The 228,787-nt window shown below is 34.3% G+C and overlaps 12 protein-coding genes and 2 long non-coding RNA genes across 29 annotated transcripts; 8 read left to right on the top strand and 6 right to left on the bottom strand.

Moving 5' to 3' along the window:
• Positions 1-8,168: 8,168 nt before the first annotated feature.
• LOC135123752 (protein lin-37 homolog) lies at positions 8,169-10,984 on the top strand. Its single transcript, XM_064048631.1, has 6 exons — positions 8,169-8,405; positions 8,506-8,734; positions 8,792-8,965; positions 9,026-9,188; positions 9,242-9,390; positions 9,438-10,984. The coding sequence occupies exons 2-6, from the start codon at positions 8,556-8,558 to the stop codon at positions 9,457-9,459; spliced, it is 687 nt and encodes a 228-aa protein (XP_063904701.1). The 5' UTR covers positions 8,169-8,405; positions 8,506-8,555; the 3' UTR covers positions 9,460-10,984.
• Positions 10,985-21,211: 10,227 nt separating this feature from the next.
• On the top strand, positions 21,212-28,354 carry LOC135123757 (integrator complex subunit 9). Of its 3 annotated transcripts, none has more exons than XM_064048637.1 (9): positions 21,212-21,519; positions 21,578-21,722; positions 21,772-21,963; positions 22,014-22,418; positions 22,473-23,033; positions 23,088-23,190; positions 27,334-27,731; positions 28,015-28,164; positions 28,217-28,354. In XM_064048637.1, the coding sequence occupies exons 2-9, from the start codon at positions 21,714-21,716 to the stop codon at positions 28,334-28,336; spliced, it is 1,938 nt and encodes a 645-aa protein (XP_063904707.1). In that variant the 5' UTR covers positions 21,212-21,519; positions 21,578-21,713; the 3' UTR covers positions 28,337-28,354. The 3 variants fall into 3 exon arrangements, with proteins under 3 accessions (XP_063904707.1, XP_063904706.1, XP_063904705.1); XM_064048636.1 differs by having other exon boundaries at positions 21,212-21,523; XM_064048635.1 differs by having other exon boundaries at positions 21,212-21,722.
• An 11,118-nt stretch (positions 28,355-39,472) lies between these two features.
• LOC135123751 (uncharacterized) lies at positions 39,473-44,715 on the bottom strand. 2 transcript variants are annotated; one of them, XM_064048630.1, is made up of 6 exons: positions 44,394-44,715; positions 44,107-44,133; positions 43,864-44,054; positions 43,625-43,799; positions 43,375-43,564; positions 39,473-43,324 (listed from the first exon to the last, which is right to left on the bottom strand). In XM_064048630.1, the coding sequence occupies exons 3-6, from the start codon at positions 43,937-43,939 to the stop codon at positions 42,998-43,000; spliced, it is 768 nt and encodes a 255-aa protein (XP_063904700.1). In that variant the 5' UTR covers positions 43,940-44,054; positions 44,107-44,133; positions 44,394-44,715; the 3' UTR covers positions 39,473-42,997. The 2 variants fall into 2 exon arrangements, with proteins under 2 accessions (XP_063904700.1, XP_063904699.1); XM_064048629.1 differs by having other exon boundaries at positions 44,107-44,715.
• A 5,078-nt stretch (positions 44,716-49,793) lies between these two features.
• LOC135123764 (uncharacterized) lies at positions 49,794-50,903 on the bottom strand. The gene is made up of 2 exons (XR_010279715.1): positions 50,683-50,903; positions 49,794-50,334 (listed from the first exon to the last, which is right to left on the bottom strand). It is a non-coding gene; the product is annotated as an uncharacterized LOC135123764 (long non-coding RNA).
• LOC135123760 (replication factor C subunit 5) lies at positions 49,960-60,791 on the top strand. The gene is made up of 9 exons (XM_064048639.1): positions 49,960-50,157; positions 53,720-53,773; positions 53,831-53,895; positions 53,947-54,077; positions 54,135-54,297; positions 56,552-56,711; positions 56,767-56,978; positions 60,502-60,579; positions 60,632-60,791. Exons 2-9 carry the CDS (start codon positions 53,742-53,744, stop codon positions 60,784-60,786), a joined length of 996 nt encoding a protein of 331 aa, XP_063904709.1. The 5' UTR covers positions 49,960-50,157; positions 53,720-53,741; the 3' UTR covers positions 60,787-60,791.
• Positions 54,554-55,462, bottom strand: LOC135123761 (oxytocin-neurophysin 1-like). The gene is made up of 3 exons (XM_064048640.1): positions 55,158-55,462; positions 54,742-54,949; positions 54,554-54,672 (listed from the first exon to the last, which is right to left on the bottom strand). The coding sequence occupies exons 1-3, from the start codon at positions 55,377-55,379 to the stop codon at positions 54,554-54,556; spliced, it is 549 nt and encodes a 182-aa protein (XP_063904710.1). The 5' UTR covers positions 55,380-55,462.
• LOC135123196 (ras-related protein Rab-28-like) lies at positions 55,439-56,470 on the top strand (the record flags this gene model as incomplete). The annotated part of the gene is made up of 6 exons (XM_064047689.1): positions 55,439-55,448; positions 55,539-55,600; positions 55,672-55,857; positions 55,919-56,039; positions 56,099-56,202; positions 56,251-56,470. Coding segments are annotated over 6 exons (657 nt in total), but the record flags the coding sequence as incomplete, so codon positions are not given.
• Positions 60,792-75,129: 14,338 nt separating the features above from the next.
• Positions 75,130-87,279, top strand: LOC135123756 (SWI/SNF-related matrix-associated actin-dependent regulator of chromatin subfamily A containing DEAD/H box 1 homolog). Its single transcript, XM_064048634.1, has 12 exons — positions 75,130-75,691; positions 75,768-75,979; positions 76,030-76,234; positions 76,285-76,723; positions 82,839-83,032; positions 83,082-83,220; positions 85,445-85,580; positions 85,631-85,768; positions 85,817-86,029; positions 86,082-86,309; positions 86,516-87,014; positions 87,063-87,279. Exons 1-12 carry the CDS (start codon positions 75,586-75,588, stop codon positions 87,170-87,172), a joined length of 2,619 nt encoding a protein of 872 aa, XP_063904704.1. The 5' UTR covers positions 75,130-75,585; the 3' UTR covers positions 87,173-87,279.
• Positions 87,280-88,268: 989 nt separating this feature from the next.
• LOC135123749 (ankyrin repeat domain-containing protein 13D) lies at positions 88,269-102,095 on the bottom strand. Of its 5 annotated transcripts, none has more exons than XM_064048624.1 (10): positions 101,846-102,095; positions 101,662-101,797; positions 101,444-101,614; positions 99,982-100,125; positions 90,258-90,435; positions 89,681-90,183; positions 89,455-89,622; positions 89,241-89,344; positions 89,103-89,191; positions 88,269-88,995 (listed from the first exon to the last, which is right to left on the bottom strand). In XM_064048624.1, exons 1-10 carry the CDS (start codon positions 101,942-101,944, stop codon positions 88,800-88,802), a joined length of 1,788 nt encoding a protein of 595 aa, XP_063904694.1. In that variant the 5' UTR covers positions 101,945-102,095; the 3' UTR covers positions 88,269-88,799. The 5 variants fall into 5 exon arrangements, with proteins under 5 accessions (XP_063904694.1, XP_063904695.1, XP_063904696.1 ...); XM_064048625.1 differs by having other exon boundaries at positions 89,241-89,341; XM_064048626.1 differs by having other exon boundaries at positions 89,461-89,622.
• Positions 102,096-113,326: 11,231 nt separating this feature from the next.
• On the top strand, positions 113,327-127,814 carry Septin4 (Septin 4). The gene is made up of 5 exons (XM_064048638.1): positions 113,327-113,610; positions 123,983-124,578; positions 124,632-124,797; positions 124,855-125,087; positions 127,601-127,814. The coding sequence occupies exons 1-5, from the start codon at positions 113,604-113,606 to the stop codon at positions 127,658-127,660; spliced, it is 1,062 nt and encodes a 353-aa protein (XP_063904708.1). The 5' UTR covers positions 113,327-113,603; the 3' UTR covers positions 127,661-127,814.
• An 8,430-nt stretch (positions 127,815-136,244) lies between these two features.
• LOC135123748 (uncharacterized) lies at positions 136,245-137,857 on the bottom strand. Its single transcript, XR_010279709.1, has 3 exons — positions 137,734-137,857; positions 136,521-137,635; positions 136,245-136,490 (listed from the first exon to the last, which is right to left on the bottom strand). It is a non-coding gene; the product is annotated as an uncharacterized LOC135123748 (long non-coding RNA).
• A 14,898-nt stretch (positions 137,858-152,755) lies between these two features.
• Positions 152,756-183,623, top strand: LOC135123747 (carboxypeptidase M). Of its 4 annotated transcripts, none has more exons than XM_064048623.1 (9): positions 152,756-152,871; positions 173,733-174,042; positions 178,258-178,391; positions 178,590-178,914; positions 178,985-179,014; positions 179,075-179,214; positions 179,264-179,419; positions 182,704-182,973; positions 183,047-183,170. In XM_064048623.1, exons 2-9 carry the CDS (start codon positions 173,742-173,744, stop codon positions 183,146-183,148), a joined length of 1,458 nt encoding a protein of 485 aa, XP_063904693.1. In that variant the 5' UTR covers positions 152,756-152,871; positions 173,733-173,741; the 3' UTR covers positions 183,149-183,170. The 4 variants fall into 4 exon arrangements, with proteins under 4 accessions (XP_063904693.1, XP_063904690.1, XP_063904692.1 ...); XM_064048620.1 differs by lacking the exon at positions 183,047-183,170 and adding an exon at positions 183,229-183,623 and having other exon boundaries at positions 152,757-152,871; XM_064048621.1 differs by lacking the exons at positions 152,756-152,871; positions 183,047-183,170 and adding exons at positions 171,160-171,262; positions 183,229-183,623.
• A 17,324-nt stretch (positions 183,624-200,947) lies between these two features.
• On the bottom strand, positions 200,948-206,083 carry LOC135123869 (uncharacterized). Its single transcript, XM_064048745.1, has one exon. It carries the CDS (start codon positions 206,081-206,083, stop codon positions 200,948-200,950), a length of 5,136 nt encoding a protein of 1,711 aa, XP_063904815.1.
• Positions 206,084-208,736: 2,653 nt separating this feature from the next.
• Positions 208,737-224,641, top strand: LOC135123745 (disks large homolog 5). 6 transcript variants are annotated; one of them, XM_064048615.1, is made up of 14 exons: positions 208,737-209,038; positions 209,090-209,141; positions 209,333-209,374; positions 209,439-209,560; positions 209,618-209,941; positions 210,985-211,047; positions 213,744-213,934; positions 213,986-215,165; positions 216,099-216,664; positions 217,755-218,767; positions 219,375-219,573; positions 219,635-219,900; positions 220,328-220,857; positions 223,928-224,641. In XM_064048615.1, exons 3-14 carry the CDS (start codon positions 209,341-209,343, stop codon positions 224,417-224,419), a joined length of 4,980 nt encoding a protein of 1,659 aa, XP_063904685.1. In that variant the 5' UTR covers positions 208,737-209,038; positions 209,090-209,141; positions 209,333-209,340; the 3' UTR covers positions 224,420-224,641. The 6 variants fall into 6 exon arrangements, with proteins under 6 accessions (XP_063904685.1, XP_063904683.1, XP_063904684.1 ...); XM_064048613.1 differs by having other exon boundaries at positions 209,090-209,374; XM_064048614.1 differs by having other exon boundaries at positions 208,737-209,141.
• Positions 224,642-228,787: the final 4,146 nt, after the last annotated feature.

Here is a 228,787-nt window from a genome sequence, read left to right as displayed (position 1 = left end):
GAGCCCGTTCCCGGGAAACACGAAGATTCAAATATTTCGTAGCATTCGTATGTGATTCACATAATACTAGTAATTGTACACAAAAATAGAAATGGGTGGCATGTACTAGTGACATTGGCCATTTTTTTCTTTCTTATAAATTATTAATATATTCAAGCAAAACATTTCTATTCAATTTTGACGTTTTAAACTGCGTTTATTAAATCCTTAACAAGTCTGACAAATAAGTTGTTATCCACAAGTGAATTGCAAAATTTTTATTTCACTCTATATTTTTAAATCACTCACAAAAAAATAAAAAACAACTTCAGGAACATAAACATTTTGCTTATTATTTTTAATAGTTTTCACAGAATACAATTTGTTTACAATTTTCACTAAAAGGTTGCTGCAACTAAATCAGTATTGTTTGACATATTTGTTTGGCTCTGTGAGACGTCAATTTGGGAATTGTATAAATCCCACACCAATACAATTCCAAAGTGTGTTTCGGAAACTATTTACTACAGATTATTTCGATACGAGTGCAAGAACCAACTGTGAAACACTATTTTATTTGAAATGAAAAATTTGCCAAGGTGTTCTTTTAAACAAACTTCCACAACACATCTTCCCTGTATTCCAGCCTCTTCAACAATCATTACCTAAGTGATGTGAGTTACCGGAAACCAGGCACGTAACCAAGGGGGGGCCTGGGGAGGCACAGGCCACCCCAACAAAACCCTGTGCCACCCCTGGTGCCCCCTTAAATTAATTTTAAATTTTAATAGTAAAGCAAATTCGAAATTTCAGATCAACAGTAAATTTTAGCTATGAGTAATTTTATGTTCCTATCTTGTAATATAATTCTCTGAGTAAAGCGATACTGCTGTGAACAGTTTTGTCGATAACTTTTTTAAGCAATTAGCCGATACAATTGATATGCCTTTTACACACTATGCAGACTGGCACACAGAGTTTAAATGAATTCTAATGGTGTTAGTCAATTTCAACTATTTGCACCCCATTAAGTTTATATACTGGTTGTGATCCAAGTAAAATGTTGATTTATACTAATGAAGACTTTTTTTAAAGGCCCTCTTAATTAAAATTAGTGCCCGGGCTGGGCCCCTCCAAAATAAAAGGCTGGTTACGTGCCTGCCGGAAACTCACCTTTAAAGAACACAACTGTTGATAGTATGTTTGTGGATACTCATTAATACGAAAATTCTTACACCACCACTTCTGCAAAGTTTGTTGTGAACTTTGCACATTCTTACGAAGTGGTACATCCTGTTTTAATTGTGTGACATTTTAAAGTCTTCAATGAAGATGTGATTTTTGGCGATTTAATGATACCACCTAAATATTTTGCAGTTTATACTCTGATGGGTAATACATTTTGTGAGTTTTTCCCAATTTATGCACCATAGTCGTTAAGTGGTTTGCGGCTAAAAAACGAACCATACAAAAATACCATTCCACCACCTCTGCAAAGACTTTCCTCTTGATTACCTCGTTTCAGTTTTTATTAGAGTTAGAGTTTTTTACACACTAAAATTTAAAAATAAATCTTGGATCGCTCAAATACGCACACATCGAAAATTAAACCATTTCGTTTAACCTGCAGTTTGTTGACCTCTTTAGCCTGGAATTTTCTAGTATTTTTTACATATATCGTAAGTATCTATTACTTTGTTAAAATAAATTTTACGTTTGTTTTTAACCCCATAACCCAACCATGGCCGACTAGTATAAAGATTATGGCCTGGCCAAAGCAATGCCAAAGGTACATAGATAACATAATACAAATATAGAACGCAAACTACCTATCTTTTTTTTTTCCTCAAACGCTAGCACCATCTGTTGATTTGTGGAGGGTGTAAAATAGCATAGCCTGCTAGGTCTTACTGCGCATCTGTATTTAATTCTTTTTAGTAATTCTGATTTTTAAGATTTTGAAATAAATAGATATTACAATATGAGAAAAGTTTTATTTTATATTTTTCATATGCAATTTATTTTTGTACATTTCCACGGCAGCCTTATAAATTTTGTTTTTATGTAATGAACACCTAGTGTCTTTACCACTTAAAATTAGATTAGCTCCTTTAACAAACATAAATATCGTTAAGTTGACTATTTTATTTACAATTTCCTCTTCAATTTTGTGTCTGTGTTCACAAGTAAATGAAAATTTAACGCGATTGGAAACTACTACTAAAATTTTGTTTTTAATATTATTGGGACAAGTTATATTACCTAATACTATTCTCGCTATGTTATAAACCTTGTTAATACTTTTTATAAAGTCGGGATTACAGTACTGCAATTTTCTCCGTTCAGAATTATATTCTCTCTCATTTACTAACTTATGACACTTTTCATTCTCATTATATGGGCAAATAATTTTTTTCTGCTACCGATAGCGTAAATGAACCTTATTGCTCCAGTGACACTGATGTAAGCGTAAGTGAAGTAAATAGGGCAACCTCGTTGCTAGCTCCGTAAGTAGGTTACTAAGGGCGTACTTACGCTGCCAGGACAAAAAAGTAATGGAAGTAGTAGAATGTCAGAGAAATGTCAATAATTTCATTTTACAGCAATAGTTTGTTTTATAATTATTTATTAATATTAACTGTAACACTACACTCAGTAATATTTATTAAAGGAATATTCTTTGAAGTTATTTCAAAAGTAGTAACTGTCACATTTTCATCAACTGCATGAGCTTCCAACATTTTCTTATATAATTGAGGTAACAACAGAAGAACTGACACGATGTTAATTTCAGCATTGAATATTCACACCATAAACTGTTAGGAGACTTGCGGGCTTCGGATCTTTCCTTAAAATAACCAAGCATTACGGTTTCATTAACATCTTGAATGTTTCGTGATGTATACCTACCAAATTGAAAATGCGTTGTAAGTTTCAGTATAACGGAATTTCGATTTTTCAGGTAACAGACATGCGCAAGCAATATTGGCAGCTTCTTCTATTGCCTGTAAATGACTTGAATCACTCATTTTTCACTTTGAACAACTACATTTTAGAAAACTTCACTTGTAAACAATTTTTTTTATCTTGTTGCTACGGAAATGAATACGTTCAATGAGTTCCTGATAATTTCTTAAATATTTTTTAGTTACTAGAATTATTACTTTTTAGTGTTACTGGTGTCGGTAGCAGAAAAAACGTAATACAATACACGCTGCGTAACTCCTTTCTTAAGTCTCGGAGGTTTGCCGGGCCTCGGCGTTGCCTCGGCCCGTCAAATCCACCTCGACAAAAAAGTTTACTTACGCAGCTTGTAATGTAAATAACTATTGATCTGCAGTGTTCACAGTTTAAGTTTTTTAAGGTTTTGACGATCCAGCCAGAGACGTAACCTATTATGCTTTTGTGAATTTCTTTTTCTAACTGAAAATCAAGAAGTCCTGAAATATATTTATCCACATTAAATACTTCGGTTGAAATTTCATGACTTTTGCAACTGTGATTTTTTATGTTGTCTACTAAGTTTCTAATATTGAATAAATCTGGAACATTAGTTTCCTCGCAGTTTGTCCCTATTGCTTTTGATCCAAAAAATTCTCGTATCATGAGTGATTTAAAACTATCTCTAAACTGTAATGCTGTGGGATTAATAGCCTGATTTCGTTGATTTCTAATTTTGCCAAAATAATTTTCTATAATGTCTTGATTTAGAGATCTAGTTAAAAAAATTTTTGATTTTCCTTCATAAATCAGTATTTCATACAATTCTAAAAATCCTTCCAAAGTGTATATCCAATTTTTCAAACTTGGCGGCACAATTTTCTTTCCATTTTTGTCAATAAAATACATATTTTTCAAATTTTGAATCGCTTCTTTCCAAAATGTTGTATGCCCAGAATTTTTGAACACACCTCCGCGAAGAGGCTTGCCAGCATGTGAACGAAGTGTGCCACCATTCACACTATCGAAAAGTTTATCAAAAAAATTGACGATTTTCGCCGTTCCTAGAGCTTGTTCTTGAAGCTGACCTAATACACAACATATTTAGTCGGATTAAAATTAAATATAGTCAAAAACATACCGGTTTTAACTAATAAAGAAATAGTTGAGGCCATAGAATGGCTAAGAACCTGAGTAGCGTAGCAGACTTTCATTTTTGGTATTTTATTGGTAATAACATGTAAGTCAGTAATCTTTTGCAGAGCTCGTAATTCACCACAAGGCTGATCATTGAAATAAGCGTCTAAAATATGTTTCCATTCCGCTTTCAAAATTTCATTATTCGTTTCCCATACCAAATCTTTAGTTAATAAATTATTTCTAACACCCTTGATAAGATGTGGTGGATCATACAGAGGAATAATTTCGTCATTACCAATTATAATTCTTCTTTTTATTGTTTCGTTACGGCTTTTATAAATTTGTTGCAATTGTTTTAATAAGAAATTTATAGCAGCTTGATTTGGTTTTCCTTGATCACAGATTATTGCTTTGACTTTTAACCCACAATTTTGAACTTCAGTGACTATCAGTTTTATTACATCGACTAAGACATTGGATTTTGTGGCTGATGACGAGAATCTAAATAACATGGGCTGTTGCCATTTTTTAAAAATCCCACGAAGATAAAACACTAGAACGTGATCTGCAATTTTCAGGTCTGACGTATTTTCATCCAAGTCTTGAAAACCATAAAACTGATCATTGCTTTTATCATAATCTAGATGCGGCATTATCGACATTTCATCGAAAACGACAGAACACATTTTGTCTCGGTTTCTCAATTTTGAAACTGCTTGTTTTAAATTATCAAATATTAGTTTATTGTAGCCTGCATTTAAGGGTACTTTGTTCAACATTGACATAATTGTATATTGTAATAGCTGTCTTAATTTCGTGTAAGCTCTCCCAGGCTGTTTATATAACGCTAGTGCTAACACTTTTTCATCAGTGGTATACCTGCGGCCTTTAGTTTTAATATTTCGTTTTCTTAATTGAGATAAACAGAAATTGACTGCGGTGTCATCCAGAACCTTGCTGTTTAGTTTCATATCAAATTGTAAAGCTAATTTCAAACGTTGACGATATTCTGCTGCCCGAGATTTACTTTTTCGTGCTGCCTTCTTGTATTTTAAACAAGAGTGATGAATCATTTCAGCTACAGGAGATAGATTCCTTTTCCTTGTCGATTTAGTATCTTTTAAAGTCTCACATGTTGTTTTTCTATTCATAGTACTGCTTGAAGTGGTGGTTATAGGAGCATCAGGAACATTATTTACGGCAGGCAAAGGCAACGCCTGTATGGGTAGTTGAATCACGAAATCATTTTGAATTTCAACAGATCGCGTTAAAACTGTCGAAGCTGCAGAACTTATTGTCGAATTCCCATTTTCTAAAAGAACTAATTATTGCACTATATTTGAAATTTTTTACTTTACCTGAAGGAATGTGCAACACAGGTACCGCGGTACTTTGAAGTTTATTATTACTGAAGAAATCATTGGCATTAAAGTGTAAATTACAAACCGTGTGCTGGTTATACACCTTTAAGGGGTCAATTTGTACCAAACGGGAATTACCGCATCGTTGTATCCACATATCAAAACGTGCCCGATCTTTTTTGGGATTGGGAAACCTGTGGCGCGTGCCTGTCGTGTTGTAACAAGTATGCACGCTGCAAATTCTCATTTTTTCTTGTCTAGAATGTTACTAATAGTGTAATATTGATTAAACTGACGTTAACAAACTATAACATTCAATTTTAATGACATTATTTGAATTCTTTGAATTTTTTTTTTCATGGCCAAATAGATTGCTACAATTTTGCAACTATTGCGCCCTCTGATGGGCTGTGGTTGGTTCGTAAGAGTAACTGACGACATGATTAAGTTTTCATTCTATATACGATAGTATACCTATTATTATGTTATCTATGCAAAGGCATGGTACAAGGAGACATGGTATAGGCACAGCATAGATAACAATCAGTAGGGACAGCTCGTGTCGGCGCTTTTGTTCTTTCTGACCCGAATTTTAAGCCGTCATGGATGGTCGTTGCCTAAACTATTCCTAGATGTCGCCACCCAATTTAAAAAGTATCACTTCATTTAAAATTTCAAAAAAATATTACAAAAAAAAATACATATTTGTCGACTCGCATAAAGTGCAGGTAATTGGTATGGGTCGACGCAGGTAAGAATAATTAAGGAATTCATGAAACCGGAAGTCCATAGGGATTAAGCGAAAAAAGATATTTGACAAAATGTACGGCTTGGGTCATTTTTACCCACGCGCGACTGCTTATGGGTTAAGCAACGTCTCAAAATAAAACTCAAGATTGTGTAGGTCAAAAAAAAAAATATATATACATGATGAATAAAAAAATTGTTTATTGAGTGAAGGTCTGCTTATATAATTTTTTGTTACGTGTAGTTTGTTTCTTATTACTTTTATATTAAATTTTACCACAACAACGGAATCATATATAATAAATTTTTTATATTTATTTCATAACCACCGTTGTTGTTCGTTTGCGACGACTTTTTAAACAAAAAGTGTGTTATGTTTACTATCTTTTCGAAGAATTCCAAACACGAGGGAGAGAATAAGGCAGGCGCACAACAAGGATCCTGTATGAAAATTCATCGGACGAAGATTTTACCTTTTATTGTGAAAATTACATTTTTATACTATTTGTACAATTCTACTGGAAAAGCAGTCTTAAACAAGCAAAACCGGCAAAAATATTGTAACAAAACTGCCAAATTTCAAATATTTTAGACGTCAGTTGGGCGCCCTCATTCGGTCATAAAGCGAACGACCACCAACGAAAACGGGTCACGAAAAACGGCGAGCCGTCCCTACTGATTGTTATCTATGCTGTGGTATAGGCATCCGATGTACCAATTTAAAAATGGTCTGCGCATCCATTTGTGACGTTAGGTGGCATCAACGACCTTGTGATTCTTGTGAGCTTCGCTAGGGAAGTCTAGGGAATTTCAGCTTGAGTTGTCATTGCTCTGTCCAATACGTCAATTAGTTGTCGGATAACGAATTGTATTTTAAATTTCGCGCTAATTTCACCCCACTTGACGTCACACCCGATGCGTATGCCTATACCATGTCTCCTTCTACCATGTGCAAAGGTACCATACGTGCTGCCATCTATTAATAATTCAAAAACGACAAAAGAATTATTAACACTTTTTGAAAGGCACAAAGGCATTCATACCGAAACAAACCACCATTACACGTTTTGAAGTCCCATAATGTCAAGTCAAATTAAAATTTTGCTAAATTATTAAGTGTAATTATTAATAGATGGCAACACGTATCGTACCTCTTTAATGTGACTCGATCTTGAAATGTGTGGCAATTAGTAACTTTTATGAAATAGAAATATATCTGTGTCCTTGTTATGCTCCGTCTTTTCGACAGCAGGTATTTTTTGCTTCCAGTATGGCGATCCTGTTACTGTCATTTGGCCATCAATTGCCTTGGTGGTAACACGTCTTCCACGACTGTTTGCTGGTTACCGGTGACATTTTCTCGTTGAATAGGGCTGGAGTTACTTTGGGACTGGAATAGTGTTCTTTCCGGTCCTTTAATTCGATAATTCTAGTACAGTCTGTCGTAACCTCAAATCGTAAACACATCAAACGTTCGTTGACAGTTCCTACATTTGATAGCGAAAATTACTAGCCTCGCACTATCTTTGTTTAACACATAGGTTAGGTTCCTCTCTGTCGAATTCCGACCACAGGCAGTTTGCCGTACTTTCTAAAAGTAATAGTAGATCTAGTGACTTTATACCTCTTGGACCGGCCATAATCTTTATACTAGTCGGCCATGACCCAACATCCCGTATGATTCCGTAATTAACATGACATTTCTTGTTGACAAAACCAGACAAAACGTTCACCGAAAACCTTAAAATGAAAAAGAAACTATGTTCTTCAAGGTCGGAGCACCTTCAGTGACGCTAGTGACCTCTTTATGTCGTTCCGTAAGCTCCCCATGTATTTCTTATGGAATCAGCTGACAGTTTCATAGCCCTGCAGTTATACTGAAGCAAGGTTTTTATTGGCATCGACAATTTAAATTTGGCGCTTGCCTTTGGCGGTTGAGGACTCCAATGTCAATAAGGGTGGTTTTGCAAAATCAGCCTCTATGTCGCTTCTCTATGTTCTCTGGTAACAGTTCCGAAATACCTGTTCCGTCAAATACTCCCCACCCCTATTTAATTGGTTCAATATATGGTTCAATATGTTCTCTGGTTCAATGCAGTGGTTTTGCTCCTGGTTTTGCTTTGCTGACTGACAACAAAGTAGGAGCGACGTGACAACCTGACCGAGTCGTGGAGCGAAAATTTATTTAGCGTTTGTGTTTAATTCAGATCAGTTCAACAGATCAGGATTTTTTGAAAGGTATACAGGATATGCAGAACTTTTTATTCACATTCAAACTAGTTGATGTTAAATAAATGTGGTTAGCTGCCGACATTATTAGAAAAATTAATTATTTTAGACCAGTGGATTTGTCCGTCCAGTTCAACAGAATTTTTGCAGACGATAAAAATGACAAAGAAACGTAAGTTTTCAGCCAACATAAGCCCAATTAAAGTAGAAGTAAAAGAAGAGAATGTTCTCGGAAACGATTATTTGATGGCAAAGGGACGCCTTAAAGGTGTTCTTAAACAACTTACTGAAAAGAGTGAATCAGACAGCGATTCTTCAGACGAGAGACAATCTAAATAGTATGACATTTTTTAGTTCATTATCTTTTATTACTTTTGTAAATAAAATAATTTCAGTGATAATCGAAAACGCAAGGGAGAAACAATTCCAACCCCTTATCGGCATACGTATGTAATGAAACTCTTTGATCGTAGTGTAGATTTGGCTAGATTTGAAGAAGACACACCTTTGTATCCCATTTGTAGAGCTTGGATGCAAAATCAACCCAGAAACCCACAGTTAATTGTGAAGTAAGTTGGTGACTATATTTAGCTTAAAATAAAGTACAATTTTATTAATTTTCAATATAGGCGCCGATTTTCCTCTCCAGAGGCAAATGATATGCCTTGGAATGCAAATATGATAACAGACATACATCGATTACCCCCTCCTGTTGGTCCTGTGCAAAACCGAATTCCATCACCTCTTCCAGAACAGCTTGAGCAAAATAAAGATAACATCAACTTAAATTATGTAGGTAGCTATTGAATTAAATATGTGTTGACTTACATAAATTAAAACTACAGGAGGAGTGTCCACCTATTCCTAAAGATACTTTAATACGTAATCACCTACAAAGGTGGGTAAAAGTGAAGAAAAAATGGATTGATACAGCAATCAGAAATGAAGATAGATATCACACAAGTATGCAAATACTTCAAACTATTTACAACAAGTAAGAAGTGTATGATTAATAATTGTTTTCTATAGTTCACATTTTAGGGCACAAGAAGCAATGGAATGAAGTTTATATTATTTACATTTTCAGGTTAAATTTAGTTTCTCATAAAATTAAATATACTCCCCACAAAAATTATAGCACCACTTTCAAAATTTTGTATATTTCCAATTTGAACATACACAGAAGAATATTGGTTGAAATCACATTAAATATTGTCATTATTTGGCATTGTCTTGCATACATTTATTCATGATATGTATATCTTAGTGGGTTTATCCAGCTGTACTGTCTATGATGCATTTATGGTTTCACGCTGCTACAGATGCAATGGTTTCCATCACGGTAAAAATAGTTGCAAAAATGACATTAGCTGTCCCCTGTGTAGCGACAAACACTCGGTAAAAGAGTGCAAAGCTGACGAAAGTAATCGTAAATGTCGTAATTGTGTAGGACTTGTTAAAAATCAAAAATGGGATGTTAAATATGATCATGCCGCTTGGGATATTCATAAGTGCTTTGCTTATAAATATGCTGTGGCTAAAGTTACAACTGATCTCTTTGGAATTCCAATCAGTTTAACTCCTGATAGAATTATTAATGCTGAAGATCAGCATAATTCAAATTTGATGTGACTAGATGAATCAAAACTCTGTGCTACTAAACAGAAGTGTCTAAAAATGTCATCTAAATGGTCAATCAAGATTTCATTATTTCGTTGATTATTTCTCTGAAAATTCTTTTGATATAATCACACTTTCGGAAACCTGGTTAGGCTCATCTTCCCCTACTGAGTTATTTCATATCGATGACTATAATTTTATCCATCTTGATCGACATGGGCGTGGTGGTGGCGTAGCTATGTATATTAAGCGTGATATAAAATACAATGTCCTCCCAAACATTATCCTTCATTCAGTCAGGTATGCAATTGGTTCATTATATCGGCGTCCCGATGACACTATCTCTTTCCTTAAAGATCTTGAACTTATTTTGTCTCATATGTACTCAGAAGCGGATCACGTAATGTTTTTGGAAGATTTAAATGTAAATTTATTAAATGGTGATGATAAGATACTACTTCCTCTGCTAGAAAGCTTAGGATTTTCTCAGATCATTAATGAACCCACCAGGATAACGCTCTTTCTCGTCATTGGTAGATGTAATTTGTGTTTCTAAAGATATTAAAGTCTTTGAATTCGGTGTTCAAGATATGGACAACATTTCGGACCATAGATTAATCCACTGTAAAGTGGATCTTAAAATGTATAAACAACCCTCGGTCCCATATTTCATAAGAGATTATAGTTTGTTTAATCTTGATGAATTTAACTTTGACGCAAATAGTGTTAATTAGACTTATGTAGAACAACTACAGGACCTGGACCAGAAGCTTGAATTTTTAAATAAAGCTATTAAAACTATTTTTGACATTCATGCTCCGGTTAAGCTTGTTGTTAATAAAAATCGTGTACGTAGACCCTACCATGGTAGAAGGAGACTCTCCTTCTACCATGGGGACTGCATAAATATTTAGTTTATTGATTACATGTAATACTGTACTCGTACTGGTATTATACCTTTTAGTTAATGTTATGTTTTTCTTATAAACAATGTAAGTCTTACCATTTGTAATTGGCCAGTGTGAAAAGAATCGCACTTTTTTTTTTCAAAACGCACTGGAATACAGTGGCGGCTCGTGACTATTTTGGTTGGGTCGGCCAGCAGTGAGTAACCCAAAGTTTTAAGACATAGAATACAAGAACCAGGGACCTCAAGTCAGTCATTATCTATAATTTGCTTCCTGTATGGTGTTAATTCATATAGTCCTAACAACTTGGTAAAACAAAATAAAAAATATTCTTCAAATAGGTATAAAGTAAAGCATATACTTATACAATATAAGCCATCTATAATAATAAAATAACGACAATAAACTCAAATAAAAATGAAAATAACATTCAAGTTATAAAGTAACACATTCTAACAAAAAATATAACATGAAACGTCAACAACTATTTATTAGTAAAAAACAAAATTAAAAAAGTAAATTAGAAATTTTTATAAACCAATTCAATGCGTCTTTGTTTTGTATTGGCAAAGTGGTCAATTACTTGATTATAGAACTTTTGATCTTCCGTTAAGTTTGTAAGCACTTCTTTTTCTATTGCTAAAACGAATAATTTGGATAATCGATTTTGATTAATGGAGTTTCTAGTAAAATTTGTAATTCGCTTTAAAGCTGAAAAACTGCGTTCAACATATGCTGATGTGGATGGTAGGTATATGATTAAAATTAAAGACAGAAATAATTTCGGAGGCTTCTACATTTTCGTAAGTAGCATCATCAGGAGCAGGGTTGAGAAATTAGGAAGATGGCAAAAGAGCACGGTAACTCAATATGTCAATCGTACCAGACGACCAGAGGCAAAACTCTTTTTCTGAAGTTTTTTTGAATTTATTGTCAACATCATATTCAAAAATTAAACAATATCAACAAAATAGTTTGTTTTTTGACTTGCTCCCCGTCAGCCATTCATAATTTTCATACCATGCTGTATTAATTATTAATTATTAATATGCTATTGCACCGGAGCTGACGTTATTATTGCTCCGTGCTTCGATTAAATGTTGCATGGGCGGCTCCGAACGGGTCATTTCTTTTATATCCCAGGAATTAATCATCGTATGTTAAAAGTCGAAAGTCATTATTTAATAGATGTGTAACAGCATCAAAATTTAAATCAGTTACTAATTCTCTTACTAACTGTTGTCATTGTTACTGAAATTAGAAACAAACCTAAACCAATTTCATCCACGTGAAGACTGCAGAAATTCACAATATACAGACAGCGGCCGGCCGGTGCTGGTAGTGGGGAACCGCATGGAAAAGTGCACGGCAGAAGTGGAGTGATGAAACGTAATATTGTACGGTTTCATCGCTATTGCCTTCTAACTTATACAAACAGAAGGTGATAGCGCTATAACAACTTGATGTACTGCCAAAAGGCCGGCCGATTTTAGCAGACATTTGACCAATCACTGCTGCAGGCGCGTTAATCAGAGGGTATCAGACACGTATCAGTCTTTATAGCTATTTCTCTTTAATTCCGCTAAACAGAGAGCGATAGCAGATATGACATTATTCGACGTTTATTCTTGTAGTCGGCCGGCCTCAGCTGCTGCTCCTCGCAGTAAAAATATTTAAACTTCCCGGCACGATTTGTGCTTCCGAACGAAAGTGAATAAATTAGATAACGCTTTTTGTAATTAAAAAAATAATAACAACAGTAAAATCAGGTGATTTCAAAATAGCTTTAAATTATATTCTTGCGTTTAAAATAAAAATGAATATCGCAAATTGACAAGTTCGGTGACAGACTCGGCCTGGCCTAACTGGCCCCCCCTGACGAGCCGCCACTGCTGGAATATCAAAAACATACAAGTCAAAACAAAAAACTCTTTATTTTTATTTTTTACTTTTAGTTTTAAATGAACAAGTACACAGTGAAAAAGTTGAAATGGGGATTATTTTTGTGACCATAACCACTAAATCGAATCTGGCAACAAAAATAAAAGGAAAATCTGTTGTTGAGTGTACTGTGTGAATGAGCCTGAAATTTACGCACATTTGTGGTAATTTTAGTGGGTCAGTACTTTATACAGGTATATAAAAAAATGACTCAAACAAGATCGAACCGTTCAGGAGAAGCAGACACTATTTCTTGCAAAGAACTCCAAAAAAATTGTCCATAACATCGTTGCTGGTTCCACTCAAGTATTACTTCTAGACACGATACAGTATAACCATTGTTTAAGTATATTAATATACTTAAACAATGGTATAACTAAAGCTCTTGAGCGGAGTCTGCCTCAGGCGTCTATTGACTGCCACAAATTTTTACGACAGCTTAACCACCCCCACCGTTGTCTAAATACTTACCCCGATCTCTGTCTTGAGTAATACAGGACCGTATTTGAATTTAACAGAAGTGTTAACGTGCAGTGCAATCATTATCCTAACATAAAAAACACACACTTACAATTAGATATTACCTATATTATATTAATAAAGTTACCAAATTTTTATTATTTTCGCACAACTAACGAAACAATATTTCAGTATTAGATAAACACTCGTATCGTTAAACATTAAATGTCACTATCATCACTATTATATTGTGCTATTATAGTCATCCAAATTAATAATATAATTAATTCCGGTACTAGTAGATCTCTATAAATTTTTACTTCTTTAATCACATGACGCACACAATTAGACCAACTAGCCGATGTTATTTTGGAAACCTCTTCCTTGATAATATTTATTGTGTTTGGAGAGAATTTCGGTGCAGTATTGTTTCACCCTATGTGAGGTTTTAGTTTCAACCAAATTAGCTCAATCGGGTAAAAAACAATGATATGGGGGTAGTCGTAATATCCTGTGCCCTTCTTCTTCAGCTATGCAGTCAATTTTAAATGTTTTATTATGATCCTTGGTTCTTAATACTTCAAGTAGTTGTTTTTTTGGGTAACAAATCATTTTCCATTAGAAAGTTTTTTATTTCTTCTTTAGAGTCTTTAATTAAGGCCTCATAAAAATTAGTGGAAGTCAATAGACGCCTGAGGTAGACTCCGCACAAGAGTCTTGGTTCACCTATACCAGCAGGTAGGTATAGCAACTAGGTGCTCCAACTCAACGCAGCGGTAGAGTGGGATTGTTGACTCGTTCGTGCGAGAGTCCGGCTGGAAATAAATGCAAATGGAACAATTTCTTGGTGGAGTGTTGTCTCGACAGAACTTCCCTTGCACCTGAAGTACAATGAAACAGATCCAGCATTTTCAAAAAACTATAAAATTTGATTTTGTAGATATTATGTTTTTATGAGAACCCCTGTAAGTTGAAATAAACATTTGTATGTAATGTGAAAGTAAATGTAGAGAAGCGTGCAACGCGTATGTTTCAAATGGGTTTTTACTTGACAAAATTTTGTGATGACCTCATTAATATTTTTTGCAAGGATATGTTGGATAGATAGATTTATATCAACATGGATAAATGCAGTGTAATACTAATAACAGTACCGTATTCACAAATTTTCGGAAAAATGGAGTGATCCGTATACTGTGATCATACCACAGCATTCATATAATACTAATTGTACAAAAAAATAAAAATTGGTGGAAGTTTATTTCGGCAAAACTTCCTTCGCGCCTGAAGTATATACGTCCCATGGTTAGAAATGAATTAGAAACAAACACTGTTGCCAACATAAATCGAGGAGTCCTCAACCACAGTATCCCATGTGGTATACTGTGCCTCAACTTAGTCCTCAACCGGCATTTAATTTAAACTATAACGCTTCTTTATTTGATTTGGTTTGATTTGATTTATTGACGGAAAAACTCGTATTAACAAAAAATAAGTTTATAATAATAAAAACTAACTAATTAAAATTAATTCCTTAAGTAATTACATATGAATATAAATAACTATAAATTACAATTTAAATTAATAAATGATATATACTATATAATAATCAAATTCTTCCATAATAACTTGCAACCTAGTCTGGAAAAGTGATACCGTGCTTTGGCTGGAATATTCATTTGCTGCGACCATCATTCGCTTCAGTGGATGATTTTTAGCCAAATTCATTGTTGAAGCAGAAATTCTGAAAATGTTTGTACTACGAGTACTGCAGCTATCAATAGTGGGTACTAAGAATGATAATCTGGCTAATAAAAATGAGTTGTCTATACTATTGTTAATGACGCTATGTAAAACACAAGCATCTGAGATGCACCTATGAATGTTAAGTGTTTGTATATTAAAAGCATTCATAATCCAACTATAATTACCCCTCACATGACTACGACTTAATTTAAATTCTAAAGTTCGAAGAAATTTCTTTTGAACATTCTCCAACAATTGGCAGTCAGTACCTACTATAAATTGGCGACCAGACAGATGAACAACAATCGAAGTGCGAACGCACCAAAGAACAATAAAGGATTTTCAAGGCTTGCGGTGAAAGATCTTTTCCATTGCACCATACAAAATCCCACATTCTCAAGGCGTTTTTAGAAATGTGATAGTAGTGTCTCTTAAACGACAGAGTACTATCGAAAATAACCCCTAAATCTTTAATTTCATGAACCCTGGAAATAGTTTGATTTATCTACCCGATAATCAAAGATGGTACTCGATTTTAATTTCAAAAAAGATATAATATGGCATTTTTTAATGTTTAATGGTAACCAGTTATCGCCACACCATTCGAACAATTTATCCAGATCTAACTGAAGATGTTCAGCATCCTGAGGACAATCAATAACTTTATACAACTTTAAATCGTCTGCATATAACAAACAATTAGAATAACGAAAACAGGACGCTAAGTTGTTGATGAACAACAAAAATAGTATGGGACCACAATGTTTTCCCTGCGGCAGATCCGAAGAAACCTCAAAAGGCGTTGAAATGTAATTTCCAATGCGCATAATCTGCACCCTCTCCGAAAGAAACGATAATAACCATTGAACAGTCAAGTCTTGAAATCCTAGCTTACTTACACCAAGTTTCCCAATTAGTATTCTGTGATTTACACGATCAAATGCTTTCGCGAAATCAGTGTAAACAGAGTCTATTTGAGAGCGGTTGGAAAATGCCTCATTAAGAAATTATATTAAAAGATTAGACAATGTGGATCTATTCTTGATAAAACCATGTTGTCTGTCTGATATAATTGAAGATGAGAATCATTGCAGTTGACTTGTAAATATTGCATCAAATAATTTAGGTATAGCCGATTGGTTACAGACACCTCTATAATTATCTATTTTATTGGATTCTCCAGATTTGAAAATAGGAACAATGTAACTGCTCTTCCATAATTTTGGGAATGTACCAGACAATAAGGACTTCTTAAATAACTGGAACAAAGGTAGACAAAGCGAGAATTTGCATTTACGTAAAATAATATTAGGAACACCGTCCGGTCCTGGATTGCACGATTGTTTTAAACCTGAAATACCATCAAATACATCTGAAATTTTAATATCCAGACTGACATCATGAACGCACAAGGTTGTTTCAAAGTCACAATCCACAGGATTACCGTTGTCCTTAGTATAGACGGAAGAACAATATTCAGCAAAAAGATTAACAATTTCTTTGCCACCTTTAGCTGATATCTGATCTAAAAACATTTCGATAGGAATACCAGAATCACTATTCTTCCTGTCTTGTATAAATTTCCAAAAAAAAATAGGATCGTTAGAAATGCAATTGTTGACACTGGCAATGTAAGAAGCATAAAGTTGTTCGCTAAGCTCCTTACAACGGGCACGCAGAGATTTGAAATAAAGATAGTCTTCCAAAGTACCAGATTTTTTTGTATTTAAAATGAGCAGATTTCTTTAAGACTTTTAAGTTCATTATTAAACCATCTGGGATAAGTACTTGCATTTCGTTTTATAATTTTACGTGGAATATATTTTTCGAAACCTCTAAAAAGAACTTCATAAAAAATTGCTACCAATTCATCTACGGAATCACCAACTAAACAATTAATCCAATCAATAGAAGAAAAAAATTATTTAAACACTCATAATGACCATTTGCAAAGTCAAAAACACAAATTTCTGTATGTAAGGCAGCAGTAGACGAAACGAACCACGAATACGGTATATGATGAATACTTTGAGGTAATATACATTCCACCGCCTTATCAACTACAAGATTCGGAATATTGCAAAAGACTAAATCAAAAAAGATATTTCTACTATTTGGGATTTTGTTAATTTGCCTTAAATTCATAAATGCACACGTAGTCTTGATAATCTCATAAAATTCATAAGATTTAATGTGAGAAGAAATCTTAATATCATCATCATCCCAAAGGAGGTGAGGTAGATTAAAATCACCGACTATAACGTACGACGAATCGGGAAACCTATCAAAAACTGACTCCAAATCGAAACAGTAACTTTCAAAAACACTTAAGGCGAATTTTTTTAAGGTAACAACTGTTACAGGTAATATCCGAAATCCGTTATTATGCATAATAACTAGACATTTTAGGAATTATGCGTAATAACTAAACTTATCAGTTATTATGCATAATAACCGGAAACATTAGGAATTATGCGTAATAACTGAAATTATCGGATATTAGCTGTAACATATCCACTGGTATGACGTGCCACATCTGCTAAAAAACACCAGAAATGCATTGTTAAAATGCAAAATAGAATTTGCTCCTCACAAATGCGCCAAATTTGAACACATCAAGAATGCCTTCAATTTTCACCAAAGGAAAACTTTCAAATCATTGCCGAAATTAAGGGAGGAACACTTCAACTTTGCAGATTCTTATGTGAAAATGAAGGTCAAGGTTGCTGCTGCACAGCTTAGTAGTTCAATGGCAAGTGCAATTGAAACGTACATTGCATTGAAAGTTTTGGAACCTGAGGCCATTTTCACTGCGGAATTTGTACATAAGATTGACAGTTTGTTGGATTCACTAAATAGCTCGAGTGGATATTTATTTTATTAGGAGTTTAAGTGATACTTTATGTGACGGAGTATGGACGATTAAACGCCGAGCAATAGCGAGGCGAATTAAGTCCATACGAGTCACATAAAGTCACTTAAACTCCGAATGAAATACAATATTTTATTTTCAAACGATTAATCTTCTTTTGAAATGATTATTATTTCCCATCTTCTTGCTTCATTAAGGAATTGCCTTGATTTCACTTACCATGGTTACTATGGTTGACAACCACTATGATTTTCACATATTTATACTCCGGCGGAGTATAAATGTTTTATTTATACGCCGGCGGAGTATAAGTAATACCATGGCCGACTAGTATAAAGATTATGGCCTGTTCAAGAGGTACGATACGTGCTGCCATCTATTAATAATTACACTTAATAATTTAGCCAAATTTTAATTTGACTTGACATTATGGGACTTCAAAACGTGTAATGGTGGTTTGTTTCGGTATGAATGCCTTTGTGCCTTTCAAAAAGTGTTAATAATTCTTTTGTCGCTTTTGAATTATTAATAGATGGCAGCACGTATGGTACCTTTGGCATTCCTTTGGACAGGCCATAATCTTTATACTAGTCGGCCATGGTAATACTTATGCGCCGCTCAAACACGGTGTCATAGAAATGACACTTAAACTCCGATAAGACCGTCATATAAGTGTCATTTATATGACGTTTGAAAATAAATATCTATTATTTTCAAACGATTAATCTTCTTTTGAAATGATGATTTCCTATCTTCTTGTTTCATTAAGGAATTGCCTTGATTTCACTTACCATGGTTACAATGGTTGACAACCACTATAATTTTCACATAAATATTTATACTTCGGCGGAGTATAAGTTCTATTTATACGCCGCTCAGAAACGCTGTCATAGAAATGACACTTAAACCCCGGTAAGAACGTCATATAAGTGTCAGTTATATGACGTTTGAAAATAAAGTACTTTTATTTTTATGTTATTTTAGAAAATGTATTATTTTTGTATATAAGTATTATGTTTATGTGTTTTGTATTTATGTTTACGTTGTATCATATATTGATTATGTTGTAATAGGGCCACCTCTTTATATTGTAATTGTAATTTATTTTGACCATCAAAATTTACATGTTACTTAAAGAAACATTCATATATTACACATAATATATTATTATTGTTATTATGATATTATTTTCGAATTTTGTTTAGTTTCTTATATTTTCAATAAAAATGACTTCTTTTACAGCATAAATGTGTTTTATTTTATTTTGGCGTGTGAGTTTGGAAAATCGATCAGAATTTATTGGTCACTTAAAACGATCGATAAATTTAGATAAATTTTTCCAAAATAAAATGATTAATAAAAACATTTTAAAAGGATATTGATTCTTAAACATTTAAAAATCCCGCGCATAGTGGAAAATTTTTGTCAATTCTCTTTTTAAAAAACCCGCGTAAGTTTTAGTTTGCCGACCCGTCGCAAATGGCGCTGATTTGTTTTTAGCATAGAAATAATATTATATGGAAGTAACTTAGAGAGAGACGCGCGTTGTCAACACAGTGGGACAGAGATAGGACTCTCTGGTTGGCAAGACATCGGCGCGAAACTGCACAGCATTGTGTTTCTGGATGTTTTTTCCGTGCTGTCGCATGGTGTTTGAAGGTGTGTTTTTGCAGATTTAAGTTTAGTATGCTCAAGTTGCACGTATTCAAATTAGTACAATCTTCTTAGGTTGTATTTTATCGGACTATTTGTTAAACATGGCGAAATCGTACTGTGCGTATAATTGCATAGAACGTGCAAAGAAAGTAATAGGTAATAATCACATGATGTATACAGACAATTGATTTCGCATAATTTACAAATTATTTGTTAGATTCCCTAAACATTCCGAGTTACGAAAAAAAAAATGGATTATTGCTACAAAGAGGGAATTTTACATTTATTGGTTATTGTTTTAGTTAATTGTACGTGGATTGAGACAATAGATTTTACTAGAAAATTCACACAGTTTGATATGTTTCATTAAATTAGGCACCGTGGCAGTTTTTTCCAAAGTTTAATTACTTTTATCCTAAAAAAAATCAGATTTATCAATGAACATGCACTATAACCAAGGTTAGTTAATAGAGAACAGGTTACCACATAAACGAGTATGTGGGCAAAATCGCTTACGGGGGAGGAGAGGTGTCAGCCCCATGTGACGTCAAAATGAGGTTGGTATTACTTGGGAATTTTTAGTAACTTGTAATTTTGAGTTGGTGTGACCGATCAGCTGATGCCTTTAATCTGTACGATCTGTACCGCTAAATCTGACGTTTGGTGTTAGTACTGCTACTCGTGTAACCCTATTTTGCCTCAAGGTTAGTTAATAGAGAATTTATTAAATGACTTTGCACTATAACTAAAGTCGCGATCTTTTCTATAGAACCACTCCCTAGTGTAAATTTTCAAAATTTGTTTGGTGTAAGTGACCTTGACGGGTTTCTGGGGGAAACATATGTGTCAAAAATTTGACAGGTTAGATGGCCCCATTGTCAATGTAGATATTTTATTTTAATAAATAGATGAACAGAATATACAGTCTGTACCGGATACAGTGCGGCATAGCTAAGGGCAACCGAAACATTCGTGTTGTTCTAATTTCGATTGCCATATCAACTGCCGCTACCAACTGCGTTCGGCGTAAAGTACTAGATGACAGGGCTACCAACTTGACTTTTTATCGAGTGGTTCCGTAGAAATGACCGCTACTGTATAACATTGGTTAACTTGTAGAAGATTATTGTATTAACTGAATTCGTAATGTGTTGTACATTCTGTTACGTTCATTTTAATTAAAAGATTATCTCCACCATTCCACCACTTAACATGATTTTTGTTATTTCACATTACATATAATTTTAATATAAACTATAAAAAGATAGTTTTTATTGACAAACGTTTGCTATAATTATTTGTTTGAACAAATTCGTAAGAAAACGTACTAATTCCCGTTCAAATGAAGCGTTTCTTGCCACCCAGCACGTGACACGTAGTCGGCCGTCCTTACCCCACTGATGCATAACCGCTCTACCTATTTCTCTCTTGTGTTGATTACACTCGCGCGCGTATGGAAACGTATACAAGGCTCCATCCACTCCTTTATTAGATCAATGGTTTTTAGTCGTTACAAGGGAATTTGCATTTCTTGTATTGAATGTTCTATGGGTAGGTCTATGTACAGTGTTGCCAGACGTAGCGGAATTTTGACCAAAGAGTGGCGTAGCGGCGATAGCGCAAAAAAACTGAAAATATAACGGAATTTTTCTAAGACCTGAAAGTTGAAAAATTCGAGGGTTTTTTGTGCATTTTGGCACTTTATATTGTATTTATACAAAATGTTATTTTGAATGGCGAGTGTAAACTTCGAAAATTTTAACTATTCAACTTATCAACACCCCATCCCCCTGTGACGACGTGATTTTTGCCTGTAGCGGCCTGTAGCGGAATCACAGTATATGCGGAATTTTCGACGACATGTAGCGTAATTTTATCATTTAACTCTGGCAACACTGCCTGTGTTGGTTCGGGTGGTTCAGTAGGTTAGGTAGGTTATTTTTGGGAGTTATTTTTCTACACAGTTTTTCTGAGGTTAGGTGACAACTCGACGAATTGATTATTGTATTCTCTGTTATTACCACTATTACTAACGATTCAGCTGTATTGTATATATTAACGGAGATTAACAAAATACAAAACTCCCGTCTTGTCGTGAGGTGCTAATGGTCAGAAATGAAATTGGTATTATTTTTGTTAAAATATCATCTTATTTATTAATAGAAAATTTCAGTATTGTTTAAGCAACGATCCAAACAAACCATGTCACGTTTTAACATTCAAGGAAATTACACTGATGTTGGACTGTGGTCTTTCTATGCAATCGGTCCTCAGTTTTGTTCCTTTGTCCTTTGTTCCATCAAGCAGGTTGCTCAATTTACCAAACTGGACGCCCAATGATGCCGCTGACTCTGATTTGGAAGGGGTATATTCACAAAGCCATATTTTTTTTTTAATATTGACTACAAATTTTAGGAATTGAAAGAGAACGGGGATCGAGTATTTGTTGATTCTCCACCAGAGTTTTGTCCTCCCCTGCACAAACTTATTGATTTTGCACAAGTGGATGTTATTTTAATATCCAATTATTTGTGTATGATGGCATTGCCCTTCATTACAGAACAAACAGGTTTTCAGGGCAGAGTTTATGCAACAGAACCAACGCTTCACATAGGGAGGCTATTATTAGAGGAACTTGTTAATTACATTGAGCAATGTCCTAAAGCTAATTTGGCAGTTCAGTGGAAAAATTTTATTCACAAGTTACCATACCCTTTGAGTGATTCATTTAAACCTAAATCTTGGAAACAATTATATGATATGAACAGTGTAAATGTGAGTCTTTCGAGGATACAAATGGTAGGATATAATGAAAAAATTGTAAGTGCATAATTGTGGTTTATATTTTTTGAATATAGTACCTATTTTTTTAAGGACATATATGGAGCATTAAATGTAATGCCATCTAGTTCAGGTTTTTGCCTTGGGTCTTCTAACTGGATCATTACGTCAGATCATGAAAAAATAGTTTACTTAAGTGGTTCAAGTACTTTGACAACGCACCCACGACCCATGGATCATCATTCCTTAAAAAACGCTGATGTTTTAATAATGACAGATCTCACACAAACACCCATTAGCAATCCAGACTCAATGTTGGGCGTTCTGTGTGTTGTTGTTGGATTAACTCTTCGTGGAGGTGGCAATGTGTTAATTCCATGTTATCCAACAGGAGTTGTTTATGATTTATTTGAGTGTCTGTCAGTTAAAATGCAAGATTTAGGAGTTTCAAATTGTCCCATGTTTTTTATTTCTCCTGTAGCTGACACGAGTTTAGCTTATTCAAATATTCTAGCAGAATGGTTATCTTCAGTGAAGCAAAATAAAGTTTATGTAACAGAAGAACCATTCCCCCATGGACTATTAGTAAAAAATAATAAACTGAAGCATTTTAAACATATTTATTCAGATGGATTTAGTACAGATTTCCAAGAGGTTTGTTTTTTTTTGCCAATATAAATGATTGTTATTTACAAAAATTATTTCTAGCCTTGTGTGGTTTTTTGTGGCCATCCATCACTGAGATTTGGCGATGTGGTACAATTCATTGAATTGTGGGGAAATAATCCAAGAAACTGCATTGTTTTCACAGGTAATTTCTTACTATTAAAAAAAATATTTTTAGAAGATTAGAAATATTTTGTATCTCCTTATTAGTGAGCAACTTTTGTTTGATCTTTAATTTTACAAAATTAAAAAGTACATCGCAGAATCTAAACCGTTTCAGTAGGGTATTTTGCGTTATGGATAATTTAACAAATATTTAGATCATTATGCTGCTCGGCAAAAGTGATGTTTGTTTCAAAACGTGTAGTCATATAGAAACAATTTCAGTCATTTCCAAAACATATCCATGTCAGGAGTAGTAAAGATCTGCTTAATATCTTCTTATTAGTGAGCCGTTTCTGAGGTAGTCGTTAAAATAAATTGGTTCTATAGAGCCTGACTCAAAAATAGTGCACTAACTCGATAACACATTGTTAAGGACTGTAGGATACATGAAATCGATCGGATTTCCATTATTCAAAATCATTTTTCATGACTTTATTCATAGTTTTTTCATTCTGTAATATTATAAAAACAGTTGATCCAAGGTTACTTTGACAGAACCTCCCTCGCTATCGAAGTACAGTCCAACAAATTCCGCTTCTTTGAAAAATTATAAAAAAAATAGTTTTCTGATAACCTGTATATTCATATATCAAAAACCAGGGGCGCCAATTTCAAGGAGATGCCGTCCGAAGACATACGGATAATATGAAATATGTTCAAAGCAAATAACAAACGGAAAAGAGTGTATTATTATCAGTGTACATGTAACTACTATTCTTCTCTATACGTCGAAAGAATGTCACGTTGAAATTCGTTTAATTTGAATGACTTGTCTCCTCAAAACAGGACTAAAATTGTTAATTAAATCACAATCGAATAATATGTTCTGAATATTATAATTCTTGTTTTATCATTAATATATAAAGATGTGCGTATTCTGACATTATTGAGAAAATGGGGTGACTCGTTCTTAATTTGGTCAAATTAAAATTTGTAATGACGTCATCAACATAGGTAGGACACAACCCTGGACTTCCGGTCCGAACTCCGCACTCCTATCAAGTAGACCACGACCGGGATATCTTATGCAAATGATCAACTGGTATTATACCGTGCATTATGTTTTTGCGCAAATTTGGACGGTTAATATTTTGTTTTTATAAGTGAACGTCAAATTGACGTAAGAAATTATTTAATGACTTTTCTCAATTGTGAACGTAGTAATGTCTCGTTGAGTTGGTATGGCGTTTTTTAATCACTATATATTAACGTCTTTCTATAAAACCTGATCCACTTATTGGAACATACTATACTAATCCAGTGGTTTGTATTATTACCTCTTGAGTAAAATTATGCCACACAAGTTGATTTACCGCCATAATTGCGAATTTTGTCATATACATTTTGAAATAAGTATGCATAAATACAGCTGGTTTCACAAAAAACGGGGAAAATGACAGTGACATGGACGTCATATTCTCATTGCTTTTCATTAATCCATGAAAACCTGATTTGCTCATCTTATCCCGTTTTTTGTGAAACCAGCTGTATAATATATTGTGCGCATCGAATATTTGTATCTATAGTACTGTATTTTTCTAACAAACCTGATCTAAAATATCAGAACGTTCGGCATCTTTTCAATGAACATCCTGTAAATCAATGTATTCCTAATAGAATCCTGATTTTATGTAGCACTTCCAAACATACATAAATATATTAGTTTTTAGATGTTTTAAATTTTCAAACAGACAATTATATTAAAATTAGAAGCGTAAATAATGCTGTTAAAATATATGATACCAAAGCATTACGATTGTTCCGTGCATTATTTTGAATTAAAATATTAAAATTGTATAATGTTTCTCCTACTTTGCTTTACAAAAAATTAGTACTTATGGTAATGTTAGCGCTAAGCTCTTATTCTCTTTATGGCATCCTGGTGGTATTGGGGGATGGGTAACTCGGTCCTGACCTTTTTGGTGTTTGGGTACCTACTTGGGTAACAACTGGACCCTTTCAAAAAAACTGATGAATGACGCAGTCTATTTTATTGGCCAAATCGAGAGCGGTTCACCCACATACAATAGTATTGTTATTAGTATTTCACTGCGACTATTTGATAACATGTGTCCTTGACAATGTCGTCCCAAATTTTTCGGAATAAATTCTATTTAAAATCTGCAAAATATGGTTCTACATTTGTGCTTTATCAATGTACGCATAGTTTTTAGAGTTACCTATACAGGATGACTAAAAAAAAATAATGATCGAGGCAATTTATTGTATTGATTAAGTTAAGAAGCACTCACTCCATTTTCCCGAACATGTGGCAATACTGTACTGCTGTTATTAGTATTACACTTGATCTATCCAAACTGATATACGGTCTTTGCAAAAATGTTGATGACATAATCATAAAATTTTGTCGTGGAAATACTCACCTACGGATACGAGTAGCATCTGTCTTTACCTGTATTGTAACAGTCTACACATATTTTTATTTTAACTTATAGGGATTATCAAAAAAAAAAAATTGAATTCGCAAAATTAAATTTTATAATTTTTCGAACGTTCTATTTATTCGTCTGTACTTCCGGAGCGAGGGAAGTTGTGGCTGCATAACTTTAGACCAATTTTTTTAAGAAGTTAGGAGCGTATCTTTCGACATGTCAGCTCACCAAGAGTAGGATTATCTATTATTAGGACCATTTGAAAGGAAAATTAGGGGAAAACCTATTCTGTTTAACCAATGGGCAGTTATGCCTCGATGTATCTCGATCACACATCACCCGAGAACTATCTTCAATATTATAGGAGATAAAACTTTCAATTAATTTACAATTTGCAACAAACTTGCGAACATAAGGTAACATTACATTTTTACTTCCCAAGTGTAGGGTAGGGAAGCATTGTAATAGGTTCCATCCATCGAAAACTAATTTCATATTTTCTCGATGTTTCATAACCTCTAAAGTATGAAAAAGTACGTCGCCCGTTTCCGTCTGTCTGTCATCTGTTGAAATTTACAGTAGACAGAAAATTTCAGAAACTATGGGGGTGATCATTACGAAATTTAATACTCCCTCTGTCCGAAAATATGGTATACGTTTTACAAAATTATTATAATTAACGAGTGATGACCAGCAAATTAATTAATTTTGTTTGCAACTTTTTTTTTAATAATGGAACATCATATAAATAGTGGACTGAGATTTACGTTCGTTTCTGTTAAAAAAGTGACCAAGAAAATTACTACAAAGAAGAATAATTAAATTAAATTAATTATTTATTATAATAAATAATAATAATATATTATAATAATCTAATTTATATAGCTATATAACTATATCTTATTTTACTTTACCTATATATTGTCCTATAAATGGATAAAGTCTGTTGGGCAATAAATTTATTTATTATTTAATTTTAAGTATAAAATTCCTCATCTTAGTAAATCCAAACTTTGTCGTGAGGGAAGGTTACCAACGAGATAAAAGGGAACAACAGACCATATTTTAAGAAATCTGAGTTAATTTTTAAAATTATAAATTATCTTCTTGACCAATTTCTATACGGCATTAAAACATCTATAAAGCATATTATTTGTTGTAACTTAATTGCTAGTGAGGATATAAAAGTTTTTTTTGAAAAAAATTCACGAAACTTGTGAACGAAAACAAAGAATAAACATGTATCTTTACGTCGAAAACGCAACTTTTTTTTAAATGGGATGATTACAGAAATAAATGAAGTTGCCCATGTCGAAGATTAAGTGAGCACATAAAACTGAAATCAAACAATGTGATAAAATCAAATTGTGAATTGGGAATGTGGTAGTATATTTGCTGGCGAAAAACGTCAGGAGTTAATGTACGCAGTTCCTTACATACTTCGATAATAATATCTATTTCTACTACCGTTCTTTTCAGTAATACATACCAAGGATGAATTAAAGTCATTTTTACATCAAACTTTTAATAGGTAATATCTATTTTTCATGCCACATTCTTTCATTAATGAACGATCGAAGGAAAAAGTCGATTCATCTTAAATATTTTAAGTTTAGAGAATTAATTTCCTGTTACTTTGAAAATCTCGATATGAAATGTAATTTTTGTCGATATGTTGAATGAAAATAATATTTACAATTTTAACACCAGTTTATTTTGCAATATTTCAGAACCAGATTTTGACTACATTGAAGCCTTAGCTCCGTATCAGCCGTTACAAATGAAGGTTGCCCATTGTGCTATAGACACTTCACTAAATTTCACACAAGCGAATAAGCTTATCAGAGATTTAAAACCGAACACTCTCGTTATCCCTGAGTGTTACACACAACCGCCCGTTTCTGCACCGAATTTGACAGATTATGTGATTGAAACGAGTTCAGATCGTACATTAATTCCCTACAAATGGGGAGAAGTGATTAACTTACCCTTAAAACGAAAACATGCTCAAGTTTTTATTGAGACAGGGGTGGCGCAAAAAATTGTACCGTTAGAAGTAAAACCAGGTATTTGTCTGTCAACTATAACAGGAACTTTGAACATTAAGGATAATATCCATAATATAAAGGTATACGTTGTTTCCGAAAATGTTGCATCTCAGTTAATCTGTCAAAATTAATTTCATCAATGTTCAGAACTCGAATTGTATATTGAATATTGTTGTATGAACAAAATAATTATTTACTTCGTGCTCATTCTGTTTTTTTGTAACAACTTTAAAAACTATTTTTGTAAATGCTGTTTTGTACTTTTATTGCTGACGCGGGTAGTAGTTTGGAGTACACAGATTATATGAGATAAAACATCCTATATATATTAACATTAAAACCATTTAATTTTATGTTTTGAAGGATTTGCCTTCTGCCATTGATAAGACTGAAAAATATGTTAAGTATGAATGGGGTAATTTAATTCTAAACGATTTTTTACAAAAACTAATGCAAGAAGGAATTAACGAACCAAAAGTTGAATCACATGGTTCAGTAATTGTTATACATTTGGTAAGATGTAATACAATTTTAAGCAAGTATCAACATTAAAATTTTGTTATAGCAAGACGAAGATGCACTGATCCAGTTGGAAGATAACAGCACACATGTAGTATGTAATGGGGATGATAACTTAAGAACTAAATTAAGGAACATTGTGCTACAATGTTTAAGGAAGTTTTAAATAAAAGTTTTTAACAAATGCAAATTGTTTTTTACACTCCGCTGCCACTTGTATCTCACTAACATGTGTTTTAACAATGTTTAACCTGATTTAGAAAATTCTTGGCGTTCCTGTTTTTTTCTTGCACCGTATAAGACATTCGTTTGATCAGTTGACGTTCGTAAGTTTTAAATTCATAATGATTTAAGATTTAGTGGATGTGAACTAGTATTGTGTGAACTCTTGGCATAGTGTAAAATCTGAGGAAGATAGTATACTAGTGGCAAGTAATGTTTATTACCCTTCTATTTATGAATAAACACCTGCACAGGAGCGAGATGAAGCCGAATCAAGCGAAGCGGTATTGAAAGTAGGACCAGGACCAGGTAGAGAAGCGTGCTCTGTGTTTGCGAGAATTATTTTATTAATGTTTTGTGTGCAAGTATCAATTTTTTCAGTCTTTTTACTGAAAAAATTGATACATTACAAAGGAAGTATTGTAATCGAATCCGTCGGCCGACTCTCTACTTTTACATTTTCTCGACCTTGTATGACCCCTAGAAGATGAAGAAATAGGTCTCCCGTTTCCGTCTGTCTGCCGTCCCGGATTTTTATTAGACAGATAATCTCCGAAAGTATTGGACCGATTGTTGCGAAATTTTATATTTATATTAGGAATATCATGTAGGTGGTAAAACACTAACCAAAATTTGCCTAATCATCCTCACCAATAATGTGATGACGTCACTTCAAAATTGTACATAGTAAATGGGTTTTAAATTGTATAAAATAACATACTCCTAAATGTGTAGTTTAGTTTATAAATTACACCTCTGCGACTATACATGGCGGACGTGATTAAACTACACATGTGAAACGTCCAGATTTTTTGAAAAAAAAAAAAAATTATGAAACATTTTGCAATTTAATTTGGAATCTGCAAAACCGAATGCTTTGAAATCTTGGAGATGTTTTACAGTTATCATACATAAGCATGGTAAATTTTTATTCAAAATGTATTTGCTCATCCCCCAAAATTTTGCTGAATATGTCCTATCTAAAATGTACAAAATATGATGAGTCTGTACTTGTGATTTATTATTGCATTCATATTTTTTAGAGTTTGATCGCTCAAAAAAAAATGAATGAGTCAATTTATTATATTGATTAAATCAGGAATAGTTCACTCCATTTTCCCGAAAATTTGGAGATACAACACTGTTATTTTTACAATGTACCATTGTAATGTCAAATCACAACTACAGACTAATCAAATTTTGCACATTTAAGATAGGATTTATTCAGCAAAATTAATTTTGAGGTGACGGCAGCATTTTAGTGAAAACGATTTTGGACGAAATTTGCAACACGAACTTTTGAATTATCTCCCTAAAAAAGGTTAAAAAAAACTAAAGTATGGAACTGTGCCTTCGTTATGTCTTCCTAAAAGCAAAACAATCAAACTTAATAACAACATGGGGTATAAAATTTAACATGGAGATCCCTATGGCCACTTTTAAAAATGATCCACACACACGGTTCAATAGTAGGTACATTGTATTTATTTTTAGTAGTTATTAAAAATTCTTATTTTTAAGTTCAGATTATGTGGTAAAATGTTTTTGTCAATTGTGTCGAAACCATTTTTTGTTCTATTAATAATAGATTGTTTTACAAGTAGTAAAAAGAGGTCGTTTTAATGGAAGGTTTAACTATCGAAGGGAGCGAAAAAGAAAAAACACATTTTTCTTATGTGTTGAACATGTTATTTTTTCGTGTACTCAGTTTTTCAAAGTTTAAAACAGAATTTCTAAAGTAGATTTCAATTTACGATAATTATGTTTGCGTTAAATGTGCTGCACAATTACCATAACAACAAGTATGTTCATGATAATCAAATAAAAACGTAAAAAAGCAAAAAATTGATAATTCTGAAGATCTTGGCATTTTCAGATAATCTGCAGAAGCCATTGCGGATGTAGTGCCCGTGAAATAGTAGGAAAAGTATGAAAGGGGTTACAAATACTTTGATGAATGATTGACAAGAACAAAAAATTCGAATAAAGCGGGCGAGACATCAGTTATGCTGAATGGTTGGAAAAGTGTTACTAACGAGGAAAATAGTACTTTTTATAATTATCTCCAAATTAAAGGCGCATCCGTTTTCCTAAGAACACGAGGTTAGTAAAAACAAATTAGTTTGTTTAAACGTTGTTAAATTAACCCCGAAAATGTACAATTTCTGATCTAAAATATGAAAAATAATTTTTGCAATCTCATCGTGACGTACGATGATGTCACTGTCACGTGAGCTACCAGATAAAAGGTCACATTTTCGATCCTTTCTGTTCAGTTTTGATTCCGGTCTGGTAGCAGCAACATTGGAGCTTCGTTTTGGGTTAAAAGTAGCACGTGTTCGCGAATTTCTAATTTATTATTAATAAATATTAGCGAAAATGTTTTGTGTTAAGTGCTGTGAACACGAAGGAAAGTGGATAGTTTTCCAAAAATGCCCGATTTTTTTTTAAATATGTTGTTAATAACATGCATTCAGGACTGATAAAGTACGCCTTTAGAATATACAAAGTACTGCGTTCATAATTCACAAAATACCGTATTCATCATTTTTAAAGTACGGCATCCAAATTTACAAAATACGGTGTCCTTCACCCATGCTATCAAACCTTAGTCCTCTCTTTTAATGGCAAGACGCACTCCAGACCTCCTCGTATTGTTTGGTTCTTGCTGGGCAACAGCAACGAGCGAGCAAAGTCATCGCTCTTTGGTGGCAAACGTGGAGAAATTTGTATATTGTAACTTTTATAATTGAAGCATTTTGTACTGTATATTGTATGTGTTACTAACTTAACTTGGGTCTTGCCAATTTAGCTCCAGTGGTGCAAATGCTTTGTTTTCATGGTGCATTTGCTTGAGTTTTAATTTTGCAACAGTGCATTCTTTGGTTCCGGGACTGAATTCTCCATGTCGTCAGACGCTCTGGCCTGGGGGGGTTCTGTTGGCCGTTAGACGCTGGGTCATCATCCTAAACGGATGAGGTTCATCATCCTAAAAGGATGAGGTCAGTCGGCCCTGTATCTATGCGGCTCCGTTCTCCCTTGGGCGTGTGAGCGCTGCGACCTATAGATTTCGTTTCGAGTTCCATCGGTGTGCTTGCTTGGGTATTAATTTTGCAACAGTGCATTCTTTGGTTCCGGGTTTGAATTCTCCATGTCGTCAGACGCTTTGGCCTGGGGGGGTTCTTTTGGCCCTTAGACGCTGGGTTGCATCGTTCTTTGAGAATGAGGTAAGACGACCTTGGATTTATGCGGCTGCGTTCTCCCTTGGGCGTGTGAGCGCTGCGACCAATAGATTTCGTCCCGAGTTCCATCGGTGTGCTTGCTTGGGTTTTCATTTTGCAACATTCTCAATTTTTGGTGCAATTTCTTCCGGTGGTGTATTGGGTACTAACTTTGCATTTGTATTGTATCTGAATTGTATCTGTATCTGTAGTGTATTCTGTATTGTAGCTAGATTGTAGGTACCTGTATTGTATTTCCGTTGTATTGTACTGTATAACGTTCTATCCCTCATTAACAATTCCTAGCCCTCTCCTTTCCTAGCGAGATCTGCTCCAGACCTTCCCGTGGTTCTTGCTGAGCATCAACTATCGAGGACAGAAAATTCAAATTCAAAACCAGCAAAGTTTCACAAAAATCATGAAAATCGCTCGTTGGTGGCCAACGTGGAGCAAAAGAGACTTTTGTAACTCAACTAACTTTGTTAACTTTGTATTCTTAAGGAAACAAAAATATATTACATTTAATTTATTATTTATAAGGACAAATAGTCATTTGCCACACCGATGCTCATTTTTAGATTAAATGCTCACAAAACGCGTAGATGTTCAATTTGTGTCCGGGGAGATACAATGTTTGCGAGTAGGTACTGCATACTTCGAATATGAGTATCTACTCAGTTTTATTCATACCACCCAATGTCTCGTTTCAATGTTTGACTATTATGTTGATTATGAGCACAACGCTGATCAACTTCCGTATCCGAATTACCCATGAAATAAATCATTGCGATTTGCACCTGAGGTAGTTCGTCGCACATTTCGATTGACTTCGTGGACGTATGTCAGCTTGTCGTCTTCTCGGCATAAAACGACACAGAATTATTTTCACCGTCAATCAAATCTGTAAATTTTGTCTTGAGAATTTTAAAATATTGAAAATTTCAAATTAAATCCTCGAATAACGGTAAAGTTTGAGGTTTTGTCGAAACCAACAAAGTGAATATACGTAAATAGAATGGCAGATCAAAATTAATAAGAAACTTTCGCAATGCGTAACTAAATTCACTTTAACGAACACTTTTCTTAAAATAAACGACGTTTCTTGTTACGAAAAAACAAACGACTTGAAATGCAATACTTTTCACAATCGCACGGAAGAAATAGTTTTGTATGACACGTCAGTTAGGCGACAGGTCCGTCAGAAACGCCAACTATTCAAATTCATTCGAAGTGGCGATTCCCATGCAAAATTTTTATTTTTTTTTTAATCTTTTAGCCGTCTTATTTTTTATAAATTTTCTTACATATAAACCTTGTCCTGACAATAAGGAACACGTAAAAAAAAGAATCGTCCAATTCGGTGCAGCCGTTCTGAAGTTATGAGTGTACATACATTTCGGCGATTCATTTTTATTAATATAGATAGATAGATAGAGGTTGTACATACAACACACTTTTTTAAATACATAAACAATTATAACTGTAAAAAATTGGTCTAAAGAGTTTAGACAGTACTTCCCTCGCTGTCGGAAACTTGACGACTGCATGGCTATTGTGTTTTTTTCTCATTACATTTTTGTAGTGGGAATTAAAAAAAAATTGCGATGACGTCATCAACATTTTTGCAAGGACACGTATATCAGTTGGGATAGATGTAGTGTAATACTAAGAATAAAATTATTGTATTCCCAAATTTTCGGGAAAATGAATTGGGTCGCTTTGAATATTGATTTTTTATAATCAATAAAATAACGAAACAATTTACTCACCTATACGGCAACTGAAAATCGTTTATGTATAAACATTCTTAATTTAAGATGACAAGCGTAACAGCATACGTGAGAGTCAAACAGAGAAACTGTAAACAAAACGACCATCGGTTTTATTGCTTCGACTTCCGCTTATTATATAAAACATTGGGTTTTATTTTAATTCTTGACGGTGAAATTCACAATTGGTTGATTATAAACATGTCTATTTCACATTCGCGGAACCAAGTGAGCGCATAAAACAAATGCAGGTCTGTAATGTTAAAGTCGATGTAAATAAGTGTGCTACCCTTATGTTTCAACCGAGTTTTTCCTTTAACAAATTTTGTGTCTACCAAATTGGGTTGGTTGGGGTGTAATACTAATAATAAGTGTTGCCTTTAATTTAATCAATAAAATAAATTGACTTCATTAATTTTTTTGAACCACCTCTTAAGAAAATCTAAAAAATATGAATGGAATGATAAATCACAAGTACAAACTCATCATATTTTTTGCATTTTTGATAGGATTTATTCAGCAAAATTTAAGGGTGACGTCATCAATTTTTTTAGGAGGGATGAACAAATACATTTTGAACAAAAGTTTACCATGCTTATAATAACTTTAAAATATTCCCAAGATTTCAAAGCATTCGGTTTTGTAATTCCTGATTAAATCGATAAAATAAATTCACGCCTTCATTAATTTTTTTGAGTCACCCTGCATATGCAAATCCAAAAATATGAATGGAATGATAAATCACAAGTACAGACTCATCATATTTTGTACATTTTAGATACGATTTATTCGGCAAACTTTTGAGCTGACGTCATCAGTTTTTTGTAGAAGATAACCAAATATATTATGACTAAAAATTTATTATGCTCTTTATAACCTTAAAACATCTGCAAGATTTCAAAGCATTCGGTTTTGTAGTTCCTGATTAAATCAATAAAATAAATTTACGCATTCATTAATTTTTTTGAGTCACCCTGTATATGCAAATCGAAAAAATTTGAATGGAATGATAAATCACAAGAAGAGACTCACCATATTTTGTACATTTTAGATAGGATTTATTCAGCAAAATTTTGTGGTGACGTCATAAATTTTTTACGGGGGACGACCAAATACATTTTGATCAAAAATTTACCATGCTTATGATAATTTTAAAATATCTTCAAGATTTCGAAGCATTCGGTTTTGTAGTTCCTGAGTAAATCAGTAAAATAAATTTACGCTTTCATTTATTTTCTTGAATCACCCTGTATATGCAAATCCAAAAAATATGAATGGAGTGATAGATCACAAGTACAGACTGATCATATTTTGTACATTTTAGATATGATTTATTCGGCAAATTTTCGAGCTGACGTCATCAAGTTTTTGGAGGGGATAAGCAAATATATTTTGACTAAACATTTATTATGCTCTTTATAACCTTAAAACATCTGCAAGATGTCAGAGCATTCCGTTTTGTAGTTCCTGATTAAATCAATAAAATATATTTACGCATTCATTAATTTTTTTGAGTCACTCTGTATATGCAAATCCAAAAAATATGAATGGAGTGATAAATGACAAGTACAGACTCATCATATTTTGTACATTTTAGATATGATTTATTCCACAAACTTTTGAGCTGACGTCATCAAGTTTTTGGAGGGGATAAGCAAATATCTTTTGACTAAAGATTTATGATGCTCTTTATAGCCTTAAAACATCTGCAACATTTCAAAGCATTCTGGTTAGCAGATAAAAAATTAAATTTCAAAATGTTGTTTTATAATTTTGATTTTTTTTCCAAAAATCTGGACGTTTCGGGTGAAAAGTCGATTCAGAGTTGTAAACTACATGTGTAGGACTATGTTATTTTATACAATTGAAAACCCATTTACTATGTACAATTTTGAAGTGACGTCATCGCATTAGTGGTGGGGATGATTAGACAAATTTTGGTTAGCGTTTTACCATCTACATGATATTCTTAATATAAGTACAAAATTTCACAACAATCGGTCGAGTACTTTCGGAGATTATCTGTCTAATAAAAATCCGGGACAACAGACGGACAGACGGACAGACGGACGGACAGACGGACAGACGGACAGACAGACGGAAATGGGAGACCTATTTCTTCGTCTTCTAGGGGTCATGAAAGATCGAGAAAACGTAAAAGTAGAGAGTCGGCCGACGGACTCGATTACAATACTTCCTTTGCTTACGCTCGGGAAGTAAAATTAAAAATATTAGTGATTATTCGTGCTTTTGTGTTGAAATTCCAATAGTTCTACTCTCTGAGTGACGTCATGCGCGAACTGGTCTCATTTTGAGCCGCACGAGTATCATACCTTGAGAATTATTGTATCATGGATCCAACGGGTAGTAGGCTAGTGCGGATAAATAAATTCGACCGACCAGCTTTAGATATAATAAAACTCTTGTCCTGGACCTCGTGAACGACATATAGTGATAATCTCTGAAAGTACTGGACCGATTGTTGTGAAATTTTGTACTTATATTAGGAATATCATGTAGATGGTAAAACGCTAACCAAAATTTGTCTAATCATCCCCACCACTAATGCGATGACGTCACTTCAAAATTGTACATAGTAAATGGGTTTTAAATTGTATAAAATAACATAGTCCTACACATGTAGTTTACGACTCCGAATTGAGTTTTTACCCGAAACGTCCAGATTTTTGGAAAAAAAAATCAAAATTATAAAACAATATTTTGCAATTTAATTTTAAATCTGCTAATCCGAATGTTTTGAAATGTTGTAGATGTTTTATAAAGAGCATCATAAATCTTTAGTCAAAATATATTTAGTTATCCCCTCCAAAAAATTGATGACGTCAGCTCAAAAGTTTGCCGAATAATCTTATCTAAAATGTACAAAATATGATGAGTCTCTTCTTGTAATTTATCATTCCATTCATATTTTTTGAATTTGCATATACAGTTTTATGCTTAATAAGTTGGCCTTATGTATAAAAAACTTAACCACTTTGATATAACAAAGTTTTAATTGTTAATTTTCTTTTTAAATATAATAGCAATTTGAACGTGCGCTGCTAATTTGAAAAACGGGTTGAATTGTCAAAGAAAACATTCATTAAACTCAATTTTTTTTATTTGGAAGTCTGTCAAACTTAGTGGTCCACTTTTCTATGGCCGCGGCTGTATTTACCGTTAATCTGATCGTTTTAAAGCAAACCGCCCCCTCCTAGTTTTTTTGCAGTTTTTATTTATATTTTTACTTCCCGAGCGTAAGCAAAGGAAGTATTGTAATCGAGTCCGTCGGCCGACTCTCTACTTTTACGTTTTCTCGATCTTTCATGACCCCTAGAAGACGAAGAAATAGGTCTCCCATTTCCGTCTGTCTGTCCGTCCGTCTGTCCGTCCGTCCGTCTGTCCGTCTGTTGTCCCGGATTTTTATTAGACAGATAATCTCCGAAAGTACTCGACCGATTGTTGTGAAATTTTGTACTTATATTAAGAATATCATGTAGATGGTAAAACGCTAACCAAAATTTGTCTAATCATCCCCACCACTAATGCGATGACGTCACTTCAAAATTGTACATAGTAAATGGGTTTTCAATTGTATAAAATAACATAGTCCTACACATGTAGTTTACAACTCTGAATCGACTTTTCACCCGAAACGTCCAGATTTTTGGAAAAAAAATCAAAATTATAAAACAACATTTTGAAATTTAATTTTTAATCTGCTAACCAGAATGCTTTGAAATGTTGCAGATGTTTTAAGGCTATAAAGAGCATCATAAATCTTTAGTCAAAAAATATTTGCTTACCCCCTCCAAAAACTTGATGACGTCAGCTCAAAAGTTTGTGGAATAAATCATATCTAAAATGTACAAAATATGATGAGTCTGTACTTGTGATCTATCACTCCATTCATATTTTTTGGATTTGCATATACAGAGTGACTCAAAAAAATTAATGAATGCGTAAATATATTTTATTGATTTAATCAGGAACTACAAAACCGAATGCTCTGAAATCTTGCAGATGTTTTAAGGTCATAAAGAGCATAATAAATGTTTAGTCAAAATATATTTGCTTATCCCCTCCAAAAACTTGATGACGTCAGCTCGAAAGTTTGCCGAATAAATCATATCTAAAATGTACAAAATATGATGAGCCTGCACTTGTCATTTATCACTCCATTCATATTTTTTGGATTTGCATATACAGAGTGACTCAAAAAAATTAATGAATGCGTAAATATATTTTATTGATTTAATCAGGAACTACAAAACGGAATGCTCTGACATCTTGCAGATGTTTGAAGGTTATAAAGAGCATAATAAATGTTTAGTCAAAATATATTTGCTTATCCCCTCCAAAAACTTGATGACGTCAGCTCGAAAATTTGCCGAATAAATCATATCTAAAATGTACAAAATATGATCAGTCTGTACTTGTGATCTATCACTCCATTCATATTTTTTGGATTTGCATATACAGGGTGATTCAAGAAAATAAATTAAAGCGTAAATTTATTTTACTGATTTACTCAGGAACTACAAAACCGAATGCTTCGAAATCTTGAAGATATTTTAAAATTATCATAAGCATGGTAAATTTTTGATCAAAATGTATTTGGTCGTCCCCCCTAAAAAATTTATGACGTCACCACAAAATTTTGCTGAATAAATCCTATCTAAAATGTACAAAATATGGTGAGTCTCTTCTTGTGATTTATCATTCCATTCAAATTTTTTCGATTTGCATATACAGGGTGACTCAAAAAAATTAATGAATGCGTAAATTAATTTTATTGATTTAATCAGGAACTACAAAACCGAATGCTTTGAAATCTTGCAGATGTTTTAAGGTTATAAAGAGCATAATAAATTTTTAGTCAAAATATATTTGGTTATCTTCTACAAAAAACTGATGACGTCAGCTCAAAAGTTTGCCGAATAAATCGTATCTAAAATGTACAAAATATGATGAGTTTGTACTTGTGATTTATCATTCCATTCATATTTTTGGATTTGCATATGCAGGGTGACTCAAAAAAATTAATGAAGGCGTGAATTTATTTTATCGATTTAATCAGGAATTACAAAACCGAATGCTTTGAAATCTTGGGAATATTTTAATGTTATTAAAAAAATTGATGACGTCACCCTTAAATTTTGCTGAATAAATCCTATCTAAAATGCAAAAAATATGATGAGTTTGTACTTGTGATTTATCATTCCATTCATATTTTTTAGATTTTCTTAAGAGGTGGTTCAAAAAAATTAATGAAGTCAATTTATTTTATTGATTAAATTAAAGGCAACACTTATTATTAGTATTACACCCCAACCAACCCAATTTGGTAGACACAAAATTTGTTAAAGGAAAAACTCGGTTGAAACATAAGGGTAGCATCGCTTATTTACATCGACTTTAACATTACAGACCTGCATTTGTTTTATGCGATCACTTGGTTCCGCGAATGTGAAATAGACATGTTTATAATCAACCAATTGTGAATTTCACCGTCAAGAATTAAAATAAAACCCAATGTTTTATATAATAAGCGGAAGTCGAAGCAATAAAACCGATGGTCGTTTTGTTTACAGTTTCTCTGTTTGACTTTCACGTATGCTGTTACGCTTGTCATCTTAAATTAAGAATGTTTATACATAAACGATTTTCAGTTGCCGTATACGCGAGTAAATTGTTTCGTTATTTTATTGATTATAAAAAATCAATATTCAAAACGACCCAATTCATTTTCCCGAAAATTTGGGAATACAATAATTTTATTCTTAGAATTACACTACATCTATCCCAACTGATATACGTGTCCTTGCAAAAATGTTGATGCCGTCATCGCAATTTTTTTTAAATTCCCACTACAAAAATGTAATGAGAAAAGAACACAATAGCCATGCAGTCGTCAAGTTTCCGACAGCGAGGGAAGTACTGTCTAAACTCTTTAGACCAATTTTTTAACTTATTTTTTATGGATTATTTTTTTATAAATTATCATTTCTTTGCTGAAACATTACATAAATTAGTAGAGATGAAATATCAACCCTGTGTTACGCTACAAATGTAATAAAAAAAATATAATAACACTGTATTTTGTATTTCACATGTAGTAGAAGAATACAAAGATGTAAATGCTGTTTAATACTGCGAATACACTTTTAAACCACAAATCACATTATATACTATAGGTATATTCCAAGATCAAATGTGATAACTTACAGTCTGGGTGGGGACTCTGACTGGTCAAAATTGTCAGATTCAAAAATTTCTGCATTCCTACACTTTGTACTGTTAACTTTTTAGAGCAATCATCAAATACATTTTTTGATAAGTCTATACCACTCTTTTGATAAAAAGGTTGTTTCTGGAAAAAAAACTTTACTTGTCTCCTAGAACTTCTACTAGTAGTAATTTCATTCACTTATTTTAACCAGTCAAAATCTATGCGAAATCTCAGCCCCTTTTACAATACAATGTACACTGTTATCCAGAAAAATTTTAATACTGGCCTTTGATAATAATTTACGCACAAATATTTTTGAAGAAGAGAAAGGTAACAATATACTTTTTGCATAGCTCTATCCCAAATCATTACTGGAAACAGTTAGTGCTTAATATTTTTCTGAACAACACCAATATGTAAGGAACAAGAGACCTGCAGCGCATACGTACGTGTACATAACGACTGCAAATGGAAACGACAGAATTATGAAAAATTGAATTCACTATTTACAGTTTAAAGATTATGCTACATAATTATTTGTATCGTTACGTTACATTCCATAGTTTGACCAAGATTTAATAATATATTAAATCATTGTTACACTCACATACACAATGAAATAGAACTATGAATATCACATGCAGGTACCGTTTTGCAATAACCTTTGTCTCTCTTTTGTAAAACTAATAACGGCGCCAGAGGAGTCACAGGTCAGTGAAAGATCTCTCTAAATTGTACTTTGTCTGTAGGTACTACATCTCTTAAGCATAATTTACAAGAAACGCATAAAATTTTTTTTTTTTGATTTCATGTTATGTATTATAGCTTTCCTCACTCCTGAAGTGCGATCAAATAAATTTAGTGTTTTTTTTTAAGTGGTCCATGACGAAAGCCACGACTTTTGCTTATTACCAAGCGCCTAATGATTTGAGCGGTCGACCGCTTGTTGTACGTTCCTTTTATATTAGTATACACAATTTTGATTTGTTTGCGAAAATCTGGATGCCTAGGGTAAAAGCTCAAGACGCATTCATAAAACAAGTACAGGGGTATATTATTTTACAAAATTTAAATAGCATTTACCACGCAAAATTTTGAGGCGATGTGATCAAATTGTTATTGAGGATGATCCGACAAATTTTGGTTTACTACAGGGATCATCAAAATGTCGAGAAAACTGAAGCAGCCACTGGTCATTCGCCGGATGGACTCTGTTACAATGCTTCCTTAGCTTATGTTCAGAGAAGTAAAAATATCAACTTTTCAATTAAAGGGAATGCTGCAAGTTATGATAAAATGTGCTAATTTAGGTGCAAGTCATCTTAAAAATAAACTGAGCTATCAATTCAATTAATTTATATATGTCGCAATTTTATTTTTTGTTTATGAATTATATTTATTTACTCAAATTAATTACTATATATTCATTAAAAAAAATCCGTTTAGATTTCAACTCTTTACTCTTAAACAAAATTATTTATTTGGATATGGGAACAATGTTTTAACTTGTAAAAATTATGAAAGATTTTTAGATAACAGGCAACTGCAACTAGTTGTGATAACTTGTACTTTTAACGAAAAATAATTACCAACAGAGATGCTAGTTTTAAATTTTAATGGAAATTTCAGGATCCACTGTGCCTGTCTAAAATTCACTCTAGCGCCATTACAAGGTATAAACATATTTAATGACAAAATACAAATGTTTGTACCTAATCATTCCTGCAAAATATGAATGTAATAAGTTACCAGGACTGAATGTAGCAGTAAGTATACCTCAAAACATGGACCGCATTTTCCAATATACAGCCAAGGCACATAAATATGTAGAACACCAATATGTTAACATAAGCAAACATAGCGATAATGAAAAATGTTTTCCTGTAACTGTTTCAAACACTGTCCATGGCGTGTTCATATGCCTAAAGTTAGCTTCATATCTAAATTTAGATTTGTGTTTTGTTTAGGTACACAAACTGCGGTGAATTCAAGAGGTTAAGTGTGAAGCGCACCACACTTGCAATAAATATACAATAATTGAAGAAAAACTTCCAAGTCATAAATAGATATTGAAAAATAGTCTGAAAAAGCAAATTAAACTCTAAAGCTAATCTCAGCGTTTATTTGTAGGAAATTTTCAATTTGAGAAATGAAATTTTAACAATGCGTATGTCTATGTGTAAAACATATTTTTGAGACGCTAACCAGATTAATTTTAAAAGTGGTGTTGAGTAATGTTACAACAGACATTCATCTGTTATGGTTTCGTCAATTACAAATAATTTAATTAAAACAGTGCTAAAATGCTATAGAATGGTAAATGCGGTAATCACCAGCATAGTGATATAGTTGATCTAAGTCGTCCGGATATAATAATTTACAATAATTTGAAAACTGTCAAATTAATGGAATATAGTAAATACACGTGGAAGAGTTAAAATTTACATTTTCCATTGTTAATGATTGTCCTTAGAAAATCATAGGTACAGAGACGGAAATTTAAAGTCAGGAATCAAGTTACCATTCCCATGACTGTTTCACCAATTTTGGTAAACCAGGCTTTTATTAATACTTTACTATTTCCACAGTGATTTGAAATTTTCTTTATGTTTCACGCAATCATAACAACGTCATTTATGACACTTGCAACTGTCCATAATCCACTACATTATTGAACTGTTAAGAAATTTGGACTGCAGCACAATTATTCATTTGACCGTGGCAACGGTCTACTAAATATTATTATGAATTTTAAAATGGATGTGAAAGTTGCAACAAAAAAATTCTATTGAGTCAAACATAAAGCTATGTAAAGTAAATAATGCGTTTTAATTGTATTTGCGTCCAATAAAGCTAAGCATTATTTACTTGTACCATAAATAGCCTTATGAAACAATACAGTAATACCCACAGTCAACAAAAAGTGCTGCCCGACTTTAACTCTACGTCACTATACATTTTCAACGTTAAAATTTTGAAATGTTTGCAAAGCTACTGATTTAAAATAATTCAGGCACGTTTTTTCTTTTTTACTTTATGGTATGGTATTAAACTAACTTGATTCTAAAGGAATGTAAAAGCATGTATTTAAATTTAAATGTTTTTGGAAACAATGCCAAAAGTACGAGAAATGGTCAAATCACAATTTGTGAATTATATCTTTTAACATTTAATGATAGATAACACTTTTTACAAAAAATTCACCCTGCCTCTGTACAGCTTATAAATTGATTTCGTTACGAAAAATTTCAAAAAATATTGGCATTGGGCCATGATAAATTATATTTATCAGTTCCCCATAAAATCTTCACACTAATAAAATTTATAAAAAGAGCCGATATATATGTATATATGAAAGAATAATAATTTGAGTCTCCTGTGAATTAAGTGACTGCTTTTTCATACGAAGGCGGAGGGGAGTCCTGTATAACTTGCACAGTTTCAGTACCATTTTGTGAAGGCAACATGATGGCAATGTGGTATGGAGGAGGTGGCAATTCTGCAGAATCGGGCGGTATGAGAGAGCTTGGCACTTGATTGTTGTGAGTTTCTTCCATTTGTTGATCAATACTGGGAGCAGCTGTCACATTCTCTCTTGGTGGAGTATTTGCTGTTGCAGTAATGGCTTCATACAATGAAACCAATCCTCCTATTATTAGAATTATAACAAGAAGGGAACAAAATGCAAACGCCTCCATGCCTATGTTAACCTGTTGAACCAACAATAGAAATGTAATTTATTCAATAAGGTCCAACATACCCCATGAAAGTAATATTTGGCACCAGCTAAAAAGAAAGTTACTATGGCAAAAAAGACCCAAACACCACATTTTAATTTTGCCGTTGGAGTACCATTTCGACGAGGTGTGGGCGAATGAACCTGACCTGTACTGATCATTTCCACTGTACGGCCCATCTGCGAATTATTTCGAATACTACTATTTGCACCACTAAAAGAACAATTTATGAAACTATATTATTGCTTTATTTTGCCAAGGACACAAGTTTACTTGTAATACACAGATGGCTGACACTGAACAGGGTTCCGAGCGTGGAAACCAGAGGATCTTGCATATCTCAAACCACCATTAGCTACACTCTCAATAGACTGAAATCGATGTACTGGAGTTACCATCGGTTTAGGATGAAAACCGCCACACAAAAATCTCTGACTACGACCGTATCCTAACAGAAATGTTTTTATAAAAAAAAGCATGCACAAAATATATGAAGATAATAAACGTATTACCAGAGAGTGACGGAGGCACCAGATGTCTTCCGCTAAACCCACATCCTTGACTGCGTTTATCAATCCAAAAATGCATGTGGGATACACTGTCTAAATGATGTTTTGCTTTCCAACTGCTCTCATATTTAACAACATAGATATTTCACTAAATCATGGCATGTTGACGGAAACAACATCCATACCCATACAACCTTAAAATAATACAAATTCCAGCGTTGCCTTAACTTTTACACAATTACTCACTGAAGTGCTCTGCATCATTGACACTGTCTGTAGGAAAAACATGTTAACTGTCAAATATGCGGCATACGATAATGTTTGGTATGTGTAAATCATATTTAAAAAAAAACGTTTTGTTTTTTTCAAGTACTCTGTACTAGTACATCTATTCACGTAAAGCGGAAAGTCTTAATCAGTAACTTCTTTGTAATATCAGCGATTCACTGCTTATATACATATAATACTACCAATACCAACGAGAGTTACTAATTAACACAGAACAGAACACCGGGAGAGAGTTAGCCAACTACCTGCACTACACACGATGTATGTTTACGAATAGTCACTGAAATGACAGAATACTGGAACCACCATGAGCCCAAAACAAAACAGCGGAAACATATCAAACACCCAAAAGTACGCCTTGTGGCCTCTGTCACTTGTCACCACAGACAGAGAACATACCACAGACGTGATTCCACCCAACGATATTGAATAAGTATAGATAGAAAATGCCGTCGCCAGTCATATTTGGTAATGTTAGGAGAAAACATTGTGTAATGGAAAATCATGTGAATAATGTAGTTTGATTAAACACTAAAGCGAAACCGCCAAAACTAGCGGAAACACTCCACTCGGGAACACAGCCTGTTACATCACTGTGACCCATTGATCTAATAAAGGAGTGGATGGAGCCTTGTATACGTTTCCATACGCTAGCGAGTGTAATCAACTTAAGAAAGAAATAGCTAGAGCGGTTGTGCATCAGTGGACAAAGGACGGCTGACCATGTATCACGTGCTGAGTGGCAAGAAACGCTTCATTTGAACGGGAATTAATACGTTTTCTTACGAATTTGTTCAAACAATCAATTATAACAAACGTCTGTTAATGAAAACTATATTTTTACAGTTTACATTAAAATTATGTGTAATGTGAAACCACAAAAATCTTGTTAAGTGGTGGAGATAGTCTTTTAATAAAATGAAATGTATACAGAATCCACAATATATTACGAATTCAGTTAGTACAATAATCTTCTACAAGTTAAATAATCTTGTAGTGTATGTTCATTGGTAATTCTGAAATTTTTAGGATAAAAGTAATTAAACTTTCGATAAAAGTGACAGGGTGCCTAATTAAATTAAACATTAAATTGTGTGGAATTTTCTAGTAAAATCTATTTTCTAAATCCACGTACAAATAGTTAAAACAATAATCCATTGATATAAAATTCCCTCTTTTTGTAACAATAATCCGTTTTTTTCGTAACTCGGAAAGTTTAGGGAGTCTAACAAAATGTTTAAATTATTTACGAAATCCTTCGTCTGTATATGTGATTATTATCTATGAAATGAAACGGGATTGCTTTCTTTGCACGTTCTATGCAATTATACCCACAACACGATTTCACGATGTTTAACAAATAGTCCGATAAAATACAACTTAAGAAGGCCCTAGCCATTTAAATAAGGTAACTTGAGCCTATAAAACGTAAATTTGCAAAAATACACCTTCAAACACCACGCGACAGCACGAAAGAAACCTCCAGAAACACAGTACTCTGCAGTTTCGCGTCAATGTTTTGCCACCCAGAGAGCCCTATCTCTGTCCCACTGTGTTGACAACGCGCGTCTCTCTCTAAGTTACTTCCATATAATATAATTACTATGCTGTGACCACAGACGTGCCACAGGCCACAGCACAGGCACAGACTCTATATCAGTGGCACAGACTCTATTGAGTGTTCTGTGTGTGACACAGCAGACAAAAAATTAAAATAAAAAAAGTCGAAACAGTTATGCTGATACAACAGTAATAATCTTCTTAAAAATAACTAGTTTTTTTCTTTTCTATGCTAGTTTTCTGATATAATATATAATATACTGTAAGGATCCAATTCGAATTTTTAAATTTCAAACGAATTCCGCGCGCACAAGAAACGGTTAGTGAGAAGAAGGAGAGGTTGGCAACCAACCACCCCAAAGAAACAGACGTGCGCAAAGCGAGGGTGGTATTGTCTTGAAAAATGAGTCACTTCGCTTTGACCGCTTGGAACAAACGGTCGACTTCCTTCGAGCGCTTCGAGCAACAGGTTGTATTTTTATCTGTGAGTTATTCTGTGCCTTTTGCTGTTGTTTTTGCGTTTCCAGTGTTGATCCGTTCCATTGGAAAACCTAGCAGCCCCCGTTGAGCCATTGGGTGTTCCTGATTTCTCATCGTTCTTACGACGAGGTTTTTGTGTTCCTTTTGGCGGTAAGCCGTGTCGAAATCTTCGCATCTTTGGAGAGGTATGTTTTGAACACGTGTTTTGGACTGGGTCCTGTTTCGCGGCGAGTTTTCAAGTCCCGACGATACTTCTGACCTCGTGACACAGCGACGCGTGCGCTTTTTTCCACTAATCTCGTTTTTTTTATCTTTCATTTAAAATCCGTCGCAGTAGGGCTTTACAGGAAGTGATTTCTAGTTCGGGCCATGCTTTATTTAGCTATATTTGTGAAATCTGTATTTTGGATGGCGGCAAACGAGTTGTTATTCTCACCGTTCTTTGTTCAGGCAGCGGCCATTTTGAAGCGTCCATTTGTTTCTTTTAATCGAGCACATGGTTTAACTGAATCTATTGAACAAAGTAACAACATTGTGGGTCATGGGGGGACGTGCCTTTATTCTTTGGATTTAGCACATCGTTTATACAACGCCACAGGATTCATCGTATTTTTGCATCGCATATTTTCGACGCCTATTATTTGGAATGACGAATTCGTCCAACGCCATTTTGCAACTGCAGATTGTCTGCCATGTTTGTTTATGTGTTTTGTGTGGGGAAATGTATGTGTAATAATGGCCCACAATGCAGCTAAATAATTTCACGTTTGAATTTTAACCAATAACTTGACTGGACACGAATTAATATTAATCACATGTAAATCCGTTAACTTTACAATCTTTCACCTCATGCAATTTGTCTTTGTCTCACAATTTTAGCTTCAGTAATTTTCTTTGCTGTATAATTTGAATTGAACGTAAATTTCCATGCTCTGCAGTTTTGACCTAACATGATATTTAATTTGTACAAGCTTATTTCACACCAGATCTTGTTTTTATAAATCTTTGCTAAGTTTTGATCTTGTAAATGTTGTGTTGATAAATGTTTCTATCATGTAAATTATCTGATGTCCAAATTTAATCTCAATTAAGAATTATTTGTTGTTGAATTTTCGTAAGAGTGTGTGGCGAATTTAAGTGTTGTGTATTGCTCTTTGTTGAAACTTTAACACTTGTTCGGTTGTCATTTAATATTAGAGTCATAGAGTTTGAACATTTAAATGGAATTGAAGGTAAATAACACATAACTCGTAGTGTACGTGGGGCGCGCGACTCCTTCTCAAACTGACGGGATCAATCGCGTCACCTGCACAAGTCCGCGGGTTTTTGTATAGCTTCAGGGGGCGATCGCGGGTTTTTAACGCTGCCGGTTTCGTGATAGCCGGGACCCCACTACGGATCTGCGATCGTAACCGCCTCGTTTCGCAGGGCACGTTCGTAATGGAGATGTGCGTGTGAGCAGGCTTTGGTGTAGATAGAATCACCGTCGTGGGGGAGAACAGTGACGATCAGGAGTCCCAACCTCTACTTGCGCTACAACGCCCCCTCTGGGTATTTTGCTGTGCTCGTAAATGAAATTGATATATTTTGTTCTATATTTTGTTCGATCGCCACACTCTCATAATGATTCGGGTTCTGCCATCCAATTTACATATGTGTAGGTCTTGTGTTTGTTCGGTTTTCATATGTGTATGTCTGTCAATTCGCGAGTGTTTTCGTTCACATATCTTAGGGTGTTTGACATGTAATACGTCGGTGAATAAAACCCCAGGGGGTTTTGGGGAATGAAGACCGATGACACCTTGGCCCTGCGGACTCGCCAGAAGGGCAAATCGAGCCTCTGTTGTCGTTCTTCGTTTCTTTTTCCCCCTTAGGAAGGCTTTTGACCAACCTAATCTTGTCTATTATTTCTGGCGCTCTCGACCGTGTATGCACTTGTATGAAAGAACGTCTTCCCGCCATTTTTCAAAACCACAAAAAAAAAAAAACACACAACGTAGGTTCTCATTTGTTAGACGATCACAGCCAAGGCCAAACTTTGAATTTTTGAATTTTTCGCGGGCCTTTCAAACTGTTTCAAGGTCAAATTTTAAGGCGGGAAGCTTGGGTTATCACAATACTCGTCGTTTTATTACCCAAATTTAGTGGTAGAACCAGTGATGAACGTAGAACTACTCGGTGGCAAAAAAACTCACCTAAATTTATCTGGTTTCTGGCTGTTCTGTGGTTTCTGGTGTTCTGGTCTGTGCTGTGCTATGGTCCTGTGTTGTGTGTTGTGGCAGGGCTATGAAAGTCTCAGCTGATTCCATAAGAAATACATGGGGAGCTTACGGAACGACATAAAGAGGTCACTAGCGTTCTAAAGGTGCTCCGACCTTGAAGAACATAGTTTCTTTTTCATTTTAAGGTTTTCGGTGAACGTTTTGTCTGGTTTTGTCAACAAGAAATGTCATATTAATTACGGAATCATACGGAATGTTGGGTTATGGGGTTAAAAACAAACGTAAAATTTATTTTAACAAAGTAATAAATACTTACGATACATGTAAAAAATACTAGAAAATTACAGGCTAAAGAGGTCAACAAACTGCAGGTTAAACGAAATAGTTTAATTTTCGATGTGTGCGTGTTTGAGCGGTCCAAGATTTATTTTTAAATTTTAGTGTGTAAAAAATTCTAAGTCTAATAAAAACTGAAACGAGGTAATCAAGAGGAAAGTCTTTGCAGGGGTGGTGGAATGGTATTTTTGTATGGTTTGTTTTTTAGCCGCAAACCAGTTAACGACTACGGTGCATAAAGTGGGAAAAACTCACAAAATGTATTACCCATTACCGGAGTATAAACTGCAAAATGTTTAGGTGGCATCACTAAATCGCCAAAAATCACATCTTCATTGAAGACTTTAAAATGTCACACAATTAAAACAGGATGTACCACTTCGTAAGAATGTGCAAAGTTCACACAAACTTCGCAGAAGTGGTGGTGTAAGAATTTTCGTATTAATGAGTATCCACAAACATACCATAAACAGTTGTGTTCTTTCAAGGTGAGTTTCTGGTAACTCACATCACTTAATGATTGTTGAAGAGGCCGGAATACAGGGAAGATGTGTTGTGGAAGTTTGTTTAAAAGAACACCTTAGCAAATTTTTCATTTCAAATAAAATAGTGTTTCACAGTTGGTTCTTGCACTTGTATCGAAATAATCTGTAGTAAATAGTTTCCGAAACGTTCTTTGGAATTCTATTGGTGTGGGATTTATACAATTCCCAAATTGACGCCTCACAGAGCCAAACAAATATGTCAAACAATACTAATTTAGTTGCAGCAACCTTTTAGTGAAAATTGTAAACAAATTGTATTCTGTGAAAACTATTAAAAATAATAAGCAAAATGTTTATGTTCCTGAAGTTGTTTTTTATTTTTTTGTCAGTGATTAAAAAATATTAAGAGTGAATTAAAAATTTTGCAATTCACTTGTGGATAACAACTTATTTCTCAGACTTGTTAAAGATTTAATAAACGCAGTTTAAAACGTCAAAATTGAATAAAAATGTTTTGCTTGAATATATTAATAATTTATAAGAAAGAAAAAGATGGCCAATGTCACTAGTACATGCCAACCATTTTTATTTTTGTGTACAATTATTAGTATTATATGAATCACATACGAATGCTACGAAATATTTGAATCTTCGTGTTTCCCGGGAACGGGCTCCCAAGGTCACACCCGTTCCGCAAATATTGCTGAAGTTTCGTTACTGATCTACTGTGTTGTGGTTCTCTGGTTATGTTCTATGGTTGTGTTCTTGGTTTGTTCCGTCGCCTGCTTGTTCTATGGTTGTGTTGTTCGTGACATGCTGTTGCCGTTAGAGTTTAAACAGCTTAGCACTTGCAGAGATACGTATTTCTGTTTAATAGTTTAGTCCCTGAATTTGGTTTTCTGAAAGTGTTGAGAAGGAATATAGAGGTACGTTTTCTTTTCATAATTTCAACTACCCCCTCTTTTTGAGGTTAAGTTTATTTGTTGTGGTTTGTGTGCATTCGGCACGAAGATATTATATCCTGCAGTTTATGTGAAGTGCAGTGGTTTTGCTTAACATTTTTTCACAAATTTACACTGTACGTTTGCTTCTCAATTGCAGCACTGGAACAAGTGTAATAGTTACAGAATTTTTCCCGCTTATTTTTTTTTAATATCTGCAACAAGTATGGTTATTATTTACTTTTAGTCACAGTGGCTTTCTACGAAAATTGCTTTCAGAAACATTAAATTTCAAAGTCGTAACTCGGATCTGTTTTTAATGTCTTGCCTGGCATATTACACAGTTAAATATTCGTTAACAATTTAATAATTAGTTGCAATTGTACTCAAAGAAAGCGCTTGTGTTTTAATTCTGGTTGTTGAAGTTTTTAAAACACACTAACTAATCATCATAAAATGATTGTACTAATTCAAAAACCTTGGCTGGCATGTGCCATGTGAACAACTCACCAAAATTTCAGGGCAGTCGGATGAATGGCTTACGAACGCTTACGGGACAAACAAACATTCATTTTTAACCACAGAGTTGCAATCCAAAAATTGTTTTTTTTTTACAATCGCTACCAACTTATCTAAGGTGGACATTTTGATTGTCATTTTAATTTCGAAATGGCACGTTTTTAGAGACAAGCGCGTAATAGTATATTAAGTATTAAGAACGGTAAGGGGTGTTTACTGGTCGAAGGCAAAAGTTTGGAGACGGAGCGAAGCGACGTGTCCAATTTGTCTGAGGGCCGGTTTATCAATGCGCAGTTAAGTTAAAGCATGGCCGACTAGTATAAAGATTATGGCCTGTCCAAGAGGTACGATACGTGTTGCCATCTATTAATAATTACACTTAATAATTTAGCAAAATTTTAATTTGACTTGACATTATGGGACTTCAAAACGTGTAATGGTGGTTTGTTTCGGTATGAATGCCTTTGTGCCTTTCAAAAAGTGTTAATAATTCTTTTGTCGTTTTTGAATTATTAATAGATGGCAGCACGTATGGTACCTTTGGCATTCCTTTGGACAGGCCATAATCTTTATACTAGTCGGCCATGGTTAAAGTAACTGGCAGTTAAAGCTTGTCTGTTAGTTAACCTGTTTATCATTGCCCGCTAGCTCAGAACTGGTGGTCAGAGTGCCTGATAAATTAACTGACAGTTCAAACTGTCAGTTAAAGCGGTATCCATGTTAGTGGCAACATAACCTAACAAATCCAAATAAATATGTTATTAATTTAACAATATTTTGATGAGGACTATGTTGTGGAACAAATTGACAGAGAAGATGAGAAAAAAACTTATTATTAGCCGATTATTTTCCAGGTCTAATGTAGGTACCAAAAATGAAAAACCTATCTAATAATACCGCGAGATCGAAAAAGAAATTAATCGAAGTTGGCCATGCTCCATGCACGACAAGCCGTTTGTCGTAATTTAAATTTTTTTATTAAATGTCAAATTGACAGTTTAAAATTAGAATTATGACACCTACTTTTAAAATACATAAAAATGAATCAAAATCACCGTTTTCCAATTTTGTCCAAAATTTATCCCATTTCTGAAGTAAGATTCTAATACCAAAAAAGCTTTAATTTCGTTTGATAACAGTGCAAATTACTTTTGTGAACGTGACGTTTAATAAAAAATTATTTTAAACTAAGACAAACGGCTTTTCGTGCATGGCCAACTTTGACTAATTTCTTTTTCGATCTCTCTGTATTTCTTTATTTATGTACCTACTTGTTTCATTTTTAATTTTCAATACTGTTTTTCTAAAGCTAAATTTTGCTTTTTCATGATTTATCACGTGAAACGCGATATACAGTCGTTGAATACCGAATGCGGATCAAATCTGATGGAACTCTAAAGTTGGGGGTAGTTTTGAACTGACCAATCACAACTCATTTCCAGTGGGGTGAGCGTTACCAACTTAAGAGAGTAACAGCTAAACCTCGACCTACAAAACTGGAAGAAACATCATGCATTGATAAACAATTTACCTCCGTTAACTGCTAGTTATACTTATCTGACAGTTACTTAACAGATATTTACTTTTAACTGAGCATTGATAAACCGACCCTGAGACCAGTAAACCCCCTTAACGTTCGTGATGCTTATACCATTTTTTGTACGACCATCAAAAGATTTGCGTCTTTTTATCAAATTCATAAATTGAAAAAATGTATATCAAACATCAACAAGGTCGTTTTTTAATTTAAAATTTGTTACTATGGTTTCGATTAATATAAACAACAATTTTAAAAATCAGTTTCCATTTTGACCGCTGTCGATTTAGATTTGATCTGGCTTGATTTCGAGTTAATTTTCTTTCCGCGACTATTAGTGAGTGATTTATTTGCTTAAAATATCAATCATGAGTGATTCTGAAAGCGAAAATGTCCAAGTCGAACACGCATGGAATTTAAAATTAAAAAAATCTTGAATGCATGATTACTTACCGTTCAGCTGAACAGTAAGTAATTTACTTACCGTTCGCCTCTTTAGTTGTTAGTCGTAGCAACCCGTAAACTGAACTTACTGCTATGGAAACCTGTACGGTAAATGATCGAAAAAGCAATGGTCGTACAAAAAATTAATAAAAGTGCATGTCTGTTATGATGATGAATTAACTGTGTAGCCGATGGCGTTGGCTTTTTGTTTTGTCGCCATAACATTACTTGTATGTGTTGTTGATACATAAATGCAAATTAAAATTAACTCCAAAAGTATCGAGTGCAAAATTTTATTATGAGTGATTCGGAAGAGGAAAATATGTATATTTAAAAATTTTGAATGACGGAGGGTAGGCGTAGGAAAAGTATAGTGTCCAACACGTGCAGAATAGTAATTTACACAACTAGTTCGGGATAGCCTGCTTCCCGCATGAACGCTTGTTTGCGGCACGACCGAAGGGAGTGACGCATTTGCGTGAATGCGGGAAGCAGGCTCACGAACGTGTTGTGTACAATATTTTTTGCGACGAATAAACCTTTAAACTGAAGAGATTAACTGTGAGTTATTTATAAACAACGCCATTGACAGCGCCGTCAACACGTCACAATGTTGACACTACCCGAGTATTTTAAGGTTACCATGGCAAAGGGAAGTTAAATGCACGTGTGCGGGAAGTTCGAACTCCCGCACCCTGGTGAATGCGCGAAAGCTATCAAAAAAGGTCATGAGTGCAAAAAGGATATTTCAAATGAGTGTGCCAGTTGAACTATCCTATTTTCGGCACTTGTTATATAATATACTATAGGTAGTTCTTACTTTTACGCACGTAAGTAAACAATAATTTACAAAAACGTTTTATTTAGCATATACATTTACAGTACAATTATTTAAATTAATAGTATTTGTTGATGAAGAGTTTTACGTCTGTAACCCTTACCTTTTCTTTTCAAGAATGCGATAACGTTTACAAATTTATTGATAACGTGATATCATTAATATTTTTTGTTTCAATGTTTTATGTATACACTTATAATTTATTTCAGTGGAAAAACAATCTTTCTAACAATGAAGAGTGGCACCAAAATAAATTTGCCATGGTGAGTAGCGTTTTAGTAAATACAGTATGCCTATAATATTCTACGTTTCATTCATAGGGTAGAAAAATACCGCCCTACTCATTTAGACGATCTTGTATCACATGAAGAAATTATAAAAACAAGTAATGTGTTGTAAATAACTTATATATCTTTGAATAATGAAATTATTGTAGTAAACAAATTTATTAAAGATGATCAAGTTCCTCATTTACTTTTTTATGGGCCACCGGGAACAGGAAAAACGAGTACCATTCTAGCTTGCGCAAGACAACTTTATGGTACACCAACACAATTTTCCTCTATGGTAAACAACAAAATTTGTGTTATTAATATTATCGGTATATTTTAATTATTACCGTAGGTATTAGAACTGAATGCATCTGATGACCGGGGCATAGGAGTCGTAAGAGGGCAAATACTAACATTTGCAAGCACCAGAACAATTTTTAAGTCTGGCTTTAAGCTTATTATTCTAGATGAAGCAGATGCCATGACTATGGATGCTCAAAACGCATTAAGAAGAAGTGAGTAGGGTTATATGAGTGTTTGTATTGAAGTTGCCATAGGCAGCCTTCAGTCATTTTATTATTGGGAATGTGTTGGAGGTGCAATTTTTTTAAAAGACAGTCGTATATTGTGGGATTTGGTAATTATGAAATAGCACTCCATTTAAATCTTGTTTTATTGACAATTTCTTACATCTATACTAATATTTACTTAACTACAATGCACCGCCCAAGTTTAGAATGATGCATAACAGCGTGTAAAGCTTGTATTGATTTATTTATCATTAACAAGTTCAGCTTGATAGTTGATTAGGTTGTACAAGTCTAGAGGAACCTCGGAAAAAGATCTTGATTTTTCTTCGCTAGCACATGCTTTATCACTGTGGCAGGAATCTATTTTGTTTTTTAATAAATAGGAAAAAATCATTTCGTGTCGGTTTTATACGTAATTCAAGCATTTACCTTGACTGCAACAAATCCCGTCAAAAGCACAACGTCCTGTATTTTTTCTGCACGGAGAAGTGCCTGCTATACACGGTTCACGCTCATGGAAAAATCCATCTCTTTGACAACGAAGAGTTTCTGGCGTTCCCAAGAGACATCCAAAAGGTCCACAGCAAATGTTGGGACCGAAACATTGTCCAGTTTGTCCAGGGCCACAATTTAGGCACTGCCACAAAAAAAAAATTAAAATTGTGTTAATCGAAGTAGTCCCAATCCGGATTCTGTAAGCTGTTAATGTTATTGTGTAAAAATCGGCGTACATATGTTGTTAAAATAATCGTACATGTTACTCATCAACAGTGGTGAAACCGAGTCATGAGTTACTTCTTTTAAAACATTTATCATTTTTATTGAAAAAAGAAAATTTTACTTACTGATTTAATGGTATTTTCACTCAAAGCAAGTTTACTTCTTTTGCCCCCTCTGGGACAGTTTGTAATTAGGCAACCGGAAACGATGGACTCACTTAAAGCCAATAAAATTATTAAAGTTGCAAGTTTAGACATTGTGGTGGTTTTGGTTGAACTGATTTTAGTGAGAAGAGTCTGTGCTTTTATACTTTTGAGTTGCATTTGAATATTGCTCTTCACGTACATATGTGTAGCTTTTGTTAGAAATACCGCACGAATTTTAAGGAGCACTCAAAAGATTGTGGTTTTATTATGGTAATTATTCGTCTTTTCAGAGGTGACGTGATTTAATAAAATTTATTTTTTTATGAAATGAATATTTGAAATGTAAAATGTCGGATTCAGAAGATGAAAATGTTGGGAAACAATTGAAAATTGTTTTCCTGGGCGAATCTAGTGTTGGAAAGGTATGTATAATTATCATGTGTTTGAAATTCTGTGTGGTCCATTCATTAAATAATATTTATTCACATTGCAGACAAGTATTATAAGAAGATTTTGTTATGATGAATTTACAAGACAATATAATCAGACCATCGGCGCTGATTTTTATATTAGACGACTTGTTTTACCCGGACGCCATGAGGTCACTGTAAGAATAACTGATGTTGGTGGATTTGAATTTCATGGACATATGCTAGCGAATTATTTGTTCAACTCAAACGTATGGATTTTTTATGTTGTAGTACTTATTACAATTACTATCAATAATACAAAATTTTTAGTTGATTATTTTGGTATACGATATAACCAACTCAGTAAGTTTTGATTGCTTACCTCTATGGATAGACGCTATCAAACGTATTATTGACAATCCCCCTATTTGTGCAATCATTGGAAATAAATGTAATGCGAGGCAGTTGGCCCAACCAACACAGGAGGTTTATTATGATTATATTTTTCAGGTGATCTTGAACATCAAAGAGCTGTTCGATTAGATAAAACAAAACACTTTCTTCAAGATTATAGGCTATATAACTTTCTGTTATCGGCAAAAACAGGAGAGGCTGTGAGTATTTTTCTCAATTAAAAAAATATTATAACTTTATAATTTTAGGTTAATTCCAGTCTAATGGATTTGATCGCAAAACATTTTAAAATTCCCTTGACACGAATTGAAAAAGAACATCAAGAATCCATTGTAAAAGTCGAATTAATTCCAGCATCAGCTGGACAGAATCGGCCATCAGGAGTTGCTGCATCAACTTCTTCAGTGTGTTGTGTGCAATAAATCTTCCACTTTATACATACAAACTTTAAATAAAACATCCAAAGCACTATTGTATCGTTATTGTTTTCATCATTTTAATAGTTGTAATGTATTATGTTAACTCATATGTTTTCATTTTATGTTTTAGTTATTGAAAAATACACGGAAAATGTGAGGTTCTGCATAATTTGTAACTATCTTAGCAAAATCATACCTGCACTACAGTCACGCTGTACAAGATTTAGATTCGGACCTTTAACACCTGAGCAGATTCTACCTCGTCTAAATTACGTTATAGACGAAGAAAAGTAAATTAGATTCCATACTTGGTTATTTTAATTTTTTTGTATATTTATTTTAAAGTGTCAAAGTGACTGATGATGGTAAGCAAGCACTTCTTACCTTAGGAAATGGCGATATGAGGAAGGTCCTTAATGTATTGCAAAGCACATGGTTAGCTTACAATGAAGTAACAGAAGAAAATGTGTACACATGTGTAGGACATCCTTTAAAAAACGATATTGAAAGCATCGTAAAGTGGTTGCTTAGCGAAGATTTTCGCACATGTTATAAAAGTAAGTAGTTCAGGTTGATAATTAAGAAAATTTATGTATAGGCTTTTTCGTTTTTAACTGTAGACAATAATAAGTTATGGGTATAGTATAAGTCACAATGACACTGGTATCTTGAGTTGTTTGACTTTGAATTTTTATGCAATTGCAGTAGTGGTGTTTATAAGGGCGACTTATCGGTTAAATATTTCAAAACGTAAACTACTTCTCGTTAATTTGAAATTTTAAAAGTATAGTTAATTATACAATTATTATGTGTACAGTTACTCTCATATAAATCCCGTACAACCTCACTTTTACGTTGTGTCAAAGTCAGTACAAAATCAATAGTATGGATACAAATTCAGATTGTCATCTGCTGTACTAGATTTATGTGAGCATGACTATACCTAAGTACGTAATGGTTATAAGTTATCGTAGAGATGGTAGAATGCTTATCAAAATTTGAGAATGGGGAGTGTGATATGGATTCTATCTTTAGTTTAACAATTCATCTCTCGTTACTTCTCGAGCGTAACCGAAGGAAGTATTGTAATCGAGTCCATCGGACGAATGGTCACGTTTATGTTTTCTCAACATTTCATGACCCCTACAGTACGAAAAAAGCACTCTCCCGTTTCCGTCTGTCTGTCTGGTGTTTGTATCCATTTTTATTAAACACGTAATCTCCGAAACTGCTGGACCGATTGTTGTTACATTTTGTATGTAAATTAGAAATATCATGTAGATTGTTAAATGCTAACCAAAATTTGGCTATTTATCCCCACCTACAAATTGGTCCCGTCATTTCAATGAACCATATCTTAAAACGATTTGAATGTTACACAAAAATATACTCCTATACTTGTAGTGTACTAATCCGCTTTCAGTTTTTTCGCGAAACGTTCAAATTTTCGGAAAAACATTTGCAAGGTATAAAATGGGTCTATCGGAGAAAACGACGACCTGCGGTACTGCACTTGGCCCTGGACCGATTGTTTTCACATTTCGTATGTATATTAAGAATATCATGTAGATGGTTAAACACCGATTAAAATTTGGATAATCATCCCCACCATCAATGGGATGACGACATCTCCAAAATTTATAATAAAAAGTTTTTTTTAATTCTACAAAATAAGATACTCCTGCAATTGTGGTGTGTGAATCCGTGTCGAATTTTCACCCTAGACATCCAGAATTTTTGGAAAAAATTCAAAACTGAATAACAATATTTTGCAATATAAATTTGAAACTGCAAAACCAATTACTCTGAAATCTTGTAAATATTTTAAGGTTATCCTAATCATGGTAAATCGTTAAGCAAAATTTATTCGTTTATCTCCTCCCAAAAAATTGATGACGTCTCTCAAAATTTTGCCGAATAAATCCTATCCAAAATGTGCAAAATATAATGAGTCTATACTTGTGATTTATGATTAATTGATTACATTAAATAAGTTTTTAAATTTTTTATACAGAGTGAGTCTTTCAAAATGAGTCAATTTATTTTATTGATTAAATCAGGAACGGCTCACTCTGTTTTCCCGAAAATTTGGGAATACAATATTGCTATCATTAGTATTACACTGCACCTATCCAAAGTGATATATGTACATTTCTTTGCAAAAATGTTGATAACGTGATCACAAACTTTTGTTAAGGGAAAACTCATTTGGAACTTGATATTTTAAATATTACAATCATTCTATTGGCAACTATCTATGAGAGGATAGTTATGAACCGCAGTAAAATGCACCCCACGCTTTTTACTCTGAATTGAATTATTCTGTTAATAACTTAAATTTTATTATAATTTTAATTTGAGGTGATTTATTATGATTGATTGTTTGATCTTCTACTACTGTAATATTAAACTCTGTTATTAAAAATTATTTTCTAGTTTTTAGTTCGATTAGCAATAAAAGCGTGTTTTTTTAGTTTTTTAAACTATTATTTATTTAGTGAAATAAAATACTTGAAAGTACACAACTTTTTTTTTCAAATAATTACATATATACGAAAATAAAAAGGTCTTCAACAGGAAAATAAAATAAATAATTCTAAACATCTAAATAACATCACTACATTGGACTAGATAGACATGATTTTGTACTCTTACGTACAATCTACAATATACAGAGTGATGTATGAGTGCCGCCCTCTGTTGTACCTGGATTGAACTCGAGGCAAACTAACACTGTGCTTGACGCTTACAGCGAGAAAGCGGGAGCCCTGAAAAAAGAATATTAACAAAAATGAACTATTTTTTTTTTTAAGTAATTTTTCATTAAATAGGGATGAATTTTTCTTTAAAATTAATCGGTGCGCTGAATCTCGATGTATGGTTTCTGATATAAAATAAAAATACGAAATAATAATAATAATAATTGGCCAGGGTTTAAAATTCCGGACATTTCGCAAAAATCCGGACCCTAAATATTATGTATATGGTAAAACGTTAACCAAAATGTGATGAGTGATGACGTTACCTCACTGTTACATAGTAAAAGTTACTTAAATTTTGTAAAATCACATGCTCCGACACCTGTGGTTTATGAATCCATAATGATTTTTACTTCCTGGGCGTAAGTTAAGGACGTTCGTTGTCACATATCGCGTTGATCAGAAGTGACTGCGTCTGTTGGCAATCCTGGATTTTTGGTTGAAATTAGTATCATGATATTTTGTATAACTTCTGGTTGTCAGCTGTCACGATTGACATTTCTGTCACACAATTACTTCCATTATGCCAACTTCAACGCAAGAAAAGTTCAGATTTTTGTTTAAAAAGTACTGCCAATGCACTCAGTCATTTCTAATCACGCGGTATTTTTCATACACATTTTAGTCTTGTAACATTTGTTGGCTTTGGAGGTTAGGTTGGTAAATATACACATGGTAATTTAATCATTAGAAAATGGAGCCACCGATAAAAAGAAAAGCAGGTTACTCCTGTACTGTGAAACCTTGTTTAACGCGAAAAGTTGGGAACATATTTTTTTTATTTCCTAAAAACCTTGAGTGGAATAGGAACCAAACTATATAAACATAAAAGAAATATACCTATATATTTATGAAATGTTCATGTGTGTGCTTTGCTGACAGACAAATTATTTGTCAGTACATCAACATTCATCCTTTCATAACACCCAGCTTTCAAAATTCTCGCATCAAAAAGCACCTCAACAAAATTGACAAACAAAACATCAAAGGCACCGACACAAGTGTCGGTTCTTTTTCATTCGTCTTTATATCCTTTGGTATCGGTATGGATAAAATCGGTCTATTGTAGGAAACGTCTCCATAATGCGATGAAGGCGTAAAAGGAAGTTTCTCTGGGACTACTGTACTGTACTTAGCGGTGAGGGAAGTTCTGTCTACATACCCTTATAACTTTTTTACATGCAAAGACAAAAATAAACTTACCAACTTGTAAATATATAATTTGAAATTGCAAAGAACCTTGTGTAGCATGCGATTTTACAATTTTGCATTTGTTTCTTCTTTTGTGTGGCCGTGTGTCATTTATAAATTTTGTTTCTAGATGTGAGGGAATTGAAAATGATTAAAGGCTTGGCTTTGAATGACATAATTACTGAAATACACAGATATGTTCATAGAAGTAAGTAGGTATATTCCTTTTTATCTGTCATATTTCAAAATCTCTGTTTTAGTTGAGTTTCCTTTTGACATAATGGTGTCATTATTACATCATATGGCCGAAATTGAGTATCGCTTAGTTAATGGATCGTATGAAAATACACAACTAACTGGTCTTATTGCTGCGTTCCATAAAGCTAAGGAAGCATCTCTTCCAGAATCTTCTTAACTCTGGTAATTTTGTTTAATAAATTTATTTTATAATAAATCGTGTTTTACTTCCATAGACTTATTACTACTTTGAAATCTGAATATATGAAGAGAGTCAGGTGTCTATATATGATTTGTATTGATAATTTTGAAGGTAAAGTTTTATTAGATTATGAGTCTAGCGCCAAAAACTGTTTTATCAAATAAAAAATAGAATAATTTAATGATCATCAACACAATAAATACAGTCAGGTATAGGATAATTTCGCTCGAGTGCCAAGAATAATGAACAGTGGCAATTCAAAACGTATTAATTTCAGTAATTCGCTAGAAAATTCTCTTCACTGTCGTAGTACAATAAAGTTTACAATTTACCAAATACGAAGCTACATACATACGTACATCTTGTACGAGGTCCGTCGCAAGTTTGTTAGTCTAGGTACGAAAAATAGTAAATTGCAAATAAAGTAACAAAAATTGGGAAGACCGTTTAAGGGTCCCCAGTAGCAGACCGAAAAATGAGCTAAATAGATTTTTATTTTACGGCCGTAATTTCAACATTGAAAAAAAGATCGACATTTCAATTGATAGATTATGTCTAAATCTCTGGGGAACACACAATATTTTTTAAAATAAGTGATTGTTTAGTGTTTAATTAATCGTTCATTCTTCGAAGGAATTTGCATTTTTAGACGAGGAGAAAGCATTTTTCGCTTCAGCTTTTATATCAGTGCAAAGACAACATTGAGCTCTATGGGGAAGACCCGGTCATTTTTGTTTAAAATTGATATTTATCAAAATATTTGCGTTTTAAAAAAATACTGACTAATGAAATCAAATTGAAACTAGGCAACTCTATTTACAAAGGATTCGTTTCCATAAATGGTTGAGTTTGACACAGCAGGGAGCTTTGCCGACCGACCCTTTCAGGTAATCCGTCCAGGTACTTTCATAAACCGTCATAAACAACGGGCGGAATTGTGTTTCATACGCTAGATCCAGTGCTGTCGCGGCGATACTTTGATTACAAATATATTTTTATTTTGGACTATATCAACATAATATAACATTTCAAGATCACAAATCTGTGGTCGCTACTCGCCGTAAAACACACCTTGCTTCAACTGGGGAATTGCATCCGTAAGATAAATTTCCGCTTACTGGTCATAAAACTTATAAATACTTTTAGCTTACGAACATTGTTGAAACTCTTTTACAAGTCGACTTCTTTCATTGCTAACATAATTTGAATTAAAAGTATGCAAATTTTTATAATTTTATACATTCTACTAAAACATTTTCTTACAAAAAATTATTCCAGTAGTTTTTACTAATCTGTCATTCTATATATAAATCAATACACAAAACTGGCAAGATTTAGATTCTCATCACTTCACTAACCACTTATTTACCTGAACAATCATATTTATTTAAATTTAATTTTTTGATACTCTTTTCCGCACCACCTATGAGGTAGAGTATTATAGGCACGTTTTTTACGTGATATCTCCAGTAAACCTATTCCAATATTACTATTTATTCCTGTGCGTGTTTATAGTAGAAAGGGAAAATATTTATATGAACTACACATGACGCGAATGCAAATAAAAAATTTTAATTGTACAATCTTCTTTACAATTTGTCTAATGGGTTGATTTGTTTAATAACGAGAATCTACTCTCTCCAGAAGTAAGGCATAAAATAAAATTTTTCTCTCTATCTATTTCGCTCTATCATATTATTTTCCCAAAATTTATCATCCCGTTGAATTAAGCATTATTTAAATTGGACATTTTATATATTTCTAAGATAGCGTTTTTGTTTATGAAGCCGTCTGGCGATGCCGCTAAAAATGTACAAACCGCATTGTCTTACTGTCAGTTTGGTGTTACTGCAAAATGCTTCAGTTGCTCTTGCTTCATTTTCTATGCAAAGATTTTGGGAGAGTACATGCTGAACTAGATTTGCAGGGATGTAAAATGTTTTTCACAGTACAGTAGGATTAGCCGTGTTACTTGTTCTCTCATTTTGCAAATTTTACCAAAATAACGTTCGATTAGTCTAAAGGATTTTTCTGCGCACCATTCTGAATTATTGCGCTCGCAAATTGTGTTTTGTTCGATTAAAAAGACATCAAGGTTTGAAAGTTTTTTGAGAAATACTTTTTGCGCTGTGACATATCAGGTATTTCAACTGCCTCGTTATTAGATACATCGTCGCCCGAGAACTTGTATGATCCAGAGACCGGAGCGCGCTCAGGCCAATGTCGACTCTATAAGCCTCCAGAAATTCTGCGGGAAATAGTTATTATTTAGATGCTTTTGTTTGCACACGTCTCACATGTTTCACTCGACTTTGACACTCAACTATTTTTTTTGTTTAACTAAGAATTAATACTTTCACTGCGTTTGATACTAACGTCCTAAATTAGCAATACTAGTGGAACAGTAATCAAGCAATGGATTTTTTTGGGAAAGTACAGTTAATTTTTATGTTTTAGCAGCAATGTGTTCTATTTTCTATTAATTTTTAGTCACAATTTTGGTAGTTATTTTTTACTTTTATTTTTAGCAATAACAAATAGTCCAAACATGAAAAAATAAAAAAAAATTAAAATCGGAAAATCTAAAATTTAGAAATCGAGAAATTGAACAATCGTATAATTGAAAACTCGAAACATCGAAAAACTGGAAAATCGAAAAATTAAAAAAAAATGGAAAATCAGAAATATAATGAATTCCGAAAATTGAAAAACTGAAATATGCATAGAAGAACTAAAAACTGGAGAAATCGAAAAATCTAGAATTTTAAAAATTGAAAAATTAAAATATCGAAAAGTTGAAAAATTGCGAAATCGTATCAGTGAAACATCGGACAATTGAGAAATCGAAAAATAAGAAAATGGAGAAATCGAAAATTTGAAGAATGGAAAAATTGAAAATGTCAAAAATTAAAATACTGAAAAATTGAAACATCAAAAGTTGAAAAATCGAAAAACCGAAAAGTCGAAAAATCTCAATAATTATCTGAGGATTATGCTACTAAAAAATTGATAACATCATCTCAAAATTTTGCTGAATAAATTCTACTAAAAATGTGCAAAATTTATGATGAGTTTGTAATTGTAATTTATCATTGCATTCATATTTTTTTAGATTTGCTTATATACCTAGATGGCTCAAAAAATTAATGAATGAGTCAATTTATTCTATTGATTAAATCAGTCTCGACTCACTCCATTTTCCCATAAATTTTTGGAATACTGTTATTTTTAGTCTAATCCACATTGATTTACGTGTCGTTGCAAAATGTTGATGATTTCATCACAAAATTGTGTACCTAAAGTAAAAATTTAACTCGAAAATGCTGGATATGTTTCATTGTATTTTAGGGGCGAGGGAAGTTCTGTCGAAACAACTTTCCACCAATTTTTCTTGCTGTTATATTTGAACATAAACAGTTTATTTTATATCTTTTTAAAACATTATAAAGAAAATAAAAAGTTGTGTTAGACTGAACCTTGTGGGTTTCTCAATCTATTTTCCGCATTTTAAACTTTCAACTCAATTTCTCTCAAAATAGATAGAAATGGATTTCGATGGTTATTTCCCTGTACCCTTCATTCCAAAATAAATAAGCTTATCTGGTGTTGTTTACCGATTTCCATTTTATGACGGACTCCCTACAGTGACCATAATCTCTCCTCTCTTGGGTCGCTACCTGCCGTGCATCCGTACTTTGGGTTGCATAGTTACAAAAAATAATTCTTCTCACTGAAACCGATTTTGCGGCCGACGACTGGGGACCCTTAAGAAGTCAGTATTTTTATCTCTGTCGAGTTTTTAACATTTTCGCTTAACATAAATATTATTAAGAAATAAACGCATACGCCGCCCTAGTACGACGCGTATGGGTTTTCCAGTATGTACGGTGATGACCGGTGATTCATCATCGTTCGAATAAAAAAAAAACCTGGAAGCAGTTCGCCGAAAGCCTCGATGAAGGACTCCAGAACAACCTCGAAAGCGACGCATGGCTTTTAAGTAGGAACCACCGTCGGGAACAGTCTGATTAATCTAATCTAGCCGAGCCGGTGAATAAGTACAACTCACGTTGACTTGGAAATATTCGCTGTTATACATTTTCGCACTGTAGTTGGTCGTGTAAATTTGGATTGCTGGGAAATAATTTGTTGAGTTTTACCTACGTCAATGTAATTTCCATAAATCGTAACAATATTATTAATACTTAAAAAAGAATTAAAATTAATAAAACAGAAATCTTAAACTCAATCCTAATCTCTCTTAATGGAAGTGACGGTACGTAATCTATTGTCTATCTCCTGCCATAGTCTCTTGCTCATGTTCAACAGAAAGTCATTTTTGAGCTTCTGCTGACTTGATAAATCAGAATGCATAGATAAAATAAAACCATAATATAGAACGCAAAGTCCCTATAAGAAATTTTGGGTGCAGAGCCATCTATCGGCGTGGTGACGGTGCAAAACCACTGCCTCCGAGGACTTTACATTTATTTTAATTTTTTTTATTTTTTCACACTTTTACAGAAAAGAAAATGCTACGAATACTTTCGATTTTTTATTTTTAACCTTTTGTTATACAATTCCGAGGCTTTTTTATAAACATTATTAGTAAATATTTTTGTTCGCGTATCTTTACCGCTTATTAAAATTAAATTCAACCCTTTAACATAAGTAAATATTGTTAAAGAAACCATTTTGTCTATAATTTCTTCTTCAATTTTGTTTTTATGCTCACAGGTGAATGAAAAATTAATGTGATATCGAAGGACAGTTAAAATTTTGATTTTAATATTATATATTTTGTTGGGGTTTTTTATAAACTCTAAATTGTAATATGTTAATTTTTGACGTGTTGGGTTATAATTCTCTTGTACTGATCAATTCATAGCAGCAGGGCTCATTTTCGGAATATTGACCAACTATGTGAGATTTACATACTGAACACTCTAAATTTTTTAAAGTTTTACAGATCCAACCGGACACATATCCAATAACGCTTTGGTGTAAATTTTTTTCTAATTTCAATGCCGAAATATTTGATATGTACCTGTTGACATTAAAGGTTTCATAAAAAATTTCATTGTTTTGATAATTATTATTACTCTGATTAATTTTATCTATTATTCCACGTACATTAAATAAATCGGGAATGTTTGTACTTTCACAATTTGTACCTATTGATTTTGATCCACAAAAATTTCGAATTAAAAGTGATTTAAAATTGTCTGTCTCTAAATTGTAAAGCTGTTGGATTTGTGGCTCGGCTTCTTTGACTTCGAATTTTTCCAAAATAATTTTCAATGACATCCTGATTTAGAGCACGAGGTAAAAAAAACTGACACTTGCCACCTTCTATCAAAATCTTATATAAATTTAAAAATCCTTCCAACGTTTTGATCCAATTCTTTAGAGAAGGGGGTACTGTTTTCTGTCCATTACTATCTGTAAAATACATATTGCCTCCTTGTTGAATAGCTTCTTCCCAAAATTTTGTATGTCCCGAATTTCTGTAAACCCCACCAGAAAGAGGCTTTCCACAGCGTGGACGAAGTGTTCCTCCATTTATGCTATCGAATAGTTGATCAAAAAATTTTATAATTCTTACAGTTCCTAGAGCTTCTCGACTTAATTTGGTATTACCTATTAAATATATGTACATATTATATGTACATCAGGTTATTATAGTAGCCTGCATAGATATTGTAGCCGTCCATAGAGTCGAAATTTGCGAATAAAAATAAAATAAAACCGGTTCAAACGGAGCCGACGGTGGCTTGCAAATTCTGACATCACTCTGGCACACGTTGCACAGAGACGTATTTAATATTAAATGTCATCTTTTCCGTTATGATATAATCTGTTTCATTTCTTAGCTCAATCTCGTCAATAAAAACGAAGCTCTGTTCACTGTAAACAAGTTGTGGTATGGTATATTCATCGTTGCGGAGGTAGGTGGAGCGAAAAACCTGGTCATCTTAGCAGCAAACGCGGGTATAAACTAGTCCACGTGGACTGTTTGTTTCCTGTCATATTTTAGTTTGCTTGAACCAATTGCGTTCCACCAAACGGTTATTACACTTGTTGAAATACATTTTCACACTTCCATCTTTCTCTAGATCGTGGGTTTCGTAGCTGTGTGACAAATCGTTTGTCGTAGATAGAAAATAGTAAGATTACAGTGACCCTAAGATTTTGTGCAATCGGTCTTAAATACGCCCCTGTGTGATACGACGCGTGCCGTAGTGACAGAACTTGCAAGCCGTCGTCGGCTCCGTTTGAGCCGGTTTTATTTTATTTTTATTCGCAAATTTCGACTCTATGGACGGCTACAATATCTATGCAGGCTACTATACCTACAGTGATTTTACCAATTACCACTCTCAACTAAGGGCCGGTTTATCAATGCTCAGTTAAAAGTGTCTGTTAAGTAACTGTCAGATAAGGGTAACTATCAGTTAACGGAGGTAAAGTGTTTATCAATGCACGATCTTTCTTCCAGTTTCGTAGCTCGAAGTTTAGCTGTTACTCTCTTAAGTTGGTAACGCTCACCCCACTGGAAATGAGTTGTGATTGGTCAGTTCAAAACTACCCCGACCTTGAAAGTTCCATCAGATTCGATCCGCATTCGGTATTCAACCTTAGATTTCAACGATTGTATATCGCGTTTCACGTGATCAATCATGAAAAAGCAAAATTTAACATTAGAAAAAAAGTATTGGAAATTAAAAATGAAACAAGTAGGTACACCTATAAATAAATACAGAGAGATCGAAAAAGAAATTAGTCAAAGTTGGCCATGCACGAAAAGGCTTTTGTCTTAGTTTAAAATAATTTTTGATTAACCGTCATGTTGACAAAAGTAATTTGCACTGTTATCAAACGAAATTAAAGCTTTTTTGTTATTAGAATCTTCAGAAATGGGATAAATTTTAGACAAAATTGGAAAACGGTGATTTTAATTCATTCTTATGTGTTTTAAAAGTAGGCGTCATAATTCTAATTTTAAACTGTCAATTTGGCATTTAATAAAAAAAATTAAATTACCCTACCACCGTGATTACGACAAACGGTTTGTCGTGCATGGCCTACTTCGATTAATTTCTTTTTCGATCTCGCGGTATTATTAGATAGGTTTTTAGTTTTTGGTACCCACATTAGACCTGGAAAATAATCAGCTAATAATAAGTGTTTTTCTCATCTTTTCTCTGTCAATTTGTTGCACAACATAAGTCCTCATCAAAATATTGTTAAATTCATAACAGATTTATTTGGATTTGTTAGGTTATGTTGCCACTAACTGGTGGATAACGTTTTAACTGACAGTTTGAACTGTCAGTTAATTTATCAGGCACTTTGACCACCAGTTTTGAGCTAGCGGGTAATGATAAACAGGTTAACTCACAGACAAGCTTTAACTGCCAGTTACTTTAACTTAACTGCGCATTGATAAACCGGCCCTAATAGTTTTATAGTTGACGCCATCGAATGACTGAACACTTGAGTTGCATATGACACTTTCATTTTTGGAATTTTGTCTGGTATTACATGTAGGTCCGTAATTTTATATAGTGCTCTTAATTCCCCACACGCTGAATCATTGAGATAAGCTTCCAGAATATCATCCCATTTTGCTACTAAAATTTCGCCGTTTACTTCCCAAACCAAATTCTTTGTTAACATATTGTTTCTTATCCCCTTTATCAAATGAGGCCCGTCATACAATGGTATAATTTCTTGTTCTTGTACTATAATTTTTCTTTCTAATTGCCGACTAGATTCTTCATTAATTTTGGATGTTTCCTTTATCAACATATTTACACCTGCTTGGTTTGTTGGTCCCTGGTCACAAACTGTAGCGATAACGGTTAACCCACAATTTTGAACTTTTTGAATCAAAAATTTCAATAAACTGGCTATACGCGTAGATTTGGTTGTAGATGAAGAAAATCCGCAATAAATAGGTTGCTGCCATTTGTTAAAAAGCCCAGCGAGAAAAAATACAAGAGCGTGATCCGCAATTTCTAAACTTTGTTCCTCACCAAAATCTTGAAATCCATAAAATTTATCACTACTTTTTTCGTAATCAATATGAGGCATTATGGCCATTTCATCAAAAATCATGCTACAAATTTTATCTCTTTCTTTCAATTTTAACACAGCTTCCCTCAAGTTATCAAACACTAATTTATTAAATCTAGGATTAATTGGGACCTTATTCAACATCGACATAACTGTTTGTCTAGTTGGAAGAGCAAAAAACTGTCTTAATTTTGAATAACCCCGTCCTGTGTATTTGTGCAAGCAGAGTGCAAAAATTTTCTCTTCAGTGTTGTGCCTGCGTCCTCTTGATTTTAAATTTCTTTTTCTCAATTGACTCAAACAAAAATTTATAGCGTCCTGTCCTAATACTTTGCTGTTGAGTTTAATTTCAAATTTCGAAAATATTTTCAAACGTTGACGGTAAGATGCTGCTCTAATTTTATCTCTGCGATTTGGACGTTTAAAGTGGGACGCACATACTGATGAAGTGGCAGGAATATTTCTTAGTTCAGGAGAAGTCCTGTTTTCCAAATCTAAATTCGGTATTATATTGTCTTCCGATATATTGACCTGTTCACCCGAATGCGTGGGCAAATCGCTTAATGTATTATTAGCAATTTCTAAAAAAATAATTGTTTTGTATTTAACTACTTGGTTAAATACTTAAAGTTACCATTTGGAATCAGTATACTAGGCAAAGCAATGTTCCGTAGTTGTTTACCGTTTAGAAAATTAGACGCGGTAAAATGCAGACTACAAACCCGGTGTGATTTATAAACCTGCGTTGGATCTAATGTTTGGAGCGCAGGATTTTGGATCCGTTTCAGCCATTCTCTAAACCGTGTTTGGTCTTTTAAGGGATTAGGAAACCTGTGCCCCTTAGCACCAACACTGTAGCACTTGTGGACGCTACACAGCCTCATTTTAAACAGCTAGTTACTCAAATAATAAATAGAAAGAAGCACTGACAACGACAATATTCAAAAATTTTTCTGAATAAAAGTCAAATTCCCGGTTGCGCCGGTGTGGTGACGGTGCGCAAAAAAATTTCTTAGGGACTTTGCGTTGTAAGATGAGTGCCGCCCTCTGTTGTACTTGCATTGAACTCGAGGCAAACTTAACACTATTCTTGACGCCTTACAGCGAGAAGGCGGGGGTCCTGATGAAAGAATATTGACAAAAATGAATCAGTCAATTTTATCAATCTTCTTTCCCTTGACTGATTGACCACTCAAGTAAGGTTAGAATCGACCACTGCGCGCCAATTCATAATTCAAAAATTCTGCTATGGGTTTCTTATGGGAGCTTGATTTTACAGACAAAATACGCCGCATAGCCGCATAGGTAGAAATCTTAACTATGTACATACCTCTTGCTGCAAGCGATAAAGGCTGTATAATTATCTTCATGTTACTATTAAGTTTAACTCTGTAACAAGTTTAATGGGTAAAGAATGATGAGTCTATACTTGTGATTTATCACTGCATTAATGTTTTTTAGATTTGTTTATACGGGGTGTCTGAAAAAAAATAATGACTGAGTCAATTAATTTTATTGATTAAATCAAGAATTGCAAAACTGAATACTTTGAAATCTTGTGGACGTTTTAAAGACATTGTAAGCATGATAGACTGTTAATCCAAATAAATCTGTTTATTTCCCCCCAAAAATTGATGACGTTATCTGAAAATTTTGCGGAATAAATTCTACCCAAAATGTGCAAAATATGAGTTTTTACTTGTGATTCATCATAGCGTTCATATTTTGTATTGATCAGTTTAAGAACGCTTCATCCCATTTTCCCGAAAATGTGAAAAATACAAACGTCTTTATTTAATAAGAATTATAATATGCAGAACATTTTGTTGATTGTAGCTTACTAGTTAATTGTTTTGTTACTCTGTTTTGAGGGGTCGAACATATTCAAATCAAACTAATTTCTACGTGACATTGTTCCGATGTATAAACATAAACACTTTCAAGTTGTTTTTCTTATCGAGGATAACCTAAGGACGTACAGTAATGGAGTCCATTAGTCAATTTGGTACTCGTAGGCCGTAGCTAGGGGAGGCTAGGGGATGCTCCCCTAGATATAGACAAGTTATAATTAACCAAATGTGAATTACAGCATCCAAAAACCAAATAAAATGTAGTGCTTTATTCAATAAACGGAAGTCAGAGCAATAAAAAAGTCACATTGTCATCCGGTTATTGCAGTTCGTAGAAACCATGTTTTAGTTTAGTTTGTGTTTCACCATCACGTCTACAGGTTGATATCAGTGTTTGGCTATTTGTCTTAAATTACAAGTTGTAATAACCCAAACCTCCCGCCTTTTATTTGACATTGAACAAAATTTGAAAAAGCCCGCTAAAATTTGAAATTTGGCCTTGGCTGTGATCGTCTACAAAAGTGGGACCCTACATTGTGTTTTGAAAACTGGCGGGAGGCGTTCGTTCATACAAATTGGCGCACTGCGGAGCGGGAAGAGTGACGGATTTAAAAAACTTATATTTGGAAAAAAAAAACTATGAAAAATAAATCCAATAAGAGCTCAAGAGACCTTGGCCAAGGGTCCCAGAAGAGCCTAAAGAATTTATTCCTCAAAGAAAAAAAAAACCTTTATTTTCACTCGAACCTGAGAACATAGAATAAATATTAGCAACCTTACAAGTACAACAAAAAAAAAGCAAAATAAAAAGTCGCGGAATTTTCAGAAAGATAAATGGATGGCAACGTCCCAGATATTACGGTAGTGTGGCCTCTACAAACAAGACGGGGGCGCACAGCGGGGGCAGGGCGACGGCCACACTCCCCGTGAAGGTCCACATAGTCCTACCTCACCACTTCACGCGCGTGGTCTTACGCACCCACCTGACATAGGTTGACCTTTCTGTTTCCCGCAAACAAGGTAGCTCGGTAAAACTCCGAGTCCGCTAGGGCCGGAAGTCTAGCAAGACCCGCAGACACTCGCACGGAGACGCCGACGCCACCGCGTCCACGCTACACGACCCCCGAGTTAGCTAGCGTTATCAAAATGAGTATTTGGATTTCAGACAAGCAATAAGCAAAATTTAATTGGCCACACTCCATCAATACTTGTTTTAAATAACAAAGAAATTTAAATGAGATTAAATTATGCGCGTGTGATCAACAATCTTATACAACAAGGAAAATGAAATGAGAAATTATTCATGTTTTTATCAATAACTTTAAAGAACAAGAATTTTGAAAGAGATTAAATTATTCACATTTTGGCAATGATTTTTAAATTAAGCTACATTTACGTCGCTGATTCTTACCAAAGAAAATAAAGAAGCTATGGATTTTATTGAAATGTTTATCTGACCTTAAACAAAGAAGTTACGACTGCATTAAAATGGTCTGGGCAAAGTTACGTTGTTGACCGAATTAAACAAACACCCCCCCCCCCCCCCAACACATCCCCAAACAAAATACACATAAATAAAAGCACAAAAAAAAAAACAAACAACACATAAAAATACGACACATAAAATATGCAAAATAAATAAAATATAGGTAATCGAGAGTGCACATTTGCTTTGAATTGTGCCTTTCTTCCAATAACATTCATTTTCAAATCCATCAACAGTTTTCGGTCAACAACAAATCCCCAATGACTAATACAAAAATTCACAAAGGTTGCCCTTGAAATTCCCCGGTCAACACCCCGTACTTGCACCCTACCACTTTCTCTTTCTATTTTGAACGGCTGAATATTTGGAAACTACATGAAATTTCCCAGCATTAGGGTTTACAACAAACGAATAATAAATCGAGGAAAAACCATTCAAATATCTTAGATCTTATAATGTCAGCCAAATTGATGTGCCTAATTTAATTGATGTTACTAACACAAAGAAAATCCCCCGTCCCCCAGACTATGATATTATTAATTTTCTGATGCCGTTCTCAGCGTTATTTTGTTAAAGATTCACTTGTTCAGATTGCGTTTGAATTTACTTTACTCACACGTGCTCAAATTATGCAACGCAAAATAATAACTCGAAAATTGCCATCCAACTTTCCGCATAACATTCGCTAAATAAAACTGCCCTAGCTAACGTAATTCCCTGAAAAGCCCTACTAAAACGGACTGAAATTATGTTGAAAAGGTTAGTACGAAAATTAACGGCCATGGCGTCATCCGGAAGTGCCGCCATTTTTGTCGCGTCACATTATGTGTGTGGTTCCCGCGTCTCACATACTCCGTAACCATCGAGAAGCAACGCCGCTTCTTCCACCAGCACACACGGAATCACGTGGAAAACATACCTCTCGGATCTTCAAACCAAATACGTGCTCACCACCGAAATAACCTCTCTGTGTTCGAACGTAGCAGAGAATTCCTACGTTCGCTGATTCGTCAGGGGGGTGGAACTCCGTTAGAAGAAATCAGCACTAGAACAGGAAACAAACAGCGCACAGACATTTGAAAAAAACACAGAGAGCACCAACCTGACGTCTTACTCGAAAGAAAGACCAAGTCGAACTGGCCGCGACTCACCCTGCTCAAACACACCCTTCTGCGCATCTCCCTCTTAGGGGTTTTCGTTTCTTTCCATTCCTACACCTTTTCTTACCAAAAGTTCGGCGCGCGGAAATTTGGTTCAAAACGGCTTACTACAAAGTACTAAACAGGCTGTTCATTTTATCTGTTCACACCTGACAATTTTTGCATAGGCAACATATTATACACCCCAGAAACGACTTCGTACAATTTAATTTTTTTTAATGCGCAATCACAGCAATCACAGAAAAAAAATGACAAAGAAGTCAATGCCAAATAATGACAAAATTGAAAAAAATAATTCAATTTATTTTAAAATTCCCCCAAAAATATGTAATGCGAAAAAAAAACATAATAGGCATGCAGTCGTCACGTTTCCCACAGCGAGGGAAGTGCTGTCTAAACTCTTTAGACCAATTTTTTTTGTTGACGACTGCAGAAGCATTGTGAATGGAGAAAATGCTTTGCAATGAAATAATGTATTGAACATCAATTGGGATGCTGAATTAAAGGTGCTTCGAAGGGTTCACTCGAGCCAAAATGCTAAATAGCCAGTAATAGGTCATGGTAAGTTAATGTAAATTGATAAATTCTGTATGAAGTACGATTATGACATAAGGTGTTTTATTTTTATGGATAGATATTCTATTATTCGCATTTCTCAGTAGAAAAGGCAACATGTTAATGCTCAAGGGGTGCATTTGAATGTTACCATATGCTGCACGTACCCTACACGGATATTATAATGTATTTTGGACCAATAATCCACGTTCTTGGGACGTACGTCTGAAGAAAAGTGATTCAGCTGAGGTTAGAGCTGTTGTCCCTGAAAATGCTTTTAATCCCCAAGTGAGCATAAAAATGGTTAATGTTGAAGAACAACTTCATAAAACTTTGCGACAAATTGATGGGAGTAAAGAACTACTTTGGCTGTTGGGCCCTGAACCAGAAAGGTCCGAAGAAAATCTACTTGACAGTGTCGAAGAACTGTTCATGTCCGAGGACTATTCAAATGGCAAGTCAAAGAAACAGTTCTGGGTCAGTTTTTCATCAAAAATAAATCGGATTTTGCATTAAGAAGTGCAATTTTTATTGTATATAATAATATATATATTTTTTTTGTTTTGACATAAATTATGTTTCTTATATTGTGATTTTTTTTAAATGGATCTTTCAGATCCATTTCGTACTAAAATGAAAGTGATATTTATTTGTACCCAAAAGGTTTAATCAGGAATGCTAAGTTTTTCCTTTTCTAGCACAAATGTGTGAAAAGAAAAAAGTTTGGGATGATAATTTTTAATTTGGCAATTGATTAGAAACATTTGCAAATATGAGATCTCCTTTATGTATGATTTTAAATTTATTGGCACCGTCTGAAAATCAAAACCGTGTACGTCGAGGGGGAAGTCAATGGTAGTATGACATACGTTCGGAGCAAATGCAGTGGCAAAAGTTGAATTTAAATATTTATTAAATACCAGCGGTTCCGTTCATGTTTGGTAAGTATCCAGATCAACAGTAAAAACATCAATCTTAATGGTGCGACTGGTGGGATATATAAGAAAATTATTTTAATAGTAGAATCATTGTTTAAGTATATTATACTTAAACAATTATAGAATTTAAACGTAAGAGTTCAAATTTCCCGCGCCGTTCACTTAACTGGTTAATTAATTTGACAGAATTAGCACGAGAAAAGGTAAATAGCACCAATACGTAAATAGTACAGAAATCTATGATACGTACAGAAGACGTCGTTTGAGGTGGATTACGTACTAGAAAACGGAAGATTTTTTTCAACGGAAAATCAAAAATTGAACGGGGTGTATACACGTTAGTACTTACAAATATATTAAAGAAGTCGGCCATGATAGATAATAATTGTGGTGCATTGTGGTGCCACCTGTCCGTACGTTATATAATAACCAACTTATACCGCGACCTTCTTGTACAGATTCATTTTCTTTTGTGTGATAGCCTAGCGGTCGGTACACTCTGCGCTTTCTACAGATTTTCGCATGTTTGTCCCCTGTGTTTGTCAGGTCTGAGAAAAGATGGGAGAGAGGTAAGAGTGTTCCGTGGGTTAGGTATGTGGTCGTTTGCTTGTGTTTTATAATAACGTGAGTGTCGTATAAAAATAAGTAAATACTTTTTTATAATTAAATTTAGTGAACATTTAAACATTTTAAATTATATCGGCGAAATGTCAGGAGGAAACAGCCCAACACTATTAAATTTACGTGACTACCGTATTAATAAAAAGAAGACGATGTTAGACCATGGTAATAACAGCGACTCTGTGAAATCTCGTAAGTAATAATTTTATGAACATATGACATTGTTACGAATGCAACAGTATTAATAATATATATATTTTTATTACAGCGGCAAATGGATCTGTGAGACGACGGATCATTGCGTTGTCAGATTCTGATTCAGACTGTGATACTTCAAGTACCAATTCTCAAAGTGGTGAGAACCGAAAGAATCATACCGTCATAATTTCACGCTGCAAAGGCATGAAAAACCCAATAGTTTTGGAAAAAGAAAGCCAAATGAAATATTTAATGTCATCATTCCCAACTGTTGATGCAATGGTAAAGCAGCATAAAATAGAAATTATATTGTTTTTATATATCTGTTTCAGATAATTCATGATGTGTTGTCGAGACATGATTTTGAAGTAGATGAAGCTGCATCTGAATTGTCAAGATGTCATGCTATAGAACTAAAATCTGAAAATTATGCCAAGTGGAAAGAACAGAATGGGTTAAGTGTCGAAGATAAACCTAATTATTTAAAAAGGAAAACACCACCATCAGACGACGCTTCTTATAATAAAAAGAAAAAATGTAATTAATGTTATCACTGAGTTTTCCAATATTGTAACTATTAATTTCAGTTAAGAGACGGAAATCTGGAGATGATACTGATGATAGCACAGGAAGTAACCATGATTTTAAAGACAGACGTGTTTTTGATAGTGATGAAGATTCTGATGTTGAGATAAGTGATGAGCTGACAGGTGACAAGAAGAAGGTGTTTGAATTCATGCAAACGGCCACAGAAGCAGAGTTACAGTTAATGAGTTTTTGTTCAAAAAAGAAAGCTGAAGCAATAATTGAAGCAAGACCCTTTGCTGGTTGGGTGGATTTAGTTGAAAAACTCAGTAACAATAAAAACCTAAACACTGATTTGTTGAATGCAGCACAACAAGTACTTATGACACGAAATAATATTAGACATTTGATGAAGAAGTGTACAAATTTGGCCCAACAAATGGAAAAAGCAGTGGCAGCTGGAGCTGGTGTTAAAACTCAACCAAGGATTTTATCTATGTCGTAAGTATTTTTTGTCCTACTCTTCTTTTTCCTCCACTTTCTTGCATGTATCATAGAATTAAGTGTTAAACTTTTACATGTATTTTGTGAAAAGGATAAGATTATCATGAAAACTTTAAAATTAAATATATAATATGTTATATAATTAATTTTGTGCCTCAGCAGAAACGTTATTTGAGAATATTTGCAAGAGTTAGATTAAATTTTTTTATTTTCAAACGTCATATAACTGACACTTATATGACGGTCTTACCGGGGTTTAAGTGTCATTTCTATGACACCGTGTTTGAGCGGCGCATAAGTACTACTTATACTCCGCCGGCGTATAAATAAAACATTTATACTCCGCCGGAGTATAAATATGTGAAAATCATAGTGGTTGTCAACCATAGTAACCATGGTAAGTGAAATCAAGGCAATTCCTTAATGAACCAAGAAGATAGGAAATAATCATTTCAAAAGAAGATTAATCGTTTGAAAATAAAATATTGTATTTCATTCGGAGTTTAAGTGACTTTATGTGATTCGTATGGACTTAATTCGCCTCGCTATCACTCGGCGTTTAATCGTCCATACTCGACACATAAAGTATCACTTAAACTCCTAATAAAATAAATATCTATTATCCACAGTCACATTATAATTGGAGTATTATCCACACTTATGAAGCATATAAAGTACCATTTTATCCACTAGTGGAATAATCAAAAATACAATCAAAATAGCTATTTATTATTAATATTAACATTAATATTTATATTAGTAGACATTTCCTTTTTTGTTTCATAGGGAATCCTTCTTCTATAATTATTGTGAATTTTCGTGAAATGCCGGTCTTGGTATCTGGTATCTTCTACATCACTGATTTTCAAATTTGTCAATTCATAGCAACGACAGGCATCAGACACCCCCATTATTAGTGCAACCTAAAATATTTCAAGGTTTATTGTCTACAGTGTCTAAAAGGTTAAGAGATATTACCTTAATCATCAAATTTTCTTTATCGCAAGCCCTTGTCAAAAATTCTTCCACGTGTGCTCTTTCCAATGCCGCAGCTTTCTTCGCCTTGTACCCTCTCGACTCACTCTTCAGATAGGCAGTGACCATACTCTATTTTTCAATGTCTATGTTTTTATGGACCTTTATAGCTGCTTTCAGCATCAAGTACTTTGACCACATTGATGAAATTGTACATTTCTTCTTCAAATTTAAGAAATACAATATAGCAGAACTTCCTCATTTATTGTCATTACCCCTCGTTTTTCTTTCCATTCATATAATTCGGAAAATACTTTTTCATAATGTTCTCTGGACTTCGGAGGCAATAATTGAAGAGTTGCTTCTTCAGCTTCCTGAAGGATTATCTCGGGAACAAAATTGCTCTCTTGCATTTTTCACCAACTTCACAAATTTTCACAAATGGAGTCAATAAACAATAGAATCTACGTAGCAACCATTCAACACCTCCCAATTTTTACTTCCCAAGCGTAAGCAAAGGAAGTATTGTAATCGAGTCCATCGGACGAATTGCCACTTTTGCATTTTCTCAACGTATCATGACCCCTAGAGGACGAAGAAATAGGTCTCCCGTTTCCGTCTGTCTGTCTGCCGTCCTGGATTTTTATTAGACAGATTCTCCGAAAGTACTGGGCCGATTGTTGTCAAATTTTGTATTTACATTAGGTATATCATGTAGATGGTAAAACGCTAACCAAAATTCACCACTTCAAAATTGTACATAGTAATTTGGTTTTAAATTGTATCGAATAACATAGTCTTACACATGTAGTTTATGACTCCGAATTGAGATTTTACCCGAAACGTTTAGATTTTTGGAAAAAAAATCAAAATTAGGAAACAACATTTTGACATTTAATGTGGAATCTACAAAACCGAATGCTCTGAAATCTTGCAGATGGTTTACAGTTATGATAAGCATAATAAAATTTTAATCACAATATATTTACTTATCCCCTCCAAAAAATTGATGACGTCGGCTCAAAAGTTTGCCGCATAAATCCTATCTAAAATGTATGATGAGTCTGTACTTGTGATTTATCTTTCCATTCATATGTTTTGGATTTGCATCTACAGGGTGACTCAAAAAAATTAATGAATGCTTGAATTTGTTTTATTGATTTAATCAGGAACTACAATATCGAATGCTTTGAAATATTGGAGATGTTTTAAAGCTATCATAGACATGGTAAATTTTTAGTCAAAATGTATTTGTTCATCCCCCCCCCCCTAAAAAATTAATGACGTCACCTCAAAATTTCGCTGAATAAATCCTGTCTTAAATGTGCAATATACAAGGTGATTGCAAAATACATGCAAAAAAAATGAGGAATAGCTCACAATACAATTATGTCACTGCGTAAAATCCACGGTCCTAAGTGGTAGCAGTGTCTAGAAAAAAATATTTGAAATTAAATGTAAATTGTTATACGAGCCACTGGTAATGTTTCGTGACCTACATGATTACTACAATGAATGGGGCAGAGCGACTCGGATTAAGAACCAAAAAAGTGACTTTATCAGGCACTTTTTTAATCGCAACGTGAAAAACACGAAAAGGGCCAGTCAGCATCGAGCAGTCGGTGAAATCGGTCTATGGTGCAGTTTTCCAATACAGAATGTGTCGATATGGTAATTTGTGTGCGCGAACATTTGCATCAGTGGTACAGCGTCTCCGAGATCATGGTACCTTCAACTTCAAACTCACGATCGTGGCCGTGATAGGACAGAAAGAAGAAGTTGGAGTTTCACAGGACAAAGTGCAAGGTTTGGAGGCGGCTGATTGTCCACGTTGTGTAATTTACTGCAAATGGTTGTTACCGCAGTGTCGTGAACGCCCTAACTTTTTAAAGTGCATTCTGTTTACGGATGCAGCAGGATTCAAACGCAATGTTGTCTTCAACAGCGACAACACTCACTTTTTGTCCGATGAAACTCCACATGCTCGTCAACAAGTACGATTTTAAGAGACGGTTTTCGATAAATGTGTATGTGAGAGCTTCAACAACAAGTGAAAGTGGCAGCCGCTGCTCTGGTGTTTTTTTATCTATCAACGAACATCTTGCAACGCTCTGACGCCTGTATTGCTAGTCAAGGACAACATTTTCAACATTTCTTGTAAAAAGTAGTAGCATTCTAAGTTGCCCTTATTTTTGTTCCAATAAACAATGTAAAATCGTTGTGGCAAGGACCAAACATCCGTCAGAATCAAAAGTCGATCATCATGAAGCATTACCAAAAAATTTTCGCACTGACCTTTAACGATGAATGAATAAATTAATGAACGCATGATAAGCAGCAAAAAGTCGTTTTTATTCGAACGTTTTTCCAACTCTGTTTACAAGGTGGCTCAGTGCCTTCGTATCGAGGGTGGTTCGTAGGGGTTTTGACCCATTCGATTTTTGATTTGTTTTTTCTATATTTCGACACTACTAGGGTGGGGGATGCCGTTGTTAAAATTATTGCATATATTTCGCAGTCACCCTATATATTTTTCAAATGACGTAATCAGTTTTAAGTATAGTAGTTTTTTTTTGTTTCTCATTGTTGGAACTCATAGTTATTAGAACTTAAACATTCATTTTTTACGTCTCCATCGTAAGCTGGAAATGTACTGTGTCTTGTAATGGGGTCCATCTGGCGAACTGTTACTTTCAGATTTCTTCAAGGTTTCATGACCCCTAGAATATGGAAAATTGATCTGCTGTTTGTGGTCTGTTGGCGATTTTATTTGATGGATTATCTCCGAAACTACTCGACTGATTTTTGTGAAATTTTATATGTATTTTATGAATATTACGTAGAGCGTACAACTCTAACCAAAATTTGTTTGTCATCCCCACCATTGTGCTGACGTCATCTCAAAATATTGCGTAGTAGATGTTATTCAAGTTTAATACAATAACACACTTCTATACTTGTAGCTTATGAATCTGCCTTTATTATTACTTCCCGAGTATAAGCTAAGTAAATATTGTAATCGAGTCCATCGGGCGACTGGCTACTTTTATCGATGTGTCATGACCCGTAGAGTACTAAAACATAGATGTCCCGTTTCCGTCCGTCTGCTCGTCCGTCCGTCCGTGCGTCCATATGTGTCAATCTTTGTTACACAGATAATCTCTAAAACTACCGGACCGATTATTATAAAATTTTATATTAATTATATATTACATTAGGTTTTCGTAGACGATTCGTTGTGTTGAAGGGCATTATTACCAAATTTCAAGTAAAAAATGTGTTGAAGAGCATTAATATTAAGTTTTAAGTAAACATTACCATAAAAATATTGTTTCCATACAAACTAGCCACACTCCTTTTACTCCCTTGGGAGTTGATTCTCGGAAAATACTGAAATACGTGGTTCATTACTTGTGTTGAACATGAATACCAAGTTTCAGGTAAAAATTTAAATTTACAATAAACATATTTTTCCCATACAAACTTAGCCACTACATTTCACCCCCCTAGGGGTTGAATATTGGAAAATGCTTAAATACGGGTTTCATTATTTGTATTGAACAGCATTAATACCAAGTTTCACGTAAAAATTTAAATTTACAGTAGAAATATTTTTCCCATGCAAAATTTACCAGCCATTTTCACTCCTTTGGGGGATGAATTTTGAGAAATCCTTTCTTAAACGATGCCTTCAGTATAAAATGAACATCCTCTCCAAATTTTAAATTTCTATCGTTAGCGGTTTGGGTTGGGCGTCAATCGGAACATTGCCTTTTATGTATACATATGGGTCATTATCATTTCGTGGAAAAAAATTGTGATTTGCCCTTTCCTACTTAATTTTTTAATGAAATGATTACATTACATGTTTGAATTTATAAATAACATGTATTTATTCTTCAAAATCCATACTTAATTTCGTGTCAAAATTTAATAATCACTGAGATTGACGTTTTCTACTTCAAATTGCACAGATTTTTTTCTGATTTGAGGTTTACCATATTCTGTGTTATATAAAACAAGGGTTGACACACAAAAGTCGTTTTGTTAAGCTTCATTATTACAATTTTAAGTAGTGTGAATTTTTTGACATATTTTGACCAAGAATTGCAATGATAATGTAATTTCATTACATTGCTGTTATGTGAAATTTTGCAAATGAACATTTGAGACTCTGTGCTACTATTGTAAAAGATGTGAAATTTGTTGTAATACAGTGGGTATGTCCCATAACTTCAAATTGAAGATTTCTGTAAAAAAACAAATTTGGTGTATACTCGTACACGTCGACCCGCATAGGGTGTCAGGACCATGGCCACCATAACAAGCGTAAAAATGACTATTTTTCGATGGAATGGTTTTAGGTATTAGATGATGTACATTTAAAGCAGTGTGTTATATGTATATATTATAGTCACACAATTTAAAAAATAAACGTCTTTTTAACGGGCACGTCTCAAAAATGTCAGGACCATGGAGGGTGTCAGAACCGTAGCATTTTCGAAGCCACTATGTAACTTTGTTTATGATTTGAATGTAATAATAATTCCCCGCACTGTTCGTACCCATAAATTGAAGTTGACAAATTCTAATAGCATTTTTCTTCGAGAAGTGAAAAGTTTGCAATGTTCTTTAATATCATGCGAGCACTACACAGAAAAATCGCTTGAATTCATGACATCGGAGGACAGCCCTCTAAAACGCAAAAAGAGTAAAATGTTTATTTTATTCTAGTTATTAAGATTACTTTTGCTAACATGTTTAAAAATACGTTATGATGATCACAACCATGAACATTCTTTCACGACCGTGGATGAATTTTTTGGTAGTAATCTTTTTGGCTCTTTCTGTGACATTTAAGCTCAACCATTAATACAAATTGTGTTTTAGACTCATCTTCTCTGCTTATAAGCACTAAAAAAAAACATCCAATTTAAAATCAATTTTTCTGGATCTCCAAAATGCAAATGACCCATATAGATTTCCTTTATTTAGTGTCAATGACGTTATATTAATACAACGTCCTTGTATATTTTGCAAATCGCCTCAATTTCTAATTTAAATTGAAACTAAATATTAGATACAATGTATTGTTTTATGGTAATAATAGAAACTTAAACTGATATATTATTTTCAGATTGCGACTGACGAGTTATCAAATGGTTGGCTTAAATTGGCTGGCAGTTCTCCATGCTCAACGTGTAAATGGTATTTTGGCCGACGAAATGGGTCTTGGGAAGACTGTACAAGTTATAGCTTTTTTGGCATATTTGAAAGAAACATTCCAAGCCCAAAATACTCATCTTGTGGTTGTACCGTCTTCAACGCTAGGTTAATTTATAGTGAAATTGTGTAAAAAAAACCTTAATAATTTGTTTAGAGAATTGGAGATCTGAATTTGCCAGATGGTGTCCAGAACTCCGTGTTTTTATGTATTATGGTAGTACTGAAGAAAGAAAGATGTTCCGAGTGGATTTTTCAAAGGGAATATTAGCAGATTTTGATGTAATATTGACAACGTAAGTGGTATGTTAAATTAAATATTCCGGAGTGGAGATTTTTGTATGTTTGAAAAGTATTAGGTATTAATCTGAATGTTTCCGACCTGATTTTGACGAGTGTTGACAAGATGTAGAAAACTTTAAAATTGCATCGTGAGGGAATTTTTTATATCTTTTTTTGGGAGATATTCCCCTGTTCTTTATATACCAGTGTATTGTCTCCATCCGCTAATTTTTTTGTTTATGAAGATAAACTATTAAAAGTTCGTGATCTGACCGTTTGAGATAAAATCAAAGAATAATATTACCAAAACAGCTGCAGGACAGTTAAAAAAAAATAAGACGTAATATCAAGTTTTGACCTCGGTTTTAGGAAATGTAAAGTGGTAGGCCATGGTACAGGTCTGGGGGTCGATTCTCGAACTCGTTCGCAAAGATGCGAGTACGAATAGATGCGCATGCCAAGATGCTATTCGAAACGAAAATCCGTCTTCTTGAACGAGATTCAATGCGAATAGCAACTCGATGCGCATACGAAGGCCTCTGTTCGAGTGAGGATATGGCAACAGCGGTAAAATACAGAGGATATTTAAATGCGATGGTTGGCAGAACTCACGCGGGGTGAGTTTGAATCCAAGAAGGACTATTTTAATCTGTTACCTCCAAATTTATTAAGCAGCAAAACACGTAGTAGCAGGATTGGCTCGATTTAAATTATTGCTTTGAAGTATTATTGTTTTTTTTTTTTAAGTTTTATTTACAGTTTGGAATATGTAATGCATATTACGGCCCTTTTAATGCAAATTTATATCAAAATAGTTGAACTTTAACTAAAATACAATATTTCCAACAAAATGGAACGATAATTCTTTTAAATTGTATTTTAAAGATTATAGGAGTGAATATTATATTAATAACACTATCAATTCCTTTTTTGCAATGTAAATTACAATAAATTCTCTTTATTGTTCAAAACTAAGAAGTACGACTCAAGGATGACGTTAAGTCGGATACTTACTATTTTAATTAGGATTTTAATTCCAAATAATTGACAGACTAAAAAAACATAAAAAAATCGTGATTAAACAAAATTGTTGATTTTACGATTTTATGCAACCCTACGTATTTAATACAAATTCTTGTGATTTTTTTACAATGATGCAGATACAAACTTAATGTTTATTTTTGAGTGAGACCTCCACAGCCAGCAGCTATTTGCATATTAATACCTTTATTACTGCGTGTACTCTCCTAGTTTATAGAAAATTCTTAGGGTTTGGTTACCCGATGTTTATTCAGGTATACTTATGCATACCATTACAACCGTTTTGTACAGTAAATGAAAACTGAAATTTGAAACAACTGCACGTATACGTATTTGAAATGTTCGCAGTGGCTAGCCAGAGTCACCTAAAAATTATTATTACAACCATAATAAGAACGTGTTAATGTATTATTCGAAATTACCCAAAATATCGCAATAGTGCGTTGTTTCTTCATACATATGTAGCTATTATGTGTACTACACAGAAATCGGCTGTTTCTATTTAAAATTTTTAAATTTGCATCACAAATGTCAAAATTGTAAATGAAATTATAAAATTCTCACAATCAAATTGATACATTACAATTTGTGTATTTTTGGAATGGTAACCCTTTCTATTAATGTATACTAACAGATACAGCATATGAAAGATTTTATATTGACGTTACAACAGAACGACCAAAATCAAACCGAGTTTTAGGTTAGCTTTCACCACTCGCAAACCAAAATGCGATCGCATCTACCCACTCGTAACTTGACGTTCGTATACGCTCGAACATTTGCGTATACCAACGTGTGCGCGCGGTTCGAGAATACCGAATCTTCAAAACCGCTCGAAAATTGGTCACTTGCGTATGCGGAACTTATTCGAACGAGTTCGAGAATCGACCCCCTGGCCTGGGCGAAAACACGAGTTGTAAGCAACGCAACCCGAAGTCTAGATGTGAATGAGGTTCGGATCGTCCGTTTTTGTTTTTTTCATTGTGCGGCGACTTTAACAAAGTTTTAGTTGTTATTACTTTTTTATTTTTTTTTAATATAATAGTAATTTGAATGTACGCTCCTGATTTGCCTTTGTCAACATTTTTTGATTTGTCAAACAAAACATGAATTAAACCGCAAAATTTGGAGGTGGTCCAATTTTCAATATGCGACTGTACATTCTTAATTATTTTCTTTAATCAAATTTATCTTTAGGTATAATCTAGTGGCAAATAGTCCAGAAGAAAGAAAAATGTTCCGTGTAACTCCAGTGCATTACGTAATTTTCGATGAAGCACATATGTTGAAGAATATGAATACGCAACGATATGAGAATTTAATCCGGATAAATGTATTTTTGTCTAATTATACTATAAGTTGAGTTGTATATTTATTTTTTAGGCTAAACATAGAATCTTGTTGACAGGAACACCACTACAAAACAACTTGCTTGAGTTGATGTCTTTATTGATTTTTGTTATGCCAAAGATGTTTGCAGAAAAAACCGATGATCTTAAGAGCCTTTTCCAGAAGACATCTGTTAGTAAACCACTTTTAGTGAAATAATCATCTAATTAAAATTTGTAGAAATCCAAGCAAATGGATGACTCTTTGCCCGCGTTTGAAAGAGAACAAATTGAACAAGCCAAACGTATTATGAAACCCTTTGTTCTACGACGTTTAAAATCCGACGTCTTACAAGATCTGCCCAAGAAAATTGACCATGTTATGAAAGTACCACTGGCACCCACCCAGAAAGAACAGTATGAAGCTTTAGTTGCGTCTTATCAAAATGTCACGGTAATTAAAAAGCCTTTGTTTTTAATTTTTCTATAGAAATCTATTATTATAGGTTAATGAACAAGGTACATACAATGGTATGAGTATTATGACAGATTTGAGAAAATTGAGCAATCATCCACTGCTGTTGCGGTATCATTATGATGAATATCAAGTAAAAGAAATTGCTAAACTTCTAGCTAAAGAACCAAATTACAAGGATACCGTTGCGGAGTACATCGTTGAAGATTTATTGTTTATGTCAGACTTTGAAATCAACAAACTAGCAAAACTTTATAGGGTACGTAGTAATAATTTCGTTTGTGTTTATTTATATGTAGCTATTACATATTTATTTATAAGAAACACATCCATTATTCCCAGAAAAGAAAGTTGTGCTTTCTTTATATTCCGGATTTATATAAAATTTTCAATGATAATGCACTAGAAATATAAATAAAATAAACTTAGTAATTAATTTAAAATATTTACATGTTATTTTTTCAGAGTTTGGAACGCTATATACTTCCAGATAATTTGATTTTAACATCGGGAAAATTTTTATATTTAGATAAAGTTCTAGCAGAATTAAAACAACATGGACACAGGGTTCTTATTTTTAGTCAATATGTAATTATGCTAAACGTAATGGAAGACTATCTTAAAATACGAAACCATAATTATCTGAGAATGGATGGCAGCACTCCCGTCACTGAAAGACAAGAACTTGTGGACGAGTATATGGAAGACAGTAGTATATTCATTTTTTTGTTATCAACAAGAGCAGGAGGATTAGGAATTAATTTAACTTCGGCAGATACTGTGATTATACATGACATCGACTTTAATCCGTATAATGACAAACAAGCCGAAGATAGATGTCACAGAATGGGGCAAACTCGACCAGTAACAGTATATAGACTTATTTCTCAGGGTACTATAGAAGAAGGGATGTTGGAAATGAACAAAGAAAAACTAAAACTGGAGAAACAAATAACAGCGGAAGGTACAGATTTCGAATTTACAAACTTGATTATTATTCAATTTATTTCAGAATCAGATAATCCAGACGTTAAAAGTGTTGTAAGATTACTTTCATCAGCCTTAGGAATCGATGGTTCAAAAGCAAACACACTTGTATCTCCATCAAAGAAGAAAACGTGAAACTATTTAATTTATTAGCAAGTTCGTCATCACCCAGAATTGCATTTTATGTAGTTAGTTACTGTATTATGGATCACTCATATTAATATATATTTTCTGTAAACAAATATGTCGCATTTGTACCCGATTATTAACAAAAATACCCTTCTTTATGGTTTATAAGTTTTTTTTACCACGATAGAGAGAACCGATATATTGCTCTACGATTTCGGCATCTTTTGAGGCCTTAGAAGTTTACCTCCATGATAATATACATATAGTATTAGAAATAAATATACTCATATTTTAAATAAATACCTGTATGAATTATTGTTATACAAAATCTTAAAAAAAAGGTGTCTTAAAATTTATAAAGAACATTCTTGTAAATTGGACAATTTAACATTGATTTCGTGATTACAGCAATATTAAAATTTATTCATCCCCTTCAGAAAGTTATGACGCCATTACACAAATGTATTAAATGTTTGTTTAAAAATGTGTTCAGAGATGCGACGTTCTTTGTACTTTAGTAATATATGTTGTATTAGATTATTTGTACAGGATGTTTAAAAAATTAATAATTAACTGTGTAAAAGATACAATGGTGCATGAAAGTGAAGTTTTTTAACGAAGCGCGATTGAATTAAAAAATTGTTGGGGACGCCAGAAAAGACAAGTTGCACATTTTTTGTACGCGTGCATTTTAACAATAAAATAATTGTATAATTAATTTGGTATTAATTCATTATAAACAACGGTTTTTCTTCGTCGTTATTTCTAACAAATTGCTTCCGAAAATACTTACGCTATGAGCAATGTTAAATTAAAAAAAAAAAGTTGTGACAAAATGAATGTTTTACGCATTAGCTGTATGAACATGACATGAAAACACATGCGAAAAAATCGTTCATTCTAATTCCGTTTGGTTTCGGCAATTGTAAGAAAAAAAGAACAAACTTTTGAAAATCATAGCACTGCAGTAAGTACATTTACAGTTTCGTAGGTACATTGTTTGATAACTATATGGTTTCAGCTGTTGAAAAACTTTTTTTTTTCAATTAATTTTTTGTAAAATTTTTAAATTATCACCGGGGAAGGCGATTTAAAAATCAGCTACTGGAAGAAACATTTTATTAAAGGTTAATTAAGGATTATGTACATTTTTATCAACAAACTTTGCTGTTGCCTAACCCTTCAATAAAAGCACCTTATTGTTAAACGACTTAAAAAAAAATCAACATGGATAGTAATAAATAAATCAATAGGAACTATCAAATAAATAATAACTGCAGTATTTATAATGTCAAGATAACACATTTACTGTAAAATCAGTCCTATAATTCTACATATTAAATGTCACAGTAACATAAACAGAAAATATTTTATTTTAAAAGAAAAACGTTATTGTAAAATATAAAACTATTTAGGACGTTTTGTTTACATATCTTTAAGTTACTTTAAGGGCAGTGATTCCACTAACCAAAAGTTTAATTTTGATTCTGGCAATTCTACTCTATTGCCATTACTATGACGACACTTTACTATAAATTAAATGTGTAATATTCAAAACCATTTTTAAAATTTTATCACCATTATACTTAAGGTTTATGGACCAAAAAATCATTTATAGTTCTTAACATCAATCCTATTTTTCTGTAAGAGATAATTGCAATACTTCTTCGAGTAACTTTTCTTCTTGTAGCCTTTGTTGTTCTTGTTTCTGACATTCTCGTTCAGATAGCATCAGTGCCATGTGTAAATCAGAATCTATATCAGGGCCAGAATTAGTATCATTTACGTCTGGGCTTTGCTGGTAAAGCTCTAGACTGGCTTGAATAGCTCTATAAATAACAAAGTTGATTAAAAATGGCAGACTAAAAAACAAGAATAGTAAAAAACATTAGCAGTAATGAAAAGAACAAGTTACGTTAAATAACGGTAAAATTACCTTTGTAATTGTCTTTCTTCTTCACCAACCATGTTTGGTGTTGCTGGCCGAGATGGTTTTTGAGCCTTTAATGCTTCCCAAATGTCTACCTATAATATCATTAAGTAAACATATGGCTACAAATTTTAAGGTACATACTTCCTCTTTTTCTGTGCCGACGTCAATCAAACTTTGTTGAATGGCAAATTGAAGAAGGTCATCTTCTTCTTCCATGCTGAACTGCCGGCGTCCATCAGCCGCTGCTGTAACGTATTTATATTGAAAAAAAAACAAACTAAAATGAATGTTAACAAAACGAAAATAATAAAATAATCTCCCATAAATCAAAGAAAAAAAACATATTATCCATTACCATTACCAATCTGAGAATATCCTGAAGGGCACTGAAAGATACACTCATCTAGTATACAGGTGAGCCTGTCATCCTCTTGTATCCTATTGACGTGAGGAACCGGAATATCTAGCGCGAAAATGTTACCAAATGTTATCCTTGCATTTAGAACATGAAATAGCGGAATTTCTGTGAACAATAGAAAATGCTTTTGAAGCAATGATTTAAATTGATCATACTTTATTACCAATCTTAACTGGAAAGCCTGAAGGTAACTGCATTTGTATAAAATCTTTTAATTTGGCAAAATGTGAACTTGAGATTGCCATTAAATCGACAATAGGAAGAATCTGTTCAGGTAGAGACAGAGGATATTGTTCACACAGCCATAAGTTTGCTTTAAATTTCTGTATCTTAATACTCGTTTCTTTTGGTCGACCTATGTCACGACCTTCCAAGTTGACAGTTGAATCAAAATATTCTTCTGGAGTAATATTGGAAGGGTTACTTAAATTTATATATTCTTTTTGATGAGCCGTTGACGCTTGGTTTTCTTCAACTTCCGCTATTCCCAGAAAATTTTGTAACGGCGTTTTACTGTTTTTACTCCTAGCTTTGTCTGTTTCTGTCAGGTGTTCGGTCCTCGTCTTAGTTACTAATTCTACGTTAGAAGCACTGAAGACTTTACAGTTATGACCATTTATAATTTCACTTTTATCAGACCGCCAACCCCAAACTCCGGCTTTATTTCTATAAAAAAATTTAGTTTAACAAGGATAAAAGACTTTAAATATTGTGTGCAATATAAATATATAATAATATACCTCTCAAAGCTTATTTTGTCTGTATCAACATATGTAGTTACAATAGGCGTTGTTAAACGTTGACAAACAGATTCCTCATTTGGTATTAGAATTCCAAGTGCTTCATCGGGAGTTTTCATTTCTTCACAGTAAACCTGTTTGATGTCATGATTAATTTCCATCATAGTAGCACCATCACCTATAGTTTAATTTTAGTAAGAGTACACTTAATGACTTCTCAGCTAATTGCTTAAGGAAGCATTATAACAGATTTTACTGACGAATATTTAGTTTTGTTTTTTTTTTGGCATTTCATAGCTTGTAGAATTCAAAAATATAGGTTTTTCATTTCTGTCTGTCTGTCTAAATTTAAAATGCGCTTTAGCTTCAGCGCCGTTGGTAAAACGCTAATCATAATAATTTTCTCTATTTATCCAGCCTTTAAAAACACCATCTCAAAGTACCGTTATGATTATGTTACACTTTAAATGTGTAAGATACGATGTTTCACCTGCTGTATAACAATCCACGCTTATTTTTGATTTTATGTGCAAAGATTATCCTGAAAGGAATCGCACATAAGACATATTGAATCCACATTTTGGTGAAATTGTAACACAGATTTAGGGAACACAGAATATAAACTAAAATCAGATTATTAATTTATTTCGAAAGTAGATTAATGACGTCACTCACATTTTTATTGAACAATATGAGACTGAATAAGTGAAGATAAAATCACTATATTTTGAAAGTCAGTGTAGAAACAAAATAAAAATGTCATGAGAGTAAAATTGAAACACTTGTGATTTTTTCCACATAATTTTGTTGTTTTTGGTACTCATTTCAAATAATGCTATATAAAATAATACATTTATTTTATTTTTTGAAAAGGCATGTGAAAGTGCTTAAATTTGTTATAACTGTTATTTAAAAAAATGTTATCTTTAATTGTGGTTGTATGTTCGATAAAAAACATTTTCACTTGGTTGTCTGACACGCATGCGGGATCATTTGCTGCAGTAACGGTAAAAACTCTGAAAATATTTTACTCTACTCTACATACATTAATTACAACGCGTGTTATTTTGTTTCCTGAAGATGCTATGAAAGTGGGCGAAATATAAAAACCATTTTCAATATTGACAAAGTCTAAACCCTATAAATGTCTTTCCGTTAATTGTTAACAGTTATAAAAAGTTATTTACCTAAACCTTCCCTCACTTGTTTGCGACAGATTAATATAATATTTTTTTGAGATGATGTTATCAACTATTTTTCATCATTAAAAACTATTCAACCAGAATTCCAAGGCAATTCGACGAGTTTCCAGTTATTTATAAATAAACATGCAATGACAGCAACTTTTTGGAAAGCACGGAGAAATAGAGTTTACTGAATATTCTGCAATTCTTAAACCACTGTTATCAAATTATTAGTGTTTTAGTGCCTTAACCAAAAGTTAAATCAGCTGAAGTAAAATTTCATGTTCAAATCTTTTTTTTTGATAACGCGTGTATTTAACACTAAAAAGGTCAGCGTACATTTAATAAAACGACATCCAATTTTTATAAACGAGTGGAGAAATCTGATTTAGCGCAATCTCAAGATATGTTTAAACCTTAATAGCAGCCTGTTAAATGATTTCTGAAATTTCTTAATAAAACTGACAACAAGCAATAACAATTGCAATTTGTTGAAAACCTGATTTTTGTATTCTGTAAGTTGTGAAAAGCTAAGAAAGCATGAAATTAAATATTTGTGAATTATTATCCTATTATAAAATACTTCCCTTAGCATTTGCTCGGGAAGTAAAAAGTCAAATCTTTTGAAAATATTTTAAAATAAAAATTTCTAGCCGGGATAGCAGAATTATTGAAAGAGCAATATGTGATCTTTTAAAATTAAAAATAAATTACGAATGGTTTTTAGTTTTCTCAGTTATAAATTCGATGGTACTTTGTGACTTGAATGCCGCAGTTGTAATTGTTAGCAAGTTATATACATATATCAATATATGAATATTACCGACGACACACCAACCACTTCACGTTTAAAAGTTTGAAGAATATTTAGTTGAATTAATGTGATATGAGATGCAGTAGTACCTTGATGGGTTACATTTTTTTTGCAAATATAATGCACTTATTAAATAAACCAAACCAGCGAGTGGAAGAAATTACTCCCCAACACAAATTTCCAAAAAAAGTAACCCATTGAGTAATTACCAACATCTGATATTTCACTATTATTAGTCTGTTCCTCTTCAGCATATAACATATATCAAGTTATACATACAATTTCTTCTTCTTAATCCTGTGCCTTTTTACCGTTAAGTGTAAGGCGGGTGAAGTTGAGTTGTTTCTGCATCTTTCCTTTCACTGTTTTCTATCTTCGGTCTTGTTTTTAATTCCTGTCCATACGATACCCTTTCTTGCTGCAGCTTCCTTAACACATCTTTCCATTTTCGTGTTGGTCTTCCTTTCTTATTCTTCCCTGTACAGGCGATTGATACACTTTTTAGTTTCTTTTGGCATACGACACACATGCTCGAACCACTTTAGTTCTTCTATTTTATCATTTACCGGTCTAATTTATAATATCTCTCAGTATCTATCATTTCTTATTATCCTCCCTGGTTTTGTTTTTATTTTTTTTTAAGGTTATAAATGTCGATTAGGTATATTAACACGGCTTTTCATTTTTTCTGTCGTTGATCATGTTTCACTATAGAAAGAACACTATTAGAGTACCTAGTACAATTTTACTGGTATTTCAAAGTTAACCATGAAGGTTGAATCCACAAAAACATAAATCACAAATTCAATGCAACCTTGGATGTTTCTAGCCAACTGGTGGCACGCTCCTTTTATTGGCGTCATTATTCCCCTGCATTGTCCGACAGTTCCTCAAAGTAGCAGTTGTAAAATTTTACTAGGTACCGTTGTAGTGTTTTTTCTTTACATGAAAGCTTGTCTTCCCATTTTTTCTATTTCTTTTTTGCTAGGAATGTTATTCCTATCTCGCTAAACATTTTCCTGTTTTCTTCACTCTTTCATTTACTCCTTGATTTATTTTTCCGTTGCGTATTGTTGTTCTATTACTTTTCCTTGAAGTTTTATGTTATGCACTTTCTTTTCGCCTAAGGTTATCTTTTCGAGATTTGTCTTCATAATTTATTTTTGTTATCTCCTTGTTTAATATTTCTAAATTACTTTGTACATCTTTGCTGTTTTTGCAATTATATCATCTGCAAACTCAGGTAAACTGGTTGCACCTGCGTGAAACTCATTTTTAGTTTTTTTCATTATTTTCTGGGCTTTCCTTGTTGCTTTGTCTCATACTCGTTGAGTATACTAGTAGATCGCACACACCCCTGTTTTATTCCCGGCTGTGTTAAACTCTTGATTTTTTATTGTTGCTTCTGACAATAATTTTCCATGTGTTCCCTTCATATACGGTTAAACCTTTTTTCCAAGTCTATAAAACTTTTTTTTTTCTTGTTTACAAATATTTCGCTGGCTTGTCTGATTACTAGAGATGTACCGACTGCAGTCGGCCGACTAGTCGGCTTTGTCAAAACCGGTTAAAATTAGTTTAATCGACCGAAAATTGGTGTCAAAGTGTAGATAATCTTCCGCTAGTTACGATTCTGAAATCGCCGTCACGATATATGGGCCAATAAACACGCAAAGCGAATTCAAAATTTCCAAAAATTTTCCAAAAAAGTGGTTAAAATTGGTTAAGTATTGTATAAACTGCCCTAAATTGTGTTATTCTTTATTTTTGTACTGAGTTACTACAAAAAATTAAATGTTAAAATTATCCAAAAAAATTTAACACATTTTTTGGAAAAAAAAGAAACTTCAGTTATTCCTTTTATTAAAATAAAACAAGTTTTTAAGGTAGTCAGAGAAATAGAAAAAAAAAACACTGTCTGTTGCATTTATAAACAGTCGGCCGACTGTAGTCGGTACATCTCTACGTGATTACAAATACTATATCTTGTGCGCTTCTTCCCCTTTTGAACTCACACTGAATGCATTGGTTTTAATCTTTTTTCTTTCCATTTTTTTGCCAAGATTTTTCCGGATAGTATATAATTATGGCAGTGCTTTGGTATCTTTACTTCCTGTATTTACTGATTCAGGCCCTTGTTGTATTGTTTCTATTTTCTGTGATTTATTTTGCTCATGTTTTTCCTCTTCATTTAGATCATCCTTTGTCAATTCTTGGAAATATTGCTATCTGCCCATTATTTGTTTTCACCTGTGATTATGTTTCCATTATTGTCTTTTGTTACTTATATTATATTCCTTTGTTTTAACTGCTTATGTGTTCCGAAAAGTAGTTTTTGGTTTTCTCTTTAGTTTTGGGTCATCTTTTCTCTAAATTTTATCCATGATTCTTGTTTTGCTATCTTTATCGTTTGCTTCGCTTTTTTGCGTTTTTCTTTCGAAGTCTCTTATCTTCTGATCTCTTTGTACCTATTTATAGCTGTATTTTTTCCAGCCACCTTTTTTCTCTTTATTTGCTTTATTCCTGCGATCCACCATTCTATTATTTTTCATGCTACAACCATCACGGTATTTTTTAATTCAATCCATTTTTCTTCTATTCCAAGTGTGTCTGTTTTTTTTTTTAATTTTGCAGTTAGTATATTTTGATGTTTTTATCGGTATTTTGTTATTTCCAGTTTATATATTTATTTATTTATCTTCTGTTTCATTTTACGCCATCTATTGCTTTTTGCAGTTAGCCTTAGAATTGAACTTTAGTTTCTGTTGTTGCATCTTCGTTTTCTCCATAGGCTATTATCATTGTCCACTATCCTTCGTCAAATATACTCCCCACAAAAATAATCGCACCACCTAGAAAATTTTGTATATTTCTAATTTGAGTATGCCTATGTAGAAGAAATATATCGGTCGAAATCACATTAAATATTGTCATTATTTGGCATTGTCTTGCATCCCTGATATGTATATGGTAGCTACATATAGTCCGGTTCACTAGGACTGGAGGTGGTGCGATAATTTTTGTGGGGAGTGTATTTTCATTTCTATATATCTTTAATACTCTTTCATAAATATGGTCTTCTTTAATTACGTACTTTAACTTATATCGTGTTACCATTAATCCCACACCTTCTTTCGCTCTTTTTTTTATCTACTCTTGACCAGAACAGCCAGGATCTTTTATGTATTCTTGTGATACGTCTTCCCTTCTTTTTTGTTTGCGTAATTCCGAGTATCTCCACTTTATGTTTTTATCATTTCCTCTACTAATTTCTCTTATTTTCCTTTTATACTTCGTATATTTCAAGTTCCAATTTTAATGTACACATTTCGTCTGTTGGCCCTTTGTGTTTGTATTACATTACTATTCTTTTTCTTATTACGTGTTTTATTCATATCTATTTTGTTCGCCTCGAAAATCATCCCCACCAACAATCTGACGACGTCATCTCAAAAATGTCTGAATTAAAATAAATGTTAAACAATAATAAACTCTTACACTTATGGTGTCTGAATCCGCTTTGAGTTTTTCCCATAGGAATCTAAATTTTCCTAAGAAAAAAATACAGAGTATTATAATAAATCTTTTACGGTCAACACCGGCCCACAAGCTCCATAGCGAAAACAGTCGAATAGTCGAATTTGCAAGACGAAAACCATCGCGCGTTCAATCCCCAACATGGCTATTTTCTTTTTGCTCTTACACTGTAACTAGTATTATACGAGTATACATATATATTGTTTTTACTGCAGAGAGGTTACCACAAAAAAATAAATAAAAAATCGTACAAACAAATTTTATAATTTTTCAATGAAGCGGGAATTGTTGTACTGTACAATATACAGTATCGCTAAAAAGTATGTTAATTCTAGATCTGCTCTAATTCTCAGAAAAACATCTTCAAATGCGTTTGTCAGTTCTTCCACACTATTGATAGGAGTTTGGTAGACTTAACAGTTTCATGTGACCCCACGGAAAAAAATCACAAGGGTTGAGATCGGGGAACGAGGTGGTCATAATACTGGTTCACTTCTTCCTACCCACTTATCTATAAAATTTAAGTTCAACCATCTCCGCACTACTAAAGCATTATAAGCAGAGCTCCATCGTGTAAATACCACGTCTCTTTGCGTAGCTACGAGTACATCTTTTAGAAGATGGCCCAGATTGATATTCAGAAACTTTAAATAGGCGTCGGCTGTCAAACGAGAAGGCAGGGTGTATGGGCCTATCAAATTATTATCAAACATTTCCGCCCCAACATTAAAGGAAAATCTGTTTTGAAAATAGCTTCCCTGTATCGCATGAGGATTTTCATTGGACCATGCGATAATAATGTCTTTAAACAATTAGCAAAATTACGTTCGGTACAACGTATTTATATCCGTTAACGTACACAATCGCCTATAGGGACAGTTCATTTTCTATGTTTCCCTAGATATAACAGTTTGTTCTACGTTTTGCGTGGTGTACGTTCTACGGAACGTGGTTTTGCTAATTGTCTATTATTGTATTGTACTATTCCGGACAAAATATTTCAAACCACTTCACATTACACTGACATTAAATTGTAAATGTGGGTTTATGAACACCTAACCTTACCTTAGCCAGTCGCTGTCCACTTGCGAACAATTGAGTATAATAGTAGCCTTTCCAATACCCAACTAAGCCGAAATTTGTCCATTAGTCCAGTCAAATTAGCGATCAACCTCGGAATGAGAGATAATAAGCTGAATTTTCGTATATACCTTCATTTTAGCGTTCTAAAAGTTGTCTCAAAAGTCTCATAAAATCTCGTGTCTGCGTCGTAAGTTATTCAAGGTCGAAGGTGAAGAAAAACAGTTTTTTGCGATTATCTCGGTTTCTATTGCTCCAATGATGTTAACATTTATTATCATAATTGTAGAGTACAAAATTTGGGACCAATTTTATTTGAAACATTTTTTCATGCGCTCAATCGTTCTTGAGATAGAGGGCAGTGAGCGCGCAGCGCTCATCCATACGTACTGTAATGCAATCAACCGTGAATATCTGTGAATACTACCTTTAATTTTGAATAATTTGTATTATTTATCAGTTAATACATTGCATTTAATAACATTTTACATATTTTCAATACATTAATTGAATGATAATGATACTTACCTACTTTGTGGAATTAAAATCTATTTAAATGAAATACTTATTGTAGGTATATCTTAATTTATTGAAAGTAGATTTTAAGTAAAAAAATAATTATGTAGTTTATCTTTCAAATGTGTAAGTTTTTATATATTAGATAATATATTATACTTGTTATATTATTATATATCTAAAAGTTATATTAATTTTTTCAAAGTAAATTTTAAGGAAGTAAAACGAGTTAATGCATTTTAATTTTATCTTTGTTCAGTACCTGTACATTTCTTACGATTGAAATTGAATTTCAGTGAAAATCTAGAAATCTTTAATAATTTAAAGAACAAAAGTATTAATTTTCTTCTTCTTCACCGTCATTTTCTGGACGTTCGGGAATTTCTGTTTCATCGTCATCATCTTCGGTGCCCTGAATCGTTGTTTCCAGACCTTCCAATTATAATCATGATCGAAAAATAAGTTTTTAAAACCTTACACATTTTAAAGATATAAATAAATTGAGATATACATAAATATTTCATTAAATGCGTTTTTAATTACACAAAGTAGGTAAGTATTATTCAATGAATATGTTGAAAATATGTAAAATGTTTAAATACAATGTACTAATTGATAAATAATACAAATTTTTCAAAATTCAAGGTAGTATTCAAAGATATTCACGGTTGATTGCATTACAGTACGTATGGATGAGCGCTGCGCGCTCACTGCCCTCTATCTCAAAAACGATTGAGCGCATGAAAAAATGTTTCAAATAAAATTTGTCCCAAATTTTGTGCTCTACAATTATGATAATAAATGTTAACATCACTGGAGCAATAGAAACCGAGATAATCGCAAAAAACTGTTTTTCTTCATCTTTGACCTTGAATAACTTACGACGCAGACACGAGATTTTATGAGACTTTTGACACAACTTTTAAAACGTCAAAATTAAGATATATACAAAAATTCAGCTTATTATCTCTCATTCCGAGATTGATCCCTTTTTTATCCTAAAATGACTGGACTACATATGACATACCAATTTCGCGAAGACATAATTCTCGCTTTATCAATACGAAATGATGCTGGCATTTTGACAAATAATTTCAAACTGCCAAAATTTGAAATTTATTTACAAACGCAAAATTTCAAGAATATCAAAATTCTTTATGCTTGCACTGCATTTCCCTGGGCTTCTCCATACACTAGCACCATGTTCGTGTATTCACTGTTCGAATAGCGGGGCATAACTTCACACAACGAAAAGTGAAAACACCTCAAAGGAAAGTCGAAAAGGAACTAACTGTTTGGAAGCTGTAAAACGTTATCGCTAGCCAACTCGCCAAAAAATTGGGTAAAAACAAACACTTTCCACCTGATGCATCGAAAGTGAAATTCACGGTCAACAATTGAAGAAATGCATGTCCGGCTCGTTAAATAATGGGGGAGGGGGTAAAACTGTGACAATTTTTTTTTAAATGCCAAATAGAAAAGTGTTTTCTGTTGACGAGTTCTGTTCGTGGTTAAATTTAATTTACCTTTTTCTGTAACACGTTGCATAGTGCTTTATAGCGGTGTATGACGTCACAAACCGTATGTCCTCATTTAAAAATGAAATAAAGTAATTTAAACACGTTTTAACCAACTATTCTTAGCAATGTATTCGAAATTTTCTACAGACATCGATTAATGACATCGTCGTCCATGTGTTATGCCCTGAAATTCACATTAAGATTCATGCAAGTAGCCTATTTCTTTCCTTTTTTTTTTTTTTTTACAAATTCTTGACATTTTTACTAGCTATGAAAATTATTTGAAAAAAAAAAACAACTACTAATTTTGAAAGGTCAGGCAGTGATAGTTCCTTCTACACTTCTGCAGCACACGTAATAAAAACTGAAGTGGTATTTAGAATAATTTTCAAATAAAAATATGCACTTTCTTTCTCGAACATTCCTTACATGGCATTTCTTGGTATTGTGACTAACGCGCTAGGTGTTAATTTTAAAAATAAGAAATAAAGAGTACAATTTTTTTACAAACTACGGCTTTGACGAGCCTGGAAAAATATAAGTTTGTAACAGACCTTAAAATATATGCAGTAATGGATAATGCTTGATAGATATATACACTACGTTGTTTTTACGAAAAAAAGTTGAGTTAACACATTGTGAACATGTATATGTATAACTTCATCACTCGTATGCCTTGCGCTGTACGTAGTATTTTGATTATGATTGTGGAATACAAAAAATAATACTGACCATGCCAGATATTTAAAGCATTAATAAGACCCGGTTTACAGAAGCTCAGTTAAATATTTGATTGCGATTAAATTTTTAATACGGCATTAAAGTACCACATGACCGACTCTACACCAATCAGACGTCGTTAAATGCGTGATTAGCTTAATCTCAGTTAAAATATTCTATAATCTGGCCCTAAGTCACAAAAATATAGTTAGTTCTGCAGTAAGGATTTAAAAGAAGGTATATTACACGTTCAATAATTTTCCATTTAGTTAATATTACATTTACTGCACTGAAAGTAAGAAAAGTCCTGTAATATATACTCCTATCTAGTACATAGATACATATATACTTACTATGACCATGAAATATGTAACTTCGGTTTCCTCGTTGCCAAGAAGTATGGTCAAAACCCAACAGAGTTGTGTCTATTCGTACGTTAGAACCTTGCTTGAACACTTTGTAAGTATCACTTGGGCACATTCTTGACACTAGAGGCACTGAAAATACAAAAGAGTGTTGATTAACACATTAGAAGTTGTCAGATTTTTAAATGTTTAATAAGTAAATTAACAAGAAGCAGGTAATATTGGTAACTTCTGTTCAGAGTATTGCCTTTTTTGTTCCGTGCTTGTTTAAAATAATAAACAAATTAACATTAGACAAAGGAGGTATGTATGTTCGAAATCCATCATTATAATTTATTATATTATTATTATATATTTATTGTAATTAACGCCACATTACATACTATATTATGCGTTAATACTACATTTACAGCATCATAAGAAAAAATTGGTCGAACGTTATCCAACTTTTTTAAACAGTTATAAGAATTAATCTTACGATTTTTTTTTTTTTTGATAAATCCACTATATTTATGATAATATTTTGCATATTTTAGATAGGATTGGAGGGGATAAACGGACAAATTTTGATTAACGCTTTACCATGCTTATGATAACCTTAACAAGTTTGCAAAATTTCTAAGTATTCAGTTTTGCACTTCTAAAGTTAAATTGCAAAATGTAGTTACACAATTTTTATTATTATTATTTTTTTTAATCTGGATGTCTAGAGTAAAAACTCAACATGGATTCATAAACCACAAGTGCTGGAGTGTGTTATTTTATAAAATTTAAATAACATTTACTACTGTAAATTGTGGAGATGGCGTTACCCCATTGGTGGTGGGGATGTTCAGAAAATTTTTGATTAGTGTTTTAGCATGTGCACGATATTTCTTACGTACAGTCGCGGCCATAAAAAACTGGACCACTAGGTTTGACACACACTTCCAAACGGACGGAAACGCAAGACTCACTTTTTCGTACTCTTAAAGGATCATGAAAAGTCAAGAAAACATACATAATAGCGTTCATTCGTTGAATTGGACCCTATTGCAATACTTCTTTATCTTATGCTCGGAAAGTAAGAAGGGTGTTTTTTGTTTTTATTTTTGTTTCAAATAATTTCTTGATAAGTTAATCTTTAATTTTCACAAGAGTTACCCTTCATTTTGATTTAATGAAAAGAAACTAAATTCAAATTTTTCTGTTACCAAATACCCTGCCAGACAAAAAAACCTGGACACTTGAATTTTTTGCGGTTACTTGCAACTGGTCGAACTTTTGTAACAAATATTCCAAAAATCATGCAAAAACATGAATGTATTCATTAACAGAAAACATAACTTTATTTGAAAACAGAAAAAAAAGTTATAAAACTAAACATTAGCGTAAAGTTACAAATATTCAAGTGTCCAGGCTTTTTGTCAGGTAGTGTATTACAGAAAAAAAAATATATATATATATTCACCCCAACTAGTAAATTCCCACTTCATTTCAACATAAAAATCTGGTGCTTCTTTCAATCTCTGCAGTAATTCAGGGATGCCAGCCATTCGATTGGAATATCTTTGGAAATCACGTCTTTCCAAAACCATTTGTAAAAGTTCTGGGTCGCCTGTGGCTACTGCCTCTTGAACAACTAAATACGCAAATTTATCACCAACAGTTCCATTTTCATTTCCTTACCCGTCCATCCTTCAACATTTTCGCAATTTACATTAGCTTCGTTATTTAACAAAGTTCGGGCAGATTCCAAATGTCCTAACGTGACAGCCAACATTAAGGGGGTTCGTCCTCTGTTATCTATTTTCTCTTTATCATACTAAAATATAATGTGTCTGCTACTAATGTATTATGAAGAAGCACTTACCTCTTTGTTTTTTAACCTGGTGTCTAATTGTTTATAATCATTTTGCCATACTAACCAATGTAATGGATATTCTTCTTTAATAAACTCAATTTCCACCATTTTTGTTGTTACCCACGATAAAAAATACTAATTCTATTACATTGAAAAATATATATTTAAGGTATCATTTTTTGGTAAACTGAAATTCACTATTAAATTTTAGAATGACAGATGTGTTATCTTCTACACGCCATACTTGACCGATGAGTCAATGCGAAATGTCAAACGTCAAATCTAGCGTAATGACGTCAAAAAACCCTAACATGCACAGGTTCCAGATTACGAATTCACGATTACCACTGAAGTGATATCAGGCGCGGATCCAGGGGGGGGGGGGGCAATGGGTGCAATGGGTGCAATTGCCCCCCCCTGACACGCGACCGAGGTACTTTATTTTGACCAATTTCAAAATTTTGAAATCGCATTTCATTTTGTAAATACAGTACAACCTCTATAATCCGAATTCACGATTATCCGAATATCCAGTAACCCGAACAGAGGTTCTTTGAAGTCGATGCTTCTTTAATCCGAACAAAAACTCTACAATCCCAACTGAACTTGGAAACACGCACCTACTTGCAAAAATGACGCAAGATCTTTCTGCATATGTCGTATGGAATATTTTGAAATTTTTAAAAATTGCGATATTTCAATGCACTGAATTAATTAACTACTAATTCTGGAAAAAAGGTTGAAATTATCGAAGAAATGAGGCCCGAAATCTACAAGAAAAAGTATTTAGTTAAGGTAAATTTCGAAAATCGTCAATAACACTAGTTTACAAATTTAAACTTTTTTTCGTATCCAAAAATAAAAAAAATATTTTTTATTTCTAAATTACTTACTGATAACAAATCCAAAAACGGATAATCCTTATCACGTCAGGTTTTTTCATAAATCCAAAATAATGAACTTTGCTTTACCTTCACGTTTGTGTTAAACTGATTCATGTTAATGCACAATTGTCGCATAAAAAATGTCTTCGAGATCGTGGAAAGTAAGTGCAAATCAGTTTTGTTACATTTGTAGTAAAATTATAGTACCTAAAGCGGGAAGACCTGTTCAAATATGCTTAAAATGAAGGTATAAAGTTTTTGGGACGAAAATGTGTTACTGTTGGTCTATTATAAGGGAAACTGACAGTACTGCCAATAAAAGAACGTCAGTGTTAACCATTTTTAATTTTCAGTCATAATGTTTATAATATATACTGGGTGTTGCTTTTATTTGATACAACCCCTGTAACTTCTTTATTCTTATAGATAAACCTGTATTTCTTTGAGCTAATTTGTATCATTTTAAAAGAGCTTTGTGAGGTCAACCTCACATTTTTATTATCACTTCCCGTAGATAAGTCAAAAGCAACCAATTATTCTAAAATCAATACTTGAAAAATTTTAAATAACACATTGATGACAATCTAGTAGCTTGAAAAATTGACACTCATGTTATTTATTTACCTAAATGGTCTTTTAAAATGATACAAATTTGCTTAAAGAACTATATGTTCATATATATTTAAAAATAAAAAAGTTATAAGAGTTGTATAAAAGAAAAAAAATCCGGGGTATGTTTATATAATTATCTCAAAAACCTGACGTGATGGATTTTTTCTGCTTTCAGATTTGAATTTCCCGAACCCAAATCCTTTAGATTCAACTATTTTTGTCTTTGGATATAAAAACTAGTGTAATTAATGAGTCGAAATTTCCATGAGGAAAATTTCATGTTTGAAAAAGTTTCCTAAAAATTCTGAAAAAATTCAGGGATATGTGTATACGAGCCCTAACAACTAAATGTTCGGACACGTATTCTTTTATACAAAAAAATGTAATTTAATGAAAAAAAATGTATTTTACAAAAACAAAACTAGAGTAATATATAAGTAGGTATCTTTAATGCAATATTCTCAACAAAAATTGTAATATTATTAACTTAACAAAATTATAACACAACAAGAAGCTGGTATGAACGAATAAACTTGGCAACTAAATATTCGGACATGAGTATTTTTTTTTACTTAGTATGGTGTAACATCTCCTTTTGCTTTGATTACTGCGCGTATCCTTGCAGGCATAGTACTTACAAGACTTCTGCAGTATTCAGGAGTAAAACTTGCCCAAACTTCGTCGATTTTTGCTTTTAAACCTAAGAGTGTTCGTTGGGGGTTGTTGCGCAAAACGGATTTTATGTCGTGCCAAAGTGTCTTAATGACATTTAAGTCAGGGCTGTTCTCAGGCCATGAAAGGACTCTTATATCATGATCCCCAAACCATTTCTTAGTACGTTTTGCGGTATGACATCATGCACCGTCCTGTTGAAAAATATAATCGTTGTCCGGATACAGTTTTTCAACAGAGGGCAACAAACTGTTTTCTAAAATTTGTTGGTATTTCATGACGTTAATAGTCGTTTCCACCAATTCATAATTCCCCAACCCTTTAGCTGACATGCATCCCCACACCATTATTCCTCTAGGAAACTTTACAGTTCGTTTTAAACAGTCTTTATTGAACGCTTCACTTTTTGATCTTATCACTCTTCTCCGCAAATCTCCCACGCACACATCAAATTTTGACTCGTCACTAAAAATGACCTTTGACCAATCTTCCATGGTCCATACCAGCTTAGACTTTGCCCAGTTGTACCTATTTTTCTTTTGATTTGCCGTTATTAAAGGTTTTTCTTTGGCCTGTAACGGCACGGTGGAACAAATGTAAACCAAAAACTTAAAAATTAACTTATAAAAACTTAATCCTGACTTGTGAATCCATTTCCTACAACATTCTCGTGACAGCTTATGCCGTATTTCATCCGTCCATTGTGCTGTTATGTCCCGCAATGTGTTTCTTCGATTTTTTTTACAAAATTTTACAAGGAGCCTTTGACTTCTTTCTGAAACTAATTTCGGTCTTCCTGAACTTTTTCGTTTAACGTCTAGTCCACCAGTTTCGCGATAATGTGAGATTATGTCCGCTACAGTGGACTTTGCTAAATTCAGTTCTTCACTAATTTCCCGATTTTTTTTACCTTAGCAATACTTCTTTACAATAAGTGCACGTAATGATTTTTCAAGTGGACGTCCACGAACCATTTTGTTAAAGAATATATATATTTTTCTATGGATCTTACAACACAGTTAGGTAAAGCAGGAAGAGGAGAATGATATTTATTAACAATCAAACAATTCACACCGCCTACTTAGTGAAAATTAATTTTTTTATTTATTTGTCCGAATAATTAGTTGCCAAAGTGTATTCACTTTTTCTGAAAAATCCACAGTCATAGTTGAATTAAAATTCTATGTAAAGTAAAACATTCAACTTTTTTATTAAAAACTATTCTTTGAAATCTTAGCTTCCTATTTTTATGTGATTTGATAATAAAAATTAAAAATTAATTCATAAAGAGTGGTTTTTGAACGCTCCGGTTAGTTTGTCCGAACATTTAGTTGTTAGGGCTCGTATTCCGACGTGTTGATTCCAAAAATATAGCATGTTAACCGAACAATATTTTCGGAAAATTCGGTGTGAAATTCGAATTTTCAACTGGACGAATATGGAAAAATGGTTTAAGTTATCGAAGAAATGAAGCCAGAAGTGACTTCTGAGGCCAAAAATTTACAAGAAAATTAGAAGAAGATAGCGTGTTTATGGTCATGGAGTAATATTTTTTTAGAATGTATCTATTATCCATTGTTGCTTAAGAATTCTTTCATTTTGTTTAATAAAATTAAGGTTTATTTCTTGAAGTTTGTTTTCAACTGTGTATGAAGTTGTTATTCAATTCCCTTTCATATTTTTGGGAAAATCGCTGATCCGAACAAATCGTTAATCCGAACACCTTTTTCCCAATTAATTCGGATTATCGAGGTTCTACTATACACGATACGTGTAACGACAACAACCAAATGTCACCCATGTTATGTGAAAAAGAGTATACTAGTTAAAATTTTATAATTTTTTTTGTTTAGAACGAATTTCTGGGAGATGGGTAAAATCGCACAAAAATTGCCCCCCCCCCCCCTAAACGAAATCCTGTATCCGCGCCTGAGCGATATAGACTACTCGATATGATTTCAGTGACGATCACATACTTGTAAGCTGTTCTGTGCTTGTAAGTCCCTGCTTGTAAACACCGATGAGAGACTTATGTGATCTGTGGTATCATCAGTGTATTATGTCTTGAAGATTTTGTTGCTTGTAGAAATGTTCGCATGTAATAAAAACAATTGTATTTTTGTAATGCAAATTGAAATGTCACAAAAAATATACTCTTTTCGCAAAGTAAGTCAATTCTGAAAATTCATCATGACGATCAGAATCGTCCAAACAAGTCGAAAAATTCTTCGAAACTCATACTTACTCATAGGGCAAAGCCTGTGAAATTGTACCAAATTCTAAAGTGTACCAGCAGGGCCCTTATCTGAAAACTTTGCACTTTACATTATTCACTTTTCATAAATTGACAAGTGCAATGTTTTTGTGTTCCAAGAACATTTTAAAATCACTTTGGACAAAGTCAGAAAGTTTCATATTATTTGTAAAGTTGCGACGCCGGTGTTACAAAGTTTATTGACAATCAAATTAAGAGTCATTGTCAAAATTATTTGGGTGCAGTTTTTCTATTCATATTTGGACGTCTGTGTAATGTAAAAAACATAATTTTTTGGAGTTTTAGCAGCAATAAAATTTCCGCCCCGGACAAGCTAAAGCTTGGAGGAAAATGCTAGAGAAAGCCAAATTGCTAGGTTTGTTAGGGCACGAACGAATATGGACTTGTACCATGGACCTATATGCCAGTATTCATTGTTCGGTGTTTGGAACCATCAATCATTGGTACATATAACTATACATATATATTGGTGTTCATTTTATCTGTTCACGCCTGACAATTTTTACATAGACAACATATTATACACCCCAGAGACGACTTCGTCCAATTTATTTTTTTTTTTTAATAAGCAATCATAGCAATCACAGAAAAAAAATGACAAAGAAAAAAATCTAATGGCGTTAGATCAGGGCTTCATGCAGGCCAAGCGTACTCTTCTTCTTTAGCAATAAGTCTTGGTCCAAACGCTCTGTGTAAATAGTTCTTAACGTCTCTCTGATAATGACGCCATTATTTTGAAACCAAATTATTCTTCGTATGTCTAGCTCTACGTTTTTCAACAGTTCAGATAAAATATTCTTTAAAAAATTTAGATACATACATGGGTCCGTTTAAATTTCCTTCAAAAAAATGTGGACCGATGACGTGGTTACCAAGTATTAACTTTGAAAACTTGAAGTACTTTTCCTGATACCAATGGGGATTTTGCTGGGCATAGTAATGTGAGTTGTGTCTGTTTACACACCCGTTATTGGTAAATGTGGCTTCATCCATAAACAAAACGTTAAGTAAAAAATCTTGATTGTCTTGTAATTGAGCCCTCACGAATTCGCAAAACACTAACCGTCGGATAAAATCGCGTTCTGTTAAATGTTGGATAATTGTCACATGGTATGGATGAAATCGGTTTGCCTTTAAGATGTTGAAAACCGAACCCAAACTAATCTCCATTTGTCTTGCAACTTGTCTTCGACTAACGTGGGGATTTTCTGCTACAATTTCAATTAGAGCAGCTTCATTATCCGGCGTTGTTATAGTTCGATTTCTAACTTTATTTTTTTTTTTGAATTGCCCAAATTCTCGTAAATTTTTTTCAAGTTTTCTAAACGCTTGATTTGGGGGAGTTCTCCTATTGGGATATTGCCTGGCGTAGAGACGAACAGCAGCATCAAAATTTTTGTCACACTTTCCCAATATTAATAGCATGTCTGTTTTTTCAGAATTCGAAAACATTTTAAAGCAAACGAAAATTGAAAATATTTGGCTGACAGAAATAGTTTGTCATAATTTTGGTTCTGATCATTGCTATCTATGGGTTCATTATTATTTAAAAATAAAAATTAATCAAAGCTGTTTAAGAAATGTAAAATGGGTTGCCTATGCAGAAATCTTCAGGCGTGAACAGATTGAATGAACAGTCTGTATATATTAATATACCTGTATAGTGTTATAATAACGGGACCACAGATTCGGGACTGACCAAATTTTAATGCAACACAAAATACATGTCACATATGCAACTTTTTTTATATTTTCTTTTTCTAAAATGTACACACATAGTTACCTAGTAGTTAATTTTGACTTTCGCAATAATTTTATTTGTCCATTTTGAGCTCCGATAAGTTTTAGTCTTCGCGATAAGATGAGGGTTAAATACACGAACGATGAAAAGGTTGATATGATCTTGATTTTTGGAGAATGCGGAAAAAATGTCGTTGAAGTAGCAAATCTCTACGAAAGAAGATATTCCGCTACTGGTGTCGAAAATGAAATTCGTGTAATTGAAGCCGTACACAATGAGCTAAAGATTTATAGCACGGCAGGTAGGAATATCTCATCTTCCATTTCAAAAATTTTGAGAGAGAATAAGTTCCACCCTTACCATGTGACATTAGTACAAGATCTAAAAGAAGAAGAATTTCTCAGAAGAATAAAATTTTACAATTTTATGCAACATCAACTAGAGTAGGACAACAATTTTTTATTCAAAGTGTAACGGGCGATAAATTTACTTATTTTTGGAGATGTTGGTATGAATCAGAACAATCGTCATTGTCGTAAAAATCAAGGTTGTCCTTGTGAAACTTGGATTTTATGATTTCACACCATTCTAATCAAGGTTTATAATTTCACAGTTAAATATTGGCGCCGTTTGGCTGGACACGATGTCTTTGTCCAGTTTTATAATTTCATGGTTTAAATTTGTTAGTTTTAACAAAAAGCACATTTAGCCACTAAAAATCTTCATATTACAGTTAATTAAGCCTAATTTGGTGGAAACACAAATACTTTTACGACACCCCAAATAAACTGGTAACTTGTAAACAATTTTGCGAAAACAACTCCTTTGGAGGGGTCTTTACTTATAAAAGATCGAAAGATCCAAAAAAGACCAGAGTCCTCTAGCCAGTTGCCTGTTTAGTGTGTGTTTGTGTTGTGACACAAAGGGGTAAGTGTTAAAATCTCCAAAAATGTGCACGATTTCATAAAAAGTTCAAAGTTTTGTTTTTATTAATATTTTTAAAGTTCAGTTTAAATTTGATGATAAATCGCTCTTTGTATTCTCGATTGGATAACGTTTTGAGATTTATATCTATTTTTAAAGATTAATTTGCATTGAAATTATTAGTTAAACAGTTATATTGTTTGATGAACGCTGACCACGCAACTACTATAATGTTCCTTACCAAGTTTTTGAGTTGTTACCAAATTTTGAGTTATGTTACCAAATTTTGAGTTATGTTACCAAATTTTGAGTTATGGTACCAATTTTGAGTTTTGTTATATTTTTGTTTTAGATTCTTTTAAATGTTTGTTTTATTATGCTTTCAAAGATTTAGTTTCAAATTTATAAGGTTTTCTTGAATTTATTTAAAAATGTTTCAATACTGAAGTTCATTTTCTGATAATTATATTTGCATATTAAACTACACTACAATTTATTGTTATACCAAATTATTCTCATATGACTAAATTTCTTTTGTACATACTCATTTCTAAATTAAATATAATTATTCATTTAAGCAAAATGCATATACTTGAAGTAGTCCCTTTGTCCAGTCACTAGAATGTGTTACCATCATCACGAACCAGCCTACGAACAAATAAATAATATTTTCACTATATGTCGGGCACAAGGTCCACGACAAGAGTTTTACAGTTTTATATCTAATAAATTAACAAAAGTTAATTTTGAAAATCTCCCAAGCCCGTCACAAAAGTTTTGTTAGCGATGAAGCAAGATTTGGCAATAACGGGGTTGTTAATCGTCACAACTGTGACTATTACTCCCAAAATAATCCACAGAAGATAAGAACAGCTCATTTTCAAAATGTTTATTCCATAAATGTGTGGGCTGGTATTATTGCAGATTACGTAATTGGCCCATACTTCTTCGAAGTCAACTTAACAGGACACAGGTATCTACAATTTTAGGAAAAAAAATGATTTTCCGGGGTTATTAGAAAATATTCCTCTCAACCTCCGACAAGAGTTGTAGTTTCAGCAGGATGGGGCACCACCTCATTATCACAGAGTCGGTAGGGACTATCTTGATGAGACGTTTGCAAATAAGTGGATTGGTAGAGGCAATGTGAATGCATGGCCTCCTCGTAGTCCCGACTTAACACTTTTAGATTTCTTCTTCTTGGAGGTTGTAAAAGAACAAGTTTCCCAAACCCCTATTCGTAATTGTGGAGATTTAAACACCAGAATTAGAAATGCATGTGTTGCAATAACTCCTGAAACAATTGTCCGCCTCCGGTTGCCTTGCTTAAATCGCATCGAAATGTGTGTTGCGCAGGAAGGAAGGCATTTTGAACAGTATACTTACGCTTGTTAAATTTATTTGTTTCCACCAAACTAGGCTTAATTAACTTTAATATGAACAGTTTTAGTGGCTAAATGTGCTTTTTGCTAATATTAACAAATTTAAACCATGAAATTATAAAACTGGACAAAGACATCGTGTCCACTCAAATGACGCCAATACATATTTAACTGTAAAATTATAATCCTTGATTAGCATGTAGGTATGAAGTATGAAGTCATAAAATTCAGATTTCCCAAGGACAACCTTGTGTTAAGGAGCTCTGGATATTAACGGGACACTTTTATTTACTTTAAATCGTTTTTATTAACGTTACTCGGATTTCATCATTATAAGACAACGATTCGCAATCGAATGAATCAATTTCTTTGGTTTGGTCGTAAAATCGTACCTCTGGTATGACACATCGCCGTCTCGCCGGTCAGCGATTTTGCGATGCTTATACAGTCGGCCAGGCTACTCAATTCTACGTCCTTGTAGAATTAAGCATGGAAACGAAACTCGGAAACATACTCATCGGCCCCTCCCGTGAAATGCCTTTTGGATCGACAAATACGTCGTTCAAAACGCTTTCAGGAGAGCATTTCTTCTGTTCAACAGACTTTCTGTTGTCTGGAATGGTGCTTCTTTGTTAAACTTTCTCTTTTTCTAACAGACCTTCTGTTCTTCTGAATGACGTTTATTCTATATTGCTTGAGTGAATAGACTTTCTATTCTCGAACAGACTTTATCTTCTGTTCTTCAGAATGACGTTCATTCTATATTTCTTGAATAGACTTTCTATTCTTGAACAGATTTTCTGTTCTTCAGAAAAATGTTCATTCCGTGTTATTTTTGAACAGACTTTCTGTTCTTCAGAATAATGTTCATTCTGTGTTATTCTTGAACAGACTTTCTGTTCTTGTAAATGTGAACATTAAAAGCAGTCCTTACTTACCAAAACATAGATACTTTGCCCCTGTATTTCGCGATACTAAACGTTTTACAGTAAGTACTTAAAGAGACGAACTCAAAACTTACTTTTATTAAAGAAACATTAAGAACACAGTCTGATTTCACTTGTTATCAGAACAAAACTCAGTATACAACTGGGATCCCTGGTCCATTTTCACCATTTATTACTAACAAGCCAATTTTTCGTGAGTAGCTTCATTTTGACGAGACGCCCAACTTCTCCCTTACAACAATTTTCGTTTGTGGTAGCTAACAGGGACAGCAGGGATGAAATATGTTGATTTGACGATTTTCAAAAATTTATTGCTAGCTGGGTTTTTTTTTGTTAATTCTTAAGATACTTATATCTAAATTAACCGAAAAAATATTTGTCCTACAAAATGCAAGGTTTTATCAAAGAGTCCCCGCTCTCTACTTGTAAAAATCACTTTCATTTTAGTACGAACTGGGTCTGAAAGACCCATTAAAAAAAATTAAAAAACATTTATTTCAAAAGAAAAAATATCGTCACGTACGGGCGAATAAAATCGGCGTATGTAAAACTCAACTATTTCTGAATAACTACGATTACATGACTAACTATTGCAGCGATTATGTTCAAAAATTATGACGGCGAATTTTTTCACTAGACGCTCTTGACGAATGACAATGACATTTTACTAACTAAAAAACGTTTACTAATTAGAGTTATCCTCATGTTTGGCCGACCCACGTTTTTTTGGCACGAGCCGTCACTGTATATTATACAACCATACTGAAAGTGCACTGTGGTTTTCTTGCTTCAACTCGTGTGCCCTATACTAAAAGACAAGGACAGCCTTAGATTCAACGCTTATCTGCGAAAAGAAGTGGACTGCTTGTTCTTTAACAAAAGAAGCGCGGTAAAAGCCTACTTACTATGTGATAATTGTTGATTTACTTACAATCACCCCGATTTATGGCTTAGGCGAACGGAGTTCTAAAATAGACTATACATAATTTCAATCACGGCAGCTTCATTTTCTGGTACGACGTTTAACTTTAGTTTTCTTGAACTGATGATCAACTTTTCTTAATTTTTTTTTCGAGTTTTCCTAAATGCTTGGTTAGAAGGAATTGTATCCTAGCGTGTAGACGAACGCCAGCATCGAAATTTCCATCACACTTCCCCAAAGTTAAAAGCATATCGGTTTTTTCGGAATTCGAAAACATTGTTATTAATTTGTCATAGTTTTGGAGCAGTCATTGCCATTGCCATCTATACGTTATTTATTATTTATAAAGAAATTAAGACGAAGTCGTTTAAGGAAAGTAAAATGTCTTGCCTATTCTGACTTATCTCCCTCAAGTATATCAAATGCAAAGAAAGAAAATGAACTATTTTTAACTAAATAATATCGCTATCACCAGGAGCTGTCCCTAAAAAGAATAATAATAGCGGTTCTTAAAATCCACTGTTTCACAGTCCAACTCGCATTATACTGATATTTCAAGGTCCTGAGTTGGTGTGGAGTTCCGGTGCGCCACTTTGTTTTGCAAACTCTCCATGCGTGAAGCGAGCCTCACTTTTTTTTAACATTTAATTTACCCATACAAAGCTTATAAAGCAGAAAAACCATACAGCAAATATAAAATGGGTGTTGATCACACTATCACCTATGTTTCAATAAATACAACAGACTTTAGCACGACTTTTTCAGCTCATTCCCAATTTATTGTATAAATAACAAAAAGTTAGTATTTCTATCGGTTCTTATAGCATTACTTGTTCTCATTGCACATTTTAACGACGTAATACATCTATAAAATAGTTTAAACAAATTCCTAATTTACGACTTAGTCTCACTTGCTAAAAACATGTATCCCTCCCATATACATTTGATTTAAATTACACATCGTGTGAGTACGACGCGATTTTAGCGGCTAAAGTAAAATTCCTGACATCATAAATAACGTACCTTTTTACACATACGGTACATGATATAGATTATAACTTATCACTACAATGGCTCTAATCATCGCTTCAGTTTGATAATTGTGCCTAGTGTTCCAAGTAATATACATTAGGTATACGTTGGCAAACCCATTTTGCGCAGGACTGCAAGCTGCGCATTCATGTGCCCCTCCAAATATTTTGGCTCATACTGCGCTAACTACGAGGGTGTGAAATTGAAAAAGAGCGCGAGAGCAGTATTATTGATCGACCACTGTAGGGCGATGTACACAGTATATTTTTAATCTTACAAAAAAATATTAATTTTTCTCATCAGAACAGTGTCAACGTGTTTAAAATATCGCACTATGGGATTACAAGTGTTGCAATAGATATTAGTGTAATTCAAGATGTCAGGTAAGTGTTTATAATCAAATTAGTATTGAGATTATTGTGAATATTGCGAAAATACTTTCATACTATTTCAGTTTAACTAGTTATTTTGTTATATAATAACCGTTATTTTAATGTCCTATATTAATTAAGTGAAGAGATAGTCATCTAACAGAGACGTTTCCTGTGTACCCACAGTGAATTAATTTAGAATTGTAGGAGCGTACATTGCTACATGTAATTTTCTAACGTCATGTAGACTAAACATAGCAATATATTGAAAAAGAAAATACGTTGGGATTAGTTTTGTCTTAAACTATGCAACATATTGTGATAACCCAAACTTCCCGCCTTAAAAATTGACCTTGAAACAGTTTGAAAGGCCCGCGAAAAATTTAAAAATTCAAAGTTTGGCCTTGACTGTGATCGTCTAACAAATGAGAACCTACGTTGTGTGTTTTTTTTTTTTTTTTTTGGTTTTGAAAAAAAGGCGGGAAGAAGTTCTTTCATACAAGTGCATACACTGTCGAGAGCGCAAGCAATAATAGACAAAATTAGGAGCCTTCCTAAGGAGGAAAAAGAAACGAAGAACGACAGACGCTCGATTTGCCCTTCTGGCGAGTCCGCAGGGCCAAGGTGTCATCGGTCTTCATTCCCCAAAACCCCCTGGGGTTTTATTCACCGACATATTACATGTCAAACACCTTAAGATATGTGAAAGAAAAACACTCGCGAATTGACAGACATACACATATGAAAACCGAACAAACACAAGACCTACACATATGTAAATTGGATGGCAGAACCCGAATCATTATGAGAGTGTGGCGATCGAACAAAACATAGAACAAAATATCAATTTCATTTACGAGCACAGCAAAATACCCAGAGGGGGCGTTGTAGCGCAAGTAGAGGTTGGGACTCCTGATCGTCACTGTTCTCCCTCACGACGGTGATTCTATCTACACCAAAGCCTGCTCACACGCACATCTCCATTACGAACGTGCCCTGCGAAACGAGGCGGTTACGATCGCAGATCCGTAGTGGGGTCCCGGCTATCACGAAACCGGCAGCGTTAAAAACCCGCGACCGCCCCCTGAAGCTATACAACACCCGCGGACTTGTGCAGGTGACGCGATTAATCCCGTCAGTTTGAGAAGAAGTCGCGCGCCCCACGTACACTACGAGTTATGTGTCATTTACCTTTAATTTCATTTGAATGTTCAATTTCTATGACTCTAATTTTAAATGACAACCGAACAAGAGTTAAAGTTTCAACAAAGAGCAATAAACAACATTTAAATTCGCCACACACTCTTACGAAAATTCAACAACAACTAATTCTTAATTGAGATCAAATTTGGACATCCGATAATTTATATGAGAGAAACATTCATCAACAAACATTTACAAGATCAAAACTTAGCAAAGATTTGTGAAAACAAAGATCTGGTATGAAATAGGCTTGTACAAATTAAATATCATGTTAGGTCAGAACTGCAGAGCATGGAAATTTACGTTCAATTCAAATTATACAGCAAAGAAAATTACTGAGGCTGAAATTGTGAGACAAAGACAAATTGCATGAGGTGAAAGATTGTAAAGTTAACAGATTTACATGTGATTAATATTAATTCGTGTCCAGTCAAGTTATTGGTTAAAATTCAAACGTGAAATTATTTAAATGCATTGTGGGCCATTATTACACATACATTTCCCCAAACAAAACACATAAACAAACATGGCAGACAAGCTGCAGTTGCAAAATGGCGTTGGACGAATTCGTCATTCCAAATAATAGGCGTCGAAAATATGCGATGCAAAAATACGATGAATCCTGTGGCGTTGTATAAACGATGTGCTAAATCCAAAGAATAAAGGCACGTCCCCCCATGACCCACAATGTTGTTATTTTGTTCAATAGATTCAGTTAAAACATGTGCTCGTTTAAAAGAAACAAAATGGAGGCTTCAAAATGGCCGCTGCCTGAACAAAGAACGGTGAAAATAACAACTCGTTTGCCGCCATCCAAAATACAGATTTCACAAATATAGCTAAATAAAGCATGGCCCGAACTAGAAATCACTTCCTGTAAAGCCCTACTGCGATGGATTTTAAATGAAAGATAAAAAAAACGAGATTAGTGGAAAAACAAGCGCACGCGTCGCTGCGTCACGAGGTCAGAAGTATCGTCGGGACTTGAAAACTCGCGGCGAAACAGGTGTTCAAAACATACCTCTCCAAAGATGCGAAGATTTCGACACAGCTTACCGCCAAAAGGAACACAAAAACCTCGTCGTAAGAACGGTGAGAAATCAGGAACACCCAATGGCTCAACGGTGGCTGCTAGGTTTTCCAATGGAACTGGATCAACACTGGAAAAACAAAACACAACAGCAAAAGGCACAGAATAATTCACAATTAAAAATACAACCTGTTGCTCGAAGCGCTCGAAAAGAAATCGACCGTTTGTTCCAAGCGGTCAAAGCGAAGTGACTCATCTCTCAAGACAATACCACCTTCGCTTTGCGCACGTCTGTTTCTTTGGGGTGGTTGGTTGCCAACCTCTCCTTCTTCTCACTAACCGTTTCTTGTGCGCGCGGAATTCGTTTGAAATTTAAAAATTCGAATTGGATCCTTACAGTCGTCCCCCAGCGTTTTCGGAGCGAAGCTACGCGTAGCGACTGGAAACGCTAACCTAAAGGAAGGCCAATCGAATTTTTATCTTCTTTCTTCTAGACACGTCCCCCCGATTCCAAGTGTACCAAGACACGTTTGCCTCACCAACGTGTCCTCCGGGCGTTTCCCGAAGTGTTGGGCGGAGGAAGCGAAAAGGGGTTAAAGGGTGCCTGAGCAGGCAACGCGGGGACAGGAGCGTGTGACCTGGAATCGTCACGACGCCTGCGTCGTGGTGACCGGCGCTCACGCCTTCGATGGGGCGACCCTCTGTCAGAGTCCCTGTGTTCTCGACCGGACCCACGTCCAAGGAGGAACTCCTGAGCCCTGGCAAAACTCTTTTCCCTCGATGGAATGGTGCTCCACGCGCTCCAGACGTCGTCCGGGAACACCCTCATGACGCTGTCTATGGTGTCGAGCTCGCTGTCTGGTAACATCAGCGACTTCAGGAGCCCGTACTTGTTGATGAAATAGTCCACCATGAGTCCGTCTCGGTGGGGGTCAAAACGTCCTCGCCGGACCTCCTCAGCCACGGCCCTGCGTTGGTGTGCAGGCCAATACAACTCCACGAAGTCGTGACGGAAGTCTTCGTAGGTGCTCCAGCTGTCTTGGCTGGCCGTCGCCCATGTCATCGCGTCTCCCTTGAGGCACTTCAACACCTCTCCCAGCTTGTTGGAGGAGGGCGTGTGCGTCTCGGCGCAGTAATCCTCGAATTCCCGCAAGAACTCCAGCGTCTTCTTTCGCGTGCCTGAAAAGGAAGGGCGGGGCAAAGATGTCGTCGCCAATCGTCGCTCGAGGTCCAAAGCGTATCGCCTCGAGCCCCTGTCGTGGGACCTGGATCGGCTTCGCTCGTAGGACCGGTGGCGTCGTTCTTCTGGGGTCCTCTCGCGTCGCTCTCGGCGTCTGCCGCGTTCCTGGCTAGGGCTTCTCGAACGTCCTTCGGAGGAACGTTCCGGTTCCCTGCTAGGGCTTCTTCGGCTACCCTTGGAGGTCGTGGCTTGCGTGTGATCTGTCCACACGTCCGTGATCCGGAAGTCGGGGTCGTCACGGTTATCGCTGCTGCGTTCCCGTCTTTCGGCCATTTCTTCAGCTGATCACTTTGCCTGTTCTAAATCAAAACACATGAGTATTTATGCAACATTAAATGCCACCCTCTAACACAGTATGCAACATTGTATGCTGGTCACGCGGCAACAAATTCTGTGATAACCCAAACTTCCCGCCTTAAAAATTGACCTTGAAACAGTTTGAAAGGCCCGCGAAAAATTTAAAAATTCAAAGTTTGGCCTTGACTGTGATCGTCTAACAAATGAGAACCTACGTTGTGTGTTTTTTTTTTTTTTTTTTGGTTTTGAAAAAAAGGCGGGAAGAAGTTCTTTCATACAAGTGCATACACTGTCGAGAGCGCAAGCAATAATAGACAAAATTAGGAGCCTTCCTAAGGAGGAAAAAGAAACGAAGAACGACAGACGCTCGATTTGCCCTTCTGGCGAGTCCGCAGGGCCAAGGTGTCATCGGTCTTCATTCCCCAAAACCCCCTGGGGTTTTATTCACCGACATATTACATGTCAAACACCTTAAGATATGTGAAAGAAAAACACTCGCGAATTGACAGACATACACATATGAAAACCGAACAAACACAAGACCTACACATATGTAAATTGGATGGCAGAACCCGAATCATTATGAGAGTGTGGCGATCGAACAAAACATAGAACAAAATATCAATTTCATTTACGAGCACAGCAAAATACCCAGAGGGGGCGTTGTAGCGCAAGTAGAGGTTGGGACTCCTGATCGTCACTGTTCTCCCTCACGACGGTGATTCTATCTACACCAAAGCCTGCTCACACGCACATCTCCATTACGAACGTGCCCTGCGAAACGAGGCGGTTACGATCGCAGATCCGTAGTGGGGTCCCGGCTATCACGAAACCGGCAGCGTTAAAAACCCGCGACCGCCCCCTGAAGCTATACAACACCCGCGGACTTGTGCAGGTGACGCGATTAATCCCGTCAGTTTGAGAAGAAGTCGCGCGCCCCACGTACACTACGAGTTATGTGTCATTTACCTTTAATTTCATTTGAATGTTCAATTTCTATGACTCTAATTTTAAATGACAACCGAACAAGAGTTAAAGTTTCAACAAAGAGCAATAAACAACATTTAAATTCGCCACACACTCTTACGAAAATTCAACAACAACTAATTCTTAATTGAGATCAAATTTGGACATCCGATAATTTATATGAGAGAAACATTCATCAACAAACATTTACAAGATCAAAACTTAGCAAAGATTTGTGAAAACAAAGATCTGGTATGAAATAGGCTTGTACAAATTAAATATCATGTTAGGTCAGAACTGCAGAGCATGGAAATTTACGTTCAATTCAAATTATACAGCAAAGAAAATTACTGAGGCTGAAATTGTGAGACAAAGACAAATTGCATGAGGTGAAAGATTGTAAAGTTAACAGATTTACATGTGATTAATATTAATTCGTGTCCAGTCAAGTTATTGGTTAAAATTCAAACGTGAAATTATTTAAATGCATTGTGGGCCATTATTACACATACATTTCCCCAAACAAAACACATAAACAAACATGGCAGACAAGCTGCAGTTGCAAAATGGCGTTGGACGAATTCGTCATTCCAAATAATAGGCGTCGAAAATATGCGATGCAAAAATACGATGAATCCTGTGGCGTTGTATAAACGATGTGCTAAATCCAAAGAATAAAGGCACGTCCCCCCATGACCCACAATGTTGTTATTTTGTTCAATAGATTCAGTTAAAACATGTGCTCGTTTAAAAGAAACAAAATGGAGGCTTCAAAATGGCCGCTGCCTGAACAAAGAACGGTGAAAATAACAACTCGTTTGCCGCCATCCAAAATACAGATTTCACAAATATAGCTAAATAAAGCATGGCCCGAACTAGAAATCACTTCCTGTAAAGCCCTACTGCGATGGATTTTAAATGAAAGATAAAAAAAACGAGATTAGTGGAAAAACAAGCGCACGCGTCGCTGCGTCACGAGGTCAGAAGTATCGTCGGGACTTGAAAACTCGCGGCGAAACAGGTGTTCAAAACATACCTCTCCAAAGATGCGAAGATTTCGACACAGCTTACCGCCAAAAGGAACACAAAAACCTCGTCGTAAGAACGGTGAGAAATCAGGAACACCCAATGGCTCAACGGTGGCTGCTAGGTTTTCCAATGGAACTGGATCAACACTGGAAAAACAAAACACAACAGCAAAAGGCACAGAATAATTCACAATTAAAAATACAACCTGTTGCTCGAAGCGCTCGAAAAGAAATCGACCGTTTGTTCCAAGCGGTCAAAGCGAAGTGACTCATCTCTCAAGACAATACCACCTTCGCTTTGCGCACGTCTGTTTCTTTGGGGTGGTTGGTTGCCAACCTCTCCTTCTTCTCACTAACCGTTTCTTGTGCGCGCGGAATTCGTTTGAAATTTAAAAATTCGAATTGGATCCTTACAATATCATCTGAATTTTAAATTTAATAGTATTCACGTTTATGTGAAAAACACTTTTTTTGATAAGTGTAAAAAAGTTATTACCCTTTGAGTTATATGATATAAGGAAATCGTAGTTACGTATTGAGATAAATATATTCCAGGTATTTCCACATTTTTGCGCAAACCTTGAATCCTAAACTGTGTACAACACGTTCAAATCTATTAGTTTAACGGTCGCATAAAACCTGTTTATTAAAGATAAAAAATTTAACTATCAACATTTTACATTCTTTAAATAATATGGTCTTTATACAATTCAAGGTAGATTAGATAAATCGTTTATAGCATGTTTCGATAATACACATAATGTAGATTCCTTTTTGTACGAGGTAACTTTTCATTCATTCATGGCATGGTGTAATTAAGTTGACAAAATTTTATAAATTCAGCTTTTTTCTAAATTAAACCGTTTATCATTCTTTAATAATGTATAATTTCAGTTTTTTGAGAAAGTCAGCAACTTTTTTGCAGAACGAAGTAAAACTTACGATTTAATTTTCGGCAAGTATATACCTACGTATAGTGTGAGCTATTTATTGTGATAAACTGCGGTATATACATTTTAAATAACAAAATATTACTGAATTTCCATGAAAAAACGTCCATAAGGGCTCAGTTTCTGAAATTAGAGGTATAATAAGGAGGTAGGGTTTGTGGAGTTATTTATTCTCTGACTGTTATTTGGTTATTTGAAAACATAAACGGCTTAAAATTTTTATAATCTGGTTTATTTTTTCCCGAGCGTAAGCGGGGACTAACTACTTTCGTTTTCTCGACGTTTCATGAACTACGAAAAAATTGTTCTCTCCATTTTCTGTCTGTTTGTCTGTCGTCTGTGTCGATTTCTATTAGACAGATAATCTTTGGAACTACCGAACCGGTTATTATCAAATTTTATATGCATTTTAGAATTATCGTGTAGATAGTAAAACGCCAACCAAAATTTGTGTAATCCATAATTTGATGACGTGCCCTCAAAATTTTGTACATTAAATGTGTTTTAATGTCATAAAATAATATACTTACTCCCGCACTTGTAGTTTACGAATCTGCCTTAACTTTTAAACACAATTACATTACAAAGCTGTTTGAGCAAAATTTGCAACAAATTCTACCGCACTTGTAGTTTACGAATTTACCTTAATTTTTAAACACAATTACATTACAAAGCTGTTTGAGCAAAATTTGCAACAAATTCTATAAAATAACATACACTTGCACTTTTATATTTTATAAATTCCTGCTTAGTTGTACCTTTGACATCCGTATATTTGAAAAAAAAAAAATCAAAAATATATATCAACATTTTGCAATTTAATTTTGAAATTGCAAAACCGAATGCTCTGAAATCTTGCAAACGTTTTAAGGTTATCGTAAGCATGATAAATCGTTCATTAAACTTTATTCATTTATCCCCTCCCAAAAAAGTGGTGACGTGCTCTCAAAATTTTGCCTACTGAATTCTATCTAAAATATGCAAAAATTATGAATCTGCACTTGTGGTTAAAATTATATGGAAATCTTCTTGATCGCAGCAAACAACTGACCTTTCCGTGCAATTGTCCTGAGAGTAGGAGCACCTGCCTACAGATTTTTTTTACCGCGGCGCGCAACTGACCCAAGTCCTTGAATTGTAGGCTACAGGTGGAATAAAAGTTATAATTACTATAGTAGAATCTTTTAATTTTGGCAACATGTTGTAATTTGTCAAAGTGTACCAATTTCTGTTTCTATCTTCGTTCGACATAGTGTATTTACGCAGATAAAGAATGCCCGCATTTCTTATTGGCATTTTAAGGATGGAAAGTATACTGCGTAAATACAGTATGTCGGACGAAGACAGAAAGAGAAATACTGTTTTATAACACCTTGCCAAACTTTAAAGAATTCTACCATACTCAGCTAGGTTTCGGATTCAAGAAGTAGGTACTATTTGTTCCCAGCCAATTATCAGATTAAGATTAGACTTGCCGAAATGTCATAAACTCATAAATCATCTCGAGACTGTATACTTGGTTGCCTGGTTCTAACAATATCTTGCAATTTGTTTTGTCTTACTTTTTTATGATAACTTAAAAAGTCATAATTTTAAAAGTAAATAAAAAATTAAGCTCAATGCCCAATAAAATTCTCAATAAGCTTATTTATGTTTTACATCAAAATATTGTATGATCTTTATACAAAACGAGCTCACGTATTTTATTATTACTATTATTATTAAATTCGGCGGTCGGGCAGAGACCAAAGTTTGTTATGCCCTCGCTCGCGAGTAATGAACGACGATTACAAAATGCTTAATAATGTGGCCTATACATTATATTCGTCGTAATTTTTTTTAAGAAAAACTACAACAAAATTTCGAAAAATAGCATTTCTTCTGTAGAGATTTTTGTATGACGAACACATATAGATATCGGTCACTCCTTCAAATACTCATATGAAACTACAACTGGCATTTTATATTTTCTGACAATCTGGGTAGGTGAAGGTCTGCCTTAAGATATTACATTTCAAGTACCGCGACATCTGTTTTAATATAATCTAATAGCGTAATATATTGTTAAAGATAAAATGTTAATTATAAACACATAACGTAACTTATGTTTTCCTCAAAACTATTCCATTTTTTGGACAAAACAGGATTGAAATGTCAACAAATTCCAAACAAAACTGCAGCATCACGGGGAACTACTTAATTATTTTAAAATAAGAAGATATTATGCACATAATCAAAAACAAATTATGTATTTATTTATTTATAATAAGATACAAGTCTGTCATAAATAAGTGCCTTAATTTTAATCAATTGTAGAACTCATCAATAAAAACAACCTTTTTTAATAGGGTTTTGTCAGGAACTATTTAGTTTTCAAGTTAAAAATTGTTAAAATTATATCCTAATTAACATTACCCGCCCATAGATGCTCACTTCCCCATGGACCGTAAGAATTATTATAATTAGTATGTTATGGTCAGAAATACTCACTAGGGTAGGTATTTTTCTAATCTTGTCATCATGACAAAGTGTTACGAATTTTGAATCCAATCTAAGTAATTCAAATAATTTATCTTACGCAGATTTTTCGGGTTTGTTGTTTTTTTTTTTTCTTAAGATTCCAGAAAAGGAACAGGAGAGAACAAAATTATATAACTTATTAAAAAAAAAAAAATTATTAAAACAACAAAAAATGACATTGTATAACTAGTTTGTTTGTAGATACCGCTTACAGCAACTATATTCAATACCGAGTATGGTATTATGTACTAGAATTTACTGTTGTTATTAAAGCATTTCTTAAAATTTGCCGTATTGCATGTTCTATTGCTTTGCAATCCGTTAAATCGTTCATTGATTAAATACATATATGTATTTAATCAATGAATCGTTAAAGCCATTACGAAGACGAACATTAGCAAATTATGATTCTATGGCATCGGAATTAAAACTTCGTGTTAACACATAGTAAAAGCCAAATTCATTCATTTAGATATTGGACACATAAATTTTGAAAATTATGCTCAATTGTTTGCGCAAGCATTTCCTTGATGGTTTTTGGTACTTGATAGAAAATATTTATAGATTGTTGAAAATTTCTTCCAGTAATGTAATGCAGTTAGAAGGAGGTATGTACGTTTAATATGAATTAATTATAAAACAATGACCGAAGTGGAAATGAAAACACATGAAAAATTTTCTTTTAAAACAAAGAGGATGAAAAAATGATAATGAATGTAAAAAAAAATTATACATCATCCAGCTTATCTTTCTGTTCATTTTTAATCCCCGACTGAGAAAGAAGGGTGTTATAACTTTGACCCCTTTTGTCTGTGTGTCTGCGGCACCGTAGCTCCAAACGGTATCTTTGTCTAGCACATAGATTAGGTTTCTCTTTGTCGAACTCTGGGCACAGGCAATTTGCCATACTTTCTAAAAGTAAGAACAATTAGTGAGTTTACCCAATGTATGTTATTTATCATAAATTAAAACTGTTAAATGGTCGTAACAACAAAAAACACACAAAAAAAAGTTTTAAAGAAAAACGTCGGATCCATTTACTGAAAAACTGTTCTTTTAACATCTCTAATTACATATACGTATAAACAGAAAAACTGCACATTTTTTTGAAAAAGTCTTTGCAATGTTCAACTAAAGATATTCATTTCAGACAAAGGTGATCGTGATTATATTGGATTTGCAACACTCCCAGATCAAGTACACCGTAAATCAGTAAAAAGGGGCTTTGATTTTACTCTTATGGTGGTGGGCGAATCCGGCCTAGGCAAATCAACGCTTATCAATAGTCTTTTTCTCGATGATCTGTACAAAAATCGTAAAGTTCCCGACGTCAGCGAACGTATTCAAAAAACTACAACCATAGAGAAAAAAACTATGGAGATCGAAGAACGAGGAGTGAAACTTCGATTAACGGTGATTGATACTCCCGGCTTTGGCGATGCCGTCAACTGTGAGGACAGTTGGAAAGTTTGCACAAATTACATTGACGATCAATTCCGGCAGTATTTCACTGATGAAAGTGGACTGAATCGACGAAATATTCAGGATAATCGGGTACATTGCTGCTTATATTTTGTGCCACCATGGGGTCATAGTTTAAGACAAATGGATCTCGAATTGATGAAAAGACTACATCAAAAAGTTAATATTGTAGTAGTCATTGCTAAAGCAGATTGTCTAACTACATGTGAAATAACTAAATTAAAACAGAATATAATCAACGACATAAGGGAACATCAGATTCAGGTATGTATTCACTAAATATTTCAAACTATCTGTACATAAAAAAAAAATCACAGATGTACGAATTTCCTGAATGCGACAGTGATGAAGATGAAGAATTTAAGCAGCAAGACCGAGAGTTAAAAGCTAGCGTACCCTTCGCTGTGGTTGGTAGTAATACCACTTTAGAAGTTGCTGGTAGAAAAGTAAGAGGAAGACAATATCCATGGGGAGTTGTTGATGGTAATAACTAATTCAATGATATTTTTAGCCAGAATTTCATGTCAATAATTTTTTTAGTTGAAAATCCCAAGCACAGCGACTTTATAAAATTGAGAACTATGTTAATTTCTACACATATGCAAGATCTTAAGGATGTAACTGAAGACGTCCATTATGAAAATTTCAGGGCACAGTGTATTTCGCAAATATCTCAACATGCAAGAGAGAGAGGAAAACTGAAAAGAGATTCTGCACCTTATGACTCTGACTGTTCAGAAACCGATCGCCTGTTGCTTCAAAAAGACCAAGAGGTAAAATTAATATTAATTATGGTTTTTGTTTTGATAAGTTAGATTCTAACAAAAACTATTATATTGCTGATTGATACAAAGTCAATCAACATTTATTTAGGATTTTGATATAATTTTTGTATGTTTTAAGAATTTTAACTGTATTAGATAATGTAGCAAAAAAGTTCAACGGAGCTAGGAACGATTGTAAACTATTTTTACATGGTTGATTTTGTTTCAAAAGATTACACACCTAAGGTTAAAAATCAGAGACGAATGAAGCACAAAAAATTGGTCGAAGTTCATTTCGACAGAACAAGGCCAGCAAATTCCGCCTTTCTGAAAAATTATAACATTAGTAGATTTTGCGATTTTTGTTTTATGATAACCTCTATAAAGTAAAAACTAGCGGCATAAATAACACCACCGCAGCCCTTAGGCCGCGGGGGCGTAAATTATAAAGACTTGTACAAATTTTTACTCCCTGAGCGTAAGGAAAGTGTTGAGTTTTTACCCGAAACGGCCAGATCATTGGAAAAAAAAATCAAAATTATAATTATAAAACAACATTTTGCAATATGCATAAAATGTATCTGTTTATCACCTTCAAAAAATTGATGACGTTATTTGAAACTTTTGCCGGATAAATCCTATCTAAAATGTGCAAAATATGATCAATCTATACTTGTAATTTATCATTTCATTCATATTTTTTAGATTTGCTTAACCAGGGAGCTCAAAACAGTTAATGAATGAATTTATTTTTTTATTTTATTGCTTAATTAAGGAACGGCTCATTCCATTTTTCCCAGTAAATTTTAGGAATACAATACTGTTATTTTTAGTATTATACTGTACCAATCCAAACGCGTCCGTGTAAAAGTGTTGATGAGGTCATCACAAAATTTTGTAAAGTAAAAATTCATTTGAAACATACGAGTAACACGCTTCTTTACATTTATTTTAACATTACATATTTACATATAGCTATTTATTTCGACTTACGGCACCCACACAGAGAGAGGGAAGAGTCAAGACTTGAATGTACGTGCCACGGGGTACAGTTAACTCCTAGTGTGTGGGGAAGAATGTGGCATGTGCAGTCTGTTGTTAGCGTGCACTACGCGGGGAAAACTCAGTGTGTGTGGAGACAAGTAGCACGCTTGAGTTTTAATTCATTAGCGCCGTATTTTTAAATGACGTCTGACTTATTTTACAATTGTTTTTTTTTATATAATACAAATGTACGCCACCGTAATGAAATAAACATTTTTGTTCGTTAGTATAGCGATGCACATTTGCTACAGAACTGACGGGGAAGCATGAGTGTGTGTGTGCAATTAGAGAGTACGGGTTTAACTTAAGACAAGCGTGCACACTTTTAACTGCGCAGTCTTCCCTCTGTGTGTGTGGCCGCCTTTATAGAGGTTCTCATAAAAAATAAAATTCGCAAAAAGCCTCAACCACTTGATCATTGTCGCTTATATCGCGGGTTAATGGTAAGATGCTATTATACTGTGTTAATTTTTAGCCGTTTAGGGAAAAATTCGGATTCCTGCACCATAAGTACTCGTATATGAGTTTATTATTGCATAACATTTAAATCGGTTTTAAAATAGAATTCTTTGAAATGACGTCATCAGATTGTTGGTGAGGATGATTAATCAAATTTTGGTTAGCGTTTAACCATCTAGATGAAATTCTTAATATACGTACAAAATTTGACAATAATCGGTCCACTAGTTTCGGAGATTACGTCTCTAATAAAAATGGATACAGGCGACAGACAGTCAGACGGACGGAAACGGAAGGCTACTTTTTTCGTACCTACTTTAGCGGTCATGAAACATCCAGAAGGTATAAAAGTGGCCATTCGTCGGATAGACTCGATTACTATACTTAGCTTACGCTCAGGAAGTAAAAAGCATAATATATTAGGTACACAGAAATTATAATATTAAAGTGCACATAGCATTTCATATTGAAGTATTTAAGATGAAGATTATTTGTCGAATATACCTAATACAGTACTGGAGAAACAAAAATGACAAATTTTAATAATCTGCAGCGCCTTGAAGAAGAAACAAATTTAAACGTCAACGCAATTAATTTTTTTTTAATTTTCTTTATATTGATGCTGAGCATGATCATTCATCAGAATTTTAGATAAACTTGAAAAACCGTGATTGAGGTAATTACAGTTTACACATTACTTCTTGGAAATCTTGGTTGTAAAAAATAAAAACATGTTTCTAATCATCAACAAAATATCGCAGCTCAGAAAAACGTTATTAAGTTGGTATGCTGTAATCTAAACCAGTGTTAGTGTTTTATCAAAATTTTAAAGTTCGGGCTACAGTTTCTTAGAAGGATTGCACAACTTTTTTTTACTGCGTAAGGTTTAGATTATTGAAAAATGATAAATTCACAGTGCATGTTAAAATAGTTTTACTTCAATATAATAAAGAACAAATACTTGATATGCACCTATTTAGTGACGTCTTGTTCTTATTTGTATATTTTTGATGTTTCAGATTCGCCGAATGCAGGAGATGTTAAACCAAATGCAAGAAAAACTTAAGGGCAACGCCTAATAAATAAACAAGTACTGCAGTATTATTGATATTTACAAAGCCATTAGATATGTCACGTTAATGTTGTGTCTACCAAAGATTTAGTTCAAATTTTTTTATATTTATAAACGATTTATATTATTTTATATGTTATCTAAATAAACTTTTTATTGTACACATGAGTTTCAAAAAATCATTGGTTGGACTGTTGTAATAGAAAACTGAATTAGAGTTTACTTTTGACATCTTTACTTTAGGTTCGAGAAAAGGTGTTTCAACCTATTGTTAGGTTGATCGGTGAATAAAATCGGATAAAACTCAACAATTTTATTTCTCAATAACTCAAATTTTCACAACTGATTACACACGGCAATTATGTACAAAATAAATCCGGCGCAACTTGACTGTACTCTCGTAGACTGAACTGGCTGACTAATGGATTTGACTATCCTCTAATCCCGTTGTCTGGACTTCACTAACTGCTCCCGACAGTAGTTCCCATTTAAACAGCCGCGCGGTCCTTCTCGAAGGTCTCCGTCACCGCTTCTAGGCTTGTTCTGGAACACCCGTCGCGACATCCGCTTCCAGGCTCTTCTTTAGCGAACGCCGTCCGGCCGCGAAAAGTCATCATCGCCGTACATATTAAAACCTATAAGCATCGTACCGGGGCGGCGTATGGGCTTCTTTCGTAATAAGGTACGAGACAAAAAATTATCACGGTGCAATTTTTTAAGAATTTTTTATTATCTAGACCTTTGACTAAATAATACACCCAGTAGAAGTTAATTTAGTATGCAAAAATGCTTTTTTCAGTGATATTTTTGCATCAAATAATTTGATTAATTAAATGAAAACTCAATTGTGTCAAGAAATTTTGAGACAAAAAATTATCACGCATCACTTTTTGTATAAAAATCAATTAGAAAAACGTAGTATGCGTAATTGTTGTTTATTTGTATGATATCCACGATATGCAATTGTTTGTTAGAACTGATAAAGTGTCGAAATATAATTGGCTGAGCTACAATAATTGTCTTTCGCCATGGGCAAAGAAAATGATTTAACAGAACGTGAAAAAGGACAGATTGAGGCATACTATGACCAAGGTTTGACTTTTGCGGAAATAGGATGAAAGATTGGAAGAGATCGGACCACAATCTCCAAGTTTGTAAGAAAAAAATACAGTGAAAATGGACGACAAAATTGTGGAAGAAAAGAAAAACTTACTGCACGTGCCAAAAGATCCATTGTGACTCCGGGTATAAAGGATAACATGTCGTCTCAAATGATAAAGACGACCCTAGGACTTCCTGTTCACAAAAGAACAGTTTTGCGAGTACTGGCTAATGACAAAAATGTTAAATATGCCAAATATAAGAAACAACAAATGTTAACAAAAGAACATATTCAAAAACGTCGTGAATGGGCCAGAGAAATGCAGACGAAAAATGAAGAATGGTTCCAGATAGTGTTTTCAGATGAAAAGAAAGTTAATCTCGATGGTCCTGATGGTTTTAGATATTTTTGGCGCGATTTACGGAAAGAACCAAAGTATTTGTCAATACGAGTTCAAGGAGGTGGCAATGTTATAGTCTGGGGTGCCTTTAGTAGCTTAGGAAATAATAACTTAGCATTAATCAAATCGAATGGACTCTCTGAATTACCAAGATGTGTTGGAAATGCACCTCAAACCACCTTTGAATGTATTTCAAGACAGCAAAGTGATTTTTCAGCAAAATAATGCGTCGATTCATGTGTCTAATTCATCGAAAACGTGGTTTCAACGACAAAATATAGCTTTGCTATAATAGCCTGCGAAAAGCCTACATCTCAACCCTATTGAGAATGTATGGAGTTCTCTTGTACGAGAGGTTTATAAAGATGGGAAGCAGTACGCAACAGTTAATGAATCGAAAGATGGTATCTTGGGGACTTGGGAGAATTTGGACGTCAATTACTTCATCCATTTGGTCAATTCTATGAAGCAACGCGTCTACAATCTCATAGAAGCAGGTGGAAAATACATTGGGTATTAAATTAGTTTTCATTTAGTTAGTTAGTTATTTCCCTTTTAAGCGTGATAATATAATTTGTCACAAAAAGTCTGTTAACAAAATTACATATTTTCAATAAATTTCGTTCAGTTTAGTGTTTTCTGTGAAAATGTTTTATTAAATTAATTAAAAATGGAATTGCTCAATCAACCAGGTACATATCTTCACTTGCTTTTAATACATTTAGGCAAAAATTCTGCACCGTGATAATTTTTTGTCTCGTACCTTACTATGAACATCTGAACGTAATAATAAATTTGTTGTTCATTTTAATACATATCACACGCCGTGTCCCAGATTGTGGAATAAAATTATTACATATGCTTAGTTGGTTCGATTTGATTAGGGTTCGCTAAGAGGTTGTTGTTATAGGAATATAGGTCATCTGCGAAGGAATTACATCATACTCCCACATTTTTTTAAATTGCTAACATAAGACCAGAATTTTTTGGGTTCAGATTTAATTGAAGTCTGTAATAAGTCGAGTAAGTAGTATAAAGGTGTCCCAGAATTGCCACCATTCCCGTGAATGTCACGAAGTGAGCGATAATTCCCAGTCCTCATGTTTTAATCGTGTAGGAACTGTAAGGTGATTACTGCGATTAGGCTCGATTCCATCTGTTGGACTTAAGAAACAAGTGACACTTAAAATCCCTAAGTTTAACTTCATGCATTCCACCACTCATTAAATTGAAGGTAGCTTCCACTTATTTTAAGCCTCAGAATGAGTGGACTTAACTAAGTTAAGGAATAATTTCTGATCGAACTAATGCACTCGTATCTTATATTATTCTGTAATTTTACTGAAAAATTTTTGTTAACAAAACGTTTCGACTAAAATGGATGTAGCATTAGTAAATATATTTGCTGATGCTTTCGACGACGATATTAAAGTATTAATGGAAATTATTCAACATGGAGTCCCTAGACAAAATTAGGAATCGAGTTGATTTATTTCATTCATATGACCGTCCATGGGCAACCTTTTCTGTAAGACGGCCCTAACGGAAAAAATATCGGGCAACCGCGGGCCACCAAATAAACAATAATACATAATAATTATTATATATTATAACAAAAATAATGGTACATTTAATACAGGAGAAACGTACTGTAAACTATAAAATTAAAACAAATTTATTATTCAAAAAGACACTTCAACATAATATATGTGATCACATAGTGATGTGAAATTATTAAAAATAGTTATTCAATCGCATTAGCAAGTATACTAGTGGGATTTCTGTCATTGAATGTTTTTTATCATGTCGTCAATATCAGTACTAAGAGAAGTCGACGCAATTCGTAAGGTGTGTTCTAAATTTTGGTCCGTGATTCTCGATCGATTTTTGGATTTTGTATAGTTCATTTGCGTAAAAAACTGCTCACAGCAATATGTACTACCAAAGAGACACATTATTTTACACACAAAAATTTTAAAATTTGGGTATTTTTGATAAAAATCAAGCAAAGTCACATTTCTATTAAAGATGGCTTTCAGGGCATCATCTGATTGAAACTCTATCAACCCCATCTGTAAACTCTCTGGCATGATTTTTACGTCAACACCAAAAGGATTAAAAAATATGTGAAAATATTTTGCATGTTTACTGAAATCCTGGAAACGCCTTGAAAATTCTTCTTTTAATACGTTTAGTTCATTTGCGAAAGCGGCAGAATCAAAATTTTTGTAACTAGCAAGTATAGGAAAATGGTAAGTATTTTTTGCACGTAACTGAGTTTCCCATAGTTGACGTTTAGTTCGGAACGACTTGATGTGTGCGAACATTTCATGTATAAATTGTCCCCTGTTTTGTAAATTTACATTAAGGTCATTTAAGTACCTGGTAACGTCAACTAAAAATGCAAGTTCGGAGAGCCATACCTCGTCCGTTAACTGGCGAATTGACTTCCCTTTCATTTCCATGAAAATTTGGATTTCACTTTTCAAATTATAGAAGCGCTGTAACATCTTGCCTCTATTTAGCCAGCGTACTTCGGTATAATAAAGAACGTCATCATATTCTGACTCAAGATCTTCCAAAAATTCCTTAAATTGTCTATGATTCAAGCCCTTCGATTTTAAAAAATTTAATCATCACAACCTCCATTACAAGACGAAATTTGATTGATTTTGCGCATAGATTTTCTTGATGTATAATACAATGAAATGCAAAAAAAGTCTCTATTTTACATTTCTATCACGCAATTCAGATGCAATTCTTGATACTACACTTCCCATTGCACGAGCACCGTCTGTAGATACTCCACTTAATTTTTTCCATTGTAGTTGAAAACTTTCAAAAACATTTACCACCTTTTGAAAAATGTGTTCGTCTGTCGTCGTATCCTTCATTGGTTCAAGTGCTAGCAACTCTTCCGTTATAACACAGGGGCGGCTCATGACTTGAAAAGTTGATGAGGCAAAGCACAATACGCTCCAAAATATAAATAAATCAAGATTACTTAAATATTTTCTACTTAGTCAAATAAACAAATTTGTAAACTCATTTAACTGTCCACCAAGAACCAACGTGAAGGTGTAAGGAACTCTTGTAAGGAAAGGATGGGAATGACAGGACAAAAGGAAAGGGAAACGTGGTCAAAAAAACTAATATAACTTAAAAAAAAAACAAAATTAAAATAAACTTTAAAGAAAAAAACGAAAAACATATAAAACATAAATACTCTGGATTTATTTTAAACTTTTTTATAGATCAATAATTAACGATTTACTCAAATCCGGAACCGGCCGTTTTAATTCCTTAACTACATACAATTTATCATCATACGTGAAAGTAGAAAAAACAGAACTGCTATTGTCATTTAACATTAGTAGAGAAAAATTCCGATTTACTCGTAATCTTAAATAACGATTACCGAAATCAAATTATGACAAGCACAAAGCACTAACGCGACACACAGAAACGTAGGCACTTTTAAGACAAAATTCTGTTACCGAAATTTTGAATCAATTTATACACACACAGATTTGTGGCAAAACAATCAACGGCCTAATTTTGAATACTTCTGCAAATGCAGACTGCATTGTAATCGCACGTTCTCCGCGCGCAAATATTGTTGTCCATCTCTTTTGCAAGCACGGAAATGAGGCTAGCCTCAATTTTGTCTTTTTTCAACTCATACCGCTTATGAGTGTATTGCAGGTTGCTTGCCTATTAACGATATGATTTCTATATCCGCTGTAGAGGCAAGCTCCGAGTTTGCCTCATTCGCGTCACAAAATACATGTTGTGTCGAGTGTTTCAGCGCGCTGTTTAATTAAGGGAGCAACGAGTACCTACTGAGATAAAAATAAGAATATAATTAATTAATTTTCCATATTTATTTTTAAAATTTTAGAAAAAAGACACAAATTATTGGCCGAAATGTGTCGTTAAAAAATAGTAAAAATCCTAATAAGGCGTAAAATTCATTGGTGAGGCACTGCCTCACCTGCCTCATAGGACAAGCCGCCCCTGTTATAACAAAGTTTTCGTCGACAACACGAACAAAAATAGCTAATTGTGCTGTGTCCGTAATGTCAGTACTCTCATCGAGTGCTATGGAAAATGCAACACCTTTTTTGAGGATTTCAGCCAAGTTAAATTTAATGTTTTCACCCATCATTTCAATCCTTCTACTCACGGTTCTTCTTCTTAAACTGACTTCTGCAAAATTTCTTCTCTTTGTCCGGATAAAGGATGTGAGCTACAGAAGTTAGACACTGTTTAACAAATTCTCCTTCAGAAAATGGTTTTGAATGTTTTGCAATCATTTGGCTAACAACAAAACTTGCACGAACGATGTCGATACTTTCTTGGTGTTGTTTTAAAAAAAATATTTTGCTGTGTTAATAAATTCTTCTTTAATTTTTCAATTTTGTCCGTTCGAATCTGACCACTAAATCTGTCGAAATTTTGGGAGTGCTTAGTTGTAAAATGCCGTTTTATATTATATTCTTTTAAAACAGCAACAGATTCATTACATATCAGACAAATTGGCTTTTCTTTATGCAAAACAAAAAAATAGTCGTTGGTCCATTTTTCTTGAAAACTACGACATTCGTTGTCGACTTTTCTGCATTTGCTGGACGATGCCATCCTTACACCTCAATCGACAAATAATAACCGAATTGCAATAATATCACATGCACACATTTCTTCGAATTGTTTTTGATTTCATCGTATCCCACCCTGCTATGCGTGAAACAGTTGTTTTGTCGGGACGCGGTCTTTTACGACTTCCAAGAATTCACATGACTATGTTTCAATAAGAATTATTATTGGAATTTATCTTCTCAAACTTTTTTTTTAATTGAAAATGTAAATTGTAAATTTGAAAACGTTTATTTTAATTGAGGAATTCAATTGTACACATTGTGGGCCAAAGTTACACCAATCAAAAAATCTTTGGCGGGCCGGAAGTTTCCGGTCGGCGGGCCGCATTCGGCCCGCGGGCCATAGGTTGCCCATGGATGCATATGACGATTTATCCTTCTTTCGACGGTTTAGATTGACCAAGAATACTCTTCTAGGGATCCTTCCACAAACAGACAATTTTTGGAATTTCCAAATGATTTGTGAATATCACTTTTAACAATGCGTTAATGCAGTTAAGGCGGTATCACTCAGAATTTCGACACAACAGTTGAGCATAATGAGTCTACAGGTCGTCCAACTACCCTATAGTTTTATATTTAGTTGCCACCTTTGTGGGAATACAAGTTGTCCTTTCGCACCAGGCTGCATCAAGTAACAGTGGACTCTTAGCAGCGTTGTAATGAATATTGGTCTGGACCACTCACCACCGTAATAGCGTGGATGATGTATACCGTGATTGTCGGTATAGTTTTGGAAATTTCATTTTACCCTATAAAATTTTATTGACAATAACGAGACGGACAGTAGTACAATGGTACGAAATATTTATGGATCACACTAGTTCACCCGAATTTGTCGGAGAACATTTAGCAGGTAGTTATACTCACAAAATAATGGTCATTTTCATTCCTGAGTAACGATGGTCCCTGTGCGGACCTGGATTACTCTGCTTATTAACATCTGGGGACTACCGGCACGCGACAACTTAAGTTGTAAATATCTCTTGCTATTGTACTACTTTCCGTCTGGTTATTGCCAATAAAATTTTATAGGGTACAACGACATTTCCAAAACTATACTACAAACAAACCACCGAAAGAAACACTTTATGCACACAAACGATTTCCGAACAGAAACATTACCAGTAAATCTGAATTATAATTTATAAAAGCAATGATTCGAATTTTCTACACTTAGTGATCAAGTGATGATGGTGGTATGAAACACATTTTGCACAACGCTTATGAAGAAAATATGATTTTTAAGCTTGTTTACAAATTTATTGATACATTATGAAATATGTATAAAATAAACTATAAATTACTACCGTACGCATATAATCCTTTTTCTTGTATTACTACATCTTACATTAATAATAATAGGTTCACAGAATAAGAGTTCGATAAAATTTCAGTACCATGTGCTAATAAAAAATTATAAGACTAATTACTATACAAAAATATAAAAGATTGTTACAATTTCAACAAACAATGCAATAAATAAAATAAACATTTTGTGTACTCGAGTTGCAATGTAAAAAATAAAATAACAATAATAATAGCAACAAACAATTCAAAATTCAAACATATGGAACAAAGAATTTATTTACCTCTCTACCTTCTACTTTAAAAAAATAACTTTTGTACTCATCCTTAACTAATTAATTCACATAATATTTGAAAAAAAATCTTTCAATCTCTGTTGCGTTTTTTCAAATATAATATAACAAGTGGTCTGATTTTTTCCGACAAAATTTGTGACACAAATTAACGAGTAGCTGTTGCGACGAAAATCACACGAGTCGACGAAGGAGACGAGTGTGATTTTCCAAAAGCAACAGCTACGAGTTAATTTTCACACAAATTTTGCAGAAAAAATCAGATCACGAGTTATATTCGGCTTGACAATCCAAAGAGAAAATTTTTATTTACTTTTTACGGACAATAATTCACATAATTTATAGTTAGCGTATTCGTTGAGTAACCATACCTACTTAGTCTAAATAGTAACAAAACAACAAAATAAAACGTAAATACATGGTAAATACATTTCTAAACATCAAATTTTGTGTGTGCTGCTGGTTGATTTTCTTAATTCTGGGAGCAAGATTTGGTAATAAGACTGTGTATGAAATTCGAAATGCAGTGAAAGAAAGTCAGTGCCGAAAGACCGCAAGAACGCAAGATTCAATTTGGAAGCAGTTTACAGAATTTTGTGAAATACGCAAGTTTTCTCTAAATAAAGCAGTCGAAATGAACGAGGTGGCCAGTATTTTGGAAGATTATGCCTTTAACGCCAACAGAAAAGTAATTTGTATTATCGTTTTTTTTATTAAAGTTCATTTGACAAGTTTGACAAATTAATTTGACATAATTTATTTCGCTGAAAAACAGTGTTGTTGCCTGACAGAAGAATGTTTTTTCACTGACAATCCAACTCGAAAATTCTTAACCAATACAATGGCAGAATTGTTTGAAATTTGTCCAATGGCATTCACCGAAAAATTTTTTCAGTGAAAAAACATTCTTCTGTCAGGCAACAACACTGTTTTTCAGCGAAATAAATTATGTCAAATTAATTTGTCAAACTTGTCAAATGAACTTTAATAAAAAAAAACAATAATACAAATTACTTTTCTGTTGGCGTTAAAGGCATAATCTTCCAAAATACTGACCACCTCGTTCATTTCAACTGCTTTATTTAGAGGAAACTTGCGTATTTCACAAAATTCTGTACTCTGCTTCCAAATTGAATCGTGCGTTCTTGCGGTCTTTCGGCACTGACTTTCTTTCACTGCATTTCGAATTTCAAACACAGTTTTGTTATCAAATCTTGCTCCCATAATCAAGAAAATCAACCAGCAGCACACACAAAATTTGATGTTTAGAAATTTATTTACGTTTTGCCTTGTTATTTTGTTACTATTTAGACTAGGTAGGTATGGTTACTCAACTACTACGCTAACTATAAATTATGTGAATTATTGTCCGTAAAAAGTAAATAAAAATTTTCTCTTTGGATTGTCAAGCCGAATATAACTCGTGATCTGATTTTTTCTGCAAAATTTGTGTGAAAATTAACTCGTAGCTGTTGCTTTTGGAAAATCACACTCGTCTCCTTCGTCGACTCGTGTGATTTTCGTCGCAACAGCTACTCGGTAATTTGTGTCACAAATTTTGTCGAAAAAAATCAGACCACTTGTTATATTATATTTGAAAAAATTTTTCGGTGAATGCCACTGGACAAATTTCAAACAATTCTGCCATTGTATTGGTTAAGAATTTTCGAGTTGGATTGTCAGTATAAAATTTGTTGTGTCTGTAAATTTTTTCATATAGGATTCCCTTTGGCGTCTAAAAAAACAAAGAAGCAACTTTGTTTATTAGCATCGTAGAGTTGCCCTTGAACCTGATAATACTAGTTGAGATTGCGTTTAAGGGTGAATTTATTATTTACAATTGTTGCAAAGTCTACTTTTTTATGAGTGTGACGAATATGGCCGCATATGGGCATTTTTCCAAAAGTATATTTTTGCCTATAACACCATCTGGCAAGGCACCTAAATAATTGTCTGCTGGATGAATAAATAATCCATATTAAAATATGTACGTGTACTTTCCTTTTCGCGTCACGCTATTGTAAGGTGTACGACGGATCCGTACGTCCTTCTTCATGCCCCAATGTGCAACTTGATTGTTCCTTAGTCAAATTTTCTATTTGGGTTATTTCTGTCACAGTTTTGTGCACTCTGTTCACATAACCATCTTTTACTTCTTCTAAGAGCTCCGTGTCCATTAGATGAGGATCCAATCCATAATCTGCATCCGTAGTTGCATTGTCTGGAAATTTTTTGTGTTTCTCTTCACTCTGTCGTAGCGGAGACGTTTTCGGCATACTTAACACCGCTTTCCTTCTAATCCTTCTTGAATATACATACCTTTTAGTATGAACTCCAGGACTTCTTTGTGTAATGGCTTGGAAATATATTCACCTTCGGAATTCCCTGATTAACCAGTGGCAAACATCTCTTGTAAAATCTATTCTTTTTCTCCTACAAATTTCGCCAGTACAGAATTAGCCAAATACACTGACGTCATCCGAGGTCACCAAGATGGCAGCGTTTGACAACTAGCCGGTTTTCTCATAAGAGTCAATGCTAATATTTTCGGAATTCATTTAAATTTGAGAGTGTGACAACTGTGTTTTTATGGTTTGGTAAGTTTGTTACAGTTTCTACACTGTGTAGATATCTGTAAAACGCACCACAACGTTTGAATAGGCTTAAAAAATAATGTTTTCCAATGTGATGTACAGGTTAACTTCGCTGCATCTTATATCATTTGTTTTGCAAATTAATTCTTTGTTAATGTACATCAATGTTTTTTAAATACACTAGCATCTTAATATTATAATATTTTGTATTTTAGGAGAAAATGACTAAATTTTGTGCTGTTGTGGGTTGCGCGAATCGAAGCACAAGAAATGCGGACAAATTTTATTTTCCTTTCCCAGCAATTAGCAACAATAAAGGTAAATATATACAGGATGGGAAAAAAAAGCGGAAGCTTTGGTTAAAAGCCTTGAAACGAGTGGATTTAACGAAGCCAAAGTAAAGTATTCCTATGTTTGTTCGGATCATTTTATTTTAGGTACAGTAACTACCTATTAGATTTACAGTTTCTAATAAATTACTACATTGGTGCTCTTTTAGGTAAACCTGCAGATTTGTCGGATGTGGACCATCCTGATTATGTTCCATCACAAAATTTAGGATATCAAAATAAATCCACTCATAAATACTTGTAATTTTGAAAGACACAGTTGTTTAAAAAAGAGAAAACTGAATAAATGCCTCTAGACTTTTGAATGCACGAATTTCATTGTGGGTTATTTTACTTATTCCAAAAATAAAAAAGTTTAGAATGGTATTCATTGTTATGGTAGGGACATGGTCTAAACACAAATTAAAATTACTTGCACTCATTGTACATATAAGGATCTCCGCCGTTTAAATTGTTTAACTTTTGTACATATCTGTTTTTCTCTTTGAAAGAAAGACGTCGTGCATAATCACTTAAATTATCCATACTTTAAAAACAAATCACACACCTTCACTTAAACCCGTCACATTAACCTCAAACGAAAATATTAATTTCCGATTTACCGCTTAAAACACACGGATGTATTTTGGGTGACGAGGAATTCAGACCAAAACAGCGTTCTGTATTTTTATTTTTATTATGTATTTTTAAACTCAAATCGCCAAAAAAAGCACCCTGATACACAGAAAAGATATGAAAGAAGCTATTCATGTGTTTATTTTCTAGATAAATACCTACACTTTTAAATGATGTGCGAAAATGTTAACATTGCCACTTATGGAGTTTCACGGCGCTTGTCAAACGCTGAGTTCCCGCCACAGCGTGACGTCACGTGTTATTGGCTAATTATAATTTTCCGAAGCATTATTATTCGTCATATTTTTCAAAAAACTACTACTATTATTGATCAGTCTGTTGAGGTGAATCAACTTTGTTCCAAATTCGGAATAAAATTGTTTTCATTAGCTTTGGAACCATTTCAGAAGTAAGTAGGTATATCACATTTTTGATTGCCGAAAACATGATGATGTTACAGCTAATATCCGAAATTCGTTATTATGCATAATAACTAGACATTTTAGGAATTATGCGTAATAACTGAATTTTTCAGTTATTATGCACAATAACGGAAACGTTTAGGTAATATTGATAATAACTAACAGAGGAACAGGAATTATGCATAATACCTGAAACATTAGTCATTAAGCATATTGCCTAATAGGCCAGGGCTGATAATTTTTGAGAACAATAGATATTTACGATATGTGTATCGTAATGTGGAATTTTACGATACGCGATGGAAAAATTGTCCAACGAGCCGAAGGCGAGTTGGATAATCCATCAAGGATCGTAAAGAAACATTACGATACAAATATTGTACAACGTTTTATCTACTTTCAATAATTTTCATAAAAATTAACACAGATATTTTTATAATTTTTTAAATTGTGTTTATGGAGAAAAAATAAGGCGGCTAAATTAGTAACCGTAGTTACTGATTTGTTTACGTTTTTCACAAGCGTTCAGTGAAAGCAATTTATGTGCAAAAATTAGTGATTCAGAGGATAATTTGCCTTCCGATATTGAAGTGGCTACTCAATCTGCCATCGATACGTTAGTTCCTGGTAAATCTAAAGAACGTTACGAGATAGCGTACAAATATTTTGATGAATGAATGGAAGTTAAGAAAATTGGTGACGTTTCTGAACAAGGTGATGCATTCCTATTTTGCTGAACAAGCAGAGAAGTTAAAACCATCCTCCTTATGGTGCCGATATTCCATGTTGCGAACCTTGGTGTTGATTACGAAGAATGTTGATATTTCTGAATATCATCAGGTTGTGGCTGTCTTCTCGGAAATCAGAAGATTCCCGACCCAGAAAATCATTTATTTGTTCCAAAGAAGAGATAAATCAATTTCTTAAGAAAATGAATGATAAGGATTTCTTATTTTTGAAGGTAAATTGCAACTCATATTGATAAAAAACAATCTCAAATTTATATAGTTTCAGGTTGTTTTGATAGTCGGAGTGTTTGGTGCTTGTCGACACGAGGAGATCACAAATTTTACGGCACGAGACGTTAGAGCCGAAAAAGAATTTATCAAGATCACCTTACTGAATTCAAAAACTAAAATTATGTAGAATTTGCTATACCGAGAGGAAATTTTCAGGGAATAATTAACATGTTGCTTGGTCATAGAGGCTGGAAGTCGGATAGCATGGCAGAAGGATATGTTGAAACATCTGTCGAAAATAAGAAAATAATTGCTACGAAAATAACGGGTTCTTCAGTTACTGTGGGTTCAACAAATTAGGTCACGGTGGAGAAGCCCAGCTTCAACATGGGAACAGCGTCTGGTGTTAACTTTATAAATGCTTCAAACTGTGTAATTTATGTTAATAAATGGTTTTGAAACTTTCTTTTCTAAAAGTCACTCTTTACCGCACTAGTGCGGTAATTGTTCCTTTACCGCACTTAGTGCGGTAAAAACTACCATTACAATATCAAAGACAAACCTGTAATCTGGCACATTACATTGTGGGTATTGTTGGTGATTTAAAAGCGACGGTACGGTTTTGAGATTTTATTTCGTTGTTTACTGTTCGAGGGTGCCAGGGAGAAGAAGGAAGGGTGTTTAAAATGGTACACAGGTAAGCTCGGATTTGAAGAGGTGGAAGTAGGTAAAGAAGGGTTTAGAAAGTTCCAGAAGCGAAAAGAGAAAGTATGAAGAAGTGTAGGGCAGGTAAACGAAGGATAGGAAATATTTACATTTATACAAATATTACGAATGCCCTCAGGTAGAACACCTGATTTTGTGGGAACGGTTGTTCCTACAACATAATGAAAGTAGATAAAAAAATTTAGAACAGGATGATACCCATTGGAAAAGGAAGAAAATATAACAAAAATAAAAGGAAAAATCATTTACAGGCGATCTGAGGTCGGGAAGTGGAAGAAGGTGAGCTTTTAAGGGTAGAAAATGGTTTATCACGATTTCCGGCAAAACTCCAAGTCCTATCGCAAAAAGTTAAATAGCAAAGTTATAGATAATAAAAAGATCTACAACTTTTGTATTTACACTTTCTTTACATAACCTCAAAATTTATGCGAAAAATGCAAATAACCGAGTTTTTGGTTTTTTATTTTTATCTCCCACAAAAAAGTTTTTTTTTTCACGAAATTTGGTGAAAACTTATCTATTTATGTCCCAAAGTCACTGTAATTTTTTTGGTTCAAAATATTTATTTTTCCCCCTTATTTTGATTTAATATCGAAAAACCACCTTAATTTTCAATCGAAAATTCTCACGTCAAAATGTGTGCTTTTTTAAAAAAATCGGTGTGCTTTTTGTTCGTTGAAATCTCTACTTTCTGATGGTAAAAAAAAGTATACATTACTATGGCAAATTTTCACAGAAAATCCAAAAAACGAAAAACCCGAATTCAATTTTTTTTTAATCATGTAAAATTTTGAGCTATTTATTAAAATTTACACTTTAATTACTCGAAAAAAGTAAGATTCCATGTTACACTGATAAACTCAAAAATTTAAAATCCGATCGCCTGTAAATTATGTTTCCTTTTATTTTTGTTATATTTTCTTCCTTTTCCAATGGGTATCATCTTGTTCTAAATTTTTTTGTTCTCAAAAATTATCGGCCCTGGCCTATTAGGCAATATGCTTAATGACTAATGTTTCAGGTATTATGCATAATTCCTGTTCCTCTGTTAGTTATTATCAATATTACCAAAACGTTTCCGTTATTGTGCATAATAACTGAAAAATTCAGTTATTACTCATAATTCCTAAGGTTTCCGGTTATTTTGCATAATAACTGACAAGTTTAGTTATTACGCATATTTCGGATATTAGCTGTAACAATTATACTGTTCAGAATATATATTTTTTAAAATGCATTCTGCTTTTCTGGTGTATTTTTTTACAGTTTCTTCTAGAAAAGTTGAAAAATCGACAATTTAAAAAATCGAAAAACTAAAAAATCTGAAAAAAGTGACAAAACTGACAAACCGAAAAGTTGCAAAATCGAAAAAGCGGAAAATCGAAAAAGTGCGAATCGAAGAACTGAAGAAACGAAAAATCGAAACCCAAAAATTATAAAATTGTAAAATGATAATAATAAAATTGTAAAGACGAAAAACTGCAACTCCGAAATATCGAAAAACTGAAGAATTAAATATAGAGAAAGTGAAAAATTGAAAATCGAAAAATTGAAAAATCGATTAAATGAAAAAGTTTTAAAGTTGAATACTTACTCGAAAGATGGAAAAATTCTAAAATCTTAAAATTGACAAAGTGAAAAATTTTAATAATTATAATTATTATTATACAGATACATATTTAAAATGAAAACCAGCAAAATTGAAGAAACGAAAAATTGAGAGATCTAAAATTAAAAAAACGAAAAATTAAAAAATCTAAAGGTTGAAAAATCGAAAAATTGCAAATCGAAAAATAAAAAAATCCAAAAAATGAAAATTTTCACCTTGAAAAAAGAAAAATTAGAAAATTAGAACACCGAAAACCGAGAAATAGAAAAAAACAAAGAAAACAATGAACCGAAACCAAAATTTGCAAATCGAAAAATTGAAGAAATGAAAAATTGCAAAATCGGAAAAATGCAAACTGACGAATTGAAGAAACAAAAAATGAAAATACTGCAAAACTGAAAATTGAGAAACTTAAAAATCAAAAAAAAATATAATCGGTTATTACCTGTAACAAGATGTTAACAAAGTAAGTCCTAACACCTATCCTAAAATTGTTCTAATAGTTTTATTAAAGAGTTGCCGAATGCTCTTGAATTTGTTGTGATGAATTTTAAATAGCAGTTATATGCATTTTGTTGCTTTCATTTTAAAATAATAAGTAGGTACTTATACATAGATATGAAGTAATAAATTGCTGCTGTTCCATTCATATTTTTAGCGATTGTGCAAGTAAACAAGCTTTCCTTCAGGTTAAACCAATCATTTTCATAGTTCACATTATCAAAATGTAAAGGATAATTTCATGGTTTATGTTGGTGAAATTATTTATTGAACAGGGAATTATAAAACGAGTCATTTGAAGAATCATTTAGGGTTGCCCCAAGGTATATAATCGGAGAGCCCATGAGCCCATGACACATGTTTTATGAAGTGTTTGATGCACTTTGTAATTTTACCTGGTGGTTCCGATAGTATCTAAGGGGAAATAATGAACGGTTTGCCAGGGTAAAGGTGGGAAAAAAATGTTGCCAAAAACATTTTTTTATTCATATTATTCATAAGCCAACAAAGACATTTCATTAATAATTGAGTTGTTTATAATAAAAAAAAAAATAAAAAAACAAAAAATTCCGACAGTTTGGAGGGGGTTAATTTAGAAGCAAACCACCCCAAAATTGTATTCCTAAAAATCCAAAAAAGTGCTTGATTCACACTGAAAATTTAATAGCGTGTTCATTATACATAGTAAAAAATATTTGCAAAAAGGCCCACAGTTTGGACGGGGGTAAGCTAAAAGCAAACCACCCAAAAAAAATTGGTCTAAAGAGTTTAGACAGTACTTCTCTCGCTGTCGGAAACTTGACGACTGCATGCCTATTGTGTTTTTTCTCATTACATTTTTGTAGTGGGAATTTAAAATAAAATTGCGATGACGTCATCAACATTTTTGCAAGGACACGTATATCAGTTTGGGATAGATGTAGTGTAATACTAAGAATAAAATCATTATATTCTCAAATTTTCAGGAAAATGAATTGGGTCGTTTTGAATATTGATTTGTAATAATCAATAAAATAACGAAACAATTTACTCACGTATACGTATCCCAGGCAGCTGAAAATCGTGTATGTATAAACATTCTTAATTTAAGATGACAGGCGTAACAGCATACTTGAGAGTCAAACAGAGAAACTGTAGACAAAACGACCATCGGTTTTATTGCTTCGACTTCCGCTTATTATATAAAACATTGGGTTTTATTTTAATTCTTGACGGTGAAATTCACAATTGGTTGATTATAAACATGTCTATTTCACATTCGCGGAACCAAGTGAACGCATAAAACAAATGCAGGTCTGTAATGTTAAAGTCGATGTAAATAAGCATGCTACCCTTATGTTTCAACCGAGTTTTTCCTTTAACAAATTTTTTGTCTACCAAATTGGGTTGGTTGGGGTGTAATACTAATAATAAGTGTTGCCTTTAAGTTAATCAATAAAATAAATTGACTTCATTAATTTTTTTGAACCACCTCTTAAGAAAATCTAAAAAATATGAATGGAATGATAAATCACAAGTACAAACTCATCATATTTTTTGCATTTTAGATAGGATTTATTCAGCAAAATTTAAGGGTGACGTCATCAATTTTTTTAGGAGGGATGAACAAATACATTTTGAACAAAAGTTTACCATGCTTATAATAACTTCTTTAGAATATTCCCAAGATTTCAAAGCATTCGGTTTTGTAATTCCTGATTAAATCGATAAAATAAATTCACGCCTTCATTAATTTTTTTGAGTCACCCTGCATATGCAAATCCAAAAATATGAATGGAATGATAAATCACAAGTACAGACTCATCATATTTTGTACATTTTAGATACGATTTATTCGGCAAACTTTTGAGCTGACGTCATCAGTTTTTTGTAGAAGATAACCAAATATATTTTGACTAAAAATTTATTATGCTCTTTATAACCTTAAAACATCTGCAAGATTTCAAAGCATTCGGTTTTGTAGTTCCTGATTAAATCAATAAAATAAATTTACGCATTCATTAATTTTTTTGAGTCACCCTGTATATGCAAATCGAAAAAATTTGAATGGAATGACAAATTACAAGAAGAGACTCACCATATTTTGTACATTTTAGATAGGATTTATTCAGCAAAATTTTGTGGTGACGTCATAAATTTTTTAGGGGGGACGACCAAATACGTTTTGATCAAAAATTTACCATGCTTATGATAATTTTAAAATATCTTCAAGATTTCGAAGCATTCGGTTTTGTAGTTCCTGAGTAAATCAGTAAAATAAATTTACGCTTTCATTTATTTTCTTGAATCACCCCGTATATGCAAATCCAAAATATCTGCACTTACCTGGCAACAATTATTGTAACTTGGTCCAATTTTTAAAATTTGGAGATATATATCCTCAATGACACTCACTCTTCAACAGTTTTTTTCGAATTGGCTTCGCATTTCGCAATCGCAACTGTTTCGTCTCGCCACCCAAACAAGTGATTCCCCCCGCGCCCCTCGTCGTTACCAACTTCCGCTTTTTGCTATGGCTGGGAGTTTGTTTATATAAACTATGTCTCAACGTGCGATAAAGAAATGACACGGTCAGTGGCGTAACTGAAGCAAATGCATATGTACTTTTTCTCTGCTTCTCTCGATGTATAAACATTAACAGTCGAAGTTAATCATGTATTGACAATATATGAAATGATTAAGAGATATTCTTCCGATCACAAAAAAAAATTTCAACATTTGCTATTTATGGTGCTTATTCACGAACACACAATAACAAATAAATAAATATTATAACATTATTGTTGCGAAAATCGGAAGTGCTGTTCTTGATTTGATGGGCGAAAAAAGTTGGAAGTGCCGGGATCTGTTACCGGAACTTCTAATTGCACTGCACACTCCACCTCCACTAAAACACAGGCCACAGTTGCTTATGTTAAAACTCATCATATTTTGCACATTTTGAGTTAAACTTTTTTGGCAAAAATTGTAGATGACGTCATGAATTTTTTCGGGGGAATAAACAGATATATTTTCATTAACAATTTACCATGCTCACAATCAATTTTAACCATCTGCAAGATTTCAAAATATTCAGTTTAGCAATTCTTGATTTATCCACTAAAATAAAGTGACTGATTCATTTCTTTTTTTGAGTCACCCTGTATAAGCAAGTTAAAAAATTTGAATGCAATGATTAGTTACAAGTGTAGTCAGATCATATACTTTATTCAGTAAAATTGTGAGAAGACGTAATGAATTTTTTTTGGGGTTGATAAAGAGATACATTTTGATTAAACAGTTACCATGCTTACAATAACTTCAAAACGTCAAGATTTCTAAGTATTCAGTTTTGCAAAATCAATTCACTCCGTCATTAATTTTTTTCAGACACCCTGTATAAGCAAATATCAAAAATTTTACAAGTATAGTCAGATCATATACTTTATTCAGCAAAATTCTGAGAAGACGTAATGAATTTTTTTTGGGGTTGATGAAGAGATACATTTTGATTAAACAGTTACCATGCTTACAATAACTTCAAAACGTCAAGATTTCTAAGTATTCAGTTTTGCAAAATCAATTCACTCCGTCATTAATTTTTTTCAGACACCCTGTATAAGCAAATATTAAAAATTTTAAAAGTATAGTCAGATCATATACTTTATTCAGCAAAATTGTGAGAAGACGTAATGAATTTTTTTTGGGGTTGATAAAGAGATACATTTTGATTAAACAGTTACCACGCTTACAATAACTTCAAAACGTCAAGATTTCTAAGTATTCAGTTTTGCAAAATCAATTCACTCCGTCATTAATTTTTTTCAGACACCCTGTATAAGCAAATATTAAAAATTTTAATGCAGTGATAAATCACAAGTATGGACTCATCATACTTTACACATTGAAGATGGCATTTTTTCAGCAAAATTTTGGGGTGACGTCATAAATTTTTTAAGGGGGACGACCAAATACATTTTGATCAAACATTTACCATGCTTATGATAATTTTAAAATATCTTCAAGATTTCGAAGCATTCGGTTTTGTAGTTCCTGAGTAAATCAGTAAAATAAATTTACGCTTTCATTTATTTTCTTGAATCACCCTGTATATGCAAATCCAAAAAATATGAATGGAGTGATAGATCACAAGTACAGACTGATCATATTTTGTGCATTTTAGATATGATTTATTCGGCAAATTTTCGAGCTGACGTCATCAAGTTTTTGGAGGGGATAAGCAAATATATTTTGACTAAACATTTATTATGCTCTTTATAACCTTAAAACATCTGCAAGATGTCAGAGCATTCCGTTTTGTTGTTCCTGATTAAATCAATAAAATATATTTTCGCATTCATTAATTTTTTTGAGTCACTCTGTATATGCAAATCCAAAAAATATGAATGGAGTGATAAATGACAAGTGCAGGCTCATCATATTTTGTACATTTTAGATATGATTTATTCGGCAAACTTTCGAGCTGACGTCATCAAGTTTTTGGAGGGGATAAGCAAATATATTTTGACTAAACATTTATTATGCTCTTTATAACCTTAAAACATCTGCAAGATGTCAGAGCATTCCGTTTTGTAGTTCCTGATTAAATCAATAAAATATATTTGCGCATTCATTATTTTTTTTGAGTCACTCTGTATATGCAAATCCAAAAAATATGAATGGAGTGATAAATGACAAGTACAGGCTCATCATATTTTGTACATTTTAGATATGATTTATTCGGCAAACTTTCGAGCTGACGTCATCAAATTTTTGGAGGGGATAAGCAAATATATTTTGACTAAACATTTATTATGCTCTTTATGACCTTAAAACATCTGCAAGATTTCAGAGCATTCGGTTTTGTAGTTCCTGATTAAATCAATAAAATATATTTACGCATTCATTAATTTTTTTGAGTCACCCTGTATATGCAAATCCAAAAAATATGAATGGAGTGATAGATCACAAGTACAGACTCATCATATTTTGTACATTTTAGATATGATTTATTCCACAAACTTTTGAGCTGACGTCATCAAGTTTTTGGAGGGGATAAGCAAATATTTTTTGACTAAAGATTTATGATGCTCTTTATAGCCTTAAAACATCTGCAACATTTCAAAGCATTCTGGTTAGCAGATTAAAAATTAAATTTCAAAATGTTGTTTTATAATTTTGATTTTTTTTCCAAAAATCTGGACGTTTCGGGTGAAAAGTCGATTCAGAGTTGTAAACTACATGTGTAGGACTATGTTATTTTATACAATTGAAAACCCATTTACTATGTACAATTTTGAAGTGACGTCATCGCTTTAGTGGTGGGGATGATTCGACAAATTTTGGTTAGCGTTTTACCATCTACATGATATTCTTAATATAAGTACAAAATTTCACAACAATCGGTCGAGTACTTTCGGAGATTATCTGTCTAATAAAAATCCGGGACAACAGACGGACAGACGGACAGACGGACGGACAGACGGACAGACGGACAGACGGACGGACGGACGGACAGACGGACAGACGGACAGACAGACGGAAATGGGAGACCTATTTCTTCGTCTTCTAGGGGTCATGAAAGATCGAGAAAACGTAAAAGTAGAGAGTCGGCCGACGGACTCGATTACAACACTTCCTTTGCTTACGCTCGGGAAGTAAAAAGTGTTTAATTTTGAATCTGCACAACCGAATGCTTTGAAATCTTGCCGATGGTTTACAGTTATAATAAGCATGATACATTTTTAATCAAAATATATTTACTTACACCCTCCAAAAAAATGATAACGTCAGCTCAAAAGTTTTCCAAATAAATCCTATCTAAATTGGACAAAATATGATGAGTCTCTACTTGTGATTTATCATTCCATTCATATTTTTTGGACTTGCATATACAGGATGACTCAAAAAAAAATGAATGCGTGAATATTTTTATTGATTTAATCAGAAACCACAAAACCAAGTGCTTTGAAAACTTGGAGATGTTTTAAAGTCATCATAGGCATGAAAAATTTTGCATCAAAATGTATCTGCTCATGCCTCCTAAAAAATTGATGACGCCACCCCAAAATTTTGTTGAAAAAATGCTATCTTAAATGTGCAAAATATGATGAGTCTATACTTGTTATTTATCACTGCATTAATATTTTTTAGATTTGCTTATACGGGGTGTCTGAAGAAAATTAATGACTGAGACGTTTTGAAGTTATTGTAAGCATGGTAGCTTTTTAATCAAAATGTATCTGTTTGTCAATCTCAAAAAAATTGATTACATCATCTAAAAATTTTGCCGAATAAAATTGCGAATGTGTAAAATATAATCAGACTATACTTGTAATTAATCATTGCATTTATATTTTTTAGATTTGCTTGTTCAGGGTAACTTAAAAAAAATAATGAATTAGTCAATTTAATATTGATCAAATTAAGAACGAGCCACTCCAGTTTCTGTAAAATGTGAAAATACGCTCGTCTTTATAACAATTAAATAATGATAAAGTAAGAATTATAATAATAGTATTCAGTATATTTTGTTCAATGGAGGCTTATGAATAATTTTAGTCATCTGTTTCGAGGCGATAAACTCATGCAAATCAAACAAATGTCTACGTGATATTCTTCCGATGTATAAACATTAACATTGTTAATACAACGCATATTGCTGAGATAGCTTTATTCTCGTTGATCAAGTATGTAAATAAATTTTTTCACCCATGACCTTTTTTGATGATATCGCACATTCACCAGGATGCGGGAGGTCGAACTTCCCGCACACGTGCTTTTTGCTGTCGTTGCCATGATAACCTAGCCCGGAAACGTCAAATTGCTAAGTGTTTACGGCGCCGTCAACGTCGTTGTTTATAATGTTTATAAATAAAGCTGGGCGGTCGGCATTTATTCATCCTCACTACCCGTCTGGAGTGCGGCCTGTGCAACCTCGTCTTACTCCAGAGGTGGAGTACGGGGTCTGCGCCCCCCGCAGACCCCGTACTGCAGGGGGGCGCAGCGCCAAAAGGGGCGCAGACCGTAACGTAACCGATATATTTTTTAAAATGTACAAACGAGTAAGTACATATTTATATTACTTTTTAAATTTGGTGCATGAGGGCGCTTACTATAAACTGCGGGGGGGCGCAGTGGAAGTTAGCTACGCCACTGCCTTACTCGCATCATTTTTGATAATTTACATTTAATAGTTTTATTTAGAGAGACCGACGCATATATTTCAACCGCCTAGCTCTATTTATAAATAACTCACAGTTAATCTTTTCGGTTTTTAAGTTTATTCATTGCAAATAATATTGTACATAACATGTTCGTGAAGCCTGCTTCTCATTTAGATTTGCTTAAACAGGTAGCTTAAAAAAATTAATGAATGAGACAATTTATTTTATTAATTAAATCAGCAACGGCTCACTTGATTTTCCCAGAAAATGTTGGGAATACAATACAATTATTTTTAGAATTACATGGCATCAATATAAGTTGATATACGTGTCTTTGCAAAAATGTTGATGACGTCTTCACAAAATTGTGTAAAGAAAAAACTCAACTCGAATATGTTTCATTGTACGTCAGGAGCGAGGGAAGTTCTGTCGAAACAACTTTCGACCAATTTTCCATGCACTGGTAATACGCTGTGACTATTTTTCTTTTGTGCTGCGACTTATATTATCCATGTTGATGACGTCGTCATAAATTTTTTATTCGGCAAATTAAGAAAGAGTCACCCCATTTTCTCGAAAATATGAAGAATACGTACGTCTGTATATAATAGTGTTAAATGATAATGATAAAATGAGAATTATATATAACATTCGGAACATTTTGTTCGATTGTTCGATTTGTTCGACCATTAAAACTGTTAAAGTTAAACAAATACTAGGAATTAAGAATACATTGTTTCCCATCACTGATTATTATCTGCTTTAAATATATTTCATATTGTCCGTATTTGTACAGACCGTGCCCCTTTGGAATTTGCACCCTTGCGGCGCAGTGATTGACGGGGTGTTATTTACTCTATTGGAGCAAGGGAAGTTCTGTGGAAACAACTTTCGACCAATTTTTTAGATTTACTTATACAGAGTGTCTCAAAAAATAATGAGTGAGTCAATTTATTTTATTGATTAAATCAAGAAGTGCAAAACTGAATACTTTGAAATCTTGCAGACGTTTTGAACTTATTGTAAGCATGGTCACTTTTCAATGAAAATGTATCTGTTTATCAACCCCAAAAAATTGATGACGTCGTCTCAAAATTTTGCCGAATATGTCTAAATGTAGCTAAAATGTGCAAACTGTGATCATGATCAGCCTGTACTTGTAATTTATCATTGCATTCATATTTTTTAGATCCCCAGTAAATTTTGGGAATACAATACTATTACACTGCACCAATCCAAGTTGATATAACTGTCCTAGCAAAAATGTTGATGACGTCATCACAAAATTTTGTAACTGAAACACTCGCTTGAAACATACACTAGCCTGCTTCTTTATCTTTAGTTTAAGATTACATACTTAACGTTATTTTAACTACTTAATAGAGGTTATCATGAAAAAAATAAAATTATCAAGATCAATGTTAACAATTTTTCGAAAATTCTGGATATTTTATGTCACTGGCGATAGATGTTCTGTATAAGTAATCTTAGACTATTTTTTTGGTTCACAAAGTAGCAAAAAACAGAAATCTGGAAGATAATGAATTAATGATCCTTTGACAACAGAGTATCTTCACACATTTGTCAACAGAAAATTGAAAACTGAAAAAACTAGATCAAAATGTCTACAACTGCAGTTCTCTATAAAATTGTATTTTGAGATTGATATATACAACTTAAAAAGGCCATTAAAAAAGATATTTTATTATTAACAATGATCCGTTAAATTATGATCTGAGCTTCTGGGGTTGAAAATTGAATAGGTAGTCTAAGTAAGTTTGCTTAAGAGTAAATCAAATTACAAATCGTAATGAAAATCATGTCAACTTAATGTTGTAGACTTGTAGCGGCGATATATAAGTGGAAGTGAGAAAATATAAGTTCGACCGGTAGCTCATTTGAAAGAACACTCGCCCGGACAGCGAGGGGAGGCGCTCAAGATTTTTTTCTTAATGTGTGTAACCATAACTATATACTTTAATCAGTAAACGTTGAGTAGATACGTTATATTTCGACTATTTTTGTAGTTATTTGGAACAACACATACACAAAGTGTGGTATTGAGTCATCGGCCTTCCACGTCATAGGAGAAAATTTAAAGGTGTTTTACTACCGTTATATACTCCAAATAATCCAGTTACCAACAAGAAAGAAGCAATAACTACAATAGAACAAGAGTTAAAGTCCCTCATATAACCTAAACATTCTTTTAAAACGATTTGTCCTAATGACGCTCGATTTATATAAATTACAAATAGTACATTTTCGTAAACTGTAGTTGAAATTGTCATTTTTATAGTGACAAAGATAAAATTTAAATTCGAAATACGGATACCAGATACAAGTGAGTTGATTCCGTGTCCTAGTAAACGACGAGATGCGCATTGTGGAGGGGGATCCGTTCATACAGCCTTTGCAGGTGTAAATAAATCTATTTCACAGTTATTTAGTGTCCGTGATTGTGTAGGGTGGTGCTGTGTCAAAGGTAACAACGAAAGATAAATTTTTGTGATCCCATGAGTTCGTTTTTTAAATCGTAAGTGGAAGTTTTGTTCATCTAGTTAGTACGATACGTATAAAAATTGATTTTAAGTCCTTGGTGTCACTACCAACATACACACATACACAAATTTAAAAATTGATCTGCATTTTCACAACCTTGATAGGAGCATTACACGTTATAATTTTATAAAATAAAGTTTTTAACACCAATGTTGCACTTGTATTGTACACCATTAAATTCTGAATTATATGCGATCTGATTACTTTTTTTTTTTATTAACTCAAATAAATATTATTTCTGTATTTAACAAAATCGTATAAGGCAATTTGGGACTTCCCTGGGCCCTGAGGTACAGTACAACATATCTAGTCTTTTCGAGTATTTATTATAAAATCTGATGTTGCGAATTTTATTTTTGTTCCCGGAGCGTATGCTAAGGAAGTATTGTAGGCGAGTCCATCGGGGGACTGGCCAGTGGCCACTTGCGATGTGTCAGAACCCCTATAAAGTTTCCGTCAGTCTGTATGTCTGTGTGTCTGTCAGTCTGTCCGCCATCTGTGTCGATTTTTGTTACACAGGTAATAAATCTGCGAAACTACCGAACTGATTGTTACATTTTATGCGTGTTATGAATATCATGTAAATATAAAACACTAATCAAACTTTATCTAATCATCCCCACCAACAGTCTGATGACGGCACTTCAAAACTGTACATACTAAATGTGTTTTAAATTCTATCAAATAACATAGTCCTATACGTGTAGTTATGAATCCGTGTTGAATTTTTACCCAAGACAACAAAAAAAAATCAAAATTATACAATTTAATTTCGAACCTGCAAAAGCGGATGCTTTGAAATCTTAAGATGTTTTAAAGTTATCGTAAGCATGATAAATCTTTAAACAAAATTTTGCCGAATAAATCCTAACTAAAATATCCAAAATATGATTAGTGATTTTTTTGCATTCACATTTTTTAGGACTGCTTATACAGGGTGACTCAAAAAAAAAGATCGAATCCATTTATTTTACTGATTAAATTAGGGACTGCAAAACCTAATGCTTGGAAATCTTGTAGACGTTTGGTGGTAAATTTTTAATCAAAACATATCTATTTATCTGCCCAAAAAATTGAAGACGTTATCTCAAAATTTTTGCCAATTAAATCCTACCTAAAATGTGCGAAACATGATGAGTTTTGACTTATGAATTATTACTGCATTAATAGTTTTTAGATTTGCCAAAAAAATGGATGAGTCAATTTATTTTATTAATAATAATAATATTAATAATAGCAAATAGTAAAGATTTATTATTCAGGGAACTTTTGTCCAATTACAGGATAATTACAATAAAAACAAAAAACTTCAAAATTTAAATATATTTACAATCAAACTTAACGGAATTCTTATAGTACTAAGCTTACGAGGTAATTACTTAACAATGCAACACATATCAAATGTCGGAAATTTCTTTAAAGATATTACCTAATTTATCAAAAAATAAGTCTGGATATTTACCACTCTCAATGCAAGTGGTAAACAAATGAGATAAAGGTTCCGCAAAAATAGTGACACAATCTTTAATAACGAAAGCTGGAATGTTATTAACACCGGAAGTAAATTTATTTTTAAGCTTTTTGCACGCAGAAATAACATCTTTGGTCGTGACAGGTGTCAGAATTATACCTAGGGAGTTAATATCACAATGTGTAGGTGGACCAAAGGATGATTTCGAATTTTTAAATGCACTAGAAAAAAATTGGGCAAATGCATTGAGCACATCGACAGGTTAAATCACGATTGGTTAAATCACTACACCAATCTAAGTTGATCGATATACGTGTCCTTACAAAAAAGTTGATGACGTCATCACAAAATTTTGTAAAGAAAAAACTCATTTGAAATATAACCGTAGCACGCTTCTTTACATTATGTTCAGTTTTTACCTTAGACGGCCAGATTTTTGGAAAAGAATAGAAGTTGTATAACAGCATTTAATAATTTAAGATTGAAATTGCACAACCGAATGCTTTGAAATCTTGCAAACATGTTACGATTAACATAAGTTGAATATATGTTATCTAAAATACAAAAACGTTATGACTCTTTACTTGTGGTTAATCAATGGATACATATTTTTTCATATTACTTATACAGGGTGACACACATCAATTAATGAATTGTATATTTTTAGCAAATCAAGAACGGAGCACCCTATTTTTCCGAAAATGTGTGTATTATTAATGTTGTACTGTATCTACTCAAACTGATATACGTGTCCTTGACAAAATATTGATTGATGCCGCTATCACAAAAGTTTGTTATGGAATAATTCACTTGAATCATTCACATAGCATGCTTTTTTACTTGTATTTTAACAGTTCACACGTCTTTATTAAAAAAAAAATTAATAAAATTTGCAAAATCAAATTTTATAAAAATTTTCCAAAAAGCTGAATATATTTTATTGCAGTTCAGCGCCGAGGAAAGTTCTGTCGAACTAACTTTCGGCCAATTTTTTGGTACTCCGATGTCGTTAACCACTAAAGAATAAAGATGTGTGTGTAGTGTTGAAGTAGAGGTGCATGTTGTGCGTATATTTCAAATGATTTTCTATAAAAAAAAATTGGTCGAAAATTGCTTTGACCGAACTTCCCTAGCCGACAAAGTATAGTACATTAAATCCAGCTGTTTCGAAAAATTAAAAGATTTGATTTTGTGAATTTTATTTTTTCATGATAACACGGCTTATAACTATAACTTAAAATAAAGATATATATGTAATGTTCAAGTAAAGGTAAAGTAGCGTGCTATGCCTTTGTTTCAAGTGAGTTTTACAAAAGTTTGTGATCAAGATGCAAAAGCTGATATATCACTTTGAATAGATGCAGTTTAGTACTAATAATAACAGTACTACAGTAGTCATTCTTGAATCTTGATTTAATTAATAAAATAACGGAACTGAAAAGCATTTATAAGTACCTACTCGTAATTTAAGACAAATAGTGATAATACTCGTCGAGACTGTATACATGAGAGTACACCAAAGAAACTAAACCAAACGGGTTTTTGAAGTAATTGTGGAAGAGTTGAAAATAAGCTGTAAGTACTGTATTTTACAACTTATTTTAATAATTTTTATCTCAATCGAAAGCTAGTCTTTTATACTACCCATTTTATTCATAATATTGAGTTAATTATTGGTTAATTGTTATAAATTTTTAATATCAAAAGAAATTTATCGGCAAATAGTACCCAGTGCGCACTTTTACAGAATTTATTTTTACTGTTTAACAATTTTAGATGCCCAAGTATATTCGTAAAACAAACAAGCCAGGGTGGTGTGCTGATTTAATGAAAAATGCTACACCTACGATTTGTACAAAATGGAAACAGTATTAGAGGGGTTGGTCGAAAATGTGGAATACCAGAATCATCTATACGCAAAGCATTATTAAAAGCTTTAAATGAAGGGCTTGTTTCAAAGGACCCTCGTTTTGGAAGGTGTTTTGTTTTTCCTCAAAATGAAGAAGAGGAGTTGAGGAAACATGCTTTAACATTAGGTAGATTATTTTATGGATCAAGCCCTGTTCAAGTATGTAAATTAGCATTCTCATTTGCTGAAGGCAACGACATTAAACATAGTTTTAATGAAGACCGAAAAATGGCTGGCAAAGATTGGTACTTACTACAGATTTTTAAGACGGAATCTTGAATTGTGTTACGTAAACCAGAGCCAACTAGTATTAACCGCATATGTAGCTTTAATGAAAACATTTTTTGAAAATTTAAGAACCATTTATTAAAAACACAAATTTAAATCAAATCAGAGAAAATATTTAACGTTGACGAAACGGGTATAACCACCGTTTATATGCCACATAAACGATTAGGACCAAAAGGTGTTAAGCAGTTAAAGAGGAAAAAATATAACAGACATATTGTCTTTGCCATTTCTATTGAAACACCACCTGTTGATTTTGCTTAAAATTTGGCAATTGGTAACAGCTTTCGGTTAATTGACAACGGCTTTTAGTTAGAAAATTGTTTGAATATGAACGTTGCCAAATTTACGATTAACAAGTGGTGTTTCAATAGAAATGGCAAATACTATATGTTGTTACAATGCAACTGGTACTTGTTACATACCACCACTGTTTGTTATACCTCTTTTAAAAACGTGTGATTCCTTACAAAAAATGTTCCTCCTAACGCTGTTTATAAATGGTCCAAAAGAAATATTTTATCAGTGGCTACATCATTTTAGTGTGGTAAATCTGTCAGAGGAGGACCCGGCTTGAATAATACTAGATAACCACACAAGTCACATTTCAGTTCCTATTATCACATTTTGTCGAGAAAATCATATTGTACTTTTAATCACACCTCCCCACACGTCACACAAGATGCAACAACTAGATTTAACGTTTTTCGGGCCACTGAAGGCCTCATTTAATCGACAGTGTGAGCACCATCTATTACATTTTGAGAAAGTAACGGCCAATGACATAGCCCAATTTTTCCATGCATGTAGTTGCTATAGAAAAACTGAAAATGGCTTTAGAAGGAATATGGCCTTTTAATCTCGAAGCCTTGGAGTCGTTTTCAGCTAACAATCTAAAGTTAAACATCGACAAAACTACAAAAATCAAGTTTACCCTAAAAAATCTGAAAGCTTAACGAACAATGTTACAAGCGCATATTTTCTAGGATTTCATATGGACGCTAAGTTATCTTGGACTACTCATGGTGAGGTTACTCAAGAAAAATAACCGAAAACATGTTTTTAATGTAAGATGTCTCAAAGATCAACTTTCATCTGAATATCTCGGCAATGTGTAATTCGCAATATGTGACTCACATCTTAGGTATGGTCTTCTTTTGTGGGGGCATACCTCCATACGATATCTTCTATTTCAACTTCAGAGAAAGGCAATTCGAATAATAGCAAATCTAAAATTCAGAGAAGACTGTCGAGCTCAATTTATTAAATTAAAAATGTGTTAACACTACCTTCAGCCTATAGGTATATATAACTATTTAATATACATCAAACAACACGAGAATGATTTCTCAAAACACAGTCAAATACATGAGCATAATACTAGGCACAGAAACAATTTATGGCTGAAAGAAGTAAGATTAAAAAAATCACAAAATGCATTTAATTACTTCGCAATAAAATTTTATAATAAAATTCCGGGATATACTAAAGAGTCGCCAATAAAATAATGTCAGAACATTATAAAAAAAACTGATAATATCGAAAGCATATTACACTTACGATGAATTCCTAAATGACAAAACGCTGTAAAACTTCAATAAACGTTACAATTTTCTACGAGCCCTAACAACTAAATATTGGAACGACAATAAATTTCTATAAAAAAATCACCAAACTTTTTAGCAAAAATGTAATTTATTTTAGATAATTACAATTTTAAAATTAATTCGTTTTTCAAAACTGTTAATGTTTACAGCACAATAAAAACTGGTTTTTAACTCAAACAGTGACATAAAACTCTAAAACAACGTAACATTTTGTGACAGATAAATATTGGGACAAAGCAAAAACAAAACTGGTCACATCTACTTTTGCCTTAATAACTGCAGGAATTCTTGCCATCATACTTTCAACTAATTTTCTGCAATACATAGGAGTTATTACCGTATCCCACACTCGCTAAATTTCCTGTTAAAGATTGATAATCGCTTGTCACGGATGATTTCCTAAATATGTTTTTATTTCACGCCATACCATCTTATTAGATTAGGATCTGGGCTATTCGATGGTCAGGACACTACATTTATATTATTATTCTTTGTAATAAGTGTTGTAGGTGTATAACTTGAAGCATCATCCTGTTGAAAAATATAAATACCAATAGGATAGACTGCTTCAATAGTTGCCTATCGCGACTTCCGCTTCAAGGCTTTTCTTTTGCGAACGCCGCCCGATGAGTACATCCTACACTCACCTTCACGAAAAATGGGCTACCCTTATTTTTTTTTTTAAAGATCCGAAAGTGTGCAAAATAAAGTACGATTTCGGTTGCAATACTTTGATGTTGTTATGCAACGCTTATTGTAATATTCTTATCCAAAAAGAACAAAAAAATATTATATTTTAATAGAAAATAAAAAAATGCAATAATCAAGCAAAGCTGAAAACAAAAGTTAAAGTTTCCAAAAAAGCAAAATCAATGATCATTGACTCATTGTTTAAGAACGTCAATAACGGGTACTTCTCCCCAGAACCTGTAAGACGGCTGCCATTCTCCAGGGCATCTCATGAAATAAATTGTTTATTTCTTCTTGTTGGATATTCTCTCATTCCTTTAAAAGCATATTCTGGAGCTCATCTAAAGTGTGGGGTGCAGGTACACTCAATTAATATGCTGGCCAAAAAACAACATCAAAAATAAGCGTAGTACTAGTAAAAACGTCGAAGCACAGTATTCAAAATCATATTAGCTGACTCCTTTTTCATGCCGGTGAGTATAGAACCCACGTACTGGGGCGGCGTATGGGTTTCTTTCGTAACATTATTAATGATTATCGGTTACGGTGACAAAAGACGAAGTTTTGTAGTAACACTTTTCAATGAAATTCATCCTAAGCCAGAAGTGGAAACTGAAAGTGTTAAAGAACGTCCAAAACCTGGCATTAGGCCAAAAACTGTTACAAATGATGAAAATGCCCTTAATGTCCTCTTAGACGCAACAGAAAATCCCAAAACGTCAGTGCAACAATTAGCGCTGAAACACAGTGTTAGTAGAAAATAAATTGCGATATTATTGGTTACCATATGTAATTGATTCTTTTTTTATTAATGGGAATTTAAATTCTGAAGGTTGTTGCGGGAGCGAATAGTGCCTATACTTAGAGACAAGACAGTGCTCCACCTATAGAGAACTCAGACTGGAGAGACGTTAGAGAGAGAGGGTACGGTGACCATTTGCGAGGTCCGAATCGGTAGGCAAAACACAGGGACTCGCTAGACCAGCGGATCGCAACCAATGGGTCGCGACCCAATTGTGGGTCGCGAAACTTCAAAATTAGGTCGCCAATATTTGAAATGAATCAATGTCGATATATATAGTAATATAGTTGTAATTTCGAAAAATAAATGCTCAAATAAAAATTATTATTATACTTACAGTTTGTATCTTATAGAAAAATAACAAATTTTAAAGGCTAAAAATTAATTTTATTTGAGATACGCATTTTGTACCGGTTCCGCAATTTTAAGTAACAATACCCCCTAACCCCCACATCCCTCTATCCTATAGGTCGCCTTATAATTCTATTGATGTTTTTGGGTCGCTAGACAAAAAAGGTTACGGACCGCTGCGCTAGACTACTTTTAATTATTCACTTCATGGTGTGGTGGCGTGTCTGTGCAGTTCTAAAGTGCTTGTTTTCTTACAATCGCAATAATAACAATCATATTCACGATGGTTACATCTTGTTGTGCATTTGGATACGAGGAGCGGCATCATAAAGGCTGTAATATTTCATTTTATCGGTGAGATATCTGCGGAATAATTTTTTCAAACAATCTTTATTTCATTTAATTTCAGTTTTCCGACAAATCTGTTGCTAAGAAAGCAATGGATTGTAGCACTTAAACGAGATAAATTTGTTCCGACGTCTGCATCAAGAGTGTGTAGCAAGCATTTTAAAAATGAGGACTTTCGGCAGTTAACAAACTCAGTTAATCCCACACAACTGAGAATTTTAAAAAAGGACGCAGTACCATCCATTTTCAATTTTCCAAAACATTAAAGAAAAAATTAAACAAGGCCTAGAAAACTGATTAAGAGAAATTTAACCACGAGTGACTCTTACACAAGATATAAAAAATGAAGAAAAAAATTACAAAAAATATTTTCATATATCATTTGCTAATTTCAATTTAATTTATTAGAACTTTCACGTCTGAACCGAAACCCGCCCAAAATGAGAACGCTACTCCATCCACTTCACGGTAGTAATATAATCTTTTTTTTTTTAATTTATAGTAGACTGTTATGATAGATCTGATAAATTGAAGCAAAGGAGAAGAGAAGCAGCGCGTTTAGAAGATTTCCGAAAATCTGATCTGAAATTGCAGTCAAAGCAAAAATTGTACTGGCATGTTTCGCATAAACTTATTAAAAAACAAAGGGCTATGATTAAATATCGGCGCAATCAAAATTATAGATTGAAGAAAAAAATTAATACCATGAGAGATGTAATAGACCATTTAAAACACTCGAACAAAATATCAGACAACTGTTTTTCGGCTTTACAGGTTTTTATTTATTGAATTTTGCTAGTTAGTTGGTAGAGAAGTATAGATTTAAAACACACCTGCTTTTTTTAGTGTTTGTTGGGTAAAATTCATAGATAGGTAATGTAGAGAATGGAAAGTAGCCATGCTTGCATTTTTTAGAAGAAACATTATTTTCAGATTTACGCTATAATTTTATTGTTTGCTGCAACAAATTTTGAATTTCTATCTTTTTTTTTAGGATTGCTTACCTACTAGCCAACATCAAATGCTCCTAAAACAATTGAAGTTATCGTCCACTCTACAATTTCCAGAAGAACTGCGTGTTTTTGCACTAACTTTAAACTTTTATTCCAGTTCCGCATATAATTATGTGCGGAATATTTTTGCCAAGTCTTTACCACATCCTAAAACTTTGCAAAAGTGGTATCGCGCCGTAGATGGTTCACCAGGTTATACACAAGAATCGTTACGAGCTATTAAACTTAAAGTAGATGAAATGGCTAAAGAAAATAAAAAACTTTTCGTCAGTCTTATTATGGACGAAATGGCAATTAAAAAACATGTTCAGTGGAATGGTCAGCGTCAAGTCGGCTACGTGGATTTGGGTATTCAATCATCTAATATCGATACTGATTCTCTACCGGAACCAAAAGATGCTTTCGTATTTTTGTTGGTGGCCATTAACAGTAGGTGGAAAATTCCAATTGCGTACTTCTTAATCAATGGTTTGACGGGAAAAGAAAGGTCCAATATGGTTAATAAAAGTATAGAAATAGTACATGGCACTGGAACTGTCGTGGTTTCATTAACGTTCGATGGTGCTGCAGCTAATATGACAGTGTCAAAAGAATTAGGTGCAAATCTTTCACGAAATAATTTGAAATCCTACTTTCAGAATCCTGTAACACATGATCCCATATTCATTTTTATTGATATGTGCCACGTCATAAAGCTCCTTAGAAATGCGCTTGGTGACTGGGGTTATTTTTTAGATGACAACAATAATTACATAAAATGGAGTTTTTTCAAAAGTTTAGTAGCGTTCCAAGAAAGTTCTGGTTTACATGCTGGCACAAAATGAAGGCAAGAACATATAAATTATTCCAAAAATATCATGAAAGTAAAACTAGCTGTCCAAACATTTAGGAACAGCGTGGCAGATGCTTTGGACTATTGTAATAAAGAACTGAAGTTGCCTCAGTTTTATGATTCCGAACATACGTCCAAATTCTGTCGAATAATTAACAATCTATTTGATATTCTTAATGTTAGAAATGCTTTGAGCAAACAGAATTATAAGAAACCACTTTCAAAAAGCAACGCAGAATTTGTCTTTAACTTTTTCGAAGAAGCAAGACAATACATTTCAATCATAAAAACAGCTAATCATTGCTTAATGTTAGATAGTCGAAGAAAAACGGGATTTATTGGACTGTTAGTCAACATGCAAAGTACCGAGGGAATAATTAATTATCATGTACAAAACAAAACTAATTTAGAATATTTCTTAACTTATAAAGTAAGCCAAGACCACTTGGAATTATTTTTTTCCAATATACGTTCAAGAGGTGGATTTACAAACAATCCTACAGCCATTCAGTTCCAAGCAGCTTACAAGAAACTTTTAGTTCACACTGAATTAAAAAGCTCCGAGGCAGCAAATTACCTAGCTCAGGACGACACTAGCATTCTAAAAATTACTAGTGCCTCAAAAAAAGTTGAACTAGAAAATGTTGTAGACGGAATACTGAACGAGAAGTTGATGAGCAAGAACCATTCCTAAATTTTTCCTTCTCTTCATACATAACAGATGTTGTGAAATATATAGCTGGCTTCGTCGTACGAAGATTATTACGAGCATTGGATTGTAAAATTTGTTCATCTGCTTTGACTAATAATGAGTCCTTTTCGGCACTGCTAAATTTAAAAAATAAAGGTGGACTTACAAAACCATCAGTTGATGTTGTCAAAGTTTGTAAGATAGCTGGAACCACTTTCAGAACTATGAAATATAATGTTTCAGGGAATGTTATCAATATTCTTATAATTAAAACCATTAGATTACTAAATTTCAGAAATATGTTTAGTGTCTTAAATGACCACATTTTGGATCAAAATCCACTTAACAATCATGTAGTGCAGTTGGTTTATGTGATTTTACGTACTTTTTTTATTATTAGACTGAATTATGAAAACAGCAGAAATAATCAAGTTCCTAATAAAATCAGGCAGGTGTACACAAAATTAATTTTGTTCAAAAATCAATAAATGGTGTGTTTATATTCATTTTGTATTGTATGTATTACAGTTTCCTACAAAATAAAAAAAAACGACAACAAACTTGAATTTTAATATTATTTTTACATGATCTCCTATTTAACTCAACGGCACCGAAGTTCGTTCTTACCTACCGATGCGTGTTGGCCTTGTCTAACAACACTCACTGTAGATATGTTTACTTCTCTCTCTAGTTGTCACCGCATGCGAGCGGTACTACGCACCTCAACATTCCATCCATTAGTTCTTAGATCATTGGCTCCACCCCATTTTGGACGTCAAGTGCGACAGTTGGATTGTCGGATTTGATACCACTTGACTTTTTTGTAGGGCTCTCGCGTTTATATCAATAGACCGATTCACATTGAAGACTTACAAGAACGCATACGCAACGAAATTGCTAGCATTCGTCCAGAAATTCTCATTAACTCACTATAAATTTCTTTTCTTTTTTGCTGCCAGGAAGTCAATGCAGAGCATTTTTAGCATCTTTTGTAGAAAACAGAAGTTTAATTTTGGTTTCGGTTGTTATTGGTTAATTTATTTTTATTTGGGGGAACGTCTGCAAAAGTTCAAAACATTCGATTTTGTAGTTCCTGATTTAATCAATAACATAAATTGACCCGTTCGTTAATTTTTCGAGTCCTCCTGTATAAGTAGTTCTAAAAATATGAAGGTAATGATAAATGACAAGTGTAGATTCATCATGTTTTGCACCTTTTCGATAGTAAGTATTTATTCGGCAAAATTTTGAGATGACGTCATCAATTTTTTGGGGGATAAACAAATATATTTTGAATACAGATTTACCAATACTTGCGATTACTTTGAAACGTTTACCAGATTGCAAAGCATTGAATTTTGCAGTTCCTAATTTAATCCATAAAATAAATTGACTCATTCATTATTTTTTTGAGTTACCTTATATGTATAAGGAATTCTAAAAATATGTATGAAGGAAATGATAACTCACAAGTATAGACTTATGCACATTTAGATAGGAAATATTCGGTATAATTTTGATAAATTTTTTGGGAGATAAACAGATATACTTTGGTTAAAAATTTCCATGCTTATAGTAGCTTTAAATGTCTGCAAGATTTCAAAGCATTCCATTCTGTAGTTTCCAAGTTACCCAATAAAGTAAATTGATGCACATATTAATTTTTTAAGTCACCGTGTACAAGCAGTTTTAAACTTGTTTACACTGTAAAATGTTTTTACCTATACAGTTTAAAGCCAATAATACTACTATGTTGCTAACTGGCCTCAAAAGCCCGAAAACACAACGGCAAAGCAATTGACCCTTTTCCTGTAAGCAAAGTGAGTAGACATTATATAAATTCCAATGACACAGAGTGAGACAACATCGCGCAGGCGAAGTCAGATTTTTGGAGCGCCAAGTTTAAATTAACCAATGCGCGACAGATTACGCATGTGTAGCCGGTTGCATTCTGTCAAAGCGGTTTGTTGTCACAGGCCTTTGCTCTGCTGCCGGAGTGCCGGATACAATTTCCAACGTGGTTTTGAAGATGCGTGCGCACGAAAAGTCACTATGGAAGTTTTACGATCTTACAGGAAAAGGGTCAATATGGCGGGTCTCTCTGTCTCTCTGTGGTACCAAACTCTACTGCGCATGCACTCGTACTTCCTTGATCTGTAGTTGATAGCGTGGTTGGACGCGTTTTGGCATTTCGTACTTTGCTTCTATTTTGTGTAAAATTTAAAATTTAGGAAAATCAGCCCAATTGATTCATTGTTGCCAGTGGCACTAAATTTGAGTGCGGGCAAATATTAGCATGCTTGTCATTTGAGTGGTATAGTGCTCCAACTGCTGGTTCGTTTTTATGACTGCATCCTATTGTGAAGGAGTTAAGTGTTCCACAATAGGCCTCTGCCGCAAGTAATCCAGCGGTCATAAACCATCAAGGGACCAACTGTCTACACTACACAGGGTCGTATACGCCCGTAAATCTTTAAGATGATTTATGGTACGGCTATTTACATTTTCAATAGAGTTCTTAATACTTGCGGGAATTAAGATTGCAGTGCCATAAAAACGAAGTCAGAGTTGGCCCACTATACATACAGAGAACATAGAGAAACGTCCTAGTTTAAATTAAATCACGGTTCACGGTTGAGGACTCCTCAATTTATGTTGGCAGCAGTGTTTGTTTCTAACTAGGAATAAAATTAACTAGAAGAAATGTCATAATATTTTTAACGACTTGTTTTACTTTCGACAAATTGACACTAGATTTACCAGAATATTACAAGGTGCTTACTGTTTCCTTCACTTTCAATCGGGTCACACGAATTACAATTATAGTGAAACAAGGTTTTTATTGACATCCACTATTTAAATTTGGCGGTTGAGGACTCCAATGTCAATAAGGGTGGTTTTGAAAATCAACTTGGTTGTCGCATCTATATTAATCTATGGTACATATACCACCGCGGAGGTTAATTATTATGAGATTGGACCCCGTAGTTCACAGTGGACCGTCGACTTCCTGGCGCTAGCGGTCCTCGAGTACCCGATAGCGTGCCGATAGCTCTATAGGCACCCACTTATCGACCTTTCCGACAACCTTCCTATCATATTTGTTAATTCTTTGTTCCAATCGTTATTGTTTAGTAAAAAAAAAATCTTAAGAAAAATATCACTTTGTCGTCCATTCAATTTTCTGTCATAATTACATACGGGACTATAGAAAGTATACAAATTGCCAAAGTGATGCGCAGAAATATGTGTTATTGATTACAGTCAACAATAAAATAATTTTAGTTCCATTTATTTATATTTATTGAAAAATATTCAAATCTGCTATTTGTTTTTTACAAAAGCCCAACGAATTACAGGTTATCTCAAAAAATTCAAGTGTCCGGGCTTTTTTATTTTGGCGTGTATTTTGTGTGCTTTCGGTGCTGTGGGGATAGACGTTATATTATAAATACATAAATAATCCACGGATCATTTCTTATTTTTAATACGTTATATTTAGGGATGTACCGACTAGTGGCCGACCGGTCGGATAAGCCGACTATTCGGTCGTTTTTCATCGTCGGCTGCAGTCGGCGACTGGTCGGCTAAACAGCCGATCGGTCGGCTTTTTTTATTAAAATTAAAATAGTATATAAAACAATTGAACCCGGTTTACCGAACCACAATTAAATATTTAATTGCGATTTAATTTTTAACCCCGCGTTAAAGTACCATGTGACCGACTCTACGCCAATGAGACGTCGCTAATGGCCTTGTTAAATGCGCCATCGACTTAATCTCAGTTAAAATATTGTATAAACTGGCCCTAAATTGTGTTATTCTTTATTTTTGTACTGAGTTACTAAAAAAAATTAAATGTTAAAATTATCCAAACAAATTTAACACATTTTTTGGAAAACAAAGGAACTTTAGTTATTACTTTTATTAAAAAAAAAAAACAAATTTTTGAGGTAGTCAGAGAAATAGAAAAAAAAACACACTATCTGTCGCATTTATAAACCGGTTTTAGCAAAGCCGAACAGTCGGCCGACTAGTCGGTTTTTATTGGCCGAACAATCGGCTAGTCGGTTAGTCGGCCAGACCTACAGTCGGTACATCTCTAGTTATATTTGATAAAAGTACGGAAACAGATATAATCTTTCATTCATTGTCGTAGCTGAAAATTAATAATTGAATATCTTATCTTCTAATATATAAAAATGGATGTTGGTATATATATATATATATCTGTGATCGATAGACTCCGAAATCGTTTGACCGATCACCATGAAATTTGGCACATGTAAGTGGTTTTTCATGGAGAAGGTTTTTGTGGTATCCGCTTTGCTGTAACTAGCCACTAGATGGCGCTACAGCACATCAACTTCTACACCGTTCAACCGATTCTGATAAAAATTGGTACACGTTGGCATTTGACTATGGAGAATATTTTCGCCCTATCCATTTTGCTGTAACTCGCCACTAGATGGCGCTGCAACACATCAACTTCTGTACCAATCAACCGATCCTCACGAAAATTGGTACACGTTGGCATTTGACTATGGAGAATATTTTCACCCTATCCATTTTGCTGTAACTCGCCACTAGATGGCGCTGCAACACATCAACTTCTGTACCAATCAACCGATCCTCATGAAAATTGATATACGTTGGTATTTGACCATGGAGAATATTTTCGCGTTATCGATTTTGCTGTAACTTGCCACTAGATGGCACTGCAGCACATCAGCCTCTCTGTTAAAGTATTATGAACTTAGAGAATCAGCGGCACCCATATATCGAATACTACTATATTGCTATCAGGCCTCAAAAGAGTCCGAAAACACAACGGCAAAGCAATATATCGGACCTCTTTGTCTCTCTGTAGTACCAAACAGTACTGCTCATATACTCGTACTTGCTTGATTTTTAGTCGATAACGTGACTAGATGTGTTTTGACATTTCATACGTTCGCTTCTATTTTGTGTACGTGCGCACAGACCCTCGGTACTTTTCTAGACAGAAAACAATATCTTCCGTCTCCCTTTGTCCGTGAACACCGTTTCTATGTTACTTCTGAAGAGTTAGCAAGTATTAGATATATGGCGGCACCAATGACAGCATTGTTTTCGTTGGTATTACAACAAAAATCGTATTGACCGCAAAATAAAATCATTAGTGATGTTCACTGTCTACAATCCTCAGTAATAACAAAGAGTGAATTACTAGAGATTATTGAAAATGCCATCCAAAAAATCAAACTGATTCCGCGCATTCCAATGGTTCCTACTGATTTGCCCTTTACATTCAAACGACTACAGTTTCCTGTGCGTCTTGCTTTCGCGATGGCAATCAACAAAGCCCAAGGGCAGTCTCTGCGCGTTGCCGGATTAAATTTAGGAAATCCATGTTTTTCACATGGTCAACTGTATGTTGCTTGCTCCAGAGTAGGAATTCCAAAAACTCTGTACGTCTATACACCAAATCGAAAAACCAAAAATATTGTTTACCCACTAGCGTTACGATAGATGTTAGTATTGATTTAAATGTGTTCAAGTTGTTTCAGTTATAGTGGACCAAAAGCTATAAGGTTATATGGCCATCATAAAATTATCCCATTGTGTCGAAGTTAAGTTGTTTACAATAGAAAAGGTTTTAGGGTCGTAAATAACGTGTCCAATGGAGCTCGACCGGCTGTTGTGGTAAATAAGTAAATATATACACAAGCAGGACAACGTCTGCCGGGTTCCGCTAGTATTTTATAAAACTGCTGCTTCATCAAGTTGTAGTAAATTTGGTTTTCGAAATTTGAAATTTGTAAAATCGCATAATTAAGTACCTATTTTACTAATGTTAGGGAGAATACAGAAATGTTTGACAATATAGGACAAGACCCAAAAGTTCATTCCACGTGGTAATTAACCTTTAGTAAAATAACAAAACCCTGTTACGCACAAGTTAAGAACGTGCTACTACAAACTAAAAAGTATACAGATTTTTCTTATGTACTATTATTTTCTATTTGAAATAATATCCCGTCATTGTTTGAAAACAGTTATGTCAGAGAAAACGGCGGAACAATGCTTGTGTTCATTGATAAAATTATTGACACGTTTTTTAAACTGTACACATGCACAGTAACTTTCCATTTGAATCGTAACAGTTACTGATGAAAGCGTGAAAAACAAACTTTAAAAAGTTGGTCAGAGGTTACTTCGACAGAACTTCCCTCGTTCTTGAAGTACAGTAAAGTGTGGTGTAAATGACATCTCGAACCACCTGCGCCGCGGGGGCGCAAATTTCAGGGAGATGCTGTTCTCAGACATACGGACAATATGAAATATATTTAAAGCAAATAACCAATGGAAAAGAGTGTATTATTATCAGTGTCCATGCTTAACTTCGATTGTTTATGTTTATACAAAACACGATACATATATCGAAATAATGTCACGTAGAAATTTGTTTAATTTGAATTAGTTGTTTTCTCAAAACAGAGGACCAAAATTATTAATTAAGCCACAATGGAACAAAGTGTTTTGAATATGATTATTAATTTGATCAACAAAAAATTGGTAGGACCCTATAAGTACATATAATAATCCAACAAATCCAGCTTTTTAAAAAAATTATAAAGTTTGATTTTATGATTTTCGTTTTATGTAGAGTAAAATTATGTACAGCGACGTAAATAACACCACCGCAGCCTTGGCGCCCTACGAACAATGTAGAATATATTTAGAGCACATAACTAACGTCATAAAATATCCGTCAGCACTAGTTAATAGCAATCTGAAGCTCAAGTGTTGATTTATGTTTATACATCGAAAGAATGACACACTAGAAATTACTTTGATTTGAAAGAGTTTGTCTTCTCAAAACACAGGACTAAAATTATTAATTAAACCACAATCGTACAAAATGTTCTGAATATTATAATTCTTATTTTATCATTATTATATAAAGACGTGCGTATTCTCACATTTTCGAGGAAATGGGATGACTTGTTCTTAATTTGACCAATAAAACATTTGTAGTGACGTCATCAACGTGCCAAATTCAGCATCGAACCCACTACCGCATGTCGCACGGCTTCGCCGCAAGTCTCCTTGTTCCTAACCTAGCCACTGTACCACGAGGACTTCTATTCAGTGTCGGTAATATAATGTTATTAAACCTTGCAAATGTTTTTGCCAAAATGTGAACATTTAGCGAAAAAACTGAAAGCGGATTCGTACACTACAAATATAAGAGTATATTTTTGTATCACATTCAAATCATTTTAAAATACAATTCATTGAAATGACGTCATCAAATTGTTGGTGGGGATGATTATCCAAATTTTGGGTAGCATTTAAGTATCTACATGATATGTCTAATATACGTACAAAATTTGACAACAATCGGTCCAGCAGTTTCACAGATTACGTGTCTAATAAAAATGGATACAGATAGAGAGACAGACGAAAACGGAAGACTACTTTTTTCGTACTGTAGGGGTCATGAAACGTCGAGAAAATATAAAAGTGTCATTTCGTCCGATTGCCTTGATTACTATACTTCCTTAGCTTACGCTCGGGAAGTAAAAATGAAAAGTAGCATTTTATGCTTATTTTATCGGTTAGATTTTGAGATCAAGTTGATTTTAATTATTAGTGACCATGTTGGTAAAAGAAAGTAATAGGTTTCGCAAAGAAAAAATAGGTACTAGAATATTTTCTGCTAAATTGAAAGACAACATTACTAAGGCTTAATGCATGTTAAACATTTTTTTTTCCTTGAGGAATCGCCATGTAAAATAATATATTCGAATCATTTCGGCCTCTCTGTGTTGTCTGTCTGAAAATTTGTTAGGACCCAATCTCCAAAACTGTCGAACCGATTATTTTTAAAGTTTACAAATGACTTAACATTGTCGTCAAAATGTTAAGTCATTTGTAACTAACTAAAATTTGATTATCATCGAAAAGTAGCCGTTTCCCGGATGGTCCCTATTAAAATACTGAAGGCTGAAGAATTTATAGATTGACATCCTGTATGCAATGCATAGACACACAGCAACGGCGTTTAAAACTTCTGTGTGTAATAAAAGAGCAATTTATAAATTAACTTAACATAAAGTTTTACACCTGCATATTATTGATTTGAACGTTAGTTTTGTCAACTAACTCACGTCTGAGCAAATAACAGCACAATTTTTTGTTGCAAAACTATTTTGTCTTGCTTTATCAATTATCAGTCTCGTTATTACTCAGTAAATTATATACAAATTCACTCCGTTTACGATGCAGAAATCAGATTTCAGTCACCGCCATCTGACGACATAGTTAAATTGATTAGAAACAGTTTTATTTACATTGATTCATCGAACATAAAAAAGGTAAGGTAAGTGTTGCTAATTTCTTATTTTATGTTAATAATAGATAATTTTCTTATATCGCTTTATTCGTTCCATTCCAATATACATTTACAAGCGTACCATACTATTCGTTTAGAGAGCAGTTCAGTATCTGGCCACAATAGCATACCTGACCGCTGTATGCGTGAGTTAACGGTACCTACCTTTTTTTCTCATTAATTAAATTCTCTTGAGAACTAGGTCAGTTGGTTAAAGTACTGGTTAAATTGTAAAATGCATACTTTGATTAGTAATCAGCTGACTGAAAACCTTGACCTTAGTGGACATAAATGATAACCACGAAACTTTCGGATTTAAACGTAGAAACTAGTATATATTATCTTTTTACTTCCTGAGTGTAAACTAGGGGATAAGCTCTATCCGGTGAACGACTATTTTGATGTTTTCTTGACGTTCTGTCACTTCTAGATTATGAAAAAATAGGTCTCGTATTTCCGTCTCTGCGTCGTCTATCGCCTGCCTGTGGTTTGCTGTCGAAATTGTGTAAACAGAATCATGTCGTCAACATTTTAACAAGGACAGGTACAATTGAACTCGTAAGTTTTGACCCTATGGACGGATTGACTTCGGGGGCTGTCACAGTGTGTGGGAGTCCTAATCCCCCAAAGACAAAATTTGCAGGTAGATCCAAACTACTACGAAATTTACGTATTCACCGAGTTCTGGAGAATATGTTTTAACTTGGAAATTTGCAGCCTAAAAGTCGGTTCATATCCGCTTAGCATATCTGACATGCCAAAAAAACATAACATATAGAAAGCATATGCATACCAAACCTATCACGCTATTAATTTACAATATTTATGTTTTTGACATGCGCGTAAACGAAGGAAGTATTGTAATCGAGTCCGTCCGCAAACTCTCTACTATTACCTAATTTTTCTCGACCTTTCATGACCCCTAAAGTACGAAGAAATAGGTCTCCCCCTTCCGTCTATCTGTCTGTCTCTCCGTCTATCTGTCTGTCTCTCCGTCTGTCTATCTGTCTGCCATCTGTCCAGATTTTTATTAGACAGATAATCTTCGAAACTACTGGACCGATTGTTGCCAATTTTGGTTGTATATTATATTAGGTATATCATGTAGATGGTAAAACGCTAATCCAAATTTGTCTACTCATCCCCACCAACAACGTAATGACATCCCTGCAAAATTTTGTATAATTAATATATCTTAAATTTCATAAAATATTATACATCCACGCTTGTGTTTTGTGAATCCGTCCTGCTTTTGTTAATTATTATTATTTTTGCTCAACTTCACTGTTCTTTTACCACATAATACGTCGTTTAGTAAATGCAGAACGACTCCCGGCGTTTCTAATTGCTTTTCCCTTCAAATCATAAACAGCACATCCCATTTTCACAATGTGAGAATACAATAATAGATAACTGTTATTATTACACTGTAGTTATTCATGTGCTTTACAATGCTTTCATATTTTTCCATTATTGTTAGTATGATATATCAATCAATACACTGGATGTAATAAACAAAACTAAAGTTCATTCATTAAGGAATGCATAAAAAAGTCTCTCCAGAAAACTCTAAAAGAATAACATATACTTACTGCGACATTTGCTTATCGGCGGAATGACCGTCGCGCCTAGACATATAAACCATAGAAATAATATTACATGGAAGTATCTTAGAGAGAGATGCGCGTTGTCAACACAGTGGGACAGAGACAGGGCTCTCTGGGTGGCAAAACATTGACGCGAAACTGCAGAGCACTGTGTTTCTGGAGGTTTCTTTCGTGCTGTCGCATGGTGTTTGAAGGTGTATTTTTGCAAATTTACGTTTTATATGCTCAAGTTACCTTATTTAGATGTCTACAGTCTTTTTAAGTTGTATTTTATTGGACTATTTGTTTAAACATCGTGAAATCGTGTTGTGCGTATAATTGAATAGAATGTGCAAAGAAAGCAATTGTTCTATTTTCAAATAAATTGTTCCTTAGATAAATACCCACTTTTACCCCAGCGTATGGTTGGAAAACAACCTAAATAAAGCTACAGGTGCCCATAACAAATCTGAAGACCTTTTATTTAGCGTACATATTTGCCTCAAATAATTTAATAAAAAACTTGACAAATTATAATGTCAAGTTTGACATGGAACGCCTGCTCTCTAATTATAAAATAAGTGAGGTGAATTTTATTTCCATTTATATTTATTTTTAATGATTGTGAATAAAATAGTATACATACACTCGGTGGACATGTTTCATTCCCGTCTCAGGCCTGTTGTTGACCTCGACGCTACGCGTCTCGGTCCAACAATCTGGCGTTCGACGGTAATGAAACACTTCCCGCCTCGGTATGTAATATACTATTACGTACCTTTTTTAAATAGTTGAAATATCAAAGATGAGTTTTTTAAGCATGCAGCTTCTCGTGAAATACTCAGCTAATCTGTTTTTTTTTTTTAGGATAGAAATATGTGGGTGGTAATCCTTCTCCTTCAGATTATGAGAGTTTTAGCACAAGGAGGACCGTCTACGGTTAGCGACCCTTTCAAGGAAGCAAAACTGGTATCCAGAATAACAGTAGACAATTCACCTACTGAAGAAAGAAATTATCAAGCTGTACCATCACTATATAACATTCATGAGCAAAATGAACCTTATGGTATATCATACAACTATCACAATTACGATGAAATGACTAAATGGCTAAGGGCAACAACATCAAAATATCCTTCCTTGACCGCTTTGTATTCCATCGGAAAATCTGTGCAAGGTTTGTTAAATAAATACTTAAACTTTATTAAACCACGTGTTCAAAAAAACCAGCATTGTGTTTGATATTTCATACTGTTTTTAAAAACAAGTATTATCTATTTTTTAATATATGCGCACTAAATTACACAGGCATAATTAAGTATTCACCAAAGGCAGTGTTGGGCAGTATCTAGATACTTGTATCTAAATAAAGTATCTAGATACATTTTTGGGTATCTAGTATCTGTATCTAGATAAAATCGAATTTAAGCACAAAATATCTGTATCTAGATACAAAATTAATGGCGCAGATACAGATACATTTTTTCTTTCACTTTTTTTTCAGTAGTTATTAGTTGAGTTATACTAGTAGTAATTTTTGATACTTCATGTTGGTGATTTTGGCCACATAAACAAAAATAGAGGTAAGAGGTCCACTAATAGTGTTCTGTCACGGAAATTTTCATATTTTAAATACCATCATTTCCTACTTTGTAGCCTTCAGAACTTATACATCTTTAAATATAATCCTGAGGGGTAATAAATCTAAGCCATGGTAAGATGGTATTTTAAAAACCATAAACCACAATTCACTATTCACTGCGTTTTACCCTTATCGGGACAATGCATTTTATCTGCGTACCTGAGCAACCCGGGTCCGATAGGCCCGCTGGTTGTATTTGTGTTATTAAATAAGAGTAATTTTAATAGTAAAAATATTTGTTTAAGGTATGTTATTATTTTTAGAAAATAATAATTGCATGTTAAATAATGATTAATTTTTTCAATTAGCACAAATTAGTTCTGTAATCCACTAATCGAATGTTCAATACATACATTTCTCTCACATAAATCGCATATTTGTTACTGTTTTATACCTTTATTTTTCAGACAAATCTAGCATCTTTTCCTGTTGCCACATGTGTCATTTCTTCACTTTTTCATTGTTGGACCTAACGCGAGGCGGGCTTGGCAGGTCCGTTTTGCCCTAGAATGTGCAGTGTGTTAAGTGTAAATCTTGGGCAATAAAATTAATATTTTTACAACCCTCGGTAGAATAATTTATCGTGATATATTCTCAGAAGTCGTGAAACGAGATTAAAATAAAATGAGTTTCAACAAAAATCTGGAAATTTAAAGTTGCACTCTGGTGATTCCGGCCTGCCAGGCAGCCTTTGATCCTATAAGGGGTTTAAATACCTTTCTAGGAAATTGTTTTTATATTGCCTTAAACGGAACCAGCGATTCTTCCTAAAATGTATATACCTGCCGCACCCGTATAGACGATTAACGGACATAGTCATAAAAACATCGTAAGCCGATATTGAAAAATAATAATTTATGACAGGTTGCCGACAACAGACCTTCAGCACAGAATAATCATTTCCCGTATTCTTTTGAAATATTAATTTTAAATGCTGGAGACAATTATTAGATATACCAAACACAATTTGGGCACTGTAGTATGGGAATAAAAACAAAAAAAATATTCTTTTTAAGCGTAGGTACGTAATAAATATTGCACTATTTGCGACACATCAAACAGCGAAGCGATGGCCTATTTGCAGGAAAAATGAAAAGATTTTTCAGTCTTGAATAACTATGCTACAGTAAAATGTTTATTTTTAAATTTAACACCACAATCCCTTCTTCTACACCTGTGGAACGGGTGTTTAGTAGCGGAAACCAAATTCTGACACCAAGAAGAAATAATTTAGGTGACAATACGTTCGAAATGTTGTTAATTTTAAAAAGTTCATTAAACAATACATAAAAAAATACATAAACATGTTTTCAGTTATTTTATTCGCCAAGCCTTCAAAAAGTATCTGTTTTCTTGTATCTGTATCTAGATACATTTCGAAAAAATCGAAAACAATCTGTATCTAGATACTTTTATCTTCCATATATCTATATCTGTTTCTAGATACTTTTAAAAGTATCTGCTCCCAACACTGACCAAAGGAATGAAACCGACAAATATTTTATCAAAAAAGTCGCAGGTGACAAGAACTTTATTGAAGTCGCGGGAAAAGGCTGCAATAATCAATTGTTTTAAAGAACTCAAGAAGGCCTATGGAGACAAAATAACACAAACAGAGCTAGCAACTAAAGTTGGAATCATTTTTACAGTTGCGAAGTGTAATTGTTAGTTTCGGAACAACAGATACCAGGAACAGATTTTTTAGTGGATTTACATTAAAACTGTCCAGTCTATTTTTAAAAGGTTCATTATCATTTGAAAGACACGCGAGATTCAAAAGATGGACGAAACTAGGCTCAAATCCTTTGTTCCTTTAAGATATCCCAGGACTCTTTTCGCCACCTTCCAGTGAAGTTCTCAGTAACAGTTGTTCAACTGGCTAAAATAGATCACGGTATGAGTTGTATCCGGTTTTGTCCTCATGGATAAGTACACTAGTCCACCAAGAAGCTCTCGGTAAGAGATGTCTTTCGGATAAACACCTTCTCCGTTGAATTTACCCAACTTGATACACACTTCCGGCGTGTAGTGGGTTACAATCGCTTATCTTGAATCTCGTGAGTATGTCCTCAATATATCCCTTCTGGCTTACAGCGATATAATTATCTTTTCTCTCAAATTCAAGACCTAGACGGTACGTGAGATCTCCCAGGTCTTTCACCTCAAAATTTCGGCAAAGATGGTCCTTAGTCGCTCGAGATGATTAATATATCATAGATAATGATGAAGCTAGTTACATTTAATGCTTGAACAACGTATATGCAAGGATCCGCATGAGAAGGATTCGCCGTCTTTGTAGTACCTACCTCATCCTACTATTCGGCATTGTCTTTAACGTAAAAATCTCAGTAACATCTAAAGTCAATGACTCCAGAAGAACCTGTTTATCATAGTCCTTTCGTCTTCCAGTTCTGATGATTCTCACACGTCCAGGCTCTCGAACCAGTGTCGCATCGTCTCCTTCTATCTCGTTCCCGCCTGGTTCTTGTGGAAACCCCCGGAATACTTTTCGTCATGCGGTTCCACTTTCACTTCAACCTCATGAACAGATTTCCCAACGATGTCTAAGTCAAACCAATCACGTTCGATGTCCTTCTCGCTAAAAACTTCCGGCTGTTCTCCAAAAATCTCACGTCTCTTGTAACTTTGATTTTTCTTGAATCTGGCAGCCATATTTAATACGCCTTTGATTGATCGACATGCCTCACAAAAACCACTTCTTTTGATCCATTGTCCAGCTTACTCTTAGTCGATGTCTTGTTTAAAATAAACCCTTTACACCCAAAATCTGGGAAATAACCGACAGCAGGATTGCCATTCCAAATCAGGTATGGAATTTTTTTTTTTATTATTATCTCGTTCCAAATACTCCAAAGCAAGTCCTATTCTTGTCGCTTTGTGTTGAAGTCTTAATTTCAACTTTTTGGCTGCTACGTAGTTCCAAATTCCAGCAGCCCTTAAACGGCGACGTCCCGTGTTAATTTTTTTATCAGTTGCTGTCAATTAAGAGATATTACTTGCACAAAAATAGGCTGGTATTATTAGACGACCCGGGAAAATTCGACAGTGTTCTCACATGAGCAGCTGGGTGAAAAGATTGTTTCTGACTGTATTGTCTAAAGCCTCGTCGTCTTCTGAGCCTGTCATTCCACCGTCTGCTCTAGCCTCAATTTTTGAATTATTAAAAACAACTGTACTCTTTGGTACCCCTAAAGTTGCTGAAACTTGTCTGTGTTACATACCATTTTCAGTAAGGGTTACTATTCGACATTTGGTGGTAAGAGGCAGCTAACATTTTTAAATAATGTGTTTATAAAAATTTTAGTTTTCTTATTGTCAGTCATAATGACAATAAAACATAGACTACATTAGATTCCTTGAAATGTCAGAAAAAGTCAGCCCAAAATTTTTTAGAAAGAACTGTAGGTAAGTATATCAAAACCGATTTAATTTGACGCACACACAATGCTGTACTCGAAAAAATAAGACAGCTATGGATCTGGGGTTTTTTCGAACACGCTGTAGAAAGTGAAACTATACTTCATTTTATCAAAAAACGCATGCATTTTTTGCCATACCATTTGTACCTAAACATATAATAATTGTTATTAAAATTTTAAACAAGAAAGTTAAGTAATTTTTATTATTCAGTAGAGGGCTGCTAAAAATAAATGAGACTACATAATTATATTTTTTTTAAGTAATAGTAATACAGTTAAACTGTTGTTATTTATTAAAACAATTTTTTAGGGAGGGACTTATGGGTCCTAGTAGTTTCAGCTTCTCCGTATGAACATATGATTGGAAAACCTGATGTTAAATATGTTGCGAATATGCATGGAAATGAGGCTGTCAGTCGAGAACTAATGCTGCACTTGATCCACGTAAGAAGTTATTTTAATCTCAATGATAAATTACTTTGGTGAACACACGGTACATGCCTACGTTAATTTTTATTAACGATTGTTATAATAACATCTATGTTTACTATCCATTTCGGGTAGTTTCTCTTTCTCTTTTAAGACACAAATGCCAGTTCCGATTGTAAAATCAAACCACATTTATTACGTATTTATTTTTAGCATCTAGTAACGAATTATCATGTGGATCCTTATATTCGTTGGTTGATGGACAACACTAGAATTCATATAATGCCATCAATGAATCCTGATGGTTTTGAAGTGGCTAAGGAGGGCACCTGCGATGGAGGTCAAGGTCGTTACAATGCTCGTGGCTTTGACTTAAATCGAAACTTTCCCGATTATTTTAAACAGAATAACAAGAGAACCCAGCCAGAAACTGACGCAGTGAAAGAATGGGTATCCAAGATTCAGTTTGTATTATCGGGAAGTTTACATGGTGGTGCTTTGGTTGCTAGTTACCCCTTTGACAATACCCCAAATTCACGTAAGTTGAACGCTACTATTATTAAAAAAACATATTACTTTATTATTACATCAGTTGTTTATGCTGCAAGGACTATGTAGGTCTTCCGCATTGTGTTCTTGTAAGTTGTTTTATTTTTGTTTTGAGATTTTTAATATGTAATAATTAACAAATTGGGAAGTGTTTCAGAGTTACTCCTCCGCACCATCGTTAACTCCTGATGATGACGTTTTTAAACACCTAGCTCTAACGTACTCAACTAATCATGCCAAGATGAGCCGTGGAGTGGCCTGCAGATCATCCCAAAAAGGCTTCAGAAGGGTAACGTTTTTAATGTTGATATAAAAAATACTAATAACTTCATTACCAGGGAATCACAAACGGAGCTGAATGGTATCCACTGACAGGTGGCATGCAAGATTTCAATTATGTGTGGTATGGTTGTATGGAAGTAACTTTAGAAGTGTCTTGTTGTAAATTTCCTCCAGCTCATGAATTGCCTAAATATTGGGAAGATAACCGTATGGTATACATGCACTAAAGGTTAAATACCGCTATCAAATGTCGGGTGCTTGTTTATCTAAAATTTTCCCATAAATTTTTTGCCACAAATTTTAAAGTACAAATCAAACATTCTGGATTATAATTATATGGGGGCCGACCGTGGCCAGCCGGCACTTAGGCCTCGCTTTGTGCCTTTCCCAGGTCCATATCAGGGTGTCTTCCAGCTCCTCTACTCATCAATCTACCCAACTTCTTGAAAGTATTTGAGTAAGGCAGAGGGTGGGAAATCCCTGATTTTTGCTATACTAGGTCGGATGTCCCCTGGTATGGATTTCCTGTAGGAGGCTAGCGCTCGACACTTAAACATTACATCCTGTATGTAAAATGACAGATCACTCAGTTCTAATATTTTTTATTATTGACAAAACTTGATAGAGTTATTAGTGACTATTCCATTCGCCTGCCATTTGTAAAAAATGGACCAATAAAAATGCGTGTTTACACATTTGTTACTATGGTTTCAACGATTTCTACCGAATATTCCACTAGTGGAAATATCATCGGATATACCACTAGTGGTCCAGCGAATATTTTTAACGAATAAATATTTTTAAAATCAACAACAAAACATATATTTATTAAACATTATTTTTTTTAATTTTCCGAACTTGCATTTGTTGACATGGAAATCGAGTCATGCCTAAAATTATTTTGAATGTGTTTTGAGTCACTTTGAATAAAAAAAGAGTTGGTTCATGGCTCTTGGAATAGTCTACCGAATACCAGTCGTAGTCCAAGTTATGTAGACTATTTTTCAAACTGGTTTCACACATTCAATTGTGCTTGTGAATCTCACTCGTGCTAACGCACTTGTGGATTCATTTGCAAGCACAATTAACATTCGTGACAGTTTGAAAAATAATCGACATAACTTGGCCTACTCGTGGTATTACATATGATTATCCAATTCTTAACGTTGCTACTATTAAAGCAACAATGTAATTTCCATAGTAACAAAATATCTCACTGAGTAAACGGAAGTTGAGTGAATATTGAAGTGATTATTTCGCAAGTAACTCCAAAAATCGAATTTTCCTTGAATCTCATTCAAAACCTTAACCACACAGTAAACAAAGGCAGACATATTGGATTTTTTTACGAAAAGACTGAAAATAATGTTTAACCGATTTGGAAATGCAAGTTCTAGAGACATACAAAGTGCAGTTGATAATGTGACTGCTTCTAATACAAAGAAAACAAAAAATTCAGTATGAAAACAATTCAATTCCTTTTGTGTGGACCGTAATTACTGCCTATCTGAGACTACTTCCATCGAAGAAATTTCAAGAATTTTAGAAGACTGAGGGTACAATATGAAAAAAAAAAAACGAACGACGAGGAGTACAAAGAAGTCGTGATAAAGTCAATGTGGAACATCACTGCGAAATTGGTACAAGAAAAATTTCATAACGAATATAATATCAACTTCGACCCATTTACGGGCATCCGGTTTAAAAAAGCAAAGAGGAAAGAATTACAAGCTATCCCGTCTAAACGTAAACAGAGTGCCAGTGCTTTGAATCATGAAAAATTAATAGGAACGGTAAAAACTTAGGATGAAGAAACATCGACGGGACTTCAGAAAAAATTCTTCCAAATATCTGTTTACGAACTGGCATGGAGAGGAGGCGAAGGTACTCAGTGCTTACTTTATTATTTTAAAGAAGAGACAGATGGTGAAAGAAATTTTACGGGAAGATTAGAATACAATATTGTCTTTATTAAAACGACACAGGGTGGTAATCAAAAACTTGCTGACAGTAAATCGCTAACAATGAACAAAACTGACTCAGATATTTGCCCAGTTCGTTTATATAAAGCACTAATTTCAAAACGTGGGCCAGTTTAATTGGACTGTTGAATGTGAGACAGCCTTCAAAAGACTGAAGAATACACGATACTCTAGTCATACTCTGTCCTATCCTCAATCATTAGGAATGTTCATCTTGGACACATACGCGAGCAACATCGGCATAGGTGCCGTTAGAGGTGCAGGGCAAGGAAGAAAAGTCATCGAGTACTTCAGCAGTGTACTTTCCATAAATGTCCCTACGCCCGCAAATTTCTGATTAGAACCGATTCAAAGCATGTGCAAAATTTTATAGCAATTGGTTTTCTTTCAAAGCGTTATCGACTCAGTGTGGCTGTCTACGGATAACAGATTACTTAAACGAGCTTGGGAAAGTCCGTATGGAAAACATACCACCATGCAGTTGGTGATTCCGGTCATCAGAATCAAAGAAGTACATCAAGAAATACACAACGGGTGCTCTTGTGCTCATTTTGGAATCAACAGGAAGCTTTCTAAAGTTAGGGAGAGATTTTACTGGGACCGTTGTCGAGAAGACGTCGAGAACTGGTGCAAGAAATGTACGACCTGTGCGGCGTTCAAAGGACCGAGGACTACAGGGAGACGCCCGATGCCACAATACAACATCGGTTCACATTTCTAAAAAATCCAGTGGACGTAGCAGTCCTTTCCCGGTGACCGAGGACAGAATTATTTCCGTGTTTATGTACATAATGGTAGTCAGAGATTACTTCAGCAAATGGCCTGAAGCTTATGCCATGACAAACTCAGAGGCCACTTCAGTTGCAAAGATGCTAATTGACAATTGGATCAGTAAGTTTGGAGTACTACCTTGTGAATTACTGTGCGGCTCTCCAAGAACCAAAGGAGGCCACAGTTTACGTCGATAACTTGAAGGAGAAGCAGTTGTGCGTTCACGAAATGGTGCGCCACAAAATTCGCTTGGCGAGTGAGAATGAAAACACGCTATGACCTTAAGTGTCACTCGATAGAATTCCAGGCAGAAGATTTGGTATGGCTTTATAACCCACGAAGAAAGAAAGGTCGTTGCCCAAATTTGTCACAAAACTGAGAGGGTCCATTTGCTCGTAACGAGTATCAATGTCGTCGTTTACCACCACCATCGGGGGCAGACCAGTCTAATCTAATCTAGGAGTCTATGCTTCATGTATGTCTTACTAAAAAATAAAATTAATTCAGTGCAAAAGTAAAAATTATAATTTGTATAGGAAATATATTTTTTTTTAATTTCGAATTTATTTATTTTATATTTTATAGAGACATATAAGATGTTCTAAACATTCTATATATTTTAGGATACATTATCAAGTTTGTACCAAGTTACTTTATTTAAAATATTACCTTCTGATAAATACTCGGCACTCAACATTGATAAGCGATACTTTTTTATTGTTCTACATGTTGCATAATTTTAGGCATTGATTAAATTTCTTGCCGAAGCTCATAGGGGTATTCATGGGTTTGTCATGGATGAAAATGGCAACCCCGTCGAAAAAGCTTCTTTAAAAATAAAAACTAGAGATGTGGGATTTCAGTCAACGAAGCACGGTGAATTTTGGAGAATACTAATGCCTGGAATGTATAAGCTTGAAATATATGCCGACGGTTACGTACCGAAAGATATAGATGTTATGGTTGTGGAACAGCACCCAACACTTGTAAATGTAACTTTGCATGCAGCAAAGGTAGGCTATATGTTATTATTACTTTTGCTTTTAAAGTGGTGGCGGAACACTTTTTGTACATACTTCATTTCAGCCTGGGCAAAGTTTTAAAAAACCGGTTACATCCCCACCAATTACAATGTTATCACCGGAAGTCTCCTCTCCAGATATAGATTTTACTTTTCCTCAAGACTAACGCTCTGTTCTTATTTTTATCTTTTTAGTTGTAAGTGCTAGGACTTTTAGTTTCTTTTTGATTGAACTTTAATATTTCAGAGAAAGGATGGCAATTTTTATCGACCTCAGCAACATCCCTTGTATCATCGACCACTTAAACCTCCCCCACAGTCTGGTATTATTTCGTCGATAACTAGTGGATTTAACAACTTGGTTAATATGTTTGGTTAAAGAATGCTCAACATGTACACTCATGCTCACATATTTAAATCGCGTACAGATGACAATCTGAATTTGTGTCCATGCTATTGATTTTGACACAACGTAAAAATGAGGTTGTACGGAATTTATGTGAGAGTGACTGTGTACATTTACATTTTTCATTTTATGTATAAACAGAGCTTAAAAACACAAAGTATGTACAAACATTTTTAAATTAGTAATACAGATATTGTTAAGACTGTTAAATAAAATAAAATTTTATTAAACTTCAAGCTCCTAACATTTCCTAACGAAATTAAGAAACGTGTAACATTAAAAAATACTAAACAATAAATTAAAGTGAAGAAACCATCATGAAAATGTCACTACGCCAGACGCCTATGATTTGAAGTCAGTGTCTGTACATAATGATTACAATATAATAATCTATTAGTCACCTAGCCATTGATCCATAATTTAGTGCAATATTCTGTGTATAATTGGCAGCTCGTGTAACTTGAAGATGTCCTTTGAAAAATACTCTTTTTACTTCCCGAGCGTAAGCAAAGAAAGTATTGTAATCGAGTCCGTCGGCTGACTCTCTGCTTTTACATTTTCTCGATCTTTCATGACCCCTAGAAGACGAAGAAATAGGTCTCCCGTTTCCGTCTGTCTGTCTGTCTGGCCATCTGTCTGCCGTCCCGGATTTTTATTAGTCAGATAATCTCCGAAAGTAATGGACCGGTTGTTGTGAAATTTTATATTTATATCAGGAATATCAGTAGATGGTAAAACGCTAGCCGAAATTTATCTAATCATCCCCACCACTGATGCGATGACGTCACTTCAAAATTGTACATACCAAATGGGTTTTAAATTGTATAAAATAACATAGTCCTAAACATGTAGTTTATGACTCCGAATAGAGTTTTTACCCGAAACGTCCAGATTTTTGGAAAAAAAATCAAAATTATAAAACAACATTTTCCAATTTAATTTTGAATCTGCTAAACCGAATGCTTTAAAATCTTGCAGATGTTTTAAGGTTATAAAGTGCATAATAAATTTTTAGTCAAACTATATTTGCTTATCTTCTCCAAAAAATTGATGACGTCAGTTCAAAAGTTTGCCAAATAAATCCTATCTAAAATGTACAAAATATGACGAGTCTGTACTCGTAATTTATCATTCCGTTCATATTTTTTGAATTTGCGCATACAGGGTGACTCTTAAAAAATAATTGTATTTCAGGAGCGATGGAAGTTCTGTTGAAACAACTTTCGATCAAGTTTTTTTTTCACTTAAATTACTGCTTTTTTCATATCCTGGGGAACCTGTGACCATTGTGACAGACAGAATCGTATCTCCTTTCTGCTTTTAGAACACTACGAAGGTAGAATGAGAGGAGAGGAGATAGTTTGAAAAAGTGTCTTGTGCCGCGCGATAAAATTTACTTGAGTTTTTATATTGCCATAAATACGAGGGCTTTTCAACACCGGAGTACCATATCTATGGTGACCATAATTTTTGAAGAAAGAAAAAGTACACAACATCGATCTGTATTTTAGATCATGTATTCAATATTGTTTTATACATATTTCTATTTATATCAATTGGACATAGCATCATACCTATATTCTAGATTATTTTAATTGGAAGTCGAAGTGGCGGGTTTCGGCTTGCACCAGTCATATTTCTGTGAGCTTAAGATTTCCTTTCATCAAAATTCATATACACGTGCATTACAGCTTCTAATGTAGGGAGGGTTACTTTGTTTTTTCTTCTGAACTCCAGTATTATTTACTAATATTAGAAAACAAATCAGCTAAGCAAATCAGTTTCAATTTTTTTGACGGACTTTGGTAAGGTATAGATCTTACGTAGGTACTTGAAAAATTTCAGCCATCTGTCTTCAGTTGACGTTTTTTGAGAATTCCATTAAGTGATTTTTTCATTTGTAGCAAAGCTTTTCAAGGCGCTTATTTCATCAAAACATGCATCTTCATTTAATACACTGCCGATTTCTACCTTACACGCTTCACACGGAAGGAGTATTTCATTCCATGTAGCTTCTTTTCTTAAACTGACCGATTTGAACGGCTTCAATACAAATAGATGTGTCCAATTTTCCAAATAATTTACGCATCTTGAATAGAATGCCCTTACTATGTCAGAAAATTCTCCACGGTAATTCGCGCTGTTGTCCAGATTTTCCAGGTGAGCTAAACATTCTCAATTGGCAGGAATAACTAATTCGGTATATTTTGTAATTTTTCTTTTAGACTGAAGTATGCCAAAGCGGCTTCAGTGGCACACACGTTATTGCCTTCAACGTTCAAAATAGCTTGTTGAAATAATGAAGAAATATTGTGAACAAACCACATACAAATTTCTCCAAGAGGATTTTCAAAAAACTGCTTTAAAATTGTAGGGCAATTTTCCAAAGAAAGCAAATGACTGGTTTGTACATTACTAAAATTCTCTCATCTGCTGGCCTTAAACTCAAGAATCTTGTCTTTGAAAAAGATGATATTTTTTTGTACTCAACATCAACTTGTTTACAGAAGGATTCAACTGTCTTACCCTAACTGTGTAAATGTATGTGTGTTTGAATATTTTAACAACAATATAGATTTTAACGTCAATTGGTAAGGAGTCAGTGGCATTTGTGCGATTTTTGTGCGATTTTACCTATCTACCAGAAATTCGTCCTAAACAAAAAAAATTATAAAATTTTAGGTAGTATACTCTTTTTCACATAACATGGGTGACATTTGGTTCTTTTCATTACACGTATTGTGTACAGTAGAACCTCGATAATCCTAATTCATTGGGAAAAAGATGTGTTCGGATTAACGATTTGTTCGGATCAGCAATTTTACCAAAAATCTGAAAGGGAATTGAATAACAACTTCATACACAACTGAAAACAAACTTCAAGAATTAAACCTAAATTTTATTAAACAAAAATTAAAGAATTCTTAAGCAACAATGGATAATAGATACATTCTAAAAAAATATTACTCCGTGCCCATAAACACGCTATCTTTTTGGAATAAACACCCCGGGATCTATACCCTGAAATTTTTCAGAATTTTTAGATGAATTTTTCAAAAACGAAATTTTCTATTATGTATTCGTATTACCTCCATTATGCAAATTTCGACCCATTCTCGACGATTTTAGAAATTTAGCTAGACATATTTTCTTGTAGATTTTGGACCTCAGAAGTCACTTCTGGCTTCATTTCTTCGATAACTTAAACCATTTTTCCAGAATCGTCCAGTTGAAATATCGCAATTTTTTAAAATTTCGAAAAACTCGAATTTCACAGTGAATTTTCCGAAAATATTGCTCCGGTATATTTTTGGAATCAGCACGTCGGGATATACATCCCTGAATTTTTTCAGAATTTTTAGGAAATTTTTTCAAATATGAAATTTTTCTCATGCAAATTTCGACCCATTTTCGACGATTTTCGAAGTTTGACCAAATACTTTCTCTTGTAGCTTTCAGGTCTCCGATAACTTCATCCGTTTTTCCAGAATTAGTTAATTAATTCAGTGCTTTAAAATATCGCAATTTTTAAAAATTTCAAAATATTCCATACAACATATGCAGAAAGATCTTGCGTCATTTTTGGAAGTAGATGCATGTTTTCAAGTTCAGTTCGGATTAAGGAGGCATCGACTTCAAATAGCCTCTGTTCGGATTACTGGATGCTGAGACAATCGTGAGTTCGGATTATAGAGGTTGTACTGAATTTACAAAATGAAATATGATTTCAAAATTTTGAAATTGTCAAAATAAAGTACCTCGGTCGTGTGTCAGGGGGGGGGCAATTGCACCCATTGCCCCCCCCCCCCTGGATCCGCGCCTGGAATCTACCGATGTTCCGCTGAAAAGATGAGGCGCTTTCCGTAAAAACACAACATCAACAACAACTTGTAGGCGCCCTTTTTTCTCTTTTCGGAGGAGAAAGTGAATTCGCAACAACCTCCTCTGCAGAATCCGTTAGCAACATGATATTAAATAATTGAACTGCAAAATGTATTTCCGTAAAATGCACCTGCGTGAAGTATGTCTCGATTGAGACAATATCTGACCAATGAAAACGCATAATTCGACTGTCCACGTGATGACACGCCAATTTGTTTGTTATGACGGGGTGACTCGTTTCAGTGAATATAGTATAGATAATAGCAAGATACAAGAACAAAATAAATTGACTGATTCATTAATTTTTTTCAGTCATCGTGTGTAATCAAATCTAAAAAATTGGTCTAAAGAGTTTAGACAGTACTTCCCTCGCTGTCGGAAACTTGACGACTGCATGCCTATTGTGTTTTTTTTCTCATTACATTTTTGTAGTGGGAATTTAAAAAAAAATTGTGATGACGTCATCAACATTTTTGCAAGGACACGTATATCAGTTGGGATAGATGTAGTGTAATACTAAGAATAAAATTATTGTATTCCCAAATTTTCGGGAAAATGAATTGGGTCGTTTTGAATATTGATTTCTTATAACCAATAAAGTAACGAAACAATTTACTCACGTATACGGCGCCGGTGTGTAATATCTAGAGAGCGGATTTCTGTCGGGCTAGGCAAGGCCAAACTCGGTACGGCTCGCACGGGATGCGAATTCATTGCGGTTGCGGACTGCACTTCGTTTATTTGAGATTCGAATAACGCTGTTTCGTTGCACTCTGCTGTTAATTCCCGTTCTCATTTACTTAGCCGTTTGATTAATAAATCGTTAATTATATTTATGGAATTAGTACTGATTAAATTCAGTGATTATCTATCACCCGCTACTGAGTCCCGGCGATCCAGCGCGTCCCCACCTATAATCGTGACGTAGCCCGACAAAAATCCGCTGTCTAGTAATATGAAAGGCAACTGAAAATCGTTTGTGTATAAACATTCTTAATTTAAGATGACAAGCGTAAAAGCATACGTGAGAATCAAATAGAGAAACTGTAAACAAAACGACCATCGGTTTTATTGCTTCGACTTCCGCTTATTATATAAAACATTGGGTTTTATTTTAATTCTTGACGGTGAAATTCACAATTGGTTGATTATAAACATGTCTATTTCACATTCGCGGAACCAAGTGAACGCATAAAACAAATACAGGTCTGTAATGTTAAAGTCGATGTAAATAAGCGTGCTACCCTTATGTTTCAACCGAGTTTTTCCTTTAACAAATTTTGTGTCTACCAAATTGGGTTGGTTGGGGTGTAATACTAATAATAAGTGTTGCCTTTAATTTAATCAATAAAATAAATTGACTTCATTAATTTTTTTGAACCACCTCTTAAGAAACTCTAAAAAATATGAATGGAATGATAAATCACAAGTACAAACTCATCATATTTTTTGCATTTTAGATAGGATTTATTCAGCAAAATTTAAGGGTGACGTCATCAATTTTTTTAGGAGGGATGAACAAATACATTTTGAACAAAAGTTTACCATGCTTATAATAACTTTAAAATATTCCCAAGATTTCAAAGCATTCGGTTTTGTAATTCCTGATTAAATCGATAAAATAAATTCACGCCTTCATTAATTTTTTTGAGTCACCCTGCATATGCAAATCCAAAAATACGAATGGAATGATAAATCACAAGTACAGACTCATCATATTTTGTACATTTTAGATACGATTTATTCGGCAAACTTTTGAGCGGACGTCATCAGTTTTTTGTAGAAGATAACCAAATATATTTTGACTAAAGATTTATTATGCTCTTTATAACCTTAAAACATCTGCAAGATTTCAAAGCATTCGGTTTTGTAGTTCCTGATTAAATCAATAAAACAAATTTACGCATTCATTAATTTTTTTGAGTCACCCTGTATATGCAAATCGAAAAAATTTGAATGGAATGATAAATCACAAGAAGAAACTCACCATATTTTATACATTTTAGATAGGATTTATTCAGCAAAATTTTGTGGTGACGTCATAAATTTTTTAGGGGGGACGACCAAATACATTTTGATCAAAAATTTACCATGCTTATGATAATTTTAAAACATCTTCAAGATTTCGAAGCATTCGGTTTTGTAGTTCCTGAGTAAATCAGTAATAGTTATTTACGCATTCATTTATTTTCTTGAATCACCCTGTATATGCAAATCCAAAAAATATGAATGGAATGATCGTATTTTCTACATTTTATATAGGATTTATTCAGCAAACTTTTGAACAGACGTCATCAATTTTTTGGAGGGGATAAGTAAATATAGTTTGATTAAAAATTTATCATGCTTATCACAACTGTAAACCATCTGCAAGATTTCAAAGCATTCGGTTTTGCAGATTCCGAAATTAATTGCAAAATGTTTTTTCATATTTTTTTTTTCTAAAAATTTGGACGTTTCAGGTAAAAACACAATTCGGAGTCATAAACTACACGTGTAGGACTACGTTATTTTATACAATCTAAAACCCATTTACTATGTACAATTTTGAAGTGACGCCATCACATTATTGATGGGGATGATTCGAGAAATTTTGGTTAGCGTTTTACTATCTACATAATATAAATACAAAATTTGACAACAATCAGCCCAGTACTTTCGGAGATTATCTGTGTAATAAAAATTCGGGACGGCAGACAGACGGACAGACGGACGGAAACGGGAGACCTGTTTCTTCGTCCTCTAATAAGGGTCATGAAAAGTCGAGAAAATATAAAACTAGCGAGTCGGCCGACGGACTCGATTGCAATACTTCCTATGCTTACACTGGGGAAGTAAAAATTAATGAATGCGTGAACTTATTTTAATCTTACATGTGCAAAGTATGCTGAGTCTATACTTGTGATTTATCATTGCATTATTTTTACTTCCCGAATGTAAGCAAAGGAAGTAATGTAATCGAGTCCGTCGACCGACTCTCTACTTTTACATTTTCTCGACCTTTCATGACCCTTAGAGGACGAAGAAACAGGTCTCCCGTTTCCGTCAGTCTGTCCGTCTGTCTGCCGTCCCGGATTTTTATTAGACAGATAATCTCCGAAAGTACTGGACTGATTATTGTTGTGAAATTTTGTATATTTATATTAGGAATATCATGTATGTAGATATTAAAACGCTAACCAAAATTGGCCTAATCATCCCCACCAATAATGTGATGACGTCAATTCAAAATTGTACATAGTAAATGGGTTTTAAATTGTATAAAATAACATAGTCCTACACATGTAATTTATGCCTCTGAATTGAGTTTTCACCTGAAACGTCCAGATTTTGTAAAAAAAAAACAAAATTATGAAACAATATTTTGCAATTTAATTTGGAATCTCCAAAATCGAATGCTTTGAAATCTTGCAGATGGTTTACAGTTATGATAAGCATGATACATTTCTATTCAAAATATATCTACTCGTCCCCTCCAAAAAATGGATGACGTCACCTCAAAAGTTTGTCGAATAAATCCCATCTAAAATGTACAAAATATGATGAGTCTATACTTGTGATTTAGCATTCTATTAGAGATGTACCGACTGCAGTCAGCCGACTAGTCGGCTTTGTCAAAACCGGTTAAAATTAGTTTAATCGACCGAAAATTGGTGTCAAAGTGTAGATAATCTTCCGCTAGTTACGATTCTGAAATCGCCGTCACGATATATGGTCCAATAAACACGCAAAGCGAATTCAAAATTTCCAAAAATTTTCCAAAAAAGTGGTTAAAATTGGTTAAGTATTGTATAAACTGCCCTAAATTGTGTTATTCTTTATTTTTGTACTGAGTTACTACAAAAAATTAAATGTTAAAATTATCCAAAAAAATTTTACACATTTTTTGGAAAAAAAAGAAACTTCAGTTATTCCTTTTATTAAAATAAAACAAGTTTTTAAGGTAGTCAGAGAAATAGAAAAAAAAACCCACTGTCTGTTGCATTTATAAACAGTCGGCCGACTGTAGTCGGTACATCTCTACATTCTATTCATCTTTTTTGGATTTGCATATACAGGTGTCTCGAAAAAATTAATGAATCGTTGAATTTATGTAATGGATCCAATCAGGAACTACAAAACAGAATGCTTTAAAATCTTGGAGATGTTTTACAGTTATCATAAGTATGGTAAATTTTTAGTCAAAATATATTTCCTCATCCCCCCTAAAAAATTGATGACGTCACCTCAAAATTTTGCTGAATATGTCCTATCTAAAATGTACAAAATAGGATGAGTCTGTACTTGTGATTTATCATTCCATTCATATTTTTACTTCCCGAGCGTAAGCAAAGTATTGTAATCGAGTCCGTCGGCCGACTCTCTACTTTTACGTTTTCTCGATCTTTCATGACCCCTAGAAGACGAAGAAATAGGTCTCCCATTTCCGTCTGTCTGTCCGTCTGTCCGTCTGTCCGTCTGTCCGTCTGTCCGTCCGTCTGTCCGTCCGTCTGTCCGTCTGCCGTCCCGGATTTTTATTAGACAGATAATCTCCGAAAGTACTCGACCGATTGTTGTGAACTTTTGTACTTATATTAAGAATATCATGTAGATGGTAAAACGCTAACCAAAATTTGTCTAATCATCCCCACCACTAATGCGATGACGTCACTTCAAAATTGTACATAGTAAATGGGTTTTCAATTGTATAAAATAACATAGTCCTACACATGTAGTTTACAACTCTGAATCGACTTTTCACCCGAAACGTCCAGATTTTTGGAAAAAAAATCAAAATTATAAAACAACATTTTGAAATTTAATTTTTAATCTGCTAACCAGAATGCTTTGAAATGTTGCAGATGTTTTAAGGCTATAAAGAGCATCATAAATCTTTAGTCAAAAAATATTTGCTTATCCCCTCCAAAAACTTGATGACGTCAGCTCAAAAGTTTGTGGAATAAATCCTATCTAAAATGTACAAAATATGGTGAGTCTCTTCTTGTGATTTATCATTCCATTCAAATTTTTTCGATTTGCATATACAGGGTGACTCAAAAAAATTAATGAATGCGTAAATTTATTTTATTGATTTAATCAGGAATTACAAAACCGAATGCTTTGAAATCTTGGGAATATTTTAAAGTTATTATAAGCATGGTAAACTTTTGTTCAAAATGTATTTGTTCATCCCTCCTAAAAAAATTGATGACGTCACCCTTAAATTTTGCTGAATAAATCCTATCTAAAATGCAAAAAATATGATGAGTTTGTAGCACGCTTATTTACATCGACTTTAACATTACAGACCTGCATTTGTTTTATGCGTTCACTTGGTTCCGCGAATGTGAAATAGACATGTTTATAATCCACCAATTGTGAATTTCACCGTCAAGAATTAAAATAAAACCCAATGTTTTATATAATAAGCGGAAGTCGAAGCAATAAAACCGATGGTCGTTTTGTTTACAGTTTCTCTGTTTGACTCTCACGTATGCTGTTACGCCTGTCATCTTAAATTAAGAATGTTTATACATACACGATTTTCAGTTGCCTCTGATACGTATACGTGAGTAAATTGTTTCGTTATTTTATTGATTATTACAAATCAATATTCAAAACGACCCAATTCATTTTCCCGAAAATTTGAGAATATAATAATTTTATTCTTAGTATTACACTACATCTATCCTAATTGATATACGTGTCATTGCAAAAATGTTGATGACGTCATCGCAATTTTTTTTTTAAATTCCCACTACAAAAATGTAATGAGAAAAAAAACACAATAGGCATGCAGTCGTCAAGTTTCCGACAGCGAGGGAAGTACTGTCTAAACTCTTTAGACCAATTTTTTAAATTTGCTTAACAGGTCGCTCAAAAAAATTAATAAATTAGTCAATTTATTTTATTGATTAAATCAGGAATAGTTCACTCCATTTTCCCGAAAATGTGGGGTATAACACTGTTATTATTAGTATTACATTGTATAGTGAACCAAGAGTTATAAGGTTATATGGCCATCATAAAATCATCCCATTGTGTGGAAGTTAAGTTGTTTACAATAGAAAAGGTTTTAGGATCGTAAATAACGTGTCCACTGCAGCTCGACCGGCTCTTGTGGTTTCGATCAGGGGCGGCTTTCACTAAATATGAAAATCCACCACTCCACTATTTCTTTACTACCTGCAGCCGCTGAGGGTTCCGAAATAACCACTCGCTTTCAAAGCCGGCCCTGTTAAATATGAGCAAGAAATGTTTAGAAGATGATTTATTGCCAACCGGTAAGCTTAGTGCGAACCACACAAAGGGGGTATTTATTTGCGGTCAACTACTTTTATGATGGCCATATAACCTTATAGGTCTTGGTTCACTATACCAACCCAATTTGATAGACACAAAGTCTTGTAAAGTAAAAACTCGTTTGAAACATTGCCGTAGCACGCTTATTTACATTTACTTTAACATTACAGACGTGCATTTGTTTTCTTGCGCTGACTAGGTTCTGTGAATTTGGTGTAGACAAGTTATAATCAACCAATTGTGAATTACACCGTCAAAAATTAAAATAAAATCCAATGTTTTATATGATAAGCGGAAGTCGAAGTAATAAAAAAGTCTCGGTGACCATCGGTATTGTTTGCAGTTTTTCTGTTTGACTCTCACGTGTACAATCTCAACAAGTGTTACCACATGTTGCCTTAAATATAGAATGCTTATACATAAATTATTTTGAGTCGCCTCTGCTAATACACGCGGCATACGTGACTAAACTGTTTCATTATTTTACTGATTATAAATCAATATTCAAGACGACCCAATTCATTTTCCCGACAATTTGGGAATACAGTACTTTTATTTTTAGTATTACACTACATTTATACAAACTGATATACGTGTCCTTGCAAAAATGTTAAGTACGCCATCGTATTTTTTTTTAAATGGCCCCGCTACAAAAATGTAATGAGAAAAAAAATCATAATAGGTATCCAGTCGTCATGTTTCCGACAGCGAGGGAAGTACTGTCTAAACTCTTTAGACCATTTTTTTTTAATTTGCTTATAGGGGTGTCTCAAAAAAATTAATGAATGCCTAAATTTATTTTATTGATTTATTCAGAAAATGCAAAACCGAATGCTTTGAAATCTTGAAGATGTTTTAAAGTTGTTATGTAGTCTGTCCAACGGTAACCAAAATGTCTCCCCACCAACAACGTGATGACATCCCCTCAAAATTTTCTTCAATAAATAGAACTTGAATTGTATAAAATATTATATTCCCACACTTGTGTTTTATGAATACCCCTCCTTTTGTGTTTCATTAAGACCCACCACTGACCCGGAAATGACCGGCATTCAGGCAAGACTTCTACCATTACGGTTACTAAGACCAAGTATTGATATGCATTGATTAGATTAACAAAATAACTTTCGAGATTCTAGAATTACACCATACAAATTAGTCTGCTATTATTCTCTAATCTCACCCCATCCCCAAAAGTCTAGCGTAACTACCGATCATTTATCCGCGCATCACTTGGAAAGTGACCTACATTACTCTGACCTGCTGGTGCTAATCTAATCTGACTGTTCGAGAAACTTACGAACAATGTGACATGTTCCTAACAAAACAGTTTTTTGAATTTTGACAATTATTGAATCATTCAAATGCAAAGACTTTAAATTCTCAACTAAGCTATTTGGGACTACACCTACATTAGAGATAACTAAGGGTAGAATTGAAAACTTTTTAAGATTCAACATGGATTTCATTTCTATCGATAATTGTAGATATTTTGAAATCTTGGTGTGGTATGTTTGAATAATGTTGTTTGTGTTAGGAATAGCAATGTCAATCAGAATGGCTTCGTTCGTGTGTTTTTTGATAAGTATGATGTCTGGTCTGTTAGCTCTAATGTTTAAGTCTGTAAGTATTGTGCGATCCCAGTATAATTTGTATTTGTTATTTTCAAGGAACGGAGATGGAATGTAAGTGTAATAGGGTGTCGTATCTTCTATTAAGTTCATAAGTGTTGCTAATTATTATTATTAAAAATTTTATAGCAGATTTATAAACACAGATTTCCTCGATCGTGGACATCAAAAATGCAATTTCAGTGAAATTTTCCTTTATTTCTGTTTTGCGCGAAATAAAATCACCTTTTACTCGTAGTTACACGGTTTATTTAATAACGCACAAATAATATAAAAATTACCGGTCTCTCGGGTCGGCACGTCTTTACCCTCTCGATACTTCTCGACGACTCCCCGAGAGCATGAAATAATAAAAATTAGGTAAACTACCCTAAAACGGGTGGGAGTAGGGTGGACAAATTGGCTACGCCCAAACCCCTGTTCAGGTAGACTGAACATAGTCCCCCCGTTGAAGTACTAACTTCAAGGATGACCTACTTATTGTGATAAATAGTACATAATAATAAAGAAACAAAAAATGCCTAAATAAATGAGTACATGTCAACTAAGATTATATAACAGGAATTAAATTTAAATTAACAAGAGTGCAATAATAAAATGAAATATATATACACATGTATAGCCCAATTGCGCATTACATTGGTAACGGGCTCAATTTCCGCACTGATCTTTGCACTATCCCGTTTCTGGTTCGCACTGACACAGTCCTTATTTCACCATCGCGACCTGGATGTACGATTTCAACTCGACCGAGACACCAACACAACGGGGGCACGTTATCCTCGTGCACGATGACGATGTCGCCCACAGTGGCCGATCGGACGGAAGTTGCCCACTTCGATCGTTGTTGAAGCTCGACCAAATACTCCCTGGACCACCTTTTCCAGAAATGTTGTCGTAACTGCTGGATCTTTTCCCATTGACCCAGTCGGTGAATGTTGATGTCGCTTACATCAGGTTCGGCAGGTGACGTAAGTGCAGTACCGATCAGAAAGTGGCCAGGGGTAAGTGCGGATAGATCGTCGGGATTTGAGGATAATGGAGTTATAGGTCGTGAGTTAAGACACGCCTCGATCAATGTCAAATAGGTATACATTTCCTCACATGTGAACAATGACTGCCCTATAACTCGTTTTAGATGGTATTTCATGGACTTAATGCCTGCTTCCCAAATTCCACCAACGTGTGGTGAGCGAGGTGGGATAAAACGCATCAGATTTAATAACACCGAAATGTATGACTCGTAATTCGCGATTGGCTCCCTTAACATTTAATGCGTTATCGTAGTAAATATTTGAAGGTTTCTCTCTTCGAGACATAAATTTTTTGAAGGCTCCAATAAAGGCTGACGAATTACAGTCGGTGACTAATTTTAGGTGAATTGCCTTGGTGGCAAAACAAACAAACAAACAAATATAAGACTTTTTTCCACGACCCCTCCCTTCTCGGATTAGAATTGGGCCGGCGTAATCGACCCCACAATTAAGAAATGGTCGTACTAGATTTACTCTACCTTCGAGTAAATTTCCCATTATTTCTTCGTAGGGAATCGGTTTCGAACGTCTGGAAAGTACACATTCGTGGAGAATTTTTCTAATTATGTCACGTCTGCCGATAGGCCAATATATTTCTCTAATAACTGCTAAAGTCGCTTGCGGACCAGCATGTAACTGACGCAAGTGTGTCTGCTGTACAATTAATTTTATAATATGGTACAAAAATCGTAAAGAAAAGGCTACTACCTTAATTAATTTTGAAAATGATGAGTACCTTAATAATAAATCTGATGGTGATTGACCTTTATTGTGTACTACTGCCTTTGAATAGACGGCCTGACGTCGTTCTTCAATTTCGAAAATAATATTTGTTAGTACCTTAAGATCATCAGAATGTGTGACATTTTCACGTAATAAAATTGGATATAAAAACGAGTGGATTTTTGGACCAACTAATAACTCGTCATTTAAGCTTTTATGATTAGATGATCTAAATGATGCGTTAAACACAATACGTAATTGTGTTGTGGTACTTTCTTTAAGAACACCGTGGTGTGGTAAATAATTACGTGGATTATCAATTTCGTTTTCAGGAACTTGTACCGCATGACCTTGTTGTAAATACTTTGTAATTACTGCCGAAAAGGATAACTTAAAATTCTCATCCTTTCGGAATTTACATTCTAAAGATTTAAAACGTTTTATGGCACCATCCCGAGATGTACCTAAGTTTGGGTTTTCCGCCTTGAACGGAAATGGTACCGAATACCTTCCCATTTCTAAGCGTTTATGACCCTCCATAAATTTCTTTTCGCACAGGATTTCGTCGGCCGATTGAGGTTTTGCGGAAGTTTTAAATTTATTTAATTGCCAAAACTTTCCAACCATCTGTTCTAGGACGGGTTGGACATAATAAGAAGAACCCTGTTTTACAACCCCCGGATTATCTCCATGAGCATTAACCACTACCCAACCGAATTTAGTTTCCTGTAGAATAAAATCCTTATTCAAACATCTCCGATTAGGCTGTAAAATTTCGAAGAAGGCTTGAGCACCTAACAATAAATCTATCGTCCCTTTGACATGAAATGCAGGATCTGGTGATTTGTTGTGGTGCGGAAATTCTAAATTAGCGATTGAAAATGACCTGGATGGTAAAAATTCCGAGATTTGTGGCAAAATAACACATGAAAGGTTTAAATCATAATGTCGGTAATTAGAATTAATTTTAATACTTGCTAATTGTGAGGCACTAGTATTACAACGGTTGACACCAGCGATTGACAAAACGTTCGGTTGTGATTTAAGATTTAATAATTTTCGCTCTGAAATAAAATTTAATTCGGAGCCACTATCTAACAGTGGCCGCACTTGATGTTTATTTCCAAATTTACCATAAATTTGTACTTGGGCTGTTGGAAGTACTTTACTAAAATAAACTTGTTGAGAATTTCCCTTAAGAACAACGGATTGATCTGATTCGACTTGATTATTGTCAGTACTAGTACTTGGTATTTCGTTCGGCTCGGGATTGTCTACATGCAACAACGTATTGTGATGTCCTTTACAAATTTTACAGACATACGATGATTTACATTCCGTAACTTTATGACTGTTCTGAAAACAATTAGAACATAGTTTTTTGGAGCTCACGATCTTTAACCTATCTGTAACCATTAGGTTAATGAATTTTGCGCAACAAAATAAATTATGAGGATCGGAACAATATGGACACGTTACCGATCTGTTAGAATTGGTATTTAAATTTGTTGTTGTTGATTTTGCTGTTACTCTAAATGTTAATTCTGGCAGTTTTACATTAACAGCGCTATTTTGAACGATAGGAATATCATATTTTTTTGCAGATTTGGCTGAATATTTGGCTTTCAATGCTTCTAATTCGCACACAACGATATAAAATTCCTTGTCAAAAGTGATACGCTGATCTGCCGTAGATGTTTGTTTTAAAATAATTTCCAGTTCCTCAATTTGACTTTGAATGTCGAAAAATTCGTCATAAATTGACCTGGTTATAGTCAAACATACTTGTACTATTGACAAACAAGCTGTACTTTCTTTAGATGACTTTAAATCGTTTATTACGTTTTGAGCCATAGATAATTTGCGTTTTAGCGTTCTCCGCTTAATATTTAAACCAGAAAGTTGTTCAGTAGTCATTGTTCACTAATGATCCAACGATAATCTACTTGACCCTGATACAAAATACAGGACTAATGAAAAAAAGGAATGAACTGCACTTACTGGTTGTCGTCAGATGTCACGATGCTCAGGATTGCCCTGGACGTGAAGCTGCCGAAGAAGTCGTCTACGGTCTGGCGATGTTGTTGTCGTCAGATGTCACGATGCTCAAGATTGCCTTGGACGTGAAGCTGCCGAAGAAGTCGTCTACGGTCTGGCGATGCTGTTGTCGTCAGATGTCACGATGCTCAAGATTGCCTTGGACGTGAAGCTGCTGGCGAAGTCGTCTTGGACTTGAAGCTGCTGAAGAAGTCCTCTACAGTCTGGCGATGTGTCGTCGTCAGATGTCACGATGCTCAAGATTGCCTTGGACGTGAAGCTGCTGAAGAAGTCGTCTACGCTCCGCTTAATATTTAAACTGGTTGTCGTCAGATGTCACGATGCTCAGGATTGCCCTGGACGTGAAGCTGCTGAAGAAGTTCTCTACAGTCTGGCGATGTTGTCGTCTTCGGATGTCACGATGCTCAAGATTGCCTTGGACGTGAAGCTGTTACCGAAGTCGTGTACGATTTGTGGATGTCGTCGTTGGATGTCACGATGCTCAAGATTGCCTTGGACGTGAAGCTGTTGCAGAAGTTCTGGGGATGCTGTCGTCGTTGGATGCCACGATGCTCAAGAGTGTCTTGGACGTGAAGCTTTTATCGACGATACAGGCGAGAACAGTACCACTAATTCCGCGAGAAATCCTGCTCGAAGGACCAAAATGTTTTGCGCGAAATAAAAATCACCTTTTAGTTACACGGTTTATTTAATCGCACAAAAATTGTAAAATGCCGGTCTCTCGGGTCGGCACGTTTTAACCCTCTCGATACTTCTCGACGACTCCCCGAGAGCATGAAATAATAAAAATTAGGTAAACTACCCTAAAACGGGTGGGAGTAGGGTGGACAAATTGGCTACGCCCAAACCCCTGTTCAGGTAGACTGAACAATTTCCTTCATTTAAGTTTGAAATCGATCATTCTGTTTCTTTTCTAAAAGCTGCAATAATAGGCTATTTATGGTATAAGTGAATAAAAGTGAATTTTATGCAACGAAAAAACAGTTTAGTACACGACGCGAAGCTGAGCGTGATAATGTTTTTGAGTTCACGTGTCTCATACAAGATTTTTTCCAATTTCGCAAATTTTTTTCAAAAAATGTATTATTTGGGTAATCCATATACATACATAAATATGTATTAATTGTACTATTACTAATATGATGAACATTTGAAGAAGGTAAATTGCCTAAGCTGCCTGTAGTTTCGTCACGGTCAAATTCAAACGATGCTCCTGAACTTTCACTAGGATTGTTTCACAGGAGGTGGACTATCAAGCATGGCAAATTTTAGTTGAATATCCACACATCCATAGCAACGAAAATTTCAGTGGTAGTGCGATTTTTTAATTTTTTTACTTTATTCGTGTTGTCAATGACAGTGTGAATAAAGGGTTGCTATAAACATTTTGTTTACGACGCAAGTCATATAAGCAAACAACAATATAAGGAAGATGGACAACGGACTCACCCTGATTGCAACGATCTTCCTCGACGATTTCTCTTGATTGAAGGCACCTGGGCCTTTTGTAGATACGAAGAAAAGGCGCTGGGGCCTCTTGCAACAACGAAAATGAAACAACAAACAACAATAACAACGGACCGCCACGAGAGGTTCTCACTTCGACGGTTAACGAACAACCATCCAAATTCGTTACAAAATGTTTTTAAATTTTCTTCTCCCAGAGGGCGGCTTTCTTGTGTGGGTGGGGATTATCGGCGGGTGGTAGTTAAGGGTAGGCAATAAGGGGGTGGACAGGAATTGCTGCGTGCCTATCTTTCGCAACCATAAACATATGTACGAAACATACCGCCCACCAAAATACGGATCCAGTATTTTATTTACAAGTTACGCTTGCAATGAGCTACAAATACTAAAATTAACTAAGCAGAAAGGAAGAAAAAGACAAAAAAAAAAAGAACAACTACAACTAATATATATACAACAGGTTTTAAAGATTCGACATTGGTTTTATTGGTTGGGCAACGGACACAATTTGACAAGGGGCCGTTTCATCGTCCCGTGACTGGTTTTAACCGTGGCAACGCGAACGATAGAGTCAGTTCCAGGGAATAACTCCACGATGCGACCCATCCTCCATTGCAAGGGAGGCGTATTATCGTCCTTGATGAGGACTACCGTACCTATTTCGACATTGTCTACGTGCTTAGAGACTGCCCATTTGCCGCGCTGATACAAGCTATGAAGGTACTCGTTTTTCCACCTACGCCAAAATACTTGTTGCATATGCTGCACTAGTTGCCATCGAGACAACCTTGAAATTTTCAAATGAGATAGGTCGGGGTTTGGAGGCGATGTGAGTGGCTCCATGGTAAGAAAATGACCCGGGGTTAAGGGAGCCAAATCGTTTGGGTCAGAGCTCATATTACAGAGAGGACGCGAGTTGAGCATTGCCTCAATTTGGATTATCAATGTGTTGAACTCTTCTAGAGACATGATCTGGGTGCCAACAACTCTAGATAGATGGGTCTTAACCGACTTAATCCCACTCTCCCAAATGCCTCCAAAGTGAGGTGCCGCGGGGGGATTAAAAGTCCATTGAATCAACTGTGATTCGGCCGCTGTTCTCATCGTCTTTACAAACTCGCGATTTGCCCCGGAAAAATTGGTCCCACAATCACTAAATATGTGTGTACATCGACCACGGCGACTAACAAAACGACGAAGTGCCGCGATAAATGCATCCGTGGACAAACTAGATGCCACTTCCAAGTGTACCGCCTTGGTGGCGAAGCAGATGAATAAGCACAAATACGCCTTTATCACAGTTGCCCCTCTAATCCTAGCAACCGAGACTAAAAAGGGTCCACCGTAATCTACACCAACGCAACTAAAGGGTTTTGCCTCGGATACTCGCATGGCGGGTAGATCGCCCATTTTTGGCTGTGCAGATAAAGGGTGAGCTTTAAAACACCGAACGCAAGAGGACAGCACACGTCGAACTGTGCGCCGAGGGGACAGAATCCATACAATTTGACGAGATAAGTACATGGTTGTATTTATGCCACAATGAAAATTATCTTCATGAATTTGACGAATCAACAAATCTGTAAGGTGATGTTTGCTCGGAAGTAAGGCCGGAAATTTAGAAGCCGACGGCAAAGTTGAATGACGAAGCCGCCCACCTACGCGTAAAATTCCCTTCTCGTCCACAAAAGGTGACAAATTTAACAATCTTTTAGAACAGGGCTCTCTTCTTTGAAGCCTTGACAATTCTTGGGCAAAGACAGTTTTTTGAACCTCGCTTATGAGGTACAAAAGTGACTCAAAGAGTTCTGCCGCCGTCAGCGACAATGAAGAACCTTTCTCCTTTCGCACCGCTCTCCGGCAATAAGCAACAATTCTTTGTATTTTCCTAAGCGAGGAAAACCGACAGACCAACGTTTCACCAATAGTAGGCTCTTTGGTTTGAGCAACAAATAGCTCGATCTTGCGAATTTCTAAGTCTGTGTCGACTGACCCAACAGGTGATTCTTGAGGCCAATACTGTTCGCGAAGTTTCAAGAATGACGGGCCCGCCCACCATAAGGAGCTTGAGACAAAATCCTCCGGCAAGAGCCCGCGTGATGTTACGTCAGCGGGGTTATCGGAAGTAGGTACGTGCCTCCACCAACTAGGTAGTACTCGATCGTGAATGTAAGAAACTCTATTGGCTACAAACACCTTCCAACGACTAGGTGAAGAACGGATCCACGACAACACGATAGACGAATCCGTCCAGGCAAATATGCGACTGAAATTCACTGTGCTTTCCAGTGCCTTTTTAACAAAATCAATCAATTTGGCCAGCAGTACTGCTCCACACAACTCCAGCCTAGGAATGGAGACACATTTCAAAGGCGCGACTTTGGATTTCGCAATCAACAACCGAATTGTTGGTATGCCCTGTGTAATTGTTCTCAGGTAAATTACACAACCGTATCCTCTTTCCGATGCGTCACAAAACCCATGTAACTGACAGTCCGATGTGACAACGAGTGGTACGTGGCGTGGTATCTTTACAGATGATAGAGTGGGAAGTTGCTCTTTTAGATTATTCCACAATTGACTAATCGGTATCGGAACCTCTTGATCCCAGTCAACACCGGCCTTCCAGAGCAACTGTATAATATATTTTGCCAAAAACGAGACAGGACATAAGAATCCGAGAGGATCATAGATCCGAGCAATTTCCGACAGAATGTTCCTTTTTGTGCAAGGTAAATCATTCGGTTTTACGGAGAATGAAAAGTTATCACATGCAGCATCCCATTGTAACCCTAGTACCTTTAAGGCGACTCGCAAGTCCTTATCAAAATTGGAAGGTTGTAGCTGCTTGTGGCCCTCGGGAATATCCTCCAACAATTCCACACAATTGCTAGCCCACTTTCTCAGCTCGAAACACGCCGAAGACAATAACTGAATTAACTGTGACTTTAATTCCGTTGCCTCTTCTAGTGACTCAGAACAACAGACAAGATCGTCGACGTAAAGATTTTCTCTCAATGCCTTGGAAGCCAAAGGGAACTGTAAGTGGCCCAGGTCTGCCAAGTGCAGCAGGGTCCGGATAGCCAAAAAAGGGGCAGAAGCAACTCCATACGTAACGGTGTTTAACTGGTACGATTGGATTGGGTCCGACGCGTCGAATCGAAAACGGATTAATTGAAAACGTCGATGTTCGGGAGCAATCAAGATTTGTCTGTACATCTGACGAATGTCGCAGGTAAAGGCAACTGGTTTCATTCGAAAAACTAACAATAATTGGGCAATGTCTGCCTGCAGTTTGGGACCAATGAGAATTGTGTCGTTTAAGGAAATATTATTAGACGCCTTGCAACTGGCGTCGAACACTACGCGAATCTTATTCAGATTCCCTTCGGGTTTGATTATCCCATGATGAGGGATATAAAACGAATCACCCTCAGGGAATTCGTCCGTGAGTAAAGACATGTGATTGGACGTCAAATAATCACGCATGAAGTCCAAATACAGTGCTCGAATGTCGGGTTGTTTACTTAAACGACGTTCAAGAGCAAGAAGTCGTCTATCTGCTATAGCTTTAGAGTCTACAAAACTAGGTACTACGTCGGTTTTAAATGGGAGCGCGACGCCAAATCTACCACCCGGGTCTCGAAAAATACTCTGTCTAAAGATTGCCTCAGCTTGTGAGTCAGATGGTGCAACAATTGTCCTGAATGGGACTTCTTCGACGGACCAAAATTTTTGTACTTCGTCGTTCAATGAGGGCTGGAGCGATATATGTAATGCCTGCATAGATGGTAACGACGTGGATTGAATCGGACCCAGCAAAGCCCACCCAAATATAGTTTTAACCATGGCGGGTGTTGCGGTATGGTCCACCATGTGGTTGCAGACAATCGCCGAATATACGTCTGCCCCCAACAACACATCAATGGAACCCGGTTTGTACCAGCTGGGATCCGCGAGATCCAGCTCCCGAGAGAACTGAGATTGTGATGGGTCTATTGGTGATGCCGGGAGCTTGCCGCAAATACGTGGAAGTACATGGAATTCTAAATCTAGAGTCGGCCGCCGAGATTTACGCGGCCGTATCTGCGTAGATGTAATGTACGATGCATTGGTTATAATTTGGCCTACTCCAGAAATCGATACTGTCGATCTGGTTTTGAGTAGACCCAATTTATTGAGACTGGCACTCTCAATAAAAGACGCCTGGCTACCGGGATCCAACAAAGCGCGCATAGTTTGGAAATTTCCCCATCTATCGCGAATTTCCAACACTATGGTCGCCAACAAGATATTTTTTTTGTAACTCAAGGGACTGACAAGTGAATGAACAATGCAAGAAGTGAGAGACTCTGACGGAGTTCTGTTTGTATCTGCCTCCGTGGTATCAGGTTCCGATGGCGCATGCGAGGTTTTACGAGATTTAAAATGCAATAACGTATGGTGTCGTCCACCACAATCACGGCAGCACCCCTTTGATGGGCATTTACTCACCGCGTGTTCTTCTTTAAGGCAATTAAAACAAGTCCTAGTAGGTTTTATCAATGAATATCGATCAAAGGGCGACGCTTGTACAAATGTTGGACACTTTACGACGTTGTGAGTTTCGGTGCAAAGCGGACATTTTTTTACTGAGTTAGACGTAACAACAAATGACGCCTTGTTGTGACTTTTAGGGCCACTTAAATTAAACGATTTCAGGCGAGCAACTCCTGTGGGATCCGGACAACAATCTAGTACTTTACAATGCGATTCAATAAAGTTTTCTAGATCCTCGCGAGTTGGAAAATCAATCTTTTGAATCCGACATTCGGCCTCAAAAGCCTTCCTAGTATTCACATCTACCTTATCTAACAGAATGCTAAACCACAAAAAATCTTCTAAATTGTCAGCAATTTTTAAAGCTTCCAAAGCCCCGCGATGCTCTTTGAAACTGTCGAGTACTGAGCGAAGTGCTTTTGCAGACTCCCTTGTTAGCTTTGGGATGGACATAATCCCGTGAAAAAATTGAGCTGCCAATTTGCGTTTGTCGTCATACCGATCGGTTAGAATTTTATATGCTATCGGATAATTATCCTCTGATAATGTTAACGACTTTATCAGATTTAATGCTTCACCGGACAGGCAACTAAGCAAATACTGAAATTTGTCAACGGGGGGTAAGGATTCGTTATTGTGAATTGCCGTATTAAACGTTTGAATGAACGGGTACCATTTCACAAAATCGCCGTCGAAGTTTCGCAACGAGATTTTTGGTAAACGAATATTATTTTGTCTCGTTTGACTATGATCACTAGGAGTGGGAGTATTCAATGCCGAGGACGCGGGAAAAAGTTCGCCATATGCGACTCCGGTTTCACAATACAATCGATCAAATTCTTTCCTCACCGCATCTTCGCTTTCAAAATCCGGTTCGGTTAAGCTAGATAGGCAAGAAATAACTGCCGCGTGATACTTTCGAAAATCCTGTACAACTTCCTCAACGCGTTGGTACCGGAATGAAAATAAACCCTTGAGCGTAGTTTGTACTAACGCGGAAGAGGCTACGTCGTGGGTCTCTACCATTTGATTATACGCAAGGGCTCGCATTGCTCTAGCCTCCTTCAGTTTTACAGCCATTACAAATTTTACGGATCTTTTTCAACACAAAGCAAATTTTACGAACACGTGTTCCGTTTCCGTTAGCACCCTCGTTCAAGGTCAAGCAACCCTACCTATAAAACCAATTCTACTGCACAAAGAAATGAGCGCAAAAGTGTGCACGCGAAATATATGAACAGCTTTTGCAGCGTACCACGAAACAAAACACTGTAAACCATGAGCTAATTAAACAATCCGGCTCGAAGGACCATATGTTTACGACGCAAGTCATATAAGCAAACAACAATATAAGGAAGATGGACAACGGACTCACCCTGATTGCAACGATCTTCCTCGACGATTTCTCTTGATTGAAGGCACCTGGGCCTTTTGTAGATACGAAGAAAAGGCGCTGGGGCCTCTTGCAACAACGAAAATGAAACAACAAACAACAATAACAACGGACCGCCACGAGAGGTTCTCACTTCGACGGTTAACGAACAACCATCCAAATTCGTTACAAAATGTTTTTAAATTTTCTTCTCCCAGAGGGCGGCTTTCTTGTGTGGGTGGGGATTATCGGCGGGTGGTAGTTAAGGGTAGGCAATAAGGGGGTGGACAGGAATTGCTGCGTGCCTATCTTTCGCAACCATAAACATATGTACGAAACACATTTTATTCATCCTTTCGATTAAACTATTGTTTTAATAGTGAAATTTGACATACAAAATGAGCATTTTATTAGTAGAAATTGGAAAAATTATCTATTTTTAACGAACAAGTTTGTTAATAAAGGCGATTAATAATCGAGATATTTTAACGCGCGAGGAACGAGCGCGTTAATGGTCGATATTATTAATCGCCAATTAACAGTCGAGTTAGTTACAATACTTTTCCGGTGATCGTAATTTTTAAAAAATTACTGAAAATTCAAAATATGAGTTCTGCAACCAAACATACAAGTGAAAAATTTTATGAATAAACATTAGTTGGATATGTCCAAATCATGACGGTTGCATAAAGTGGATCGAAGCATAGAATACTTTGGCCACAAGCGTGCTATTGAGCCTTTTTGGGAAATTTCTGAGAAGGATGCAAGTAATACGAATTTCGAATACCTTACAACCAGCTTTCCGGCGCACCAAGCAACAGACTCATCGTAGGTTTTTTGGTAAAGCATTTTGTTTCTTTCTGGAAGTAAATTTAGTGACCCCACATTTGCGTTTTCTACTTCAGGAAGAGTTAAAGAATCCATTTCTATGCAATTTCCTATTTTGAATCTTCATTTGGGAAATTTTTGACATTCAGAAATATGACATTTCACAAAATGACTTGTATATCTGGTTGCCTAAAATCATGCATTAATAGCCCTTATTGATGAACGATTTTCGATCATAAATCATGCATTAATCGCATCATTAATAAACGATCACCGGAATAGTATATTAAGTATTAAGAACGGTAAGGGGTGTTTACTGGTCGAAGGCAAAAGTTTGGGGACGGAGCGAAGCGACGTCTCCAATTTGTCTGAGACCAGTAAACCCCCTTAACGTTCGTGATGCTTATACTATTTTTTGTACGACCATCAAAAGATTTGCGTCTTTTTATCAAATTCATAAATTGAAAGAATTTATATCAAACATCAACACGGTCGTTTTTTAATTTAAAATTTGTTAGTATGGTTTCGATTAATATAAACAACAATTTTAAAAATCAGTTTCCATTTTGACCGCTGTCGATTTAGATTTGATCTGGCTTGATTTCGAGTTAATTTTCTTTCCGCGACTATTAGTGAGTGATTTATTTGCTTAAAATATCAATCATGAGTGATTCTGATAGCGAAAATGTCGAAATCGAACACGCATGGAATTTAAAATAAAAAAAATCTTGAATGCATGATTACTTACCGTTCAGCTGAACAATAAGTAATTTACTTACCGTTCGCCTCTTATTAGTTGTTAGTCGTAGCAACCCGTAAACTGAACTTACTGCTATGGAAACCTATACGGTAAACGATCGAAAAAGCAATGGTCGTACAAAAATAACTATTCAATGGCTAAATTAAAATTATGCTGTCAAAAATGACAAATTAAAGTGATAAGTCAAAACCTTCTATGGTGTACCTACTAAAATTTTTTAATCAAAATAATTTTAATTTTTTAAAGCACAAATTAATAATTTACTGCAAAAAGTGGAAGTGGAAATTAAAGTAGAACCCTAAGGCTATTTTCACCGAAAAAATCATTTCTGGGTTTTCGCTCTTACAAAAGTTAACATGGGGTCTAAAATTTAAGACGGCAATCCCTATGGCCACTTTTAAAAAAGATGCACTGTATAGGTACACGAGTTAAAATATCCCTTTACCGTCTTGTATAATAAATAACCAGAGACTTTAATATGTACAATACATATTAAAGTCTCTGTAAATAACTATTAATGTTATTTGTTCCTCACAAACATCAATTTATCAAGTCACTGTATTCAACGTGAAAATGTCTGTTAATAACTGGCTAGCCTGTAAAAATTTTTCTGGCTAACCAGTCTTTAATATTGTTCGGACAATACGAGAAACTAAGAAACCGCAACACTTAAAATAGTGAAACCGTGCACAGTGTAATTGATTGTATTTTACGTTTCCCGCCTCTTAACGAATGCATTTGCCCTTAACGTGAAATGTGTGTTGCATACTCAACTTGGTGACAAGTTTTGTAGTACCAATACGAGCCATCCATTTATATAATACCTAAATCCATGTTTTAGACATATAATCCCACAAACCACATCCTAACCCCTCGAAATAACACATTCGTACAGTTTTCTGTTTCTCTTCAACAAGATGACAGACAGGCATCTCATTCTTTGCTTTGCTGACATTTGGCAATGAGGCGAAAGTGTGGTGATGGGTGATAGAGAGATCATACGTTAAATACAATAGCAGTTGAGTTTGAGTAGTTCACACTCAATAACTTTACTGCGCTTCTGTGTCTCAATAATGTTGTAGCTCAGTTATCAGTAGTGTTAGTTTTTTATCAATAATGGTTTTAGGTTTAAGAAATATCTTAACATTTTGTTGGTGACAAGTGACAGGTTTTGACTGGTAATACATTTGTTTTTTTTTAACGTAACTGTTCATTAATTCGACTCGTTAACAAATAAATAACTTGTTGCATGTATTTTTATATGTATCATGCCTGTAATTAATATAAAAGTCTAGTTAGTCATGCAGTATTTGAGTAATGTGTACACAACCATAGTAAAAATAATGTGACAAACTGCAACATTCTTTAGAAATAACCATGGCGTCAACTAATGAGAATAATGGAAGTGGTGGTAAGTAAAAGTTTATGCTAAGTTTATAGTATTTAATTGTTATCATTATGTAACAATAATTTAGGTACACTGCCTAGAAGTTATACCATGAATGCATCAAGAGACTATGATTCATTGAAACAACCATACGAAAAGTCTAACAATGAAGTCAGTAACTCCCGGAGACGCTGTGATCATGTGCATAATGCAAGTATACATGGTTTAAATTTAAAGGATAACTATTCCTGATAAAGAATTTTGTAGGATCTAGATTATTATAGAGAACAACATAGAGCTGCTATGAATCAGTTAGAAGTTTCTTCACAAGACTCTGCAACTCTGCGGTCCAAATATGCAGACTTGTTGAGTGAAAAACAGAGATTAGAACAAGAAAACCAAAGGTTACGAAAAGATTTTGCAGATGTTCATAGACAGCAGGAGGTTGTCCTACTAGCCACAGATAATGGAAATGGAGATCCTTTATATCTTTCACATCCTCAAAGTATTGCGAAATTGGAATTGACCAAAGATGAAAATACGCGCTTAGTCAAACAATGTGAACTTCTAGGACAGGAGCGAAACATTGCCGTAAGTTGGAATTATTCAAAAATAAAAATGAAATGAATGAATTAAATACTGGTGAAGAGTAAGAAGGCCATTAAGAGATTGGTCGCAGAAGGTAGAATTTAGTTTGTTAATTATTATTGGTATGGGTCTTATTGAAAGCTTAATTGAGGATTCACTGCTGTACAGTAGGAGTTTTAAAGCAAGATGTATCATTTAAAAACTTCTAGAGGCTCTACTATGTTTATTACATATTATTTCACATTGTATTTTGCTACATTCTCCAAGCGTGTTTACAGTTCAGAAAGCTTACTACAGTTGTTACCTTATCTGTATTAGCCTAGATTTCTTGTTTGGTTTTTGTTATCAAATTACAATACATATTAATAGATTTGTTTTTGTTTAAATTAAGTCAAGTTAATATAATTTTAAATGAAACATCTGACAGTTGACTTCAATTCAGACCAAAATTTTTCCTTCACATAATAGTTTAAACTGTGATCTTTTGTAACTATCGACAAAAACTTGAATATACCTTTTCATAGATGTTTTAAGATTTCACAGGTAACAGTTTTTCCTGTAACAATTTTGCTTTTGCTAATAGCTTAGATAGAATTTGATTTTCACAACTGTCTAATTTTTTGAATCATTCAATTTTTTTTGCAAAGCAAATCTCATTTTGATTATTATCACTTAAGCCACTTTTAATTCTAAAGCCTTTATCTATGTGAGGATTTGTGTGTGGCACCGTAGTTTCTAAACGCTTGAACCCATTTCGATGCGCTGTTTTTTAATTGAAAGTTGGTTTAATGGGAATGGTTCTTAGCTTTGTTTGATGATAATCACTTCAAGATTATTAACTGATGTCTCTGTGTGTCTCTGAGGGTTGTTTGTTGAACAACTCGATTCGCATCGTCTTGGAGGATGCAAGAAGGAAAAACAGTAACTCTAGTTGTAGACTTCAAATAGGCTTCCTATAAATTACGTTTCTATAATCTCAAGTCATTCTGTCAGTAATTTTTCGTTTAGAAATAATTGAATACTAGTGTATGTAGTGATCTTTTTAGAAAGAAAAAATGCTAAAGAAATCCATGGAAGGGATACATTGGGTGATTGAAGAACGAATGAAGGTGCGTGAGTAGTCTCCCGTTTCCGTCTGTCTGTCTGTGTGGCGTCTGTGTGGATTTTTATTGGACACGTAATCTCCGAAACTACTGGACCGATTGTTATCAAATTTTGCATGTACATTGTACATATAGGTATTAGAAATATCATGTAGATGATTAAACGATAACCAAAATTTGGGTACTCGTCCCCACCAACAATTTGATGACGTCATTTAAAAGGATTCTAAGTTTATTTGATTTAACTGTTATACAACAATATACTCATATACGTGTGATGTACAAATCTACTTGAGGTTTTTCCCTAACCGTCCAAATTTTCTCAAAACCATAAAGCACTGTATAATAACAGTTCACCATTAGCGGAAGACATCACGATCATGGGAGGTTCCGGGTTCGATTCCAAAGTTGACGTTTCTTTTTTTTTCTCTCTTTTTCTCTCGCATTGTGTATTACCTATGTTTATGAATTCAGAACAATTTTTTTATTGATCAGATTAAGAACAAGTCACCCCAGTTTCTCGAAAATGTAAGAATACGCACGTCTCTATATAATAATGATAAAATAATCCTTATTTTTATAATATTCAAAACATTTTGTTGGATTGTGGTTTAATTAATAGTTTCAGCCCTCTGTTTTGAGAAGACAAACTCTTTCAAATCAAACTAATTTCTACGTGACATTCTTTCGAATATAAACAAACACTTGAGCTTCAGATTGCTATTACCTAGTGCTGATGCTGAAGGACATTTTATTTCGTTAAATGGCTGCCGCTGGTTTTTACTTTACAGAGGTTATTTCACAACAGAAATCGTAAAATCAAATTTTATATAGTTTTTAAAGAGTTGGATTTGTGGGATTAAAGTTCAAGGACGAGGGAAGTTCTGTCGAAATAACCTTCGACAATTTTTTTTTTCTTGCATTGGTAATGCGCTGTGACTAATACTTCTATGTTGATCACGTCATCCAAGGATTGTTTATTGATGAATTCTTCATTTTCTCAAAAATGAAGAATGCGCCCGCCCATATTTAATTTTTTTGAAAACTAAAAAAGAATACGTAATTAAAATCTATATATGTACTACTTTTCCCACAAAAAGTTGAAGATGTCACTTTATTCAAAAACGTCATCATACAATTATTCAATATTCCTTGTCGAAAAATGGGCAGTAAGTTAAAAAAAATACAAAGATATTTTATTTGAATTTCTTCGTTTCTTCAGATACAAATAACTTTATATGTTTCTTTTTTAATATAAAAGTTATAAGTCTGTATGGCTATAAGTACAAAATGTTCTTTATTAAAATGATTAAATATTTGAGAATTTACATACTAATTTGGAATATTCTGTTATTCTAATAATAAAAAAATACGACTTTAAGTTATACATCTGCTGAAAACGCTTACTGTAAAAAGGTTCCTACTAAAACCGCCATAAGTGGTGGGCTGAAGTCAATTGTCTTGTCTCAATTTTGCCTAGTTTCCCAATATTCATTTTCTAAATAGCCATTGTGTAAAAAATGTATCTTTTATAACAATGAAATCTTTGTTAATGTCAGTACGAGTGTTATCATTTAGCAACGCATTCTTAGTCACATCTACAGAGAGTATATTTACGACTAGTAATAATAATTATTATATGCCCTGTAAAAATCCTAAAAAAGTACGTACATTAATAATTTCTAGGCACAAAATTACAAAAAACTCATGTTTATGGAGTTAGATAAACGTCAGATTCGATGAAAGTTATAATTTTTGTAACTTATAAACTGAGGTCAATTTGCTAACTAACATTCCAAAATCGGAAAAACTTGTTGGTTTTACAGAGCTTCATGATAGCCTTTATTAGATTAAAAACAACTGTGTGTGTAGAAGTGTGCTGAATTATTTGACTTAATTTCTAAACCTGAAAAAGATACAATTGTCTAGTGAAAATACTTTTTTTACAATTAAGGAGCGATTCGTGATGTCGTTAAGGTACACAAAGTATTTACAAAAAAAAAAAAACAATGTAAGCCCGCCCACCCGCCCATGTCGCAATTGTGATGATTTTTTTATTCGCCTTGAACCAAGGAAGCGGAACATAACTGCAAAATACTTATTTCTTTACAAGAAATTAAAAACATGTTTTGAGTATCGTGTTGTTCAAAGAGTACTAAGTACGTTAAGCAAAAAAGGCAAAATATAAATACCGCCCGCCCACCCCAACTCAATTTGATAATATTTTTTATTCTTAGAAACTTAAAACACATTTAAAATGGTACATTTTTGTAAGGGAATATGGATTTTGCAATTAGTCTCTGCTCCTAGGTCTGGCAACGAATGAAAACTTCATTACTATTTAGATCAGGGAAGGTATGGCTTTAATTTTGTCTTAGTATATGTACATAGTATTCATTGAACAACACGATACTCAAAAACATTTTTTTTATTTCTTGCCTGTTTTTTCTTAATATACATAGCCATCTTTTCATAACAAGAAACTTAACACATGCTTAAAATGATTTTGGCAAAGAAATAGGGATTTTGCAATTATGGGGCGGAGCCTAATACAAAATAGATATTTCCTTATACAAATTTTCCATTTTAAACATGTTTTAAACTTCATGTTGTAAAAAGAAATCTACACGTATTAAAACAAAAAGACAAGACGTAATATTTGCAAATGCGTATCACATCTGAAATAATTTTTGTTTTTGTAGCAAAGAGAGATAGCAAATTTAAAACAACAAGTCTTAAAGTTATATAAGGCTCATCAAAAAGTGCAACAGCAATATGAAGAAGCCGAAAAGCAAATTATTGCTATTAAAATAAAGGCAAATAAGGATGTTAAACGACTGACAGACGACAGGAATGCAACTCTTGCTGAATATACCCTTATTATGAGTGAAAGGTAAGTTACAAGTTAATGTGTCAGCTTAAATGTGTTTAATAATGTTTTTAGAGACCAAGTTCATAAAGAAATGGAAAAGCTTAGTGACGATCTTGCACAGGCACTGAAAAAGGGAAAAATCTTAGATGCTGATAATCAAGAGCTGGTTGGCGAAAAGCAGGCCATTGGCTATCAGTTAGAATCTCTGAGACGTGAAATTGCTAGCGCTTTGTATGAGCGAGACAAAGCGTTGAAAGAGTGCGCTGAGTTGAGAGAGAAATTCGGTGAACTGGGGGCAGCTAACGATGATAATAGGCGAAGGGAACAAACCAGATCTAGGCATTTGGATAGTTTAGGCGGACCCTGCGAAAATATTGGAAGAAAAGATGCGTTGCAATCGGATGTGAGATCAATGAGTCAGAGGCAAAGATTAGATAATCTTGACCAAGCTAATCAGGAGCTAGAAACGTTGAGAAAAAGTTTGGACAAAGCACAAACTGAACTCTCAGAAGCTATACAAGAAGCTGAAGTATCAAAAGGACGCCGGGATTGGGCCTTTTCTGAACGCGATAAAATCGTGCAAGAACGTGAAAGCATTCGAACTCTTTGTGATAATATGCGTAAGGAACGCGATCGCGCTGTTTCTGAGCTGGCTGAATCTCTTCGAGAATCTGATGCTGTTAAGAAGCAACGCAATGAATTGTTGAAAGAAGTTAAAGCTCTTAAGGAAATGCTCGAATTACATTTTGTGAATCATAACGATGAAAATTTAGTTAACAGTAATAATACAACTGAAACCTATGAGTTACTTGAAGTTGAGCTTTGTTGCGATGGCTTTGAAGATTTGGGATTAGAATTGTCTGGGGGCATTGATGATCCGTATTTTCCGGGCGATGGCGGAGTGTATGTAGCTAGTGTAATGGAAGGTTCTGCCGCTGACGGTAAACTTAAACTCAACGATCGCATTTCAAAAGTTAATAATGTTGATTGTAATGCCGTTTCAAGAAGGATGGTTTTAGAAGCAATCAGAGCTAATTTACCAGTTGCAAGAATTGTTGTCAGTAGGCGTACACGAAGAGCAACAAGTCCTCCAAATACTCCTCCACAGGTGAACAAGTGGGTACACACCGCTAGATTAGTGCCAGGTTGTCACGGACTTACACTTAATACAGGAGTTTACATAAGTAGAATCAGTGAAGGCAGTTTGGCATCAAAGGATAAAAGTCTTTCAGTAGGAGATAGAATCTTGAGGGTATGTGTAGTATTTATTCTAAATACTTCAACAGTAGATTATTTCTATTATTGTGAAAATTTTGGTTACAAGATCCACAGAATCACTATATTTAATAAGATAAATTATTCAGCTTAAATGTATTCTTTATAGAGAGATATAAAAAATACAACCATGTTTAAGGAGGCACACAGTGAAGTTCTTGTTTTTAAAATACAGTAGTTTATTGTTAAACAAATACATAATATGAACACTCTTGTAATTATATGTATTATACTTGCCATGCTTATGCATTATATTTACGCCTAACAAGCTAAAACAGAAAACTAAAAGGTATTTCGTTCATTTCTTTGTTTAAAACAACTAATTTTCGTTTTTTGCAAATTATTAGTACAATATGAACTGAATTAATAGTTGATATATTATATTATTTATTACCAGTTTCAACTGGATTTATTAAATTTGTATCCATTTTGGGAGAAAAAACATCAATTGCTGTTAGTTTTGAATTTAGATTTATTTTAAATTTAACACAAGATCAATGCCATCATGGTTAAAAAAAAGAAATATCCACCATTCCCGAAAACAACGTTAATTTTAATATTATTTCTGAATTATCTTCAAGTAATTTGCGTCCTCTTACCACACTGAGTTAAGAGTTTATTTTTGCCAAATGTTTAAATCATAGTTGCTTAAATCTTGTTTCTATAAGTATGGAACTTTTGATTGCCGTAACCTTCCTTTAGCGTTGACGAAATTTTAGTGTTAGACCAAATTGGTGGTTCATAACAATTATTTCCAGAGAAAATTAATTTTTGATGAAACTGCATCAATTCAATAGTAAATTACATTCCAAGTGATATACATTTATGATGCTAAAAAAAAAACAAATTTCGGTGTTGCATTCTAATACTTCAGTGCAATTTAATTTATTTTTTACTAATTCTGTTACAGATAAATGACAAATCTATGGATGAAATTGATAGTATTGATGAAGCAATGCGAGTTCTAAATGACGATTCTATTGACGTAATAACGGTGACGGCATTAAAAATAAGTCACCCAGAATGCCCTAATGTTTTTATTCCCGTTCGTCGTCACAAGCGTGAAAATAGAAGTTCACAAACTGATGAACATGATTACTTAACAGTCCAACATGAAAAAACTAATGGGGGTGCCTGGTTCAAAGAGAAAATTGACTTGATGCGAGGAAGACGCCATAACGAAAAGAAAAAATACCACCGCAACAGTTCACCAAACCCACTAGAAATTGCAGATCCAGAACAGGCAATAGCTGAGTTAGACTTAGTTCTGGATAGCTATAGAGGCAATACAAACATGAACACAACGAAAAAATCAAAGAAGATTTCGTCGAAAGAACAAGAAAAAAATGGAGGAACATGGCCGAAAGCCAGAGCTGCGGCATTGCTTCAGCCTATAAATGGAAGTACTGTTGTGGTGAAAAAGAAGGAACGACCGGCACTTAGCCTGTTAAAAGAAAGAGGTGTGGAGGATTATAGGTAATTATTAGTTTTATTTGTATCATTTAGTTTTAAATATGTAGAACAATTCATATCTATGAATATTAAAATATGTGTACAAATTTCAATTCAGCTTGAATTTGCATGTTCAAATAACTGCATCATGCATATAGCTATCTTTCATTACAAATATACATATAATACACCTGCTTACAAATGCTGTAGCCGATTTACTATTTGTTAATTAACGTATGCAGTGGAGTGATGATGTACTTGTAGAAAGTAGAATAAAACTTAAGCTAACTGCCCATTGATTAAAAAGCAAAAAGCATAAACAGGTTTTCTACTGAATAAGTTTACTTAATTGTAAAAAATACACTTACATTAAGATAATGTGACTACATAAATATTAATTATTAACTATTGGATTTTCTCTGGTTTGTACTGCTGTTATAAAAATTCATTCAAGAATTTTGCACAAAGCTAACGAAACCTTATCATCTACACAACAATTAGCCATGTTAGTGGCTCCATATTTTGATTTAGAAGATGAGATTGTGTTTTTTTTTCGATTTGTAAACGTTTGTAAAAGAAATCTTCAAGGGTGGCAAGAAACATAAATCCATTAAAGCCTACAGTTCCTGTTGTATGCTGAAATTATGGGCGTCACATGTGACTTCCTTATTAACTGAATCCGGCTTGTATCGAAAGTAGATTAACTTGAAAAACGACTCGTCCTAAAACAATTTCGAGTTTAAAATTAATGCAATCACTATTTTCAACAGTACGAATAGACAACTGTTTTGTTTATTGCAACTAGTCATAATGAAGCCATAAAACGTACGTACTTTGCAAAATCTTGTTTTGGTTCGTGTCATTTAAAAAGTATTGGTTACATCATAGTTTTGATTCCACTATCATACCATTGGTTACACGTTGTGTTACCATCATTGCTTGATACAGTTCTCTAATCTAACTTGACACAAGAACAACGATTCTCGGTACGAAAGTGATTATTATTGTTTCTTAATTTGAGATTTAGGAGGCATGCATTATCTTTTGATTTTTTGTTTTATGAGGAATTTCAATTTATCTGCCATAAAAAGTACAGCTTGACTCTTTTTTGCAGAAATTCTACACCTGTGCCTCTATCGTCAGTGGCTCCATTTCCGTCTGGTCGGCATACAGTATTCAAGAGCATAGATGGAGATGTATCACATTTTAGTACTGTGGCGGACTCTTACGATAAACTTCGGTCCACTAATCGGTTTAGTGTGAACATGAATTCTGATAATAATCTTGAGTACCCTGTCCATCGCTGTGGTGATAAAGAGTCGCACGTGTGTTTTAAAAAAAATAAACTAGAACTTGGAAAATATGTTTTTGATAACGATCGAGATAGTATCGTTGGTAATCACAATGAATCATCACAACCAAACAACGGAATTCCATCATCCCACAGTCGCATACATAGTCAGTTGTGGATGGCACCTCGCACACATTACCCTTTTCATCCACATCCGCACGACCATAATAGAGATAGTTTCAGTTTTGAACCATCGTCATTTCATCATACACATAGTCCGTCAGTAGATGGTGCTACGAGAAAGGTTGCTAATACCATTGCTTGTTCACCTCTGCAGTCGAATTACAGAGATATGGAACTTTTAGAAGGTGGCACTTTTCCAAAAAAAAGAGATCCTCGTTTTCGTGTACCATCGAACCCTAGCGTTACTTCTAAAGTTAGCACAGGTAGTATTGAACGCAGTTCAGAAAGAGGGAGTCCTATGCCAATATTTCACGTCGAGGTGCTAAGTCCTGGTGAACCAGGAAATAATAGCAAGGAATGTTGTTCGTGGCCAGGCGGGCAGCATAAACCTCTACCAGGAGAACTAAGACGTGTTCATATAGATAAATCTAATGAACCGCTGGGCATACAGATAAACTGTCCAGACAGTGGAGGTATTTTTGTTTCCACTGTTAATGACAACAGTTTGGCCAGTAGAGTTGGACTTCAGATCGGAGATCAGTTGTTGGAAGTTTGTGGAATTAACATGCGCAATGCCACTTACAATTTGGCAGCAAATGTGTTGAGACAGTGTGGAAATTCCATCACTATGTTGGTGCAATATAGTCCAGATAGTAAGTACATTAAAATAATTAGTGGTGTAACAATTTAAATTTATATGGCAGTGCTATGCAGTTCGCAAACCTATCAAAAAGTACTTTGTTTTAAAGATAATTAGTCGTTTACAAGTTTTTTGTAATAGTGAAGTAACATAGACATATAGATTTAACATTGTTAACACATACACATCCAATATATACATACTTGGATATGTCTCTAAAGTTGTAAAGGAAAGGATTTATTAAAATAGACAACAAAACGTAGTAAATATAAAATTTGAACACGACATAGTAAATTTATGCAAGACCACCAAAAGGTGTGGACTTGGTAAAATATTTTGAAAAAATGGTGGTTAAGGTCACTTAACATTTTGAATGAGTTTTGGAGGATTGGGTCACTTAGTTCCTTATTATTTAAATAACTATTTGTTAAAATTGATTTAACATTTCCATTTAAAAATCGCCTTCGCAAATCGCAAGATAGTATGCAGTAGTAGTAGTATGCAGAATCTCAAAGTGCCACCATGAAAAGATTTTAAAATAGTCAACCTACTCATTCTTTTTGACGATCTGTGTGAAAAATAATTGAAAAAACATAGAGATGTTTACTCTTAATTTTTAGAATACAACGAACTAGAAGGGTCAGGTTCTTGTTCAGATTCAAGTTCAAATGGTGATGATGGAGATGGGGAGGCCACACCATGCAATTCTCCCAAAGAAATTCGCAAATCACATCCAATAGGCCTAACCAATCTGCCTCAACCAAATTCTTTGATGAGAGGTCAAACTTCACTACTACAACGACAGAGTAATAGCTCAAGGTATTACAAAATAAGTGTATTTGTAATAAATACATCGTTTAATGTGACGTATTTTTATCAGAAGTGACGATGAACCTCGTTATCTATACATTGAAACCCTGAAGACTTCAAATTTGGGCATTTCACTTGTAGGAGGTAACGCTGCTGGTATCTTTATTCATTCGGTTCAACCAGATTCATTGGCTTATCACGCTGGGCTACGAACTGGAGATCAGATATTGGAATTTAATGGAAGCGATCTTCGTAACGCCACCGCTGAAGAGGCTGCTTATGAACTGGCAAAACCAGCTGACAAAGTCACTGTCTTAGCCCATTATCGCATGGACAGTAAGTAGTTAGGATAAGTCTGTGAATAAAAAATCTGGAAATTCTTTGCTTCCTTTGTCTTTAAAGCACAACCAGTACTGTGGCATGTTTTTTGTGTAAATAAGGCAATGACAATAGCAAAACAGATTAAACAATAATGTTATGATTTACGGGAATTAAATCGGCGTGGGTAAAAATTCGACGAATTATTTGTTAACTAACAGCGGTAGTGTACAGCGAATAATTCTCTGTCTGCGTTGTCGTTTCAAAAACATTACTGAATGAGTTGAGTTATTTTGTTAATTAACATTGCATACACCAGAGTTAAAATAATGACCCCATCAGAAAATTTAATGACGTCATCCCATTATTGCTTATACTCTTATGTTTTATTTTAAGTAGGTATGTATATCGAAATACTCTTATTGAGAATGTATGCTATTTTTAGGATACAATGAAATAAAGGATAAACCAGGTGATAGTTTGTACGTTCGATGTGGTTTTGATCGTTCTGGGAACGAGTTGACAGAACCACCTCAACTGGCATTTTCCAAGGACGACGTATTGTACGTAGACAATACTATGTTTAATGGTGTCCCAGGGCAATGGCGTGCCTGGCGTTTAGATGGAGAAGGACGCCGTCAACAATGTGGTGTCATTCCTAGTAAATATAAAGTGGAAGAGGAAGCTCTTTTACGACGAGGTGCAGATCCAGATCAACCAGGGCGTTCAGTGGCTTCTGTCGGTTCATCGACTGCCAGGCGCAGTTTCTTTAGGAGAAAAAAGCATCAGCGACACTCAAAAGAATTAGCTAGTTTTTGCAATTTGGCTGGACCAGGCTGGTATTCTGACGGTGGGTCTTTACATGAAGAACCCGCGCCACCTCCAGCTTATCAACGAGTCGAAAGGTTGTCTTTTCCCGAATTCAGACCTGTTCTGGTTTTGGGACCATTAGCCGAATGTGTCGTTGATAAACTAGTAAGTTATATTGTTGAGTACAAAACATTTGGAAGTCTTTGAATTTTTGATCATTGAACATTCGATATTGACATATTTCTGAGTGATGAATAATTTTTAAGTGTGTAGCTATCAAGACTAATTTACGTACGCTTCATATTTTATGTACGTTTTTCTGAGGTTTAAAATTCATTGTAGGTAGTATAAGTAAGTTGATTTTTAATGGCTGTTTCATAAACAATGTACCCTTCAGATAAGGCCTGTCCTTTCTTTATCAGGATAATTAACAAGAATATTATGACGTGATAAATATACGTTATATATATTTAAAAAAAAAAAAAACTTGGCGGAGGTTCACATGCTTTTTCGATAGATAACGCTTAAAATTTAAATAATATTACCTTTAAGTGTTTGTGATGAACCCCAGATAAAGACTTTTCTTTAGGCGTAACACGAACAGACGCTTAAAAGGAAAACTGGGTTACGGATGTAGAATCGTTTTTTGAACGTAAGAATTTTACAAGTAAAACCAAAAATTTGAAAATATTGGGTCCTCTATTTTAGAGCAATACGTTAAATACAAAAGTTGTCAAGAATAAAAAACTGTATCTAAATCATTCTTTATTCTTTTTGTAACAGCTTATGGTATTGCAATAAGTCAATAACAAGTGTTAATACTAAAAAACCCGTAATATAAAAAAAACTTGAAAAAAATCAATGAAATTATATAGTTAAGATTCATTATGACGGTTGGTGCGTAATCCTCAATTTCACGCGAACCATGTTGATCCCTACACCGTCTGTGTTATTATCACTTGTTTCTTTTTACCGTCGGGATCGCATGCAAAAAATTCTGGTCGCGATCAACAATAGTCTATCGGTCATCATAATGCACACGAGGCAAGTGGTAATAATTAGAGATTCCCACAATCCAAATAATTATCATGCGACGACTGAGACGACTACAGTAGTATGCTAGGAAGTTACGCAAGCGATTTTTGTCGCGCGGATCCGAGCGTACGGCTCTGATCTCTCGGCTCTAGTCGTCTCAGTCGTCGCATAGGAATTACACCTTTAGTGTCTGCCATCTAATTCTGTGTAAAAAAAATTACATTGACGACCAGAATTTTTTGCCCGCGACGGTATCTCAATACTATTTAAGGTGTTACAAAATAAAAAAGGATTTAGATACAGTTTTTAATTCTCTACAATAATGTTTGTACATATGAAATGTTTTGTTTTAAAATAATTAGGGGAGCCGATATTTACAAATTTCTGTTTTTAGATGTAAAATTTCTATACTCAAAAAACGGTTTTACACCTGGTATGTAGGTGTAACATTACTAGTCAGCTAGTTATTTTAATCATCTTAATTTTTTTTTTTTAATAATGAGCCGAATACAGTGTGTCTTCGTTTGAGTAGCAAAGTTTCTTTCCGATCTACACAGTGTCACAAGTCTTAAATTGTGCATGTTTAAATGTTTTTCACAATATTTTTTGCATTCCATATTTATGGATCAAACTGTTTGTAGCCAAAATAATGCGACGAAAATTATTATGAAGATGCGTAAGACTTTTTTTTTCAAAAAAAAACTTGACAGACTTTCAGTTCAATACAAAATACATTTTCTCCAAACGTCATTAAACCGTGACATTAATGAACTCAATCAACCTGTCTAAAGTTTGACACTTCAGCCGTCACGGGCCAGCGGCTTTAATAGCTATTTATGGTATAAGTGAATAAAAGTGAATTTTATCCAACGAAAAAACAGTTTAGCACACGAGGCGAAGCTGAGTGTGATAATGTTTTTGAGTGGATAATTCCTTTTTAAATGTCACAATTACGAATCAGACTTTTGTAAATTTGTTCTTTTACTAACCCCCAAGAGGAAGAAATCTAAAGGTGTTAAACCGGGACTACGAGGGGGGATGTATTCACACTGCCTCTGAGGTAGTGCCCTGTCGTGCTGAAATCACAACTCTTGTCGGAGGTTGAGAGGAACAGGAAAAGGATAATGTTTTTGAGTGGATAATTCCTTTTTAAATGTCACAATTACGAATCGGACTTTTGTAAATTTGTTCTTTTACTAACCCCCAAGAGGAAGAAATCTAAAGGTGTTAAACCGGGACTACGAGGGGGGATGTATTCACACTGCCTCTGAGGTAGTGCCCTGTCGTGCTGAAACCACAACTCTTGTCGGAGGTTGAGAGGAACATTTTCTAATAATATGTGTCTTGTTAAGTTGCCTTCAAAAAAGTATGAACCACTTACGTAATCTCAAGTTTACAGAATAAACATTTTGAAAATAAGCTGTTCTGATCCAGTGGGATTATTTAGGCAGTAAAAGTGACTGTTGTGCCGATTAACAACCTCGTTGCGAAATTTTGCTTCATCACTGAACAAAACTTTGAATAAAAAATGGTTGTCCAACTGTAGCTGATATTGCATAAAATTACAAAATTGAATTCTGGGAAAGTCTTGTTGTTTCAGATCTTGAACTAATGTTACGTGTAGCAGGTGAAACTTATTAGCTCTTAAATAGATGGAGACAGAAGATTCCCATTTGACATGTTAAGATAAGTCTTTGGCTCACATGCGGGTCATTGTCTGCAGCTTCAATTACGCGAATTTCATTTTCTGCACCAGTAGTAGTGCGTCCTCTATTTCTTGTTTCTTTCGACCAATTTTGTCTCTTAAGTTTTCTCTAAACATCTGAAATTTGGCCGGATGGACGTCGCGTAGTGGGATATTTTCTTTTGTGGAGATTTGCTGCTGCAACAGCATTTTTCCACATTTTCCAAAAACTAAGGTCATATCAACTTTTTCATCGTTCGTGTATTTAATCCTCATCTTATTGCAAACTCTAGAAACTTCTCCGATCTCAAAATTGACAATAGAATTACTGCGAAAGTCAAAATTAACTACTAGGTTACTATGAGATATGGATTTTCTGTTGCACTGAAAGTTGGTCCGAGTCCCGTTATTGCAATACTCACCCTGTATGTAGTTTAAATTTAGCGGTTTAGCTTCATGAATAAAAATTTTAGTTATAAGTTGTTAATTAATAAAATATATCCATTGTAACTTTAGGTAAGCGATTTTCCCGATGAGTTTGGACGTGCCTCTGCAGAAACGCGCCGTTGCCCTCAAGCCCAGCTAGATCGAGAATTAGCTGATGGTCATTTGGTGGAATATCGTAGACGTGGAAGCTGTTGGGAATGTGTAACTGTTGCAGCTGTTCGACAGGTGTCTCGAGCACATTTACATTGTATGTTGGATGTGGCTGCTAGCAGCGTGGAGCGTCTACATCGTCATGGTATCTATCCTGTAGTTCTACTTATCAAATTTAAAAGCACCAAGCAGATTCGAGAAATAAAAGATGCAGTACGGTATAGTTTAGACAAATTGTCGGGCAAAGCAGCAAAGGAGATGTTTGAATATGGACATAAACTAGAGGCCGAATATAGACATTTAGTTACAGCCGTTGTAGCGGCTGGTGCAAATGTAGCACATGTTTGTGCACAAGTGAAAGCTGCCGTTGATTTAGAACATCGAAAAAGTCAGTGGGTACCTATTGGATAATTCTCCGTCCTTTCGAGATTTCTGAAGTGAATCGTTTTATTTCCAATCCCATGGAATGGATTTATGAACTCATTTTAATAGTTATTGAAAGTGTACTGTTTTGACTATTACTAATTGCCTCTAAATTAGATAGTATATTTTGTTAAGACGACTTGATGTTATTTTTAATATAAAATATGTGTATTATTTTTCTTGAGATTTTAATAATATGAGTGCTGTGTACCTCTTCTTTTTTATTTGCTAAATACATCATTGAATACTAGTATGTAGTAATTACCACGGTTAGGCAAAGCCGAAGTGATGGGAATCGATCGGACAAAAATTAAATACGCCAGCGCGACGTTAGGCGATAAATTTGGCTGGCCGACTGTGCAGTCTCAAACTCAATTACGTTTGAGGTTTATCTGATCAGAATCATCACGAAAATTGTGATGTTGAACAGTCATTTTTAATTTTAACATCTAGGAGAACTCGTGTAACTGAAGAAAACCTACAAAAAGTAGTCATTGTTGTTAGGAATTCCCGACGTTGCAACAGAAAACGTAGCCATGACTGCAATAGCGCTGGCAATCGGACGGCAATGAGCATCACTTCCCCGATGCCAAAGCATGGTAATTACCGGTTCACATAGGTTCATACTAAGACCCTGGTTAAACCGTAGTTATTTTGCGAGAATATTTGGGTTGTCTCATGATATTTAACAAGCGATCTAAAGAAAAACGCCTCTGGTTATTAGTTGATCGTCTTTTTTTCAGCAACACAGGTCCGATTGGCTTCAAAAAAAAAACGGGAAATGAAATTTGACGTAAATAATGTGAATTGAAAATTTAATTTGTCAATTCTTGTCTATTTGACAATAGTATCTGTTAACAAATAACTGATATTTCTGACACATAAGTGACAGTTTTTTAACCTAAATTATAAAAAGCCATTTCAAACTGAAAAATTTATAAAATCTGACAGATTTTTTTTTAAGCCAACCGTCCTAAAGAACTACCACAGATGAGAGAATATTGTATATCCAGTTACTCCAACTCACCGAATACCAGTACATCAACTCGCAATTCACATAACCCAGAATATATAACTATAAAATGAATATAAATAGTCAACAGGACAACTCATCGAATTGACATTTAATATAGATACTTACCAATACCATTGTTTAAGTATCTTAATATACTTAAACAATGCCAATACTTACTAAAGAAACGGATTTTGATGATGTGCTATGACAACTTATTTCATTTGCACAAATTCTAATAAATAAAGGGCAACAAATTCCACGTTTACAAGTATGTTTGTGATGCGAAGTGCCCCATTGATGTAATAAAGGAGTGGATGGAGCCTTGTATACGTTTCCATACGCAAGCGAGTGTAATCAGCATAAGAAAGAAGGAGCTAGAGCGGTTATGCATCAGTGGGGAAAGGACGGCTGACCACGTATCACGTGCTGGGTGGCAAGAAACGCTTCATTTGAACGGGATTTAATACGTTTTCTTACGAATTTGTTCAAACAATCAATTATAACAAACGTCTGTTAATGAAAACTATATTTTTACAGTTTACATTAAAATAATGTGTAATGTGAAACAACAAAAATCATGTTAAGTGGTGGAGATAGTCTTTTAATAAAATGATGTGTATTCAGAATCTGCAATATATTACGAATTCAGTTAGTACAATAATCTTCTACAAGTTAACTAATCTTGTGGGTAGTGTATCTTCATTGGTAATTCTGAAATTTTTAGGATAAAATTAATTAAACTTTCGATAAAAGTGACAGGGTGCCTAATTAAATTAAACATATTAAATTGTGTGGAATTTTCTACTAAAATCTATTTTCTAAATCCACGTACAAATAACTAATAAAACAATAATCAATAGATATAAAATTCCCTCTTGTTTTAGCAATAATCAGTTTTTTCGTAACTCGGAATGTTTAGGGAATCTAACAAAATTTTTAAATTATTTACGAAATCCTTCGTCTGTGTATGTGATTATTACCTATGAAATGAAACAGGATTGCTGTCTTTGCACGTTCTATGCAATTATACGCACAACACGATTTCACGATGCTTAACAAATACTCCGATAAAATACGACTTAAGAAGACTGTAGACATTTAAATAAGGTAACTTGAGTCTAAAAAACGTAAATTTGCAAAAATACACCTTTAAACACCATGCGACAGCTCGAAAGAAACCTCCAGTAACACAGTGCTCTGCAGTTTCGCGTCAATGTTTTGCCACCCATAGAGCCTTATTTCTGTCCCACTGTGTTGACAATGCGCGTCTCTCTCTAAGTTACTTCCATATAATATTATTTCTATGGGGAATCGTTAAACATAGGCAACCAAATAGACGTGTCGGTTTTTAATGCATGATCATTGAGTTAGATGGCAGCACGTAGCGCTAAGGCGATTTCAGTTAGAGGGTTGGTAGAGAAGCTGCATGGCGTAGATTCATTATGAATGTGCTTGTGAGAGTGTAAACACGTGGTAAGCGCTAGGTTTAAATTAGTTGGTTTGGTAGTTAATAAAATGGGAGGAAGCCTTTGTTTAACGACAATCAATCGTAACCAGCGTCACTCTTGTTGTCCCCAACCCGCGCGGTTAATTCTTGCGCCCTTTTAATCGGAGAAATGCGGACTTCCGGCCGACGCGGACACGTGCTGTGAATTTGTTTCATTGTTTGTAAATTCACCAATCAAGTTAGTTTTTCTTAACAGTCAGCTAGTGCAAACACAATTTAACAATCAGGATTATTTAAATAAACCATTTGCTAGAAGATTTCATGAAATTCACTTAGTCAGGAAAAACACCTTATGTTTACTTACGAATAGGTCTCTGGATGCATATACGTAAGTGTTACACTATAACACTTCTAAATTCTTCACACAAGATTGCTAATAGTTCATTTACGGCGGTTAAACAAGTTCATTATACTGCGAACTCGCGGGGGTTATGATAATTTCTTCCCTTAGGTGGTTATCATCGTTATCATGATTAATTCATCGGGACATGCATCACAACGCTACAGATTGATTACATCACCGAGACGCTTTTTCCTCGCAACGATTTTAACATTTACATCACCGAGACGCTTTTTCCATCGGAGCGATGATTGGATATTTTTGTATTTATTTATTATGTGTTTTGTTGGGGTAACCAGTTCGCGGTATTTTGAACTCTCAAAGGAAATTATTTTTGAAGTAACCCATCATTTAGATCATGATATAATTTGGCATAACGTAAACTCTTTGTTTGGACGGTTGATAAAGTGTGGCAAAAATTAATCTCATGTAAATTTTGTTAACTCTGCAAATTTTCACCTCATACAATATTTCTTAATCTCACAATTTTAACCTCAGTAATTTTGTTTGTTGTATAATTTTGTTTCATAAATCCTTGCTAAGTTTTGTTTTGTAAATACTTTGTTGATGAATGTTTCTATCATATAAATTATTTGATGTCCAACTTTAATCTCACATAAAAACTATTTGTTGTTTAAAATTTCACAAGATTGTATGGCGAATCTAAATGTTGTTTATTGCTCTTTGAAACTTTAACACTTGTTCAGTTGTTGTTAACATCAGAGTTATAAGAGATTGAATATTTAAAAATGGAATTGAGGTTAAATAACACAGAAAACGTGGCAGAAGCGAAGTTCGGTTCCTAGTCGGGCTGGCGAGATTGATCGTGTCACCTGTACAAGTCTACAGGTTTGGATAGATTCAGGGGCGGCCGCCGATGTTGTAAATTTCTCGACTTGGCCCAATAGTCGAGATCTCTTGCGAGTTGGACGACCGTCATGGCCTAGTTCCGCAGGGCACGTTCGTAATGGAGATATGCGTATGGGGTAGGCTTTGCGATAGATAGAATCACCATCGTCGGGGGGAGAACAGCTCCAGACCGGTAGCCCAAACTCCGCTTATGCTACAACGCCCCAGGGGTACCTTTGTTGTGCTCCTGTTAACTGCCGTAACAAAAAAAAAGATCTGCCGCCACACGCCTGTAATAACTTGTGTATTTGCATCCAGCTACTTGATTCAGTTTTGCTTTGTTTTATTAAATTTGTGATATTCAAATATTTGCGTTGATCCCAAACAGATGTATAGAATTTTCCGTTTGTTCGTTTTTCATAAGTGTATGTCTGTCAATTCGCAAGTGTTTTCTTTCATATATCTTAAGGTGTTTGAAATGTAATATTTCGGTGGATAAAACCCCAGGGGGTTTTTGGGAATGAAGACCGATGACGCCTTGACCCTGCGGAGTCGCCAGAAGGGCAAGCTGAGTCCCTTTCGTTCTTCGTTTCTTTTTCCTCCTATGGAAGGATTTCGACCTCCCTAATTTTGTCTATCATTTCT

Source organism: Zophobas morio, unplaced genomic scaffold (assembly GCF_036711695.1).
Source record: "Zophobas morio isolate AGI-343-1 ecotype UQ-CSIRO unplaced genomic scaffold, CSIRO_AGI_Zmor_V1 ptg000006l, whole genome shotgun sequence".
NCBI lineage: Eukaryota > Metazoa > Arthropoda > Insecta > Coleoptera > Tenebrionidae > Zophobas > Zophobas morio.
Note: the sequence above shows the minus strand (reverse complement) of the source record. Positions and strands in the feature narration are given on the sequence as shown.

Bases quoted from the DNA above. Each gene is read 5' to 3' on its own strand.
- LOC135123752 (XM_064048631.1), top strand. From the start codon at position 8,556: ATGACAAAGAAACGTAAGTTTTCAGCCAACATAAGCCCAATTAAAGTA. The intron at 8,735-8,791 runs GTATGACATTTT...AAATAATTTCAG, and splicing joins GACGAGAGACAATCTAAATA to TGATAATCGAAAACGCAAGG. The intron at 9,189-9,241 runs GTAGGTAGCTAT...TTAAAACTACAG, and splicing joins ATAACATCAACTTAAATTAT to GAGGAGTGTCCACCTATTCC.
- LOC135123757 (XM_064048637.1), top strand. The intron at 22,419-22,472 runs GTAAGTGCATAA...TATTTTTTTAAG, and splicing joins TAGGATATAATGAAAAAATT to GACATATATGGAGCATTAAA. The intron at 23,034-23,087 runs GTTTGTTTTTTT...AATTATTTCTAG, and splicing joins TTAGTACAGATTTCCAAGAG to CCTTGTGTGGTTTTTTGTGG.
- LOC135123751 (XM_064048629.1), bottom strand. From the start codon at position 43,939: ATGCATTTTTGGATTGATAAACGCAGTCAAGGATGTGGGTTTAGCGGA. The intron at 43,565-43,624 runs GTAAACTTGTGT...TTGTTCTTTTAG, and splicing joins CAGCCATCTGTGTATTACAA to TGGTGCAAATAGTAGTATTC. The intron at 43,325-43,374 runs GTATGTTGGACC...TTGGTTCAACAG, and splicing joins CCAAATATTACTTTCATGGG to GTTAACATAGGCATGGAGGC.
- LOC135123760 (XM_064048639.1), top strand. From the start codon at position 53,742: ATGAAGAGTGGCACCAAAATAAATTTGCCATG. The intron at 53,896-53,946 runs GTAATGTGTTGT...AAATTATTGTAG, and splicing joins TGAAGAAATTATAAAAACAA to TAAACAAATTTATTAAAGAT. The intron at 54,078-54,134 runs GTAAACAACAAA...TTATTACCGTAG, and splicing joins CAACACAATTTTCCTCTATG to GTATTAGAACTGAATGCATC.
- LOC135123761 (XM_064048640.1), bottom strand. From the start codon at position 55,379: ATGTACGTGAAGAGCAATATTCAAATGCAACTCAAAAGTATAAAAGCA. The intron at 54,950-55,157 runs GTAAGTAAAATT...TTTTTGTGGCAG, and splicing joins GTGAAAATACCATTAAATCA to TGCCTAAATTGTGGCCCTGG. The intron at 54,673-54,741 runs GTAAATGCTTGA...AAAACAAAATAG, and splicing joins CGGGATTTGTTGCAGTCAAG to ATTCCTGCCACAGTGATAAA.
- LOC135123756 (XM_064048634.1), top strand. From the start codon at position 75,586: ATGTCAGGAGGAAACAGCCCAACACTATTAAATTTACGTGACTACCGT. The intron at 76,724-82,838 runs GTAAGTATTTTT...TATTATTTTCAG, and splicing joins CCAAGGATTTTATCTATGTC to ATTGCGACTGACGAGTTATC. The intron at 87,015-87,062 runs GTACAGATTTCG...AATTTATTTCAG, and splicing joins GAAACAAATAACAGCGGAAG to AATCAGATAATCCAGACGTT.
- LOC135123749 (XM_064048624.1), bottom strand. From the start codon at position 101,944: ATGGTGGAAATTGAGTTTATTAAAGAAGAATATCCATTACATTGGTTA. The intron at 100,126-101,443 runs GTGAATATATAT...TTGTATTTTCAG, and splicing joins GTGGGAATTTACTAGTTGGG to TGCCTCTAGTGTCAAGAATG. The intron at 90,436-99,981 runs GTAAGTATATAT...ATTAAACTATAG, and splicing joins TTACATATTTCATGGTCATA to GTGATGGTGCTACTATGATG.
- Septin4 (XM_064048638.1), top strand. The intron at 124,579-124,631 runs GTATGTATTCAC...AAAAAATCACAG, and splicing joins TAAGGGAACATCAGATTCAG to ATGTACGAATTTCCTGAATG. The intron at 124,798-124,854 runs GTAATAACTAAT...TAATTTTTTTAG, and splicing joins TCCATGGGGAGTTGTTGATG to TTGAAAATCCCAAGCACAGC.
- LOC135123747 (XM_064048620.1), top strand. From the start codon at position 173,742: ATGTGGGTGGTAATCCTTCTCCTTCAGATTATGAGAGTTTTAGCACAA. The intron at 179,215-179,263 runs GTAACGTTTTTA...CTTCATTACCAG, and splicing joins CCCAAAAAGGCTTCAGAAGG to GGAATCACAAACGGAGCTGA. The intron at 179,420-182,703 runs GTATACATGCAC...GCATAATTTTAG, and splicing joins ATTGGGAAGATAACCGTATG to GCATTGATTAAATTTCTTGC.
- LOC135123869 (XM_064048745.1), bottom strand. From the start codon at position 206,083: ATGGCTGTAAAACTGAAGGAGGCTAGAGCAATGCGAGCCCTTGCGTAT.
- LOC135123745 (XM_064048615.1), top strand. From the start codon at position 209,341: ATGGCGTCAACTAATGAGAATAATGGAAGTGGTG. The intron at 209,561-209,617 runs GCAAGTATACAT...AGAATTTTGTAG, and splicing joins GCTGTGATCATGTGCATAAT to GATCTAGATTATTATAGAGA. The intron at 209,942-210,984 runs GTAAGTTGGAAT...TGATCTTTTTAG, and splicing joins GACAGGAGCGAAACATTGCC to AAAGAAAAAATGCTAAAGAA.